Source organism: Zootoca vivipara, chromosome 3 (genome assembly GCF_963506605.1).
Source record: "Zootoca vivipara chromosome 3, rZooViv1.1, whole genome shotgun sequence".
NCBI lineage: Eukaryota > Metazoa > Chordata > Lepidosauria > Squamata > Lacertidae > Zootoca > Zootoca vivipara.
This window is the reverse complement of record NC_083278.1, coordinates 51,467,722-51,752,509: the sequence shown is the minus strand read 5'-3', so window position 1 is coordinate 51,752,509 and position 284,788 is coordinate 51,467,722. Positions and strand designations below refer to the sequence as shown.

The 284,788-nt window shown below is 43.0% G+C and overlaps 15 protein-coding genes and 1 pseudogene across 26 annotated transcripts; 11 read left to right on the top strand and 5 right to left on the bottom strand.

Moving 5' to 3' along the window:
* Positions 1 to 4,886: 4,886 nt before the first annotated feature.
* Positions 4,887 to 36,714, bottom strand: RFX6 (regulatory factor X6). The gene is made up of 19 exons (XM_035110587.2): positions 36,483 to 36,714; positions 35,057 to 35,213; positions 33,929 to 34,052; positions 32,357 to 32,418; positions 29,342 to 29,419; positions 28,102 to 28,129; positions 25,252 to 25,359; positions 23,394 to 23,471; positions 23,187 to 23,300; positions 22,066 to 22,115; positions 20,751 to 20,910; positions 20,341 to 20,485; positions 18,521 to 18,630; positions 16,241 to 16,358; positions 13,581 to 13,703; positions 11,257 to 11,466; positions 10,629 to 11,129; positions 8,963 to 9,175; positions 4,887 to 7,669 (listed from the first exon to the last, which is right to left on the bottom strand). Exons 1-19 carry the CDS (start codon positions 36,712 to 36,714, stop codon positions 7,494 to 7,496), a joined length of 2,787 nt encoding a protein of 928 aa, XP_034966478.1. The 3' UTR covers positions 4,887 to 7,493.
* Positions 36,715 to 53,206: 16,492 nt separating this feature from the next.
* On the top strand, positions 53,207 to 72,093 carry GPRC6A (G protein-coupled receptor class C group 6 member A). Its single transcript, XM_035110780.2, has 6 exons — positions 53,207 to 53,400; positions 58,896 to 59,199; positions 62,858 to 63,688; positions 67,799 to 68,011; positions 69,911 to 70,034; positions 70,949 to 72,093. The coding sequence occupies exons 1-6, from the start codon at positions 53,207 to 53,209 to the stop codon at positions 72,091 to 72,093; spliced, it is 2,811 nt and encodes a 936-aa protein (XP_034966671.1).
* A 4,050-nt stretch (positions 72,094 to 76,143) lies between these two features.
* Positions 76,144 to 86,500, top strand: FAM162B (family with sequence similarity 162 member B). Of its 3 annotated transcripts, none has more exons than XM_060272647.1 (4): positions 76,144 to 76,413; positions 78,085 to 78,196; positions 83,732 to 83,840; positions 85,987 to 86,500. In XM_060272647.1, exons 1-4 carry the CDS (start codon positions 76,248 to 76,250, stop codon positions 86,044 to 86,046), a joined length of 447 nt encoding a protein of 148 aa, XP_060128630.1. In that variant the 5' UTR covers positions 76,144 to 76,247; the 3' UTR covers positions 86,047 to 86,500. The 3 variants fall into 3 exon arrangements, with proteins under 3 accessions (XP_060128630.1, XP_034965047.1, XP_034965049.1); XM_035109156.2 differs by having other exon boundaries at positions 76,145 to 76,413; positions 85,959 to 86,498; XM_035109158.2 differs by having other exon boundaries at positions 76,146 to 76,413; positions 86,007 to 86,490.
* On the bottom strand, positions 86,501 to 106,337 carry KPNA5 (karyopherin subunit alpha 5). Of its 2 annotated transcripts, none has more exons than XM_035109152.2 (14): positions 106,130 to 106,337; positions 103,531 to 103,664; positions 102,051 to 102,152; positions 101,870 to 101,969; positions 100,256 to 100,350; positions 97,903 to 98,034; positions 96,979 to 97,067; positions 96,623 to 96,722; positions 96,176 to 96,339; positions 94,873 to 94,951; positions 93,715 to 93,840; positions 92,731 to 92,858; positions 92,091 to 92,269; positions 86,501 to 90,686 (listed from the first exon to the last, which is right to left on the bottom strand). In XM_035109152.2, exons 1-14 carry the CDS (start codon positions 106,131 to 106,133, stop codon positions 90,499 to 90,501), a joined length of 1,620 nt encoding a protein of 539 aa, XP_034965043.1. In that variant the 5' UTR covers positions 106,134 to 106,337; the 3' UTR covers positions 86,501 to 90,498. The 2 variants fall into 2 exon arrangements, with proteins under 2 accessions (XP_034965043.1, XP_060128627.1); XM_060272644.1 differs by lacking the exon at positions 106,130 to 106,337 and adding an exon at positions 104,312 to 104,328.
* Positions 105,529 to 120,515, top strand: ZUP1 (zinc finger containing ubiquitin peptidase 1). 2 transcript variants are annotated; one of them, XM_060272646.1, is made up of 9 exons: positions 105,529 to 105,765; positions 108,402 to 108,512; positions 110,236 to 110,346; positions 114,753 to 114,923; positions 116,417 to 116,605; positions 117,011 to 117,179; positions 118,045 to 118,196; positions 119,419 to 119,636; positions 119,739 to 120,515. In XM_060272646.1, the coding sequence occupies exons 2-9, from the start codon at positions 108,431 to 108,433 to the stop codon at positions 119,784 to 119,786; spliced, it is 1,140 nt and encodes a 379-aa protein (XP_060128629.1). In that variant the 5' UTR covers positions 105,529 to 105,765; positions 108,402 to 108,430; the 3' UTR covers positions 119,787 to 120,515. The 2 variants fall into 2 exon arrangements, with proteins under 2 accessions (XP_060128629.1, XP_060128628.1); XM_060272645.1 differs by lacking the exon at positions 105,529 to 105,765 and adding an exon at positions 107,597 to 107,798.
* Positions 120,516 to 123,082: 2,567 nt separating this feature from the next.
* Positions 123,083 to 124,590, bottom strand: DHRS1 (dehydrogenase/reductase 1). The gene has a single exon (XM_035109155.2). The coding sequence runs from the start codon at positions 124,438 to 124,440 to the stop codon at positions 123,451 to 123,453; it is 990 nt and encodes a 329-aa protein (XP_034965046.1). The 5' UTR covers positions 124,441 to 124,590; the 3' UTR covers positions 123,083 to 123,450.
* A 9,440-nt stretch (positions 124,591 to 134,030) lies between these two features.
* On the top strand, positions 134,031 to 142,784 carry LOC118082150 (amine sulfotransferase-like). Its single transcript, XM_035109151.2, has 6 exons — positions 134,031 to 134,172; positions 134,613 to 134,821; positions 136,827 to 136,953; positions 137,531 to 137,625; positions 139,280 to 139,460; positions 142,491 to 142,784. Exons 1-6 carry the CDS (start codon positions 134,031 to 134,033, stop codon positions 142,613 to 142,615), a joined length of 879 nt encoding a protein of 292 aa, XP_034965042.1. The 3' UTR covers positions 142,616 to 142,784.
* Positions 142,785 to 147,041: 4,257 nt separating this feature from the next.
* LOC118082756 (uncharacterized) lies at positions 147,042 to 171,842 on the top strand. Its single transcript, XM_060272280.1, has 15 exons — positions 147,042 to 147,154; positions 148,303 to 148,447; positions 149,609 to 149,817; positions 150,344 to 150,470; positions 152,460 to 152,554; positions 156,552 to 156,732; positions 157,086 to 157,209; positions 164,638 to 164,728; positions 165,308 to 165,418; positions 166,389 to 166,524; positions 167,348 to 167,556; positions 168,572 to 168,701; positions 169,456 to 169,550; positions 170,415 to 170,595; positions 171,365 to 171,842. The coding sequence occupies exons 2-15, from the start codon at positions 148,306 to 148,308 to the stop codon at positions 171,487 to 171,489; spliced, it is 1,956 nt and encodes a 651-aa protein (XP_060128263.1). The 5' UTR covers positions 147,042 to 147,154; positions 148,303 to 148,305; the 3' UTR covers positions 171,490 to 171,842.
* Positions 171,843 to 179,573: 7,731 nt separating this feature from the next.
* Positions 179,574 to 181,486, bottom strand: LOC118082755 (uncharacterized; annotated as a pseudogene).
* A 3,705-nt stretch (positions 181,487 to 185,191) lies between these two features.
* LOC118082144 (amine sulfotransferase-like) lies at positions 185,192 to 200,237 on the top strand. Of its 3 annotated transcripts, none has more exons than XM_035109132.2 (7): positions 185,192 to 187,974; positions 189,903 to 190,079; positions 192,155 to 192,363; positions 192,866 to 192,998; positions 197,509 to 197,603; positions 199,233 to 199,413; positions 199,770 to 200,237. In XM_035109132.2, the coding sequence occupies exons 2-7, from the start codon at positions 189,929 to 189,931 to the stop codon at positions 199,892 to 199,894; spliced, it is 894 nt and encodes a 297-aa protein (XP_034965023.1). In that variant the 5' UTR covers positions 185,192 to 187,974; positions 189,903 to 189,928; the 3' UTR covers positions 199,895 to 200,237. The 3 variants fall into 3 exon arrangements, with proteins under 3 accessions (XP_034965023.1, XP_034965029.1, XP_034965027.1); XM_035109138.2 differs by having other exon boundaries at positions 185,192 to 187,978; positions 189,935 to 190,079; positions 199,770 to 200,236; XM_035109136.2 differs by having other exon boundaries at positions 185,193 to 187,974; positions 189,935 to 190,079; positions 199,770 to 200,234.
* A 1,078-nt stretch (positions 200,238 to 201,315) lies between these two features.
* LOC118082145 (amine sulfotransferase-like) lies at positions 201,316 to 227,435 on the top strand. 4 transcript variants are annotated; one of them, XM_035109142.2, is made up of 7 exons: positions 201,316 to 201,537; positions 217,413 to 217,557; positions 218,542 to 218,750; positions 219,263 to 219,389; positions 222,310 to 222,404; positions 222,904 to 223,084; positions 223,457 to 227,435. In XM_035109142.2, the coding sequence occupies exons 2-7, from the start codon at positions 217,416 to 217,418 to the stop codon at positions 223,579 to 223,581; spliced, it is 879 nt and encodes a 292-aa protein (XP_034965033.2). In that variant the 5' UTR covers positions 201,316 to 201,537; positions 217,413 to 217,415; the 3' UTR covers positions 223,582 to 227,435. The 4 variants fall into 4 exon arrangements, with proteins under 4 accessions (XP_034965033.2, XP_034965032.2, XP_034965034.2 ...); XM_035109141.2 differs by lacking the exon at positions 201,316 to 201,537 and adding an exon at positions 211,505 to 213,666; XM_035109143.2 differs by lacking the exon at positions 201,316 to 201,537 and adding an exon at positions 211,505 to 213,670.
* Positions 227,436 to 227,571: 136 nt separating this feature from the next.
* On the top strand, positions 227,572 to 233,150 carry LOC118082146 (amine sulfotransferase-like). Of its 3 annotated transcripts, none has more exons than XM_060272643.1 (7): positions 227,572 to 227,707; positions 228,170 to 228,314; positions 229,357 to 229,565; positions 230,333 to 230,459; positions 231,189 to 231,283; positions 231,883 to 232,063; positions 232,668 to 233,150. In XM_060272643.1, the coding sequence occupies exons 2-7, from the start codon at positions 228,173 to 228,175 to the stop codon at positions 232,790 to 232,792; spliced, it is 879 nt and encodes a 292-aa protein (XP_060128626.1). In that variant the 5' UTR covers positions 227,572 to 227,707; positions 228,170 to 228,172; the 3' UTR covers positions 232,793 to 233,150. The 3 variants fall into 3 exon arrangements, with proteins under 3 accessions (XP_060128626.1, XP_034965036.1, XP_034965035.1); XM_035109145.2 differs by having other exon boundaries at positions 227,572 to 227,711; XM_035109144.2 differs by having other exon boundaries at positions 227,572 to 227,812; positions 232,668 to 233,149.
* Positions 233,151 to 243,759: 10,609 nt separating this feature from the next.
* On the top strand, positions 243,760 to 250,771 carry LOC118082149 (amine sulfotransferase-like). Its single transcript, XM_035109147.2, has 6 exons — positions 243,760 to 244,188; positions 245,010 to 245,218; positions 246,132 to 246,258; positions 247,049 to 247,143; positions 247,641 to 247,821; positions 248,442 to 250,771. Exons 1-6 carry the CDS (start codon positions 244,047 to 244,049, stop codon positions 248,564 to 248,566), a joined length of 879 nt encoding a protein of 292 aa, XP_034965038.1. The 5' UTR covers positions 243,760 to 244,046; the 3' UTR covers positions 248,567 to 250,771.
* Positions 250,772 to 255,310: 4,539 nt separating this feature from the next.
* Positions 255,311 to 262,890, top strand: LOC118082148 (amine sulfotransferase). Its single transcript, XM_035109146.2, has 7 exons — positions 255,311 to 255,653; positions 257,063 to 257,207; positions 258,355 to 258,563; positions 259,092 to 259,218; positions 260,020 to 260,114; positions 261,748 to 261,928; positions 262,084 to 262,890. The coding sequence occupies exons 2-7, from the start codon at positions 257,066 to 257,068 to the stop codon at positions 262,206 to 262,208; spliced, it is 879 nt and encodes a 292-aa protein (XP_034965037.1). The 5' UTR covers positions 255,311 to 255,653; positions 257,063 to 257,065; the 3' UTR covers positions 262,209 to 262,890.
* A 1,435-nt stretch (positions 262,891 to 264,325) lies between these two features.
* Positions 264,326 to 274,977, top strand: LOC118082142 (amine sulfotransferase). Its single transcript, XM_035109130.2, has 7 exons — positions 264,326 to 264,518; positions 264,790 to 264,934; positions 265,817 to 266,025; positions 270,101 to 270,227; positions 271,068 to 271,162; positions 272,508 to 272,688; positions 274,700 to 274,977. Exons 2-7 carry the CDS (start codon positions 264,793 to 264,795, stop codon positions 274,822 to 274,824), a joined length of 879 nt encoding a protein of 292 aa, XP_034965021.1. The 5' UTR covers positions 264,326 to 264,518; positions 264,790 to 264,792; the 3' UTR covers positions 274,825 to 274,977.
* A 1,378-nt stretch (positions 274,978 to 276,355) lies between these two features.
* RWDD1 (RWD domain containing 1) lies at positions 276,356 to 284,310 on the bottom strand. Its single transcript, XM_035109131.2, has 7 exons — positions 284,114 to 284,310; positions 282,476 to 282,541; positions 281,191 to 281,321; positions 279,977 to 280,120; positions 278,730 to 278,862; positions 278,455 to 278,517; positions 276,356 to 276,640 (listed from the first exon to the last, which is right to left on the bottom strand). The coding sequence occupies exons 1-7, from the start codon at positions 284,184 to 284,186 to the stop codon at positions 276,528 to 276,530; spliced, it is 723 nt and encodes a 240-aa protein (XP_034965022.1). The 5' UTR covers positions 284,187 to 284,310; the 3' UTR covers positions 276,356 to 276,527.
* Between the last annotated feature and the right edge of the window lie 478 nt (positions 284,311 to 284,788).

Here is a 284,788-nt window from a genome sequence, read left to right as displayed (position 1 = left end):
AATTGTGCAATGGTGTTCAATGCTGCCCCCATGACTGCCCAGCCTTCCTGGCCCATGCACAGTGTTTTTGGATGGAAGAAACCCTTCCTTGTCACCGAAACAGGAAGTCATTCTCATTTCCCCTGCAACTGGCCGAGGATTATGTGCCGAAGAACAGGGATTGTGAAGTCCCCAGAGCTGCAGGTTAAAAAAACATAACACAGGGGGTTTCTTTAGGCTTTAAAAGGAGAAAGTCAACCCCCAGCTATGGACCAGATGGTTTAAATATGATGATTACCAAATCCTGAAGTTAAAATAGTTTAATTACAAAGTCAATACTGCCGCCAACCTCAACTAAGCCTTTAACATAAAAACAACAGACGGCCCAGAGCAAACGGTAAGGCAATGTTTAACCAGAACTTTGCATTAGCTACTGCAGTTGCCTTTTCCTGAAGATCAACTCATTTCCCAGTTTATGTTTGTTAATCATCCCTGTTGTGGTCCCAAGACGTCATGGACAGCATGAATGAAGTGCATCTAATGAAAACAGTCTCCTGCAAGTACAATGTTATGTTCTATCTTCCCTAGTAGTGGAAAGGTGGCTGTACTGCATCTAACAATAGGGAAATTACAGGTTATAGCCAGCTATGTTCTGCCCAGAATAGACCCACTGAAATTAATGGATGTGGCTAAGATGTTGTTGTTGTTTAGTCGTTAAGTCGTGTCTGACTCTTCATGACCCCATGGACCAGAGCATGCCATGCACTCCTGTCTTCCACTGCCTCCCGCAGTTTGGTCAGACTCATGTTGGTAGCTTCGAGAATACTGTCCAACCATCTCGTCCTCTGTCGTCCCCTTCTCCTTGTGCCCTCCATCTTTCCCAACTTCAGGGTCTTTTCCAGGGAGTCTTCTCTTCTCATGAGGTGGCCAAAGTATTGGAGCCTCAGCTTCTGGTATGAAAGATTCTCTCCTACTGCTCACCTAGTCATTTGCTCACTGAGAGCACCTCTGCTGGTCCATTGTTCCATGAAGGAATTGGTGGTGAGGGATATGGATGGAAAGAGAGGACTATTTAATGGCCCCAGCCATTAAACCAGGGAGGGCAGGGTTTAAATAAAATTCATTGTTGTTGTTGTTGTCATAATGACCCCCTGGCTGGATCCAGTTCCTCAACCCTGGTTTACGGTAAACCTTTCCTTTCTGTCTTCTTCTTTTTGCTCAAAGTTTTCCTTTCTCATGGCTGCTTTTTTTGTTTTGTTTTTGCAGGGAGGAAAAATAAGAGCACACAGCAGCCAGCCAGACACCTACGATTCCTAGGCTGCAGCTGGCAGCTTCGAAGGCGGCTCCCTGTTTTAGAACAGGCAAGGACAGAGAAAAGCTGCAAGCAGCTGCAACATTTTGCCCTAAGAAAAGATGTGCATTTTGAAAAAGGTTCTGAAATATGCTGAGGGGTGGATAAGTCAAGCATCCTTTGTGGTTGTACTTTAACAAATTGCCTCTCCTGTGTTTTATCATTTTGCATTGTCTGGTACTGAAGCCGTTCCTATCGGGGCAGATAAAATTGGGGGGAATCAGATTTGGCCAGTGGTGTGTGGCCATGGGTATCAGGTATCCAATTGTTCTTCCCACTGATGTCATAGCCACATGTAACACAGAGAGAACTCTGCTTTGATCTCTTCCGCCACTGCTTGTTTGGCTTTTGAGTCTCAGGAGCTTTTCTTGAGAAGAGCAGATAAAGTGGTGCTTAAGGGAGACAGGCTTTATGTGGGCAGACAATGCAGGTGTTAAAGTAGAAATCCTAGACATTCATGGTAGCCCATGGAGGGACACACACACATCACTGTTAAATCTTACCCAGACTGCTTCATGTTCAGATCCACTTTGCAGAATGCCGACAAAGACGAAAACAAAGATTTTTTGGGACCTGAGGAAAAGGAGAGCAGTGTAATCCAAGAACAGAGTGTTTTAAATCCTGCCCAGATGAATGGCAAAGTTCAATCCCTCATCAACCACAGAGGTACCACTCTGGGGTTCTGGGAGGGCAGAGGAAGATTAAGAGCAAGATTCAAATAGCTGTTCTGAATTAAACGCCCAAAAACAGAAGCAAAAAGCAGCATGTGTGGAGATTTTTGTACCTACATTTTTGTACTGATTCTTAACAGAGATGAATGCAAGTGGTGTTCCCCTCCCTGCCATCGCAGATGTACTGGTAATGCCAGTTAACAACACTCGCCTGCTTTACAGGACTATTGTAAGAGTGGCTGAGTTCAAAGAAGTGCTTTGAACCCTCAAAATGTGCCATATCCAGCCTGGATCACTGCAATGTTCTCTACATGTGACTGTCCTTAAAAATGGCCCAGAAGCTTCAACAGGAGCAGAGCGCAGCATCAGGAACACTCATAGGACTTATTAGCACACCTATTCTCTGCCAGTTGCTCTGGCTGACTCTTGGCTGCTGAGCCCAATTTAAGGTGCTAGTTTTGGCCTTTAAAGCCCTAAGCAGTTTGAGATGAGGCTATCTGAATGATCACCTACACTCATATGTACCTTCCTTGGGTTTAAGAATGCCATCAATGTCCTGAGCCAGGCTTGCTAAGCACCAGGGACAGTGCCTTGTTTATGGTGGCCCCATCTATCTGGCCTGTCCTCCCCAGGGGAATTTGTAAACTCCCTGCCCCTGTTGTCCTTTGGAAAACCTTAAAATTCCAGTCTGCATTTAGGTAATTCTGTAGCTATTATATTTAAGAATGAAGGATTTTAATTATTTTTAAATTGATTTTATTGCATATTGCAACATTTGACTCTGGGGATTTTAACTGAATTTGTTGTAACCCACATTGGGAGGGCATGCACCCTAAAAGGCAGACTAGGAATCCATTAAATGGTGGTGGGGTAGCAGTAATTTATTTAATGAATTAATTTATTGTTACATTTATATTCTCTCTTTCTTTCACTGAGCTCAAGAAGGAGTTCACAATTCTCCCCCTCCTCAATTTTTCCTCATAATAACCCTGTGAGGTTAGGCTAACAGACAGTGACTGGCCCAAGGTCACCTTGTGACCTTCAGGGCTGAGTGGAGATATGAATCCTGGACTCAACACTCTTTCCACTGTACCATTCCGGTCACTACTACAACATCACTGAGATTTTCTTATGATGAAAGATAAGCAGAAGCCTATTAGCATCAGATAGAAATGATTCTATGGCATTTTATTATAAACACCATCATCATTTCCAAAGATGGCTTGCAATAATAAAAATTCAATAAAATTACATGGAGTACAATGGCAAATGTACATTATTCGTTTTAGTTTCAAGCGTGAAAATTGACTCTATATTAGTTTCCTGTCACAGCCTGATGTTTGTTTGACGCTCGGCATATAAGTATATTTGTATGTATATTTGACAGAGTTTTTTTCCTCCTTTGCCTTATGAGCTGACAAAGATGTGAGCCTTTTGTCGAGCAAATCTCCTGAGTAAAGCTTCTCATACAATGGGAGAAATACTCCTATTAACTTGCCACCACTGTGGGGGTATACAGCACATGAAGGAGACAAAAAGACTCTCAATATCAATCTCTTTTTAAATGCAGAATTTAACTGTGTATCTACCTTTACTATAGCAACCAGGGCATGGGGCAACCCGAACATGTGGCCTTTTATTTGATCAGGGATAATAATCAACTAAGCCAAGAGGAAGGGAAGTAGTTTTTCCTATTTCAACTGCTTACTAGAATCTTTCTGCTATTTCCAGGTGCCTATCTCAAGACCATTCTAAAAAGCATTTGGATGCTAAATAACTTGAATTCTAGAAGTAAGGTACCCAGAAGCTTGTAAAAATCTCATGTTCTCCTAAGCAGTTCCCTAGCTTCCTTGTTTTGCATTGGGAAAGTGTGACCTGCCCTGATCTCACCATTCTCCTCCAGTATCTAATGAATGGAGGTGCTAATGCTTTAATCTCCTGGCCTCTGCAATACTTCCTCACATCCCAGCAAACTTATTCCACTGGTGTGGGAAATATTTAATACTGTTGGAAGATTGTTATTATTGGAGCAAACCTACTGGGATGGGGTAGGATTATAGAGGCCAGAAAGGAAGAATAAGTCGCCTGCCTCATACTGGAAGTTGGAGGGGCATGGTGAGATGATGGCTGGGGCAGCTTGTGGCCATCATAGGACTTGTGTGACACTGGCAAACTCAGTCTCCATCTACAGAGAACCATCTCATGGTTCACCTCCCATTAATGTGAACAACACAGTCATTCCTTACACAAATGCACACACATACACAGGTGTTTCCAGGCCCTCTCTCCTTAGATCTCTCCAACACACACACACACACCTTATCATGGTGATAACACTCCATTAGCTTGTACATAAGACCTCAGAAGATTCTGTTGACATTGATGGGTTAAGAACAGAACGGAGCATGGTGTTCAATATGTACTAGATGCAGGACTTAGTTTAAAGCCTTTTATAGGGGATTCTAAATTTAATGTTTGCGGAGCTAGGGTGATCTGTCTTTGCAGCCTTACACTATGGATAAAACAGATGTGGTGCTGTGTGTCAGAACATCTGAGGATGTGGCAGTCAACAATTCAGCCTCTGATCACATGCGCTGCAGGCCATCAAGCAGGTAGAGAGCTTGCCTTTCTATTCTAATGCCAGAGATAGGCAGATGCATATGCCAGCAGGATGCTGCTGTTGCTTTTCAGGGTAATAAATAAATAAATTATTATTTGTACCCTGCCCATGTGGCTGGGTTTCTCCAGCCACTCTAGGTGGCTTCCAACAAAAGATTAAAAATACATTAAAACAGCAAACATTAAAAACTTCCCTAAACAGGGCTGCCTTCAGATGTCTTCTAAAAGTCAGATAGTTGCTTATTTCCTTGACATCTGGTGGGAGGGTGTTCCACGGGGTGGGCACCACTACTGAGAAGGCCCTCTACCTGGTTCCTTGGAACCTCACTTCTCGCAGTAAGGGAACTGCCGGAAGGCCCTCGGAGCTGAACCTCAGTGTATGATGGCTGAATGATGGGGGTGGATACGCTCCTTCAGGTATACTGGACCAAGGCCATTTAGGGCTTTAAAGGTCAGCACCAACACTTTGAATTGTACTCAGTAGAGAGGTATGTACACAACACAACCATAAACTATGGTCATACCATGTAAGGCTACGAGGAATATTGGCAAGGTGACTTACCGTAGTCATGGTTCAATGTGTTCCCAAAAATGCAGCCAGGATTTAAGATTCTAAAAGTTTTTCTCAAACTTGGGTCCCCCAAAAAACTTGGGTCCCATCATTCCTACTAGCTAAGGATGATAGGGTGTCTAAGGTGACTAAGGTCATGATCTCAGTTTTTTAAAGGAGCCCAAAGGAAGACATGTAGAATGCCTGGTTTGGAAAAACCCTAGATACCCTTCCTTTCGTGCTGCATGTGGTAGTCCAGCTGAAAGATTCATAATTGAGGAATGTTTTCAGTTAAGAAGGAGCTCTGAGATTTATCAGTCACTGGAACTGAGAGACAATTTAACTCATGGTGAATCCAATTGTACCATAAGGAATTCACAAGAAATGCTGACCATGAAAAATGATGGCTAAAGATATTTTTTGTCCATGTGAAATATACGCTCAAACAGCCTTCCCTATTCTGGTGCCCTCTAGAAGTACAACTTATGATCCAAAACACCCAGTGAGCATCAGGTGGGGGAAGAGTGTAGGTCTGAACCAACCAGAGAACAACAAAATAACAAAATGAGACTGCCACGGGATAGCATTTGAAATAAACCCTTTAATCCACAAGATTAGTAAATGCAAGTTTGGTCCAGATAGGTTTGAAGCAATAAAATGAAACGATGAACTTGTGGCTCTGCAGATGTTATTGGACTACAACTCCCATAATACCCAGCCACTGCTCTGTGTTGTCTGGGGCTGATGGAAAGTGGAGTTCCACAACATCTGGATGACTACAGGTTCTCCACCCCATCATAAAAAATGACCCTGTAAACATTTCCATAGGAGGTAGAACACATACATTTGACAATCTGCCAAACAGAATTGCAACTTGCAAAGAACTCTGCAACTCCAATAAATAAAGGTAAATAACATGTGTTAAATAATGTTTCTTTGCTTTTACAAAATAAACAAAATGTATGTATGAAGATACAGGACAACTGCTTTTTAAATATAAATTAGAGGAATAATGAGGCAGAGGAATGTTTCCCCCCCCCCCACAATTCGTTGGAACTTATCACTAGTTTTTCTTGCTCCGAAGATCATAGCACAACAAAGCAGAGCAGAAAGACAAAAATTCTGGGACTTTAGCAACAAAAAAACAAGCAAAAATTTCAGTGCTTTATGGAGGAATACTGTGAAAATTTCATCAGCTCACATGGATCACGGACTAGCATTCTGATTTTATATATTGAAAGGCTGGCTCACATGGTTCATGCACACATGGGATGTTACATAGCCAAGCACTACAGTTCATGGCTGCTGTCACATTACTCAGACACCAGATGTTTCATGTAAGTACAGCATTGTCACAGTCATACTGCTTCATGGACTTTGTGGTGTGGGTACATAGGAAGTTGCCTTCTGCTGCATCAGACCATTGATCCATCTATGGTAGCTCAAAATCATCTGCTCTGTGCTGACTGGCAATTGTTCTTCAAGGCAGGGGTCGTATCCAGGCCTACTGGAGCCAGTAGTGGGCAGAGTGGTGGAGTTGTGCTGCTCGCCTGACCTCCTTCCAGTTCAGTTGCTGGATGCCAGCTGTGAGCAGTATGTACATACTAAAGATATCTAGGGCCGGTGCACAAAAGCTAGCAGGTCTCCAGTTGTGAAATAAAGCTACACTTCACTATGCATGCAGCAAATATAGATTAGAAAGCACTTGGTGTAAATACAGTAGTGAACAATGTGCATATTGGCACATATCCAGTGCCTGTACAAAATTAATTAGAGAAAGGGTGGTAACTAGGACATTTAAGCAGAACAAGAGAGTTCGCTCTGATTATGAGCTGTTTATAGTTGGAGAGCAGCAACTGCTGCCTCAGAGCAACGGCAGAACTCTGTGATATAGGGGTGTTGTTGTGAGATGATCCAGAACATCATGATGGTACAGCAAAGCTGTTAAATCCAGAATAGCCAACCCATTGTCAGGTGTGAACCTGCACACTGTTGTAACCACGAGGTGGTGCATATGGTACGCCATGCATCAAGGGGCAGCAAAGTGATCACCAAGAAAGAACAGCATCCTGATTACATGGAAAAAAGCAAGAATATTGGTTATAATTGTGACAAGGAGAGAAAATGCAATGGGCAATCTCTTTTCCTGTGTGTAAGTCCAGAGACACTTGACACAGGATGGACTCTGCAACCAGCTGTGGTTGCTTTTTCAGTGCATCGTAAAATCTTCTTGGTAGTCTTAAAAAATTATGTGTAATACTATTTCATTCGTATTCGCCATCAAGTCCTGGCACTGAAGATTGGGTGCAGCCACTTCTGGACGTCAGGTGCCTCCAGCAGCAGTTCCCATGAAAACAGTATTGATGGGTGGCAAGGTGGAAACCATCTCACTATTACCTTGCCCAGAAGAGTCCATTGCTTCCTGCGAAGGGCATTGTCTAGAATGTCCATACATACATTGGGAGGAGGATGTAGGTATAGCAGGCTGCAGATCTGAAGCTACAAAGAAAATGGCAACAGTTACTACTTCCAGTGCATAGTTTCTAGGGAAAAAAAGGAGATGTAAATAGCACCCTCCGATCTGCAAGTTCCACCCTGCTATGGGAGGACTTGGTCTACTCAGCAGAGCAAGAAATACAATGCGCATTCAGGAGCACTTTAATCTATAACTTTCATGGTGCATTCCTGGCACTATGAACAATTCTGGCATAAATTCATTCTTCCTGCTGCAAATATACATTAAGTAGCTATATAAGGAACAGGGAGTTAACACTCTTGGGTGTGTGTGATGGTCATGAGGCCCTGCTGGGTTCCTCTGAACCCCAGCTTTTATTAAAAATACATTTCCAACCAAAACAACATTTCTGAAGAATGTTCGTGAGAAAATGCCCAGCATTTCCAAAGGGGAGTCCCAGAGGACGTCTTTGAACAGAAAAGTGGGAGTGGGTGTGATGCAGAGGAACCACCCACCCACCATAGCTTTCCAAATCACATATGTAATGGGACCTACTTAGAGCTCTGGGGAAGGGGAAATCAACCATTCATTAGTTGTGATTAATTTCTAAAGAGACGAATGACAGCATTTCATCCTTCCTAGACATTACGCCCTCTGAGCTGAAAGTCTTATGTCTGAGATACATGGGGATGGGGGAGGAAATGTACAGTGCCTCCATTCTAAAGCTAGGGTCTGGCACTGGCTGCGGGTTTTGCAGCTGAGATTCCCATGTAAGTTAAAACATAAACCCATTTTTCATGCTTGGATCTAAGGCTCGTATCCAATGTAGCACCAAGAAGGCATCCAATCAGTGCAAAGGTTCTTCTACAATGGGACTCTCCCCAATCTCTTCTGGGGAGGGAGTAGGAAGTGTATGTGGGGGAGATGGGAAGTCCCATTGCCCAAATGAGAATCCTTGCACTGATGATATGCTTACTTAGAGCTGCACTGGATACAAGCCCATGCGTGGAGCAAATCCATGGAGACAAAGTAAGTTTGTGCTGACTGACTCCATTCTTGACCTCTACCTGTCTGCTGGCATTACACCTCAACTTTGGCATTTGGCCAAAAGTGAGAACAGACCCAACTCATATACATTTGTATGTGTGCAGGCTTTGCAGGCAGCTGTGCAAGTGGGCTCCACCATTCCAAGTACTACAAGTCCTATGCATGCACAGAACCTCTTGTCACTTTTGGGCACTGTGCATGGCCAGTCAGCACTCTTCTTCTCTATGTGTTGGCCCAGTCCAAAACATGAGAAGATGTAGATTTCTTGTTCTTCCATCAGACCTACTTACTTAGCGGGTTCTGACAGGCTATCGAGGCATCTGCATAATATGATGCTCCCTGTTTCCTTCCAGCATCCTCTAAGATGCTAAGTGGATCGTGAATGTCACTGTATGGCGGCAATGGTCGAATGCTGCTGATGCTGCTGATGACTGAAACATGCTGATCCACCATTGACCCGAGTCGATGGGATTCCGGGTAATTTATATTATTCCCATAGAACCCTGTTGACAGACAATAAGTTATATGAGCATTAGATCATGTAGAATTTTGCCTTGCAGCACCCCAATAAAATTAAAGTTCCATGTCTACAGCGAATGTGCACAGATATGGATATGGAGATACTGTATGGTTATGGAAACAAGAAAGACAAACAGATGGACAAGCTGCAGAAGCCAAACAGCATCACCCCTCCATCTGGTAGCTGTTTATGTGAAGTAGCATCCCTGTGATTAGCAGCAGTTTTAACTAGGGAAACTTGTGTGCCAGTAACTTCTAAATACTGGAGCAGCAATGGCTAGTGAGATGATTTGCTGGAGGATACCAGTGTATGAATGGGGGTGGGGGGTGGGAGACCTGCTACCCTTACCAGAGGGTGACCAGTGGTGGCAGAGAAGAAATTGGGCATAGAAGGCTAAATTAACATCGTGTAGATGTGTGGCTGCTGAGAAGCTACCATAGGATCACAATTGGGCAGAAGATCAGAGAGCTGTACTCAATTATGCTAGTCTCCAAGCAGCTGAATGCTTGCTTTCTCCATCATCTCATGATGCTGTCCAGTATGACCACCTGGTCCCCCTACACCATACTGGGGACTCAAAGGCAGAGGCAGCATGCCTCACAGTCCCAATTGCTTGGGAACAGCAATGGAAGAAGGTGATTGATTTTATGTCCTGCTTGTTGGCTTCCTGGAGGAGGCTTTTGGTTGGCTGCTTTGAGAAACAGGACGTTTGACTATATATGGACTTTTGCTCTGATCCAGTTGAACTCTTCTTAAGTTCTTACTCAGCAGCAGACAGTAGTATTATCTAGAAAACTATCCAATGAGCTGCTGCTGCATAGAAGTCAGGGGCCTTTTATTCATTTCTGTTTACCATGAAAGAGAATTCTTGTCCTCAAAAACTTACTTTACAATACAAGCCTGGAAGACTCACTGTTGTTTATGCTGCAAGAGACTAACAAAGCAATCCAAACCACCTTTTATGCCAGCTGGTTTGGACTGAGCAGAGGTGTCCCTCCACTGAGCTCTGTGGGCTAAGATTGCCTCCTGTCAACACTGCTCTCCCTCTTCCACCCAGCAAATGGGCAAGTGGAAGGTCTACTGGAAGACTCATTGCCACCAGGACCCAGAAGACAATCCAAAAATGGGTTCCAGGGGCAGGAAGAAGATGGGGCTCAGCTGACCCAGCATCCACTGGACCCCGAACTCACTGCTGATGCACAACTAATTAGGTCCAATCATCTTGCCTCCATGAGCAGCAGGGGTGCAGATGCTGTGGTGGCCCCACCACTCCACAAAGTCCCACAAACAGGAAGGGCAGGTTCAGAATGTGTCCCAACACACCTACCCCTTCCAGAAGATGTATTAGAGAGAATATACATAAATTCTGGAGCACTAGGGAAGAAGTACAGATCAATGGAAGTCAATAATTTAAAAAAATCTGAACATTTTAGTACCATTGGAAGCATTTGAGGAATATGACGATCCTTGACCAGAGCTAGCTGCTGGACTGTTCATGAAGTTGTAGCTCCCACTGTTCAGAAATTGCATGCCGTGTGCCTCCTGTATGGTCGAAGAGGACCCATAGTTAGGGGGTGACCTCGTGCTGTATGGAGATACAGCGCAGCTGCTGCCGAAGTAGTCTCTGGAGAAGTGCTGCTGCTCATTGCTGGCTGCAAAATGGCTGGCCTCTGCCCTGTGCTGATAGGAAGATGAGTGAGTCTGGGTCCTGAACATGACCGGGTAACCAGCATAAAAGTTTGGGTTGGTTTGTGGCACAGTCTGGTACAGGGGCTCCGGATAAGAAGCACAGTGGGAATGAGAAGACAGCGGTGGACCTACACTAGGAGGCCTGCCTGCCATCGGTCCCTGGTTGATGACGCTTCCTCGGCCAACCATGGCTGGAGATATGGGTGGAGTCATGAGATGACCTGTGCTTTGAGAGAGCTCCGTTTGACCTGGGAAAACAAACAGTAGAGGAATGGTTTGCATGATATACAGCTCCTTTCCATAGCACTGCCCACTACTACACAGGGAAAATATGAGAAAAGGATAAAGGGTGGGTGGTGGGGATTTGTTTCCTACCTGTTAGCTGCATATTTTCAGTGTTCCCCATGGAGAAAGGATTCAGACCAGAGGGCACGCCACTGTGCTGATTGGTTGACAGAGGGAAATAGGCTTGCTCCACTAGGCATTCATTTTTCACTGAAGCATCACTGGAAAGTGTGCCAGCCTTGTTGCGGTTTGCTAGGAAGCAAGAACTCGGGGATGCAGTAAAAGCAGCTTTACTGGCATCTGGAAAAATAAGACAGGATCCACAACGTGTGAAATAAGAGTATGCACTGCTGTGTGCGTATACTGCTATATATTTATATGAATTGTGAAAATGTAAGAATGGGTTGATCATTCAGGGACGCTTCTTAAATATCTGCTGTGAAAGAGCACACACTTGAAGTGCACGGTGGGAAGTGTTAAGCGAGATTTTTCCCTTGAGAGGAGATGAATGAGCAACCCTGTGTCTTTGGGACTCAGGCATATCCATAGCTGTCAAGTTCTCCCTTTTTTAAAGGGAAATTCCCTTATGCTGAATAGGCTTCCTCGTGAGAAAAGGGAAAACTTGACAGCTATGGGCATATCACCATAGAATCATAGAATTGTAGAGCTGGAAGGGATCACTAGGATCATCTAGCCCAATCCCCTGCAATGCAGGAATCTTTTCCCCAATGTGGGACTTGAACCCACAACCCTGAGATTATGAGTCACATGCTCTACCGACGCAGCTATACAGCTATTGGTGAACCAGAGAGGATTGTGCACAGTAATCAAACATAATAGGAACAGAGTAGTTGGAGAATATAAACCGGTTAGGTATGTTTAAAAAGAATCCTATCACTTGGTACCTGAATATTTTTTAAAGTACTCTTTTACATACCATACAGTACTTTTTCAGGGTTTACAATGGGTACCTATTCTCCTCAGAGTATTATTTAAAGGCTCAATATATCCAAGAGATAGCCTTCTTCTCTAAGACCAGCTAGGGTTTTCTCGAAGGTTACCTTTCTTGATTCATCATCCCCTTGCCATTTCCAATGGGGAAGTCCAGGAAACATGGAAAGAGGCCTATAAAACTTTGATTGGTAAAAAAACCTATAGGCTGATTTCATTATTAAACAATGACTACAAATTGTTTGCAGATTGAAAAAAATTCTAAAAGATTTTATTCATCATGATCAATCTGGTTTCCTTCCAGGCAGACAAATTAAAGACAATATTAGAAATGTATCGAATATTATACAATACCTGGAATTGAGAAATGAGAAAAAGCAGCATTAATGTTTATAGATGGAGAAAAAGCATTTGATAATGTTTCTTGGAGCTTCATGAGGAAGGTGATGGAGGAGATGGGGTTTGGAGTAAATTTTAATAGGGGAATGCAAGCTGTTTATTCAGAACAAAATGCAAAATAATTGTAAATCGGGTGATAACAGATAAATGCAATATCCAAAAAGGAACAAGACAAGGATGTCCATTGTCACCGCTGTTGTTCGTTCTGGTACTGGAAGTTCTGACAAGAAGGATAAGAGGAGATAGAGAAGTAGTAGGAATAAAAGTAAAGAAAAATGAGCATAAACTGAAAGCATTCGCGGATGATTTGGTAATAACTGTGGAAGATCCAAAAAATTCTCTTCCAAAAGTAATGAATATAATACAAGAGTCTGGTCAAGTGGCAGGATTCAAGTTAAATAAAAGCAAAATAAAATTGTTATTTAAAAAACCCTTAAAGAATCGGAAAGGAAAGAAATAATAGAGATGGTAGGGATAGAAGCATACAAAAAAGTAGAGTATCTAGGAGTATGGATAACAGCAAAAAAATACAGGTAAACATTTTTAAAGATAATTATGAAAAAAACTTGGCATGAAGTTAAAAGAAATTTGGAAATATGGAATAGGATGAATCTCTCTCTAATGGGAAGAATTGCAATTATAAAAATGAATGTACTTCCAAGGATGTTATTTCTCTTCCAAACTATTCCAGTAATAACAGGGAATGCATGCTTCAAAGAATGCCCCCCCCAAAAGGAACAAGGGGGGGAGCAATACGTTTTAATTTTAGTTTAGTTTTATAACTGCACAGTCCTATGCCTGCCTGCTCAAAACATTGTGGACATTGAGTTCAGTGAGACTTATGTCCCAATAAGTGTGTTTAAGATTGTAGCCTTAATATATCATCCATCTCAAGAGAAATTTAAATAAACAAATCACCCTGCCAATGTTAGGTATGGAAGAATAATTATTTAAATATGTCAAAACAACCAATTGGCTTGGCTACCAATGCCTAACCGCAAATAAGTGTGAACATCACCAAAGCTTCAGAACTCCCAGGGTTATAAACTACCAATCCTAGTTACCCAGATTCTTCATATACTTGTCCAACAGATTCTGGAGTTCTTGTTCTTTGTCGTTGTTAAACTGGGTCTCCATGGCAAGCAAGATGTATTCGTCTAAAAGCATGCGGACCAAATGAAATGAACCTTTGCAGGGGGAGAAAAGAGGAGAGAGAGTGTATGTCATAAAGTTATCTTGGTGACCATCTCTCAACACTCTACGAGAAGCAAATGAAACAAACAAATAATTGTTGGACTTTCAATGACCTGCTAAGACCAACAAGAAGCAGTGCTTAACTGCTCACTCTAATCTTGCTCTGCACTGGCCCGCCTAGCTCAATATGTTGACTGTCCTGTAGGTTATTTGGCCACTAATGACATCAAAGTACAACACTGATGAAAGTGAGATATGCTTTATAGTTGAAGAGGGCATACATTAGAGTAAGATAAAACTGACTTCTGTAGACAGAGCCCAGGTTTGCTATATTTCCGTTTCCCTTATACTAAATAACATGAAAGTAGTTGGCAGAGTCTTGCTAGCAGGCTTCTGTGGAATGAGAGTAAGAAAATGAGCACATTGTCATGAAATCTTGACTTAACATCACTTTTAAGATCTAATTCCCAGCAGTGGCTAGGGGCTCTATGAGATGATAGAGCTGTCATTAAAAAAACCAAAAACAATCATTTATTCCTGGTAGGGATTGAAGGATCTATCAAGATTGGTTCTCTCCGTTTCCCATTTCTCCAATCTTAAATTCAGTTCTCCAGTTTTGGAGCAATTTTCAGTTTAAAAGTATGAAAAATTCATCAGCAATTTCTTCTTATAAACATGTTTATTCACAGTTTTTACTAACGTACAAGCAATTTTCCTTAACATGATTTATTTTTGTATTTTATGTATTATTTGTATTCTTTTCACTAATATATTCATTTTTGTGTATACATTACATGTATTTTATGCACCCAAATATATGCATTTTTTTTTAAACGCTAGTGTGTTGCAGAACTGAATCACAACATTCAGGTAAGTTTGAATTTTGAAGGGTAAATGAATTGAGTTTCTCCATCCCTAACTCCAGGGTTTATATAAGAATTATAAAGGAAAAATTGCCTGTGAACATGAAGAGAATAAAATGCTCTCTGAGGTGAAATCAACTCTTCTCTATACACTTAGGTATATAGAGAATGACTGAGGCCCATCTTGGCTGTGAGTCCTGGGAGACCTGCTGCCTGCCTTGCAGGCCTTTTCCCACCTGGACTGGGAGGGTGGGGCTCTGACTGACTCCAGCTACAAAAGGGTGTTGCTTATGGCTATTCACAGGGGCTTGTTGCTGTTGATAATTCTTTGTATCTTTATTTTGTATCTTATTATTTATATGGAAATTGTTCAATTGGGTTGTGTAACATTTGATGTTTTGTTTATTATTTATGACTACTTTTGCTATTTTGTAGTTATTTTTGGATATGTTGCAAGCCACCTTGAGCATGGTTTTAACAAATAAAATGGTTGATTGAGTGACTGGACATAGAAAAAACACAGTATATGGTTTGTGTACAAAAGGTGACAGGTTTCTCCAGATAGGGTTGGAAAATCCTCTTGCCTAAACCCCCGGAAAGCCCCGGGCAGTCATTGTAGACAATACTCAGCTATATGAACCAATAGTCTGACTCAGTCTAAGACAACTTCCTATATACACATATGTAGATAGGGAGGGACAGGGGCATAGGAAGGGGGCGGGGGGCAGCCCCAGGTTCCACTCTGGGGGTGGGGGTGACAAGATGGCCCCTGCCCCCCCCAGCTATAGAGCGGCCAAGGGTGCGTGCAGTCCATATGGGCAGTCTGGGCTGCCGCTCTCACGTGGCATCCTTATGGGCTGCTTCTCGCACGGCGACCATACGGCTGACGCACGCTTACACGACAGCCCGTACAGCCGCCGTCGCGAGTGCCATTCCGTACAGACTGCGCATGTGCAGCATTCTGTGCTGAGTGCGCACACGTGGGATGCAGCACATGCGCAGTCTGTACGGGGTGCGCTGCCCCGGGTGCTGGAGACGTTTCCTCCGCCACTGGGGAGGGACTTCTGTATGAGAGGTTGTGAGCACAAATTCCAGACAAAGCTTAGTCCCATCAGCTCTCATGTAGAAATTTAACATGGCATGAATCCTGGCATCTGTGCCTTTTAATGGAATAAATACAAACCCATTGCCAAAAAGCAATAACATAAGTACGCCAACAAAAACATCAAGAAAAACTTGCTTCTAGTTACATGGAGGTAAGAGAAAATCACTCAGCATCTCAACAACAAAATCACCTTTTCCTCTAAAATTAAAAGAACCAATTATATAAACCACACAGATAAAGACAAAAGTTTGGTTGGAGCCAGGGCCTACCAGAGCCTAACATTAGAATTTATTTTTAATGCCATGGCTCAGTCCTAGAAAAGTAATGTAAGAACCACTGGCCATGTGCAGAAAATACTTCTCATCACTGAGTAATCCCAACTAGTCTCTATATGCCTGGATTAGAGAGGACTTCTGTTTGGCTTCTGGGAAAATAGGCTTGTCTGTGTGACTTTGAGACTGCCTAAATGGACGTCCCACCTCATTTCATTTGGCGGGGGCCCCTGGTTACACCTTGCCATAACTTAAATAGGAAAACAAAGAATTTGAATAAAATCAGATACCAAAACTTGATGCGTTGTTCAAAGTGAGAGTGTGCATTACTCGAGCTCCAAAAAAGCTCCATTTGAGAAGAAAGTCTTGTGCCCTCTTCTTTAGGGATCGACCATTCTGCTTACTTGCCTAAACAAAATGGCAGGGAGGTGGGGGTGGGGTGGGGAGAGAGAGACAGAGAAAAGAAATGAAAACCAAATCCACATATAGTGGAAACTAGAACATACCCGTCCTGCTGTGCAGTGCAGTATTTCTGGAGGCCAAAGCCCATGCATCTTGCTTGTAGTGAGCTTGCTTGAAGACTGTGTGTTATCTATCACAGTTAACTACTGGCTTTATCAAAAACCAGTTATTGTTAGTATAGACCAGGGGGCGACAACATTGTTGCCCTCTGGATGTTGTTGGACTCCCATCAGTCCCAACCAGTAAGGAGCCTATGGTCAAGGATTATGGGAGGTGTCATTCAAAACATCTGGAGGGTACCATGGTGCCTGTGCCTCATACAGGCCATAGTTTTGTAACCTACTGTTGCAAGGTGAACATCAGTCAAGAGAGTTTTCACTTGATGTTGGGAGAAAACAATGTTTTCTAAGAAGTGGAGAGCACAATCCAGGCCCCAGACTAAGGACCTTCAAGGCTGTGATCTTACACACGTTTATCCCACTGAGCACAGAGGGATTTGCTTCTGAGTAAACCCCACTGCATCATTAAGGCTGCAAGAGCCTAAGCCAGGCTTCCTCAACCTCGGCCCTCCAGATGTTTCTGGCCTAGAACTCCCATGAACCCTAGCTAGCAGGACCAGTGGTCAGGGATGATGGGAACTGTGCTCTCAAAACATCTGGAGGGCTGAGGTTGAGGAAGCCTGGCCTAAGCACTTTTACACTCCATTCTAAATAATGGTTGCAGCATCACTGATGCACCTGCAGAGACACTTAATAGATATCAGGGCCTGCTTCTGTCTCTTGTCATGCATGCACGCATACACACATACATAATTTTATTTGTATGCTACCTTTCCACAGTTCAAATCAAGCTCAAGGAGGCTTACAACATGAAAAAATACGCAACTACAACATAACAAAAGCAGTCATAAACAATAAACAAAACATTTAAAAATACAAAACCAACCCGAATAAATCACAACAAAATCAAGATACAAAAGACCAACAGCAACAACCCCTGCCCAGCAAAACCCCACAATACCCATGCAAGAAAATGTGCTATCAATCTGTCAGTCCTTTCTGTGTCCAGGTGTTGAAAGACCCTCTGACACAGCCTCCCTTGCCAGGACCCAGCAGCAGCAGCTTGTGGTAACATTACGAGCTGCCCCTTTTTCAATCAGCAAACAAAAGGAAGCCATTTGGTGTGACGGAGAGAGGCCCTGCACTTTTAACTGAACAGAAGGTAGAGGGCAATGGAAGGATTACGTGTTCTGTAAATCATTACCTCTTACTCAGCTAATCTTGATTCATACAGTAAATTGTTCAGCATTTTTTTCCAGACGTGGGAGGAAAACACTGGAAACTATACCTGTTTGCCCTAGAACAATGTTCTGCAACAGATGCTGAATGGTGGATAGTTCCACCCCTCCCTTGCTTCCTCTGTTTAACAGTGATTATCTAAAGATTAGCTAAACAGAGCTGAGAATACCATTTTACTCTGCAATATTTCAATTCGTTCTTGAATCAGAGGGCTTAATGATCATTTGAATTGTATAGTGGTAGTGTATGGATTTCGAGGCCTAAAGGTCTTCTCACAAAGTACAGGTGTACCTCATTCACCCTTATGAGGATAGTGGTGCAACTGCACTCGGCCCACCCCCCTGCTGCTGTTGCCCTCCTCTGGCCATAGGGCTGAAGTTGGGTTTCCCCCCCTCCTGCCCCTGCAGCCAGGGAGGCCTGATTTAATAGACTACAGTATAGTGCAAACATACATTTTATATGCACTGGGAGACACACAAAGAATTGGGTGACTTGCTTCATTGAAATATTTGGTCTGGAACCAAACCTGCAATATCTCTGAGGTATGCCTTACTTATTTCTATCAAGCTGAAGCCTAACAATACATTGGATTTAGTTCAGATGTAATAGTCCCAGTCCAACAAACTGCTACCTTGTGTGCCCTCATTCTCTGTGTTGTAATTCATTTTTGGTTTGTTAAACCACAGTATCCCATTGTATCTCCACCCCCAGGAAATGGAAGGTGCCAGTTGGGTACCACCAGAGGGAAAGATGCTGATCATAGGATGAATGGACTTTATCAGGAACAATTTGATTTCATTTGGGGCTTACCTTGATAACCCTTTGCTCAACCACAGTATCCAGCCATTCAATAAAGGACTCCACAGTGCCATTCTTCTTTAAAAGGTCCTTCAGTTCTTGAAACACTGTAATAGAGTCATCTACCATGTAAAAAGGAAAACATGTAGTTGCATTCTACTCTGAACAGGAGAGAAAGCCACTCACCAGTCATTGATAGTTTTGGAGCATGTAAAGGAAAGGAAAATGAAGAATTAGAGCAGCAGAGGTGAAATGAGAAGATAGCACCTGGAGTTCATCAAAATAAAGTCCATTGAATTGAATGGGCCTATTTTGAGTATGCCTTAGCTGGAAACAACCCAGTAGCTTTAGCTGTTGCTTAGTGTACGCCCTTATAGCAATTTTGAGAAACGCAGGAATAAAATACCATAAACTCTTGATGGTTTAGTTACAGGTAGGTAGCCGTGTTGGTCTGAGTCGAAGCAAAATAAAAAAATTCCTTCAGTAGCACCTTAAAGACCAACTAAGTTTATATTTTGGTATGAGCTTTCGTGTGCATGGTATCTGAAGAAGTGTGCATGCACACGAAAGCTCATACCAAAATATAAACTTAGTTGGTCTTTAAGGTGCTACTGAAGGATTTTTTTTATCTTGATGGTTTAGTTGTACCCAGTCTTATACCAGCTACCCTGACTAAGTAGACTTTAATGCCTCATCCACTTTGGCATGTAGTCTCCAGAGGGTTTTTAACATGTCAATGTGACCTTCAGGCCAAAAATGGCTAGGGCACTCCTCTTGATTTAGAGCAATCTACCTCAGCAGTAAATGGTGGGGCTACATGCACCCTGTAGAATTTTTCTCCTGTGGATTAGCCAGTCTTTTCCTGTCTCACAGCAATGATAAAGCTATGCAAGCAGAACAGAAGAATGGAGTAAAAAAGAAGAAGAGGAAAAGAAATGGCACTGAAAATGTAAACGTGTCTTAAAAAGGAAAAAAAACATAACTTTAAAAAAGGAAACAAAAACCTGTTCATAAACTCTGAAACTTATTATTCCTTAGTGAAATGCTTTTAACGACAAATATCACAGAGTGTAGCCAGACAAAAGGAAAAATTAGCCAAGTCATCATAACAAGCAATCACCAGAGATAAAATCAGCATGCCAATGATCCTGTAATGATTTCAGCAAAAGTCTGAAATATCAAAAGTGGAGATTTTTTTCAAAAATCAAAAGCTGATTTTTTCAAATAATACAATCAGTTGCCTCTGTCACATTCCCAAACCCAAACAGGTTCTTCAGTATCAGTGGCCACCATGTGCATGGAATGAGAAAGAGCTCCTCCCAACATTAAAGTGAACTAAGAAGCTCTTGCCTTCCATGCAGCTTCAGGCCTCTGTAGTAAACATCTGCAGGTTAAGGCCTATTTTCACACATGAGACATAAATCACCTTAGATTTAAGCTGCTGGATAAAGCAAAATTAAACCAATATTGCCTGGGAATCATATGGTTTTTCTTCTGACTTCTCTTGGACATTATTAACATCATTATTAGTGTTTCTTTCTCGCAAGCATGGCCAAACCTGGCCCTCCATTTGTTTGGGGACTACAATTCCCATCATCCCTGACCACTGGTCCTGTTAGCTAGGGATGATGGGAGTTGTAGTCCCAAAACATCTGGAGAGCCAAGTTTAAAGCATTTCTATACCACTTAAGATTTCAAAAATCTCTTTAAGTGGTGAAACGATTCTTACAGGACAGAAAAGGTTTAAATGTGATTTTTAATGTAACATATTTTAAAAGAAATTTCCTGGGTGTGGGGAAGAGCAATGATTCCTCCCTTGACCAGCAACTTACATTCGATGTAGCCCTCTCCCTCAGAAACCATGCTTCCTGAGACTGTGAGCAATGCCTGGGATCCAATGCTGTACAGATCTACTTTCTCAATATCAGCAACCATAGCGTTCACTATATGTTGATCAAAAAGAGCTGGTCGAGCAATCTGTGAATAGGCAACAGGGAGGGGGGGAACTATGCTGAAAATGCTAATAGAGATGGCACTACTGTTTCTCTTTATGTTTATGTTCAGAAGACCATACAGAATCATTATTATTATTATTATTATTATTATTATTATTATTATTACCCTCCTTAATGTTTTCTGACATAGAAAAAAATGGAATGAATACTGAAATAGCAAGCACAGTTCTTATAACTGGTGTCTTCTCAGTTTCAGATGCAGTTTTAGATTTCAGTTTTAGATTTACCTGAGCTAAGTGCAGAAAGGAGGTTTGACGCTTCAGTGAAGATACAAATCTTCGTGCTATGGGTAATTTCTTTCTTGCAAGGTCTTCAGGTAGATTTTCTAGTGATGAAACAATCCAGTGTTCCCAGTTTTTAGCAAAATTTCTTATATCAGCCAACAAACTAATGAAAAGGAAAATAGCAGATTGGAATCAACTTCTGTATTGATTTTTGTCATAATCAGGAACGGCTGAACCAAAATGCTGGACAATCTAAGTTGCATACTTGATAAACCAACACAAGCCAGATTTGTTGCTCGAGGTCTCAAAAGCCACGTGGCCCAAACTCAAGACAATTGCATTTGCAAAAAATTCCACAAGACTAGCAACACCGTGGGAAGCAATGACAAGTGTCACATGGTGTTATTATGCGCCAGCACAACAAGATGGGTCAAATCTACTGTCCCAGCAGCCCAGCTGCTATTGCCTGACATGGCAAAGTGGCAATGTGAAATGAGTTTTGGCTTTAGCTAAAGTAACATTTGCCACTGCAATCCTATCCAATCAAAATATATTAAGCCTTCAACCATACTTGATACTGCATTAAACAACAGGGAATGAAACAACACAAAACAATTCAGCCTAAACAAATATATCCAACAGACACCTTTTAGAAACCCCAAATTAATACTGTATGCCACTGTATAGATCAGGGGGTGTCAACCTGGTTCCTACCACCCACTAATGGGCATTTCAGGATTCTAGGTGGGTGGTAGGGGGCTCTACGGCACAAGCTGAATCCTCCTTCCATTGAGCACTGGTGGGCGGTAAGGAAATTTTACCATCAAGAAAGATGCATTAGTGGGTTGTAGGTATAAAAATGTTGACTATCCCTTGTATAGATAATGAACACTGAGACATCTGTTTAGGAAGGGAAGGCTGAATGCGATTTTTCCTTAGCTAGCAAAGCTGAAAGTGCTAACTCTTTGTTTTATGCTATGTGTACAGTCCAAATCTAGCGAGGGGGAACTTGTGTACAGTCCTGTCTGCTGATGGCGGAGTTTCAGCATAAGGAACCACTCACATCCTGCCCTTTTGTACATAGAGAATTTGATTGCCTTTGCTGGACGAGAACAAATAAATGCAACTGAAATTAGCAAGTGAAACATAGCTGTCCGTCAAGCTGCTCCCTGTTCAACTACAATAATTCACATCGTTAGGTGTCGAAAGATCAACTTTTTTTTAAAAAAAGGTAATTCCTCCCCCCTTTCCATATCAGTTATCAAAATGTCCACCTTTATTATTCAATCAACATCATCTTATGCAACTAATTGCTCACCTTTCTGGCATTTCTTGCATAGTTGCAGGGATGAGTACATCTGTAAGGACCTTGAACAAAATGGCAGGAAAATGAAAAGTTCTCGAACATCAAGACATTTCCATGTACCGGTAGGAGGAATAAACTGGTGCTTACTAAAGCTTCCTTAAAATTGCCTTGTCTACACTTAAGAGACCCTTTCAACAACCATTAAAAGTTAACGGACTAAAGAGTTTGTAGAAACTTTAACACTCCACTTCACTCTCCATCAACCATTCCACTATAGGTGGTACAAAGGTACCTCGAAAGATTCCATCAACGGTGTCTCTGAAAATTTTTACACATCACCTGGGAAAACAGGCGAACTAATATCAGTGTACTGGAAGAAGCAAAGTGTTGAAGCAATGATTCTTCAACATCAACTTCGTTGGACTGGTCATGTTGTACGGATGCCTGATGATCATCTGCCAAAGCAACTACTCTATTCCAAACTTAAAAGTGGAAAGCGTAATGCTGGTGGTCAACAAAAGAGGTTTAAAGACTGTCTCAAGGCAAATCTTTAAAAATGTAGTATAAACACTGACGACTGGGAAACACTGGCCTGCGAGCGCTCCAGTTGGAGAAGAGCCTTTACCAAATGTGTCATGGGCTTTAAAGAATCTCGATCTCAGGACGCAAGGAAGAAACGTGCTAAGAGGAAGGCACACTTGGCAAATCCACACCATGATCAACTCCCGCTCGGGAACCAATGTGAAAGGACGTGCGGATCCAGAATTGGGCTCTACAGTCACTTATGGACTCATTGTTAAAACCGTGTTTATGGAAGACAATCTTACTTGGCTACGAGTGATCGCCAAAGAAGAAGAAGAGAAAGAAGAAGAAGAAGAGAAAGAAGAAGAAGAAGAAGAAGGAGGAGGAGGAGGAGGAGGAGGAGGAGGAGGAGGAGGAGGTACTCCTGATAAAAAATTAGGAAGGAACCCTGGCACTCCTGTTTTCTATCTGCAGGGATTTTAATTATTTTTGTATGGAGGAGTATTCAGTCATATGAACCCTGTATAGAGACTGAAGCAGCTCCTCACTTCAGTGAAGACTTAGCTTGGGACAAGATTTCCATACTCCACTTTAGTTAACACGTAACACACCTTGTATAGTATTGAGTCGCAAACACAGAAGATGTCAATGATCACAGGGTTTTCAAGCAGGGGGAGGAGGTGGTCGGGCATTCCTTGCCAAAAATGTAATAGGAAATGTTGGATCTATGGAAGAGCAAGGAGAGCACAGATATGAATGATATGATGGCCATGATCTTGTACAGGTAAGTGCTAGGTGCGTACTCAAGTGAGCCTTACCTCTTCAAAGTTTCCATTAATGGCGTTGTCGAGAACACACTGACAATGGGTTTTGTACATCATGATAAGGGTATCTACCTATTTTAGGAATAAAAATAAAAAATGAAATGAAATGAAATTCAGAGACATAGGAAGCCAACTTATACTGTCAATCCATTGGTCCTTCAATCTCAGTATTGTTGACACCGAGTGCCACAAATTCTCCCTGGTTTCAGGCAGGAATGCTTCCCAGTCTTACCCGGAGATGCCAGGGACTGAACCTGGAACCTTCTGCATGCAGAGCATGTGTTCTACCACTGAGCTATGACCCTTCACACAAACTTTCACCTCTTCTACAGGAATTTAGTAAGTATCATTGTGCATTTTTGCACTAACTGTGAAAGCTGATATAATACAACACAATACTGTAATAATGTATGGAATTGAGCATTGCACTTAATATATATATCGGGCGAGGCGATCACTTAGTTGCTAATTTATTTGATTTACCATTTATGTAAGATTTTCAAAGTGCCTTTGGAAGCCTCAATTGCCCTCACAGCAAACCTATCCAACTATCATAAGCACATATGACATTGCCTTCTACTGAATCAGACCATTGGTCCATCTATTGCTAGCACTGAGTGGCAGGATCTCTCATGGGCTTCAAACACAAATCTTTCGCATGGAGATAAACGACTTAAGAAGGCCAAAGAGTGATTTGTCATGGCTAAGCCATGATTTCAATCCAGCACTCTCCACTGCAACACTCAGGCTGGAGCTAAAGCTTTGCCATGCTCTGTCCTTCTGCTTCTTGATGTAACACAGAATAGAGTTATAAGTATACAGCAATAGCGTTTAACATGCCAAGATAAACTGTCCAATCAAAAGACCAGAAAGTGACTATCATTTGAAGCTGAACATTCCAAGTTGGGTTCTCCTGTTAAAATTCAAGTGCTGATTTCTGACTTTGATCTCCAAAATGGGCATTTTGGTAATTGAATGTTATACATCATCTTGCTGCAATGGTTGATCTGGACCACCCAATCAAATAGAATCATGAAGATTTTGTCAAAGCTATAAAATTATTTTAAATGCTAATTTGCCTGGCATATGCAGATTGTATCTTCTACAACAAGGACATGTTGTATGCTTTAGGTAGAGCACCTTTCCAAGCTAAAGTGTCTCCATAGAATCCAGTGTCTACATTTTCATGGACTCCTGTGGGATCCAAAGCATATATCAGGCTTTTAATGAAGATTGGGAAAGTCTGGGAGATCCCAATGATCAAACGGACAATAAGCCAAAATTGTGAAATTTTCGGTGAGACTGTTCATAAAGGTCTGCATTTTACCTGTGATTGTTCACAACGGTCTACAAAGAAATGAACCCAATCTGCTAGCTGAAATGCCCAGTGCTCTTTTCTGTCATGTAAACTCCACATGTACATAATTTAAAAATAATCAGTAAGTACAAGTTTGCTATCTTCTGTTCATTGACAAAACTAGGCAGGAGGAAAAATCCACTTCATAATTTGCCCCAATCGTTTGCCCCTATCTTATCAGTGCTAAATTAATCCATTGGCATTTGGAATGGATAGTTCTCCTAACTATTTCTTTGTTTTGCCCTTCTTAAGGCAAATACCACCTGTTTGTAAAATATTAGGCAAGTTAATATGTAAATAATTTAACCACTTTCCACTGGAGAGCCAGTTAAAAGGAGATAATAGAGGTTTGCTCCCACTATAAATCAGTCAAGTTTGTTTGTTTATAGACATTTCTACTTGTTTCATGTCACTACTACTGTGAAGCCTTCAAGGGAAGAGACAGAATAAAAAGGAGCTGATTTAGTTCAATATATTATCACTTTACATTTTTACCTTGTCTTTGGAGATGCACCCATCCAGTACAAGGTGTTGGGCGCTGGGGAATTCTGGAAGGAGAGTCCCAGTTTTGGAGCTCAGTGAGTATTTCCGAGTGAATCCGCCCTATAAGATGGAAAACAATATTACATCTTCACGCCAACAACCAGCTGCAATTTTAGCAGGATAAAAGTTGGCCATACTAATCGGCATAAATTTACTGATCAGAATTATGAAGCTAGCATTATGTTTTTGTTCTGATCAGTATTTTGGTTTTATATTTAGATTCCATATTTTTTATTGAAAGTATGTCTGTCTCTCTTATTGATTTGTACTTCAGATTTGGTTTCTTTTAATAGTTTCTACTTTGCAAACCACTTAAAGATTGCTTATATTAAGTGGTGAATAAATCAATTAAATTAATAATAAATCTATGCATACGAAGACTAAATCAGAAAAATATATATGGTGGTGCTTTAGCACATAGCAACACACACACACACAGAGAGAGAGAGAGAGAGAGAGGGAGGGAGGGAGGGAGGGAGAGAGGGAGGGAGAGAGGGAGAGAGGGAGAGAGAAAGTTCCCCACCTGCCTACTGTATGTTTGTACACTAACCCTAAGCATTAAAAGGACAGAAGGAAAAGGAAAAGGGGAAAAGATTTTCTAAAAAAGCTGGATGCTTCTTCCTGAAATGATTCCAAAAACTGTGTTTTCTCCTTGTTGCCGCCTTTTTCATACCTGCCCTTTAAATTTTTTGCATTATATTTTAATTTGTTTTTCTTCCTCTCTGTGTTTTTTTTAATAAAAGACTTTGAAACTGAAACAAAGTACTTTCCACAGCTAGGAAACTCATATTCTCAGGGTAAATGACCATAATCTGTATATTATGTGTAAATTATTCATTTTGTAGCTTTTGCAGACGTTTTAATTTGTAAGAGAGATTTGGGTGGGATCAGAGGTGGAAGGATTGAGAGTCATAGAGGGAGGCTCCCTTTGATTTCTGGGCCCTTAGCAGATGCTGGGATACAACATTTGTATGGAGTGTCGGGAACTACGGTATGTGTTGGTAACTACTGAAAGCTAAATTTATTTGGATCCCATATTTTTGATCCTACAGTTTACAACATGGATCCAGGTGCACAGAATGTGAATAACGGCAAAACACTGAAGAAGTGCAAATATTAGTCTGTCTTGAACATTGCATCCCTTTATTTTTATTCCAGTGACCACAGCTTTTGAATTTGTTATATATTGGCTTCTCAGAATTAGCATGCTGGGTGAGACAAGCCAGGCCATCTAACTAAGCAGCGTGTCCATGACCAGTCTCAGGATTCAAGGATGATATTCAATGGATGTTTGAAATCAGAAATTCCCAAACTGTTGTCTGTGAACCATCAGTGGTCCACAAGCTTCATTCAGGTGGTCCATGGCATGTCTGTGGATTTGTGGTCTAAGACAGGAGATGGCACATCCATCACATTAAATATTTTCTATTTTATTTTTAATGGTTTATTATTGCTTCATTTACTTCTTATATTGTGTTTTATTGTGTTGCATGGAATTCAAATTGTAATGCCATAAAATGCAATATAAAAGAAATAAATGAAGATCTAAAAATACCACATTACAATTGCTACGAGAGGTGGAAAAATCAGGATGTGGTCTACCAAGACCCTCAGCAATTTTCAAGTGGTCCATAGGGGTAAAGATTGGGGAACCATTGTTTTAGATTTTCAACAATTTAAGGTAAAATAAAGTGAGCAAGGATAGAAATATAGTCAGGCTGCACCTCACCTAAGAATCAGGCTACACAAACACAGATAAAGAGCTAAATGAATGAAGTGATGTGTGCTCACATTCTGTATTGACACAAACATTAGGTGGTTTAAAAGATTGTCATGAGTCAATATGACTGCAGTTGAACAATTACCTATCAGCATTTGGTGACTGTTTTTTAAAATAAATAAATAAATAACAAGAGTAAGTTGGGAAACATCATGATGCAAGTACCCATCAAACATACAAAAAAGGGGGGGCAAGGGGACCTGAGGGAGGAGGTGTGGTGTGTGGGTTTGTGTTGAATGCAGAGAAAACATTGGCATGTTGAGTTCCAATAATGAATCTGGAGACTTGGGTCTCAGCCGCACATTTGCCATGGGTGTCTTTCACTTCGAAGGAACTTGTAAGCCCGCTTAACGTGAGAGTCCATGACAGCAATTATTTGTGGTGGCTCAATTAATCACAGAGTCTTGAATGGCACAGTAAATGCTTTAGATAAAGGAGTTTGCTGATACTGCTGCCTTCTCGGTGGGTGAGGGGAGCCAACCATTTGCAAATCTGTGTACCGCAGTGTAGCAAAAAACATTGTAGACAGAGGCTTGGGAAAGTTCTGGCTATAATCAATTAAAATAATGTAATGAACATCATTAACTGTAGTTCTGTAAAATATTCCTACTTTATGTTACCAGGGGGACATGTTGCTAAACAATCTAAAATTTTGTTCCTCCCAAAACTGGGGGGGGGGGGGAAGCTGACATTGGGAAGAGCCTCGTTGATGACCCACATATATGGATCGTGCTATTGTACAGTTTAGTTGTTAGGTCACCTTGAACTTGGTTGTATCTGAGTGGAGTCAAAAGTTTCCTGTAGCTGTTCTGTTCTTAAATTTCTGATCTGAGTTCACTTCCCCCTCTGGATCAAGAGCCTGCATTTTCTAGTCTTCTTAGGAAGTATAAACAACAGGCCACAACTACATGAGGTTTTGAAGCAGACATCAAAAGACCGTGGAACTTCCACTATGGGATCAGCAGGGCTCTGGGTATCTGATGTTCCTACTACATCACAAAAGCATATGAAATATTACTCACCTCATTCTTCAGCTTGCTTCCAGAAAACCTTTGAAAACCAAGATATTTCACATTTGCATTAGGATGTAAAATTTAGGAAATGTTGAGAAAAGTACTACCACCCTCTAGCTATCATGTTTCACAAAAGGGAGGGTGGTGCTTTTTTGAGGAGAGTGAAGCAACATCTATTTCCACTTGGTTATTAATAATAATAATAATAATAATAATAATAATAATAATAATTATGCAGATATATATTCAGCTATACTGAAATTCCAGTGGTGATGGAGACTGAAACATTATGTGACAAATTGCCCACTCAAACCAATGCACTAGCTTGCTTTCATACCAGTGGTGACTGCAGACATATAGAGGTCTGTTCTTCCTTAAGAGATTTTCTGCAGTCAGAGGAAATTTGGATTAAATGCAACAAAAATTATGGCCTGACACTTTGATGTGGTTGTTGCAAAAAGCTTCTGTGCATAAGTAGCAGTGGTTCCACAAGCAGCCTAACTCAGTCCCAAAATAGCTAAACGTTTGCCACTTTTTTGATGACTGTGCTTAAGGAGAGCCTTTTCTGTGGTGGCTCCTTGCCTTTGGAATGCCCTCCCCAAGGGCACCTACTAGAGACCTCATTTCACTCATCTAGGTGCTAGACAACACAATTTCTGCTTTCCCAGGCATTTAAGAGCATGTTCCCCAAAGTGTCCCCAATAAGGGGTGTGTTGTAGAGTTATGCAATTGTCCCTGTTGGCTTCAACCCCACCCACTGTCAGGATGTTTCTCACGCACACAGACTGCCCACAAGGCAATGAGACCATAAACCAGTTGTTCTCAAAGGGTGTGACACGCCACACTGGTGTGGCAGGAGAGGGTAGCTATTAGTTATGTTACTTATAACATATAACACAAATAGTTGCCATATATGTTATAAATCAAGCATAGTGGGGCAAGGCCTGAATGCACACCCCCTCCCCTATCCACACTTTGAGCATTTGCATGTTCAAGCAAACACCTGATCATGCAGCGGCGGAGCTTCATGCTCCGCCACCGGGGGCGGAGGGCAGCGGTGATGGTGCCCCTGGGATCGCCTCACTTGGGGCGCACCGCCCCCACTGCCCTATCTTCCTACGCCCCTGTGATCATGTAATATAATAATCAAGTGGTGAAAAATCAATTGTTCATGTGTGAACTAGTCCAAGGTGAAACTGATGTTTGAACATCATTCAACAGTTATACTTCAAATGTTATTTTACCATACCTTGTCAATCCTTTTCCAGAATACACTGAGTGATAGTATGCACTGCTTTCTTTAATGCCAATTCCATAATAGTGATATCTGTAGCAGGGAAGAAGCCAACAAACAGATAGATAGATAGATAGATAGATAGATAGATAGATAGATAGATAGATGATAGATAGATAGATATAGATGATATAGATATAGATAGCTATGCTGTTAAAAGGGGCACAAAATGTTGAGAACAAAACAGAACTCAGACTCTCAAGTTTTATTTTTTAATGTTCATTAGGTAACCTTCATTCAGTAATCCTGTCCCCCAAGACAGGACATTATTAAAAGCTAGGATTTGAACTTAGGACCATGACTAGTCAAGGTGATGAAAGACCCAAAAGTGTTATCGCTATAAGAAGTTCCACCAGTGTCCCTGAAAACAGGGTCCATGCCTTTCCTTAAGACTCATAAGAAAATAAGAGAAAAACAAGACAGTAGTTTATATGATCCATTTTGTCATTAGGTACAGCATTGACATTTAAACCAGGAATCCAGCTTATTTTGATTTTTAGAAACTGATTATTTCCAGCAGTCTGAGGTATGCTTCGCCATAGTAAAGTTTAGCTATTGAATAGGTTACTATCTGTAACATACAAAGTAATTTAAAATAAAATAATATATAGTGTGATAGAAGAGGGAGGATCAAGAAGAGGGAGAACTGATTTATAGGATGGGTAGGATTAGATGGGATAGGTTTATTTAGTGTCTAATTGGTTTTATTGTACTGAAAATAAATAAAAGCTGTGATGACAATCTTCATATATGTATTTTTCATCAAAATACTTCTGCTTCTGTAAGAAGCAGAACAATCTCTCTCCCTCTCTCCCTCTATTTCTTCACCCTCCCATTTCCATGTGCATGGACATATGTTCCTGTGTGGCAAGTAGCCCTGGCCTGAGCATATGCTGACACAAATGATGGCTGATAAGGGCAATGATAGGATTAAGCTGCTCAGGCACTTGCAATAACTCATTATCGCAAGGCCAGCTGCCATATCAGTTTTATTAACCCACTAAATCACTTTTAATAAATAAGATAATGCCTTTCAGAAATGGTGCAGGGAAGCTAAGATTTAGCATTGATCAAAGTCTACAAAGAAATTAAACTGTAACTCGAGCTCAAACAGCCCACGGCATCTGCACTCCATGACACCTACACAGGTCATCCCTCAACAGCAACCGCAGCTGCACAGCAGACTTTGGCCTTGGTCCAGAGGAAGTTACTTGTGTGGCTAAAACCCTATGACTTAATTTAAGCACAACTAATTTATCTGTCACGTTGATTTCAATTGGGCTTATATCCAACCGGCTTCCTCCGCACTGGACCATTTGTTCAATGGTTCCTACTAAGTTAATTGGCTGTGGAAATTCATGGACAGCGGTTGTGTGGAAGGGCCTCTTCCTCCCGGGCTTTCGATCACTTTTGCCATTTCGCTATGCTTACTCTAACCTCTTCCATCTTTCACCCCCTCCTCCTCTTGTTCACTCAGCCCATTCAGTCTGCCTTTTGTAAACCACTTTGTGGTTTCATTACAGTCAAGAGGCATATAAATGTTGGGAGATTTAAAAAAAAATGCATTTTTTTCAGCCTTTTCATCAAACGTCAAATTAAATAAGGCTCGGTTATAGGAAATCAGTAGGAAATGAATCTCATCTGAGCTCACACAAGGGTATTTATAAAAGATCAGATCTAGAGTACATGGACCTGGCTGCCAATTAGTTTCTGGGCCCAATTCAAACTGCTCGTTTTGAGCTATAAAGCCTTAAATGGCTCAGGACTGCAATACCTCAAGGATTGAGTCTCCCTATATGAACCAACCCAGACTTTGCAATGATCATCGGAGGCCCTTCTTCTTGTGTCCCCTCCATGAGTTGTCCAGAGGGTGGCAATATGAGAACGGGGCTTTTCTGTGTCGGCTCCCCATTTGCGGAATGCTCTCCCTAGGGAAGATCATCTGACACCATCTTTGTCTAGTTTTAGGCAACAGGCAAAACCTTTCCTTTTCACCCAGACCTTTGTCACTTTATTTTTTTTTAAAGTATTTAAATCTAGTTTTAAAGTACAGTCATACCTCTGGTTACATTCACTGCGGGTTGCATACATCACGGGTTACGAATGTGCCGAACCTGGTTACTTCTGGGTTCGGCGATTCGCGCATGTGCAGACACGCCGAATGATGTCACGCGCATGCACATAAGCACCAAATCGCGCAGCGAGCATGCGCAGATTCAGTGCTTCAGGTTGAGTACTGCTCTGGATGCCTATGGGGCTCCAGAACAGATCCTGTTCACATCCAGAGGTACCACTGTACTTGTGGCCTTTTTTGGTGGGACAGGGTCTGCCAATGATATGCTTGTGAATCACCCTACAGGCATTTTGATTTACTAATCTGTTGCACTCCAGCATTTTCCATGTTGATGTCCTGGTTGGTTTTTTTGTTTTCTTCAGACCTCATCTGTGCATATTTTAAGAATTGTAAAATATAATTGCCATAAGTGTGGACAGGCCAAGTGCTACTAAGGCTTTGTGGGGCCTTTTAGTTAATAGCTTTCTTCTTGGGGGTTGGACCCAGAGCTATCATTCTATCATTCATCTTCCCCATTAATTATGCCCACTTCCACAATTAGGTTTGGGGAAAAAGCTTGCTATCAGCTCCAATAGGAGACTTTTTTTCAAACCTAACTGCTCTCTGTGTGTGTGCACACGCGCACACGCGTGTGCGCTTATTTTGGCAAGTGTGTCTAGGGCCTTTGGCGCTGCCTGCTGTTTTTTGGCCCCATCTTTGCAGCCCCTGGAAGATCAGCCACAAGAATATATGGCCCCATGTCTGAAATAGATTCTGCACCCTGTTTTAGAGACCATTTATTACTTCATCTCATATAAGACTTCCTGTTGTCTGATGAATGATTTTACGGCTCAACACACACATTTATTGATTAAGAAATCACAGTTCTGAAGCGCTGGAGGTGGAATATCTCTTACTTTGAGTGGCCTCTGGTGCCCAGCCTCCTTGTGGTGAGAAGAGGAAATTTCTGACGAATAGTCTAGAGTGAAAGATCAGAAATTAAATATCTATAATGGGAGGGCAAAGGCTGTGGCACTGTGTTTATCTTCCCTGCCACTCTCATTTCCCACATTATGAAACTTGAATGTAAAACCTCCATAGCTTAAGATTTACATCTAGGAACACAGGAAGCTGCCTTATGCCAAGTCAAGCCAATGGTCCATTTTGCTCAGCAGATTTCCAGGGTTCCAGGCAGATGAATCTCCCATCCCTAGCTGATGTTTCTGGGAATTGAACCTGGGACACTCTGCACACAAGGCAGATGTTCTTCTGTGTCACAAGAACAAGAATCAAACCATTTTGGGCAAGTGGCACAAGAAAAGTCCAGTGTCACTTTTAGCATCCTACATGAATTGCCCTGGAAGCACCAACAAGACAACTGGACAATATGAGTAGCTGGACAGTTACCGAAAAGCCAGGTGGGTTTTAAAACAAGGTTGTTTAGCTTGGAGAACCAATTTATTCAATGTGGTTTGAGATAAGGAACTCTGAACTTGAGATGTGCTGATACTGGGTTGTTGGTTTTGAGTTCAGCAGCATGGCTAATCTTGCTTTGAAAGGCCCTCCTTGGAACTGACTTCTGCAACGGAACAACTGAGGGTGAGCCGAGCTGCCGAAAGTCGCTGCCTGACTCCACAGACACCACAGCTCAGCAGCCAACAACAGAGCAAATACCCTGGAGCCGGAAAGCCCAGCGTCTAATAGAAAGAGATAATCCCACTGTTGCCAAAGTTCGGAAAAGGAAGTAATGCAGTTGGGGGGTGGGTGGGAATTAAGGTTAATTCACTCTTGTTGGTACTGAAGTCATTTAATATCATTGGAAGACATGGACCGCCGCCACCCCCACCCCCCATTTCATTAAACTAATGTGTTTCAGCTCCACAAAGCAATTGGGAGATATCATGGGTGTTTTTTGAACTCTGAAGCTTTCTTGGTGTTTAGTTTCACCAGTTCCTAGTAGTTTGGATTTAATTTGGAAAGCCCACCTCTCACTTTGATTAAATGATTTCAACATTAAAGCGTGGGTGGATATTTGTCAATTGGGGGTAGGAGGGAAGAGGGCAGATCTGCCGCCTGCAACCCTATCCTTTTCAATCTCTTTCATTAACTGTGCTTTATTCTCACAGTAATTATTACAAAAGTTACATGCCTTTCAACTTTGCCGCCTCCAGCAATCCTTTTCCTATACGCTGCACCTCTTCAGGTGAAGGACTGATTCTATCCTCCTGCAAATCCCCGGCTTCTACTCCTGCCCCTTCTCAGTCCCATGTTGCAAAACAAAGAAGGACATTGAGCACATCCTACCAGGAGTAAGATTTAAAATAACATTTCACTGAAAGCACAGAGGACTTTGCTCAGTCCTGTTATCATGGGAGAAATCAGAGGCTCAAATTAAATGCCTCTTGAAGAAAATGAAGGAAATGGCTTTGTTTCTTTCAAAACAACAACAACAATGAAATGAAAACAGGTGAATCAAATGCCATATTTACCTTCCCAAATGTGGCAGCACAGGCAGGTTCAAGTTTCTCCTTCCTGCAGAAGTCCAGGTAATGTGCATAGAGGATGCACCTTGGCAAACAAACCCCTTCGCATACAATATAATTCTCTTCCAACCTAAAGGTGGAAAACAAGCCAATAACATGAAACTGTCCCATCCTTAATCCTAGTTTATCCACCTTTCTTCTTCTTCTTCTTCTTCTTCTTCTTCTTCTTCTTCTTCTTCTTCTTCTTCTTCTTCTTCTTCTTCTTCTTCTTCTTCTTCCAATTTCTGGGCTGGTCAGTAGGTCAGTCCTGGGCCTTTTGTACTATGTGAATATCTCCACCACTTTCTTCCTCAATGTTAATAGTCCTGCCTCTTACCTAAGCCTAAACCAAATCATAGCCTAGCATGAATGCAGAGACGTATTGGCTTTCAGGGAGGATATAGCAGCTGCCTGGCTGTCCTTTTAGCTCAGCAGGGCACAGCAGTTTGCCTAAACCTTGGCTTAGTGTGTGCCATCTGCATGCAGGATCGTGGTTAAGATCACTCTTCCTCAACCATGATTTGTAACCAAGGTTTGTTTAACCACAATCCTGTGTGTGAATGACATGTGAAGCCAAAACTTGGGTAAGCTGTCACAATGAGCTAAAAGCCACCCAAAGAGCCAGCCAGAAAGACTGGGGCGACCCAGCCAGATGGGCAGGGTGCAATTGTTATTGTTGTTGTTGTTAAAGCAGGGAGAAGCAAAGCAGGTGGGAGCTCCTTTCCAGGTGCCAGCATGTGTATGTGGTCCTGGTAATCCATACTTAGGCTTACAATGACATGGAAATCACGCTAGCCTAAAACAATTTAAAATGGACACATTAAATGGGGAAAAGTAACACTGTGTACACAGCATGGAGCACTCTAGGTGCTTGGACGACAGCTCCTATAACCCCCATCCAGCATGGCTGATGGGCAAATATTCTTGGAATTATAGTCCTTAATATCTGGAGGGCACCTTGTTTTATACCCCTGGAGTAGCAGGAAAGGGGCATTGCATGTCTACTCCAAAGCATGTGCCGTTGAGTTTAATGGGAGTCACTCTTCAGTAAGTGTGCAGAGTTAACCAGCACTCTGGAGTGGCCAGTGGTCTTACCATTGCAAGGTGAGCTGCGCCTGCTTCTTCTTATCCTTCATCATCTGAGTGATCGTTTTCTTCGGAGGCGAGAGTTTGTTCAGAGATTTTATCTTACTTTCGTGGTTCTTTCCATCTTCCTCTTCCAAGGAAAGGGGTTCATGGCTAAAATGAATTTCTGAGCACAAGGGAGTTTAAGAAGAAAACACAATGAATCAAGATGAACTGTGGACTGTTGGTTCATTTTATTTTGCTAGGCCTGTACCTGGGAAGTCCACACAATTTTGAACTTGGATTTCTGGGATGGGAGCATTCCCCTCTCAGAGCCACATGGCCAATCCAGATCAGGTGTGTTGCAAAGGCAAAGAGCCACATCACACATACACACAAACACATCCCATAGTCCCAATGCAACAAGAGAAACATCCCCAGGGCTGCAGCTGATGACATCTAGTTTTGTCTTCTTATCATAGAGCTATACAGAGTTTTAAAATATGTGAAAAGAAGAATGTCTGGTAGACATGCGGGAAGAGGTGAATATTTGGTCCAATCAATGCTGCTGTTTTAGCTATTATATTCATATCTCACATGCAGACTGTTGAATTTTGGGTACTTCAGTAACAAAACCCCAGGCAACAACAGAAATTACTCCAGTAAATGTTCCCTTGTCAATTTGGAATCTGTAGATACCCAGCTGAGGGAATGTCCACCTCAGACTTGCAGACTTTAGCACCAGCAAACACTACACCACCACCAGTTTACTATACAGCTATAGTATACTATACATCTGTATAGTAAACTGAAGCCAAGCTCTGTGACTGTAATGCTAAGAAGCCCAGCTAAAATCAGGGAGACTCGCATTCCAAGCCTATGTATTTATTTAGAAGGAAGTCCCGCTGAGTTCAAGGGGACCTCTTGCAGCCTTTCGCTTTCTGTAAATATGTTTAGGATATGGGTTTCAGAGAGAGAACGGCAGGGAAAGGGAGGGAATTCGGTGGGAATGAAAGCCTTTGTACTTTTCTCATCAAACTGAGGGGGTGAAGCGGGGTGGGGGGGATGACCTGTGCGTCCTTTTCACCGCGTCCTTGGAATGCAATGAATGGAAACAAAACAAACTCGGCATTGGCTCCGTGGCATCTCTTTCCACTGCAATTATTTGGAAAGACGTTCCTTTCGCATCCGTAGGTGGGAGGGGAAGACAATGAGTTTAAACCCGAGCATCCTCCATCCTGGTCTCTGCTCCCAGTGCCAAAGGCAGTACAAACGGGAGCAGGGGGTGGTGACAAAACCCCGGGGCTGGTGCAGAGTGCACAACGGCATTGGTCCCAACCCAGCAGGAACACACGAGGAAGGGCTCCCCGATCCGAGGCTGCCCCTACCAGCCCTGGGGGATTGTGACCCTCTGGGTTGCCCCTTCCCGCTGGCCGGCGTGCAGCTGCCCCCTCACCTGCCTTGATCCCTGCACTGAGCCCCGGCTCGTGGGTCCCGCGGCGCCGTCCTCCGGGCAGCGAGCCCGCCTGGGGCGCCTCGTCCAGCAAGCCTTGGGCCAGCAGCTCGGCGTAGCAGTCCTCGTCCTCCTCTTCGTCCTCTTCGTCGTCGTCGTCGTCCGCCTGCTGCGGAGGCTGCGGCTGGCCCGGCGCAAAGGCGCTCCGGGACGGGAACTTGGCCAGTTTCTCCATCCTCAGGGCGCGGCGCCCGCCCCGTCCATGAGAGGTCGGGGACGCAGAGCGGCAGAGGGGCTGGAGAGCACGCGGGGAGGCGGCCACCCAACCTCACTGCGGCCCCAAGGCGGGGGTGGGGGATGGGGAAGGACAGGTGCGCGATCTGGAACGGAGCAGGTGCTGGTCAGGTTGGCACAGGCGGAGCCGAAGGGACATGAGACGTCGAAGGCTCTCTCCAGCCAAGCTCCTTTATGGGGACAGGAGGAGGAGGAGGAGGAGGGCCGTCGAGAACAAACCGCTCGCCCCCTTCAGCACCGCCAGGCCGGGGAGAAGGGAAAGCCCTGCCCACCCATTGTCACGCACTCTGCCCCGCGTCAGATTCGCGACCTCTTTCCCTTTTCCTTTTAAGCCATGGCCAGGTGCCTGCAGCAACTCTTCTTTGCTCAGCTACAGCTTTCGTTTGCTCTCCAAGTCTCGTCCCCAGAGGAAGGGACGTTCTGATAACGGTTCTTTTGAGCGCGTGCAAAGTGGAGTCACCTTAGTCGCCTCCTACAGATCTGGCACTAAGATCAGGCTTCCAAGCCAGAGGGCGCGATTTCATAGAGTTGCAGGGGACCCTGAGGGTTATATAGTTCAATACCAGGCATCCCCAAACTGCGGCCCTCCAGATGTTTTGGCCTGCAACTCCCACGATCCCTAGCTAACAGGACCAGTGGTCGGGGAAGATAGGAATTGTAGGAATTGTAGATAGGAATTGATAGGAATTGTAGTAACATCTGGAGGGCCGAAGTTTCGGGATGCCTGTTCAATACCATGCAATGCAGGAATCTTTTGCCCAACGTGAGGCCCATGGCCCCATGATTAAGAGGCTCTTGCTCTATCGATTGAGCTATCTATGGGCCAAGGCCTCCCGGCAATTCTAACTAAAGTAAGGCTGACCTCTGATGAATTAGAGTGAATTAGAGTGAATTCTGATGAATTAGAGTGAATTAGAGTGGGACGGTTGATACTGGATCTTTGATAAATACCGGGAGCAGACAGGTGATCCCCAGGCACTTTGTAGACAGGTGCCCTGCTGTGATGTTCACTGCCAATTTACATTGGGAGGTGGGACTGTATCATACACTCTGGAATGTCCACTGCTGGGGGACATTTTTTAAAAATATAATGTTCCCCAATATTAAAAGCAACAAGCAAAACCCACAACTATTTACCTATTTTTGGAAATCCAACCAGTACTAGATTTTCATCTCTTTGGACATTATAACATTCAAATATGCACCTCTTTACCCTCAGTCTGGGAAGCTGCACAATTAACAAATGATTAATACCCCCCCTTTCACCATGAGGTGCTGCACAGAGAGTGCAGCTGCACCTTGCTAGATCACCTGCAGAGAACTGGTGGGCTCAGGTGTCCACACAGACTTTAGGCTTCCCACCCTCACTCTGCATATTGTGATCTCTTAGATAGGTACTTAGTATGAGGCACAGCTCATTTACAAAATCTCTCCCAAATCAGTGGGGAAGACAAACCCACTTCATGAATGAGTGAGGGTTCGAACCGTGGTGTCCTAGGTTCTGAGCCAACACTCTAATACATTCTAATATTTGGCAATCACTTGTAGCCGAGTAAGATTGTCTTCCATAAACACGGTTTTAGCAATGAGTCCGTAAGTGACTGTGGAGGCCAATTCTGGACTCACACGTCCTTCCACAGTGGGGACATTGGTTCCCGGGTGGGAGTGAGTGGGCTTGCACATTCCTATGACCCTTATGAGTGAAACCGTAGGGAATCTCATACTCCCAGCAGGGTCACCCAAGGCAGTAAGGTCAAAGGGAAGGAGCTAGACAAAGAACATTCTAATACACCACTGTGACCACTTAAGGAACTTAGGTGCCCTGCTAACTGGTCTTCCAGGAGATGCCAGGATGCAGGGAGAGGTGAGGTCAGAACTCTCTCATCACACCTTCTAAGTAACATAAAAAATACCGTACATTAATAATATCACTCACAAAATTCCAAATATAGCAAGTTGCTGGGATCTGCCCCCACAGGGCAGCTAAATATAGCTCTCTCTTGTGTGAACAAAAGCAGGGACCATATGCTTTTTCTGCCTTCCTTCTATGCACTTCTTTCTGACATATGTTAATAAGCCCTGGATCTGATCATATATGGGGCTTTGATAAAGATGATGCTAGTTGTTGTTGTTGTTTAGTCGTGTCCGACTCTTCGTGACCCCATGGACCATAGCACGCCAGGCACTCCTGGCTTGCACTGCCTCCCGCAGTTTGGTCAAACTCATGTTTGTAGCTTCGAGAACACTGTCCAACCATCTCGTCCTCTGTCGTCCCCTCCTAGTGCCCTCAATCTTTCCCAACATCAGGGTCTTTTCCAAGGATTCTTCTCTTCTCATGAGGTGGCCAAAGTATTGGAGCCTCAGCTTCATGATCTGTCCTTCCAGGGAGCACTCAGGGCTGATTTCCTTAAGAATGGATAGGTTTGATCTTCTTGCAGTCCATGGGACTCTCAAGAGTCTCCTCCAGCACCACAATTCAAAAGCATCAATTCTTTGGCGATCAGCCTTCTTTATGGTCCAGGTCTCACTTCCATACATCACTACTGGGAAAACCATAGCTTTAACTATACAGACCTTTGTCGGCAAGGTGATGTCTCTGCTTTTTAAGATGCTGTCTAGGTTTGTCATTGCTTTTCTCCCAAGAAGTAGGCGTCTTTTAATTTCGTGACTGCTGTCACCATCTGCAGTGATCAAGGAGCCCAAGAAAGTAAAATCTCTCACTGCCTCCATTTCTTCCCCTTCTATTTGCCAGGAGGTGATGGGACCAGTGGCCATGATCTTGGTTTTTTTGATGTTGAGCTTCAGACCATATTTTGCGCTCTCCTCTTTCACCCTCATTAAAAGGTTCTTTAATTCCTCCTCACTTTCTGCCATCAAGGTTGTGTCATCTGCATATCTGAGATTGTTGATATTTCTTCCAGCAATCTTAATTCCTGTTTGGGATTCATCTAGTCCAGCCTTTCACATGATGAATTCTGCATATAAGTTAAATAAGCAGGGAGACAATATACAACCTTGCCGTACTCCTTTCCCAATTTTGAACCAATCAGTTGTTCCATATCCAGTTCTAACTGTAGCTTCTTGTCCCACATAGAGATTTCTCAGGAGACAGATGAGGTGATCAGGCACTCCCATTTCTTTAAGAACTTACCATAGTTTGCTGTGGTCGACACAGTCAAAGGCTTTTGCATAGTCAATGAAGCAGAAGTAGACATTTTTATGGAACTCTCTAGCTTTCTCCATAATCCAGCGCATGTTTGCTATTTGGTCTCTGGTTCCTCTGCCCCTTCAAAATCCAGCTTGCACTTCTGGGAGTTCTCGGTCCACATACTGCCTAAGCCTGCCTTGTAGAATTTTAAGCATAACCTTGCTAGCGTGTGAAATGAGAGCAATTGTGCAGTAGTTGGAGCATTCTTTGGCACTGCCCTTCTTTGGAATTGGGATGTAGACTGATCTTCTCCAATCCTCTGGCCATTGCTGAGTTTTCCAAACTTGCTGGCATATTGGGTGTAGCACCTTAACAGCATCATCTTTTAAAATTTTAAATAGTTCAGCTGGAATATCATCACTTCCACTGGCCTTGTTATTAGCAGTGCTTTCTAAGGCCCATTTGACTTCACTCTCCAAGATGTCTGGCTCAAGGTCAGCAACCACACCACCTGGGGTGTACGAGACCTCCATATCTTTCTGGTATAATTCCTCTGTGTATTCTTGCCACCTCTTCTTGATATCTTCTGCTTCTGTTAGGTCCTTGTACAAAGATTACCATAATAAAGTACAAAGATGATGCTAGTAGCCACCTGCAAGGAAGTGGGGAGTCAAAGAGAAGGGCAAGAAATCTTTTTTTATTCCTTTCCATGTTCTCCTTGTTAACTCTGAACCCAGTCTCTCCCCTCTCCCCCAGTATTTTTGATTCTGAGCAATGGTATTATGGGGGTGGGGTGGGGCTTTTTAGATGCATTACTCCACTAACTTCAAAATGTGGCAATCCAGCCTTGCTGCATTTGGTGGCCTTTCTGCTCAACCTGGCGAGTGTGGACCTGGATGGCCCCAAAGTCTTTCCCAACACCAGAACACAAGAAGAACCCTACTGGATTCAGCCATCTGTCAGGAATGCTTTGATGGTGTTTCCTGCTTGGCTAGGGGTTGGACTGGATGGCCCTTGTGGTCTCTTCCAACTCTATGATTCTATGGATCAGGCTAGTGGCCCATCTAGCCCATCATCCTGTCTTCACAGTGGCCAACCACCTGAGTACTAGAGAACTCTCTTCACTTTTGACTCCAAGCAACTGACATTCAAAGGCATACTGCCTATGGCAGTGAAATGAGAACATAGCCATTATGGCTAGTAGCCAATGAGAGCCTTATTCCCCCTTAATTTGCCTAGTCTTCTTTTAAAGCCATTCTGATGTGAGTACTGGTTCAGTATCCCAATGAGTGATAATTGAGAAGAAGGAACTGGGCTCAACAAGAAGATGCCCAGTAACATGATGCATAGCTGCCAAGTTTTCCCTTTTCTCTCAAGGAAGCCTATTCAGCATAAGGGAAAATCCCTTAAAATAAGGGATAACTTGGCGGCTATGACATGATGGTGGTGGTGATGATGATGTCGTTCAACTTTAGGCATTTCTCTGCTCCTCCTTAATGTCCACAAGGGTAGGCAGTCTCCTTTGCCTATAGGAACTCTCTCCAACTCTGCCCCTTCCTCCCCTGCTTTTTTACTCTCTGCAAAAGTTAGCAGGCTACCATGTTACTTTGAAAATACATTTTATTAATGACAGTGGGTTATTTAGGCTGCATGCAGGGATTCTCATTGAGATTAATAGGATTTATGTCTGAGTACACCTGCACCGGGTTCATTGTGCTATTGATTTTGAAGGAAAATATCACCAGTAGATGGCAGTGTTTAATGCTGTTTCTGTTTACTTCCCTCTCAAAGGGAACAATTTTTATGGTTCCTGGAGGAAATGAGACCTGTTAATAAAGGCCTGATCCAGAATCTGCACTTATGGGCAGATTCCCGTTGTGCTGTGAGTCATAAAAAACACAACAAATTTAGTTTTGATTTTTAGGAAATAGAAGCTGGTTACATATGCCTTTGTGGTATTTACTTATTTTGACAGTACGTTTATATATATCTATATGCATATATATATAACCCCTATAAAAGACAGGTTCAAAACTCTTACTAGTTTTGAACCTGTCTTTTATAAGAACCAGTTCAGCTTTTCAGTGAATATTTAGCTCAGCTTTCTTAAAGGCCAGTTAGAGAACTATCGTAAGTTTCATGACATTGGGGGAAAGTTCTGAATCAGAATCAAAAGAAAGCAACCAAAATGCTTTTCATTATTTGTTTTTAAGTATTTTAGATTCAAACACAATGCATCAAACATTAGATACAGGTTTCTGATTATGTTAAAGTCAAGGAAAATTGGTTTAGCTGGTGCCTTATTTTTCCTGGGTTAGCAATGGTTGGTACTACAAAGTGCATTTTCTAAATGGATCTTACTGATATTTGGATTCCCAAATCTAGTATCATATAAAAAAATAAGGTATTAGTTACCCTAGATGGCGCTATTTTTTCATAAAACACACTGGAGAGTATTATGGTATGTTGATACAAGTTTGCAACAATTAAACCAAAGTATATCATTTGGAGTGTGTGTGTGTGTGTGTGTGATAAAAATGTAAGTTCAAGTTAAATGTGACAAAGAAGCTGGTGCGCACATGGGGGAATGGGGAGAGATATTTGCATACATTCCTGCCCCCCCTTTCCCCTTTCCTCTACACACTTAAATTTGTTGTGCTAGTTTTTTTTAGCAAAAACCAGCTTCAGCTTGTCTGTTCATTTCATCTGAACTCTGCAAAACTTTCTAAAACACCACTTGTCCTGTCTAGGAAGTGTTTTGCAAACACTACAGAACCTTTTGCTATGTTTTTCTGTTCAACAGACTATGTGAGGTGGTGCATTTGCAATGGACAACTGGTTTTCCTAACAGCTCAGTGAAATCAGATCCTGAATACGTTATGAAGATCCTTCAGTGTGTCTGTTCCCTTGGCTCCTGTTTGAAAATGTTCTCAGGAGGACCTCTAAAGGGAATTTTGTTTCACAGTTTCATGGGTCTACAGAGCAGAGAGATGCCATTTTTTAAAGCCAGGGTGACTGAGTGGGGGAAAAACAATGGATTATTATTTTTCACAAGGAGACGTCTTGGGATGGTGGGGGATCTTACTGGGTGTGACTTGCTAATAGTTGCATGTTGGGATGGGTAGGGCAGAAGACAGGAAGGCCAAAAGCAGGTGAAGGAGATCTAATGGCAGGCAGAGCCACTCCTTGACCGGTTGCAATAAAGCAGGCAGGTAGGGGCTGGCTGGCAGAGGTTGGTGGAGCAGTGCCCTATTGACCACAGTGGGCCAGTCGCTGCTGCTTGATGAGCGAGATTTAGAAAATCCCACTCATTTAAATTCACACTTCTGAACACATTTTAAAGTTCAGTTCTTTTACATTTGGGTCACCCTAATTAAAGGACTTCCGGTATGACAATTCTCAACAGGCACTTGTTTTTTTTAGTGTGATTCCATCTCATACCTGCAAATGAAAGAAGAGCTTGAAAGAAGAATGGGAGAAGAAATGATAGATGAGTAAAAAATACTTTGTGATAAATGGGGTGGGAAGGGGGGGGAATAGAAAAGAGCCTCACTTAGAGCCTCCGAATTAGCAAATTCTTCCTGAAATGGGGAAACTGAGTCACAGTGTTTCCAGGAAAGCTGAACTATAGAATTTATTTCCAGTAGGAAACTGCTGTGGCAAAGAATCTAGCAATTTCCCAAGATGGATTAGATACCAATAGAAAATGGTGTCCACAATTGCCAGCTGATTGTGCTAAAGTGCCTGCATGTGCTTATTTATGTATATCCTGCTCACCCTCTCATTGGATTGATAAAAAAAAATTAAAACACCTTAACAATAATTCTAGTGATTAACAACAATTCTAGTGACAACAATAGTGATGCCGACTAAGAAAAATCTCAGAAGGCTTGTTGAAAGAGGAAAGTCTCCAGCAGAGGCTGAAAAGACAAGCAAATTGGTATATGTGTAATAGTCAAGAGCAGGCATCCCCGAACTACGGCCCTCCAGATGTCATGGGAGTTGTAGACCAAAACATCTGGAGGGCCGCAGTTTGGGGATGCCTGGTCAAGAGGGTTATATGACTGGTTCTGTCCCCGCACCTCCATTTTGGCAGCCCAGTTTAGGGAAGTTTTTAATGTTTGATGTTTTATTGTGCTTTTAATATTCTGTTGGGAGCCGCCCAGAGTGGCTGGGGAATAATAATAATAATAATAATAATAATAATAATAATAATAATAATTGCAAAATTAAAGGTGATTTGGTGCTCTTGTATCACACCTCTGAATACCTGTTGCTGAGAATTACAGGTGAGCTCAGGCTTCCCAGAGGCATCTGGTTGGCCACTGTAAGACCAGGATGCTTGACTAAATGGGCCATTAGCCTGACTCAGCTCTTATTGTCTAGCCTCTCCACAAACTTTATGCACATAAATTGGGATTAATGCTCAAGAAGTAGGTAATCTGGAAGCAACCATAGCTAGCAGGGTTGCTCATTCTTAGTGTCGCAAAACTGGCTCAGAATCCACCGAGCCCTTATTTCCAAGGATGGATTTATGACATGTAAAAGGAGTATAGTTTATAAGTTGCATTTCTCCTCATAAGAAGTACTCCATGTGACATTCAAGAACCCAATGGACTGATGAAATCTGAGCCATTGTTTCTCCTATCAACTAGAATTTAAGAAAGATATACATAAGCTCCAGTCATTAAAATAAAATAAAAAACCCCACCCATAGCACTCTAAAGAATGAGCTGTGGGAAACACTTGATTGCCTAATTGTTCGTAGGGTCTGGAGAAATGTCTCTCCGAGATATTGCATTAGGTAAAACATGTCCTAATCCAGAGAAGGGGATTTAAAAATACAGCAAAGACATGGTCTTATGAAATGCCACGTGTAAGATATATAGCAGGCATAGGCAAACTTGGCCCGCCAGATGTTTTGGGACTACAACTCCCATCATACCTTGCTAACAGGACCAGTGGTCAAGGATGATGGGAATTGTAGTCCCAAAACATCTGGAGGGCCAAGTTTGCCTATGCCTGATATATAGTATAACCCAGAAAGGAGTTTGGTGACCTGCCTTTGGCAGATCAGCAAAGTTCCTTCCAGTATAAACTGATTCTGACCCAATAGTCAATGATTTAAAAAATGCACCCATACAACAGCATGGGGGCTCCTGTGGGGCTGTCTACCTTGCCTTGGTCTGAGAATGGACTACGGGGAGAGGGGGGCTTGGAATGGGGCATTTTGGTCATGGTGGCCAGGAAAATGCTCGCACCTGTGTCATGGTGGCTAGAAGTTCTGTTTAAACGTAGATTTTAAAATTAAGGTAATTTTAAAGTGAGGTTTAACCAGAAGTTCTAGCTACTGCTGTGTCCTGCAGAGTCCTGACCAGCTCCCTCAGAATGCCTTGCTTTGTGGAATGAACCCCTAGCCTAGGCCTTTTCTCAGAGTGAGGCAGGGAGGAGGAGAGAGGGTGCCACTAGCATGGGTGTGGAGAAATAGGAAAAGAAAAGATGGGAGTGGCGGCAGGCAAGGAGAGGAGGAGCAGGGAGGCGGCACCAAGAAAGAGAGAGGAGGAGCACAGTCTTCTGCATCCCTCCCTGCATACTGCTAAAATTTCAGAGGACTGTCTTTCACCTCCTTACCCTTTTCAAAGCCTGACCATGACACCAAGAGGGTGCTCTGACAACGTTTGCTCTCTGCTTTGTGTTTCTTTCCTTCACTGACTGATGCACTGAATAGATAGTAATCCAACATCTATGGTTTATATATCTCAATATTATGTATGCAAAACACAATATGGTTTTCCATGGCCAGTATTACATTATTTCATTCAACTCAAGAAGTTTGGAGCTGTTCTGAAGGTGACCAAAAAAAGGGTAAGATGCACAACTGACTCACATTTCCTGCTCTCTGCCACTTATCGCCGCATCTTAAGTTAGAACATGTTTGGACTCTTCATTACAGGTCTGCTGCATTGCTGTTTTCTCCTATGGCTGGGAACCAAAAGAAAATTGGATTCCCAGAAACAGCAGTAAGAATCGATGTAAACAGCCATGAGTGTGAAAAGACGGAAGCCATAATGTGATCAGAAGAGCAGATGGCAAAGCTTCAAGTTGCAGAATGAACCCAGTGAAACGACACGTTCCTTGAATTGGAAATCAGTCTGTGAGGTCTGCTACAGTACATCCACCATCTTCAGACAAAACAGAAAACCTGCTTCTGTATCTTTGGCCCATCAAATATTTGTACTTTTCCCTTCCAATGTAGAAGATCCACATGGGACAAAAGAGCACAGATCTTAAGGCACCTCATCCTTGACTGGATGGCTTCTGATTTCCCAGGGAGATGGGAAATAACCCTGGAAATAACCCTAAGGGCCAAATAGTGACACCTGGATGGCCCCTGGGTCTGATATTCCTGGATGGCCCCTGGGTTTGAAATTTAGTCCCTGCTAGAAAATTGTTGTGGGAAGCAGGACTGGCAAAGATATCTATTAAGACCTAGGAGAGCACTTGCCAATTGGAACAGACACTAGTATATCTGAAGGAGCATCAACCCCCCCCCCAATTGAGGCCAGATACTGAGGTCCAGCTCCCAGGGCAGTTCTCTCACTATGAGAAGCAAAGTTACAGGGAACCAGGCAGAGGGCCTTCTCAGTAGTGGCGCCTGCCCTGTGGAACGCCCTCCCATCAGATGTCAAGGAAATAAAACTATCTGACTTTTAAAAGACATCTGAATACAGCCCTGTTTAGGAAAGTTTTTAATGTTTGATGTTTTATTGCTTTATGATTATGATTATGTTGGGAGCTGCCCAGAGTGGCTGGGGAAACCCAGCCAGATGGGCAGGGTAAAAATAATGTTGTTGTTGTTGTTGAATGGATGGACTCAGTGTAAGGCAGGTTCACATGTCCACACGGCCAAATTATTTTGAGAACTGCCCTGAGTTCTGTAGATGAAGGGCGATATACAAATTAAATACGGTAAGTAAGTAAGTACCCTGGAACAGAGTGGCAATGGTCATGCCAGTGCCAGTGTACCTGATACAGTACTGGCACTGCTGCGGCTTACCTGGATTGTGTTGTTTTCTCTAGAATAAAATTGGTTAAATTTGTTAATTGTAAGTTAAGGGTTTGAATGCACACCCTGAAGGAAGGTGTTCATGGTGGGAATACGACAATACACTTAAAAAGCAGTTTGAAAAGAAAAAGAAAAAGAAAGATTACAAAGCAATCTAAACCCCCAAGGTGAAAAACTTTTCTCACTCCAGCTGTATTCAATCATGGTTCACTGGCGAGTGTTCATTTTGCCAGCTCATTCCTGTTCTTTTCACACATAACATTACTTACTCATGAATCAAAGGGTGCAGGACAAGAACCTACAGGTCAAACCAGGACTTCTCCACATGAGGAATGACCTTCACAATCAGGGAACCTGGACAGGAATGTGCTATCCTCATCACCTCCAGCTTCTCCTATATTCCTAAAGCATGGCACCCAGCGATCATAACCCTACCAAATCCTTTGCTTCCGATCCTCAGCACTGCTTGTAAACATAGCAGGATGGTAAAGATTTAGCTCACAAAAACACTGTAAAAGCCAGACTGCGAACAGCATTGCACAAGTTGCCACAGTCCAAGAATTCAAAACATAATAAACCAAGGGGAAATGTGCACATATGGGGTGTCAACTCACATGCCCTTTATCATGTGCTTTGGCTGCCTGCGCCAGCTCTTTTGAAAGTTATCGTCACAGCAAATCAGGGCACTAAATGTAGATAGCTGGTCTGTCGCTGTGGCTGCTTCATGTGATCAAGCACACGAAACAGATATTGTCGATACAGAGGAAGAGGGAAGTGAGTAACATAGGAGGTTTTGTGACACTGATGAGGCACTGCGCTGTTTCAGTGTTGCAACAGTATTTTCTGCTGATCTATATTCAGGTGCCATTAAAAAAAAGTTTTTTTAAAAAAAAAGAGGAGGAAGAAGTGGAGGAGGGAATCTAATATAGGACTTCAACGGCAGAAACTTTGGCTCATATACCTTCTCAGCCATGAAATAAATCTGATAATTTGAAATACTTGAAATAAGCCATGAAACACACTGTCACTTCAGGAGAAAGCTAACCTCCGGCTTAAATTATTTCAAAGGGTTACTATGCAGATGCACTGCTGGAACCTCTTTGAAGTAACAGTAGGATGCAAATCTGATAAATCACCATTCTTTCTAATAGCAAAACTGGTGGCCCCCATGGCAATCTGTTTGGTAGTTAAAACAAAGCAGAGGATCCTGATATGTACAAAGTTTAATTCAGGGGTCAGCAAACTTTTTCAGCAGGGGGCCAGTCCACTGTCCCTCAGACCTTGTGGGGGGGCCGGACTATATTTTGAAAAAAATAATAATGAACAAATTCCTATGTCCCACAAATAACCCAGAGATGCATTTTAAATTAAAGGACACATTTTACTCATGTAAAAGCATGCTGATTCCCAGACTGTCTGCGGGCTGGATTTAGAAGGCAATTGGGCCGGATCTGGCCCCTGGGCCTTAGTTTGCCTACCCATGGTTTAATGTATTTCTGCATTGAGTCCCCACAAAGCAAGACTCCTCATGCATGTGTGTCACAGCCTCCCTTTTCTTCAAGGATGTTCACATTCCTTGTGTTCTGAGTTATCACACAATATCATTCCCCGCCTGCACCCCACTCAAGGGCTGGGCCAGTCCAGCACACCTCATGACAAACAAAAAGTCATTTCTCTCTCAATTCATTTCTCCTACACACAGCCTCTCAGCTGGTGTTCATCCAGGGTCTGAGAAGATAGGAAGCAGGAGTCACAAAGAAACAGGCCTGGCCTGGCCTAGGACTTCTTTCTACCTGAGGTGAAGGACAAGGTAGCATTTCTGCCTTTCCCACATTTCATGTAGAGAAGCCAACTGAACAGAGAGCTGAATCTTACTACAGTACAATACAGGGAATAAGATAATGTCTTCCATCAAATCTGAGGGCAGCAGGTTTGTTTTGGACAAGTTACATGACTTGGAGCAGTGGGCAATATCCAGAGATGGAGGACAAGGCAATTCCAGCCACCTAGTTCTTCTGCAAGACAGCTGGCTTGGTGATGATGATGTTTGTGATGGCTCTAAACAGAAGGCAGGGGTGGATTATGTTTGCATGTGTGGAACTGCCATGCCCTTCCTGGTAAACGGTGGGGGCAGAAGCACACTAGCCTGCATCCTGATATGGCAAATGGGGATGCAGACTGGGACTTGGGCTGTCCCATGGGGTGGAGCCGATGGAGCAGGTAGGATTCCCTCAGATCCGCCCTGTGTCCATTTAAGCAGCCTGTACCCGGTGCACTGACTGTTTGTTCCCTCGCTGGTTTTCCCTGTCCACCCACCCTTGGTTTAAGCTGATCGTCAATGACTTTGCTGTGGCTATGGTGGTCGCCATTCTTTATTGGGCCCGGGTAGGAATTTGCCCACTGGGCTAATTGGCACCAACCCGGTGGTTTAGCCTACCTCATAGCAATCATAACAGCTGGTTGGGCATTGGGGCAATCTTTTGATTTGGATGGAGGGGAAGTTGTAGTCTCCGCCTTCCCCTCCAAACGCTGGGGTATCTGTTTAAAGGGATCCGGGGGCAGTGGCCATGTCCGCATGCCCAGGTGGGGCCAGGGCCGAAGGCAGTCTCCCAGATGGCGGTCCCTGCAGAGGTCACCCTATTGGATGTAAGCCTGGATTGACCATGCATCACTTCTTGCAGGCGGGCGGGCCGGAAGTAGTTAGATTGCCCCATGCCCAGGCCAACCCTCTTTCTTTTTTTTTACCATTAAATTTTTATTCATTTATACATCAATACAAAACAATACAAACAAACAACTGTACAGCCTTGATTCATTGCCATATGACTTCCCTCCTCTCACCAGATGGTAAAGTGATTCAATCCACTCTCGTGTTTTATAAACTTAATACAATCTCTGCGATCAAGGAGTTATGTCATTACCGCTAGCGTTTTCATTCCCTTGTAGCAGGCCAACCCTCTTTCATCTGTTTTCAAGAAAGTTGTGGCCTGTTTTGACCCCAAACCAGTCTTGTTGGTCTCTTGTTTATATGGGTTTGGGTATGGTGAGCCCGACGCCTGGTCCTGCAAGTGTGCTGCTAAACGACCACTACATCTGTACTCTTCGAACTTTTCACAACTCAAGCAGATCCTGCAGAATAAAAAGGATTTTAGGGGAATCAAGAACTGCCTATAACTACAGATAAGCAGTGCTTCCCAACAAGAGCTTAATGATAATATAAAAAATGGATTTTCCATGGATAGGGTAAATCCAGATTAAATGGGGAAACTTGGGGAGTGGCATTTAGATGCCAACCAAAAGCTTGCATGTAGTAAGCATGCACCTGGAAGCTCCCAGACTTCGGTGCACCTTTTCCAGTCTGTGAACTAAGTTCTACATGATGCCTGTAATATAAGTCACAGTTTTCGGAATTTGCCAGACAATTGTGCTTGGGCAGGGTTCTTTTTACTTAGCAACTGGTAAGAGCTGGAAAACCTGTTTTGGCTTGTGGCAGCAAGCTTGCTTGCTTTAAATAGAATTATAAGATTTAGATAAGGAAATCCTTGGGCCTTCACATTGGAAATGGAAGTTGACAGAATAAACAGTAGCTATAATTGGTACATAATTGGCTGTTATTTATGGAAACAACAATAATTTGATGTGATGAATAATCTTATGTCTTTGGAATTCCTTTGCAGTAAGAGAAAGCATTTAAAAAGACAATTGATTAAACTGTGTGTGTGTATGTGTGTGTGTGTATGTGTGTTTGTGTGTGTGTCTAAACTTTGCGTGTGATTGTGTCCATCTACTAGGGATTCATTTTTGCTTGGCATTGGGACTGTACCTGTATAAGTGCAAAGCTGAGGTATGGTTAACTGTAGATGGGGATCAGTGGGTTCTAAGCAGTGTAATCACAGAAGATGCCATCTGCTCACTGGTAGGAATGATCCTGGCTGAATGGTTTATCTCACTGCTTCTGCCTTTCCCCCTTTGCTCCAGCTTCCTCCTCCTCTAGCAAAAAAAGCTGGAACAAAAAAATATTACTAGCGCCCTTGCAAGCAAACTCTATATTGGCTGAACCAATGAGTATACAAGTTGGGTCCAACAACCAAATGTTACAATGGATCTCCAGTCCCCAGTAGCAATGTTCAGCACTTCAACCAATCCATGGAAAATCCATTGTTTTATATTTATCATTGAGCCCTTGTTGGGAAGTTCTGCTTATCTGCAGTTCCCTAAGGCAAAGGAGCATGATAATGGAAACTCATGTGAAAAACATAAACCTGTTGAAGAATGAATGCATTCAGCAATCACTTTGTCCAAGTGGTGTTGTTGTAAGAGTTAAGACAGAAAATGATTTCCCTAAAATCCTTTTTATTCTGCAGGATCTGCTTGAGTTGTGAAAAGTTCGAAGAGTACAGAGTACAGTAGTGGTCATTTAGCAGCACACTTGCAGGACCAGGCATCGGGCTCACCATACCCCAACCCATATAAATAAGAGACCAACAATAAGAGCTGCAGGCTGCTTAAATGGACACAGGGCGGATCCGAGGGAATCCTACCTGCTCCATCAGCTCCACCCCATGGCACAGCCCAAGTCCCAGCCTGCATCCCCATTTGCCAAATCAGGATTCAGGCTAGGATCCGGTTCCTGATAGGCGATGGGGGCTTCTGCCCCCACCGCCTACCAGGAAAGGCAGCAGTTCCACACATGCAAACATATTCCACCCCTGCCTTCTATTTAGAGCCATCACAAACATCATCATCACCAAGCCAGCTGTCTTGCAGAAGAACTAGGTGGCTGGAATTGCCTTGTCCTCCAGCTCTGGATATTGCCTACTGCTCTTATAACTTTAAGAACTGGTGCCTGAGCTTGTTGTCCTCTCATCCCTCAAATCCCTTTCCCCTCATGATGTTCTATCTTTTTCAGACTGTCAGTCTGAGACAGTGGCGGAGCATAGATTGCTGGTACTTGGCGTGGGCACACCAGTACCAGGGGGACAGGGCACAGAGGGCGGGTGGAGCCCACCATGCCAGCCCAGCCCTTGTTGCCAATGGCACCAGGGGGACGAGCCCCGAGACACACAAAATCCAGCGCATGTCATAGTCTCCAGTTGTCATGAAAATGCCAGAACCTTTGAAAAAACCCTTAAGCCATCATGGCTTCTCGGTGTCATGCAGAATCCCAAATTTTTAAATGCAAGCCTTTCCTTCCTCCTGAGTCCCCTCAACCAAACTCAAATCTATCTCAGCCTTGGGCGCGATTCAGTGAAAAGAAATGGATATAAAGATGAAGACAAGAGTAAAATAAGAGATTAAAGGAAGAAAAGCTTTTAATGTTTAATAGATTATTGTATTTTAATATCCTTTTGGAAGCCACCCAGAGTGGCTGGGGAAACCCAGACAGATGGGCGGGGTATAAATAAATTATTATTATTATTATTATTATTATTATTATTATTATTATTATTATTATTATAAAAGCGGGTGGAACCAAGGCTGCAAACAAAGCATACATTTAATCCTGGGAACTGTAGTTTGTTAAGCATGCTGGGACCTGTGACTCTGTCAGAGGCAAACTATCATTCCCAGTGTTCTTTTGGGGTGCGTGTTTCAAATGCACAGTGTGTGTGTGCAACCTGAGAGATAAGGCACAGAGAAAGAAAAGTGGGTATCATGGGGTGCACAGGGGCCAGTGGGGTGAAGCAAGAGTGCGGGGGAGAGCATGACAGAGAATGAGATGGAACAGAAGAGTGTGCAGGGGGGTGCAGAGAAACAAGAGATGGAGATGCAGAGACAAAAACAAAAAAAAGACAAGAGGTACTCAGAATGTGGGTACTGCAAACCTAAATAAAAAAGTGGGAGCGAGTGTGTATTATTAAGAGGACAAAAAATATAGAGCTTCACCAAAATCCTTCTCCAATTAATTTAGTGATACATCTCTCCTGAGTTTGTAAAAAAACAGTGGCCCTCTGGGGTGATTTGAGTTGTGCACGCTTATTTTACATGCCCCCCCCCCAGTTTCCTGCAGATTTCCCCCTCCCTCATAAGTCCTCTAGTGGTATCAGTTAAACAGCATGACCCGTCTGAGCTGGTAACCAGCATTTGGTTAAGGCGTGCTTGGCTCCCAGAACAGCCCTGTGCCTTGCTGATGTTTACAGGTGAAATAGGAACTGTGTTGTTGGCAGGGCTGCTCGCCTAATTGACTGAAGGCAACTAAAGATCAAATGAAACAGAAACATGGCAATATTTGGTGTGTTGATGCCTGTCTTCCTGATATGCTTTAATATCGGGCAGTCTTGCCGGAATTCTGATGACTTTGTGGGTGCCAGCTCTCCGGGAGATGTTGTCATTGGAGGCTTGTTTGCAATTCATGGCAAGATGTTGCATTCAGAAGAAAACCCCCTCAAGCCAGTGATTGCCAATTGTGCCGGGTGAGTAATAAGATCAACTGTGTCAGGAGAATGAAAAGAGCAGGAGGACATGGACATGAATGGAGCAAATTAGAGGGGGGGGGACCTTTAAATTTATGGAATCTTTAAATCACTGTTTCTTAAAAGAGTATCAGCAACGAAAAGTGTGTGTCTGATATGCATGGGTAAAATCTAACGTGAATGACTGTGAGAGGCTGCAATTTCTTTCTATCTCTTACATTGTTTAATGTACTTACCCCACTAAATGTAATGGGGCTTTTGAACAGGCATGCATAGGATTCCACTGTTAGTGTATTATTGACTTGCACCTCTTTTACGGTATATAACTAACCCCTGCATTTTTATGTCCTCCATACATTACATATTAATATGGCATAAACCCAGTCTGTATATAGGATTTCTTCTGTGTTATACCATAGTATCCAACATTTTCACTTTGGCCATGCTAAACCTGACAATGTACACCTATAGATGTCTTCTCATGAGAAAGCCCTGCTAAGTTCAATGGGACTTACTCCGAGAAAAGTGGGTACTTACCTTTGAATAAATCCCATTGAACTTAGTGGGACTTACTTATGAGTGGAAATGTACAGTATAAGCTTGAAATGTAGTGACATAAAATAATAGAGAGCATTTTTGACACAGAACATGTGTGTTTTCAGAAAGTACAGCTGAATCTCTTTTTCTATCATTCCATGTCAGTCCTCTCATTACTTGGTGACTTTACATTGCATTGATGTATCAACATTTTGACAGTGCCAGCCAAAAGGCAATTAACCTGCTATCCATAGACTGTTTGCATTGATGTTACCCAAATGAAACTGATGTGACTACTCAGTAAGAGAGTGTTTTCAGGGTTGCAGAATAACTGCTTTTAGGGATGGCTGTATAAATAATCCAGAAATGTATTCAACTCATAATCACAGTTTACATTTAATGTACCGGTAAGTTGTCCTCTTTTAGTTTTAACAAACAAATCAATTACGGTATATATCAATATATGTGTGTATCACCAAAATCATCACAAAGATACCTTATTGAATTACTGACTGATGCTTGGGATAACAGCTTAGTATAATCAAATACTCCAACTCCTATTGTGAAAAGGAAAGGCAATTTTTCATAACTGCTGTATACAGTGATACCTCTGGTTTAGAACTTAATTCTTAACCTGAAACTGTTCTTAACCTGAAGCACCACCTTAGCTAATGGGGCCTCCTGCTGCCGCCATGCCGCCGGAGCACAATTTCTGTTCTCATCCTGAAGCAAAGTTCTTAACCCGAGGTACTATTTCTGGGTTAGCGGAGTCTGTAACCTGAAGCGTTTGTAACCCGAGGTACCACTGTATATTGAAACATCAGAACAAGAAAGACTCAAAAGTAAATAGGTATAACCTGCATACTCAACCCCACGAATAAAAATGTATCCCAGTATGTAATTAAAATCACCTCTTCCCAGTTAAATAATCAAAAGCTCTAAACAGAACCAGTTGAACTAAAGCTTGCAGTCTAATATACTTCCAATCATGTACTGTATGGAGGGGCGAGAGTCATGCATGCCACAACGGGGGTGCCAACTTGAATTATTGAGGGGGGGCAGGCAAGCCCTGTCCTACATAATCACAAGATGCAGCACACAAACATTTGAATGGTAATATTTAAACTTTGGGTGCCCCCAGCCCCCTCAAATATTTTATGGGGGGGCAAAGGGACCTCGGCCCCTAGGAGTTGGCTCCTATGTATGTCCCCCAGTACTCCTTGAAGGTAGGGCAGAAGATAGCTAGAGACTGTTAATTGCGTAAGAAACAGGCAAAGCTTTCAGAATTACTGTAGAGCAGTAGTAGTGTACTGTAGAGAAGACTCCTGAGGCTACAGCTCAGCGGTAAAGCCCAGTGGTTCAGTCCCTGACATCTACATCTCAGGTAAAGAGAGTGCTGCTGTTGACATCGAGAGAGATGAATGGTCTGACTCAGTTTGAGGCAGATTCCTTTGTACCTTCTGTTTCCTGTCCCTTCCCTTATTTAAAATGTAGCGCTCTGTGGGGCCAAACAGTTAGCAAGGCAAATGAAAATTGTCCCCTCTCAACAACATGCAGTTTGAAGAGCCCTTCCCTGGATTCCATACTGTCACAGTGGCCGGAGCGGACTACTTCAGAGTAACGACGCTACGCAGCTCTGCATTTTATTCTTTTATTGGTGCTGCGTATTTACAGTGCTAAAGTCATTGCTATTTACACGGAGTGATGTGATCAGTCGGTTTCAGAACCTCCTAATGGCTTTTGGCGCGTCTTTTTCCAACACAAAAGCTTTGGCAGACCCATCCTCTTTCCCCTCCTCTTTCTGCGTAGTTCTGGCGTTGGGGGGATGGGTCTCCCTCCCTTATTCGCCCCTTCCTGTCCCGCCTGGGACCCTGGCTCCTCTACCTTGCCTGAGCCTCGGACCCGACTTCCTGCTTCCCTACTGGAATCGGAACTCTCTCTGCTTTCCCCTGTGCTCGGTGATTGGCTTGAACTCAGGAGGGGAGGGACTTCGCGATATCCCCTGTCCCTCACACATACAGCACAGGTTCATATGCTGTATTGTGATATTTGGGGTTTGGGTAGGAGAGTGTTGTGTAATTGGCCCGGAATGACTACAAATGCTACTTGATAGCTTGAAACAAAGTTTCAAGGCGTATCTTCTATTAGGGAAATTGGTGGTAAATTGCCCAAGAGGGTTAAGAGATGATTGGAGAAGATAAACTCATTCTCATTCTCCTTCAGCCAGAGGGAAGGGGCATGCTAGATATGAGTGGGGGGGAAACAGAAGCATATTGGGCAACAGACAACAGACTCTGAGTGGGGCACACACAGAGAGCCAGGGAGACAGCAATGTCTGAAAAGTGTGCCCCTCTCTGGAGATCTGATGTGGGGTAGTAGATTTGGCTGCCTATTGGAATGTTAAGCCATCCCTCTACCTATGTTCGACCCGTGAATTTGAAAATAAACTCAAAGAAAAACCAAACCTGGGTTAGCACTGCAACCCAGGAACACTGTATCACCTGGAAAAATCAAAACTGGCATTGGCAGTGGGACTGCATTTCTTTGGAGAGAAATTCTGGGTTGGTGTGGTTCAGCCATAATGAAGCATGTAGCAGCAGTTCAAGTTGTTTTGGTAGTAGTAGCAGTAAGTAGTAGTTGTAGTAACCTCACATTGACTTTAAGGTAAGCATGAGCAGACAGACTGGGTCTGGAGGTCTCCCAAGTACAACCTCTAGTCTAAGCATCATTTAGAGAGACAACATGAGAAGTTTAGTGTCGGCTGTTGCAAGGGTAGTCAGGACATATTCAGAAGCCCAGCAACAGAGTAGGCAGTTAGATAAGAGGAGGGTGCAGGAAGCAGATGAGCTGGTGATGGGCTTAACTGAGAAGATTTGCAGTCTGTAGCAAAGAACCAAGAAGCTTTGTCTGTCTAGGATCCTGAAAATGGTGGCAAAAATGGTCATTTGCAGATTACTGCTGACAGATTCTTTTTTGATCCCATTTGTGCCCATGGAAGAGAAAGAGCAGGAGGAAAAGCTTGGAAGTGTTTGTGCTGGAAGAGCAGCCATTGCGCAGAGACCTGGGCAAGGAAATATATTTTATTGACTTCTTTGCCCCATAGGTGCTTCACAAATGTGTTACTGGATGGCGTAAGGCCCCTCCACTTGGTGCACCCTAGAGGCATGTTCCAGCAGTGAGATTAAGACAGGATCTTACAAATTACAGCGACAGAAGAGACTGGAGTCACTTCAAGATGACAGCCGTATTGAGCATTCATCCCAATTTTTTTCTAAGGAGATTAGACAATGGCAGCTATTTATTAAAAATTCATTCCATTTTGTTTGTGGAGAGTTCATACATAGGGATGGGCAAACCTGTCAGTTTTGGTTTCTCACACTTCCTCCTGTTTCCAGTCTTGTGTGTGGTTCTCCACATTTCCATGTCAGTTTGCATTGAAAAAAGTCAACATATAATTTAATAAGCATTCCTCTTGATACACACTTTTTGTGTGCAGTTTTGCCTAATATATGTATTTTTAAAAAACATACTTTAACAAATATTGTTATTTTCACAAATACTGATATTTCCCCAATATAATGCATTTTGTATGTTACCTTCATGATCATCAATAGAAGTATAGCATCTAGATCAAGGGAAGTAAAAGTACCACTGTATTCTGCTCTGGTCAGACCTCACCTGGAATACTGTGTCCAGTTCTGGGCACCACAGTTCAAGAAGGATACTGACAAGCTGGAACGTGTCCAGAAGAGGGCAACCAAAATGGTCAAAGGCCTGGAAACAATGCCTTATGAGGAATGGCTTAGGGAGCTGGGTATGTTTAGCTTGGAGAAGAGAAGGTTAAGGGGTGATATGATAGCCATGTTCAAGTATATGAAAGGATGTCATATAGAGGAGGGAGAAAGGTTGTTTTCTGCTGCTCCAGAGAAGTGGACACGGAGCAATGGATTCAAACTACAAGAAAGAAGATTCCACCTAAACATTAGGAAGAACTTCCTGACAGTAAGAGCTGTTCGACAGTGGAATTTGCTGCCAAGGAGTGTGGTGGAGTCTTCTTCTCTGGAGGTCTTTAAGCAGAGGCTTGACAGGCATATGTCAGGAATGCTTTGGTGGTGTTTCCTGCTTGGCAGGGGGTTGGACTGGATGGCCCTCTTCCAACTCTATGATTCTATGATATTCATTTTTATGCTTATTTTATGATAGTGCATGCATTACACATTACTTGGCAGGGAGCTGCATTGAAAAATTCAGAGAACTGCAAATTTCGCAGGATGTCCTGTTTTTCAGTTCTCATATTGTTTTGTGTGAATTAGGTAGGTTCACCTTTAAAGGCAAACTGCAAAATTGAAAATGGTTTTTAAATTTATATACGGCTACCTGTTTTCTATTTATCTCATCATTTTTGTGTTTAATTTCTATGAACCTGCTCGTTTATCTTTTATAGAAAAAGCTGCTATTATTTTAAGAAAAGTATGAGCTAGACCAATTCCTTGATTGTGTGTGTGTGTGTGTGTGTGTGTGTGTGTGTGTGTGTGTGTGTTGTGAGATGGAGGAGGTGAGAGAAAGTTAATGAGGTAAGAATGACTGCAGATGCTCCTTGTCACCAGTGGGAAAGATGCCAGACACATCTTATGTTAGGTCAATGGCTCAAGAGGGTAGGAGACAGTTGGGGGTGTGACTCATCCTTATTAAGCTGTGAGTGAAAAACAACAGAAGCAGCATGGAGGAGAAAGACACACAAAGTGAGAGCTGAGTTTTTGGGCAGTGTAAACTAATAGCATTGGGAGGGGCACTATCTTTCTCCAGAGATCTGACGTGAAATTCAAAGACTACAAAATGTCATAACCTTCCATGGTGGATACGCTCTCAACATATGCACACTGCACATATTAATTTTATATCATGTGAAGTGAATTTGGGTGACATAGCTATAATTGACTTTATGTGTTTCTTGACAGCTTTGAAGTTCAAGTGTTTCTTCAGAGCCTTGCAATGGTCCATGCAATCGAAACAATCAACAACTCTACACTCTTACCTGGAATTAAATTGGGATATGAAATCTATGACACTTGTGCAGAGGTCACCAGGGCAATGGCTGCAGCTCTGAGGTTCCTGTCCAAATTCAATGCCTCAAAAGACCTTGTGGAATTCAGGTGTAACTATTCAGACTATACGCCCAGAGTCAAAGCTGTCATAGGTGCCACCTATTCAGAAGTATCTATGTCGGTTGCAAGAGTATTGAATTTGCAGCTTATACCACAGGTAAGTCGCTTTGAAAAGAGCTTCTTGCTTTCAACAGTAGGAGTATTTTAATGAAAGTATAGGAATCTGAATATTATAAGATGGCTTGGCTGATGGGTGTATATCAACATGGAAGGGACAACATTCTAGAGTACTGAATAAACAATATGCTTATATCTTGGTTATTGTATTTTAACATGGGGTGAAGAAAGAAGAAAGCATAGAGGCCACAACTTTATTTCCATGAATTTGGTGTGATGTGGATCGTGAGACTTTGATGGGATTGACAGACCTTTGGTGCTCAGTGGAATCATCCAACCGGTTGTTGGATGAGCAGGAGTTTCAATGACTTAAGACAGCACACAGAGTGAGACACCCTGGCAGTGTAGCTTGCTCCTATGTAATTGTGCACCAAGGGCTGCAGCACAGTGCTTTGCAATCCCCCTTTCGGCCAGTTCTTTATGTGTCCCACACCTAACATCATATGTATGGTGTCATATTTGACAGGTAGATATGGCTTGGCCAAAATGGCCGGGGCAGGGGCAGCTAATTAGGCTTGCCGGCTGAAGAGGATATAATGCTTTAGGATATATGCTTTAGGATATAATGAATTTTGTTGTTAAATATTTTTTCTTTTTCTTTCCTTCTTACTTGCCTTTTATAAACTATTTTCTTTTTCTTCTCTTTATACTTTATGTTTTCTTTATTTTCTAATGTTTACTTTCTTCTTTTTCTACCAATTTACCCAAAATAAATTAGCTCAATAGTTTAATCCAGTGTTTCTCAACCAGTGTGCCTCCAGATCATTCCTGACCACTGGTCTTGCTAGCTTGGGATGATGGGAGTTGTAGTCCCAAAACATCTGGAGGCGCACTGGTTGAGAAACACTGGTTTAATCTACTACTGTATTGTACATTAAGACCAAGAATGAGGGATATATAAGAAATAATGGAATGTACAATGAATGTATTTTTATTTCTTCTTTTATTCAATGTATTTGCTGTAAATCTTGTGATTAAAAAACTTTAATAAAAAAATAATAGAATACCAGGGGGACTGTCATGGTTCAGAACTGGAGGAGGAGCCAGCTCAAACTGAGGCTGATGTGCCACCCACCAGCTGGGAGTCAAACCAGGCTCTTGACGCTGGTCTTCCCTTGCACATGGTCAGGATCCTAGGCTCCTCCCCTGTTGCACTGGCCTTCTGAATGTCTGAAGGCATGCTTATTGAGGTGAGCGACAATTCAACGATGTGATCTCCACAAGCAATCTGACAGAAAACAACATTTTTGCATCTTCCGACAAAGACAAGTCATTTGGCACTGCAGGTTTTTTGTTCATCTTACTTGATTGTTTTATCTTGATTCACCCTGGTGCCACAGCTATGGAGCTGCCAAGAAGGATAGGAAATGTGGGTGTAGGCAAACAAAACAAACATCAAACCCACCCCCCACCACGCACACACAAGTAGGGATTAGCAATAAGTCAGGCTTGTGCGACTTAATTTCCCATTTGAAGTAATCAGACTGCCAACTGATTCTCCCCCCCCCCCAAATATGTGGTCGCCAGCTGTTTATATTTCAGTGGAGTGGAATTCTAAAAGAAACACAAAACCCTGGATCGAAAGACTTAACAAAACCATCTAAAGATTTATGAACATAAACATGTTTTAAGAGTCTCCAATGGGTGCACACATCACAACCGGCAGACACATACTGGTTCTGTCATGTGCTGAGCTGCTTATATGCAGCCCAATATCAGATCAGGAGACTTTACCACACAACAAGGTACCTTCCCTCCTCGCTGCCTCAATAAAAGCTTTGAGAAAGTTGCACAGTCTGTAGGGTGAGTCAGGTGAGCCGCTGAATAGAGATTTCTTGCCACCACGGACCACATGTTGCAATTAACAGCAGCCACCGCATGGCAGCTGCCTCGTTTGTTCCTGCTCGAATTGGGGGACGGGGGGGGGCATGGGCTGAGCGCACAATATATCTTCAAAGTGCATTTGAAGCACATTTTCCCCCACAAAGAATTTTGGGCACTAGGTTTTAAGGGTTGGAGGGAATTGCAACTCTGTGTGGGGTAAAGCACCGTGCGCAGGATTCTTCCAGTGGGAAAATGTGCTTTGGGTGTGCTTTAAAGATATAGTGTGCACACAGTTAACCTTCAAACTGAACAGAAACTGTAGCGGCGGTATGAATGGTGTGTAGAAACAAAACACTGCATTAGCCCAGACGTTTTCATTCAATAGAATGAGTGTGGTGTTTTTTTTTCCAGATGACCTGTCCTTGGGTAACCCTTTCCATATTTCTTTGAATGCCAGCCACAGAATCTCTATGTGCTGCAGAGGACTTGGTGGTGGTGGTGGTGGTGGTGGGGGGCATCATGCAGGGTACTGGCTGCCAGCCATGATCTCAAACCTCACTCTGACCTGCATGAAATGAGTTTAAAAAGCAAATGTAGAGTTTCAAGAAGCAGGTTTTGAAAATCCTTAATCTGAGAAAGCATTTCTATCTGAACGCAAACTCTACTGTTTGCCTGGCGAGGTGAAGTACTGTAATATGTATTTTAGTTCATTTGTGTCTCCAGGCAAGTACAAAGTCTTGCTACCAGCCTAAAATACAGCTGAAGTTCAGTTAGAAGAAACTTCCCTTGGATTCAGCCCACCATGCAGATATGGAGAGTGGTGCATGCTCTGTTGGAGATCCTTACTCTGAGTGAATGAAACAGCCTATTTCCATCCTGTCAATTTTTCCTATGTACAGAAAGAATCTATGCTACCCCATTTACATGTGGATTAAAAAAACCCACACCCTTCAAATCTGCAGAATTCTACTAAAAATAAAAACCAGGTACTTATGAGGGGGTTAGAAGATTGTCGTTGCTCTTACTTTCTTTTTTTTAAATAATCAACTGCTTAGAACAGCTAATAACTTTACCATGTTTATCCAGTTAAAAAAGTATTTTTAAATGCCCCCAGGATGCAACCATATGTCATAATGTTTATAATGTCCATAATGTAATGTCATTGTATTGTTGTTAGGTTGTTGGACCCACATGTGTATCGGCTCATAGATTATACAGTCTAATTCACACATCTGTGTCCAATCCATGCATGGGTTGTTGTTTTGCAGGGATGTTTGTGTGTGTCGGGTAAGTTTCAAAGGTAGAGCAAACCAGAATCCTTCAACACCCTTGTTGGAGGAGTGCATTGCTTAAAACCAATGAGGTGGCTCTGTGAGGTTGGCTAGTGTGAAATCAGGAAACTGGATTAGCTAGGCCTTTGGTCTGATCCACCATGACTCTTTTCAGTCATGATATTCCCAATGTTGAAATGGAGGTAATGCTTTGGGGGCCCTGCCCATGAAATGTGTTGCAATGGCCCATATGCAGAGAAGGCTATTTCAAGCAGCTTTTGGTGGTGTCTGTGGCAGGAGGCCACCATGCTGCGTTTCACTCAAACGTACATATATCTGTTGGAGTGTAAGAGCACTTAGATAAAAAATGCACCAGGAGTTGATAGAGTGGATTATAGACATCTCGGCTTCCCCCTTTGCAAGAGCTTATTTGATGCTTTTAAGAACTTGAACCTTGAAGGGCCAAACTGTCATGGCTCCCCTGGGTCTTTGCTCAGAGCTGGTCCCTGTGTCTATAACAAAGCTGTTTTGTCATCTCCGCAGGTGAGTCACGCTTCAACTGCAGAAATCCTTAGTGATAAAGTCCGCTTCCCAACTTTTCTGCGCACTGTGCCTAGTGATTCTTATCAGACGAAAGCGATGGCACGACTGATCCACAGGTCAGGGTGGAACTGGATTGGAATCATAGCCACCGACGATGACTTTGGGCGCCTCGCTGTGGAGAGCTTCGGGTTGCAGGCAATGGCAAACAATGTCTGCATTGCATTTAAAGAAATGCTGCCGGCTTATCTCTCGGACAGCACCATTCATGGCAAAATTAATCAAGCTCTTGAGAAGATTGTCAAGGAAACCAGGGTAAACGTCATTGTCGTCTTTCTCAGGCAATTCCACGTAATGAGATTGTTCAGAAAAGCAATTGAGAGGAACATAAATAAGACCTGGATTGCAAGTGATAACTGGTCAGCAGCTGTCAAGATTAGCACCATTCCAAATATCAGTCGCCTGGGGAAAGTGGTTGGATTTACGTTCAAAAGTGGCAACATGTCATCTTTCCACGACTTCTTGAGCAATCTACATACAGCCCCTCATGGAAACAACATGTTCTCAAGGGAATACAACACGCTTATGGCAGCATGCTCACATATAAATGATCAAGATTTGAGCAAGTGCATTGGTAATTATTCTGTTGAGAGAGTGCTACAGAACCGCACTAAACCAAGTAACCAGTTTCGGAGAGAGGAATTTCTCATTGCAAACATCGAACCAGGATTTATCCATAGCACCATGCTAGCCGTATATGCAATTGCAAATGCCATTCGGAATCAGTGCAAGGCCAGAAACTGCAAAGACCCATATGCTTTTGCCCCTTGGGAGGTATGGTTTAAACATATTTTATTACACATATTTCCCCCCGCTCTTTTCATCTCTTCCTTTCCAACATTTCCACGCACAAACCATTGGGCATTACTTCAAGTGGGTATTACTTGAACAATTTGATATTTTCATCCTCCTTACTCTACAGGGGTTGCAACAGCTTAAAGATTTGATACATTTGACTTAAACTTTAACATTTGTATAAATCACTGCCAAAAAGTCTCAACAAGATTTTAAAAATCTCAGCTGAAACCTATCCGAGTTTAACCCCTGGAAATGAAAGCCAGTTCATACAGGTGGGTCATTATGCTTCATGAACAAACTTTTTGCTCAAGAGTAGAAAAAAAAACTATCAACTTTTCAGAAAGTATTGCATACCTTCCTTATTTTATATTCCCTCCCAACAATCCTGTTATCTTCTTTACAATTATTTCTGCTTAATCTTGGGGAGAACTGGATGTTGAGATAAAATTGCAATCCCAGGGCAACACAACAAATGCATAACTACAAAAGATCAAGAATTTTCAGCACTTGCTGAAACCTTACTGATGCCTGTGCTGGTTACTGATGCCAGCCTTTTTTCATAACTTCTTTAAAAGTTTAATTTTCATAGAATCATAAACTTGTATACCTGTGAGGGACCCCGAGGGTTCTAGTTCTACCCCATTCCATGCAGGAATCTCAACTAAAGCATCCAAGAGAGGTGGTAATCCAACCTCTGCTTTAAACTCCCAGATGAAGGAGAGTCTTCCAAAGTAGTCCATTCCACTGCTGTGCAGCTCATACCACCAGAAAGGTCTTCCTAATGTTTAGTTGGAATGTCCTTTCTTGTAATTTGAATCCCTTGGTTCGCGTCCTACCCTCCAGAGCAGCAGTTTGCTCCATCATTCATGTGACAGCCTTTCAGATATTTGAAGGTGGCTATCATATCACCTCTGAATTGTTTTGTGCTGACTGTTAATGCTGCTGGGTTTATTTTATTGCCACTGTTTTTTTTTCAAACTACCCTGATGTTTTCACAATAGGCAGCATATAAATATTTGTAATAAAGAAGACCACATCTGTCCAGAACAAACCCAACCAGCTGGTTTTGTTCCTTCTGCAAATCCCCTCACCTACATTTTGACACTGTTTGAGTTATGTTGATCCGGTGAGCGCATTAATATGCACAATTCTGTGGGTATTTGAGTCTTCATGCTGAAGGGTCATGTGGGGCCTGGGATCAGATATTGCTGCAGTGCTGAGAGGTTGAGACTACGTATATTGTGCTCTAGTGTTAACACACAACTAACGCTGTTCTTCTTTACCAGAGAACATCCTTAGAATCAGGGCCGGTGCTAGGGTTTTTTGCGCCCTAGGCGAGATCACCTTCTGGCGCCCCCTGCCCCATTAATAAATAAATAAATAAATAGAAAAAATAAAAAATAAAAATAGGGGGGGGAATAGAAAATAGAAAAAAATTAAAAAGTAGAAAAATGAAAAATGAAATTAAAATTAAAAACAGCTGAGAGGCACGGCGAGGTGGCCCCAGGCTCGCGCTCCCCACCACGTCTCCGGAGCTTCGCGCGGGGAGCGCGAGCCTGGGGCCGCCTCCACTGCGGCTGTCAGCTGTTGAGCGGCTTCAGGCCGCTCTCTGGAGGCACGTGCACGCCTCAGGATAACGGCCTGAAGCCGCTCAACAGCTGACAACTGCAGTGGAGGCGGCCCCAGGCAGCACCAGGGGGCGGCGGGCGGCGGCCAGGCTGGCCAGCGCCCCCTCCATTTTGGCTCCTTAGGCAGCTGCCTAGTTCGCCTAAATGGACGCGCTGGCCCTGCTTAGAATCACATCGTTACAACACATATATTGATATCAATTTTATGAAAAGGTTACTGTTATGGCTTTGCCAAAACATTCTGGATTTTCAAGTCTCTCTCTCCCCCCCCCCAGCTTCCCAGATCCTTTCATGTGAAGAAGATCTGTCCGGTATTTCCGTTAATGTTGTACAGTATTGCCGATCTCCTCCCACAGCATATTCAGTCTGAGTTAGGGATGGAGGAATAATTTGTTTTACATGGATCTGAGTGAGCATTGCCCTGCATCAGACCTCGTCCTGTACTGGGTGCCCACTTATGACCAAGCGACTTGTGCAATTCAGTGTGAAATCATTTGCAAAAAAAAATATGCACAACGTATTTATTTATATAATACCTAAAAGTGGTTTACATAGATGAGTCAACCTTCTTGTGGAACTATGTTTTTGAAGCATAAATTTGTAAGAATGAATACATCAGGATTTTTATACATACATACATGCATACATACATACATGTGTTTGTGTGTTGCTTTCTTCAGGAAACCCGGAATGTATATGCATATAATATTATCAATATCAGAATGCATATAGCGAAGTGCAAAACAAGGTTGGTCAGGGACAGGGATTACTTGTTAAACCACTGTGTGAATTGTACCTCTGACAGCAGTTGTTGAGGAAAGGGACATAGTGGGATTCCCAGCCATTCTCCTCTGTTGGAAATGTACAGCTATGAGTGCCATGGGCCTGTCCTGTGAGCCCTAAACTAGCTTGCTGTCCTCAGGTCCACTGGAGGAGACATTTCTGTTGCTATTGTTAAAGTAAGATTTAACTGTTAGCCCAGTCAGGTTCTATATGTGGAATGAATAGGTACCATCTTGTTGCCTTAGGCAGAAAAATGTATTGGGTCTGGCCTGGGAAGTGGGTAATTTTATTTGGGACCGTGGGCTGTGAGGAATGCTAAGAGGAACATTAGAGAGGAAAATTAGGCAAATAAATGGGAATTGGCCTCCTTTATCTAGGGACCTGGGCAGCAGTACTCTCTTCTGCATTTTTTGCATAGTCAACCAACGTTTGTTTTAAGATAAACAAAGTTGATGCACCCTGACGGCATGCGACCCTTTAGCTTTCTTTGACCTTCTGTGACTGAAGAAAGATTTTTGTTGTTGACTAAACTTCTTTTTTTCAGGGAAAGATATAATGTACTAAGGTGTGGAAGGATCTATCAATTTCAGTTCTCTCTGTTTCTCATTTTTAAAAAACTTTAATTCAGTTCTACATTTTTCTGGTGCAATTTGTGATTTATTTATTTTTTAAATCAGCACCAGATTTCTCCTAAGAATTTTTTTTTGTATGGACTTTTCACTAATGTACACATTTTTGCAAGCAATTTTCTCTGATATGATGCACTTTTGTTATCTTTACTAATGTCTTCATTTTTAAATGCACACTTTCCCCTCATATATACATTTTTTGTAAACATTATTTGGTTGGACAACTGCATCACAAAACTCAGAAAAGTGCAAATTCCCAAGGATAGCTGTGTTTCAGTTCTCATATTGCTTCAGAAAGTGAGAATTTGGTAGATTCACCTTTAAATGAGAACTGAATCTAATTTCTCCTCCACTCCCAGACCATTAGGGTTAGATTTTTTTAAGAGTAGAAATGAAATGTCATACACAAATAGGAAATTTATGAAACATTTGAATTTTTTTTCATTTTGAATGTCTTCAATTTTAAACTTTTGCTTATGAAATTAGACTTCAGAATACTTAAAAAAAATACCTTACCTCTTGTGCCTTGAAAGCAATAGCCATAGGGCAATAACATTAGACTATTAAATGTGAATATTCAACAGTTTGAGAACTTCCCCCCAAAATGATCCCTTTCCAGCTCTACTTTGTTAATGGGAAAGCAGCTTCACAAGTGATTCTTAGAGCTGCTCTTCGTGCCCATAATAAACACGATTCCAAATTGGAAAATGGAATCTGGACATTCCAAAATACTCCGGAAGGGTGAATCTGGGAAGAAAACATATCAGCAAAGAGATGAGATCAGTCACACCATGATCAGTCTGATTGAGATTAGTCACATAACAAGTAATTATAGAATCATTTCTTATTGGCAATACTTTTTGCAAACTGATAAAACTCAAGTTGCCCAAATATATTATAATGAGTGAAGTGATCTGGCTTCTGGAAGCATTTCTTTTTCTTCTGATATGTTTTTGATTTGTACTGCCCCTCTCTAAAATGCTACTCCATGCCATCTCTCTTCCCTAAGCACTGATTTGCACCACTATTCACTTTCATCCCTGCAGCTGCTTGAAGAACTGAAAGAAATCAGGTTCACTGACAATGAACGGGAAGTCTATTTCGACTCTCACGGAGACATCAACACAGGCTATGATGTGCTAGTTTGGAAGGAGATTGATGGGCGGATGGTGATTTCCAACATAGCAGAGTACGACCTTGAGAAAGATGACTTCATCTTTGCAGATGAGGAAGATGAAATGGAGTTCCTGAATCTAAAGGTATTTAGATGCACACAGCTAACACCAAAGGGGTTTTATGAACTTCTGGATTTATCCCCTTGGGTTAAAATTTTATGGTTGAAAGAATGAAAAGCAGCAACTGGGGAAACAAAACTCATTACTCATTACAACTCATTACAACTTACATATTGAATAGAATGGTATTAATGTGATGGTTACACCAACAGCATTTTATCCAATAAGTTGGTTGTGATGAGCTTATAGTTCTAAATAGGCAGGAATTGCTACAAACTGCATGTGGATGCTGTGTGATTTGCAAAATACAGTGTACATGCTGAATGTACACCCAAGACCCACAATTTGCATATGCCATACATGCTTAAACTTGGATCAAGATTTAGTCATGATTTGAGTAGACCCACTGAAATCAATGGGACTTAAGCTCAGCATGACTAATGAAAGTTCCACAGATTCCAATGAATCTACTCTAAAGCGCAGCTAAATCTGGATTCAACCTTATGATACCCTGTCTGTTTACTAAAAACAAACAAACTTTAAGATAATCAAAAGTGACTTGTATTTGTGAAGCATCCTAGGAACCAACCGAAGGAGGGTATATAATGCCGTTATTTAAAATATTCCCTCCCACAACTCCCATTTTGGGTCAAATAATCTGGTGCATTTTATCTAATGTTCCTACAAGATGCTTATATAAGTGACATAGACTCCACACAACGTATTATTCAACCAAAATATTACTCGCATTATATAAAATAACTGCATTTCAATACTGGTGTCAATATACCTGAAAACTCAGTGCCAGAGCTTCATATGTAGAAGGTCCCAGGTTCAGTTCCTGACATCTTCTAAAATTAGCAGGTGAAAGACTTCTTCTTGCAACCCTGGAGAGCTACTGTAAGTCAAAATAGACTGGCTGGAATCTAGTCACCAGACAGCCAAATAGTCTGACCTAACAACACTAGGGTTGCCTTACACCTGGATTTTCCCAGACATATCCAGAATACTGCAGTCGGCAGCAGTGTCCAGGCGGAAATTGGGCAAATGTCCGGGAAAATCCAGGTATATGGCAGCCCTAGTGTCATTAGCTCAGACTATTTGGCTGTCTGTTGGCAGTGCCGTTTTTGCTGTTTTGCCATAAAAAGAGCTCAAAAACAGCATTTTTCTTTGCGAGGTTGCCCCAAAAGCTCAACAACTTTGGGCAAAACTTTTAAAAGCTCAGATTTTCACTGTTTGAAATATGGCAACCCTAAATGACACGCGCTTTTAATATATAAGGTTGTGGGATAACATTGCATGCCCAGGTGGAGACCCCCTACCCCAAGAGCCACCTGGAAGAAATGAATGACTCATGACAACGTGTTATGGGATTCCATTGGCCACAACTTTATTTAAACTTTCAGATGTAGAAAGACCTTGGCTTAGGCATTGGGCGTGTATCCCTCCCAGTCCCCAGCCGGGGATCTGCGGCGCATCAGGGTAATCAGGTCTGTCTGGGAAGTGGGCTGGCTCTGGAAGATGTTTGTTTATGCAGAGTGCCCACCCCCATTTCATCACTGCAACATGGGAGAGTGCACTGACAACCTTTCAGTGTACGGCCAGGGACTCCCCTCCGACTCAGCCCCTTTAACAGTGGAGCCGACTGTGTGCTCTCAGGTAGGCTCCGCCCCTTTTAACTACGTGAAGAGCTCTACCTCCCCCCGCCAAAGATAGGTTCATTAGAACTGAGGTTTGGCTGGAACCTCAAAGGGCTGTGACATTGGGGGCAGGGCAGACCAAGAACTTCTGCCGTTGTCTCAGGGATCGGGGTGTTGCGCACAGCCACGCAAAGGGCACCTTCCAGCTGATGGGAGAGCGGTTATTGTTGGCTATTTTAAAATGCAAGAACTCCAGGTTTCGTTTGCCTCTTTGGTTTTGCAGAACATTCAGTCTAAATGCTCCAGCAAATGCAGCCCAGGACAGGTGAAGAAAGTTTCCGCAAGCCCACATACCTGCTGCTACGAGTGTATAAGCTGCCCCGAAAACTACTACACTAATAAATCAGGTGTGGAATCGGAATGAATTAAGGCTTTATCGGAACAGAATGTTTGCCTAAGAATAATAATTTTAATGTATTTTTCTGTGAATCAAATATATTGTTGATTGTTTCAAGAGCCATAGAAATTGTGGGGTGGCGGGTGGCGGGCAGACAAAAGCAACTTGCATCCACATGCACAATCCAACTAAAGTACATTTTCTGAAAAAAGCACTGAAGTGAAGTGCCCTGTATTTCTAGCCATTGTGACTCAGTTAAGTGGCATGAGCATCAGTCCTCTGCTGGAACATCTGCTTCCCAGTTCCAGTTGAAATGGCCTGGCTTCTGTGTGACTACATTAACTTAAATCAGGGGTACCTGATTTACCTGAGGGCACATTTGGAAATGTAATAAACTGTTGTGGGCACCACAGAGCACCCATTTCACAGGGTAACAAATGGTGATCCTCAGACCCCACCTCAAAATCATATACACCCCTCAAAAACCAAATTAAAAAACCAGGCAACACCCCCTCCAAAAAAATAGGTACCCCCCCAACACCACAAAGACCAAAAACCGCTCAGTTGAAACAACATTGGGAAAGTAATGGGATTTAGAATTTGCCAAGAGAGGCATCTGAGGGTGCTGTGGTACCCATGGGGAGCCCCATGTTAAAATATTGAATGTAGTGGATCTAACCTGGTTGTATTATTTTTCTATATGCATGTCTATATTTTTACATTGCTCACAAAGATATGCTATTGATCAGGCTATAAATGCAGTTGTGGTTGTTGTTGGCTAGTAATATGTATTGGCTCTCAAAGCAAAACGAGTTCATTATAATGGTCCACAATTGTGCAATAAATTGCCCTAATCTCTTCAATAAGATGCACAGCACTGCTAGGGGCTGGTTGTCAAGAAGTCTCTTGTTTCTCTCTGCACAGATATGGATTACTGCATTTTATGCAACAACAGGACACATTGGGCCCCTGTGAACAGTTCGAGGTGCTATAGGAAGATGGTTCAGTACCTCAACTGGAATGACTGGTTTGCTATTTTGTTACTGGTACTCTCTGTCCTTGGAATCGTGTTGATTTGTGGCATTATCATAATATTTACTAGAAACGTGGACACTCCTGTTGTAAAGGCATCGGGAGGCTTGACTGTCTGCTATGTCATCCTCCTCTGTCATTTCCTTGCTTTCGTGAGCACAGGCTTCTTCATCGGCAGGCCCATGGCGTACAAATGTAAAACCCGGCAAGCTCTCTTTGGCATCAGCTTTGCGCTCTGCATTTCGTGCATTTTAATTAAGTCTCTGAAAATTCTGCTGGCCTTCAGCTTTGACCCCAAGTTACAAAAATGGCTGAAGAGCCTCTACAAGCCCATTCCCATCGTGTCCTTTTGCACGGGGATCCAGGTCATGATTTGTGCTGTCTGGATCAGCGTTCGAAGCCCTTTTGTGGATGAGAACTTCTCCATCCGGAGAGTTATTATCCTGGAATGCAATGAGGGTTCGGCTGTAGCCCTGGGGATCATGCTGGGTTATATAGCTCTTTTGGCATTCATCTGCTTCATATGCGCCTTTAAAGGTAGGAAGCTACCTGAGAACTACAACGAAGCCAAATTCATAACGTTTGGCATGCTAATCTACTTCATTGCGTGGATCACGTTTATCCCCGTCTACACAACTACTTTTGGCAAGTACCTGCCAGCCGTGGAAATCATTGTCATTTTAATATCCAACTATGGGATCCTGTGCTGTACATTCCTCCCCAAGTGCTACATCATTCAGTATAAGCAAGAGACAAATACCAAGTCGGCCTTCCTGAAAATGCTTTACAATTATTCGTCCAAAAGTGCAGGGAGTCTAAGCGTAAACCAAAGTTCTCTGGACTCGAAAAGTGAGACGCCTCCGATTCCCAGCGCAAATGCTTGTTGCAAAACTAAGGGTCAGAAAAATTGGGTGAATGGCAGCTGCCATTTCCAGGCATCTGGGTACAGGGAGATCAGGAGGGAATTGCAACCCACAAATGCAGCAGGGCCTACAACAGGGCCCACCACCCCAAGAAGAAGACTCTCTAGCATATGAAGCAGTTGTGGTAGGAAATGTAGTTTTAGGACAAGCAAACCTTCTTTGATCTCCCCATGTCAGTCTTTCACAACCTGTGGTCTTTCAAATGTTATTGGACTACAGATCACATCATCCCCAACCATTGGCTATGCTAGCTGGGGCTGATGGGAGTTGGAGTCCACTGCTTAGAGTGTAATTTTTTTAAAAAAAAATGGTTATGCATGTAGGTTTATTTTGGATGGCAACCACACACAAAAATGTCCAAAGAAAGAGTTCAAATGATGAAGGTTAATGGCATGTCCTTCGACAATAATTGCATTCCATACATGCTACCGTCCCAATGGGGAGGCTGAATGACAAAAGTTAAGGGGAAAATGTGTGTTATTATACAAATAAAAGCCAAATGACAATTATGCTTTGAAGACACCTAGTGCCCCAAGGTAAAAGACCTCATTATAAAAGTTTATGGTGCAAACAACCATGGATCAAGTCCTTCATTGTCATTTGAATTGGTTGCACCATTAGACCTTAGTGTTGCTGGCTGACTAGCTTCCAATACAAGATTTCCCACAACTGCACAGATACCTTTTGTACGTTAATCCTGATTTTACTTTTATGTGTGTAAATCGGAAGGGCATGTCGATCAGGAATAGTTGAACTCTTTGACAAAATAATCAGGTCTATAATTAATCTCACAGTAAAACACATTTAAAATGCTTAGCAGATTATCTCTGTTACATTTGCTTTTTCCTAGTGGATTTGGGTTCACGTGGCTGGAATCACATATCATTAGACTGATATTTTCTTCATCAGTAACCCTATATATGCAACCATAGGCTGAAACAGTGACCTTCTTGGAGCAAATGAGAACTTCCACTGAACTTTTTAAGGGGCAGTTCCGCACCCATTATTCTTGCTGCAAAGCCACACATTATGTACACATATATGCACCTATTTAGGAGTAATGTGATTCACAGAAATCAAATTGGCATTTAGAAGACAATCCTGTACCTACTTACCTGGGAGTAGGCCACGTCAACCTCAGTGGGGCTTACTTCTGTTGTAGGCTTGCATAGGATTGTAAGGTACCTGTGTGTGAGATCTCTGAGCCTTTTATTTGGGAAAAATGTGTGAAGATACACACAACCACTTGTAAATATTTGTTTGTAAATGCTGTTACCAATACCTCAGAAGTCCTCAGTGTTAAGCATTTTGCCTTTGAAAGCTGGCTGTGTTTGTGGCTTTACATCCATCTGAAAATGACGAAACCATCACATTTTAATAAAATATCTACTTTTTTCAGCAGCTGGCTACCTACAGCGTTGTTGAATGGATGGATGTGTACTGGGATCTTCTCATTATAAAGGAATACAAATATACTGCTATTAAAAATAAACTTTTAAATTTATGTTCTTCCTGGACATTTCTTGTGAGCATTGATTGATTGATTGATTGATTGATTGATTGTACTTATGGAAAGCTTTCCATCCTTAAAAGGTAAAGGGTAAATGGACCCCTGACCATTAGGTCCAGTCGTGACCGACTCTGGGGTTGCGCAGCTCATCTCATTCTATTGGCCGAGGGAGCCGGTGTACAGCTTCCAGGTCATGTGGCCAGCATGACAAAGCCACTTCTGGCGAACCAGAGCAGCACACGGAAACGCTGTTTACCTTCCTGCCGGAGTGGTACCTATTTATCTACTTGCACTTTGACATACTTTCGAACTGCTAGGTTGGCAGGAGCTGGGACCAAGCAACGGGAGCTTACCCCATTACAGGGATTCAAACCGTTGACCTTCTGATCAGCAAACCCTAGGCTCTGTGGTTTAACCTACAGCGCCACCCATCCTTGGATCTCTTCATAATCTTCTGACATGTACATGAATGATGATTAAGAAAAGAAGGAAGAAGTAAAGATCCGTGGACGGTCTAGGCTGCTTTGTGTGAACTTTGAACGAACAGTAGCAAGACTCATCTGTGGGTTGTGCATTGCAGGGGAAGATTTGTAGTGGTCGGCAAGCTTTCTTTCAGGGAAGTTTGCTTCCAATTATTGATCTCGCTGATCTGCCCTGATAAGGCTTTTGAAGAGGTCACAGTTCCCACAGAACACAGTTTGAGAATCAGCATGTTAGGTTAACAACTGAATTATTATTATGATTCTCTGTGGCAGCCTCTAGGTTGTGGAACTCCCTTCCCACAGAGGTGTGCCTAGCACCTCCAATATACAGGCTTCAGCAAATGCTGAAGACACATTTCTTTGTCCTTTGACACCCGAGGTATGTATTTTCAGGACCCACCCTATTTTTGTGATTGTGTTTTTTAATTGCAAGCTTTTAACCTGTTTTAAACTGTATTTGAATTTGTTGTAACCTGCCTGGGGACCTTAGTACTCTAAGGATAAGGAATAAAACAACAATATTTAAGAACAGCTACACAAAATTACAAGATGTGTTAAATACTGCCCCCTCGTGGCCAGAGATTGTAGATGTAGCTATTTGGGTGTGAACTGCAACTTGAAGTAATGTTGCTGCACTCGGCGACAGTCCTTTCCCCCTATTCCACTGCTGGCACACTTGGTCCAGACACCAGATGTCTGATTAAATCCATACCTGGTACAATATAATGTCAGTCTTCTACCACAACACTCCCCCGTCTGCACTCCTAAAGATATTATTCACTTTTAGCTCGGAAGTAGGATATCCTTATATCACCTCTGTAAACGAATAGCTCTGAAGTCCTTCTGGTATGCACTATGGAAACTGAGTAAGTCAATCACACTCTCAAGATCGTTGCTTCTCCTGAAGGGGAGCCTCGTTTTCTTTTCTAAAGAGACCGAGCCTATGTGGTCTCTTTCTGTGCTGCTGATTATCAAAGGCGTGTGTGAAAGAGCATCACTGCGGCTGGGCATTCCCCAAAACTGTGCCTATTCCCCCCATTCCACACCCCCAGTGTTGCAGTAAAAGTCAGTTGCCAGTCTGGCAGGCTTCTGTACATGGAGTGTGGAAACATCACCTCGTATTTCACCCTAGGAAACAAAAACCCATTTGAGCCATACCTGCATGCAGACACATATTGTTATCGTGTTTGTGGGGGACCTCCTTGAACCCAAGAAATTAATAAATGGTAGGGTTTTGATTATTTGGGATGTGAATGAAAATATAATATCACCTTAAACTAGGGACAGGCAAATTTATCAACAGCAGAATCTCTCAGTTTCACATTTTTTCCAATCTAAAGTTCACTTCCCCACATTTCCACACCAGCTTGGAATTTTTTAAAAAAGGTCCTCATGTATTCTTCAGCATATTAGTGCTATTTTCTTCTAATATGCACATGTTTACATTTTTTTTGCATAATAGTCATATTTTGCAAAGCAATTTCCTCTCTTTTGAACACATTTCTGCATATATATATATATATATATATATATATATATATATATATATATCGGCATTTACTCTAATATATGTATTTTGTACATATTACTCACCTGGAGAACTGGACTGCAAAATTCAGAGAAGTGCACATTTCGAAGGATGGCTGCTGTTTTGGTTCATGTAGTGTTTTGGAAGATGCAAATTCAGTAAGTTTGCCTTTAAATGCAAGATACATCAAATCTCTCTCCCATCCCCAGCAGAATATGTCAGGCTTAATCTCCAGCTAGGGCTTAGAGAATTCACTTTCTGAATCCCTGGAGAGAAACTGACAGTCAGAGCAGACAGTAATGAGCTAGAACAATTAATAGTCTCTGTAGCAAAAACAGTTTCCTATGTTCCCCAAAACACTGTATTAAAATACAAAAAACAACAACACCCCACTAATTTAAATGCGACAAAGACAATAAAATGCAGCATCAACCTTGCTTTCTAGCAAAGGTTTGGGGAAACCTAGAAAGGGATCCCTTTTTAATTTTCATTTGTAACATGGAGAAACACAGGAAAAGAGGAGGAGGAGGAGGATGGGAGGAAAGATTGGCAAATGATCAAGGAGACTGGAAAACGCTTCTGCTGTTCCCAGGCATGGAGAGGCGGTCCCAGAGATGATAAAGGCAGATGCTGAAAAGCTGGATGTCATTTCTGGGTTTTCTCTCTCTCTTTTGCATCTTGGACACCACTCGTGGGAAGCAAAGGGTGTGCTTGATTTCCTTCTTCATTCAAAAAGGCTGCCCTCACCATGCTGGCTGCAAGTGGGACCCGCATCCGCGTTCAGTTTGGGCGGCTCCTGGCGGAAGCGGGGCAGCTCAGTGCTCCTGTGCGCAGGCCTCTAGGACCGGGGCTCCTGGGCTCCACAGCATTGTCCTGCACGGATCAGAACAGAAGCTCGGGGGCAACGGGCTCAAGTGAGTAGCTGGCAAGGACTATTAACACACCACCCTATGGTTTGATTTTGAGATCCCATCAGTGGTGCAGTTAGACGATTTTAGGCTCTGACCTTAATGGCGGCCCTAAGGAGAGGGAGGTCTGACAGCAACACTCTCCAGTATCTGCTGCTCAAGGTGGCTCCTTCATCTTGTCTAATGGCAGGGCTGGCCCTGATGTGTTGCCTAAAAGTGCACTGGAAGAAAGAGGGAGACAGGATTCTATTGATCCCTGTGGGAATTCTCAGTGTGTGGGTGCAGATTATCACACACACACACACACACACACACACACACACACAGAGAGAGAGAGAGAGAGAGAGAGAGAGAGAGAGAGAGATTTTTTATTTTAATACTTATTACATCCACATTAGAGTTCTTTGTATTTATTGACTTGAAAAGCTTTGCTCCTGTTACTGTGCCCAGCTCATCAGTTTCAATGATGGTTTAAAACTTTTTGGGGTTGAACGTTTTGAGCTGGCATAAGCAGCAACCCACTATAAGCATAGAGAGTATATCTGGTTAAAATTTCATCCTGCCTTTTCCCAAAAATGATTGAAGGTGACTTACAATGCACACACACACACGCACCACAAATCAACATTTCTAAAACCAACCTGCAAAGACCAATAACGATACAGCAAAATAGGATCTAGCGTAGTTTGAATTTTACATTCATGCCTTATTCATATATATGCATGGGAATATTTGGATCTTGTTTTTGATCCAAAGCATCTACAAAGCATCTAAAAGTGTGTGTGTGTGTGTGTGTGTGTGTGTGTGTGTGTGTGTGTGTGTTTTACACCAAATGCATAATGAAATAACTAAACTGGGCTACTCCATAATGATCGAACAGGAAGCAGTAGCAACAACAAAGAAACCAGCAGCACAGGGAGGGAAATGATCTGGCAGAGCAAGCTGGGAAGGGCATTTGTTCAACATGGCCGACCCTACCATTAGGCAGAGTGAAGCAGGTGCCTCTGGCACAAAAGGGGTAGCAAGCAGTGGGGGAGCCGTTGTAGGCCAGAGCAGCTTGCCCTATGCTAACCTGCTTGTTTCAGATACAGTGGAGGGCACTGCCCCATTTACAGTGCTGAAGTACGATTCAGCTGCCAGTCCAGTTGGCTTTTGTCATTGAATGAAGGAAAGGTGTCATTTTATCCTTGGTCCCAGGCAGCAAAATGTATTGTGCTGGTTTCAAGCTCAGAGGGCCCAATACCATTTTTTTACGTGATTACCCTTACTTGGAGTGAAGACAAACAGCAAGGGGGAAATGATGATATTCCTCTAGCAATAGATTTCAAAGCCTTGCGGACATATAGAGCAGGCCTCTGGAGAGGGAAGGAGGGAGACCATAACACAGAAACAGAGCTCAAGCTATGCATACAGGAGCTCTCAGGTTCCTTCCTGACTTTTCTAATTAAAAGCATCAAGTTGAAAGTGAGGCTTGATTTGGCCCAAAATAAATCAGACTTTTTGCAATAAGGAAAGTGATGGGGAAAGGACCCTGCAAACAAGTCAGGATGAATGCTCCACACAGAGATTGTTTGCAAGCGGGAGAAATCTGTCTGTCTGTCTGAGCCTAGACATTCATTTCTTTACCCTTTCCATGACTGTGATTTGACATGATGTTCTGTCTACTGGATCTTAAAGCTGAGAAGCTGTACAAAGTGCCTGGCGGACACAAACCCTCAACATTTGACAAGAAAATCCTCCTGTGGACTGGGCGCTTCAGAAAGGAAGATGAAATTCCTTCAAGGATCCCGTATGTACTTCATTTTATTCAACCACTAGAAACACTACTCTGAGGAAAAACTACTGTCGTATTTTAGAAGTAGTCACAATCCTTTAGTGGATTGGTGGAAGGGGAGAATGGAAGACTTTTGAAAAAAATAAAGCTATCAATCTAGCTCAGGAATAGTCAACATGGTTTTATCCAGATGTTTTTGGACTACAACTTCCATCATCCCTGACCATTGGCCACGCTGCTGGGACTGATGGCAGTGGGAGTCCAACAACATCTGGAAGGTCACAGGTTCCCTACCTCTGTTCTGTAAGATGAACCTTGCAATCAAAACACACACCATGTAGATGAAAAATAATTGCTGGCTTCCATCATTGAGTTGCACTAAACTTTCACAGATATGCACTCATGTATTTCTATTTTGCTTCATTTATGTGCGATAAGAAACTATGGCCAATCCAGCTTTCCAGCCTATGTTCTTATTGCAGAAGTCAGGCAATGGGAGTGTGACACTTGACTATCTCATGGTTTGCTAAACTAGTGCTCTACAGAGCAACTCCCATCAGGAGTTAGTAAACTCCTTAGTAAAATGCCTCCCTGTGCAAGGCCAACATTTGATGCCTTCTCTCCAGCCCTCATTGTGCTGGGGTTTGGGGAAGGAGGTGTGAGGGCTCTGAAAGGGGTCCTACAGCCCTCCCACCTCATTCCCAATGCTTCTCTTGCTTTGGGAAGGAGACAGGAGGACTCTAGGACCCTGTCAGAACCCTCATGCCTCCTTCCTGAGGCTGGACCAGTGTTTACCTGGCTTTGAGAAGGTGCTCTTCTCGGTGGTTGAATGCCTAGTTCCACCGCACCACTATATCCGCCTCTGACTCCAATAATAATAATAATAATAATAATAATAATAATAATAATAATAATAATTTATTATTTATACCCCACCCATCTGGCTGGGTTTCCCCTGGTAATCCCTGACTATTGGCCATGCCGGTTGGAGCGATGGGATATGAGCTGCTAGTGATCTACAGATAGGCTTAATCCTATCGATATTTTCCATTAGGAAAATTTAAATTTTAGTTGAATAAAACCAGGATATGGACTTAAGGATTTTGAAGCTTAGCTTACTGGACGTACAAGATGACATTTTTATTTTGCTTAGGGGCATGGGAGAAATCTGAAATGCAAACTGTGATCAAAGACGGATGGTATCCGTATTTGTTTATAAACTGCATGAACAATGTGTTCTTGTCAACTCCGCATTGCACAGTGAGGTTCATATTCCACTTAAAGGTCGGAAAGGAAATGAGGAGGAATGTGTGTCAGAACATGTTTTATTGCCCTTTGTAAAAATGACAACTTTGATCACAAACACACACTTATGTGAATGTTTAGGCTTACTAACTCATGGTTTGTACTCTGTCAAGCACCCTGCACATTGACTGTGACACACACACACACACACACACACACACACACACACACCTAATAAAAAATAATCTTCGAGTCGGGACTCCTAGGGAAATGTTTTCCGGGGAAGGGAGGGGGGGTCTAGATGGGATTTGGTTTATTTTAACTTTTTTTTCTAGAGTATTAGAACCGGAAATTGTGGGGTACTTATGGGGGGAATTTAGAGGCTAAAAGGGGTTTAATTAGAGATAGATATGTGTATGTATGATTTTTATTTCTCTAGTAATAAGTATTATGGAACTTAAGATATGGATATGTAAGATTTTGTTTTGTTTTTTTGCATATTATGAAAGCTGTCTGAATGGGGTGTAGAGTAGATTCGGGAAGGGGAGGGCGGGGAAGTCGGGAAGTTTTGTTTTTTTCTTTTCTTTTTCCCTTGCTTTTTTGTGTATTTTTGTGTATTTTTTTTTTGTGTGTGTGTCTTGTATTCCTGTATGTTTCTGGTTGTTTGAAAAAATCTCTAATAAATATATTTAAAAAAATAAAATAAAAAATAATCTTCATGCTGAAATGGCTTTGCATATCAGCAGGCTTATGCAATGTATGTAAGTGAGATATGGGTACGGGGCAGTTTAGCATCAGACATGCACCAATGCACAACTGAACTACACAGTCAACTTGATTATTTTCCGCCTGATTCCTACATTGTTTACATGCCTGGCGTGGAACTAAGGGCCAGACTAGATGTTGCAATGGAATACTGCTGTTGACCCAAATGGCTTTTGCATGTCTCACTTTCCTCTCTAGTCTCTGTACTTCTTGCATGATGTTACAACTTTCTGTGTTTCCCTGTGCCATTAGGACACAAAGTAAGTTCTACTGGACGCCGTGGAGTGGGTGTTGGATGCATGGTGGCCATTTTTAGTTCCAGCCATATGCTCATCATAGTGTCTAGGACGGTTGACCTTGAGCACAGGGATGGGGGTGAAATTTGATTCTTGTTGCATTTAAAAGAGAACCTACTTAATTATCACTTCCCAAACAACTTGTGGACCAAAACAAGCCATCTTTCATATCCAAATTTCTCCCAATTCTGCAATGCAGGTCTCCAGCTAAGCAATGTGTACCAAAATGCACATATGTGAGGAAAGGGTGCATAAAAATGCATATTATATATTAGCCAAAATAACATACAAAAAATGTCTTCTATTGTTTGCAAAACTGTGCACAAAATTAGAAGTGTGCTTATTAGGAGAAATTTGCAGTAAAATACAGATGGATTTTCAAGATAACTTTTTAAAAAAATTTTTAAAAGTAAACCAGTGTAGAAATGTGGAGAACTGAAGGTTTGAGAAGTTAAAAATGGAGAGAAACTGGTTCATCCATCCCTCATTGAGCCACAGAACGATGAGATATTTCATGCAATAACTGTCCTGGTGTCTGTACAATTTCATGAGCAGTGGCAGGACTTTCCCATATTCCTGCAACTCCTAGGTTATACAAAGCAAGGTACTACCTAATAAGTGCTGACTCAGCCCTTCTTAAATTTACAGTCCCCTTTCAGACTTCACTCAGCGCATCAGGGATGGGCCTGGTGGGTGGCAGGATGGGAAGGGGCCCTTCAGCCCCTTCTCAGATAGAATTTAAGGCTACAAGCCTTCTCTGTTGCCATCGCTTCAGAGCAGCCGTTGCAAAAGATGTGGCCTGCTTGCAGAATCATAACAGCAATAGCCAATGCCAGGCAAACAACTCACAGCCAGCTTCAAAGGCTTGCATTCTCCTGTGCTACATGTGGCTGAAAAGACTGAGGATGAAATAACATTTCTAGGGCATTTTTTTCTTGTGCACTCATCAACTCCCACATTCATTTCCTTGAAAAATCATTGTTTCTATCCTGTTGAAATACAAACATTTGATAAGCTAAATGTAACATTTTCTGCTGGCTCTTCATCGCTGTCATCACAGAAAAGTGCTGTGCTTTTTATCTGTTTGTGTTCCTGTTTGCATGAAGAGATCATCAGCTGTAACTTTCTGACCTTTAATACCAAAGGATTGTTGCAGCATGCAGCTTCCCATGGCTGTTTTTTAAAATGAAAGCAGGCAAATACTTTTGCAATGACAAATGGGCCTTGTTTACTAACAGTATTACTCAACATTACACCATTTATTTTAGGGTTGCCATTTTTAGGAAGACCCCAAAATTGTTTAAATTTTTAGACAAAACTAAAAGTTTTTTGTTTGTTTGTTTTTTACAAAAAAAAATGCAAACAAACAAACAAACAAAAACAACCCAGGATTTTTCAATTGACTTGCCTAACATTCAGGACAAGGCACCAAGTGTCAATTCCTCCTTTGAAATCCCAGTAATATCTGGGGAAATCAGGACGTATGGCAGTCCTAATTTATTTACAGACTCTACAAGTGTCCCTATTTTCCAGGCGCATCAGGGCAGCGAGATGCAAATTAGGGGTTTACTCTGAGTAGGGCAAACATTGGCTACAGCCTTCCACTTCCAGTGCGCCTCCTATCATTCTTCATAAGCTGTGACATTTCACTAATTGGGATCCCGTTTGAATTTAATTTTTAATTTAATATTGGACCTCTTTGAGCCCTTTCTCCCAAACAAAATTTGGGAGCCCTGAAACTGGTAGATCTTGCACTTAGGGAGAGATTACAGGGAATCGTAGTAACCTCTATCTCTCTTGCTTGTTTTATGCCTCCGGTTTAAGGCACTGATCTGCCGCTTCAAAAACAGTTCCAATTAGTGGGCCATGAAATAACAATTAGTTGATTTAACCCAACAAGTTCGTGCTTTGCTCCTCTCACGGCAAGTGACTTAGAGATTAATGAGTTTAATGGGCTGGCCTGTTTTTGATTTGTTCAATTCTAAATGCATTTAGTCCTTAATACTATGAAATCCATCTGCCTGCAAGTTTATCTACAGTCTTGTCTCCCCACACTGGGAAGAGAGGAGCTCTGAAGCTTCTGTCCCAATATTCAAGACTGCTTTTGCAAGTTTCTTTTTGTGAGGTATTATAATAACAAACATATTTTGTTTGTGATGCATTCACACAGGAATTGGGAAAAATCGGATTTGGTTTGTATTTAAAGCCAAACCTACCTAATTAGCGTTTTTCAAAGCAATTCACGTACCAAAATACATACAATCATGCTTCAAAAATTTGCATTTCTCTTAATTTTGCAATCCAGTTCTCCAGCCAAGTACTGTACAGTAATGTGTACCAAAAGGCATAACCTAGGATTACATATGCATATAAATGCATACATTACTGAGAACCACCTACAAAAATGCAATATATTTGGAAGAACTGATCTGTAAAAATGTCTGTTAGGTAAAATTGCATTTTAAAAAATCTGTATGCCAAGAGAAATTCTCTCCAAGATGCTGATAAATTTTCACAAGGACTTAAAAAAAAAAGCAGCACACTAATATGGAAATGTGGGCAACTGAATTTAAGATTGGAATAATGAGAATCTGAAAGAATCTGAAATGGACAGATCTGTTCATCCCTAAGGGACACTGCAGTTCCAAAAACTTTATTGGGAATTCAGCATACATAAAACCACATCCACATTGATTTCAATCAATTAAGTCACTTTGAGACTTCTTTGTATAATACGTCAAAAATACATAAATATGACTACTCATAAGGAGAAATTCAGTGAAAGCACCGAAGTCAGTGGTGTTCACTCCCAAGGAGGCAGCAATCCTAACCAAACTTACTTGAGAGTAAGCCCTGTTGAATTCAATAGGATTTACTTTCAGGTAGAAATGGTTAGGGTTCACAGCTCAGCAGATTATATCCAACAGGTGGAATGAGGAAGGCAATTTTCAGCACTCTCCCTACCCCACCCCCATATTTGCTCTCACCCCATAACCAAATATGGCTTTAATTACAAATTACTAAAAAATACCCCCCAAATTTAGTCCTTCTGTATCTTTAGTGAGTAGAAACAAAGCAGTTAAAAACATTTCAGTATGTCACACATTAATTCAGTATTCCTTAGCCTTGGGTGCTCGTCCCCAGAAGTTGGAAGACAATTCCCATAATTGCTTGCCAAATTTGGGTGGCCCAAGGTTGTTGAAGAACGCTGCTCTAATTGGTTCCAACCCAATTTCTGTTGCAGGCCCGAGATGCTGGATGCTGCAAGGAACAAAGCCCGAGTAAAGGCCTGTTACATTATGATTGCCCTGACAATCGTGGCTTGCTTTGCTGTGATTGCCTCTGCTAAAAGGGTATGTATTGTTCCATGGGAAACGTCTGGATTTTGATACAATTTTCTTTTTAAAATAGCAATTGTTAAATTGATTCCTTCCTAATGTTACAATGGCTTCACACTAAACAAAAACACCTTTAAATAAACTAAAAATAAAGATCAAGAGAAGTAATAGCACCCCTCTCTTCTGCCTTGGTCAGACCACATCTGGAATACCGTGTCCAGTTCTGGGCACCCAAATTTAATATTGGCAAGCTGGAATGTGTGTGGAGGAGAATGACCAAGATGATCAAGGGTCTGGAAAACAAGCCGTATGAGGAACGAGTGAGGGAGCTGGGCATGTTTAGCCTGGAGATGACTGTGATATGATAGCCATCTTCAAAGGGCTGATACGTGGAAGATGGAGCAAGCTCCAGAGAGTAGGTCCCGTATCAGTGGATTCAAATTACAAGAAGAGAGATTTCAACTAAACGTTTATGCTGATCTGTGACCGAATAAAGTAAATTCATTCATTCATTCATCCATTCAACTAAACGTTAGGTGGTGGTCTCTCCCTTCATTGGATGGTTTAAAACAGAGGCTGGATGGCCATCTGTCAGGAATTATTTAGCTGTGATTCCTCCATTGCAGGGGGTTAGACAAGATGACCCTTGGTGGTCTCTTCCAACTCCACAATGCTTTGATTCTATGAAATATCTAGTCTGATTCTGTTTACTAAATGGGCCACAGCGTGACCATAAGACTTATTACTCCTGCACGTTTGTTTGGAACAAAGGCCAACTACTGCAGCAGTTTGTTTCCAAGCCATTGCATTTTGTTTTGCTATGAGGTATGTCAACGCTACTTAGGCTGGGCAGGCAACAGTAGTTCTCAAACGAGATATATTGCTGGGCAAAGGATTCATCTGTCGTCACGTCAGGAGTGAGGACAGTGGGGACTGATCTATTTGGGCAAAAGGGGCACTGGCCCATCAGTCTCTGTCTGCTCTCTTCCAGTCCCCACCTGCCTGCCTCCTTACTTGTGTCTCAGTGTTGCCCCCTGTAGAATTCAGCAGGTGGGATGGAGGCAAAACTAGAATTTGTTACCTCTGCCTCTCTCTTGCTCTGGCGCCACCTACTGTTGGGCTCCCAGCCTTCCACCCTACTAGTCCCAATAGGCACAAGGCACCCCTAGGTTGACAACCTGCTACTTTCAGATGTTGCTGTACTCCAGCTCTCATACCCCTTCACTGTCAGCCGTATTGTGTGACTGATGGGTATTGGAACATCATCTTGAAGGCACAGGGTTGCTCTAGGTTATTGGGGCCACCGCTTGGTTTTCATGTACAGAGGTACCTTGGGTTATAGACACTTCAGTTTACAAACTCTGCTAACCCAGAAATAGTACCTCGGGTTAAGAACTTTGCTTCCCGATGAGAACAGAAATTGTGTGGTGAGGGCACGGCGGCAGCAGGAGGCCCCATTAGCAAAAGTGGTACCTCAGGTTAAGAACAGTTTCAGGTTAAGAACGGACCTCCAGAACGAATTAAGTTTTTAACCCGAGGTACCACTGTATTCGGGACGCAGGTGGCGCTGTGGGTTAAACCACAGAGCCTAGGGCTTGCTGATCAGAAGGTCGGCGGTTTAAATCCCTGTGATGGGGGGAGCTCCTGTTGCTTGGTCCAGCTCCTGCCAACCTAGCAGTTTGAAAGCATGTCAAAGTGCAAGTAGATAAATAGGTACTGCTACAGGGGGAAGGTAAACGGCGTTTCCGTGTGCTGCTCTGGTTCGCCAGAAGCGGCTTAGTCATGCTGGCCACACGACCTGGAAGCTGTACGCCGGCTCCCTCGGCAAATAATGCGAGATGAGCGTCGCAACCCCAGAGTTGGTCACGACTGGACCTAATGGTCAGGGGTCCCTTTACCTTACCACTGTATTACGTTTATACCCATTTCTTCCTCCAAGGAGCTTAGAGTAGCATGCAAACTCCACTCCTACAAGAGTTTGAGTAGAGAGTGATTGCTCAAAGGGAGCTTCCCACTGGTTTGAACCCAGATCTCCCTTGTCCAACACTCTGCACTCTTACAGGTCAAATTTCTGAGGGTGCTTGCAATGCCAGCACATGGCCACCCTATGTGGAATAATGTGTTATCTTTCAGCTGTTCCTTTCACTGTACCACCATGAAGTGGATGCTCTACTTTTGCAGGCTGTTGAACGCCATGAATCCCTCACAAGCTGGAACTTAGCAAAAAAAGCCAAGTGGCGTGAAGAGGCTGCAACAAGAGCAGAGGAAAAGGCAAAATAAAAGTCATCTGCTCTTGAAACCGGAGCTGTGCTGGGAACGAAGAAAACACACCAAATTGGCAAGTGTTAGCAAAAGTTATATCCTCCAGGGAAAACGCTGAAGTTGAACACAACTTACTGTAATACTAACAACTTTCATTTCCACTTGTGTAACAAATACTGGGCGAGAGATAATTATTATTTTTCTGCCACAAGTGTATAAATAAATCAAGTTCAGTTGAAAGTTTGCTCTGAAAGGCTTCATCTGCTATTTTGCTTCTATTTGAACTTTTAAAGTCTGTGTAGCTAAAACTGAAAACACAGAATTCCATCAACCATAACAGTGGCTTTCTGACTAAAATTCATTACTCAACAAAATTTGTCCTGATGGAAAGTGCTGTCGTCTTTCTTTGTCTGTTTGTTCCCTATACATCTTGATGCCTCTTGAGATATCGTTGCCAAACCTAGCATGAGGCTCCCAGGGTGGGGGTGGCACTCTTCATTCATGTTTGACACCACCTGCCATTTTGAATCAAGATGGCACTTGGAGAATTAGGACTTTATAGGATTTGGTCCTAAGGAATTGTACAAGATTTTCTCCTATCCCATCTGATTCTTCCAATCCCAAGAGGTATAGCTAAAAACTGAGTAAATTAAAACTATAATGGCTCTACATACCTACATATGACCGAGGGCAGGAAATATAGATAAACTTACTTCTGAATAACCAATGCATTGGGTTTGGCTGCAAGCCTTCCAGTAGAGATTTCTAACAGTGCAGTCTACGTTTGTACACGCTTCTGGTCTGAAAAGTTATCATAACTTATGAAGAAACACTGCAAGTTCTAAATTCAGAACACACACACTGCCTTTGCAAAATACCTTTATTAGTTTTGCATTGTAGCATTTATAGTACTGTAGTAACATTCCCTAATATTGCATACTGTCCGTATTTGTAAGTTTGTTCAGTTAGAACAGGCATCCCCAAACTGTGCCCCCCCCAGATGTTTTGGCCTACAACTCCCATGATCCCTAGCTAACAGGACCAGTGGTCGGGGAAGATGGGAATTGTAGTCCAAAACATCTGGAGGGCCGAAGTTTGGGGATGCCTGAGTTAGAGCCTCTAGTGTGTCTTTAAATTTGCAGTATCAATCAAATTACAAACGAATGTTCAAAAACACAGTAACAATAATGACTAAGAACAACTCTTATTGGAGATGTGAATCTTTGTAGCAGTTTCATAATTTGTATTTTTTCAAATAAATTTGAAGGTTAATAAGTTAGTAAGGTTCAAGCAAATAAATCAACCTGGAATCAAATGTAAAAGTAATAATTATTTTCTGTTAAACAATCCAACTAATAATCATTTTCTAAATGTAAACCAATCATTGAATGAATACCCATTATTTCTTTACCACCCTCTTAAAAAGGCAATACTATAAATGTAAGAGCAAAATGAATAAATTATTCAATGATAAAAGTGCAGGGACCCAAACACAAAACAAAACTCAGATATGGTTTTGTATCTGAAATAAATACTTGGCATGGTTGCATAGACTGAGGTCATGTCAAAATGAGGCATTTATGTGAGAATCACACAACATGCACCAGGGAAACACCATAATGGTTTAATTATACAAATTCAAAACCCCCAAACCATTTTGGATTGACTACTAAATCCAGAAGACTGAAGTTGCCACTCACACCTGTTCTGATAAAAGGCTTCACCTCCAACATCCCTCTATTAAGCATCAAGACTTCTCAGTTTCGTGCATAAGAGTGAATTTGAAGTTAAATCAAATACTGGTATTTAAAAGATCCAAATTAACCATGTAAAATCGTACAGCTTCAGCAATGATTCTCTGAAGTTTCCAAATTCATGTTATAGACTAGACTCAAGAGACATACTTCCAAATGACTAAATTAAATTCATTTGTCTCTAATATTTCTATTTCTTCTACGGTTTGCATAAAGTCTTGAGTTTGGCTCAGATGTAAATGTTTTGATGATAGTATCTACTGAATTCTCCAATTAAGAGCAGGCACAACTGGCAATTTCTGTAATATAGCAAAACAATGGGATACCCTGTCAAGCCTGAACATTTTTGTTTTTTAACATACTAGAACAATTCTGATAAATTTATCTTTTTTACTGACCACTTTAATTAACCTGTATTTGGAATGAATCATATGACACTCAGGACCAACATTTCCAATTAAAACTATTAAAAAGGGGGAGAAATTCACCCTTATATCAAGTGTTACCTGTTCAAAGCTACGAACAGAATTCATAGCTAGCTGCACAATTCTTCTCCCCACAATACATTTGATTTCCAGTAAGCATTCCTGCATTTTCCCCCCTAGTTGTACCTCACTATCTTTACATAAGCTACAACTATTAATATTACAACACCTCTACTGGCAAACTTCGACTCCATAACCCTTTAGAAGTAGATATTGCTGCTACAATGCCATTGTGAACCTGTGACAGAAGGCCAGGCATGTATCCGTTACTGCGCTTCGTTCTCACAACTATGGAGAGCAAATTTCTCCCAGGGGATGGAGCAATATGTATGCGAGATACTGAAGTGCCTAACGGCCGACAGGTACTCTGAACTGCTTCACGCAGAAATTCCTCACAATACGCATCTGCCACTGAAGGGTAATTTTTCAATAGCTATGCAAGATGCATAAGCAACACAGCTGCTTTGTCTCCACCCAACACCCTCTTTGCAGCCTGGCTCAATGGCAGGTCCTTGCATTGATCATGCTCATAGGACTGGAACAGAAGACGGAAAGATCAAGACTGAAACTTTTAACATATGAATTTGTTTGCAGGGACAATATAAAGAGCCCCCTTAGATTTTGGAGTGCATCTATTTTTGCTTTTGTTTAACATTACACAATACTATGAAAACGGCAATCAACTGCAATTATATACAAGTTGGTTAGAGGAGTCGCACGGATCAATACATTTCTGGTAAGCAAAATTAATCGGAGTCCTTTAATTGTGCTACCAAATAAATAAATAAATAACTACCCATGTAGATTCAAACCTAGTGACAAAATGGTCTCTGGGTCTGAATTTAGGTTATTTTTTAAATTGCCTGGCATCATATCATTTAAAGACTTTGCATAAATTGTCAGAGAAATTTGCATACTCAAAACACCTACCACAATATTTACAGTGAAACCGATCTTTATTTCAATTAACTGAAAAATATGTTCTCCCAGTATACCACTGCTGCAAACCGGAAATACTCTGACCGGTCTGTTTTTTTGTTTTGTTTTGGTGTGTGTGTGTGTGTGTGTGTTTAAAAAAACCTTTCCCCAAAGTCGTATGAGATGCATTAGTGTTTTGGGGTCAAATGTAATACATGGAGTGTTTGTAAATATAGCATAAAGAGAATATTGCAGTTTCATACACTTTGGTAGCATTTAAGTTACAATGTGGAGTCTTCTATACAGAGAAATCTTCCCTCATCCTCATAAGAACACAGAGGTCATTACAAGGCAAACTAATCTTTAACCATTTTGTAACCAGGTTGCCAACTGACCAAAAACAGCCTAGCCTGCTCTTGTGCCTTCTAACAGCAACTTGATACACAAAAATCAGCAGGTAATACATTTCACAGCATGGAGGCAAACATTATCCCACTGCCCATCTAGCTGCTGTTGAAGGAGCCAGCTGAACACTTGGCAAACCTATTTGCAATACCACTGAACAAATAAGAAAAAGAGGGAATTTTGCTGACATGGCTAGGTAAGGGCTATATAAATTACAAAGCTACCATCCCTTTTCACATAGCAGAAAAACCATTTTCCTACATTGTAAGGTTATGTCATGTAACCAGCAGTGCACCCCAGTAAGTGTTATGCTTTTAAATATAAATATATTTCATCAGTTTATCACAAAGTATCACGCATAAAACTATATTTTCCACTATTTAAATAAATAATGTTCACATTCTAAGCTTAGCTTTTACTAGGAGCTCATATATACGTCAGTTCTGAAACATCTTTTTTGCTCCAATGCAAAGAGGTAGATTTAGTGTAGAATGGGCACGTGAACCCTACAGCCAAAATTCAAAATATCAACAGCTGTTTATGCACAATTTTGCCTTTTTAACAACTGCTTGAAAACTCAGCATCAGTTTCCAATGTCTTACTGAGCTCACTATTCAAGCCTTATTTTAAACTTTCAGTTGTGATTAGTCGGTTTTTCTACACGTTAGACAATGGAAACATACACATATAAAAACGAATGAACCAATACTTGTGTCTGACACAAAAACACATAAATGCACGAGTTTGCTTCTTCATCTGTCTCCAATAAAACATTTCCACCTTTCCTCACTTTGGCCCACAAATGGAGGCTATCATGATGAGCTACTATTTTTCCTTTAAACTGAATGGTTACAACTGGAATCCCTCCATTGGAGCTTCCTGCTGCTGGAACAAAAACTGCTGTTCATTTTCATCCACTGGTGGTACAATATTGGCATCCTCTTCTTCCACACCAAAGTAATGTTCAATTAGATCAAAAGCTTTTTGGTAGATCTCCTGGTTTTCATGACTTTGAAGAATTTCAATTTTATCTAGTCCTAAATTTGAGAGAGAGAGAGAGAGAGAGAGAGCACATGTGGTTTAAGATGTACATACTTTCTTAAACAGCTAAATAAGCTGGTCTAAATATGTAAGGAAGAATCATGTGAGTAGGCTGCAAAAAGGAAACACTAAATTTTATACGCATTTGTAATATTTACTGAACCTAAGGCTTCACTCTACAATAGAGTTACTCCAAAATAATCTCACTAATTTAGACGGACTACTCGGAATGTGCTTGTTACGGACTGCAGGCAGCATGCATGCCCTCTGCATACAAAACAGTATTTTTCTCAAATATCTACCTAGTAGACAAGAAGTGAGAAATACACAGATCAGTGGTTGCTTACATAGAGAAAACAATGTACAGTTACACTCAGTGGGTGATATCCAATGAAATCATACTCAGAGCGGAGCCCTCAAAGCCATCAATCTCAAAGGGTCTACTCTAGAGTATGACTAACACTGAGCATAATTAAATCCACAGTTTGAAATGTTGCTGCACTCAGTGCATTATAATTGGGCTTCCATATTTTTGTACACCACTGCTGTTCTTTGGCAAGTGTGAGAAGCAACTAGCCTGCCTACCAACCACAGAGCTGCATGGGTATTCGCCACCTCTCTCCAGCTTGAATACTGGAGAGGAAAGCCTGGGGTTCTTTGCCTGCCCATCTGCTTAGTGCTTTGGTTATACAGCTGCCAGGCCAGCAGACTCCATGCCAATCTTCCTGCAGGGAAGGCTGATGGACTGCTTCCCAGGCTGCTCCAAGTTGATGTACTAGCCCACCTTGCCCTGAAGCAGCCAAACCAGCAAGCAGAAAAGCCGATGGAGCACTAGCATGCGCTGGGCTAAAATAGGCCTTAGCAACCACAACTGGCTTGGGCAGAAAAGCCAGCCAAGAATTATAACCTTCAGTTGTTACATCTTTTTAACAGCGAGCTCAAATATACAAGAACTCCCTTCAGGGTCTTGTTAAGAAATTTGCAATCCTCTCCCAAAGATTTACAAAGAAGGGTAGATTACGTTGGGACATATAATATTAGGAATGCTTCCAAATTTGGAAAATTTGGTTCTGCCTATGCAATTCTCAATTCTACTGCTTACCTGCTTAAATAACTGCAACCACTTCAGAAATTTTCTTAGTTTATATAAAATACACTTGTGGCCAACGTGTGGGACCTGCCCTCGCTACAGAAATTAGAGTCCTCTTGCCCACTCCTATGCATGTTTACTCAGGACTATGTCTTTGTGTTCAATGGGGAACTGTCTCAGATAAAACTGCATAAGGCTGCTGCCCTAATTTCTAAACACAGATTTCAGCAGAACAACAGCAACCCAACTATTCAGTGGAATTATTTTATACTAGTAATAGGCTTGCAGCATTCACACCACAATTTCTTACCATACGCTTCCTCTATACGGGCACAGTAAGGATTAACCCCAATCCCATTTTGTTTAGATTCTTGCTCTCCATGTCGCAGAATGTTTTCAAGTCCGTTCAATGCCACCTGAACTATTTTAGAATCCATCACAGTCAGAAGATCACAGAGAGGCTTGGTACAGCCTAAAGCCACCAAATAACTTTGGTACAGGAGGTAAAAAGAAAAAAGAAAAAGACAGGAAGAGGATTGGATCAGTACATATTTGATGCAACCCTGTCCCAGTACAGATGCATTAAGAAGCTTTCACAAACAACACAGAGGACACACTTAACTTTTGAGAGCATATTCCTATATATGTACACACACATTTTAATACATGAAATATATATACACACACACACACATACACACACACACACAAACACACACACATGTGCACAAGCGCGCACACACACACACACGTTATATAAATTATCTATACTTCCACGATGAAAGCCATGCTGGTTTTAGCTCTCCTTTCTGCATAAATCTAAATAAATTATAATTTCAAGTACTAGAAACACAGAAAAGTATCCATGGCATCGTACAATAGCTTAGAAAATGAACGGGGGGGGGGAAGTAAAAATATTCACTCCCATCACCTTCGAATCAATCCATTACCTAATCTGTTGAGGAGTCCCTCCTGATGTTGCGTTAGTAATGGCCCATGCTGCTTCTTTTATAGTGCGAAATTCAGCTTTCTGAAGAATTTCAATCAATACTGGAAAGATATTTGCATCTATAACAGCCTAGGAGAAAAAGGGAAAGTGGAACACTGAAGTCTAACTTAAAGTCAATAAACTCACCAGTGAACTTAACTGAAAAGTACATTTTAAATGCATTACTTGAAAAGACACAGTGATCATTTTTCTGGAAAACGAAAACGACCCTAGGTACCCTATGAAAAATTGGCAATTTATGCTTAGCAAATCGTTCGTAACACTTTGCTTACTTTCCCCAGAACACTGGCAAGTTCAGAATGGCCTTTACACAAATCTCATTCAGATAATAAGCCATGGGAATTTTAGTTTCTTTGGAGAAATTGGCAAATTGTATCTTACCCAAGAATGCTCCTGCTTATTTGACAAGCAGTGAACTGGATGTCATCCGCTGTCATTTTTATCTAACAGACAACTGACTTTGAAAACTGGCCCCAAGTTGGAGTAAAAGTATCAACCCTTCCCACAAAGATGAGGGCGTGAACTGGAGCTATGCAACATGACCGTTTGAAGCAAGGGTTAATCTTTTTTTCAGACTGAGGGCCTTACTGAAGGCTGCCAACCCCTACAAGGGCTACACACACAGAGAGAGGGGGGGGGTAGAGACCCACGTAGGAGCCTCTCCTCCTACCAGAAGGTTTGCCACCCCTGATTTAAAGGCAATCATGAGTACATTCCTTTGATATGATGCAGTATTTGTTAAGATGTTCAGTCTAAGGCCCTCCCCATACATTCTGGGGTATATATCCCAGCTATTCAGCATAATTCAGCATGTGGAAGAGAGAAAGATTTGCATCAGGAAGAGATGGAGAAGTAATTAAGTAAAGGCAAATATGACATGGTCCACTGCTATGTCACCACTGTCAGAAGGACCCCAATATATTACCTGAATTTGGCCTCTGTTTCCTGCAGTTATATTAGAAACTGTCCAGCAAGCTTCTTTCCGTATAGATTCCTTGGGACTACTCAGCAAATGTAAGAGACAGGGTAATGCAGAGCAATTTAGAATTACCTAAAATAATTTGAAAGATGAAAAGTTCTGCCTAAGCAGTGTATAATCAAATGTACTCCATATAACCAAACACAGTCCATATGGCTGAAATAAATGTTCACATGCATGGTTACAATTACAGAGTTATTTTTAAATATTATAATGCCATATGCAGTATATTTACAGAATAAGTTACAGTCATATGTTTTTGAAAAAATGTTTTTGAAAAAATGCCAACACCTTCTTAATTTGTACTTTGCCATAAAACCACCAAGGCCTGCTTTTAATGATGGCCTGCTTTAAAACATTCAGAATGACAAAAGTCTGACCTTTAGCATATAACTGCATTACTATTAATTTTTGCTATTCTTTAGTTTCTAACTTAGTGAAGCAAGAAAATACTCATTTCAGTGAAATAATGTTGGTTGCTGCAAAGAATACGGCTTTTTGATAGTTTAAGGACAGTTCTTCACATATAGCAAGGCAGGCAGATTTTCCCTCGACTATACATAAGTGTGGGTAACATTCCATCAGCACCATCTATACCAGGGGTCCCCAGACTACGGCCCCCGGGCCGGATGCGGCCCAATTAGCCTCCCAATCCGGCCCGCGACGACCCCCGCCGCCCGCTGCCTGCTCTTACGGCGCGCGGCGCGGCAGCGATCTTCAAAATCGGCAAAAAATCACCGAAAATCCTTTGTGTGCATGCGTATGGGCCTCTCCCGACCCAGAAGAGGTCATTTCCAATGCACTTCCGGGTCGGGGGAGGCCCATACGCATGCGCACAAGCGATTTTCGGCGATTTTTTCCCGACCGTGTGCGTGTGCGCATGCGCACAGGCGCGCACAGGCGCGCACTCCCCCGCCCTCCGGCCTGCTGCATGTGCACTCCCCTGCCCTCTGGCCCGCCGCGTGGTCGGTAAGTCTGGGGACCCCTGATCTATACCTACCGGTATTGCAAAACAATAACAAAGTATACTGTTGCAATCTCTTTAAAAAACAAAGTTAAGCCATTACATGTTGTCACTGAAGTTTTTCAAAAAGCTCCACTGACCTGTGTTTGAATATCATCGCCAGTAACAATATTTCCAACCGCTCTTAATGCAGGAGATACCACTTTGTAGTCATTGTGCCTGGAGAAAGCAAAAGTGCATAGAGCAGGTTAAATTATTCTCAGACCCTAAAATGGATTACCGTATTTTTCCGTGTATAAGACTAGGGTTTGTTTGTTTTTTACAGAAAAAGTAGGTTTAAAATAGGTGCTCGTCTTATACATGAGTTGTGCTGAGAGGGTGTTTTCTTGATTTGGAGTTCCCAAAAATAGGGGGCGTCTTGTACATGGAAAAATACGGTAATTTGTTTGGACATGTCACCATGCAAATCTTAGACACAGGCAAGAATGGAAGTTTGAACACAAACAGCTGTTTGAATTCTGGCTTATCATCAACTTATATACTGTACATATTAAATTCAGGTGTTGAGTTATGACAGCTCTTTAGCTCAGAGGTGGCTACTGAGATATAAGGTAAAGGTTCTGATATGTTTGGGGGAATCCCAGGATTTACTGAAAAAGGAAAAAATGGAAAACATGTTGAAAATCTGTTAGGAGAGAAAGAGAAAACCAGTAGGAAGGGGGAATGGAATGGAGTATTCAGTCTGCATGGCTGACACAGAAGGAATTCCCACTGCAACAGTTCCTTTCAGGTCCCACCTGTGCATACAAATAACAAACTCATTCAGTGCTTATTCTTCCGTAGCTAAGACAGTACCATCTACACCCAAGAGTGAAGGATTAACAGGCTTGCAGGGAACTCCAAAGTATGTAGAACTACAGAAAAATGTTTTTCGCAGGGGGAGTAAAGCAGGAAAATCCACAAAAATAGCTGAATGAGGATTAAGCATACTTAGGGGACACAGAATGCTGACTGTGGAGGGGGGAGAAATGGTGTACCTTAGAAAGGGGGGGAGGCAATAGCCCTCCACAGTGCAACATTTTGCTTCAGATCCTACTTCTTGCTTATATTGTACAATGTAAATCCAGTTTTTGCTGATAGATAAAAATAAACTGGACTGGTTATATGCCTCTCAAATATCTACACTCTACAGGCTCCTTTCTTAGCATCTGGCAGAGTTTCAAATGTGCCACAGAATATTTAAGATAATGCAGAGGAGGAAAGGTTGTGTAGTGACAATCATTGCAGGTGTGATAAAGGTCCTAAGAACAGAGGGGAAACTGTTGTGTTGCAGCAGGGTACACAAAGACTACATTAATTTGACACATTGGTTTGATAACACAACTGTTGATATCTTTGGCTGCATCGCTAGTATCGTAATTCTTATATTAAAAAGGGACTTACATCAGAAGTTCTACTAATCTTCGGCAGACTCCAGAGTCAATAACTGCTTGGATTTTATCGTTTGGTCCATCTGATAGGTAAGAGAGGGCCCAGCAAGCATCTGCTAATACATCTGGGTCACTGCTAAACAACAGTCTTGACAAAACACCTAAGCAAAGACGAACCTTCAGGAGGGTAAAAAGAAGAAGAAAAGGCACGTTATCAGAAATGTCCTCTTTTTAGAAATTTCATATCTGTTGCAAGCAGTTTTCTAAAGAGTTGAAACCATCCCTTTGGTATTAGTTCAGTTCATTCTGCAACAAAACAGTCGGACTAAAAATTGACCCAACAATTAAAGACTGCAGAAAGGTTGGTTTGTATTGACTTTGCATGAGGAAATACGTTGTTTTAAAGCAATTTATGCTTTTGACCATTATAGCACCTCACAGAGTAGAAATTGGACTCTACCTTGCTGAAATCAGGAGGTGGATTCTTGCCTCTACAGAGATTTGAAAGTGCCCAAACTGCATTTCTAGTCGTTGTAAGTCTGTTTGAATGTGTTAGCAGTCTGTCAAGAAAAAGAAACAAATCTGAAATAGAATACAGCATATAAATTACATAAATTACAGCACAATCATGTGTGCTCAGCAGTGAGTGTCATTGAGTTCAATGGGTTTTACAGGAAGATATGTGTGGGATTACAGCCTTAATTATTCATAACAGTTTGCAGGCTAACCTTTTAAAATGTGAAATTAAGCCTAGCTATTTCCAGTGTTTCGACATGTATGAAATTATATCTATTGCCAGAGATGACCAGTACTTACTGTAAGAGCGGGGGAAGTATTCCACAGTTTAGCACGTAATCTCTACATTCTGCATTGTCTCCAGCAATATTACCAAGAGCCCACACTGCCTTAGAAACAAAGGGTTAAATTGATATTAAGTTAAAGACATTTTTAAGTCTTTAACTGCAACTCTTGTACATTCTTCACATTACAGAATTAGCATTTTTTTAAAACATATGAAAAGAAGCTATGACCTAAATTAAGTTTACTTCGATAAAAGAATGGAAAGCGCCGCCCTAAGAGTTTACCTCTGCAGCTCCATCTGTTGTAATGTTGCAACAGAATATAATAAATCAGGCTGCTCAGTCCCAGCACAACAACGGCACCTCTATGCCGGCACCAAACACAATCCCAATAGCATAGGAGCAGTCACTGAAATAATGAACACATCAGAAGCTTATAATTGCTATGGATAACTAGCTGGAAATCTCATAATAGGCAGCATAGTTCAGGTACCTACATTGCATCCCAGGGGCCATTCAAGTGGTTCAGCATGTGCCTATTTTACTGGATACAACTATCAATGGAGAGTGGCTAAAGCTCCATAAAAGTAAATAAAATTAGCGTGCTCTATCAGGCAGGAACAAGATTGTTTTGCCTGAAACAATTCATTTCTGCATGAGAGGCTGTGGTTAAGTAACTTAAGTTAACCACAGAACCAACCTTGGCTGCAGATCACGGTTAAGGGTGAGAAACCTTAACCACAATCCTAGGTTCAATCAACCCTTAAGCAGGAAATTAACTCTAAGCCAAAGTTTAACATTACTTCGAAAGCAGATCAATGTGTTGGCGCTGGGCCTCATTTCCAAGTCTGCGTGGTCCTGTCTCCTGAGGTTGTTTGAAGCTCAACACTTTACGACTATTCCCCCCCCAATTTGAGTGATAAAAAACCCCAGAGGTTACCTGTTCCTGGACATCTTCATGTTCAGAGTTCAGCAACTTGATAAAAATTGGGACAGCTCCGGTCTCGATTACCACTTTGGTGTGCAGAAATGTCCCAGATGCTATATTTGTAAGAGCCCATGCTGCTTCAAACTAAAAGGCAAAAATAAAGTTAAATTAAAAAACTTTAAAATATGGATTAAGAACATAAGAATAGCCTGCTGGTTCAGGCCAGTGGCTCATCAAAGTGGCCAACTAGATGCCCATGGAAATTCAGCAAGCAGAACCAGAGTACAACAGCTCTCTCTCCATCTTATTTCCTAGGTACAAAATACACTCTGTAGCCACATTTTCCATTTCTTGTGATGAAATAAGCCAACATTTCATTTTGAAAGTATATTATTGAAAATAAGTAATGTTGGACTATGATCAGAGCAATATGGGTTGAAATTCCTGCTCAGCCATGGTTCTCCCATTGCTAGTCTTGGGCAAATCACTTTCTCTCAGCCCAACCTACCTCATAGGATTGTTAAAATGATACTGATGTCTGCAGACACCCTTTCACGAATGGTGGGAGGCAGATGTAATAGATAAACAGAATAAAATTATTTTACAAGTAGGCGCTGTGGAAGAAGCAAAGAAAGACCATGGCAGCTGCATGAGCAGCCAGAGGTCCAGTCCAATGTTACATACCACTTTACAGTGTTTGTGTATGTATGTTTTGACATGTTTGCAATGAAACAATGGGATATCTCCCAATGGAGGTATTCTGAAAAGCTGCCTCGTAGATGTACTGGGGCACAATCTTTCTCCCACAACCATTATCCCTCCCTAATACAGGACTAGAAGCATGTGCAAAAAACAGAATTCAAATCCTTATTTCCTGATCTCTATAGTTCAAGGGTCCCCAGACTAAGGCCCGGGAGCCGGATGCGGCCCAATCACCTTCTAAATCCGGCCCGCGGATGGTCCGGAAATCAGCATGTTTTTACATTAGTAGAATGTGTCCTTTTATTTAAAATGCATCTCTGGGTTATTTGTGGGGCCTGCCTGGTGTTTTTACATGAGTAAAATGTGTCCTGTTATTTAAAATGCATCACTGGGTTATTTGTGGGGCGTAGGAATCCGTTCATATTTTTTTTCAAAATATAGTCCGGCCCCCCCACAAGGTCTGAGAGACTGTGGACCGGCCCCCTGCTGAAAAAGTTTGCTGACCCCTGCTATAGTTAAAGCTATGGTTTTCCCAGTAGTGATGTATGGAAGTGAGAGCTGGACCATAAAGAAGGCTGATTGCCGAAGAATTGATGCTTTTGAAGTATGGTGCTGGAGGAGACTCTTGAGAGTCCCATGGACTGCAAGAAGATCAAACCTACCCATTCTTAAGGAAATCAGCCCTGAGTGCTCACTGGAAGGACAGATCCTAAGGCTCCAATACTTTGGGCTGAGGCTCCAATACTTTGGCCACCTCATGAGAAGAGAAGACTCCCTGAAGTTGGGAAAGATGGAGGGCACTAGGAGAAGGGGACGACAGAGGACGAGATGGTTGGACAATGTTCTCGAAGCTACCAACTTGAGTCTGACCAAACTGCGGGAGGCAGTGGAAGACAGGAGTGCCTGGCGTGCTCTGGTCCATGGGGTCACAAAGAGTCGGACACGACTAAACAACAACAAGGCAACACTATTGCTCGTTGCATGACTGTATCAGGCCAGGTGCTGCCTCCTTTATTATTTGTTTTATATACCATACAGCTCTTCATTTTTTAAAAATAATAATAATAATAATCACAAGGCAGTTGACACAATGTAACATTAAATTTGAGAAATCAAGTTAACATATACAGTACATGTAAGACCCACAAACATATTCAACAGAGAAAAGCCAATACGGTGGGAGAAAACCTTATCATACAGCCACATGACTACAGGGGAAAAAAATAAACCATGCAGCTTATGGAGACCCAAAAGCCAAACAAAACAGGCACATTTTCAACTGGCGCCAAAACTGAGCCATTGCAGGTACCTGTTGCACCTCCAGAGGCAGGAAATTTCAAATGTAGGATGCTAAAATGGAAGAAAAGCCCTTCAGGCACCACCCAAAGACAAAATTACAAGAAAATGCAACATGGCTACCTTTAATTTGTATTTTCTGTGTGTGTGTGTGTGTGTGTGTGTGTGTGTGTGTGTGTGTGAGAGAGAGAGAGAGAGAGAGAGAGAGAGAGAGAGAGAGAGAGAGAGAGAGATTTGTCTCTGCATGTCTGGTACATCTGAGAAAAACAACAACAAAACACCACCATCTTCCAGCAGAAGGATCTGAATACTTCAAATGTTGACATTTTCCTAATGCCTTAGCACATATATTATTAAGCGAACTCACCTGAAGAGTGCAATTGTCATTCTTTTCTAGAAATTTCACAAATCTCTGCACAACTCCTGGTTTTTGTATGACTTCATCTATTGGGGGATTAGGTTCTGAAAATAAAGGTTAATTAGACTGATTAAAACAAATGTTAGGCCAAAGTTCAGTTTGGAGAGGGTTAAAGAAGATGGGAAGGTGCAATTATGGAAAAAGGTAAGCAGCAGACATGGCTGCTAGGTTGCTGGGTTTGGATGAAGAATTCCAGGTAACTCTCTCTCTGTCACCATAGGGATATAATAAAGTTAAAATGTTGCTAAGATCTCCCTGGAGATAGGGTTAAGTAAAAATATAACAGATTATCTATGTTTTGCCCAGTCAGCAAAGGAAATAACCTAATGTGATCAACGAAGAAAATCTAGTTGATTAAACAATAAATCAGCTGGAAGATGACCAATCATGTACTGTATATAATTGTATAACCTCGGTGAGTGAGCACAGATGCAAACAGTTAAAACATGAAGAGGCCAGCTGGATTTGACCAAAGATGCTTCTTGTCCTGTTTTCTAGTTATGAGGCATATGTGTCCGAGAAGCCCATAAATTCTCCTCCTTTCTTTGGTCCTCCATACCAACTCTAACATTAATAGTGCCACTGAACACAGGAGGTTCGTGGCTAATAGCAATTGGTAAAACTTAGCCACAATTCATTCGTCCTATCCTCCGTTGGATCAATGGCTAGTCTTGCAAGGAAGGGGGAAAGTCTCAAAATCACACTCGCTCACACAGCTTCCACAAATTCCAAAAACTGGCACAGGCTTATAGAAGCATGTTTATATTTTTGGCAGCAAGCACTGGAAATTCAGTTGGCTCAAGAGACAAAAGCTGCCCACCACATGCTTCCTTTAAGCCAAGCATAAACCTCCATAATAGCTACAAGGAAGGAAGGAGACTCAAGCTTAACCCACCCTTTTGGCCCGAGCGCATTGTGGCAACTGAACACAAGAGTCCCTTTACCCCTTGAGCCCAAAACAAGCTCCAGTGATAAATGTTGAAAGTGAAAAGGGAGGGAGAAGTAATAGCAATCTTTCTTTGTCCCTCAAGCCATTTCAGGGGCTTGATTACTTTGTGGCCATGGGTGCTCGGCTCCTAAGCCCAAAATGAACCTCTCATGCGGCCCAGCAGCATAATCCTGTGGTTGGGATGTGTGTGCTTGTGCGCAAGCAGAGTTCCAAATTATTTTTGTCACTAGTTCAATTTATGAAAATAATTTCAACACAGTTGATACAAATAACATTACCGCAGTAATAGAACACTCAACTTTGAGGACATCCAATAAAAACATTTAGTTTTTAAATCCCATACAACAAATTAGATGAATTATTGGAGCTGCAAAGAACAGTGGGATATTAAGTGAAGCGTGCAGTTGCTGTCCTGCTACCGTTTTGTTTTGTTTTCACAGAGTGGCTTTTGGCATTCAGCCATTATTACTGAATGAATACAGCCACTCATGTGATGAAAAACACAATCCAACAAACTGTGTTTTAAAAATAAATCTGTTTTCCCCCAATACAATTTGAACCTGTGGGAATAACATTTGCAACTTCCATTTTCTATGAAAAGAAATACAATTTACCTTTAGAAAGCAGTTTTCTAAATCTCTGAGTAGCTGCAAGTTGTTGGTCGGGATCTTCTGAGAAAACCATCTGCACCATATCACAGGTAATGACATCTTCCTAAAAAGTAAAAGCCATTATCACTCTGACATCTTTCAGCTACAACTCTCAAAATGCTTTGCCCGTTTGGGGGTAATTTACCTCAGGAATAGGCACCGTAGAGCTCACATCAGGATCCTGGATTGGACTTTCTTGCATTGACTCTTCATTTCCGAGTAGAGCAACATTTCTGCGTTTAAATAACTAAGAAAAAAAGCAAGTTCGTTTTCAGATTGAGGAGGGAGAGAACTGCATTTAAAATTTGTTTACATAAATAACCCTCAATTTTAAAACCCATTTGATCAACCAACTCCATTTCCAAGTTGTTCAAACACGAAAATCATTCGCTTCCTCTGACAGTCTCTTTAAAATCAGGGATTTCAATGTAAGTTTAAGTACACACCCAGTTACATTTTAACTCGATTTGGCAATGATCATAGGCAATGCTGAAAATCGCTAAGGAACAGCTGGATCAAATTTTGCAGAAGAGGGGAGACAATACATATAATTCCACAACCTGAACCCTGTGGTTCTCAGTCTGAACTGGCCCTAGAAGGTTTCCAGTTTAGAGGTATTACACAAACTCCAAAATTCAACATTGTAAACCAAAAGCTATTTAATCAAGTAGCTAATAATTCTCTGTCTCGAGAGTTAGATTTCAGTGAGGGAAGGGAGAAGAGGGCAAATCTACTGTGGACCAATAACTTATTGTCCTGATGTGCCCTATTGCATTTTTCAAAGAAATGCAGTTCTGACACCAGATGCCGAGAACAAACAGAAGACGGCAAACACCATCATGTTCTATTTGTGTCCAAACGCACCTGGCAGGCCACTGAAAAACAGCTGTCCTTGGCTTGATCCGCAAGGCAATATCCTCTACTGTTAAAATGAAATACCTTTAAAAACTAACACTACTTTTCTAAAAGCGAAACCCAAATACATATGCACAATAATCACTTACTATAAACATGATCTATAAGCAAGTAGAGCAATACCACAAATAAAAACACAGTGGTGTAAGCGTTTTCTTTGGGTAGTAAAAACAACTGACTGTACATCACGAAAGGTGGGGTTTCGTCGGCTCCCTAATGCCTCTTGGTTTAGCAGACCATGGTAATATACTTCCATATGTATAGATGCACAGTTCTCCTAAATTGAACAACGTCACTTATTATATTCTATTCTGTAAGGCAGCCAAATAAAGGTGGCTAACAAACAAGACAATCACTAAACAACAACCACTAAACAAGAAACACATTTAATAACAAAATCCTATGCACATCTATGCAGAAATAAGTCCCGCTGAATTAAATGAGATTTACTTCCGGGTAACTTGGATTGCAGGCATAGGGCCAGATTCAACGAAGTTGTTGTGCTAGAAAAAGTTAGTGCAATGACTACTCCTAGCAAAACACGGCTTTCCCCCGCTGCCACCCCCCAAATCTGCTTGGGAGGGGCAGGAGGACCCCCCCCCCAAAAAAAGCACAAGGGAGGAAAGGAAGTGTGTTCTGTCTGGCAAGCAAAAATGGAATGATCACCTTAGCTTGATACTGAATCCCTCCCATAATCTTTAAAGACTTACTTGTTCTTCCCTTTTCTGTTTACGAAGCTGAATACCTTCCTCTTCTCTTCGTCGCCGCATCTCTTGGGGATTGAGGGCATTGTTTTTATAACTTTTCATTCTGTAGTGATCCTTTTCTGGGCTTGCCATGGTATCTACAATAAAGAGCAAGAGAATTGATTGCATTTTCTTCTCTGGACTGCCAGTTAAGCCCAAGGTAACAAGAGGCAATAACCTAGGGCCAATCCACACCTCACATTTAAAGAACATTCAATGCACTTTGAAAACACACTGCTTCCACTAAAGATCCTGGGAACTGTAGTTTTCCCCTCACAGAGCTACTGTTCTAAGTGCTCTTAACAAACTACAGTTCTCAGGATTCCTTGGGGCAAGTCATGTGCTTTAAATGTGTGCTGGATGTGCTTTAAATATATGGTGTGAATCTGGCCCTGGAAATAATGTATGAATATTTACTGTTCTGCATATTATTATGTCTGTGTAGGCAACACCAGCATGTAACACAGGAATTTCTGCTACTACCAGATACAGCTTTACAATACCTGAAAAAGCAGCTGGACCAAGTCTCCTATGAGGAAAGACTGCAGCATTTGTGTTTTTTTAGTTTCAAAAAAGGGCACCACTCCTGAGGGGGCACTACCACTTGTTGCCACCAAGCATACTTCAAACAGAAAGGGAGCATGGAGCAGAAGATTTTAAACAAGATAATTACAATGTGTTCCAATTTACAGCAAATTGATGGAAATCTATGTGAATGTTTCTTACATGAACTGACATCACAGACCTAATTCAAAGACAAAATGTTCAGGATCTTCAACTGAATCACTTCAAAAAAATCAGGTGCTGGACATCAAATGTATAGTTAGGGTTGCCTGTAGATTAGAAGAAACTAGCCTTTAACAGTGGCTTGATATACAGTAAGCCAGTGTTTCTCAACCTTTTTTGGGCCAAGGCACACTTGTTCCATGAAAAAAATCACGAGGCACACCACCATTAAAAAAGTTAAAAAATTTAACTCTGTGCCGCCCTATATTGACTATATAATTATGACTGTAAGAAACACTTGCCAATTGCTGTGTTGGTTGCAATCCCCTGTAATAAGGCTTCACAAGCCGCTGATTTCTCTGCCAGCACAATCCTTTGCTCAGCAAGTTTCAGGTTGAGCTCATCCAGCCAGCTTCTTTAAGTTTGTCTAAAACCACCCTCCCGTGGTGGTGGCTGTTGAGAGCTGCGCTCGCCCCGCGTCGTGACCCGGCCGGCTTCCTTTCCGGCTGGCCAGCGTTGGTTATTGGCGGCCGCCAGGCACGTGACAATGCAAATCGCCCTTCTCGTCGCCGCACGTCGCGGCACACCAGCCAGCGTCTCGCGGCACACTAGTGTGCCACGGAACAGCGGTTGAGAAACGCTGCAGTAAACAAGAGGAAGCTTGTCACAGCGCGTGCATCACATGCGCAAGTCCTCACCTCAAGCTGCTGTTCACAAGACACAATTACAGAAAGTGGATGAAAAGTTGGCATCCCCATACTGTCTAAAAATTATGGGCAGCTTTTGAATAAATCTGCTGGCCATGGCTCAAGTGCGGTGCCACCCTCTGGCAAGTGTGACCAACAGCACTGTCTTCCCATTTTGAAGCTGCAGAGGTGGGTGGAGATTGCTGGACTGTTGCACCATGACACCGCCAGCTCCAAATATGGGAGGAAGGCTGGGAATTGTTTGGCAGCTGAGTGGACAAATCACCCAACACAGCCTTGGTCATTCACGGCCAGATCTACAAGTCCCATGCCCCACTCCCAAGACACGGAAGAGAGGCAGGAAGGTGCAGGGTTAGATTTCCTCCCTGAATGAGTGCAAAGTGGCAGGTGATCCCCTTGGCAAACGTGGAAAGGGGGTCACATTGGGCGCTGCTGCCTGAAGGCTTTTGCGGCCTCTTAGTCACCAGAGACCCTCCCGGCCGTTCCCCCAGGGAAATGGTTGGGGAGGGGGGCAGCGGCGCTTGACAGGCGAAGAGGATTCTTAGAATTCTAAAGCGTGTGAAGAGTGTTTTTGTTGTTTCCCGCAAAAACCTACGTCTGCCTCAAAGGAAACCAGCAAGTACAAATCACCCAAATCAAACCGGCAGATTCCTGGGGGGGGGGACCCGTGTCAGGGGAATCCCCGTCAAAATAAGACGGCCGAGTCCCCGCCTCCTGGAGCACCAGGACCAGCATGTGTAGGGGAAGATCGCGTGAAGGAACGACGGTAAGACCAGCACTTGCAAACCAGTTATTAATATAGACGGATAGATATGTGCGCGCGCGTGCATATGTCCTATATATATATATACACATATTTGCTCGGAAATGACGCCCACCGATGTCAGTGTGGATTACGCGCACAGGATCGCAGCCATGAGTTGCCCGTGGGTTTTCCACCCGAACGCAACAGCCCAAAAAGGGGGTGGAAGCACTGCCCCGCACGCCAGCGTCCTTTAAAAGAAATAGGGATGCGGAGGCTGCAAAGCGTCCCTTGCATTTTAAGCCACCCTCCTTTCCTCCCGCCGCCCGGAATCCTGTGGCAGGAAGGAGCTCGCCCCGGGCCCCGCCGCCCCTTCACACTCACGCACCCATTGCGGGTAGCCCCCCGCCGCTTTCCCCTCCGCAGAGCACTAGAGCGGGCAGATTGGCCGTCCAAGATGGCGGCTCCAGGCGCGCCGAAGAAGCCGGTCCCTCCTCTTCTATCTCCCCTCCGCCCAGCACCACCCGCGCGCCGGCGCTAGTGCGCGGAGGGGGAACGGAGCCGCCAATGGCGAGAAACGGGGCTCTCGGTTCTCCCGCGACCCACGGAAGGCACGCCCATAGAGCTAGGCAGCGGCTGCAGAGCGACACGCGGCTCTCAGCACGCGGGTTGACTAGGTGACGTTTTGCTCTGGACCGGGCTGTTTGGTGATCGAAACCACCATAATAACCCCTTCCCAGCTACCCATGATAAGAGGAAGATACTGTAAAGGGGTTCTCTTGAGAGGAGTGGAGGAAGGGGTCGGTCGGTTTCTATCACTGCAGGGAAGCGATTAATTGGCTCGCAGTGCCGGATTTACCTATAAACTAAACAAGCTATAGCTTAGGGCCCCACTCTCTTGCCCCCCCCCCCGTAAAAAAAGATAAAGGGAAAAAACTGGATGTACGTTTCCAAAATATAAGATAAAAAACATATAAAATAAAACCTACATACAGCAACGGTGTTTTGTTTTGTTGTGCTGTGTAGGCTCCTATGATGGGTCACGCCTGCTAGTCTGCTCCCTAAAATATCACTGGTTTGCTCATTTCTATATATAGGGTGCCTACATTCTGCATGGACTGATTGCATATACTGTATTCATATAGCATATATTCAACACAAAAACAGCGACAATTTGTTGTTGACAAAGGACACCTGAACATACAAAGGGCCCCATTACTTTCAGTAGCTTAGGGCCTCATCAAACCTAAATCCAGCCGTGTAAATATACACTAGTATAGAAGGGCCAACAGTGCAGTCCTAACCATGTCTACTTAGAAGCCCTTTTGTGTTCCATGACACTCCCACCTAATTATACGTTTGAGAGCTTCAAAGAGGAAACTAGATATAAGCAAGAAAGATAATTTCTCTGTATGTCAGTTTTCCGCAACCTGGTACCCTGGATATTTTGGGGCTGCAACTGTAGCACAACTTCAAGTCCAAAACATATCCAGTAGGGCACCAGGTTGCGGAAAACTAACCTACACAGAAGTTCGCTCTCTTGCTTATATCTAGTTTCCTCTTCGTGGAATCCTGCAGGAACCAGCATCCTGCCTCCGCAACCGGATGATGCCTACGGGAAGTCCGCAAGTAGAGAAGCCGCACTGGCTCGGTAGAATAGCCCAAAGCATCTCTAGGGCACCTCCTTGGGGAAGGCCAACATAGACCTGGATGAAGACCTGCCACTCCTCTTCTGGGGAGCGTGCGTAAACTGCGCGTGCGCAAGGGTCGGGTTACACGGCGGCTGCCCGTGAAACGAAAGTGTGGGCTTGTTTCTCTTTTTAGTAAGTCTAGGAGTCACGTGAGAGGAGAGTGGAGGGAGAGCGCGCGTGCGTCTGCGTCTGGGCGACGTACGCGCTGGGCTCCTGTCGAGGTGTTCATATCCGTCTCATGCCAAGGGGGCGTGGCTCCCGCCGGGAAGGGCGCAGAGATGGAGTTCTCCGGCAAAGCCCAGCAGGGGCTTCTGCAGGGGGCCCTGTCCGCTGGCGCCCGCGCACCGCCGCCTTCTCCCGCCCGCGGTGAGTGAGACCTGGAGGGATGTCACTTCGCATTTCAGGGCTGTCTGGCTTGAGAATGAATCATTTGCGTGCGGAGTGTCGAGAGACACCTGCGACCGCACATTCACACGTGCGAGTCGCCCGCTAGTGGGAACCGTCTCTGGTCGGAATATGGGTCTGTCTGTTTAAACGTCAGGCGGTTATATAGTATATAGGGCAGCAGGACCCGCCGTTTCTCTCCGGCTCCCCTGAAGCGCAGGCATAGGCAGCACCAGAGCATGGTGGGCGAATGTGGGGTGAGGGGCAAAAGGAGCTTGGCCCTCCATTTCCGAACTCTTCATTAATATATACTGTGCTCTTGTTTTTCCTTTGCCCATGCGCAATATCTTCAAAGCACACTAAAAACAGTCTTCCCTCAGGTCTGAGTATTGAAGTTTATTCCTCACAGAGTTACAATTTTAAGACACCGGCAGCTCCAAGCCATCTAGCACTCATGAGCAGGCACTACCAAGGGACTCCCCCAAACTTGGAGCTGCCTTCTAGGTTAGCAAGCAAGCGTTTCTTTTCAACAGAAGAATATGCACTGACCTCATAATTTACTCTGAATACTTTGCTTTAATGCAGAAAATGGCCAGGAGCTGTATGAATGCCCAATGTGTCACCTTGTTTGTACTGATTACCAAATTCTGCAGGAACATGTTGATTTGCACTTGGAAGAATGCACCTTTTTAGAAGGTAAGGGGAAGATTCCAAAATAGGAAAGACATATTTTGTGTATTGACTAAAGATGTTGTAATGTTTGATTCAGGAGAAGCTGGTATCCTCACTAATATATGCTTTTCTTGCAAGGTAACATGAAATCATATGACTTGGAACTTCATATATCATGTTAGCATATCGTAAAAAAAGTAGAAAACAATGCAGTGTAGCAATAACAACACTTTCAGAACTGGCAGCAAGTTTGTTTTGTATCTCTCTTTCCTCTAATGCTAGAGATAGCATCAGTAAAGGTAAAGGGACCCCTGACCATTAGGTCCAGTCGTGACCGACTCTGGGGTTGCGCGCTCATCTCGCATTATTGGCCGAGGGAGCCGGCGTATAGCTTCCAGGTCATGTGGCCAGCATGACAAAGCCGCTTCTGGCAAACCAGAGCAGCACATGGAAACGCCGTTTCCCTTCCCGCTGTAGCGGTTCCTATTTATCTACTTGCATTTTGACGTGCTTTTGAACTGCTAGGTTGGCAGGAGCTGGGACCAAGCAACAGGAGCTCACCCTGTCACAGGGATTCGAACCGCTGACCTTCTGATCAGCAAGCCCTAGGCTCAGTGGTTTAACCACAGCGCCACCTGGGTTCCCATAGCATCAGTAGAGGCACCTAAATAGCATATATCTGTGCCCTGGGTGGATAAAAAATGAATTAAAGAAGACATTTGAGGAGTCGATTAAAAAACAAATCACATATTTTTGTTTTTTTAACATAGCACAGTTAAATCTGAATACAAGCATAAGCAACTTCTTAAAAGCCGAATCAGTGGCCTTCAATCAAATGTAATGAGTTAATGCTGCCTTAAAAGAAATATCTATTTTGGGCACAAGTGAGGTATTTCTCATGGTTTTGGTACTGGGAACCAAGGACTGGTTAGTCACCATAGGCACAGATCCAGGCCCCGACTCTACAATAGTGTTTTTATTTCATTGAGAGGATTACCCACTAAGCCCATTTTGGTGGACTCTGAAACTTGACCAGTTCCCAAATTATCAATATTTCCTCTCCCTGAGCAAACAATACAATTTACCTTTCATCTTATGAAAATAAATTGCTCTACCAAGGAACTAACTTATTGGTCCTTGCTTCTCAAAAATGCTGGGTCCTTAGCTAAGCAGACTGACGGGCTGCAATGAGCAAAATCTCCAGAGCATTAGCTACTATGCATTTGTGGGCTCAGGGTGTGTGTGGAGCAAGGCATTACAGATATGCTGTGTAGAGGAAATGAAACAAAAAGCAATGTTAGACAGACATATATTTTGTTCATTTACAGCTAAATAGAGCATTCATATTAATTTGTTTAACCAATTTGTATGTATCATTGTATCTGAACTGCAAGTGAGAAGCTGGGTTTAAATCTGTGACCTAGGTGACTATGAATGGTATTAAATAATACATTCTGCCTAGTAATGTAGGTAATTGAAGTTGGAATTCTGTACACACTTTGCTAGAGGTCAGCCCAATATAAGCACAATGGGACTTAGCTTCTCAGTAAATGAACATAGGATTGTGTTGCAAATTTAAAACATACAGGTTATTGATAAAAACCTGGAATTTTCAGAAGTATTCAACAGCATCAAATATAGCAGGTCTTCTGTGGCAAACGTAATGTATAACATAACCACAATTGTTATGTAGCTGTAGCTTCGAAATATTCATTAGACTTTTATTTTATATAATATTGCATAACAGTAGAAAGAAACTTGACTGACCTAGAATTGGCACAGCATCTCCAGAATGAGGAAGACAGGCAAAGAAGAGCAGCAGCAGCAAAACAAGAAAGAGAAGATTTCCAAAAGCTACCGTGTTTCTCATATTTTAAGGCATCCCCAAAAAATAAGCCATGACAGGATTTCTAAGGGTTGGTGAAAAATAAGACATACCCCGAAAATAAGCCATGTCGTGTAGCCCCGACCGAGCGAGAGGCGAAGGCGCGGGACCCAGCAGGAGCTCCCTGCCTGCTTCCCCGAGCCGTCGCGCATCGGGGGACAGAGCCGAAGATCGGAGGGCGCTCCTTGCTGGGCTTGACAAGCCCGGCAAACAGCGCCCGCCGATCTTCGGACCTGTGCTGTGTGACAGGCAGGGGTGGGGGGAAGCGGAGATCGTTCTCCGCTCTCCCCCCACCCCCGCCTGTCACCAAAGATCGGCGGGCGCTCCTTGCTGGGCTTGACAAGCCCGGCAAACAGCGCCCGCCGATCTTCGGACCTGTCCTGTGTGACAGGCGGGGGTGGGGGGGGGAAGCGGAGATCGTTCTCCGCTCTCCCCCCACCCCCGCCTGTCACCAAAGATCGGCGGGCGCTGTTTGCTGGGCTTGACAAGCCCGGCAAACAGCGCCCGCCGATCTTCGGACCTGTCCTGTGTGACAGGCGGGGGTGGGGGGGAAGCGGAGATCGTTCTCCGCTCTCCCCCCACCCCCGCCTGTCACCAAAGATCGGCGGGCACTGTTTGCTGGGCTTGACAAGCCCGGCAAACAGCGCCCGCCGATCTTCGGACCTGTCCTGTGTGACAGGTGGGGGTGGGGGGGGAAGCGGAGATCGTTCTCTGCTCTCCGCCCACCCCCGCCTGTCACCGAAGATCGGCGGGCGCTCCTAGCTGGGCTTGACAAGCCCGGCAAACAGCGCCCGCCGATCTTCGGCCCTGTGCTGTGTGACAGGCGGGGGTGGGCGAGAAGCGGAGATCGTTCTCCGCTCTCCCCCCACCCCCGCCTGTCACCAAAGATCGGCGGGCGCTCCTTGCTGGGCTTGACAAGCCCGGCAAACAGCGCCCGCCGACCTGTGCTGTGTGACAGGCGGGGGTGGGGGAGAAGCGGAGATCGTTCTCCGCTCTCCGCCCACCCCCGCCTGTCACCAAAGATCGGCGGGCGCTCCTTGCTGGGCTTGACAAGCCCGGCAAACAGCACCCGCCGACCTGTGCTGTGTGACAGGCGGGGGTGGGGGAGAAGCGGAGATCGTTCTCCGCTCTCCCCCCACCCCCGCCTGTCACCAAAGATCGGCGGGCACTGTTTGCTGGGCTTGACAAGCCCGGCAAACAGCGCCCGCCGATCTTCGGACCTGTCCTGTGTGACAGGTGGGGGTGGGGGGGGAAGCGGAGATCGTTCTCTGCTCTCCGCCCACCCCCGCCTGTCACCGAAGATCGGCGGGCGCTCCTAGCTGGGCTTGACAAGCCCGGCAAACAGCGCCCGCCGATCTTCGGCCCTGTGCTGTGTGACAGGCGGGGGTGGGCGAGAAGCGGAGATCGTTCTCCGCTCTCCCCCCACCCCCGCCTGTCACCAAAGATCGGCGGGCGCTCCTTGCTGGGCTTGACAAGCCCGGCAAACAGCGCCCGCCGACCTGTGCTGTGTGACAGGCGGGGGTGGGGGAGAAGCGGAGATCGTTCTCCGCTCTCCGCCCACCCCCGCCTGTCACCAAAGATCGGCGGGCGCTCCTTGCTGGGCTTGACAAGCCCGGCAAACAGCACCCGCCGACCTGTGCTGTGTGACAGGCGGGGGTGGGGGGGGAAGCGGAGATCGTTCTCTGCTCTCCGCCCACCCCCGCCTGTCACCGAAGATCGGCGGGCGCTCCTAGCTGGGCTTGACAAGCCCGGCAAACAGCGCCCGCCGATCTTCGGCCCTGTGCTGTGTGACAGGCGGGGGTGGGCGAGAAGCGGAGATCGTTCTCCGCTCTCCCCCCACCCCCGCCTGTCACCAAAGATCGGCGGGCGCTCCTTGCTGGGCTTGACAAGCCCGGCAAACAGCGCCCGCCGATCTTCGGACCTGTCCTGTGTGACAGGCGGGGGTGGGGGGGAAGCGGAGATCGTTCTCCGCTCTCCCCCCACCCCCGCCTGTCACCAAAGATCGGCGGGCGCTCCTTGCTGGGCTTGACAAGCCCGGCAAACAGCGCCCGCCGATCTTCGGACCTGTCCTGTGTGACAGGCGGGGGTGGGGGGGGAAGCGGAGATCGTTCTCCGCTCTCCCCCCACCCCCGCCTGTCACCAAAGATCGGCGGGCGCTCCTTGCTGGGCTTGACAAGCCCGGCAAACAGCGCCCGCCGATCTTCGGACCTGTCCTGTGTGACAGGCGGGGGTGGGGGGGAAGCGGAGATCGTTCTCCGCTCTCCCCCCACCCCCGCCTGTCACCAAAGATCGGCGGGCGCTCCTAGCTGGGCTTGACAAGCCCGGCAAACAGCGCCCGCCGACCTGTGCTGTGTGACAGGCGGGGGTGGGGGGGAAGCGGAGATCGTTCTCCGCTCTCCGCCCACCCCCGCCTGTCACCGAAGATCGGCGGGCGCTGTTTGCTGGGCTTGACAAGCCCGGCAAACAGCGCCTGCCGATCTTCGGACCTGTCCTGTGTGACAGGCGGGGGTGGGGGGGAAGCGGAGATCGTTCTCCGCTCTCCCCCCACCCCCGCCTGTCACCAAAGATCGGCGGGCGCTCCTTGCTGGGCTTGACAAGCCCGGCAAACAGCGCCCGCCGACCTTCGGACCTGTCCTGTGTGACAGGCGGGGGTGGGGGGGGAAGCGGAGATCGTTCTCCGCTCTCCCCCCACCCCCACCTGTCACCAAAGATCGGCGGGCGCTCCTTGCTGGGCTTGACAAGCCCGGCAAACAGCGCCCGCCGATCTTCGGCCCTGTGCTGTGTGACAGGCGGGGGTGGGGGAGAAGCGGAGATCGTTCTCCGCTCTCCGCCCACCCCCGCCTGTCACCGAAGATCGGCGGGCGCTGTTTGCTGGGCTTGACAAGCCCGGCAAACAGCGCCCGCCGATCTTCGGACCTGTCCTGTGTGACAGGCGGGGGTGGGGGGGAAGCGGAGATCGTTCTCCGCTCTCCCCCCACCCCCGCCTGTCACCAAAGATCGGCGGGCGCTCCTTGCTGGGCTTGACAAGCCCGGCAAACAGCGCCCGCCGATCTTCGGACCTGTCCTGTGTGACAGGGGGGGTGGGGGGGAAGCGGAGATCGTGCTCCGCTCTCCCCCCACCCCCGCCTGTCACCAAAGATCGGCGGGCGCTGTTTGCTGGGCTTGACAAGCCCGGCAAACAGCGCCCGCCGATCTTCGGCCCTGTGCTGTGTGACAGGCGGGGGTGGGGGAGAAGCGGAGATCGTTCTCCGCTCTCCCCCCATCCCCGCCTGTCACCGAAGATCGGCGGGCGCTCCTTGCTGGGCTTGACAAGCCCGGCAAACAGCGCCCGCGTGCACTTTATTAAAAAATAAGACATCCCTCAAAAATAAGCCATGTCGTGTTTTTTTGAAGAAAAAATTAATATAAGACATGACTTATAATATGAGAAACACGGTACAGGTGTGGTATCTGTGATCTAGTTGCAATGTACTTCGGTATAGCTTGTAAATATATGGAGTGTTTTGTAAATGTGTGATACATTTATGTGTTTATTTTGTGCACAAAGAATTAATGTTCATGTTAAGTGTCTCTTGGTAGCAGTTGGTTGAGCAGAGAGCCTAATGCAGGCACCCCCAAACTCTGCCCTCCAGATGTTTTGGGACTACAATTCCCATCCCCCCTGACCAGTGTTAGCTAGGGATGGGAGTTGTAGTCCCAAAACATCTGGAGGGCCAGGTTTGGGGATGCCTGGCCTAATGCCTTTGGTCAGGATGCATTTTATAAACTCTGTCAGAGGTTCCCAAACTTTAAAAGGAAAACCATAGAGACAAGTGTGTAGAGACTTCCAGAGTTCAGAGGTTACAAGCAGAAATGTGAGTACAGTAATTTCTCTTCTCAGAATTCATCACAAAGAATGACTCTGTAGATAATTGGCTGTTTCTTATTAATTATCATGGAATCTCATGCCTAGGTTTTTCAAGCTGTACTACCCTAGTTCAGAAGCAGTACAAATTGTAATATCTATTCTTATTTCTACACACACACAGACACACACACACACACCATAAAGAGAGAGAGTATATATATATAATTTATTTATTAAGTTTATTAGTCACTTGTTCTCTAAAAGGTCCCCAATGACATTGAAAAATACATACATAAATAAATACATCATACCATTGAAAAAGGGTATCCTGGTTATAGTTACTTACTACAAAGGTTACGCTTAACTCTTAAATGGGCAGCTTAGTGTTCTGAATCAACTTCCATGGTTCTCTTGCATTCTCTCCTCTCTGCAAGGTTGAAGCAGGATTGCATGCACTAACAATTCTTCTTTCTCCAGGAACTGCTAAGACTTTTTATTGATTAAAGGCTTAAAAGTATGATATATCCTTAACAGAGGCAATATGGCTTGGATGGCTCTGGAGGATATAAGCAGCAGTCACTTAAAAATATGGAAAAGGAAGTGGCTTTGGGGAGAATGACCCCATCTGACTATCACAGGAGAAAAGCTGACATGATGGAATCTCTGGCTTTTGGTATTGATGATGGAAAGACAAAGACTTCGGGTGAGTAATTAAAAATGTGTGAGTTTCTTCAAAGGTCTGACTGAGGTGTCTAAAAATCATTTTGCCAAAAGCCATTGTTCATTAAGTGTGCTGCAGATTGCAAAATAATTTTTTTCTGCCTGCAGAGAAATAAGAGTATGGGCCTTTAGACAGGAGATGGCAATTCCTACAATCCATATTAAAGGTAATGGTGCGCAGGTAGATTTAAAGTCACAATTCAAAAATAGGTTATAAATTGTCTAAATGTTTTTCTAAATACCATGACAAATTTCTAAGTAGAGAACTGGCAGTTGTCATGGTTTTTGCCAACCTTCGTAAATAGTAACAGGAAACATACTGCAGTTCTCTGGTGCAAATGGTAGGCTTGCTATCTAGCTAAGGGTGAATGATTTCATAAAGCTTTCTCAGTAATTATTACCAAATGCTGTCTTGTTTCTGTTTGGTTCGCAGTATCTTAATATATTACACTGAGTCTCCTGTAATGATTTGACACCTTCATTAAGGAAACATTCTGCTTAAATAAAGCTGTACAGTGGTGGTGACTGGCTGTTTGCCTTGACAGCTCTTCAAACTTGCAACTTCCTTGTCTGAGGGCACAGTGGTGATCACAGGTGTCCAATATTATATGTTTACTCTTGGATTCAGGCGGTTGTTCTTGCCACTCTTGTGGTTTTTGCCAGATTTTCCCCCCTTTTAACCATTGGTTTAGCTTCAAAATTGAGATAATCATTAAATTCACTCGTGCTGTGTGTCACTTACTTTACACTCTTAGTTGCATGTGCCGTAGTCTCTCTCCATTCACCATAAGGCCTCAGACAACTTGCCTAATAAAGGTAAAGGTAAAGGGACCCCTGACCGTTAGGTCCAGTCGTGACCGACTCTGGGGTTGCGTGCTCATCTCGCATTATTGACCGAGGGAGCCAGCGTATAGCTTCCAGGTCATGTGGCCAGCATGACAAAGCCGCTTCTGGCAAATCAGAGCAGCACATGGAAACGCCGTTTACCTTCCCGCTGTAGCGGTTCCTATTTATCTACTTGCATTTTGACGTGCTTTCGAACTGCTAGGTGGGCAGGAGCTGAGACAGAGCAACGGGAGCTCACCCCGTCACAGGGATTCGAACCGCCGACCTTCTGATCAGCAAGCCCTAGGCTCAGTGGTTTAACCACAGCGCCACCTGGGTCCCTATAAAGGTAAAGGTAAAGGGACCCCTGACCATTGGGTCCAGTCGTGACCGACTCTGGGGTAGTATAGTAAATCTATAGCTGAGGAACAGGCTTTGAGCCATGTCTTCTGTCAGCATGTTAAACTATTCACTACAGTACTTATTCCCTGCTCTTTGTATAGTTATGTAGAATATGGCAGTGATTATTACTACTTTTTTCATACTGGTTGCATCTTGCAAATTGTGTGACTGTTGTTGAGGTATCATCAGTAAATAGTCTTGCATAAACTTAAGTCTCTTTCTCTCCCTGTCTCCCCTTTTTAAAATCAGGAATTACTGAGGTACTGTGCCAGTACTACCAGAATGAATGTAAAGACATAAAGCGTGTATGGCTTTCTACAGGAGTAGATCACTTCCATTGTTCTTTAGGAGACAGAGGTTGGGGCTGCGGTTATAGAAACTTCCAAATGCTGCTTTCTTCCCTCTTGAGAAACAGTACCTATGAAGAGTGCTTGAAAGGTGGGTATTTTTGCATGGAGTTGTGCTGCCAGTGGCACATTTGCCAGCCTGAGCGCTTGCTAAAAATGTGTTCCTATGCTGACGTATATTACAATATCTGCATCATATGGGTTAAAAAATTGTATCGGTAGATACAAGACAGTTTTTTCAATTTTATAGATTGAGAATGAGCCTGCAGAATATGAACCTTTTCCTGTCCAGATCATAACTTTCTTAGGTCTTACTTGGGCTCAAGTCCTTTCCACTGATGTCATTTTTTGCTGGAAATCTTTTTTGTCACACAAGAGGAAGTAATTCCCCAACAGTAAAGGCTGTCCCACTTTGGGACACTTAGAAATCTATCGTAACTTTGGTTTTGCCTTTTCATAGTTGCAACTTGAATGTTGTCCCATTGTTGTTGTTTAGATAATTCATCAATTCCATGCATTCCAAAAATTCAGTCATTGATTGAAGATGCTTGGAAAGAAGGCTTTGACCCACAAGGAGCTTCTCACTTCAACAGCAGATTACATGGAACTAAGGCATGGATAGGAGCATGTGAAATTTATTCACTCTTAACTTCTCTCAGGATTAAGTAAGTGCTGCCTATTAAAGGAAGTAAAAAGGTTTTAGTTCTGAGCACATGACACCAATTATGAGAGTGATTTTATGTGAATATCACAGAAATTCAAGTTCGAACTGGTCCTATATAGAGATGGCATTTCCAGGAGAATAAGAACATGAAATACTTAAGGGAAAAATTGTGCTGGCAATTGGTAAATCAGTTGCCTAGGACCTTCCTCCTTACATCTTTCTTTGCAACTCTCTTTTTAAAAGAAGATTGCTACTTCCAAAGTTCTTCCAAGTATAAATGGTGCAAAGTTATTGCTTGCTGTAGCATGCATTCATTTCAATGGCTTGAGTTTCATACCAAGAAAAGGTGTAAGCTCTATATTTATTTATTTATTTATTTATTTATTTATTTATTTATAAAACATATATCCCATTCATTAGTGTTTCAAATCAGGGCAGGTAACAATTAGGTAGTAAAAAGAAGAAGAAAGCAACCCAGATTAACATTGCAGGAAGGGTTTTTTTAAAGTATCAAGTAAAAGATCATTCTCACACTAGGGGGAGCTGTGTACTTGAAGTTAAGATGTGCTACTACAAACTCACAAATGTGACCATTGTTCTTCCAGCTGGGGCTAAATATTTATAACAATGGTAGAACTTGGTGACTAATGCACTAAACAAAAGATGCTATCTGACATTGTAAACCAGGAATCCCCAAACTGCAGCCCTCCAGATGTTTTGGCCTACAACTCCCATGATCCCTAGCTAACAGGACCAGTGGTCAGGAAAGATAGGAATTGTAGTCCAAAACATCTGGAGGGCTGAAGTTTGGGGATGCCTGTTGTAAACTAACAGTTTATAAAGGCTTCATTGAAACTTTCTTATAGGTGTCAGGTCATTGATTTTCACCAGCCAACAGGCCCTGCAGGAACACATCCTCGTTTGTTGGAGTGGGTTTTCAACTATTACTCGGCAGACAAGGAGAACAGTGCAAAGGTTGTGTGTACTCCCAAGCCACCAATATACCTTCAGCACCAAGGTCAGCGAAACTTTCCACTTCTCTCTTTTCTAAACGTGAAGCTGTGTTACTCATGTATTACTGATGTCCCCATGTCCAGTTTTTTGTTGCATGAATTATGCTTCCTGGAAGAGCAGTGGAATGTCTTCTTAACTTTAATTCTCACATATAATTGTATTATTTATTTCATAAAATTTATGCACTGCTCAGTTGTAAAAACAAAAACCACACCTCAGAGTAGTTTACAAAAAAGATTGTAATTGTAGACCACAAGCTTAACATGAGTCAACAGTGTGATGTAGTGGGGGGTGGGGAAAGCAAATTCTATTCTATGCTGTATCAACAAAATTATAGTGTCCCAATCAAGGGAAGTCATAGTAGTGCTCTATTCTGCCTTGGTCAGACCACATCAGGAGTACAGTGACCAGTTCTGGATACCACAATTTAAGGAGGATATTTACAAGCTGGAATGTGTGCAGGGGGTACCCAAGATGATCAGGAGTCTGGAAACCAAGCCTTATGAGGAACGGTTGAGGGAGTTAATGTTTAGCCCGGATAAGGGTAGACTGAAAGGAGATATGATAGCCAGCTTCAAATATTTAAAGGGCTGCCACATGGAGGATGGAGCAAGTTTGTTTTCTCCTGCTCTGGAGGCTGTAGCCCATGGGTAGGCCCGGAGCCAGATCCGGCCCAATCGCCTTCTAAATCCAGTCCTCGGATGGGCCGGGAATCAGCATGTTTTTACATGAGTAGAATGTGTCATTTATTTAAAATGCATCTCTGGTTTATTTGTGGGGCAAAGGAATTCGTTCATCCCCCCCCCAAAAAAAACAGTCTGGCCCCCCACAAGGTCTGAGGGACTGTTGACTGGCCCCCTGCTGAAAAAGTTTGCTGATCCCTGCTAGCCTGAACGAATGGATTCAAATTACAAGAAAGGAGATTCCAACTAAACACCAGAAAGAACTTTCTGGTGTTTAGTTGGAATCTCCTTTCTTGTAACCTTCTTTGAAAGTCAGAGAGAAAATGGTAGATTTTTAAAATAAAACTTACCTGAAAAAGACATTTATACGAGTAGTTTGTTTTTATAACAATTACAATTATCTATGTAAGCATTAAGTTATATATTGCAATTCTGTACAGCAGAATTTGGGATTTTGCTTTAAGGGTTTGTAGACTGTGTGTTCAGCAGAAATGTATACTTGATGGGTGTGTTTTGGTGTGTGTGTTTTTTTTTTAAAAAAAGGTCATAGTCGTACTATTATTGGAATAGAAGAAAGGAAGAACAAAACTCTGTGCCTACTGATGTTCGATCCAGGTTGCCCCTCACAAGAGATGCAAAAACTCTTAAAAGGCATAGATGGGAACAGTCTCAGATTGCTTCGAAGATATGTGGGCAGCTTAAAACATAAACAGTATCAGCTCGTGGCCATAGACGGTGTACTGTCAGCAGAGGAAAAAGTTGTGAGTATTACAGATAAGAGCCCATCTGATTAAATATCTTAGTGATCTACTGTGGTGTAAGTAAAAGTGGCAACGCTAACTCTTGTTTGTCTTCCTCTTAAGACTCGTAGGCAGGCTTCTCAGCGCTTCGTGGCTCAGCGGATTTCTTGAAATTATGAATCCCGAAGAATATCAAGAAAGTTGCAGGAGAGATTCTGGTGCATTCACAGCTTCTTGAACAATGTACATATACTTTTTAAGGACTTAAAAATAAATGTTGGGGGAAATGACTTATTGACCTGTGATTTGTTATACCAGATTGAAGAAAGGTGCACTCCTAAATTACCAAGTCAATATAGCAAACTATTTTTAAATATTTATAAAAGGCAACAATACTGTGCTGCTCTTTTCAGTGTTTCAGAGAGAAAAAATATTTATGTGCTAATACAGAATCAGCCAAAGTGTGGCACATACTACAGTATCTTATACCTGACATATTCTAAATTGGCTAACTCAGCCCTTATACTAGAGGGGTACAGCAGGAAATCCTCAAAAGGAATAAAGGAAAAGAATGGATTTTTTGGCTTAGTGGGATCCCTCACAACAGAACGTTTACTTTGGCTTGAATTACAGCTGCCTCACTTCCCTTAAATGCACATTTTACCTCTGGTATTATAGGATCCTGTAAGTACCTAGGCAAGCAGAGTAAGACTGTCAAGGGCTGTAAGATCACAGGGCAGCTGAAAAGTTGGTGTCAACATGTTGATGCAGCCAGTATTCCTACAACTCCTCAACTCACTTGGGTGCACAGTGTGTTTAGTTTTCCAAGGCACTTCAGACAAGAACAAAAAGTGCAGGGATTTAACAAGCCAAGCTACAAGACCTGAAGTACTTTTCTTTGGAATAAAATAAAAAAATTCCTTCAGTAGCACCTTAAAGACCAACTAAGTTTTTATTTTGGTATGAGCTTTCGTGTGCATGCACACTTCTTCAGATACAGTGAAATGGAAGTTTCCAGGCACTTATGTAGAGAAGGGGTGGGGAGGGGTGGGGATGGGGAGGGGGGATCACTCAGAAGGGTGGTGGAAATGGGTGATTGATTTTCTTTGGAATGTTTAACCAAGTTGCATATGTCTGACATAGACATTCTATTAAAATCATTGCAACATAATCTGGCATCCCACTCAAGACTGGGTAGAACTTGTATTACTGGTCTGGGTGGAATTGTTCAGGATTGCATCTCTAATTCTAATTCAAGTAAACACTTGAGAACATCTTGTCAACTGCAGGTTTAAGCTGTAATAAAGCCATAATTAAATGGGGATAATCTACAGGAGATTAAGTAATGCCTCTTTAGTCACCTTTGGAGCAGGAAGAAGAAACCTGTGATTATCAAGATGTTAATGAACGACAACTTCCCTAAATCACTGGTCATGCTGGCTGAAGTTGATGGGATGACAGCTGGAGGGCCATGACTTCCCATCTGTGTCTTAAAATGTTTTATTGTTTGCACATGCTGGTTAACACATGTGCCTATAAGCATTTAGGCTGTACCGCTTGAGCCTTTTGTATCCCAGCTGTCTGTACTTAAATTTACCAGATTTGTTCTTTGATGGACACTGATCAACATGCAAGCCCTCTCTCCCTTCTCTTGGAGGGAGACAGCAACAGCATGGCAGTGCTAGAAGGCCCAAGGCTGGCTTAAATTTGCTTGTCACCATCCCTCTGCATTTTCCAAGTCAGCTGCTGTTGTAAGTGCTAATACAAAGGAGTTTCTAAGCAGGTGATGATGTCAGGCATGAATTACACAACTTCCAACAGTGTTTGGTATAGAGCAGGCACCCCCAAACTTCGGCCCTCCAGATGTTTTGGACTACAATTCCCATCTTCCCTGACCATTGGCCCTGCTAGCTAGGGATCATGGGAGTTGTAGGCCAAAACATCTGGAGGGCCGCAGTTTGGGGATGTCTGGTATAGAGTGTTGCACAGCAAAACGCTGGAAGCAAATGTTCAAAAACTGGCCAAAGCCACCTCTGTAGGGTACATATAGCATCATTGTGAAGCATTAACCAGCTTGGCAGTTGGTAAGGGATAGTTTTAGTCACTTGCTTTCTTCCCCAAACTTGACAGTTTGTCAGTGCCTTGGCAGGCCAAGCAAGGGGGATTATGAAAGGAGATTTATATTAACTCGTTTTATCAGTATTGGTTCTCCAGATAGGATACGAATGTCATAACATTTTTTGCTATTGCAGTTATTACAAAACCAAACCTGGATGTATACAGGCTTTCATTGGAAGCAGTTTCTCAGCATCAATCAGAGATAGAGGGAGAGTAAAATCCACAGCATCTGTGTCATGTCTACTAGTTAGTGAAGCTTTTATCATTTTCAAAAGTAGTTTGGAGAGATTAGATGTAACTTACTTTTATTGTTGCAACCTATCGCCACCCGAAAAACAAGGGGTGGGGGAGAGAAGAGGGCACACACAATCTAGATAAAGAAAGGTGAGTGGGGAAGGTTTTGTTTCTCACCACTATTAAAATGACTTCTACCTGAAGTTGCTTTTATTTTTATTTTCCTAATGGGCCCTTTAGGGTGCATGTAATGGAAGTGTGTAGTAACGGAGCTTAAAATGAAAGTCATACTGGTTTCAATGGCACTTAATAGGGGGACCTTTGCAGGGGCAAAAAGTGTTCTTGGGGACCAGTTTCCCCAACAAACGCACCTCTCTGTTCCTTCATCTCTCCAAGTAACACAGCAGACCCTCAAAAGTTTGAGGCATAAAAATGCTGATACACCTTAGCCCCTTTCCTATGAAAAGCAAAGAGTAGAACTGAGGTGGAGTAAGTGTATGACAAAAGTGTGTGGAAACTTTGTATTTGCATGGCTGGAATATGCCCTTGAACTCTGATGATGTGCTCATGCTTGTCTGGATTGAGGACACGGGTAAAAGGCAAAAATTAATGTCCAAGTTAAATTTATATTGACTGCTCTGCCCACCTTTACCTGTAGCCCTCAGAAAGTTGTCCAAAAGGGAATGTGGCCCACCAGTTGAAAAAAGATTCCTCACCTCTAGTTAAGAATGCTTCACCTTTGTCTGTTCCAGGGAACATCTTTTTTCTCAAGAAGCCTAGATATGCCTTTTTAGAATTTCACACATCTTTTGAAATGGAGCTTAAGACGTTGCAAAGGTTTTTTTTTAACCCGTACCAATACATATATTAGAGCAAAACAAAGGGTGTGTACTATCTGAATTACCTGAGCCGTTTGTTCATTTTCCCAAAGTGCCAAACTATCCTCCCTTCGTGCAGTGGGATGATCTTCCAGATCTAAAACAGTGTTTGCTCTTTGATAAAGATGCAGTGATATCACCAGGCCCCATGTAGAGAATTTAGGGGTGGGTGGGAATGGTGCGTTTCACAGGGGCAAAAAAGTGGGGGCAAAGTATTGCCAGCTATGACAAAGTCTCTCAGAGCAAATGCATTTAATTGCCGAGTAGCTTGTTTCAGCTACTTCTGTCACATCTGAAATACAGGAATGATTAAAGATGCACCCCCAAAGTGCCAGACTTGGGCTTATAACTGAATACTGCACAGAACTGTAAAGAAATCGTTAACAGCTTTCTAGCAAGCACAGAAGATATTGCAGAAATCAGCCCTTTTAAGAGGCAAATGGAAAACTGTCTTAAAATGATTTCTCATTCAAGCTTGAAAGTGTTTTCCATTGCAAACACCTGTAATAACAGAATAATTAATGCACCAGCCAAGGAAGTGTCAAAATGAAGTTTTGAGCAATCGGAGGTTAAAGGCATAGCTGTAACGCTGCACAATATACCTCTTAGGCTTGCTTTTTTGTTTTAAGGTAAGGCGGCTGGATGGGTGGGTAAACAGAAAACTTGCTAGAATAGAGAGCTAGAGCCCATTTGGGGATGGTGATGAACCGAGGTATGAGGCGGAATAAACCGGACAGTTTGGGCATCAGCTCCGTGAGGATGTCCCGCACCGAGAGGTAGTTGAAGACTTCCCTGCCGTCCACATCCTTGAAGCCGTAAAGGCGGGCGAGATCCGGGTTGAGGAGCACCTTCCCGCTGTGGCGCATGACGCGCGGGTCCGACGCCAGGCTCACCACGCACTTCCCGCTCACTTCGGGGGTCTCTCCCATGGAGGCCATCTTCTCCTTCAGCCTGGCTATCATGGGTCCCGTCCTGTTCTCCACTTCCTTCGCCAGGCTCTCGGTGCGCACGAAGCCCGGCCACAGCGCCACCGAGGCCACGCCGAAGGGGCGCAGCTCGACGGCGCAGTCGGCGGCCAGGCGGTCGCAGGCGGCCTTGCCGATCCCGTAGGGCACGTCGAACATGTAGCGCAGCCCTCCGGGCGACGAGATGGTAACGACGAGCCCCCTCCCGGCGGGCACCATCAGCCGGGCGGCGTAGACGGTGCAGATGTAGTGGCCCCGCAGGCCCGCGTTGTTGATCTGGTCCCACAGGGCCGTCGAGCTCTCCCAGAAGGGCAGCCCGATCTCCTCCACGATGGCGCCCACCCCGGAGAAGGCGTTGTTGACCAGCACGTCCAGGCGGCCCGCCTGCTCCTGCCGGACGCGCTCGAACAGCGCCACCACGTCTTCCTCCCGGGACGAGTCGCACACCACCGGCACGCACTTCCCTCCGCGGGCCCGCACCTCCGCCGCCGCCGCCTCCAGCGCCTCGCGGTGCCGAGCCGTGATGTACACGGTGGCGCCCGCCCCGGACAGCTGCAGCGCAATGCCCTTTCCGATGCCCCGAGAGGCGCCCGTCACCACGCACACCTGCCCCGACAAAGGCTTGGCCATGGCGGCGAGGCGAAGCGTTGCCAGGCGGATGAGGAGCGTGCAGGCCGCAGCGGAGCTGGAACTGCGACGGCGGTTGTCAGAGCTGCAGTGCCGGCCTGGGCGGTTGGGGCGCCCGGCTTAAAGGCCCTCCTCCTCCACGAGGCCCCTCCCGCGAATAGGCAGGGCAGGATCGGGCGGCGGCGGCGGCGGGGAAGGCGCGCGCCATCCGCGCAGCTGCACTTCGCGTCCCCAACGCGGCGCTCCCTCCACCTTAGCTGCTTCGCCAGGAGGGGCGGGCGAGCTCTACCCATCCCTAGTCTACCCGCTTACCTAAGCCTGCTGCCCAGTATCTGCCGAGGGGTGACAAGCCTCCCTTCCAAAGCGTGGGGAGCAACCAGCCTTGAAACAACCCTCAGTGCTTACTCCTGACAGGTCTGTCGGATTTATGTACGTGCAGTATAAGCATAGCTGCCAAGTTTTCCCTTTTCTCGCGAGGAAGCCTATTCAGCATAAGGGAAAATCCCTGTAAAAAAGGGATAACTTGGCAGCTATGAGTATAAGCTAAGCAAGCTAAAGCTTAGGGGGCGCCAAAAAATATAAAGAGAAAAACCTGGATGTACATTTCCAAAATATAAGATAAAAAACAAACAAAATAAAACCTACATACAGCAACAGTGTTTTGTGTTGTGTAGGCTCCTACGACGTAAGTATTGGGCCCCGCCTGCTAGCCTGCTCCCTCAAATATCACTGGTTTGCTCATTTCTATATATAGGATGCCTACATTCTGCATGGACTGGTTGCATGGCAACATGTGCAAATGGCTTTAGATAACTATTAGGTCCATAAATTATCAACGTAGCATATATTCATCACAAAAAACCGACAATTTGTTGTTGACAAAGGACCAGCTGGATATATAAAGGGCCCCATTACCTTCAGTAGCTTAGGGCTTCATTAAACCTAAATCCGGCCCTGTTCCCACCACAAGCAAATAGTAAAGAGAAGCCACACTATTGCCGCTGAGACAAAACCCACACATACACTAAGTAGAAGCATTGCCGTCGGACCACCCCACCCCACCCCACCCACCATTCCCCCCTCCACCTCTTTCCCCCTTTTCTTCCTAATGTAACACTAATGTTTCAACAAATGAAACTGATCTGTAGAAAATGTAACTTGAAAAAAGAGGAGACGTTGCACATACGTACTTTTGTAAACCAAGAAATCTTTAATAAAAATGTATTTAAAAAACAAGCAAAAAAAGCAACAACCGGCATTGTGAAAAAGGGGGAGAGTTTCAGTGTAAATAGGCTACTTACGAATTACTACTTGGAGCCAATACTTTGCTTGAAAACCTTGTTCAAATCAAGGTGGATAGAGGACACAGAGGTATGTGTTAAAGGCAAAAAATAGCATCCAAGTTAAATTTAGATTGGCTGCTCTGCCCACCTTTGCCTATGGCCTGTAGCCCCCAGAAAGTTGTCCAAAAGAGAATGTAGCCCACTGGATGAAAAAGGTTCCTCACCTCTAGTTAAGAATGTAAAATTGAAAACTTAATATAAAAATTATAAAAACAAACATTCCCCCAGTTGTCTGTAAATGACAGGACACTTGCTTTTATAGTCAATCCCTGGAAGGGAAGCAACCAGTCTCAGTAAGGTAGTGGTTCCCCTGCATTTTGGTTTGGTGACCCTCTGTAAGGTGTGTGCCCGTGGCAGACCTGCCCCTGTTTCATTGGGAGCTGGAGATTTGGCAACCCAAAAAAGGCACCCAGCACACCATCACCTTGTACCCCAAAGTCCACATTTCACATGAATTTGGTGAGTGGAAAAGGTATTTAAGAGCTTGGTTTTAGTTAGAAAGAATCCTATCTGAGCTCCGTCTAGGTACCTACGCTCCCAATGATGCAATATTGGATTCAGAAATCCCTGAAGGGGATTTCTGTTGCGCCAGAGCAAACATGGAGGTGTACAAATCCCATCCCTGTATTTTGGTCAGAGCTGCTTCACAGATGGAGCTGTATTCCATTCCTTACACCCTTGAGCCTAAGATAAGCAACTTCTGACACAAGCTCTTTCTTGTAGCAGTAGGAACTTTTTCTCTCTTTAGAGTTATGAATGGGTACGGTAAGTTTTAATAATTAATGCTACCATGCAGCCTGACAATCTCCTTCTCGCTTTTCTTACAATAAAATAAAGCTTTGCTTTAGTTTGGGTTTGGATCTACATTCTGGGTTATATGTACACCATTCAGGCAGATTCAATGACCTGGTTTCTCACTTGCAAAACATCCCTCTCCTCTTGAGGTGGTGTGTTTAAAGGGATATGCATTTTGCCAACAAGTAGGTCAATACGAACTTTGATGGTAGTCAGTCCCAGATAATTATTGACACATAGCCTGCTACTGAGTTTCGTCCCCATAACAGTCATTGCTGGAATTCCTGTCTCACAAGGATATATGTACTACTAAACAGTATCATCACAGATATTGCTTCACCAACTCAGTTGGTAATGCAGCAATTTTCATAGCATGAAGTCAAAATTTGGGTAATCTCATTTCCCAAGAATTGGCTTTGAGGATCCTAGCAGATGACAATGAGTTGATCTTTTTGCATAAAGACAACTTTGTGACAACAGAGTGACTTCTCTGTTTCCAAGTAAAATGCACTTGTGATGTGATGGCACTGTAAAGGGAACTGGAAGTATATATATGTATTTAAATAAAAATAAGATGATGACAAATGCTACTGTATCCGATAATAGCAGCAGCAACAAAGCACTGGGCGTGTAACTGCAGCTTAGAACTAAGATGTGCATTATGATAGTGACAACCCAGGATATTAGCAGGGATGAAAGACATAATCACTGTCAAGTGCTTTCCACATATTAAGTGTTACATATGAACATAATAACAATAATTGTTGTTGTTGGCATCTGTCTGTCTCTGGAGGCAATGGAGGAATGTGCCTCCGCGGTTGAAGTCAAACTGTTGGAGGGTTACATGCCATGGCAGGAAAGAGTCTCAAACAATAACATTGAACACACCTTGGCCTGCAATTACAGCATATGATGAAGCTTCTTGAAAAAATGCCACTGAACTGTATTTTATTTTAAAGAGAATTTAAAGAGGGATGAATTGTCTACAAGAAATCATGGAAGTGATTTCAGCTTTCACAAATAACCCTTGTGCTTGGGTCTACTCTTGCCCTTCACTGGAAACATCATGAATCTAGACAAAACAGTAAAAAGATAGAAAACTTAGGAGCATAGCTGCCAAGTTTTCCCTTTTCTCGCGAGGAAGCCTATTCAGCATAATGGAAAATCCCTTTAAAAAAGGGATAACTTGGCAGCTATGCTTAGGATTTGGGAAAGGGTTTAACCCAGCAGAAAATAAGCGAGAAGGTCCTAACAAGGCCCCATCAAGTGTGTGGGTTTACCAGGAGGGAAATGCACCATACAAAATGGCAGCCAAGCATTAAGACCCTGGAAAATCACCGCCAAGCAAGACCTAGGAAATTTCTGACCTGATAGCCACAGGGGAAGCAGAGGCCCCAGCAGACCAAGCACCCATAATTCTCTTGAAGGGGAGGAGGGGAAAAAAGTACAGTATCTGTTGCTTTTTCGTAGATCAGCAGGGGCAGGCAGTGTGTCCAAAGTTGTTTACTGGTTTAATCAGGTGCAAAGGTTGCTCTCCTTTTGCTCTAGGTAATGTGAGCAAATAATTTCTCAAGAAAGGCCATTTTGAGCTGCAGTTACACACCCAGTGCTTTGTTCTGAGGGAAACCATTTTTGCGCAGGTGCCCCTGTGGGGTAGGAGGGGTTCCAGTTTTCTCCAGTCTTTATCTTTTATACTACGCTTTAATTGCTGGTGCCAAGTTTCTGTCTGAAGATTTTTTTGGTTTCTGTATTCTTTGTTAAGATTTAAACAGGTGTTTGTGGCCTTCAAATCAGTGTCAGGGTCTGAGATTGTTATCCAGAGCAACATTGACAAGGAGGTTGTTAGGATGATGATGATGATGATGATGATGATGATGATGATGATGATGATACTGATGATGAATTACATTTATATACTACCTTTATCTTCCAAGGATCTCAAAGTGGTGTACATGGTTCTCCTCCCCATTTCTTCCTCGCAACAACCCTGTGAGGTAGGTTAAGCTAAGAGATGGTGACTGACTGGCCCAAAGTCACGCAGTGAGCTTCATGACACTGTGTGGGGATTCAAACCCTGCCCTACCAGGTCCTAGTCCAACACTCTAACCATTTCGCCACACTAGTTGAGGAAAGTGAGTCTTGAGCCCATTTATCTCTTTTCTTTTTGATTTTTGGGTTTCCCTCTTTTGATTAAGTAGTTAAAAAAGAGAGAGGTAAAGGACCCCTGGATGGTTAAGTCCAGTCAAAGGCGACTATGGGGTGTGGCACTCATCTCACTTTCAGGCCAAGCGAGCCGGTGTTTGTCCACCAACAGCTTTCCAGATCATGTGGCCAGCATGACTAAACTGCTTCTGGCACAGAGGAACACCGTGACGGAAACCAGAGCACATGGAAACACAGTTTACCTTCCTGCCACAGCGGTACCTATTTATCTACTTGCACTGGTGTGCTTTCTAACTGCGAGGATGGCAGGAGCTGGGACAGAGCAACAGGAGCTCACCTCGTCGTGGGGATTCGAACTGCTGCCCTTCTGATCAGCAAGCCCAAGAGGCTCAGTGTTTTAGACCACAGCACCACCCGTGTCCCTTATTGCAGTACACATGGTGCGCAGCACTCAGGGATAAGTGAGGGTTCACCTCCTCCCTCTCCACCGAGATGGTAGCTAAGTTGGTCTCTGTGTGGCAAATTTTATGTGGACCGTGCTCTCGCGACGGCATAGCTGTCAAGTTTTCCCTTTTCTCACGAGGAAGCCTATTCAGCGTAAGGGAATTTCCCTTTTAAAAAGGGAGAATTTGACAGCTATGCACCACGGTCTGCTTGATCTCATCTTCAGTTTGGAAATGCTTTAGTTGGAGCTGGTTGGGCTTAGACTCAGCTGCCCATTATTTAATCAATAAATACTTTGCACGGAAGCTGATGGTGCAAAACTGTGCCCTACCTATTGCCAAAGGGAGTGGTGGGAAAGATAACACAAGCACAATTGAGATACATATTTATGTCTGTTGCAATCAAAAGTTTTGCAATAGCAGTTGCAAAAGAGCTGTGGGGCTCTTCCCCTGTAGCCAAACTTGGGGTGCTGTTTGTTTATGGCTGCAGAAAACTTGGTAGATAAAGCAGCTCTCAAGACTACAGCTTGGTATTCATTTCCATCACTGTCTCTGCATATTAAGAGATAAGCGCTTTAAAATATTTTTTCCTACTTAAATAAAGCAAATATTTTCTGAGGCGAGTCCCTTGATCAGATGCTAATTGTTCATTAGATACTAAAATAAGGGGAACTATTTACTAACAGGGGAACTATGCTTGCCTCTAGTGGTTTCTCCATGGGCAAGTTATGGTTTCCCTGGCAAGTACTGTCCTATGTTGAGCCTCCAGTCACCAAGGCTTGGATTCAACAGAAGATTGCAACCCTACCTGGGGTCAAAGTTTCAAATTGCTTTCAGTGCAGGCTGTTAAAGATCTAACTGGAGAGTTCAAAAGAGTAACAGACTTACTCATGCCGAAACCTTAGTCTTGGGATCCATGGACCCCTTGGTAGACTTCAGGGGGTTTGTGAACCAGGCTCAAAAATGACACACACACACCCTGCAATAAATTGTATGCCAAATGTTATTCTTCTGGGGAGGAGGTCCATAGCTTCATCATATTCTCAAAGGGGTCTGTGACCCCCCCCCCAAAAAAAAGATTAGGAACTATTGCCTTATTGTACCCAGGCAGGGATGCCAACAGGATTTTGGGGGCCTGGTGCACTGTATGTGGCTTGCACACCCACCCACCCACAATCTATTGACAAAAACTGCTGCTTACAGTACGTGCATATATTAACTTAACCTTGCCTACCTTACAAAGCTGTTACAAATATAAAAGTGAGAAGGGAATAAACCTTGAGGAATGGTATCCATACAGTTAAGCTATGGAAAATGCTCTCACTAGAGGCAGTGATGGCCACCAACTTGCTTTGATTTAAAAGTGGATTGGACAAATTCATGGAAGATAATACTATCAATGGCTACTAGGTACAATGGTTATGCTCTGCTTCCATATATGTAAAGGCAATATGCTTGGGGAATGAATGAAGCAGTGTGGACACAAAGTTAAAAGCCCAAAGCCCCTGCTGGCGTTGCCTGCCTCCGACTCCTGGCCCCAGCCCTAATCCTACCTCTTCTATCTGTCTGTTGGCAGTCCCGAGTCCTTGTCAGGGACTGGACAGAGGAGAAATGCTGGAGACTGCCTCACTAGCCTGGGCCTTCCAGAGAAGAAGAAGACAGTTCATAATTACAACAGGCGTTTGAGGGAGATCACAGCTCAGAGGCAGATGAGGGGGAAAGCTGGGAAATAATGGGAGAGGAGGAAGAAGAAGCATCAGAAGGGGAACAGCTGGTGGACACAGTGTTTTTAGAAAGCATTCCAGACCCTCCCTCTCCCAGAACCCGACGGGCATTGAAAGTAGGAGAGCAGAGAGCTCAGAGGCAGAAGGCACATTTCAGCACCCATAGTGATGATGCATAATAGGAGAGAGGGAGGGGTGGAGACTCAATCAGAGCAACACCATTTACTCCAAGAGGCTGCATTTCTAAGGCTCTCTCTCTCTGTGAATATTGACTAAAAAGCATTGGTAAGAACTTTCCTTGTCTTATCCATTCCTGGCAACCTACTTTGAGGGGTTGAATCCTCTGACTCCTGACAGTCCTGGACTTTGAACCTCAATTTTTCCTGCAACCCTCCCACCCCCAAAGTCAAGATTGCTGGGAAAGGAGAACAGTCCCAGCAAGGCAGACTGATGGAAAATGGAGTCCACAACTCATAGTTCTGTTATATTGTGGCAGGGTGGAGACCAGTTAATCTTAAAAACACTCAGAATAGAGGCAGTCAGGTTGTGCATCCATAGCAGTGACCAGAGGAGGAACGAGCTCTGGGTGGAGTGCAGAGAGACATCTTGTCCTTCAAATTATCTACTTCTAGGCTTTTTCAAAGCCCATTCTGCCTTTCCAATCAACAAGTCAATAATGATTTGCTAAGGAAGAGTCATCAGTTTAAACATTGGGAGAGTTTAAACAATTTCTCATCAGCTGACAGAATTCTATAAGATAGCTGCCTGGAGAGCCCTGAATATATCAGCCGTGAAAAGCTGAAATACTCCAAGCTGCAGAAAAAAATCTCCCTCTTCCCCTTTCTCTTTGATTCTTAAAAGAAAAGGTAGGTTTGTTGTAAATAAATCTTTCCAGGTTAAAACAGGGCTTCTAAATGACAAACAAGAAGTCTATTCCTTCTTGCATGCGGAACAATGTATTTCACCAGTTGCATGAAAACTCTTGTCACAATTCATTACCTTTTCTGGTGTCACTAGAGATTAGTAGCTATTTTGAGGGGACTGAATGCCCAAGTTTCAAAGAAAGAAACTCCTTTAAACTCCTTTAAGATGAACATTGGGTTGTATCCATAGCTGCTGTTGTTTTCAGGCAACCGACTTCTGCTTGGGTACTGGCTGGGGGGTTTTCTCGAGCACAACGTGGAAACGGAGGGAAAGGGAAGGGGAACTCCCATTGTGGAAGTGGAATCCTGCTCATTCAGCATTGGATACAACACTTGATTTATTCATGGGAAAAGCAAAAGGCCGTATTTTTCTTGTTACTATTTTGTACATACGATGTTTTCTGCCAAAAACTTGTTGCATTTCTTAGCATTGCAACCCAAGAAGAATTTGGAGAATTAATTAGAAGTGATTTTCAGGCTTAATGACACTTTATTTGTTTATCAATATTAAGTGCTCTCTTTTATTTTATTGTTATTTCTTTTTTATATACTGAAATATTTATAAACCACCCCTTCACAAGGTAGTATATCCTGATTTAGTGTGTTAAATGGAATATATCCTCCCAATTTCTTGAAGCCTCCCCCCCCCCACAGAGGATTTCCCTGTTTCTGCCTCATTCCTCTGGTATCTTGGGATTTCTTTATGATTTACAGTGGGGGAGTTTAGGGAGCCCAGTCTCAGATAAAAGGGCTGTGCTGCCAATTTTTGTGCCTGGAAAAGACGTGAGTGGAGGCACTGACAAGAAGCCTTGTGGGATTGATCAAGAGGTGAGAAGGAATTTGCAAGAGTTCCCAACAGACAACAGTCTTTCATTTCCCATGGATCCATTTCCAGTGGGAAGTTTTTTGCTTCCTTCCCACCTCCCCTGAGTACAAGAATGTGTGTCAGGATGGCAGCACTGACTAAACTATGATGCCAGACAGCATAAAGTGAGGCCAAGGCCTGCTATTTTGCATGCTGCATACATGCACTCGAGATGCTAGGCATAAATAAGTAAAATAAAAAGTAGGAAATATGAAAGCTGTAACCCACCCCAGAGTCTATTTGGATGAAGGGCAACATAAAAATATGTGGAGACAGTCAGGGGCCAGGGGGTCGGCTCCACACTGCGGCTGGGTGAACCAGATGTAAACCTGACTGGGCATCTGACTAGCAGCTTGGTGACTCCACACTCTCCCAATTGCTATGTGAACAAGAGAGATGACAGGACTAGAGGGAAAGGCAGTCAAAGGGGAGGCTGGGGGATGCATCCATTAGCCTGGGGTCTGCATGCTCCCACAGCTGCTATATAATCCAGGCAAACAATGAAGTCAACAAGGGAAGACTGAAGAGAGGAAACCAATGGAGTCATGGTGAGAGAGTTGCCTAGTGCCGCCTTATTGTGTGGGTGGCGCTGTGGTCTAAACTACTGAGTCTCTTGGGCTTGCCGATCGGAAGGTGAATCCCCATGATGGAGTGAGCTCTGTCCCAGCTCCTGCCAACCTAGCAGGTCAAAAGCATGCCAGTGCAAGTAGATAAATAGGTACCACTGTGGCAGGAAGGTAAATGGTGTTTCCGTGTGTTCTGGTTTCCGTTACGGTGTTCTGTTGTGAAGTGGTTTAGTCATGCTAGCCACATGACCTGGAAAGTTGTCTGTGGACAAATGCCAGCTGCCTTGGCCTGAAAGCGAGATGAGCGCCACAACCCCTTTGTCACCTTTGACTGGACTTAACTGTCCAGGGGTCCTTTACCTTTCCCTTTATCTTGGGGGCAGAGTAAGCATAGTAGCAAGGTGGATCTGGATAGGGTCCTCGTGTCTGGAAAAAGGTTCTCTCAGAAATGAGGAAAGATCAGATGAAGAAGAATTAAAGGACAGTGGGAGGGTAAAATAGTAAAGGACTGGGGTGAGTTGAAAGCAGAACCATTTAAAAAATGGAATTACTGTATAGTATGGGGGGAATGTTTTGTTGCATCAATGCTGAGCCAAGTTTCTGTTCCTTAAATGATGGACCTTTATGTTGCTCACCTCTAAAGGAAGGGAGGCATAGGATTGTGCAGAAGAACTTCCCAAAACGACTTCTCTATTTCCTTGTGATTTCCCATTTTAGCGTAACAGTGGGAACTGTGCTCTCTTCTTTATTCTTATACAGGCAGCCATTGCAATGCAACCAGCTGAGAAATACGTTTTCAAACACAAAGAATATTATTTCCAGGCAGATTATACATCACCAGAGTACATAGATTCCCTGGAAGATTTTGAAATCAGAGACAGTGACGTATTTGTAGTGACTTATCCAAAGTCAGGTAAGAGCGGAAACATTTTCATAGGAAGAACCAGATTATACCAGACTCCATTAATGGTTTGGTATTAAATTTGGTGACTAAACTTGGTGACGCTTCACTTTCTCCCTTCAACCATCGCTGCTGCAGGGGTGCACATTGGGGTCCTAAATTTCAGTGGTGCCCTGTGTGACACCAATATTTGCTTCCCCACTGCCTCTCGCCTTCAATTCTATATCATAGCTGAGGTGTCCCCTGCAGCGTCCCCAAGGCTCCTCACCCAGATTCCCAAATCTGCACCTGTTTTCCCCATGACTTCCTTTCTCTCCATCATTTCTTCTTTTGCAATTCAGATAGTAAAAACTTGATTCAGAGACATGTTGTTTTTTGATTATTTTATTCTGTAAAGTATTATGTACATTTATGGTAGTGAACTAATTAAAGAAGCTTATTCTTGTTCATAGGAACAACATGGACTCAAAATATTTTGAGCTTGATTTTTCATGAAGGTCATCGAAATGGAACTGAAAATGTGAATATACTAAACAGAGTCCCGTGGCTGGAGTTCAAGAACCCCAATGTAGATTATGTCAATCGCCCATCGCCTCGTCTCTTTGCTTCCCATCTACCGTATTACTTAGTACCAAAGGGATTAAGGAATGGAAGAGCAAAAGTAGGCACTTAATTATCAAATGAAATGGTTGTCTTGTCTTACTTTACACTACAACCTCATTTTCCATTGACATTTCTCCATTCCATTGATATTTCTTAGTTTCAAGAAGCCTCAATTCCTTTGTCAATATGAATGAAAACTGGGCTTGGAACTGATTCCCATGATTCCTAAACAGCATGGACATCTATCTTCTATCTACATCCAGTTATATGGGTTAAAACACCCCTGCAGTGAGTTGAAGAGGTCTGCCCTGAACCAGCATAGGATACGTTGCTGCAATGAGATTTCCAGGAGTTATATACCGTATAATGATAATATAATAACTATAGAAGCACAACAAAATAGACAATAGTAAGCAATAAATCTGGCAATTACCATATTTTTCGCTCCATAAGACACACTTTTTTTCCCTCCTAAAAAGTAAGGGGAAATGTCTGTGTGTCTTATGGAGCGAATGTGTGGTCCCTGGAGCCAAATTGCCCAGGGTCGAAAAGCAGATCATGTTTTTGTTTTGTTTTTTAGAAAGAGGGAAGGGGGTGTTGAAAGGAAGCCGCTGAGCAGCTGATCGGCAAGCAATCGGGAGGGAGATAAGGGACGCTAGCGATAAAGGAGGCTGCCTGGGAGGGGAGGTGGTGAAAGTACATGGATCCTCGGGATTTTTGCATTGGGTCACCCCAAATTCACCATCAGATCACATAGCATGCCCATGGCTATAGCCTGCACAAAAAAAATCATACATCCACTGTTTTACTCAGAATATTTTCCCCCCTTGTTTTCCTCCTCTAAAAACTAAGTGCGTCTTATGGTCAGGTGCGTCTTATGGAGCGAAAAATGCGGTATAAGCAGCAAATTAAAATGGTTCAAGCTCCAAACTGACAAGATAGGAAAGTAAGGATCATGCCAGCCTCTTTTAGGAAGCAGTGTCCCTGAAAAGGCCCTTTTGTTGGGTAGCTCACGGTCCTCTAGACATGGCTGGGCTTCAACTCCCATCAAAGTTAGCCAGAAATCATGGGAGTTGTAGTCCAGCGACAGTTAGTGTGCCAAAGTTTCCTAAAAGGATGATGTGCATAACATAAAAATAAACCAGAGAATATTGCAAGAATAGTCAGGTTTGAGAGAACAATCTCATTGCTAGACTTATTTATCTCATCATTGGGAGAGTTAAGCCAAAGCATGTTCTCCTTCATGGAGAGCACGTGTTGCGGTGGGGTCTAGTAAGACATCCCTCTGTTTTTGGGTGGATTTGATTGGATGGCCACGAAGATGACTGGGCTCAACTGGGTTGTTGGGGAGATTTTGATGTTGCCAATTTTGATGGACAGCCCAGAGGTTATACATTCCCTGCGCGCAGCGTTGAGCTTTCTCTTTTCGCTGCATGCATCGGATCACCCACCCACCCTCCCTATTTGTAGGGTGTTTCGTATTTGACCTTGCTATGCCTGTCATGGGGTCATCAGCTTTGGGGGCAGGGGCCTGGTAGGAATTTTCTCCATTTGGCTGATTGGCTGGTGCCACTTGGTTTTTGCCTACTGCATAGCAAATTGTCACAACTTGTACGGTTGTGGTTAAGCATTGGTTAAAAAATTGGTTGGAGGAGGGGTATGGATTGGCTGTGCCTGTCCCTCCAATACTGCTGCTGCAAGAGTATTCCATTAAAGGAATCCAGGGGCTCGCCATGCTCTTGTCTGAACCCCTGTCAAGGGGCTAGGGCTGCGCAAGAGCCCCTGGGAGCATTTGGGGAGGTGAGGGCACCCAGCTCTATTCTCTCCCTAAAATGTTTTCCTTTGCTGACTTTCGCAGGCTTGTGGATGTCTGTTCTGTCCCTGGGTGGGGACAGATAGTCGCAACCAATGCCTAAGCAACTACTCACATTTTGTATTTTAATAAAGTTGTGGCCAAAATTATGCCAAAAACCTTAAACAAAAATTTCTGTGTGAAGTGTAATTTATTTGAGGGAGGCTTGGGGACCTCAACACACAAACAGAATTTGTTATTATTCCTGCAGGTTGTTTATGTGGCCAGAAACCCAAAGGATGTTTTGGTTTCCTATTATCATTTTGTCAAAGCTGCATGCACACTAGAAAAAGTAGAAGACTTTGGGATTTTCATGGAGAGGTTTTTGGCTGGAAAGGGTAAGGATTATTTGCCACTCTAAAACAATTCATTTTTGTCCCTTCAACCCAGTCCTCCTTTGCAAACAGATAAAATAAATTGTATGTATGGTAAGGAATGTCTGGTGCTGTTAGTTGCTCTGAGGAAGTCATAACTGATTTCCCACATACCTCAGTAATACAGAATGTCTCCAACTAAATAATCTACAGCAGACAGGTTTACACCACTGAGAGCATAGAGCTGTGCACTGGACTGGGCCCACTCCTAAAGCAAACCCGACTGATTTGTAACCTGTCTGTGTCAGGTTGAAGCGGCTACAAATCACTAAAGGGTGAATTTTTATTATGATATAATGGTTTATACCACTGCTGGTTCTTAAACTGGTTCCTTTAAATTGTTTTAATTGAGTTTATATGACTGTTATGATGCTGTCTGGATGTTTTTCAGAAAATAATCTGCTCTACATTTATGCCAGATTAATTTCTCTCCTATCAATTGTTTAATTGAGTTTATATGTTTCTACTGCACCTCTCGGAATGTTTTTCAAAAAAATCATCTGATCTACATTCTATGCCAAATCAACTTTTCTCCCATCAGTATTTGCAAGTTCATGGCTGGACCACCTGGAAGGCTGGTACTCTCACAGAGATGACTTCAATATTCTATTTCTTACCTATGAGGAAATGAATAAGGTAAGGTGTCAAAATGTTATTCAAACTGTTACTAAATAACCCACAAAATCCACCTTTACAAAACAGAGGAAGAAAGCAATGTGATGATTCAAGTGCCCTGACTGAAGAAGATTCTGTGTCTCCCTCATCTCTGGCCAATTGGCACACACTCTGAGTGAGCCTTGAAACCTTCATGAATTCATACAATCCATTTTAAACAGCTCCAGAAATCAAAATGCCTCGCATTATTATTAACTGATTTCAAAACAAGAGCCAGTCCTGATTGAATCAGATTCACAAATCAAGCACTGCCACAGCGCTATCAGTCAGGAATGTCCAGAGTGAGGAATTTACTCTTCATTGGCAAAAATACGCTTACAAGTTAGACAAAGCACATCTATCAGTCTTCCATCTCTCAGCTTCTTGTAGGTGTGCATCGGATGAGGCAGTTGCCAGAATGCAGAGGCCCTGTCCCCAACCTCGTTTTATGTATCTCCCCTATCCAAGTTCTTCACAAGCAGGCAATGACTCTGCTTGTGTGTAACCTTCTGCTCCTCCCTCTTCAATCCTCTTCTGGACCTGGAGATCGGAAGAACAGGATAGGTGGGAGCAGAAGGAGGAGGCATGAAAGCCCTTAACACTCCAGCAGCCTGACCTGCCTCTCCCTCCTCCTCCTGCACCTGGTCTTCCCTCTCCAAATCCTGCAGCTTCTCCTGCCTCACCGCTCCTCAGTGTCCAGTCAGCCTCTGACAAGCATCAAATAAAATACACAACAGCATGGGGCTCTTCCAGCCAGGCACCCTTTTAAAAGGCACACAATCTTTGTATGTACAAAAATGGCAAGGATTTTTTCCCCAAACAAAGTTAATTAAAGAAATTTCTGACACAATCTTTCTTCAGGGAAAAAACAGTGTCTTCTGACTTCAGTAGAGACTTAGGACTCAGCAGCATTAGTAAAGGAACAACAAATTGAATGAGTTTTAAACATGCAACACCAGATGGCGCCAGAGAGCAGGAATTATTTAAAACGACATTTCCCATAGGATTCCCCCCCTTCAGTTAAAACCATCTAATTTCTGACTTATTCATAGCGTCGTCCCCCCCCCCGGTGTTTAGATCCACCCATAAGCAACAGCCTGTTTAGAAACCACTAAAAGTTTACTTGAGTGTTCAATGCAAGCAGTTCAAAACCCCAGTTTAGCTGGGTCCCCTCCTAGTATCTCCTCCTTTCTAAAAGATAAAAAAGCCCAGGAGGCCATGGACTCAGGAGCAGCTTTTCAGGCCCTGAAAATAGTGCACTGAAAGCATTTCCCCTGAGGGATTATGGGGATGATAATATGATGTTAGGATCCCAAGCAAGATATGTAATTTCACAGGCCCTCTGATGCCAAGGAGAGATGTCACAGAACCTCCCTTGTGTCTGGGATGGGAGTGTTTGTTTGTTTGTCTGTTTGTGGGCTCAATTGAAATAGCTGCCACTGGGTGGCTCACAGAGCAAAATCAGCAATAAAAGTACAATATAAAACAGTGGCAATTACTGAAAACTAGGCAAATAGAAATGGAGGCTGCTTGTTTTCCCTGCTTGTTATCCTGCCTGTTCCATGAGTTTTAGTCACTAGGCTGTTGTGCCTCTCAATTGTGAATGGCCTCACATCAAAACTATTTCCTATTTCAGGATCTAAGAAGCTGTGTCTTGAAAATATGCAACTTCCTGGGAAAGAGACTGACTGAAAAGGAGGTGGATGCTGTTGTGGATCAGGCTACATTTAATAAAATGAAAGCAGATCCCAGGGCAAACTATGACTTCTTGCCACCGAAGTTAATGGACTACAGCAAAGGACATTTTCTTCGCAAAGGTAAGTTAATGGTAGATCACACTGACTTGGTGTTGCTTGCAGAATCCCCAACAGATTCACTTGGTAACTACTTTGAAATGTCACCAAGAGAAGATGGTTTCATTTTCCTATTCTTTAACGCAGGGGTTCCCAACAAAATTTTCTCGAGGACCCCTCATCGAGCCGCTATTGTGACAAGGACCCCCATTAATTCCTAATCCTAAAATTAAAAAGTGAGAGCCAAATTAAGAGTCTTTTTATATTTCATATTTATACGTTTTTTACAGTTCTTCCTCTTCATCTGTAGGCCTTTGTCGTTTTAACGAACCACTTTTTAACCAACGGTCCATTTTTAACTACGCAAACTGTAGCTTCCGCAAAAAACAACGCTTTGTTTACAAACACTACTGCACGCCAGGGAGGAGGGAGAGGAATGGAGAAGACAGGGTACCTGCGCAGTAGCGCACAAATTAAGCCGACGCGCGCAAAGCATCTTGAGGAGGTGAGCGTTAGTAGAATGCACGTGCTGCCTCTTTGCAAAACAGTAGTGTCTGTAAAGCGCCACCTAACGGCATACAGCAGAACTACTGCCTCTATCTAATTCTAGTTTTGCGCTAGACTCTGCTCATGCAGGAAGCGGCCGAAACAAAAAATCTGTTATCATACGAAATATATTTAATATATTTTTTATTCTAATAGCATCTTGCGGACCCCTCTGGCATAGCTCGCGGACCCCTGGGGGTCCCTGGACCACCTGTTGGGAACCACTGCTTTAACGAAACTCTCAGGTTCTGCTGTTTCCTAGTTGTTCTGTTGTTCTGTTATGTTCTCTCTTTTTGTCAAATATTTATAATGAAATGAGTCACATTTAATAATAATAATAATAATAATAATAATAATAATAATAATAATAAATTAATTTTATTTATACCCTGTCCTCCCCAGCCAAGATGGGGCTCAGGGTGGCTAACACCGAATATAATACAATTAATTAAAATACAGCTTAAAAACAAGATAAAATACAACATTAAAATTTGCCTTTCAAATCAAGAATGTGAAGAATGTGGAACCTTTTCCCACCTGAGGGCAATATTCCCTTTTGAGGAAGCAACCAGGGGCCAGATGGCAGTGGCAGATGGGTCCAGCCCTGGGTGTCATTCTTACATTTATAGAGTGGGCTGCATTCAAGCCACACACAAAACCTGCACACATACACATGTGCACCTCCATCTGCCATCCAGATGGCATTCAATGACCTGTTCCAGGTAAGCTGTGGAAGAAGGCGGAGCTCATGGACTACAGCAAAGGACATTATCTTTGCAAAGGTAAGTCAGTGGCAGATCGAACTGGCTTGGTGTTGCTTGCAGAATCTCAAACAGATTCACTTGGCATTTAATTTGGGACTCCCTAGTCCTGAATGGGGTAACTGTGCCCCTGAAGGACCAGGTGCGCAGCCTGGGAGTCATTTTGGACTCACAGCTGTCCATGGAGGCACATGTCAATTCTGTGTCCAGGGCAGCTGTTTATCAGCTCCATCTGGTACGTAGGCTGAGTCCCTACCTGCCCGCGGACTGTCTCGCCAGAGTGATGCATGCTCTAGTTATCTCGTGCTTGGACTACTGCAATGCGCTCTACGTGGGGCTACCTTTGAAGGTGATCCGGAAACTACAATTAATCCAGAATGCGGCAGCTAGACTGGTGACTGAGAGCGGCTGCTGAGACCACATAACACTGGTCCTGAAAGACCTACATTGGCTCCCAGTACATTTCCGAGCACAATTCAAAGTGTTGGTGTTGACCTTTAAAGCCCTAAATGGCCTCGGTCCAGTATACCTGAAGGAGCGTCTCCACCCCCATCGTTCTGCCCGGACACTGAAGTCCAGCGCCGAGGGTCTTCTGGCGGTTCCCTCACTGCAAGAAGCCAAGTTGCAGGGAACCAGGCAGAGGGCCTTCTCGGTAGTGGCACCCACCCTGTGGAATGCCCTCCCACCAGAGGTCAAAGAGAACAACAATTACCAGACCTTTAGAAGGCATCTCAAGGCAGCCCTGTTTAGGGAAGCTTTTAATGTTTGATTTCTGTATTTAATGTTTTGTTGGAAGCTGCCCAGAGTGGCTGGGGGAACCCGGCCAGATGGGCGGGGTATAAATAATAAATTATTATTATTATTTATTATTATAATTTGACATTTGATAGGCATCAAGCGATGGTGATTTAAATTTCCCCAGTCTTCATGAATCTCTCCGTTTCTGTTGTTTCCTAATTTTAGAGTTGTTCCATTCTGTACTCTCCCTGTTGTTTTTTGCCTTCTTCTAAATACCGTATGTATATTTAAGGGTGGCATAGTTGTCTTTCCAATCTGGAGTGTGGAAACTTTTTTTTACACTGAGGGGTAAATTCCCAACTAGGCATGGAATATATCTGGAGTTATGCATATTTATTTGACCACCACATTGCACGTGGGGAGACGCCTCAGGAAGGTACATGTGGAGGGTGAACAGAGCTTGCCTGCATCCACCTACCTCAGTGCCTGTTGTGGGTGCCCTGATTGTGGCCCCTCAAAAATGTACCTCCAGGGCCCCAGAGCCTCTGGTCTCTCCATGCTACACCTCTGGATTCTGCTGTTTCCTAATGTTGCTGTTGTTCTATTACATACTTTCATTGCATTATTTTAAGATTTTTGTAATTATTTTTATTGAAGGGTGTCATATTTGCCTTTCAGCTCAGTAGTTTGGAAACCTTTTTCACTTCAGGGCCACATTATCTCGTGAGGCAGCACCCAAGGGCCAGATGGCAATGGCGCGAGGGGCCAGAAGCCCAACAGAGAGAGCACTGAATAGAGCTATCCTTGCATTTGTAGAGTAGCTGGCATTCAAGCCACACACAAAACCAGAGGCTTCTACATATGCACTCCACCTGCACACCTCAATTCGCCTTCCAGGAAGGAAGAGACACTCACAAGTTTCTCACAGACATTTTCTAAATAATCTGGAGTTATAGATATCTATCTGACCACCACAATGCACTTTCTTTCTGTCTGCTTCCTGAGCCAGGCACTGTTGGAGACTGGAAGAACACGATGACAGTCGCACAAAGAGAAAGGTTTGACAGTGTTTTTAAGGAGAGAATGGAAAAGCTTCCCATCAAGTTCTGCTGGGACATAAATGAGGAATCATGAGTCTCCTTCCGGCTTGAAAGAAGAAAATTGTATACAGAGTGGTACTCATCTGAACCATACTTTTTGTCAATGGAGAGGATAAAAAAAAACCTACCGTACTTAAAACATTCTTTGTTCATCACAATATGCTCTTAATTCTAAAATATGTTGAATATGCTTATTAAATGTCTTTCCCATTTACATTGGCACCTTCTTTCTTCCACAATGAGATGTTGATAATATACAGTTCCTGGGAAAACCTGTTTTTTTTAGCCCTGAATCAGAGCCAGTGTTAATCCATGGAAAATCCAATGGATGTCTGCTCCAATTCAGCAGTAAAGGTCAGGTTTTCCCAGGAGAAAGCAGTGGGATAAGGTTGGATGAGCAGCCCTATCTCTTTACTGAGTAAATGGCTTAGGTGGGCTTCTTGGAGCATGGCTAAATTGGACACTATACTTGAGAATATTTCTAGGAACTTTTTCTCTGTCTCGCATGTGTATACCAATTGTCCAGATCTTGAGAATTTTTCAGGAGTCCATCTAGAGCTGTGTTGGAACCAAGCAAGAAATATTATGCATAGAGTTGTTTGCTAAGGTCCTTCTCTAGAACAGGGTGTCACGTGTTATAGCATCTGCCAATCCATGTGTTGCAAATAAATGGTGGAGAGCTGTGATTGTTGGAACACATGTTGGTGAGTGTTTCAAGTCATTTTGACTAGAAGTTTTCCACAATTTCACTTGAGATGGATCTACACACAGGGTGGGGTGGGGGTGGGGACGACGCTATAAATAAATCAGAAATTAAATCATTATAGCAAAAGGGGGGAAAGTGATGTGAAATAGCAAAGAATTGTTTTTGTTCTCCAGAGCCATCTGGTGTTGCATATTTATAATGCACCCAAAGTGCTGTTTTTTTACTAACGTAGCTGAGTCCTTGGTCTGAAAGAATGATGTGTGGTCCATACTTTGAGATGAGCAGTGCTTTTTTTCTATTAAAAATATATATCTATTTAGGGGTATACGTACCCCTGTGTCCCCCGAGGAAAAAACAACAACACTGGAGATGAGGAACTTGTGACGCACATAGTCCACAATATGCACTAACCCTGTTTTGTGTTTTATTGCACTGAAAAATCACTTTAAAAGCTTCATTCATAAACGAATTTATTAAGAGCATAAGTCTGCATGAATACAGTTTGATTTACTTCAGGTAAACATTCAGAGGACCTTTGGCACCTGAAGAATGGTTAGGTAATTGGAGTGACAAAGTCTGATTCCAGAGGAACTCGTCTGACCCCAAGCCCCAAGGATGATAAATGTTGCAGGGGCCCCAAAACGTTGACCTGAGTGGATTTGAACAAGTGGTTCTGTGGGAAAACTTACTTGAACTCCAATAAAAATTGCCTCACAAATATTTTAGATGAAGAAAGCATTTGATTCCTACTGAATGGCAATGATTAATTAACATTCAAGGCCCTGCCAGCCTATAGAAAAACAGCTGTACCTTCATACTGTATGCCAGTTCAAGGCAGCAAAGTTTGATAAGAGACAAGTACACCCAGAGTGTATTCCTTGCATTGTCTGACATACATTCTCCCCCCTGTAGTTCACTCAACAAAGGTGATCACATGAAAAAGCACAGATTCCATCATTTACAGCTTATAAAAATACATGAATAAAAATGGTTCTTTGTACTCTTCCAAGAGTTTAGCAGCACACACATTCATTGGATCTCACACTTTAGCCCAGGCATCCCCAAACTGCGGCCCTCCAGATGTTTTGGCCTACAACTCCCAGGATCCCTAGCTAACAGGACCAGTGGTCAGGGATGATGGGGATTGTAGTCCAAAACATCTGGAGGGCCGAAGTTTGGGGATGCCTGCTTTAGCCAGACTCTGGTATTTATAAACTGCCATAATATGATTTAGTACAGGTTGAGCCATCGTCGTCTTCTTCTTCAAAGTCTTTAGAATAGGGATGAGTGAATCTTCTCTCTTTTGTTTCCTCTCACTTTCTCACTGTTCTTTTTGGTTCACCATATTTCTGCACCAGTCTGTGATTTTTGGAAGAAAAAAGTTCATGGAAATTTTTAGTGACAACATTTTAGTGTGGATTTCTCTTGACATACAAATTTATAGACAAACATGTTTAATACACACACAATGGTTTTTTTTTTTAATATAACACTTTCTGTAGGATATTTGGCTAAAATAAGCATTATATCATATTATTTGTATAATATGATAAACATGGTCCCTTTCTGTTGGAAAGCTGCATTGCATAATTTGGATATGTGTGATTGAAAAAAGATTCCAGGAAGCCAACATTTAACAGCAAAGAATGGATTCACATGCCCTCCCTACAACTAGTAGTTAGTTTTTTGTACTTAGGGTACTTTATGGTACTTGGGTACTTAGGGAAATTATTTATATTAAATTCAGTGAACGTTATAGGCTTCTAAATGGGATGGTTAAACGCGCAGCTGCTTTTCAGTTTATTAACTTCAGTTTCTTAAACTTATTTGCATAGGTGTCACAGCTTAATACTTCGGTTCTTAAACAAGGTACTACTTTAAGTTTCCCAAACTTCTATAAATCACTCTCTTGAAGCTCCTCTCGCAGTATAACAGACCCAGGGGATCACCACACCTTCGGTTTGGGATTCTTCTCTTTCCAGAAGATCTCTCCCCTTCTGAGTCTGAAACGGGACCCAAGTAGAGTATTTCTTCACACCTCTACTTCTCCTGTTTGCTAAATCCGTGTTTATGGAAGACAATCCTACTCAGCTATGAGTGATTGCCAAAGAAGAAGAAAGAAGAAGAAGAAGACTTCTCCTGTCCCCAATTCAGCTTCCCGGTTATCTCTTCTGTAAATACTCTTTAAAGACACTTAAAGGCCTTTCAATCTGAGCTCTGGCTGTAGATATTTTTCCTCAGAGTGGATTTTACACACACAAAGCTCAGTCAGGGGCTACACTCCTAGCCAGCTGAACCCCAGAACCAAGCTCTCCCCTCTCTCCGCTCTAACTCTCTCTATTGCTTTTTCTCTTGATGTCCAAGTTGCTGACTCCACCCACCTCTGCCTAGCTGTGCCCACAGCCAGGGACACCGAGTAAATGGGGTGAAGGGGGCTTCAACCCCATCAATATTTGGGGGCAAAGGGCTTACCTTCCAAGTCCCGGACTGCAGAATCCGGGACCGGCAGCCGTGTGACACCGGAAGTTGCGTCGACGTAACTTCCGGTGTCCCTTTGCCCTCCTATGGGCACCAAAAATGGCCACCGTCGGCTTCAAAAGTAGCTTCTACGCATGACTGGAAGTGCGTCGACGCAACTTCCAGTGTCGCCCCGCCCATCTATGGGCACAAAAATGGCCACCGCGGACACCGGAAGTCGCACCTACGCACTTCCGGTCATGCGTAGATGCGACTTTTGAAGCCGGCCATTTTTTGTGCCCATAGAAGGGCAAATCAGGAAAAAAAATGGCCGCCGGCAGGAGAAAATAATGGAGAAAAACGGGAGACGAAGTGATACGGGGGACCACCGGGAAAAGGTAAGTAAAAACGGGGGTTTCCCGGGGAAAACGGGAGACTTGGCAGCTATGAAAGGGCTCAGGCCCACCTGAGGAGGAGATGCGCATGGTGCAGCCCAGTTGAAGAGAGTGGCAGTCTTGGCAGCTCCTTCACATGCTGGAGCCAGGCTCCAATAGGAGCCTGTTGGGGGGGCCTGGTTACCCCCTCCAGAAAATGTGTCCGGTGGATAGTGGACTGAGTGGGTCTGGATGGATTGGGGTTGTGTCATGCATGTGACATCATGAACACGTGATGCAATCCCCCAATGTTGGGCGCAACTTGACACACCTGCCCACAGCCTATGAGAAGGAGGTTACAGCTCATATTGAGTTTGATTCTTTGATAAAACTCTGGAAAGTAAAAATGTTTTGGGAATTGATCTATAATGAATTAAAAAAAGATATTCAGATATACATTTCCCCCAAAAAACGGGAGCATTCTTGGGGGAGTAAGACATAAAGGCTGCTACTTTTCTTGGATAAATTTCTCAAACAACCAATGCTAATTATTTAGTAAGTTTTATTACAACAAATAGGGATTATTTTGGAGTTAAAGTTGGTGTTATTGGGTTGTAAGTCAGTGCAGGCATGTGTATACAAATAGACATCCACTGGTGAATCTCAGGTCTCTCTTACCATCGAGCCCATTTTTTACTAGTGGACCTGAGCAGACGTAATACTGCATTTATTTTTTAAACAGATGAAGACCACTGTTGATATGTTCCTTGTGCAAAGAAGCAAGTTCTCCCCCTGTTGTTCTTTACATTTTCAGCCTCTATGCACCTGTGTTACCTTTCTTTTCTTGCATAACATGCCAGGAATGATTTACTAAGGAGGAGCCATCGGGTTAATCAAACTCTTATTACCTAACAGAATACTATAAAGCAGTTTCCTGGAGAGCTCTGAACTTGAGCCTTGAAAAGCTTATATACTCCAAGCTGCAGAAGTGACCTCTCTCTCTCTCCCCCAGACTTTTTGTCTCTAAACACAAAAGGTAGGTAAGTTTTGTTGTAAATTGAACTTTCCAGGTTAAAACAGGACAAACAACTCTTTCCTGCATGAGTTCCGAGGGGCAACAAGGTACTTCATCAGATGCATGGAAACTCTTGTCACAATTCATATTATTTTCTGGTATCACACGGAGTGCAACATTTGTGCTATCAGAGATTAATAGTTATTTTGAGGGGACCAAATGTGAACTCCCATTGTGCAAGTGGAACCCTGCTCATTCGGCATGGGATACAACCCTTAATTTATACAGTATATTGGAAAATCAAATGGAGTATTTTTCTTGTTACTATTTTGTACATACAATGTCATCCACTAAACAATTGTTGCATTTCTTAGCGATGAAACACAAGACATATATAGAGAATTAAAGTGATTTCCAGCCTTAATGGCACTGTATGTTGTAGGGGGGGGGGGGTAGAACAGAAATAAATCTCTCCAAAAATGCGAGGAACAGTCAGAGGCTAACACTGAAAGGAAAACTGGTTTGGCCCCAGTTATTATTATTATTATTATTATTATTATTATTATTATTATTATTATTACCCCACCCATGAAGTTGGTAAAGTACCCAGGAGGAATTTGCAAGCTTTCAATTTGCAGGGGGCAGTTTTTTGCTTCCTCCCCACCTCCCCTGAGTACAGGAATGAGTGTCAGGATGGCAGCACTGACCAAACTATGATGCCAGGCAGCATAAAGTGAGGACAAGGGCTGCTATTTTGCATGCTGCACACATGCACTTGAGAAACAACCAAGTCAGGGTGAAAGAGAAAAACCTTTTTGTGCCAGGGCAAAGCCAGCACAGTAGCAAGGTGGATTGTCTCTGGAGAGGGGCTCTCTCAGGAATGTGGAAGGGTCAGATGAAGAAAAATTAAAGAGCAGCGGGAGGGCACCTCGGTCTAACAAAAAAAGAAAAAAGGTGAAAAAGGCTAGGTGAGTTGTCTCAATGATGAGCCAAGTCTCTGTTCTTTAAATGGTGTACCTTTGCTCACCTGTGATGGAAGAGAAGCATGGGATTCTGCTATGAGATCTGCAAAAGGAGTAGGATTTCACAAAATGACACCTCTATTTCTTTGTGATTTCCCGTTGTCGCATAATAGAAGGAAATGTTCTCTTCTCTTTATTCTTATACAGGCAATGCAACCAGCCGAGAAATACCTTTTCACATACAAAGGATTTTATTTCCAGCCAGACATGGCGTCAATGGAGTACTTAGAAACCCTGGAGGATTTTGAAATAAGAGACAGTGATGTGTTTTTAGTCACTTATCCAAAGTCAGGTAAGAGTGCATTTTCATAGGAAGAACCATGGTTGCTATTCAACCAGTGTCAATATCCAGAAATATCTAAATCAGGCTTCCTCAAACTTGACCCCCCAGATGTTTTTGGCCTACAACTCCCATGATCCCCAGCTAGCAGGACCAGTAGTCAGGGATGATGGGAATTGTAGTCTCAAAACATCTGGAGGGCCAAGTTTGAGGAAGCCAGATCTAAATAGTATCTATATTATCCTAATGCAAGTATAAAGCCACATGCAAATTTTAGGTCAATATGAGTAGAATGGAACTTGCCTGGTTACATAAAGGTGAACCTCGACATTTTTTTTTAATAAACAGGATGGAATAATGTGTTTTCCACTAGTGTCAACATGTTTGAGGTTCTGAAAACAACATAAATGCACAAATTTTAAATTTGGTTTGTAGGAGTTTATTATTTTATGCTTTGTAGGAGTTTATTATTTTAATTGACTTCCAGGATTTTGTATTTGTTTGTAAAATTCCATTCTTAAAAAACTTTCATACTGTGTCTCTTTATTTCAGCATTTATCAGCCACAGCTTTGCCAATATTAACAGGGGTCCGTATCCAATGCAGTTCTGCCGCACATGCAATAACTTCCACTTGCACACTCTTGCCTCCTTCACTCTTCTCTCCCCTTGTGTTCCCAATGTTCCCCAAATCTGCTTTGGAGGGTTAGCAGGGTGGGGAGGACACAATAACAGGGAGTGGGAGAGGAGAGAGAAGGGAAGTTCTGCACTGCATAGGCATTTAAGGCTTGGGTGACATGAAGAAAGTCTTCTGCAACGGTCTTTTGCGTATTACGCTTGTCCCACTGGCCATTTGTCAACATTTCTGTTCCTAGAATGCATTAGTAAAAATCATACTGGTAGTTTGAATGTGCTGAATCAAAGTACTTTGGAGAACAGACAACCTTTTTTTTTATTCCCTGGACTTTGACTATCATTTGTTTAATGTGCTGGGAAGAATCTGGAATAGAGGTTATGGTAGCTTTCTGAGCAATAAAGGAACTTATTAGCAAATACTGTTCTGTCTTCCCAAATCCTCAATGCAGAGACAGGTTGCTTTCAATTATTTTGCTCTGTAAAGTCATATGTGCATTCATGACAATGAATGAATTAAGTAAGCTTATTCTCATTTATAGGCACAATATGGACTCAAAATATTCTGAGCTTGATTTATCATGAAGGTCATCGAGATGGAACCGAAAAAGTCGACTTACTAGACAGGGTTCCGTGGCTGGAGTACAATATCCGCAATATGGATTACATCAGTCGCCCATCACCTCGCCTCTTTGCTTCCCATCTACCCTACTATTTAGCACCCAAGGGATTAAGGAACAGAAGAGTGAAGGTAGGAAACAACACATTTATTATTTGATCAAATGAAATGTTTGTCTTGCCTTATTTAAATTAACATCTCAGTTTCTGTTTACATTTCTCAGTTTCTGAGGGCAGTTTTTCAAGTTGAAATTCCATTGTCCATATGAATGAATAGTGCTTTGTACACCCTGAATAATTCCCATGACTCCTACACAGCAAAGATTTTATGCTCCATCATAGTAAAAATCTTGTTGGAGGGTGCCCTCCAACACTCTTAACAAGAATAAGCTCATTTGACACCATAGGATTGTACTGTGCATGTGACATGCATGTGGCAAAAGAGTGTGAGGCTGCCAGGCCTATAATGCAACTTGGAAGCACCAAGAATCTACAAGAAGAGATATCTGAGATCCATCCATTTATTATTTTGTGCATACATATCCCATATCCCACTTCAACAACTTCACAGCCACAGAAATAACTACAGAAGCAAAACAAGAGAGACAGTAGGAACAATAAGATCAGCAATAGAATATAATTTGTTGTCATTCCTGCAGGTTGTTTATGTAGCCAGAAACCCAAAGGATGTCTTGGTTTCCTATTACCATTTTTCCAAAACTTCACTCAAATTAGAAGAAGTAGAAGATTTTGGAATTTTCATGGAGAGGTTTTTGGCTGGAAAGGGTAAGGATGATTTGCTACTCTAAAACGAATCACTTTTTAATAACAATTTTGTTTGGTTTCCATCACAACCCAATGACAGCCTCATTACAACAATGCCAAATTATAATACAATTACTAGTACCAATCATTATGTTTATCTTTCCTGGTTGTTGCTGTTTTCCATCATGCCCTGCGAGACAGATTTTGAAACATCTTTTTGCCATTGTTTGAAGATACTGCACCTCTGACTACAGGTATTGTTGGAATAAAAAAACATTCTTGGCAATACTGTAAAATCCTTCATTTAACCTCCATCTTTTTGTTGGATTTTGTTCACCTCTTAATTCCAAATAAACCGGGTTATTGTCTGAAAAAGTCATTGGTTTTATTTCTGTCAATTTTGATCTTGGCACTAAGTCACCTGAGATCCAAATGAAGTCAATTCTTCTGGCAGATTGATGATGGTCTGCAAAGTGAGTGTATTCTCTATCATATAGGTACATGTTTGAATAGTAATGAACCTTATCAGTTCCTTGGCAAGTTCACAGATTCCTTTCATCCTTCTGTTTGGCTTTTTGTACTTACAATTAAATTAAATTAAATTAAATTGCAAGTCCTTTTTAGCATTTTCCAGTTCAGCCCATGAATAAAAAAGGATAGGGAAAAGACAGCTCTAAGTTTCCATTGTAAATCTTTTGCAAAATAGAGCTTCCCTCCCTTTCCCCTTTCTTCTTCTTCTTCTTCTTCTTCTTCTTCTTCTTCTTCTTCTTCTTCTTCTTCTTCTTCTTCTTCTTCTTCACACAGTTCCATTTAATGTTGTATTCCATATCTACAATCCAGTGTCCCCCTTCCTCACTTGCACATACATAAATAGAACTAGCTTTCAAGGGAGGGTTGCCGAATCATAAATGTAAAGAAAGAAAAAACTTTGTATAAAGAAGCCATAGGCTCCCCTCCACCCCACTGTCTTTTGTACCAAATGAAGTCTTTTCTCAAGTGCAAACCTTGATGACCTTGCAGTTGATTCCGTTCCTGAGTTTGGAATCTCATCTCTTCTAGCATGTGCCTGTACATTAATCCAAATTAAGCTCTCATTAACAGGAGACCCTCTGCTTTTTAATGGAAGTGTAGGAGGATTATCAGCATGAGAAGTGCTTTTTGCACGCAGTGACTCCCTGCCGCTAGCATTCCATGCCGGAGCGGGAGTCAGTTACCGAGACGAACTGCAAGTGAAGCCCGGGATAAGCAAGCAAGGATCCGGAAGCTTAAAATGAATCCCTTTTGTCCCTTCATCCTTATCTCCTTTGACATAAATTAAAGAAATTCTGTGTGTGGTAAGGACCGTTTTCAGGATGCCATGTCTGATGCTATAGGTTACTCTGAGGAAATTCCACATCCATCCATCACAAAGAGTCTCCAACTGAGACTCCAACTACACAATTTTATGCCACTGATGACTGGGGTCAATTGAGGCAGAAGGTAGGGTATAGATCTGGCCAACTCCCAAAGGAAATCAGGTGGATTTATATCCTGTCTGCATCAGGATGCAACAACTATCAAATCATTACAAGGTGGAGCACCTAATCCTTAATCAAGTGTAGAGATTTGTGTCAAGTTAAGTCAGAAACCCAGACAGGGTCTCCTAAATGTTGCAGGTATTAACTGCCACACCATATAAGGAAATTGCTAGAGTGGGAAGGAAGGGAGCTGGAGGAAGGCTAGACTGATCTCAGCCCACCCACCACTCCCCTATCACATTGCTTGGAAGTACTGGTAGGCAGCCTTAAAATGCAGAACTCTTCTGCAAATTCTTTCTCAGAGAAAGTGTTTGGTGAGGTTGGGTGGTATTAGTTCAGCTTGTGTTTAATAGTTTGAACCACTGCTTGTTCTTAAATTGATTCCTTTAAATTGTTTTAATTGAGTTTATATGTTTCTACTGCTCCACTCTGAATGTTTTTCAAAAAATCATCTGATCTACATTTTATGTCAAATCTATTTCTCTCCCATCAGTACTTGCAAATTCATGGCTGGACCATGTGGAAGGCTGGTACTCTCACAGGGATGACTTCGATATCCTGTTTCTTACCTATGAAGAAATGAAGAAGGTAAGTTGTCAAATTGCTCTCCAGTCTGATATTAACAACCATCAAAACTCACCTTTACAAAATGGAGGAAGGAAGCAATATGATCATTCAAGTGCCCTCAGCTGCTGCTTCCCTTGCTAGTTTCATCTCCTTTCTAAAGGTTTTTTTTTTAAAGACTAGTGGGTCATGGACTCAGGAGCAGCTTTTCCAGACCCCAGGCTGTGAATAATGCACTGTAGCCATTTCCCCTGAGGGATTATGGGGCTATAAATAAAATGTCATGGTTCCAAGCAAGATATGTCATTTCACAGGCCCTCTGATGCTGAGGAGAGATGTCACAGAATCTCCCTTGTTTCTGTAACTGGGGCATTTATTTATTTACTTGTGGACTCAGTTTAAAGAGATGCCCCAGAATATAATGCTTTCTGTATGGCTCATGGATTAAAAGCAACATGAAAATATAATATAATGCAATGGCAATTGTTACGAACTAGGCAAATAAGATGCAAGCTGCTTGTTTTCCCTGCTTGTTATCCTGAGGGCCAGGCCTGACAGACCTCTGTACAGCAGAGAGGGTTCTTTAGAAAAGGGTTTTAAATTATTCTTTTATCGATTTAAATTCTTTTTTAGCTTTGGGGGTGGAAAAAATGTTTAGTTGTGTTTAGGGATTTGTTTAATTTTAGTATGAGTGTAATTTGTTGTTGTTGTTGTTGTTGTTGTTGTTGTTGTTGTTAGTTTCTATTGTTTTATCGGTTTTTTGTTTATTTTGTATTTTGTTTTTAAGGGGTGGGGCTGCGGCAAGTTCCACCGTGTGTGTGTGGGGGGGCACTGGGACAACCGATCTCAGTGATCACAGGTAGGAGGAGGAGTTACGCTAAGACCAGATCATGTCATTACAGAAGAAGCAGATTTAGTTGTTGTTTGAGGACTATCCCTGCCTCCGGGTCTGGTCTTGACTGGACGGATAATGGAATAAGCAAGGGAGACCTACATGTCCTGAAGGTGCTGCTGTGCAATGCCAGGTCAATGATTCATAAGACCACTGCCATCCATGACTTGATCGTGGATGGAGAACTTGACCTGCCATGTGTGACAAAGACTTGGTTGGATGAAGCAGATGGGTCTGTTCATGCTGCTGCTTGTCCACCAGGTTTTTCTTATGCACAGCAACCCAGATCATGTGGGAGGGGAGGAGGGTTGCAGTGATTTTTAGGAAGTCATTAGCTTGCACCAGGCATCCTATTGGGAATACCCAGTTTTCTGAGTGCATGTTCTGGAAGTGGGGCAGAAAAGGGGCAGGTTAGAGCTTAATGTCTAATGCCTACCAAGTGGCGATAGCGAAGGCGAAGAGGACCTTCTTCACCGCCTCTATTGCACCTGCAGAAAACAGCAGCAGGAGACTCTTTCGGGTGGTTCACAATTTAACAGAACCACCTGTGCCATCAGGGCCCAGTAAAGCCCCAAGATCTCCTGCAATGATTTTGCAAAGTTTTTTGCAGATAGAGTCGCTCAGATTCAGAATGAGGTAGACACCACCGTGGGAGCAGGGCCGAGGCAGGAGAGTGCTAGTGTCCTGTCTAGTCACATTGCATGGGATCAGTTCCAATCTGTTACCTCCGAGGATGTGGACAGGCTGCTTGGAAGAGTGAAACCAACCACCAGTCTCCTTGATCCTTGCCCAAGCTGGCTAATAAAAGGGAGCCGGGAAGGGCTGGGCAGTGGGCTCTGCGGGGTGGTGAATGCTTCCCTCTGTGAGGGAGCCATCCCAGACCCACTGAAAGAGGCGGTCATTAAACTGCTTCTTAAAAAAAAAAAACATCTTTAGACCCAGCCAATATGGCCAACTATCGCCCAGTCTCAAATCTTCCATTCTTGGGCAAGGTGATTGAGTGGGTGGTTGCTGAACAACTCCAGGCACGCCTGGAAGAAGTGAACCATTTGGATCCCTTCCAGTCGGGATTCAGGCCTCATCATGGGACTGAAACTGCCTTGGTTGTGTTATACTGTGTTTTAGGACTCCAGACATAGACCAGATGAAAAACTTCAGGCAGCAAAGTTTCAAAGTTCTAAGAACAATTTTATTGTTTCTGTCAGACAAAAAGCAATAAGGTGCAGCGAGAATAAAGCTTCTCTACTTGCACAAAAACCATGTGCATGTACAGAGTATTAAATACAATTTCATATAGTAAAGGTCTGCCCCTTACCCACCCCTCTGCAGTATCCCTTTAACCAATCAGCTGCCTTCTTAGTTTCAAGCTGCGTTGCTGTTTTGCTCCCCCAGGGGGTGCTGAATAACTATTATTGTATCTAGCAGTTATCTACTCAAGCGCAGCTGTACATCGCTTTGCATATACACCTGAATTTAGATATTTTGTGGTTAGCCAGTTTCGGTTTATTCTTAGGGAATTTCCAGCATCCAGCAGAACAACAGGTGTTTGGCTGATGCATGACGAGTTTCGGTTTCAAGCTTGAACAATCATAGCTATTTCTGAACCTTGCAAAGCTACACAGCCAAAATGGAGTTTTACGGATTTTACAGAATGCTAAAATGGAGTTTTACACTTCTACAGCCTTTGGTCAAGAGTCCAGTTACTGACCAGGGGTGGTCAGATTTGGCCAGATGCCTCAGGTGGACTAGTCAATGATCTCCGGCAGGCTAGGGACAAAGGTGAGAGCTGTTTCCTAGTTCTGCTGGATCTCTCAGGGCTTTTGACACCATCGACCATAACATCCTTCTGGACCATCTAGAGGGGCTGGGAGCTGGGGGCACTGTTATACAGTGGTTCCGCTCCTTCCTCCTGGGCCAGGTTCAGAAAGTGGTGGTGGTGGGGATGAGTGTTCAGACCCCTGGGCTCTCATTTGTGGGGCGCCTCAGGGTTCCGTCCTCTCCCCCATGCTTCTCAACATCTATTTGAAGCTGCTGGGAGAGATCATCAGGGGGTTTGGGTTGGGTGTTCTTCAGTATGCGGATGATACCCAGATCTACCTCTCTTTTAAATCAGAACCAGTGAAGGCGATGAAGGTCCTGTGTGAGTGTCTGGAGGCAGTTGGAGGATGGATGGCGGCTAACACATTGAGGTTAAATTGTGACAAGACAGAAGTACTGTTTTGGGGGGGACAGGAGGTGGGCAGATGTGGAGGACTCCCTGGTCCTGAGTGGGGTAACTGTGCCTCTGAAGGACCAGGTGTGCAGCCTGGGAGTCATTTTGGACTCACAGTTGTCCATGGAGGTGCAGGTCAATTCTGTGTCCAGGGCAGCTGTCTACCAGCTCCATCTGGTATGCAGGCTGAGACCTACCTGCCCGTGGACTGTCTTGCCAGAGTGGTGCATGCTCTGGTTATCTCCCGCTTGGACTACTGCAATGTGCTCTACATGGGGCTACCTTTGAAGATTACCCGAAACTACAACTAATCCAGAATGCGGCAGCTAGACTGGTGACTGGGAGTGGCTGCTGAGACCATATAACACCGGTCCTGAAAGACCTACATTGGCTCCCAGTATGTTTCTGGGCACTATTCAAAGTGTTGGTGCTGATCTTTAAAGCCTTTAACGGATTCAGCCCAGTATGCCTGAAGGAGCATCTCCACCCCCATCGTTCTGCCCAGCGCCAAGGGCCTTCCGGCGGTTCCTTCACTGTGAGAAGGGAAGTTACAGGGAACCAGGCATAGGGCCTTCTTGGTGGTGGCGCCTGCCCTGTGGAACACCCTCCCATTAGATGTCAAAGAAATAGACAACTATCTGATTTTTAGAAAATATCTGAAGACAGTTTTTAAAGTGTTTAAACTTTGATTAATTATTGTATTTTAATATTTTGTTGGAAGCAGCCCAGAGCCGGGTATTAATAATAATAATAATAATAATAATAACAATAATAATAATAATAATAATAATAATAATAATAATAATTACTACTACACTACAGTATTATTATCCTACCTGTTCCATGAGTTTTAGTCACTAGGCTGTCAGGTTTCTCAATTGTGGATGGCCTAGCATTAAAACTACGTTCCATTTCAGAATCTAAGAAGCTGTGTATTGAAATTATGCAACTTCCTGGGAAAGAGACTGACAGAAAAGGAGGTGGATGCTGTTGTGGATCAGGCTACATTTAATAAAATGAAAGCAGATCCCAGGGCAAACTATGAGTTCTTGCCACCTGGTCTCATAGACCTCAGCAGAGGACATTTTCTTCGCAAAGGTAAGTCAGTGGCAGTTGAACTGGCTTGGTGGTGCTTGCAGAATCTCAAACAGATTCACTTGGCATCTAATTTGACATTTGATAGACACCAAGCGATGGTGATTTCACTTTTACAGTCTTCATGAAACTGTCAGTTTCTGCTGTTTCCTAAATTTAGAGTTGTTCCCCTGTTGTTTTTTCATTCTTCTAAATATGTATATTTCAGAGTGGCATAATTGTCTTTCTGATCTAGAGTGTGGAAACTTTTTTACACCGAGGGGTAAATTCCCAACTAGGGATGGAATATATCTGGAGTTATGGATATTTATTTGACCACCACTATGCACTTTCTTTCTGTCTGCTTCCTGGGCCAGGCACTGTTGGAGACTGGAAGAACACGATGACAGTCACACAGAATGAAAGGTTTGACAGCGTTTTTAAGGAGAGAATGGAAAAGTTGCCCATCAAGTTCTGCTGGGACATCAATGATGAATTATGAGTCTGCCTTCAGCTTGGAAGGATGCAATAAAGTGCATTGTATGCATCTAATTCAGGCCTATTTGCAAGAGTTAGTAAAAAAAAACCTCATGTAGCTTAATAGCTTCCTAATGTTTGAATATGTGCATTTTTTTTTAAAAAAAAAACACCACCACAATAAAATTACATTTGTACTGTAAACGTCTTCTGTTTCTACATTCCAGCATGTCCTAATTTCTGACTCCATGTGTGACAGTCAAGGAATCCCAAACTAACTATTGGGATTAGTAATTGTATTAAAGTTCAGTACTGTTATAATGAGGCTACCATCGTATTATTGTAATTGAAAATTAATAAAGATTATTGTTTTAAAAAACTAACTATTCATGTTGCAGATGGGAATGTAAATCAACTGCCTCATTCAAGTCATCTATTTATTTATTTATTGCTGGTGGAATTCCACTTCACACTTTTGCAGTTTTTACAGTTTGCAAGACAAACATTTCAGTATTCCAGGTGGCACAACTCCCCCCCCCCAACCTTCATTCCCTCTGCACTGTTCTTGGGGTTCTCCTGACCCCTGCAGAGTCATTTTTGAGGTTGCGTTGGAATATGTGGGGAGGAGAAGTGGGGGAAATGGACAGGGTATGTTTGCTGCCCATAGCAATCTCCTTCATGGGTCAGATTGTAAAGGGGGAATTTCCATTGGGATCATGGAGCAGATAGAAAGGGTTAAAACAAATTTTGGATGCCATAGTCAGAACCTGGATCAGGAGTTCCCACTGCTACTCTTTAAACCTTATCAAATGATGTCATGAGTCCCATGGAGACGTCACGGGGGGAATGGTTAGATCCTGAAGATCAATGGAAGGAGTTTTAGATGGGACTGAATGTTCATAAACTTTGATTAGTTTATGTTAACATAATAATGAATGAGGCATCAATGAAGGCTGTCAAGGCACGCTTCCAGCCCAATAAGCCTCTTTGCAGAGTTGTTTTTGCACAGCGGCTGAGGAGCACAGAAGAGTAGAACAGAGTCTTAAATTAGGACGGCTTCGAATGCTCTTTTAACTAATAAACACTGAAATAATGGGCTAATGCTGCCAATTTCTACAAAAGTCCAATACAATACGTATATGTAAATGTATCAAAGTCGCATGAGAGAACCTTGTGTAAAAGAACTTGAGCATTGTGGCCTAAGCCAAGTTAAGTGGTTTCATACGAATTTGAATGCTTTAAACATAACTGAAAGCAGAAGGAGAAACTACTGAAGAAGCCCGTCATATGGGCGAAACAGGCGAAAAACGCCGGCAGCCTGTCTACCATTGACACCTCGTTCGACCTGCTGCCACTTTGCTGACCGCTATATAACATGGTTCTCTTATTGTTTTCTTTTTGTACTAATAATACTTGATTGAAACTTGATTGAATCTTGTGCCCTTGCGTGTTGCTTGTATTGAATTGGACTTTTAACTAATAAGGCTTTATTAGCAGTCACCCTGGAGATTCAGCAGGCATGCTTTCATCTCCGGGGAAGCCATAAATCAGTGACTCGGCACACAGGCCTCAACTCTCAAAACAAAGATAAGATACAAACTCCATACTTGGAGAGCCAAAAAACAGCTGCAGGGAGGGGCACATAAAGAAAAACTCTCCCTTTTATACAGAGGCTTGTGCATTCCCATATGTTCCCAGAATGCTCAGTGACAGAGCGTTCGTACAACTTAACCCTTTCATACCAACACTGAATAACCCTGGGGAGGGTCTTGGTGGGATGCAGGAGGTGATGCGGTTATCTATTGTGTAAATATGGTACTCTTTAATGACACTAACCACGTCCCTTCAATCTGTCTTCCTTCTCTGGCTGTAGATTCCCCCCCCCTTAGAATGGATATCACACACACAGAGCTCAGGAGCTGAACCCTAGAACCAAACTCTCAAGTCTCCCTTCTCTAACTCTCTCTATTGATTTTTTTTCTTTTCCTCTCCAAATTGCTGACTCCACTTGCCTCTGCCTAGCTGTGCCAGGGACACAGAGTATATGGAGTGGACAGGGGTTAAGCCCCTTCAATATTTTGGAGCATGGGGCTCAATCCCACCACAATATTGAGGGGGCTGCCACCCACCCCACCGCAAGACCCCACCCTCACCACCCCGCCAGGTGAGCGCTCAGCAGGGCGGGACCTGAAAAGGTGAACACCCCCCCGTGCTTCCAATTCCTTGCAGGCCGCAGCCTCTCTGCATCCCTCAGGTCATCCCTCAGGTCATGCTTGAGCAGGGATGGAGCTGCCACATCTGGCAGCCTCTTTCTACTGCATGGAGTGTTGCCTAGTTGCGAAGAGGGGCAGCAGTTCTCTGCCTCCAACTCTCCACTCCGCTGGAGCCAGACTGTGATGGGAGCTGGGGGGGAGCCGGTCACCCCCTCCAGAAAATGTGCCTGGTGGATGGCAAGCTGAGTGGATCTGGCTGGGTTGGGGGGCATCGTGCATGTGACATCATGAACACTTGATGGGCCTTCTCCAGTGTTGGGCACACTGCATTCCATACTCTGGCCTTTCTGAGTTTTCCGTCAGAGATGGCTTGTAAGGGCACTTAAACATCTCTCAGTCCAATATATTTGGGATGGAGTGTAAGGCATAAAGTATTTGCGGGGTAAGACATAAACATGTGATTTTGTCAGGAAAGAGCTGAGGTATGGGGAGATAGACATAGTTCCGGAGCCACTTGTGCCCAAGAAGTTGAAAGTTGATTGCAGGATATATTTGGACAGTTTAGCAAGGAGAACATGGGAAGATATCAAGGGCTTTTTCTATGCAAAGGTATTCCTGAAAAAAATATTAGCTTCACATGGTAAGCAAAACCAAAACGAGCTATTTCTGAATATGGCACCATTCACTGGGAAATAGATTTCGTGTAATTCTGGCTATAATTAATGAAAGCTGTCCAGCAAGTCGCAGAAGTAATAGTCTAGAAGAGGGCACCACAACTTTTCATAACAAGTGGGCCGCAAGCGGATTTTGACATGGAACCCACGAGTGGCACTTCTTGCATGGGAGAGGAGAGAGTGAAGACAAAATGTGACCCCCCTCCACAGCCACCACACTGCCTTTCCAAAGACAGCTAAGCGAGGTGCTGGGCTTTATGAAGAAGGTTTCAGACTCTGGCACAGTCCTAGAACCCTCCCCACTTCCTTCCTGAAGCTGAGAAATTACTAACTATGCTTTGGAAAGGAGCCATGAGAATTTTAGACCTGCTTTTCCCAACTTTTTTCTGGTACATCAGCTATGACTTTTCCTGATAAATTAGAAGCTTGCCACAGTCATTCAAGCACAGAAATGTTTTTGAAGCGGACTTTGAAAATCCTTCACAATCTCTGAGGGGTGGAAAATATTGTTGCCAAACTATTCAATGTGGTGGGCTTATTAGTAAATATTTGATGTACTCTTTCTTTCCTTGCATAACATGCCAGAAATTATTTACTAAGACCACTGTTGATATTGGCTGTTCCTTGTGCAAAGAAAACTTTTCCCCCTGTTGTTCTTTACATTATCAGCCTTTATGCACCCGTGTTACCTTTCTTTTCTTGCATAACATGCCATGAATGATTTACTAAGGAGGAGCCATTGGCTTATTCCAACTCTTATCAGCTGACAGAATTCTATAAAGCAGTTTCCTGGAGAGCTCTGAACTTGAGCCTTGAAAAGCTGCAGTACTCCTAGCTGTAGAAGTGACCTCTCTCTCTCTCTCTCTCTCTCTCTCTCTCTCTCTCTCTCTCTCACACACACACACACACACACCTTTTGTCTCTAAAAACGAAAGGTAGGTAAGTTTTGTTGTAAATAAAACTTTCCAGGTTAAAGCAGGACTACTAAATGACAGACAAGGAATTTATTCTTTCTTGCATGAGTACTGTGGGGCAACAAAATATTTGCATGAAAACTCTTGTCACAATTCATATTCTTTTCTGGTGTCACACAGTACAACATTTGTGCTACCAGAGATTAATAATTATTTTGGGGGACTGAATGTGAACTCCTTTTGTGCAAGTGGAACCTTGCTCATTTATATATTGGAAAATCATACAGAGTATTTTTCTTGTTACTCCCAAGAATTAAAGTGATTTTTAGGCTTAATGGCACTTTATTTCTTTATCCATTATAAGCAATGGATTTCAGTGTTATTTTTACTTATTTATTTAAATGTTTATAAAGCACCCATTCATCTAAAAGGTCACAAGGTGGTACATCTTGATTTGATGCATTATATTATATATTATATGCCTGTTGTCTTTGTCCATGGAGTTTTCTTGGCAGGGATACTGGAGTGGCTTGCCAGTTCCTGTTCCAGGTGGATCACATTTGGTCAAAACTCTTCACTATGACTTGTCCGTCTTGGGTGGCCCTGCACGGGATAGCTTATAGCTCAGGCATCCCCAAACTGCGGCCCTCCAGATGTTTTGGCCTACAACTCCCATGATCCCTAGCTAACTCCCTAGGACCAGTGGCCGGGGAAGATGGGAATTGTAGTCCAAAACATCTGGAGGGCCGAAGTTTGGGAATGTCTGTCATAGCTTCTCTGAGTTATTCAAACCCCCTCACCACGACAAGGCAGTGATCCATGAAGGAGATCTGTCTCCTGAGAAATCTCTATGTGGGACAAGAAGTTACAGTTAGAACTGGATATGGAACAACTGATTGGTTCAAAATTGGGACAGGAGTACGGCAAGGCTGTATATTGTCTCCCTGCTTATTTAACTTATACGCAGATTACATCATGTGAAAGGCTGGACTGGATGAATCCCAAACTGGAATTAAGATTGCCGGAAGAAATATCAACAACCTCAGATATGCAGATGACACAACCTTGATGGCAGAAAGTGAGGAGGAATTAAAGAACCTTTTAATGAGGGTGAAAGAGGAGAGTGCAAAATATGGTCTGAAGCTCAACATCAAAAAAACCAAAAAAACCAAAAAAACCAAGATCATGGCCACTGGTCCCATCACCTCCTGGCAAGTAGAAGGGGAAGAAATAGAGGCAGTGAGAGATTTTACTTTCTTGGGCTCCTTGATCACTGCAGATGCTGACAGCAGTCACAAAATCAAAAGACGCCTGCTTCTTGAGAGAAAAGCAATGACAAACCTAGACAGCATCTTAAAATTCAGAGACATCACGTTGCCGACAAAGGTTCATATAGTTAAAGCTATGGTTTTCCCAGTATGGAAGTGAGAGCTGAACTGTAAAGAAGGCTGATCGCCAAAGAATTTATGCTTTTGAATTATGGTGCTGGAGGAAACTCTTGATAGTCCCATGGACTGCAAGAAGATCAAACCTATCTATCCTGAAGGAAATCAGCCCTGAGTTCTCACTGGAAGGACAGATCCTGAAACTGAGGCTCCAATACTTTGGCCACCTCATGAGAAGAGAAGACACCATGGAAAAGACCCTGAAGTTGGGAAAGATGGAGGGCACAAGGAGAAGGGGACGACAGAGGACAAGATGGTTGGACAGTGTTCTCAAAGCTACGAACATGAGTCTGACCAAACTGCGGGAGGCAGTGGAAGACAGGAGTGCCTGGCATGCTCTGGTCCATGGGGTCACAAAGAGTTGGACACGACTAAACGACTAAACAACAACAACATTATATATTATGGCCTGAAATGTCCCAACAGGTATAAAAGACAAGCAACACACTGGAGACAACTTTGGTTTCCTCAGCACCCAATGGAACCTTGAACTTTCTCCCATAACAATTGGCCACCTCCTCATATCATTCACTGAGCCCACCCTTGCAAGAGCCTTCCTTGTCAGATGCTACTTCGGAAGAGAGAATTTGGAGCAGGGGGGAGACAGAAAAAGAAAGGGCTATTTTGACAGTGCTGTCTCGGTACTGGAATGCCTGCCCCAATATGGCCCATTGTCTTCTTTGGCAATCACTCGTAGCCGAGTAAGATTGTCTTTCATAAACATGGTTTTAACAATGAGTCCGTAGGTGACTGTGGAGGCCAATTCTGGATCGACACATCCTTCCACAGTGGGGACATTGGTTTCCGGGCGGGAGTTGATCACGGTGTGGATTTGCCAAGCGTGCCTTCCTCTTTGCATTTTTCTCTCTTGCATCCTGTGTTCGAGTGTCTTCAAAGCCCATGACACCTTTGGTAAAGGCTGTTCTCCAACTGGAGAGCTCGCAGGCCAGTGTTTCCCAGTTGTCAGTGTTCATACTACTTTTTAAAGATTTGCCTTGAGGCAGTCTTTAAACCTCTTTTGTTGACCACCAGCATTACACTTTCCATTTTTAAGTTTGTAATAGAGTAGTTGCTTTGGAAGACGATCATCAGGCATCCGCAGAACAGGTCCAGTCCAACGAAGTTGAAGTTGAAGTATCATTGCTTCAACACTGGTGATCTTTGCTTCTTCCAGTACACTGATATTAGTTTGCCTGTCTTCCCAAGTGATGCGTAAAAATTTTCGGAGACACCGTTAATGGAATCTTTCAAGGAGTTGAAGATGGCGTTTATAAGTGGTCTATGTTTCACAATCATATAGTAAGGTTGGTAGTACAATAGCTTTGTAAACAAGCATTTTGGTTTCCCTGCGAATGTCCCAGTCCTCAAACACTCTGCACTTCAATGGGAGAAAGCTACACTCGCAGAGCTCAGGCAATGCTGGATTTCAGCATCAATGTTGGCCCTTGTGCCTAGGAAGGAGAAGTAATCAACATTTTCCAATGTTACACCATTGAGTTGGATTTGTGACGCTGCAGAGGGGTTATTTTGTACTTGTTGGTGCAGCACTCTGGTTTTTTGGATGTTGAGTGATAGGCCAAGCTTTTCATAAGCTTCTGCAAAGATATTTAGGATGGTTTGGAGGTCATCCTCTGAGAGTGCGCACACTACGTTGTCATCAGCATACTAAAGCTCTATGACGGAAGTTACGGTAACCTTACTCTTTGCTTTCAGCCTGCTCAGATTGAAGAGCTTTCCATCTGTTCGATATATGATTTCTACTCCGGTGGGGAGTTTCCCTTTGACAAAGTGTAGGATCATGGTAATGAAAATAATGAATAGAGTTGGGGCAATAACACAACCCTATTTAATACCTGATCCCACTGTGAATGGTTCACTTTGACAGCCACTGTTATCTGCGATTGTTGCTGTCATATTATCAAGGAGGAGCCGAATGATGTTTACAAATTAATATGGGGAGCCAATTTTCAGAAGGACAGTCCACAGGGCATTATGATTTACAGTGTCGAAAGACTTAGTCAGGTCAATATACACCATATACAGGGGTTAGTTTTGCTCTCTGCATTTTTCTTGAAGCTTCGTTTTTGATAGCGAAGCCTACCCCATGTATTCAGTGTTCTTGTTCAGATAGACCTTTCCAGAAGAAAGTATAGCCTCCTTTTTCTTCCTTCAGATGTCCCTCGCCTGCTCTGAGAGTCTCTTGAAGCGCTGCAATATCGATGTTAAAACGTCACAGCACTCTTGCAATGATGGAAGTTCTGCGTTCAGGACACTCGCTCTCTGTGTTATCTGACAAAGTATATATATTCCATGTTCCAATGTTCAATGGTCTTTTACAACCGGTGGAGGTGACCCCACTGGGCGCTGTAATCCAGTCAGGGAAAAAGGGAGGCAGACTATGTTTAGGGCACCTTTTCTAGCCCCTTCCCTTTTTTGGGGTGAGCAGAGTGGATCCTAAAAAGGAATGCTCAGTCATGGATACAGCTGCCGAGCTGCTCAACTGCCTTGTTCTTTGAGTCAGAACGACTGAATCTGTATCCACTGCCCATATGCCGGTTCATGACTAGGGGCTTCCAGATTTCATGATCCTGCCCCCGTTACCATTTGCCAATCGCCATGGAACTTTGGGGGTTTGGGTTCAGTTTTTGAAAGATGCCTGTGCGTGAATTTGTTTTATGTGTGTAGATCAGTGGCTCGCTGACCAACGCACAGTCTTCGCAGTAGGGCTCTGTTCAGATGGCATGAAGTAGTCGCAACAAACCGGTAGATTCCTATCTGCTGCAGCCTTCATCTGCCTTCACAGCCATTGTATCATACTGCTTGTTATCATCTGCCTGTTCTGCCATTGAGGACTTCTTGGATCATTCTTTGTCTAGCTCCTTCTCTTTGACCTTACTGCCTTGGGTGACTCTGCTGGGAGTACGAGGTTCCCGACGGCTTCGCTCACAAGGGTCATAGGAACATGCAAGCCCACTCACCACGACAAGGTGATAATCCAGCGAGTAGGAAGGCCCATTGTATGTGTAGTTAACTCCCTGTATTATCATAGATGAAGCTGAGCCATTCCCTCCATGGAACGTGCTTGGGCACCACATTTCAGTAGCAGTTTCAGTCAGAGTTCGCAATGGAAGCTAAATGGGCATTGAGCAACACCTTTCTCTTTACCACCCTGTCTCTTTCCCCCTCTTCCACATCCATTCCTCCTCAAACATACACAGAGCCATGTGTCCCATTCATCCAGCATCCACTCATTTTGCAAATGCACATGCATGCACTGTCTGTCGTAGGGGGAGAAGAACAGAAATAAATCTCTACAACAACCCCAGAAACAGTCAGAGACTAACACGGAAGGGAAAACTGGTTTGGCCCAGGCAGGCAAGAAAATACATAATCCCAATTTCTTGAAGTGGATCGAGCACCCAGGAGGAATTGGCAAGAGTTCCCAACAGACTTCAGTCTTTCATTTCCCCTGGATCCATTTGCAGGGGACAGTGTTTTGCTTCCTTCCCACCTCCCCCGAGTACAAGAATGAATGTCAGGATAGCATCACTGACCAAACTATGATGCCAGGCAGCATAAAGTGAGGACAAGGGCTGCTATTTTGCATGCTGCACACATGCACTGACCAAACAACTGTGCCAGGGTGAAAGAGCTGGCTAGAAAAGCCTAATTGTGCAGGGCAAAGCCAGCTTTGAGTTGAAAGCAGCACCAACTTAAAAAACACCACAGTCTTAAAGTGGGGGAGGGGTGAATGCTTTGTGCCTCAATGATGAACCAAGTCTGTTCTTGAAATGATGTACCTTTAAGTTGCTCATCTGTGATGGAAGAGAAGCATGGGATTCTGCTATGAGATCTGCAAGAGGAGTAGGATTTCACAAAATGACACCTCTATTTCTTTGTGATTTGCCATTGTTGCATAATAGAGGGAAGCATTCTCATCTCTTTATCCTCATGCAGGCAATGCAACCACATGAGAAACACCTTTTCACATACAAAGGATTTTATTTCCCGGCAGAATTGGTTTCCTTAGATTCCCTGGAGGATTTTGAAATAAGAGACAGTGATATATTTATAGTCACTTATCCAAAGTCAGGTAAGAGTGTATTTTCATAGGAAGAACCATTATTGCTATTCAACCATGATGGATACCCTGTATAATGTTCTGAGAAGAATTTGGAATGGCATTTTTGGTAGCTTTCTGAACAAGAAAGGAACGTATTAGCAAATATTGTTCTGTCTTCCCAAATCATCAAATTCTATGAAGCCTTTAGCTCAGGCATGGCCAAACCTGGCCCTCCAGCTGTTTTGGGACTACAACTCCCACCACCCATAGCTAACAGGACCAATGGTCAGGGGTGATAGGAATTGTAGTCCCAAAACAGCTGGAGGGCCGAGTATCGCCATGCCTGCTTGAGCTGGAACTTCTCATTTCTCATCCACAATGAAAAGTAAAACCTAATACACCCATTGCTGCCAGTATTTCAGTGGTGTTCTGTGTGACACCAAAATTTGGTGCCCCCTACCTCTCACCTTCTATTTTATATCATAGTGGTGGCAACCCCTGCAGCCAGGTCCATAATTCTAACTCTGCTTGCTGTGTTTCCCATGACTCCCTTCCTCTCCCTCATTTCTTGTCAGTGTTGCAATTCAGATAGTGAAGGCTTCCTATTTCTCATCCACAATAGAAAGGAAGCCTCAGTGAATCTTCACATTCTCTTATTCAACCATCCCTGCCCTTGCTGTGTTTCCTCTGACTCTCTTCTTCCTCATCGTTCCTTGTCTCTAACCGTTTGCAATTAAAATAGTAAGCTCCATGATTGAGAGGCGTGTTGTTTTTTAAAAAATAATTTTACCCTGTAAACTAGTATGTACATTGATGGCACTGAATTACTTAAATAACTTATCCTCATTCGTAGGAACAGTATGGACTCAAAATATTTTGAGCTTGATTCTGCATGAAGGTCATCGAGATGGAACTGAACACATAGACTTACTAGATAGAGCTCCATGGCTGGAGGCCAATGTCCGCAATATGGATTACGTCAATCGACTGTCACCACGACTCTTTGCTTCCCATCTGCCCTACTATTTAGTACCCAAGGGATTAAGGAACAGAAGAGGAAAAGTAGGCCATGCCACATTTATTATTTGATCATCTATATATATATAAAAATGTAAAAATCGTGAAAGTGCGGGATCCACTTATCTCCGTAACCACTTGACCGATCGTCCTGAAATTTTGACACAACGATCCAGGCCACCCCCCGAGCGTTGTTAGAAAAAAATCCCTCAAATCTCACACCTCCGCAGGTACAAACCTCTTTTTCAACAAAGTAAAAGAGCGCCCTCAAGTGGATCTCCTCCACCACGAGATCCACCACTCACATCCATCCATCCGGCAGAGGTGTTGAAAACCAAGCCAACTGAAAACAGGCCTTTTCCAGCAACAAGGCCCAACATTGCCAAGTGGAGGCCTGGGGGGGATGGTGGGCCGAATAGGGGGCAGGGATACGTAATGGGTCAGAACAGGGTGGGGGGAGACACAGGGATGAAACCTGCCCTCTCCACAGTATCTCGCCTCGACTCAGGGGGACTCTGAGGCTCAGGGGGATCTGAAGGGGGGCTGTTACCCTCCATTTCACAGACTAACGCACAGCAACACGTGCAGGGTCAGCTAGTATTAAATGTTTGTCTTGCCTTATTTAAATTAACATCTCATTATCCCTTAACATCTCAGTTTTTGAGGGCAGTTCATCCAGTTGAAGTTCCTTTGCCCATATGAATGAACACCCTGAGCTTAGAATAATTTCCATGACTCCTAAACAGCACAGATTTTATGCTCTACCATAGAAACACTCTTAATAAGAATAAGCTCGTTTGACACCATAGGATTCCACTGTGCTTGTGACATGCATGTTGCAAAAGAGTGTGAGGCTGCCAGGGATATAAAGCAACTTGGAAGCACGAAGAATCTACAAGTAGAGATATCTGAGATCCATCCATTTGTTATTTTATGCATATATATCCCATATCCCACTTCAACAACTTCACAGCCACAGAAATAACTACAGAAGCAATACAAAAGAGACAGTAGAAACAATAAGACCAGGAATGGAAAGAATGTGTTGTCATTCCTGCAGGTTGTTTATGTGACCAGAAACCCAAAGGACGTCTTGGTTTCCTGTTACCATTTTTACAAAATTGCAGTCACATTTGATGACGAAGAAGAAGATTTTGGAATTTTCATGGAGAGGTTTTTGGCTGGAAAGGGTACGGAAGATTTACTATTCTAAAATGAATCACTTTTGTCCCTTCATCTTTATCCCCCATTGACAACAGATTAAAGAAGTAAGGAATGTTTTCACAATGCCATGTCTGATGCTATAGGTTACTCTGAGGAAATTCCACATCCATCGATCACAAAGAGTCTCCAACTGAGACTCCAACTAAACCATTTTATGCCACTGATGACTAGTGTCCATAGAGGCAGAAGGTGGGGAATAGATCTGGCCAACTCCCAAAGGAAATCAGGTGGATTTATATCCTGTCTGCATCAGGATGCAACAACTATCAAATCATTACAAGGTGGAGCACCTAATCCTTAATCAAGTGTAGAGATCTGTGTCAAGTTAAGTCAGAAACCCAGACAGGGTCTCCTAAATGTTGCAAGTATTAACTGCCACACCATATAAGGAAATTGCCAGAGTGGGAAGATAGGGAGCTGGAGGAAGGCTAGACTGATCTCAGCCCACTCATCACTATCCAATCACATTGCTTGGAAGCACTGCAGGCAGCCTTAAAATGCAGAACCCTTCTGCAAATTCTTTCTGTGAGAAAGTGTTTGGTAAGGATGGGTGGTATTCATTTAGCTTCTGTTTAATGGTTTGTACCACTGGTGGTTCTTAAATTGATTCCTCTAAATTGTTTTAATGGAGTTTATATGTTTCTACTGCTCCTCTTGGAATGTTTTTCAAAAAAATCATCTGATCTACATTTTATGCCAAATCAACTTCTCTCCCATCAGTAGTTGCAAGTTTATGGCTGGACCATGTGGAAGGCTGGTACTCTCACAGGGATGACTTCAATATTCTGTTTCTTACCTATGAAGAAATGAAGAAGGTAAGTTATCAAAATGCTATCCAGTCTGATATTAACAACCATCAAAACTCACTTCAAAAAGTCTAGTAGGTCATGGACTCAGGAGCAGCTTTTCAGACCCCAGACTGTGAATAATGCACTGTAACCATTTCCCCTGAGGGATTACAGGGCTATAAATAAAGTGTCATGATCTGAAGCAATATGTGTCATTTCACAGGCCCTCTTATGCTGAGGAGAGATGTCACAGAATCTCTCTCGTGTCTTCAACAGGGGTATTTAGTGATTTACTTGTGGACTCAGTTGAAAGAGCTGCCCCATAATATAATGTGTTTCTGCATGGCTCATGGAATAAAAGCAACAATGAAAGTATTACATAATGCAATGATAATTATCACAAACTAGGGAAATAAAGGGACACGGGTGGTGCTGTGGGTTAAACCACAGACCCTAGGGTTTGCCAATCAGAAGGTCGGTGGTTCGAATCCCTGCGACGGGGTGAGCTCCCGTTGCTCGGTCCCAGCTCCTGCCAACCTAGCAGTTCGAAAGCACGCCAAAGTGCAAGTAGATAAATAGGTACTTCTTCAAGCGGGAAGGTAAACTGCGTTTCCGTGTGCTGCTTTGGTTCGCCAGAAGCGGCTTTGTCATGCTAGCCACATGACCTGGAAGCTGTACGCCGGCTCCCTCGGCCAATAACGCAAGATGAGCGTGCAACCCCAGAGTTGGACCTAATGGTCAGGGGTCACTTTACCTTTACCTAGGCAAATAAAGATGCAGCCTGCTTGTTTTGCCTGCTTGCTATCCTGCCTTTTCCATGAGTTTTAGTCACGAGACTGTCAGGTTTCTCAATTGTGGATGGCCTACCATTAAAACCATGTTTCATTTCAGGATCTAAGAAGCTGTGTATTGAAACTATGCAACTTCCTGGGAAAGAGACTGACTGAAAAGGAGGTGGATGCTGTTGTGGATCAGGCTACATTTAATAAAATGAAAGCAGATCCCAGGGCAAACTATGACTTCTTGCCAGCAAATTTCATGGACCACAGCAAAGGACATTTTCTTCGCAAAGGTAAGTTAATGGTAGATCACACTGACTTGGTGTTGCTTGCAGAATCGCCAACAGATTCACTTGGTAACTACTTTGAAATGGTTTCATTTTCCTATTCTTTAACGAAACTCTCAGGTTCTGCTGTTTCCTAGTTGTTCTGTTGTTCTGTTATGTTCTCTCTTTTTGTCAAATATTTATAATGAAATGAGGCACATTTAATAATAATAATAATAATAATAATAATAATAATAATAATAATAAAATTTATTTATAACCCACCCTCCCCAGCCAAGATGGGGCTCAGGGTGGCTAACACCGAATATAATACAATTAATTAAAATACAGCTTAAAAACAAGATAAAATACAACATTAAAATTTGCCATTCAAATCAAGAATGTGAAGAATGTGGAACCTTTTCCCACCTGAGGGCAATATTCCCTTTTGAGGAAGCAACCAGGGGCCAGATGGCAGTGGCGGATGGGTCCAGCCCTGGGTGTCGTTCTTACATTTATAGAGTGGGCTGCATTCAAGCCACACACAAAACCTGCACACATACACATGTGCACCTCCATCTGCCATCCAGATGGCATTCAATGACCTGTTCCAGGTAAGCTGTGGAGGAAGGCGAGGAAGGCCGGTGAAGGTATGGCTTCAGGTAGGCATGGCCTCGGGACAGTCCAGGGAGCCAGGTAGAAAGGCTGGTGATGGATTTAAAACAGCACCTGTTCCCCTGAACAGTTTTTCAATTTCACTATAATGCGCTTCCTTTCTCTCTGCTTCCCATTCCAGGAACTGTTGGAGACTGGAAGAACACGATGACAGTTGCACAAAGTGAAAGGTTTGACAGTGTTTTTAAGGAGAGGATGGAAAAGCTGCCCATGAAGTTCTGCTGGGACATGAGTGATCTATTATGAGTTTGCTGAGAGCGTGAAAGTAAAAAATAATGAGCATGGTATGCATCTAATCCAGGCCTATTTGTAAGATTTAGCAAAAAAACAAACAAACCACTCTCATGTGGCTTAATGGCTTCCTAATGTTCGAATATGTACATTTTTAAAAAAACAACAACAACACCACAATATGTTTTGTCTACTTCTTCTGTTTCTACATTCCAGCATGTCCTAATTTCTGACTTTATGTGCAAAGGTCAAGGAATCCCAAACTAACTATTGGGCTTAGTAACTGTATTATAATTTGGCACTGTTATAATGAGGCTAGCATTGGATTATTGTAATTGAAAATTAATAAAAATTATTGTGAGTAAAAACTAACTGACTATAGGTGTTCCAGATTGCCATGTAAAGCATCTGACTTATTCACCTCATCTATTTCTTTATTTATTGTGGGTGGGATTCAGCTTCACACTTTTCTAATTGTTCCATCAGGGCAATGATTTCAGTCTGCCAGGTGGCACAATCCCCCATCACCTTCCTTCCCCTCTGCACTGTTCTTGGGGTTCTCCTGATCCCCGCAGAGTCAATTTTGAGGGTGCGAGGGAAATATGCAGGGAGGAAAAGTGGGCAAACTGGACAGTGTATGCTTGATGCCCATAGCAATCTCCTTCAGTGGTTGGATTGTAAAGGGGGGATTTCCACCAGGATCATGGAGGAGAGAGAAAGGGTTAAAACAAATTTGGGGGGATGGAGGAGGTTAAATGTGGACCCCAAGAAGCATCTGAGCCCAGGGAGAAGACCAGTAGTCTAGAGAATAGAGGGGCACCAAGCAGGGTGGGAGGGAAATATTCTGCCCTGTAACATTGGACACCTCAAGCCAGACACCGCCAGTCAGCAAGAAGCCTTCTCCTTCAGGGGAGGGGACTAGAGTTAATTGAATGCTAAGCCATTGCCAACATTGCCGCCATCTCCTCCAGGGACACACCGATGCCAGTGCCAGTGCAAACAATCCTTGCAGACCCAACCCACTAGAAGGGGTGCCTGTTTGTTTGTTTGCTTGCTTGTCTCCTTAGAAAGCTTAGCCCATCTCTGGAGTTGACAGCAAAGCAGTGAATAAGCCCTCTGCATCCTACCCTCACAATCTATTGTCAAGAAAGACTTCTTATGTCCATCTTGTTGCATGCCACCCCAATCTTCGAGCAGTGCGGGATTCCAGGGGTTCCAGGAGCTCTTGCTCTCAAAAAGGGCATATGACAATCCCATGTTTGTGGGAGATTACACTAAAAGAACGTGCATGTTGATCTTGAAACCTTCCAATATAGGTGCCGGATTCTGCTGCAGCAAATAGGGATGGCATTTTGTGACAATCTGGGGTTTCAACTATCTATTTCACCAGCACTGTGCCAGGCACTGTTGGAGACTGGGGAAACATGGTGGCCATTGCAAAAAATGAAAGCTTCGACAGTGTTTTTCAGGAGCAGATGGAAAGGCTCCTCTTCAGGTTCTGCTGGATCATCAATGGTGAACTGAGTCTGTTTCCAGCTTGAGAATATTTATAGAAGCTTTTTCTCTGTCTTGCATGTGTGTACCAATTGTCCAGATCTTGAGAGATTTGCTGCAATCCATCTAAAGCAGTGTTGGAACCAAGCAAACAATATTCTGAATAGAGTTTTTTTTACTTCTCTAGAACAGGGTGTGCATGTGTGATAGTATCTGTCAATCTACGTGTTGCGCATATAATTGGTCAAAAGCTGTGATTGTTGGAACAGATGTTTGTGAATATTTAAAGTCATTTTGAGTAGAAGTACTACAGGGAAGAAGTAATTTCCTTGTAATGGTCAATCAATCAAAATCAATATGGATTCATGATCATTTCCCAGGTGAAGTTAAGTCATTTTGGTGGGTTACACCAAATTGCTGGGTATTCATAACTGTGTGATATAGTATGATTTCACAAACTGTAGAATAAGTAACATAAGAATTGCAATAGAAATTTTAGTTTATGCAGCTTGTCATTTACTCACCTTTGGCCCCTGAAGAATGCTTGTGCAATTAGCAATCAATGTGTTGCAAATAATTGGTGGAGAACTTTGATTGCCAGAACAGATATTTATTTTTATGGTACTGAACGATCTCTTTGAAAGCTTCATTCCTAAACAAATTTATTATGAGAGATAGTCTTATTGAGGACATTTGGCTTTACTTCAGAGGACAGGGCTGCTTGTCACTTACTCCCCTTACTCTCCTGAATAATGGTTGTGCAAGAAGAGCAACAAAGTCTGATTCCAGAGGAACTCATCTGACTCCAAGGAGGATAAGCTTTGCAAGAGGTCCCAAACTTTGACCTGAGTGGATTGGAAAAAGTAGTCCGATGAGAGAACTTATTAGAACTCCAGTAAAAATTGCCTCACCAATATTTTAGATAGAGAAAGCATTTGATTCCTTCTGAATGGCAATGATTAATTAACATTCAGGCCCATGCCAACCTATAGAAAAACAACTGTACCTTCATATTGCATGCCAGTTCAAGGTAGTGAAGTTTGATAAGAGACAAGGGCACCCAGAGCGTATTACTTGCATTGTTTGACACACATTCAAACTGTAGTTCACACAGCAAACATGATCACATGATAAAACACAGATTCCATCTTTTGCAGCTTATAAGAATACGTGAATAAAAATGGTTCTTTGTGCTCTTCCAAGAGTTGAAGCAGCACCCATTCTTCGGATCTGAAACTGCAACCAGACTCTGATATTTATAAATCATCACAATATAATTTAGTACAGGTTGAGTCACCCAGTCCTATTCTCAGCAAGCAGTAGGCGTGCCAGGATCCATCTTTGCTTTCAAAATAAATACTGCCTCTGCCTCTTCTAAGTTTTTATGGTATGGATGAGTGAAAAGGTGTATCGTGAAATTTGAAGATGTGTGAATGTTGATGGATGAACTGAAGCTGTCTTTCTGTTCACATACTGTTTGAGGAAGTTGAAATTAGGTGGACTTGCATTAAAACATTAACCAGATTTCTCCCCATTCCTGCTCTGGAGTATTATTACTGTCTGCCTGGCAACTAAAGCTGATGGATAAAAGATGCCAGGGAACCAAAATCTATCAGCCACTAAAACATCTATCACTCCAACATATGAAGTCAGTATCATTTATTAGGAAACATAACTGAGATTTGGCATCATTTGAAATAAAAAACCCTGCAACTATGAAATAAATTGCGCTTTCACAATCTCAGGGGTGTTGTATAAAAAAACCCTTGTGATTTTGTGGGGGGAGATCTGAGGTACAGGGAGGAGACAAAGTTGTGGAGCTGCCCAAGCCCAAGACATTGAAAGAGGTTTGCAGGATAAATTTGGACAGTTTACCAAGGAGAACACAGGAAACCATTTCTATGCAAAGATATTCCTGAAAACATTAGCTTTAGATGATAAACAAAAACAAAACGAGCCATTCCTCCATGTGGTATTGATTACTGGGAAATAGCTTTAATGGAATTCTGACTATAATGACTGGGAGCTGTCCATTTTGATGTGGACACTATAAGTCCTTCAAAATCCTGAAGGGTGGTAAAGATTGCTGCCAGGCTATTGGATCTGAAAGTTTATTTTTGGGCTTGAGTAATGTTTGATCTCAGATAAGCTGTGTGCAAATGAAAAAGGTTTCTACTTTTCATGGATAGATTTCTAAAACAACCAATGCTAATTATTTAGTAAAGGTAAAGGGTAAAGGGACCCCTGACCATTAGGTCCAGTCGTGACCGACTCTGGGGTTGCGCGCTCATCTCGCATTATTGGCCGAGGGAGCCGGCGTATAGCTTCCAGGTCATGTGGCCAGCATGACAAAGCCACTTCTGGCAAACCAGAGCAGCACATGGAAACGCCATTTACCTTCCCGCTGTAGCGGTTCCTATTTATCTACTTGCATTTTGACGTGCTTTCGAACTGCTCGGTTGGCAGAAGCTGGGACCAAGCAACGGGAGCTGACCCCGTCACAGGGATTCGAACCGCCGACCTTCTGATCAGCAAGCCCTAGGCTCAGTGGTTTAACCACAGCGCCACCTGGTTAAAACAAATAGGGATTATTTTGGAGTTAAAGTTGGTGTTATTGGGGTGTAAGTCAGTGGCATATGTGTACAAATAGACATCCACTGGTGAATCTCAGGTCTCTCTTACCATTTGAGCCCATTTTCTACTACCGGTAGTGGACCTGAGCAGACGTAATACTGCATTTATTTCTTAAACAGACAAAGACCACTGTTGATATTGGCTGTTGCTTGTGCAAAGAAGCAAGTTCTCCTCCTGTTTTACATTATCAGCCTCTATTCGCCCTTGTTTACCTTTCTTTTCTTGCATAACATGCCATTAATGATTTACTAAGGAGGAGCCATTGGCTTAATCCAACTCTTATCAGCTGACAGAATTCTATAAAGCAGTTTCCTGGAGAGCTCCGAGCTTGAGCCTTGAAAAGCTGCAATACTCCAAGCGGTAGAAGTGACCTCTCTCTCTCTCCCACACACTTTTTGTCTCTAAAAGTGAAAGGTAGGTAAGTTTTGTTGTAAATAAAACTTTCCAGGTTAAAGCAGGACTACTATATGACAAACAAGGAATTTACTCTTACTCGCATGAGTTCTGAGGGGCAACAAAGTATTTGTATGAAAACTCTTTTCACAATTCATATTCTTTTCTCTGGTGTCACACAGTGCAACATTTGTGCTACCAGAGATTAATACTGTACAGTGGTACTTCGGTTTATGAACACAATTGGTTCTGGAAGTCTGTTCATAAACTGAAGCGTTCATAAACTGAAGCGAACTTTCCCATTGAAAGTAATGGAAAGTGGATTAATCTGTTCCAGACGGTCCACGGAGTACTTAAACTGAAGCGTTCATAAACTGAAGCGAACTTTCCCATTGAAAGTAATGGAAAGTGGATTAATCCGTTCCAGATGGGTCCGCGGTGTTTGTAAACCGAAAATTCATAAACCGAGGTGTTCATAAACCAAGGTTCCACTGTAGTTATTTTAAGGGGACTGAATGTGAACTCTTAATTTATATACAGTATTGGAAAATCAAATGGAGTATTTTTCTTGTTACTATTTTATACATATGTTTTCCACTAAACGATTATTGCATTTCTTAGCGATAAAATACAAGATGTATAAAGAAAATTAAAGTGATTTTCAGGTGGAGGTTGTGCGCATGCTCTAGCTCGAGCCGGTCGTCTGCCTCGGAACTCCCCTGCCACGCTAAACAATTTATGGCCTAAAGGAATGTAAGATACCGAAAAAAGAAAACAAAGATAAAAGAAAGAGTGTGAAGCCTTAGAGAATCCGGGGGTGCCAAATTCAAAGCTGCAAACTTGGTAAGCAAGTTACTAAATTAGCTTTAAGCTTAACGGACGCCCAGCAGCTTCCTACCTACGGCCTTACTCAACAGTTTAAAGATGGCTAAATCAAGATTTGTCTGCTCAGCTAGCAACTTTTCAGGACTTAATGCTTACCTCCCAAAACAACATTAGAGACGACATTAAGTCGGGGAAGGAGGATGTCCTACAGATAGCAGTCAAAATCAAGGGGGTGAAGCAATTAGCAATTCAAGCTAAAGAGCTAGCCCAGGAAAATGAAAAAAAAAAGTAACTACTCTAACCAGACAGGTGGCAGAATTGTCGGATCGCCAGAGAAGAGCTAATATGATTCTTTGTGGAATCCCGGAGGAAATACTGGCTAAAGAATTGGAAGAAACATTGAGAACCTGGAAGGCACCCAAAGAGTTAGTTTGAAGCCAGAAGATGTGGAAAGAGCTCATCGTTTGCGAGGACCCAAGGGGAGAAAATCCCCCAGGGATGTAATAATCAAATTTTCAAGAGAGAAGTTGCAACAACAGGCCTTCCAGACCTTGAAGAAAATTAAAGAGTTGACTTTCCAAGGAAAAAGAGTATGGGTGAAGCGAGACTTCTGCCAGGCTTCTTTAAGGCAAAAAAGCCAAATGAAACCTTATGCACAGAAACTGTGGAAGGGTAGAGGGTTATAAGATCGGGAAAGAGGAGATGAAAATTAACTTGTTTGCAGATGATATTATGGTAATCATAACAAATCCCAAGGAAGGGATAAAAGAAATAAAGATAATATTAGAAGATTTCGAGGAATACTCCGGATTAGGGGCAAATATAACTAAATCAGAAATAATGTACTTTAATGTGAATCTACCTAAAAAAAAGAAATAAATAGCGTAACAGGTATGGGCCTGGGTTCTAAAAGAATAAAATACCTGGGTATTGAACTCCATAGGAATATTAACAAGACCGCAGAATTCAACTATAAGAAGATATGGAATAAAATACTAAAGGATATGAAAAGATGGAGAAACAAAACTTTAAGCATTACAGCTAGAGTCAAGGCTACTAAAATGTTCTGGGTCCCCAAGCTAAGTTATCTTTTCCAAGCCATCCCACTAGAGATGAAAAAACAGCAATTGGAACAATGGAATGGTGAGATAAGACAATGGATATTCAGGAGTAAAAAATCAAGGACACAAAAGAGGTTTGTGTATAACCACAAACCAGAATTAGGGTGGGGCCTCCCCAACATTTATAATTACTATGAAGCCGTCCAATTAAAAACTTTACTAGAAATTGGAGCAAAAAATAAACAAAAGTGGATCAGATTTGAGGATGAGGCCAACAACGGTGCAGGAAGATTTGGAATCTTCACAAATAATGTAAAGGAAGATCTGAAATCTGCAATAGGACCCAGGAAATTGGCATTAGGCATATGGAGGAGATGGCAACCTATATGGTTAAAAAGGATCTCTCTGTGCGCACCCTTAGAAAGCATATACGAGGCAATAGACGACCCCAAATGGTGGAAAATTCTTAGTGCTAAGGGATATCACATAGTCCAAGATATGTATAGAGGAGAGTCCTTAAAGTCATTGCAGGAAGTAACAGAGAACATAGGTAACCAATACTGGTTAAAAATTGGAGGGTTCCTACTTTTTCCAAGGTTTGCCCCTGAGATTTGTTAATTGTCATGGCAAAAGCTAATGTTACTGGAAATTGTCTTCTTCTTCAGTTGTTGTTGGAGCCAAATCCATACGGGGAATAAAGACTATGTTTCCTTCCGCTGAACCTGTTATTACTTGAGCAATGATGGTGTTTTTCTTAAGTTGTTTGACGATGAGACGGGTGCCGTTGCACAATCCTTTTTTAGTGTTTAGGTTTCTAAGGAGCATAATTATAGCGGCCTTTTTAAGGTTGAGTTTATGCTTAGGCATACCTGTTGGGGTTATTTCATTGAGGAACTCAATTGGATAGTTTTGAATATCTTCCTCACTTGAGTCATCAATTGAGTATGAGGTATGTCACGGTCTCTCCTTCTAAAATGTTAAGCACCTCTTCATTTATGGAGTTTACATCACAGTTCTTGGGGCACAGAATAGATTTTTTTGCTAAGTTAGGGACATCTGTAACAGGAATTTTGTCTCCAAAAAAGTCTTTTATAATATCTCCTGTGCATAAAATTTTGGAAGGTATTTCAATTACATCTTCTGGCAAACCGTCAATGTGTGGTGTATTGCCACTGCCAACTTTGAGCAGCCAATTGCTGAAATCAGTGTCTACTGAGCGTATATTCTTTTTAAGTTTAAGTATTTGGAAATTACTCCACAGACTATTATTCTTAACACAGGCCTCAACAATTTTTGTCCGGTCACCGTGAGGTACCACAGGAAGTGTTTGCCTGAAATCTCCTCCAAGTAAGATTACTTTTCTTCCAAACGGTTTGCTGTGGTCCATTATTTCTTGGAGCAGTCTGCTAACCACTGCAAGAGCTACAGAGGGGGCCATAGTACATTCATCCCAAATTATTATTTTTGAATTTCTTAAACGTTCAGCATCAACAGAATTGAGTCGTATATTTGATGTTGTATTCTCAACTATAGGCACAGGTAACTTGAATTGGGAGTGGTATGTTCTTCCACCCTCAAGAAGATTGGCTGCTATACCTGTGGAGGCTACAGGTAGTGCAATATTTCCTTGTCCTCGAACTGTGCTGAGCAGGGTCTTGTAGAGATATGTTTTACCACTACCTCCTGGGCCATCTATGAAAAAACAGTGGTTGCTGTTTTTTGTTCTTTGTTTAATGTAATTGTCATTTCTTCTGCTTTTTGTTTTTCAAAGACTTGGTTGTAGTTATCTGCAAGTAAGTTTGAATTTGGTAGTATAGGTGGTAATCCAAAATCTTCACATTTTTCCCCATGGAGTAGTAGAATGTTACATATTTCTTGTAATGCAATATAACGGCAAATTGTGCATTCATCGTTGTGATGGATATGTTTTTGAACGATATCTTCGGTGGGGTAATGTTCATATTTTACAAAAAGATCATTCATGTTCTGTAGGGAGGCAAATACACAAATGTACGCAAATAAGTCTCTTAGTTGTTTTGGCATGCTGTATTGGATAGCATCTTCTAAAGTGTTCTCCCACACTTGATCATCATTGATGAGGCCTCTTTCTTTCGCAGCATCTTGGAAACTGCGATAGATATTTCCATTGACAGTTCTCAGATCTTCAAATGATATTGCACCGGGAACATGTAGCAATAGGAGACGCATGCAGTAGCGTTCTGGATCTGATGATAAATTGACAGAACACATTCGTACAATGATTTTTTCAGCACCCCGCTGTCGTAATTTCCATGTACTGGTTACAGAGTCGAATACATAGTGTATTGGAATGTCTGAATATAAAATTTTCCTTGCTTGCTCTTGCTCTTGATTTAATTTAAACCAAGCCGTCAATTGAGTATTTCTTGCTGAAGCTCTCTGGGCCGCTGTATTGATGTCATTTGGATTGAAAAATACAAATTGTTCATCAGGCAGATGCACTGCCAACCTATTGATGGTATGTGATTGGTAATGCATTTCAAACCCATTTAAACGCCATGCTGCTTCTGGAGCGCTGACATATCTGGAATCCATGAAGGTCTTAATTTCACCATGATTTAAAGTGCCTTGTTCTTGAATCACAACATTTGCACAATCATGACCTTTATACACATATTTAAAAAGGTATTTACACTTTTTATGGAAGCGCAGACTTCAACATTAATGTGGCAATTGTACTTTAGGGCAAGATGTGGATTATATGGTACAACCCAATGGTTATCTATTGTCCTGCCATTCACAATTGAAGTTTGGTTTGTGTTTCGTCTTCTATATTTTGGATAACCATTTGTATTTGCTGATGTTTTTTCCTGGAATGGTTTTGGAAATTCATTAGTGCATTTGTCATTTGACATACATGGTGAATTAGGGTTGAGTGGTCCACTTGGTCCATGAATCATATGTTTTGTAACAATTGCATGTAAGCGAGGAGTGTTGGTTATATTTGGAATTTCAGCAGATACTGTTTTGTCTATCAGTTCTTCAGTTTTGGGTTTGCAGTCATCTTTAAGAATAAGTAGTATGTGAGCATGAGGTAAACCCCTCTTCTGAAATTCTATTACGTAGACAATTGCTTTTGGTACTCCAAAAATATGTTTTTTACAGAGATCATCAATTAAAGCTTTCAGTTTTAGATGAAATACTCTTGCAACTAAATCAGGTCGAGCATCAGTAGTTAGGTCATGTTGTAGGTTTTCAACAATCTCTTGCCATTTGGGGTTGCATGTCATTGTGATAAAAAGATCAGGTTTGCCATATTTCCTAACAATTGCCATTGCATCTTGATAATTTTAGAGCATGTTTCTTGGGCTACCTGCAAATGAGGATGGTAAAATATATGTTTTTCCAGGAATCAGGCCTTTCTGATTGGATTCATTAATTAAGTGGTCCATCAATCCTGAGTATTTCTCAACTCGCAATTTTTGCTGATTTTGTCGTACATAGTTGAGTCTGTTGGATTCAGTTTTTACATATGCATCAACTATATACTGTTGTGTAAGGCGGCCAGCATTTAAGAAGGGGTTGAAGTTGTCTCTGATGGAAAGACGATACCCGTAATATTGCATTTGTGTAACTCGAATTCTAGGATTTCGTGTTTGATTTGTTAAATTTTGTAACGCTTGAGGTCTGTGTTGAAAGGTATATCAATTCCCCAGCTTTGATCACCATAAGGGAAGAGTAATGGATAAACCCTGGGTTCCAGATTGGGGTCAAGGACACTAATCCTTTGTGTATTTCTTTTATTTGTATCATCTGTACTTGCTTTGCAGCGTATTAGAAGATCTCTTTCTAGTGGTGGTTCGCCATCATCATTTTGAAAAATGAAAGCAACCTCATTATGTTTTGGTGCATTATAGCGTCTTTGATCATTTCTTCGATCTTGCACTATTGTCATGGTCACTTCCTTAATAATGTTTCCAGTTGTTGCAGCATCCTCCTCATATTCTTTTTCAACTTGGTACAACATTTTGCAGGCCTCTGCAAATGGATTTGTTTGAGCAATGAGTGTGCTTAGTTTTTTTAAAATTTCTGGATTTATTCCAGTATTTGCGGAATTTTTCATTCTTTGCTCTGCTGCTTCAGAAGGATCTAAAATATATAATTGAGCAAACTGTCTGTTTTGTCCCTGTTCTGGGTGCAGTGTGCCTACTCTGTGACAAATTGATCCGTGGATCCGGAAACAATATGGGCCATTGCCAGGTGGTGGAGTAATGTTTGCTCCCATAGAGGCAAATGCTAAAGCACTATTTATAGATCTAATATTGTTGAAGAAATTTTTGCTGTAGTAATGTTGTCCAGTCATGAGCTGTTGGATTAATGGATTTGTTCTAATTGAGGAAATATTTACTTTTCCTTTTGGACAACATTGTGAAAATTTTCGATCAGAAGGTCTTTCAGCTTCAAAATGTTTTGCACTACAAAAGTGGCATATCTGATCTAAATATCCACACGTGTGGGTTTTAATGATGTCCTCATTGAAGTTTTCCAATTCATTCATAAGTGTCTTTGTTAGTTTTGAGGGCCTTGAGTCTTGGTTTTGTATTATTTCCCTCTCTATGTTTTTCCTTGGTCGTAATTCTCTTTTCCTCTGTGTTAATTGTTGTTTCCGTAATTGGCGTTCATCTGCAGGCAGATGTGTTAACCTTTCTCTTTCTAGTGTGGCATGTCATTGACATTGTATTTTTTTGTCCCTTCGGAGTTCTATTTGCTCTCCTTGCTTTTTTACTTTCAGCATCTTGCTGTCGTTTTTGAATTTCTTTTTTTAGCATTCTGTTTTTCTCTATAGAAATTGTTTTGTTTTTTTCTGCGAGTTAGTGTCTTTGCATCTTCATGTAAATGTATTTTATCTGTTATACTGTCAATCTTGTTTGTGTTTTGTTTATGATTTAGAGGTTGTTGGTCATCATGAGTTAAATTTGTTTTTTTTTTATCTTTTTCTTTCAGTGATCTATTTACTCGTCTTTCTCTTTCTCTTTTGGTGTTTTGCTGACGTATTCTTAGTTGTTCATCTGGGGTTTGACTTGCTCTCTTAGCAAACCCCGTAGGTTAGTTTCCACGCACAATCACGCACATGTGAGTTCAGTGTAAAAGGTGTATCTGAGCATGGACAGAGTGTCTCCTTTCCTTCCCCCTTATAATAAAATGCAAGTGTCTCTAATGCTTTTTGCCCCTGGGTCCCTTCCTGCTCTTTTCTGGTGCCGAATCAAGACGGTGCCCCGCCAGCTTCCCTTTCTTTCTTTCTTTCTTTCTTTCTTTCTTTCTTTCTTTCCTTCCTTCCTTCCTTCCTTCCTTCCTTCCTTCCTTCCTTCCTTCCTTCCTTCCTTCTTTCTCCCTTTCTGTCTTCTCTCCCTCTTTCTTTTTCTTTCTTTCTTTATTCCGTTCCTTCTTTCCTACTCTACTTTCTCTCCCCTCTTTCTATCTTGTCTGGCCAGGAGCGGTGGTTGGCGGCCGCAAGGAAACGTTAGGCAGAGGGGTGTGGGTGGGGGAGAGCATGCGTGTGTGTGCGTGTGTGCCACTTGCGCTTGCATAGGAGGCTAAAAAGGGGGGAGAAAGCAGCCTCCTTCTCCTCATGCTTGTGAGGCGCTTGTCCAGCCAGGAGCGGTTGGCATGTTAGGCAGAGGGGTGGGGGTGGGGAGAGAGAGAGAGAGAGAGAGAGAGAGAGAGTGTGTTAGAGCAGTCGGGAGGTGAGGCGCGGAACAGCGATTTGGAGGGGAAACCTCCTGCTAAAAACTACTAAAAACTATAACTCCCAGCATGCCGAGAGGTAGCTTCCGCGTTCTGAGCCCTTGCAAGCCCCTTCTTGCTTTGTGGGCATTGTAGTTTCCCTTTCCCTTCCCCTCCTCCCAGCGTGGTATTAGAGACTGTCGTTTGCAGCAGTTTGCCGTGGTTTTTTCCCTTTCCCTTACCCTCCTCCCAGCGTGGTATTAGAGACGGCCGTTGCCAAGGGCCGGGCCGTGGAGGGCCAGGAGTGCGTCCTGCTCAACTGTGGGTGGCGGCGGAGGCGGAGGCGACGCGCATCTTGCGCTCCCAGAGAAGCGGTGAGACGGCGGTAGCCTGGGGGGGGAGAGGCCGAGAGACGCTGACAGAGGCAGGAGGGTTATAATAAAGTCCCTGTGTCTCTGCATCCAATCCCTGTGTCTGTGGGGCACATGCGCAGTAGCGCGGACACAGGGAATCTGGACGCAGAGACACAGGGACTTTATTATATAGGATTATGGCTTGAAATGTTCCAGCAGGTATTAAAAAAACAAGTAACACACTGGAGACAACTTTGGTTTCCTCAGCACCCAATGGAGCCTTGAACTTTCTCCCATAACAATTGCCCACCTCCTCATGTCATCCACAGAGCCCATCCTTGCAAGTGCTTTCTGTGTCAGATGCTACGTAGGAGGAGAGAATTTGGTGCCGGGGAGAGACAAAAAAAGAAAGGGCTATTTTGGCAGTGGTTTCTCAGTACTGGAATGTCTTCCCCAATACAGCCCATTGTATGTGTAGTCTAAGGTTACGTGATTCTTTTCAATGAATCCGGGGATACTTTTCAACTTCAGTAGGAATAATAGGATTTATAAATCCAGGGATTGTCCCCGGGAAACGAATAGAAAAGACCTCAGAACATCAGATCAATACTTTCTGCACTAAGAAATGCAAAGCGCCACATCCATCACAAAGTGTCTCCCAACTGAGACTCCAACTACTGTACACCATTTTATGCTACTGCTGACTGGTGTCCATTGAGGCAGAAGGTAGGGAATAGATCTGGCCAACTCCCAACGCAAATGACGCTTATCTGCATATTGCCTTCAATGGGCTGAATCAGCTACTGGGGCATTTATTTATTTACTTGTGGACTCAGTTGAAAGAGCTGCCCCAGAATATAATGCTGGCCTCATGGAATAAAAGCAACATGAAAATATAATATAATGCAATGACAATTGTTACGAACTAGGCAAATAAAGATGCAGGCTGCTTGTTTTCCCTGCTTGTTATCCTGCCTATTCCATGAGGTTTAGTCACTAGACGGTTGTGCCTCTCAATTGTGGATGGCCTGACACCAAAACTATTTCCTATTTCAGGATCTAAGAAGCTGTGTATTGAAATTATGCAACTTCCTGGGAAAGAGACTGACAGAAAAGGAGGTGGATGCTGTTGTGGATCAGGCTACATTTAATAAAATGAAAGCAGATCCCAGGGCAAACTGTGAGTTCTTGCCACCGGATATTATGGACCACAGCAAAGGACATTTTCTTCGCAAAGGTAAGTGAATGGTAGAAAAAACTGACTTGGTGCTCCTTGCAGAATCCCCAACAGATTCACCTGATAATTACACGGAAATGTGACAGCTACCAAGTAATGGTGATTTCATTTTTCCAGTCTTCATGAATCTCTCAGTTTCTGTTATTTCCTAACTTTAGAGTTCTTCTACTATGACTTTCCCTGTTGTTGTTTTTCCTTGTTCTAATTATGTACTGTATATTTAAGAGTGACATAGTTGTATTTCCAATCTGGAGTGTAGAAACTTTTTCACATGGAGGCCCCTATTCCTATCAAGGGATGGAATATATCTGGAATTATGGATATTTATTTGACCACCACAATGCACTTTCTTTCTGTCTGCCTCCTGGCCCAGGCACTATTGGAGACTGGAAGAACACAATGACAGTCACACAAAATGAAAGGTTTGACAGCGTTTTTAAGGAGAGAATGGAAAAGTTGCCCATCAAGTTCTGCTGGGACATCAATGATGAATTATGAGTCTGCCTTCAGCTTGGAAGGAGGAAATAAAGTGGACTGCATGCATTTAATCCAGGCCTATTTATAAGATTCAGCAAAGAACTCTCATGTGGCTTAATGGCATCCTAATGTTCGAATATGTGCAATAATATTTTTTTAAAACACCACAATACAATTACATTTGTACTGTCCACTTCTTCTGTTTCTACATTCCAGCATGCCCTAATTTCTGACTCCATGTGCAAAAGTTAAAGAATCCCAAACAAACTATTGGGATTAGTAATTGTATTTTAATTTGGCATTGTTATAATGAGGCTACCATTGAATTATTGTGATTGAAAATTAATAAAAATTATTGTCAAAAAAACCCAAACTAACTAACTACTGGTGACCCAGATGGCAATATAAATCATCTGACTCATTCACTTCATCTCTCTTTTTATTGTGGGTGGAATTCAACTTCACACTCTTCCAATTGTTCCATCAAGGCAACAATTTCAGTCTGCCAGATGGCACAATCCCCTGTAGGTATGACGTGGAATTGGGCTAGTGTGAAAGCCCTTCTTAGCTTGGGGTTTGTCAAATCCCACAAATAGTGGGCCAGGTATCTAACTACCTTCACTTGGGGGAGCCACGTGGAGAGTTTAGCCACCTTAGATTGTGCTAGATTGAAAGCTTCATCCCTAGCTAGAATCCAGCTATGAATTTTGTCATTCTCCCATGAGATCAGGGCAGCAAAGTCTGGGAGGGAGTAACGGTCACAAATGGATTCCATGGCCTTAGGCCAGGTGCTGCTGCTGGTAAGGGTTGTGAAGGCTTGTTTAGCTAGCAGCGAGTTTTGAGTTTCTGCAAGGGATTTATAGTAGATAATTATCCTGGCATGGGCTTTTGCTACTATAGATGGTAGTCCCAATTCTAGTCTCAATTGGGCGGCCATGGTCCCATTAGGGAGGCCCAAGATCTTTCTTGCCAGGAGATTTTGCAGAGTCTCTAGTCGTTGGAGTACATTCATGTTCCATCCCCATATTTCCACCCCGTATAACAGCATTGGGGGCATTTTACTAATGTAGATCTTCCTGATCGGCGCCACCAGTTGTCCACCATTTCCGTAGAAAATTTTTACTAAAGCACCAACGGTCTGGCGAGCAGCCAGAATAATTGTGTTTAAGTGGGCTGTCCATGATAATCTATGGTGGAAAGTGATGCCCAGGTATTTAAAAACTGAGCATTGGTCGATGGTGTGGCCCTCGAGGATCCACGATGGGTTTGGTTTTGTCTTGCCAAAAGGGACTATTTTAGTTTTGGAAAAATTGATTGTTAGGAAGTTTTCTTCACATTTGAAATAAAAAACCCTGCAACTATAAAATAAATTGCACTTTCACAATCTCAGGGGTGCTGTATAAAAAAAAACCCTGTGATTTTGTGAGGGAAGAGCTGAGGTACAGGGAAGAGACAAAGTTGTGGAGCTGCCCAAGTCCAAGACATTGAAAGAGGTTTGCAGGATAGATTTGGACAGTTTAATAAGGAGAACACAGGAAGCCTTTTCTATGCAAAGATATTCCTGAAAACATTAGGTTTAGATGATAAACAAAAACAAAACGAGTCATTCCTGCATGTGGTATTGTTTACTGGGAAATAGCTTTCATGGAATTCTGACTATAATGACTGGGAACTATCCATCTTGATGTGGACTCTGTAAGTCCTTCAAAATCCTGAAGGGTGGTAAAGATTGCTGCCAGGCTATTGGATCTGAAAGTTTATTTTTGGGCTTGGGTAATGTTTGATCTCAGATAAGCTGTGTGCAAATGAAAAAGGTTTATACTTTTCTTGGATAGATTTCTAAAACAACCAATGCTAATTATTTAGTAAGTTTTATTAAAACAAATAGGGATTATTTTGGAGTTCAAGTTGGTGTTATTGGGGTGTAACTCAGTGGCATGTGTGTACAAATAGACACCCACTGGTGAATCTCAGGTCTCTCTCACCATTTGAGCCCATTTTCTACTATTGGACCTAAGCAGACGTAATGCTGCAATTATTTCTTAAATGGACAAAGACCACTGTTGATATTGGCTGTTGCTTGTGCAAAGAAGCACGTTCTCCCCCTGTTTTACATTATCAGCCTCTGTGCACCCTTGTTTATCTTTCCTTTCTTGCATAACATGCCAGGAATGATTTCCTAAAGAGGAACCATTGGCTTAATCCAACTCTTCTCAGCTGACAGAATTCTATAAAGCAGTTTCCTGGAGAGCTCTGAACTCCAAGCTGCAGAAGAGATCTCTCTCTCCATCTCCCCCACACTTTTTGACTCTAAAAACGAAAGGTAGGTAAGTTTTGTTATCAATTAAACTTTGCAGGGAAAAGCAGAACTACTAAATAACAACAACATATTTCATCAGATGCATAAAAACTCTTGTCACAATTCATATTCTTTTTCTGGTATTACACGGAGTGCAACATTTGTGCAACCAGTGATTAAAACATTTTTTAAGGGAGTTGAATGTAAACTCCAATTGTGCAAGTGGAACCCTGCTCTTTCGGCGTGGGATAAAACCCTTAATTTATATACAGTATTGGAAAATCAAATGGAGAATTTTTCTTGTTACTATTTTGTACATACATTTTCCAATAAACGATTATTGCAATTCTTAGCGATACAATACAAGTATAAAGAGAATTAAAGTGATTTTCAGGTTTAATGACACTTTATTTCTTTATCACTTTTAAGCAATGGATTTTATTTTTATTTAAATGTTTATAAAACACCCATTCGTCTATAATATCACAAGGTGGTATATCTCACTTTGGTGCATTATATTATATATTACGGCCTGAAATGTTCCAACAGGTATAAAAAAAAACAAGCAACACACTGGAAACAACTTTGGTTTCCTCCGCACCCAATGGAGCCTTGAATTTTCTCCCATAACAATTGCCCACCTCCTCATGTCTTCCACTGAGCCCATCGTTGCCTTCCGTGTCAGACGCTACATAGGAGGAGAGAATTTGGAGCAGGAGGGAGAGGGGGAAAAAGAAAGGGCTATTTTGGCAGTGGTTTCTCAGTACTGGAATGTCTGCCCCAATACGGCTCATTTCATGTGCAGTCTAAGATTACCAGATTTTTTTTCAATGAATCTGGGGACACTTTTCAACTTCTGTAGGAATGATAGGATTTTGTCAGGGGACTGATTTATATATCCAGGGATTGTCCCCGGGAAACGTGGACGTCTGTTAACCTTAGTGTAGTCAACTCTCTGTATTATCATAGATGAAGCTGAGGGCAGCATTCCCTCCATGGAACGTGCTTGGGCACCCCAATTCAGCAGCAGTTGCAGCCAGAGCTGGCAATGGAAGCTAAATGGGCATTGAGCAACAGCTTTCTCTTTACCACCCTGTCTCTTTCCCCCTCTTCCACATCCATTCCTCCTCAAACATACACAAGAGCCATGTGTCCCATTCATCCAGCATCCACTCATTTTGCAAATGCACATGCATGGACTGTCTGTCGTAAGGGGAGAAGAACAGAAATAAATCTCTACAACATCCCCAGAAACAGTCAGAGACTAACACGGAAGGAAAACTGGTTTGGCCCAGGCAGGCAAGTAAATACATCATCCCAATTTCTTGAAGTGGGTCAAGCACCCAGGAGGAATTGGCAAGAGTTCCCAATAGACTTCAGTCTTTCATTTCCCCTGGATCCATTTCCAGGGGGCAGTTTTTTGCTTCCTCCCCACCTCCCCTGAGTACAAGAATGAGTGTCAGGATGGCAGCACTGACCAAACTATGACGCCAGGCAGCATAAAATGACGCCATGGGCTGCTATTTTGCATGCTGCACACATGCACTTGAGAAACAACCGTGTCAGGGTGAAAGAGAAAAGCCTTATTGTGCAGGGCAAAGCCAGCGCAGTAGCAAGGTGAGTTGTCTCTGGAGGGGAGCTCTCTTAGGAATGAGGAAGGGTCAGATGAAGAAGAACTATAGGGTAGTGGGAAGACATGTCAGTCTAACAAAAAAATAGTGTAAGGACTGGGGGAGTTGAAAGCAGCACTATTTTTAAAAACAGAAATAAACCGAGAGAAAGATTGCTTTTTAGCCTCAATGATGAGCCAAGTCTCTGTTCTGTAAATGATGGACCTTTATGTTATTCACCTGTGATGGAAGAGAAGTATAGGATTCTGCTATGAGATCTGCAAGAGGAGTAGGATTTCACAAAATGACACCTCTATTTCTTTGTGATTTCCCACAATACAGGGAACTGTTCTCTTCTCTTGATTCTTATGCAGGCAATGCAACCAGACGAGAACTACCTTTTCACATACAAAGGATTTTATTTCCAGCCTGATTTGACTTCAGTGGAGCACTTAGATACCCTGGATGATTTTGAAATAAGAGACAGTGATGTATTTTTATTCACTTATCCAAAGTCAGGTAAGAGTGTATTTTCATAGGAAGAACCATGATTGTTATTCAACCATGATGGATACTGTAAGGGGGAGACAGTATAGAGAACCTCCCCCTTGCATCAGAAGCAGCTCCTCCCCAAGCAGTGATGGGAGCGAAGGCACTGAGGAAATCTGTCAGGAATTGGAGGGAGAGTGCCAGGGCTCTGGCAGCATGGCAGAGCTCTAGCTACACAGAGGGGGAAAGGGGGGGAGAAGGAAAGCATGGGGCGTAGACCCTTTCCTCCGGTTCCGGAATTACGCAGGAAGAAAAGGGGGAGGAGATTTGCTGTCCCAAGACTCTTATGTTGGAAGAAGTCACGGGGAGGGGAGTGCCGGATTCTGCATCGGAATGAGGAGACACGCTTTTGACACCTAGCTCACTGTAAATAGAGTGCACCCATAAAACACTGTTGAAAGACAAGCATGTGGAGCGTCGTTACTCTGGAGTAGTCGCAAGAACCCCTGACAGATACCCGCATAAATCTACATTGCATCAGTATTATCCTAGCGCAAGTCTAAAACCACATGCAAAATTGAGGTCAATATGGGTAGTATGGAACTTGCCTGGATACATAAAGGTGAACTGGTGCCATTATTTTTTAAAAAAGATGGAATAATATTTTTTCCACCAGTTTCAACCTGTTTGAGGTTTTGAAAACAACATAAATACATATCCACAACATTCAATTTTGGTTGCTAGGGGTTTATTGTATTCATCGACTTTCAGGATTTTGTATGTGGTTGTAAGATGGTGTTTGTAAAGTTCTATTCTTAAAAACCTTTCATCCTGTGACTCTTTATTTCAGCATTTTTCTGCCACAGCTTTGCCAATAACAGGGAGCCATATCCAATGCAGTTCTGCCCTACATGGAATAACCTCCACACCAGAACTTCCGTCACTCTTCTCTCCCCTTGTGTCCCCAGTGTTCCCCAAATCTGCTTTGAGGGGTTGGCAGGGTGGAGTAGACCCAATAACAGGGAGGGAGCGAGGGGATGTTCTGCATTGTATAGGCATTTAGGGCTTGAGTGACATGAAGAAAGGCTTCTGCAACTTTATTTTGCCTATTATGTTTGTCTCACTGGTCATTTGCCAACATTCCTGTCTGCCAATCATTTGTGTATCAGTTATTCAATATATTTAACAATACACTGCAGAAATATCAATGTTTTCCCCATTCTGCTAGATGGTAGTCTCAGAATTTCTTCCCAGATGTCCAAATTTCAGCCAGTGTGGTGTAGTGGTTAAGAGCGGTAGACTCGTAATCTGGTGAACTGGGTTTGTGTCTCCGCTCCTCCACATGCAGCTGTTGGGTGACCTTGGGCTAGTCACTCAGCCCCACTCACCTCACAGACTGTTTGTTGTGGGGAGGAAGGGAAAGGAGAATGTTAGCCGCTTTGAGACTCCTTCGGGTAGTGATAAAGTGGGATATCAAATCCTCTTCTTACTTCTTCTCAAATCTTCTTCGGGGATCAGGGCTTCTTCTCAAATCCTCTTCAATCCTCCTTCTCACTGGCCATTTGTCAACATTCCTGTTCCTAGAATACATTGATAAAAATTAATACTTTGAATCTGCTAAATCAAAGTACTTTGGAGAACAGACAACTTTTTTCATTCCCTGGATTTTGACTATCATTTGTATAATGTGCTAGGAAGAATCTGGAATAGAGCTTTTGGTAGCTTTCTGAGCAATAAAGGAATTCATTTGCAAATATTGTTTGTCTTCCCAAATCCTCAAATTCTATGAGGATGTGAACTCTAGGTAAACTCATTTCTCATCCACAATGGACGGGAAGCCTTGGTCAATCTTCTTCATTCACTCATTGCTGCCCCTATTTCAGTGGTGGTCTGTGTGATACCAAAATTTGGTACTCCCTACCTCTCACCTTCTATTTTACATCATAGTGGTGGCAACCCGTGCAGCCAGCTCCCTAAATCTGCCTCTGCTTGCTCTGTTTCCCATGATTCCCTTCCTCTCCCTCATTTCTTATCTCTAACAGTGTTGCAATTCAGACAGTAAGCTCTGAATAGCTCTTAAATAGGCTTATTCTTTTTTTTTATAGGCACAGTATGGACTGAAAATATTTTGAGCTTGATTTATCATGAAGGTCATCGAAATGGAATGGAAAACTTGAACATATTAGACAGGTTTCTGTCTCTGGAGTACAAGATCCGCAATGTGGATTACGTCAGTCATCCATCACCTCGTCTCTTTCTTTCCCATCTACCCTACTATTTAGTACCCAAGGGATTAAAGAACAGAAGAGCAAAAGTAGGTTATGCCACATTTATTATTTGATCAAATTAAACGTTTGTATTGTCTTATTTAAATTAACATCTCAGTTTCTGTTAATATTTCTCAGTTTCTGAGGGCAGTTCATCCAGCTGCAATTCCATTGTCCATATGAATGATTAATGCTCTGCGCACCCTGAGCTTAGAATAATTCCCATGACTCCTACACAGCAAAGATTTTATGCTCCATCATAGTAAAAGTCTTGTTGGAGGGTGTCATCCAACACTCATAATAAGAATAAGCTCATTCAACACCATAGGATTGCACTGTGCGTGTGACATGCATGTTGCAAAAGAGTGTGAGTTTACCAGGGCTATAAAGCAACTAGGAAGCACCAAGAATGTACAATAAGAGAGATGTGAGATCCATCCATTTATTTTTTTATGCATACATACCCCACATTTCACAGCCACAGAAATAACTACAGGAACCAAATAAAATAGACCAGCCATATAATAGAATTTGTTGTTGTTCCTGCAGGTTGTTTATGTGGTCCGAAACCCAAAGGACGTCTTGGTTTCCTATTACCATTTCTCCAAAATTTTTGTCACATTGGGAAAGGTAGAAGTAGAAGATTTTGGAATTTTCATGGAGAAGTTTTTGGCTGGAAAGGGTAAGGATGATTTGCAATGCTAAAATGAATCACTTTTGTCCTTTCATCTTTATCCTCCTTTGACAACAGATTAAAGAAATTCTCTGTGTGGTAAGGAAAGGTTTCAGAATGCCACATCTGATGCCATGTCCTAACATATTTTCCACATCCCTCCTGACAGACCCTGTCTCCCCAGCTTCTCCTGGGGAGGAAAAAAAATTCAACATGTAGCGGAATTCAGAAGAGTATAGACCAGAGGCAATATTTCATCCTGCAGAGCTTTTACTTGTGATGAAGGCAAATGAGCATAAACGTAATCAAATACAATACATTCAGGATCAGCACAGTCCATTAAAAATCCAGTGGCCTCACTTACAAAACTTAAAACTTATAACATGGCTAAAACTTAACATTAAGCTTCCTATGTACAGACACTCCACACCTGAAGGAAGTGAGACAGAAAGAGAAAGTAAAACCCAGGCTCCATCTGGCCTATATTTATAGCCAGCATGACCTTGCAGAATAGAGATAAGGGAACCAGTTCAAACCAGACTGTACTCTGAAAACAATCATAAGGCTTCTGACTGCTTTAGGAAGTTTCCAGAAGTTTCCAGAATCCTCTTATATTAATCAGAACATGAAAGAATAGAAAAGACCTCAGAACATCAGATCAATACTTTCTGCACTAAGAAATGCAAAGCGGCACATCCATCACAAAGTTTCTCCCAACTGAGACTCCAACTACACCAGTTTATGCCATTGATGACTGGTGTCCATTGAGGCAGAAGGTAGGGAATAGATCTGGCCAATTCCCAAAGCAAATGAGGTTGATTTGCATATTGCCTTCAATTGGCTGAATCAGCTACAAATCATTACAGCAGGGGTGTCGAACTCAAATTCATCAGGGGCCGCATCAGCAGTTTGGTCACCCTCAAAGGGCCGGTGGAATCTGTAGGACTATGTGTCCACTCTTTATTATCATAAATTATTGTCACTGCATTCAATTATTACTGTTTTTTGTAATAATGTAAGTAATAACTAGCTCTGAAAGCAGAAACATAGTCAGAATAATGGCAAGTAGATATTCAAATGTACAATTATTGTACAATTTATTGAAAAATGATTTTTGGTAACAGACATCAAAGCAGGGGGGAGGAGACGGTAAAACAGAAGGGGGAAAGATCACCTACAAACAGAAGGGGGAAAGATCGGAGCGTAGCTGTCAGCCAGCATACTAAACCTCCAGAGAGGGAGAGGCGCAGGGAGAGAGAGGAGGAGAGGGAGTCTGAAACACGCACACTTTGACCAAACTCTTAAAACCACGGCCCAAGCCTGAGATTTGCACACATACCCCTCCCTCCCCCCATGCTAACGCTTTTTAAAGGGCTCTTGCAGTCCTTCCTGTCCTCCTTCTGAGAAGCCCCCCCCCCTGCTCCTTTTGGAGTACAGCAATCTACATTTGTTCAATTGTGGTTGTGTGTTCGCTTATTCCCTGGTTGGTGGTGGTCCTGGACACACCTTGCTTACTTCAACTAAGACTCACTAAGCTCAGAGTAAACATGCATTAGGATCCATCTCAATTCTTGCCATCAGAAGCATTTTCCCCTTCCCTTGGCCTTTTGATTGCAAGGAAGGTGGACGTGAAAGGTTTCGGAAGTGAGACGGGAGGGGGGGGGAGGCTAGCTAATTTTGTCTTTCTGGAAAAAGAGGAACATTAGAACTGAGAGAAATTGGGAAAAGCCGCTCGACTACTGGGAGCAGAGACTCTGTCAGACAGCGAGAAGCCATTGTGATGTAACAATTGCAAGAGTGAAAGTGCTACTTTTGTTTCCGCTTGGATTACTTTGTTCTTTCTGGACTGTTATTTTCAACTGGAAAGAAAGGGCAACATTCTTTCTTCTAAATCACTCAAAGAGGGAAAGACAGACAAGGGACTGTGTTGTGTTTTATTTTCATCCCCTTCTCCCGGGGGTGGTGGGGAGGTCCTGCTTCGGCGGAGATGGGGGCTCTCTCCCTCTCTCTCCAAGCGCGGCAGGCGCACGGAAACTAGAGTGACAGCAGGGGGGTGGGGAGAGAGCGCGCTCGGCGCCGGGGTGCACGGAGAGGGACACCGCAGCAACACAAATGGTGCGGTGTGGTGGTGGGGACACGACTGGAGCCAGCGGGATGGGAGAGCCGCTTCCCTCCTCAGCCAAACCCGCCTTACGGAGCGGAGCGGGCTTCTGGTCGAGCGGGATGCCGGCGCCCACCGAGCGGCCAGCTGTGTCCCTTTCTGCACACGCGCTCTCTCTGGAGGGCGGGCAGCAGCTGCGCCGCAGCCGCTTCTCCTTGCGCTGTCCGCGCTTCAGCGTGCGGGACCCGGGAGGCGCTGCAGCGGAGAGGGGAGGTGGTGGCGGCGGGGGGAAGGAGGAGGCGGTTTCGCCTCCTTTCCTCCCCCGTGGGGCTCCTCGGCAGCCCCGGCACAAGGCAGAACCTCGGGCTCAGGAGCCGCCGGCCGGCACTCACCAAAGGGAAAGGACCCAGTGCGCTGGCGACGCGGCTCGCGTGTCTGTCAGCTACACGGCTTGGATTTGCTTTTATTAAAAGGACATGGTCCCCGTCCACTCCCTCTCTCACTCCCTCCGTCACCCCCCTTCTCCGCTGCAGTCTCCTCCCTTCACCACCACCCCCGTCGCGCTCGCAGGCAGGCAGGCACGGGCTGGGGCTCAGTGGGTCGGACGCAGCCATGGCGGAGGGAGGCGAGGGAGAATAACTGCTCCGGCCACCGCTGCCCGCCGCGGGCTCGCCGGGCCCCAAGCGCCTCGGGTAGTGAGGCTGGCCTCCCTCAGAAGCTCTATTCAAGGCTGTTTTAAGGGAGGCGCCTTGCCTCTTCCTTGGCGCCCTCCAAATCCCCACGAGCTCGGCAGGGCGTGAGGCTGGGAGCGCGGCGCCTGACCGCCTTCCCAGCTCACGACTTCCCCTCCGCCTGGACCCTGGGCGGCTCTGACCCTTTTGCACTCTGTTGAGCTCCTCTTCTGATTTCCGGAGGAGCGGCCGCGGGCGCCTCCGCTTGCCATTGGCTGCCCAGCGCCTGACGTCAGGGCTGTGGGGAGGCGGCGGGGGCGCAGGCCGCTGGAGGATCGATCCCAAACATGCTGAACTGAAAGCCCCGGAGCAAGTGGCGGGCGCCGCTCTCGCCCTTTTGCCCACGGCTGCGCGCTCCGCCGGGTCAATCTCTTCCCTCCTCGGGGGGAGGAGATGTTGTGGGCCCACGAGGCCTTCACGTGGGGGGGGAATGGCTAGCATTCCCCCCAGCCCATTGGCTCCTTCCTCGCCGCGGCGCACCCAATCAGGCTGCGCCAAGGGGGCGCGGCTCACGCATTTAAGGGAGCACGCGGCAAGCGATCGGCCTCTCTTTCGTCGGACCTGGAACCTGCTTTTCCCACCCACCCACCCTCTTCATAGGCAGGTTCTTCTCTCGACGTTGCTGCGCACTTGTTGGTCGCCATCTGGGACCTGGTAGGATTTTTCCCACTTGGCGAATTGGCTCTGGCCTTGTGGTTTTTGCCTGCCGCGTATGCAAATCGTCACAACTTGGGGTTTTGGCGGTAGGCATTGGATTATCTCAGGAAGGTACAGGTGCGGGGGGGGAGGTTGCTGCCATCACCTCCCCCAGAATGCGGAAGGGTACTCCCCTAAGGAGTCCGGGGCGTTGCCAAGTCCGAAGCCGTGGTAGGTGAGGGCCAGAGGGCACGCCCCTAATGGTGGCCCCAGGATGAGTTCCTAGTTGATGTGCATCGCAGGACTCATCCAATGGTGGTTAACCCTTCACAGACTGCCAGCAGAACGGGCTGGAGTCAGATATAGTCTGTTAGATCCAATGCCTATGCCAATACCCCTCTACAGTCGTAATCAATAAAGTTGTGGCCTCTTATGCCCATTAACCGTATACAATGTTTCTCGTGTCTTTATTTATCGCGGGGAGGACTCGGGGTATCGCCACACAACTGGCCGTAGTGGATACACCGGCCCTACTTCTAGAGGGCGGGCCGCATGACAAGGTCTGGCGGGCCGGATTTGGCCCGCGGGCCTTGGGTTTGACACCCGTGCATTACAGGGTGGCACACCTAATCCTTAATCAAGTGTAGAGATTTGTGTTAAATTGTAACTCAGAAACCCAGAAAGGGTCTCCTAAATGTTGCAAGTATTAACTGCCACACCTTATAAGGAAAATGCCAGAGTGGGAAGTTAGGGAGCTGGAGGAAGGCTATCACTGATCTTCAGTCCACCCACCACTCTCCCATCACATTGCTGGAAGGCAGCCTTAAAATGGAGAAGTCGTCTGCAAATTCTTTTTGTTAAAAAGTGTTTGGTAAGGTTGGGTGTTATTGGTTCAGTTTGTGTTTAATTGTTTGTAACCACTGCTGGTTCTTAAATGGATTCCTTTAATTTTTTTAAAATGGAATTTATATGTTTCTATTGCTCCTCTCAGAATGTTTTCAAAAAGTAATCAGATCTACATTTTATGCCAAATTAACTTTTCTCCCATCAGTAGTTGCAAGTTTATGGCTGGACCATGTGGAAGGCTGGTTCTCTCACAGGGATGACTTCAATATTCTGTTTCTTACCTATGAAGAAATGAAGAAGGTAAGTTATCAAAATGCTATCCAGTCCAATATTAACAACCACCAAAACTCACCTTTAGAAAATGGAGGAAGGAATCATTCAAGTGCACTCAGCTGCCTCTTCCCCTGCTAGTCTCGACTCCTTTCTAAAGATTTTTCAAAGCCTAGCAGGCCATGGAATCAGGAGCAGCTTTTCAGAAGCCAGACTGCGAATAGTGAACTGTCACCATTTCCCCTGAGGGATTATTGGGTAATAAATAAAGTGTCATGATCCCAAGAAAGATATGTCATTTCACAGGCCCTCTGATGCTGAGGAGAGATGTCAAATAACCTCCCTTGTTTTTGCAACTGGGGCATTTATTGATTTACTTGTGGACTCAGTTGAAAGAGATGCCCCAGACTACACAGAATGGCAGAAATTATGGAATGTGAGAATGAAATTCACAGCCTGTACATCATTGAAAGAAAATCTATATAAAATGATGTACAGGTGGTATCTCACACCGATGAAACTATTTAAATTGTTTAAGACCGGGGATAAAAAATGCTGGAAATGTGGAACCCAAGAGGGCGATTTCATCCATATGTGGTGGAAATGCCAAAAGGTAAAGAACTATTGGGAGAACATATACAATGAAATAAAAAAGATCTTAAGATATACAATAAAGAAAAATCCAGAGGCCTTCCTCTTAGCAATGGTGGGAGAAGATGTAGAGAAAAACGATATAAAACTATTCCTCTATGCAACAACTGGAGCAAGAATGATTTTAGCTCAGGTATGGAAACAGGATAAAATCCCAACAATAGAGGATTGGTGTAAAAAGATGGTGGAATACATGGAAGTAGCTAGACTAACTTCAAAAATAAGACAACAAGATACCGAAACATATGAAAGAGAATGGGGAATTTTTTTTTGAAATATATGGATAGGATATTAACATCATAAGGAGCTCAGCAAAATGAACACAATCTCATAACCATGGCTTAAACTTCTTTATTGGTACTCAGGCAGAATAGCAAATACAATGTATTAGATAACAAGACAATTTGACAAATGCATGGAGTGGATAAATTGGAAAGACATAAACATGGAAAGAAAATCGTGTATATTTTTGAAGAAATTAATAATAATGAATCTAGAACCTTAAACATAAAGAAAGACAAACCGCGAAAATGTAAAGCAATTTATAAAAAGGCAAACAAAGGTAGAGTGGAAGTCATATTTTAATATATGTATTAATATTTGTTTTACAGTTAATATTATTTTATTTTTATTTTTATTTTTTATTTTTCTTCTTCTCTTTTTCCCTTTTCTTTTTTCTTTACTGCTGGAAAATAATGCTGAAGAAAACTTGATGTAAGTGAAATGTATTCGGCTGTAAATATGTAAAATAAATAAAGATTATCCTCAAAAAAAGAAAAAAAGAAAGAGATGCCCCAGAATATAATGGGTTTCTGCATGGCACATGGAATAAAAGCAACAATGAAAGTATAATATAATGCAATGTCATTGCAATTATCAGAAACTAGGCAAATAAATATGCAGCTCGCCTGCTTGTTTTCCCTGCTTGTTTTCCTGCCTGTTCCATGAGTTTTAGTCAGGTTTCCTCTATTGTGGATGGCCTGACATTAAAACCAGGTCCCATTTCAGGATCTAAGAAGCTCTGTATTGAAATTATGCAACTTCCTGGGAAAGAGACTGACGGAAAAGGAGGTGGATGCTGTTGTGGATCAGGCTACATTTGATAAAATGAAAGCAGATCCCAGGGCAAACTTTGAGTTCTTGCCACCGGATATGATAGACCACAGCAAAGGACATTTTCTTCGCAAAGGTAAGTTAATGGTAGAAAAAACTGACTTGGTGCTCCTTGCAGAATCCCCAACAGATTCACCTGATAATTACACTGAAATGTGATAGCTACCAAGTAATGGTGATTTCATTTTTCCAGTCCTCTTGAAACTCTCAGTTTCTGTTATTTCCTAATATGTTGTTGTATTATGACTTTCCCTGTTGTTGTTTTTCCTTGTTCTAATTATGTACTGTATATTTAAGAGTGACATAGTTGTCTTTCCAATCTTGAGTGTGGAAACTTTTTCACACGGAGGCCCACTAGGGATTGAATATATCTGGAATTATGGATATTTATTTGACCACCACAATGCACTTTTTGTCTGCCTCCTGATCCAGGCACTATTGGAGACTGGAAGAACATGATGACAGTCGGACAAAATGAAAGGTTTGAGAGCGTTTTTAAGGAGAGAATGGAAAAGTTGCCCATCAAGTTCTGCTGGGACATCAATGATGAATTATGAGTCTGCCTTCAGCTTGGAAGCAGGAAATAAAGTGGACTGTATGCATTTAATCCAGGCCTATTTGTAATATTCAGCAAAAAACTCTCACGTGATTTAATGGCATCCTAATGTTCAAATATGTGCAATAATATTTTTTAAAACACCACAATACAGTTACATTTGTACTGTCCACTTCTTCTATTTCTACATTCCAGCATGCCCTAATTTCTGACTCCATGTGCAAAAGTCAAGGAATCCCAAACAAACTATTGGGATTTGTAATTGTATTTTAATTTGGCACTGTTATACTGAAGCTACCATTGGATTATTGTGATCGAAAATTAATAAAAATTATTGTCAAAAAACCCCAAAATAACTAACTATTGGTGACCCAGATGGCAATGTAAATCATCTGACTCATTCACTTCATCTCTTTATTTATTGTGGGTGGCATTCAACTTTGTACTCTTCCAATTGTTCCATCAGGGCAACGATTTCAGTCTGCCAGATGGCACAATCCCCCCTCACCTTCCTTACCCTCTGCACCATTTTGGGGTTCTCTTGACCCCAATAGAGTCAATTTTGGCAGTGGGGAATATGCAGAGAGGAAAAGTGGGAAAACTGGGCAATGTATTCTTGATGCCTATAGCGATCTCCTTCAAGGGTCAGATTGTAAAGGGGGAATTTCCATTGGCATCATGGAGGAGAGAGAAAGGGTTAAAACAAATTTGGGGGGATGGAGGAGATAAAATGAGGACCCCAAGAAGCGTTTGAACCCAGGGAGAAGATCAGTAGTCTAGAGAATAGAGAGGCACCAAGCAGGTTGGCAGAGAAATGTTCTGCCCTTGTAACCTTGGACACCTCAAGCCAGACACTGCCAGTCAGCAAGAAGCCTTCTCCTTCAGGGGAGGGGACTAGAGTAAATGGAATGCTAAGCCATTGCCAACACTGCCGCCATCTCCAAGGACACACAGATGCCAGCGCCAGTGCAAACAATCCTTGCAGACCCAACCCGCTTGAAGGGGTGCCTGTTTGCTTGCTTGTCTCCTTAGAGAACTTAGGGCCCAGGTATTCTTGGAACAGTACCCAAGCATATGAAGGGAGAAAGCTGCACTTTGCCACGTCCTGAAGGTCTAGGAAAATTTAGCCCAGGGTCCAACCTGACAGCAGCGATCAAACTCATCAGGCCCTGGGCAAGGTCTCAGGAGCTCAGGAGCATCATCACTAGTTCCAGCCTGACCCCACTGCCCATCTCTGGGTAACTGGGCTGGATATGACAGTTGAACTAGGGATGGCATTTTGTGACAACCTGGCATTACAACTGTCTATTTCACCACTACAGTGCCAGGCACTATTGGAGACTGGGAAAACATGATGGCCATTGCAAAAATTGAAAGCTTTGACAGTGTTTTTCAGGAGCTGATGGAAAGGCTCCTCTTCAGGTTCTGCTGAACTGAGTCCGCCCCCAGCTTGAGAATATTTATACAGTCATACCTCGACAACCAAACACTTCAACTTCCAAAGGTTTCAACTTCCGAAGTCGACAACCCCGGAAGTCTTTTCACCACGCGCGGTCTGTGTGCGTGTTCTGCGCCCGCGCATAAGTGCGAAATCGCCGACAGCGCGCTTCAGAAACCGAAGACGGCTAGTCTTCATAAGTTGAGGTACCACTGTAGAAGCTTTTCCTCTGTCTTGCATGTGTGTACCAATTGTCCAGATCTTGAGAGATTTGCTGCAATCCAGCTAAAGCTGTGTTCGAACCAAGCAAACAGTATTTTGAATAGAGTTCTTTACTTAGGTCCTTCTCTAGAACAGGGTGTGCATGTGTTATAGTATCTGTCAATCCCTGTATTGCAAATAATTGGTCAAGAGCTGTGATTGTTAAAACAGATGTTTGTGATTATTTGAAGCCATTTTGAGTAGAAGTACTACAGGCAAGAAGTAATTTCCTTGTAATGGTCCAGGGGCGTAGCCAGGATCAAAACTAGGGGGGGGGGGCAAGCCATGGTCGTTCAGGGGCGGGGCCAAGGCACGGAAGGGGAGGGGCCATGAAGTGGGCGGGGCTAAAGGGCCAGCGGGCCTGATGACATCGTGGCGGTGGCAGCAGCGGCCACCTTGTGCTTCTGGGGCTGGTAGCGTTGGCGGCTACCCTGCTTGGCTGGAGAGGACGGGAGGGTCGGGCAGGCGAGAGGGGGGTGGCAGGGCGGGCAAGGGCGAGGCAAGACACGGCCGCAGCCACGACGGCTCTGAGGCGTTGCTGCATATCAGCATAATATTTCAACCATGGTTCAAGTCCCACCTTAGGAAAAAAATCCTGCATTGCAGCGGGTTGGACTAGATGACCCTTGTGGTCCCTTCCGACTACAATTCTACGATTCTATTGATATATTACCATACCATATGCATCGTTCTGCTTTCTTGAATTGTCCTACTCCTAGGCATAGCAGCCAACTCCTAGAGGCCTAGGTGCCTCTCCCCCCCCCCCAATTACTGGTAAATACCGTATTTGAAAGAGTCATCCCCCCATGTTGATGGGCTTTCTATGTGGGGCTTATCTGCCCCCCCGTATTTTATTAAGGATGGAAGAGGGAGGGAAGGAAGGAAGAAATAGAGAGAGGGATAACTCATATTTGTGGGTGCCTCTGGGTGACGCTGTGATGCTGGAACTCTGCATGTACAGGAGCCTTGTAAGCAGCTTTCTCTCTGCTTGATTTACAGCAGGCACGTCCAACGGGTAGATTGTGATCTACCAGTATATCACTGGATGTCTGTGGTAGATCACTGGTAGGTCACTGGCACCCCTAAAAAAAGCTCACCCAAAATTTTCCTCCTCCCTCAAAAAAGTTGAACTATGACCTGAAGCCCTAAACAAAAATGAGCTTCTTTTAGGAGGGAGAGAGGCCCAACAAGTTTGACCTAAACCCAAAAAAACAGGGCTTCCCTTCCTTTTAAAAAAACTCAACAGCTTTGACCTGAACCCCCCAAAAGGGGGTAGATCACCCCCAGTTTTAAACTCTGAGTAAATCAGAGTCTCTTGGGAGGTGGCCACCCCTGATTTACAGTATACAGATGCAGGAGGAGGGGCAGACTGGAACACCAATGCTTTTTATAAACATCACTGTGTCTGTCAAAGCTACAGCCTCCCCCCTTTCTTATTCACTTCTTTTTAGCCTTGCAGAGCCACCTTAGTCAAATTGAATCCTCTGAGTCTGCACCCTCATTAAATTGCCAATAGAACTCTTAATGCTCCTGAATGCTCATTAACAACTCCCACTTAAGAACAATAGGGTGAAATGGTCAGCTATCGAATCTTGCCTGGGGATATATGCTCCATTGTCTTAACTGCTTAACTACTGGTAGCCACTTTGCTTTATTTATTTCATGTGTTTTTGTTACTGCTGTGCCCCCCCCCCAGCAAGCGGAGACTTAGCTGCTCTTGCTAAAGCAAAGCCCTTTCCACTTCAGTTTTTGGAGGGGAAAAGTGCTGGTTATGGTCTGTAAAATACATTAATTTTTTTGCTTCTAGGGGGGGCAGCTGCCCCCTCCTGCCCCCCTGCCTACGCCCATGTAATGGTCCTACAAAATCAATATGGATACTTGATCATTTCCCAGGTGAAGATAAGTCACTTTGGTGATGTTAGGGGACCTCCGTACAGGGAGCCTCCGCATCTCCTGTTGACCAGCACATCGCCCAGTGAGAGCAGCAGCAGTGGGTCAGGTGAGGGGAATCAGGAAGTTAGCGGGATGGAGGTGTCAGGGCTCAACGATGTTGTATAGCCCTTGCACCGCCTTGACCAAGAGGTGGAGGGGAACAGGCAGCCCCTTCCGGCACCCAAATTATGGCGCGCCACTAAACCTAAGGTTGGGAGGAGGCGTTTTGGGGTGCCCAAACTCTTATGCTGGTCCCATAGCCGGAAACGTCCACTCCCAGATTCTGTGAGTGACTGAGAGATCATGTTTTCTGCTATCTCTGCACTGTAAATACTATGCACAATAAAACTCTTAAAGACAGAGTGGATTTGGGCGTCTTTACTCAAGAGTAGCTGCAACAACACCCTACAAGTGGGTTACACCAACTTGCTGAGTATGCATAGCTGTGTGATATAGTATAATTTCACAAATTGCAGAAAAAGTAACATAAGAATTACAATAGAAATTTTATTTTATGCTGCTTGTCATTTACTCACCTTTGGCCCCTGAAGAATGCAAATAGCAATCCATATGTTGCCAGAACAGATATTTATTTTTATGGTACTGAACAATCTCTTTGAAAGCTTCATTCCTAAACAAATTTATTATGAGGGAAAGTCTTATTGAACACATTTGGCTTTACTGCAGAGGACAGGGCTGCATGTCGCTTCCTTACCTTACTCCCCTGAATAATGGTTGTGCAAGAAGAGTGACAAAGTCTGATTCCAGAGGAACTCATCTGACCCCAAGGATAAGTGCCCCTACAGTTGTTAAGGAAGCATCTTTGTGGGAAGATTCCATGCTGATTAAGGCGATTTTGAAGTTTGCATAGATGTGTAGGAAGCCTAGGAGAGTTGAACTTGAGCAGCAAACACTTGAATTTGGGAGTCTCTTGCAGCCATTCTAACGAAAGAAGATCTCTCTGGGCCAAGTAAGAGCTGGTCAGCAATCTCAATGACCGTTCCCCACATAAAGAGGAGGCGCATTTTGCGCAGTGGCGCGCAGCCCCCTGGGATCCCTAAAGGCAGCCCTGGAAGTTTGGAAGCCGGCACTGCCTACCTGGGCTGGATACTGGTGTTCTCCGCCCACTCAGTTAGCCGTCCAATCCAGCTCAGGGAGGCGGGCCGGGGGGGTTGGCCAGGTAGGAACAGGTAACCTTACCTTGCACACGGTGGAAGGTGTAAATGGGGCAAAAGGGGGGGCATTGACCAAACACATAGGCCGTCATTGCCCTCCCCCTCCAGCGGCTGCGATCGAGGGGGGCGGGCTATCTGCTTGAACATATGTTTTCCAGAGTTAGCCCAACCCCCACACATGCTGGACAACCCTGAAAATTACCCCACGGCCGGCTGGGGGCTGGGAGGGATATACGCCCAATGCCTGCGCCAAGGGCATACCCAGCGCGGGGCAGGGGGGCAGAAGCAAAAAATAAGCGTGGCAAAAGCAGCTCCCCATCCTCCTCCCCGCTCCCTCCCTGGCTGTCTCTCCGGCAAAGCCTATCAGAGGGGAGGAGTTGTGAGCAGGAGCCGGTTCCCTGTGTTGGCAAGGGGGCTATTGGCTCCTTGCCTTAGCCGTCCCAGCTGCCACGCCCTGCCTACAGCACTCAACCAATAGTGCTGGCTTGGGGGCGGGGGCTAGTTGCATTCAAACAGCCGCGGCAGCCCTGAGTCATCCTTCCTTATTGCCTCCAGTCCTCCTTCGCTCCGCTGACAACCTTGGGCTTTGAGCCGGCAGCACCTCGTCGCTCGCCCCTTTCGGCTTTTCCTGGCTTGTCCACAGAAGCGGAATAGGTTCCTTCTCCCTGGGAGTGGTAACGTTCGGGGATCAGGGCTTGTACCTGCGGGGGGAGGGGGTTCTTGTTTTGGAGGCTTTTTTCTTTGCTGATTACTTCCTAATTGGGCATGTTCTGCCTTTTAACTGCTTTATAGTTCAGCAAAGGCTTTTGGTGGGGAGGTGTGCATCTGGGAGCGTGGCTGGGCGTTTTCCCCTTCCTGCATCTGGGAGTGTTTTTTCCCTTCCTGCTGCTGCTTGGCCTCTCCCCCCTTACTCCTCACTCCCCGTCTTTGCCTCTGTTAGGATTAATAACATATCTTTGTGGGGTGTGTGTGTGTGGCTGAGGGAAGCGTGTCCCGGCTGCACGGCTGTTTTATTTTATTTTATTTTAGTTGTCTTTGTGGGAGTGGAGCTCCCCCCCCCCCATCTTCGGCCAGTGAAGGTCAGCCTAGCTCGTTGAGGCAAGTTGTTGTTGTTGTTTAGTCGTTTAGTCGTGTCTGACTCTTCGTGACCCCATGGATCAGAGCACACCAGTCACTCCTGTCTTGGACTGCCTCCCGCAGTTTGGTCAAACTCATGTTCGTAGCTTCGAGAACACTGTCCAACCATCTTGTCCTCTGTCGTCCCCTTCTCCTAGTGCCCTCAATCTTTCCCAACATCAGGGTCTTTTCCAAGGATTCTTCTCTTCTCATAAGGTGGAGAAGAGGTGGAGGCCAAAGTATTGGAACCTCAGCTTCACGATCTGTCCTTCCAGTGAGCACTCAGGGCTGATTTCCTTAAGAATGGATAGGTTTGATCTTCTTGCAGTCCATGGGACTCTCAAGAGTCTCCTCCAGCACCATAATTCAAAAGCATCAATTCTTTGGCGATCAGCCTTCTTCATGGTCCAGCTCTCACTTCCATACATCACTACTGGGAAAACCATAGCTTTAACTATACGGACCTTTGTAGGCAAGGTGATGTCCCTGCTTTTTAAGATGCTGTCTAGGTTTGTCATTGCTTTTTCTCCCAAGAAGCAGGCATCTTTTAATTTCGTGACTGCTGTCACCATCTGCAGTGATCAAGGAGCCCAAGAAAGTAAAATCTCTCACTGCCTCCATTTCTCCCCCTACTATTTGCCAGGAGGTGATGGGACAACCACAACCACTTCAAATTTGGTGATGACCTGTTCCTCCAGATCAGCGGCACAGCCATGGGCACCCATGGCATGGCCCCACAGTATGCCAACATCTTCATGGCAGATTTAGAACGTTTCCTAGACTCCTACCCACTCAAACCTCTCTTGTACCTATGATACATTGACAATATTTTTATTATCTGGACACATGGACAACAGACCCTGGAAACCTTCCACCAGACATTCAATGACTTTCACCCCACCATCAACCTAACAATGAACCAATCTATGCAAGAAATGCATTTTTTGGACACTACTATAAAAATACAGGATGGACATATAGACACCACCTTATACAGAAAACCAACTGACCGACAAACATATCTACATGCTTCTAGCTACCATCCCAAACATACCAAACAATCCATCATATACAGCCAGGCCCTACGTTACTCTTAGAATTTTGAAGTGTCAGGCATAGCTCTAGTGGCTTTAGCCCAAACGTAGCAGAGTTTTCCTGCACAGCGCAGAAGCTAGTTGAGGTGGAAATGACTAGTCGGCTAGACGCAGAATAACTATTTACAGGATTTATTAAAAGAAAATAAAAGCAGCAGAGTTTCTGCATACAAAGCAAAGCAAAATAAATCCTTACTCTTTCTCTCTCCAACCATATACACAGCACTTCTACTCCTAACACCTAACAAAAACCAACTGTGCTAGCATTCCTTGATAACAGAGTTCAGTGCTGGTCGTTAACCAATCAGAAGAGAGTAGTTTCTAGGTCAGGCAGACCTTGGCTTTCTGCCAAGAGTAAATTGACACTGCCTTGAGTTAATTGTGTGAAGCCAGAATCTGTAAGTTTCCCATGAGAACCAATTAACCAATTAACAGAAACTGAACACCCCCTCACAGATTCTGCTGGACAATTAACATCTATTAACACCTGTGTAGGAACTTTTACTGTTCACTCATTTTTCCAGCAAACCTAAACCCTTGCACATTTGCTTGTTCTTTATCTTTGCCAATGGTTTAGTTAACACATCTGCCACATTTTCTTCACTTGATACATAAGTACATGTGATTACATTGTCTTGTACACTACAACGAACATTTTGGTATTTTACAGCGATATGTTTGGAACGTGACTTGAAACCCTCTGTTTTACTTAAGGTTATACAAGCCTGATTATCAATGTAAACTTGTACTGGTTCGCCACAATTTACATTTAAATCTGCTAACAAACGCTTGAAATAAACCACTTCGTTGCACAATTCACTCAATGCGGCGTACTCGGATTCCATTGATGACACACTTACGACGTTCTGCTTGCGCGATCGCCAGCTGATTAAAGCTCCACCGAACATTATGACTAATCCTGTGACAGATTTTCTATCTGGTAAATTTCCCCAGTCACTATCACAGTAGCAACTCAACATTTCATCCTCTGAAGAATTTAGTTGTAACATATAGCCAATTGTCTGTTTAAGGTATCTCAGAACTTGCTTTACCCCTTTCCAGGCATTTAGTGTGGGTTTTGAGACCAATCTACTTAGTATGCCTACGGCATAGCTAATATCAGGTCTGGACCATTGTGCTAGATACAATAGACTTCCAATTACAGAATGATATACCTCTGGATGTTCAAATACAGGACTCTCATCTGTATGAAGTGTTTTTATGAAACCTGGATCCATAGGTACCGCTGCCCCTTTGCAATCCTGCATCCTGTACGTAGTCAGTAGCTGTTTTATTTTGTTCTGCTGACTAATTAGGCAGCTGCCATCTTGGGCCCAGCACACTTCCAACCCTAGATATGCCCGAACAGGGCCTAAGTCCTTCACTTTGAACTTACTTGACAATTGCTTAGCAAACCTTTTAGTTTGTTTGTCTGTCTTGCAAGCATACAATACGTCATCTACATAGAGCAGACAAAACTCTTGATTACTGCCTGTACCACGTACATAAACACAATTGTCAGCTGTACTCTGCTTGAAGCCAAATGACACTAAGGCCTCATGAAAACATTTGTTCCAAGATCTTGCAGCCTGTTTGAGCCCATATAGAGCTTTGTTTAATTTCAGCACTCTATTGGAACCTGTCTCATACCCAGGCGGTTCAGCTAGATACAGGTCTTCTGATAATGATGCATGTAAATATGCAGCCTGTATGTCAAAATGATTTAACTGGAGTTTTCTCTTTGCTCCAAGCGTTAGAATCAGCCTTACACTGTCCCCCTTAGCGGTAGGGGAAAAAGTCTCGTCATAATCTTTTCCAGGCCTCTGAGAATATCCCTGGGCCACTAAACGAGCTTTGTATTTGTACCCTCCTGTCACCAGTGGTTTAAGTTTGTACACCCACCTGCAGCCTACAATCTTTGCCCCCTCAGGCGCTGCTACTGGTGTAAAAACCTTGTGCTCATTCAGAGAGGACATCTCTTCCTCCATTGCCTGTTTCCAAAGCTCTGCCCCCTCTTTTGGTAACTTTAACACCTCCTGAAAACTCTTGGGCTCTGCAATTACACTAAACACATTTGCAGTATCTGGAGAAAACCGCTCTGGAGGCACTCCTTTGTTTTGTCTTTTAGATCTTCTGGGAGAAAATTTTTCTTCTGACCCACTTTCCTCCTCAGAACTATGACCTCTCTTCTGTTGCTTAGCAACTGGTCTCTGGCTAATTGCACTTTCTTGAGAGCTCTTATCTGAACTTTCCTCCCCCTCAGACTCTGATTCTCTATGTTTACCTTCAGAGTCACGAAGCCCCTGGGAAGGTTCAAACCAAACCTCAGTATTGGCATGTAGTCTCTCCCAACCATAGCTTTAACTATACGGACCTTTGTCGGCAAGGTGATGTCTCTAAAAAGCAGAGACATCACCTTGCCGACAAAGGTCCGTATAGTTAAAGCTATGGTTTTCCCAGTAGTGATGTATGGAAGTGAGAGCTGGACCATAAAGAAGGCTGATCGCCGAAGAATTGATGCTTTTGAATTATGGTGCTGGAGGAGACTCTTGAGAGTCCCATGGACTGCAAGAAGATCAAACCTATCCATTCTGAAGGAAATCAGCCCTGAGTGCTCCCTGGAAGGACAGATCGTGAAGCTGAGGCTCCAATACTTTGGCCACCTCATGAGAAGAGAAGAATCCTTGGAAAAGACCCTGATGTTGGGAAAGATTGAGGGCACTAGGAGAAGGGGACGACAGAGGACAAGATGGCTGGACAGTGTTCTCGAAGCTACGAACATGAGTTTGACCAAACTGCGGGAGGCAGTGCAAGACAGGAGTGCCTGGCGTGCTATGGTCCATGGGGTCACGAAGAGTCGGACACGACTAAACAACTCTCCCAGCCACTATGTTCACAAAAACTGGCATTCCTGGAGATCACAATGCCATTTGTCCCTTCAGCAAATTGGAACCCTTTTCCTAGCTCCTGGTAGCCCACAAACACTAACTGTTTGGTCTTAGGATCTCCCTTCTTTCTCATTTGTTTTGGAATTAATACCCAGGCTTTTGACCCAAACACATGCAAATGGTCAATTTTGGGTTTTTTGCCAAACAATTTAAAGTACGGAGTTGTCCCTGTTGTTTGATGAAAGAGCCTATTTTGGAGATAACACGCGGTGAGCATGCTCTCCCCCCAATAAGACATGGGCAAACCAGCATCTTCAAGCATGGCAAACATCATTTCTTGAAGAGATCTGTGTTTTCGCTCCGCAATGCCGTTCTCTTCCGGGGAAAAAGCGTTCGTTTTTCTATGCCCAATGCCACGCTTCTGTAACCAATCTCTAAAAGCATTAGACATAAATTCCCCACCTCTGTCCGTCTGAATCCTTCTGAGTTTAAGGGACAGAAACCTTTCCACAGATGCCACCCAGCCTTTAAATTTAGTGAACACGTCACCCTTATTCTTCATTGGATAACACCAAGTGTAACGTGTCGCGTCATCAACAATTGTTAGCGAAAAACGCGATCCACCCCTGCTTACAGCAAATGGACCAACAACGTCCATGTGGACTAGCTGTAGCGGTGACTCACTAACTCTATCACTCCTGGGGTAAGAGACTCTGTGGGTTTTAACCTTTTTACAAATATTGCAGTCAAGGAACTGGTTACAACTCTTTAAATTGCACCCATCAGCCAATTCAGACATTTTCAGTACACTTTTCCAGCCAGCATGCCCCATTTTCCTGTGCAATAAGTGCACACAGTTGTCATGCATAGCTTTGTTGCTCACTGCAGGCTGAGATTTACTGACCACTGCTGCAACTTGAGATCCTGCTTTAAGCCAAAACAAGCCTCCCTCTGACTTAGCAGTGCCTAAAATCTCACCAGCCTTCTTAATCATGCAACTGTCTCCTTCAAAATGCACTTTAAACCCAGCTTTTAGCAAACAATCTACAGACATCAGATTGCTCCTTAATGAAGGTACACACAGTACATTTTGCAGGCATTCACGCAGACAAGGAACAAAAACTGCACCCCCCGAAATCACTTCAGAAGTACTTCCGTCTGCTAGAGCCACCTGGCTGCGCTGTGCCGAGTTCTTGGAAACAAACAATTCATCTGAATTTACAATGTGCCGAGACGCTCCCGAATCGACCACCCAGACAGCTTGTTTCTCCTCAGCAATCTTGACCTCGGCGGTCACCAGCTGAGCTGATTGTTTTCGTTTGAAGAATTTCTTTTGACGCTGCTGCTGCTGCTGATCTCGTCTCTGCTCCTGCACCGGCCGCTGAGACTTGACCATCTCCGGACATTGACGTTTTAGATGCGCTGAAGACCCACATCGGAAACAACGCCTAACAGCAAACGCTGACTCCTCACCGGCACGCTGCTGCTGCTTCACCTCTGGTACGGCATGAAAACTCCTTCCAAACCGCCCGCTTGTAGAAGCCTCTGCAGCCAACGACCTTTCTTGCTTCTTCTGCCATTCTTCAATCAAACGCCCAGTAACATAACTGACTGTTAAATCACCCTCTTTCATTGCTTCTAGAGACATAACAAGATTATCCCAGCTTTCCGGGAGAGAGCTCAGAATGATAGCCACCTTCTCCTGCTGGTCTAATGCACAGTCTCTTTCCTGAAGCGCAACAAACTTTAACTGCAGACTGCGTAGGTGTTCCTGCATTGTAACCCCAGGCTGTAACATTGCCTTGTACAATGCCTTGCGAATAAACAGCTTGGAAACCGCTGTCTCACGCACATGGAGTTCTTTAAGTGCTTGCCACACACCTCTAGCTGTCTTGATTCCCCTCACATACGGCAACTGGGAATCTTCCAGCCCCAAGACAATTGTGGCCCTTGCTCTTTGGTCTTTATCGAGGTCTTCATCATCAGGCTTCGCTGGAAACTTACTCACCACTTGCCAGAGATGATCCCTCTGCAGCACTGCCTGCATGCGTTCCGACCACAGCAAGTAATTGGAGTCATTCAGACGCTCAAAAGCCATCTGAACTGGTTGTGAGGCCATCTTGAGAGCGATGTCCCTGGAACCTGGAACCAGCTACTCACGGCCACCGAGAGAGAACAGGAACCACAGCACCCAGCACTCACACGCTGCAGCTGTCGTCCTTGACAGTCAGGAACCAGCCAGTCTCCTTCCGCTGCACCAACGCCACAGGAACAACGACTTCTGGAACTACTGGAACCTCTCCGCTTACGCTGACACCACCACAACTCAGGCTGGCAGCATGATACCCATAACCTCTTAGAATTTTGAAGTGTCAGGCATAGCTCTAGTGGCTTTAGCCCAAACGTAGCAGAGTTTTCCTGCACAGCGCAGAAGCTAGTTGAGGTGGAAATGACTAGTCGGCTAGACGCAGAATAACTATTTACAGGATTTATTAAAAGAAAATAAAAGCAGCAGAGTTTCTGCATACAAAGCAAAGCAAAATAAATCCTTACTCTTTCTCTCTCCAACCATATACACAGCACTTCTACTCCTAACACCTAACAAAAACCAACTGTGCTAGCATTCCTTGATAACAGAGTTCAGTGCTGGTCGTTAACCAATCAGAAGAGAGTAGTTTCTAGGTCAGGCAGACCTTGGCTTTCTGCCAAGAGTAAATTGACACTGCCTTGAGTTAATTGTGTGAAGCCAGAATCTGTAAGTTTCCCATGAGAACCAATTAACCAATTAACAGAAACTGAACAGTTACAACCGTATCTGTTCCAACTCTACAGACAGAGAATCTCACCTAAGAGATCTACAGCAAACCTTTTTAGAACTGAAATATCCACCTGATGAAGTTAAACAACAGATCAACAGAGCCAGACTGATACCTAGAGAGAACCTGCTGCAAGACAGACCCCAAAAAGAAAATAACAGAACAAACACTAGTTATCACATACAGCTCCCAAGTTAAAACAGTACAACGCATCATCAGAGATCTACAGCCTCTCCTGGACAATGACAGCTCCCTTTCTCAAGCTCTGGGAGGAAGACCTTTCATTGCCTACAGACAGCCACCCAATCTTAAACAACTCCTCACCCACAATAATACAACCACCAGGCTTAACATGGACACTGGTACCAGAGCCTGCAATAAACCCAGATGCCAACTTTGCTGCCACATACACCCGGACAACACCATGACTGGCCCCAACAACATCCAACATACCATCTCAGGACTATTTAATTGCTCATCTTCTAACATTGTGTATGCCATCAAATGCCAACAGTGCCCTTCAGCTCTCTATATTGGACAAACAGGCCAAACCCTACGCCAAAGGATAAATGAACATAAATCTGACATCAGATTTATTTTGGAGTTAAAGTTGGTGTTATTGGGGTGTAAGTCAGTGGCATATGTGTACAAATAGACATCCACTGGTGAATCTCAGGTCTCTCTTACCATTTGAGCCCATTTTCTACTACCGGTAGTGGACCTGAGCAGATGTAATACTGCATTTATTTCTTAAACAGACAAAGACCACTGTTGATATTGGCTGTTGCTTGTGCAAAGAAGCAAGTTCTCCTCCTGTTTTACATTATCAGCCTCTATTCGCCCTTGTTTACCTTTCTTTTCTTGCATAACATGCCATTAATGATTTACTAAGGAGGAGCCATTGGCTTAATCCAACTCTTATCAGCTGACAGAATTCTATAAAGCAGTTTCCTGGAGAGCTCTGAGCTTGAGCCTTGAAAAGCTGCAATACTCCAAGTGGTAGAAGTGACCTCTCTCTCTCCCCCACACACTTTTTGTCTCTAAAAACGAAAGGTAGGTAAGTTTTGTTGTAAATAAAACTTTCCAAGTTAAAGCAGGACTACTATATGACAAACAAGGAATTTACTCTTACTCGCATGAGTTCTGAGGGGCAACAAAGTATTTGCAAGAAAATTCTTGTCACAATTCATATTCTTTTCTCTTGTGACACACAGTGCAACATTTGTGCTACCAGAGATTAATACTGTAGTTATTTTAAGGGGACTGAATGTGAACTCCCATCGTGCAAGTGGAACCCTGCTCATTCGGCATGGGATAAAACCCTTAATTTATATACAGTATTGGAAAATCAAATGGAGTATTTTTCTTGTTACTATTTTATACATATGTTTTCCACTAAACAATTATTGCATTTCTTAGCGATAAAATACAAGATGTATAAAGAAAATTACAGTGATATTCTGGGTTAATGGCACTTTATTTTTTATCTTTGGCCAGTGAAGATCAGCCTAGCTTTGTTGTTGTTTAGTCGTTTAGTTGTGTCCGACTCTTCGTGACCCCATTGACCATAGCACGCCAGGCACTCCTGTCTTCCACTGCCTCCCGCAGTTTGGGCAAACTCATGTTCGTAGCTTCAAGAACACTGTCCAACCATCTTGTCCTCTGTCGTCCCCTTCTCCTAGTGCCCTCAATCTTTCCCAACATAGGGTCTTTTCCAGGGAGTCTTCTCTTCTCATGAGGTGGCCAAAGTATTGGAGCCTCAGCTTCACGATCTGTCCTTCCAGTGAGCACTCAGGGCTGATTTCCTTCAGAATTGATAGGTTTGATCTTCTTGCAGTCCATGGGACTCTCAAGAGTCTCCTCCAGCACCATAATTCAAAAGCATCAATTCTTCGACGATCAGCCTTCTTTATGATCCAGCTCTCACTTCCATACATCACTACTGGGAAAACCATAGCTTTAACTATACGGACCTTTGTCGGCAAAGTGATGTCTCTGCTTTTTAAGATGCTGTCTAGGTTTGTCATTTCTTTTCTCCCAAGAAGCAGGCGTCTTTTAATTTCGTGACTGCTGTCACCATCTGCAGTGATCAAGGAGCCCAAGAAAGTAAGATCTCTCACTGCCTCCATTTCTTCCCCTTCTATTTGCCAGGAGGTGATGGGACCAGTGGCCATGATCTTGGTTTTTTTTTTATATTGAGCTTCAGACCATATTTTGCGCTCTCCTCTTTCACCCTCATTAAAAGGTTCTTTAATTCCTTCTCACTTTCTGCCATCAAGGTTGTGTCATCTGCATATCTGAGGTTGTTGATATTTCTTCCGGCAATCTTAATTCCGGCTTGGGATTCATCTAGTCCAGCCTTTCGCATGATGAATTCTGCATATAAGTTAAATAAGCAGGGAGACAATATACAACCTTGTCGTACTCCTTTCCCAATTTTGAACCAATCAGTTGTTCCATATCCAGTTCTAACTGTAGCTTCTTGTCCCACATAGAAATTTCTCAGGAGACAGATGAGGTGATCAGGCACTCCCATTTCTTTAAGAACTTGCCATTGTTTGCTGTGGTCGACACAGTCAAATGCTTTTGCGTAGTCAATGAAGCAGAAGTAGATGTTTTTCTGGAACTCTCTAGCTTTCTCCATAATCCAGCGCATGTTTGCTATTTGGTCTCTGGTTCCTCTGCCCCTTCGAAATCCAGCTTGCACTTCTGGGAGTTCTCTGTCCACATACTGCCTAAGCCTGCCTTGTAGAATTTTAAGCATAACCTTGCTAGCTATAGAATTTTTGCTCCCTTGTAGGATTTTAAGCATAACCCAGCCTAGCTTTATTGTGACTTTATCTTGCCTGCTCAGTTGTCCTTTTGCCCAGCCACCTAAATTGCTCTTAATAGTTATCATTGTATGAGCCTGCAGCGTCAATTGCCTATCGTTCTCGTCGCCTAGCAACCAGTGTTTCAGAGGGATTTCTCATGTGAGTGTGGTTAGTAGGGAGAGCCCTTAGGAGCCTTTTAAAGAACAGAAACTTCTGCACTGTAGCTAAAGCCAATTAATCTGCTTTTTAACGTATCTTAAGTTCTATCTTAAATGGTGTGACTCACCCTGGGGACTGTTCCAGGAGTTTAAAAACTGCACAGGCTACTGGCTAGTCAAAGCTACTCCTTTAACAAAGCATGAAGTAGAGAACACTTTCTCTCCCACATTCCTTATGCACTAAGCAAAAAAAAAAAAAAGGACAATAAAATTGGGTCCCTTTTCACTAGATCACGATAAATTCAAACCTTGAGGGAGAAGAAAAGAAAAAAGACACAAGGTGCAAAATTGGTTATGAGGGAGAGAAAGGGACTCTGCTGCACCAAGTGTCAGGCCTTTGTGATCTCGGTGTGCGTGTGATGATTTCAGACCTAATTTGTGCATTCTGCCAACACAAAAGTTCTTGCAGCTCCTAAGTGATCTTTCAATGCAGAAGGAACACGCTCATTAGGTTTTTTTCACCTTCTCACCTGCCTTCATTAAGGAAGACCCTTTACAATCCCAATTGAACAGCAGGGGACAACTGAGAAGTGTCCCCCCTTTGTTAACATGTGTTTCTCCCCTCCATCACTGAGCACCAGAGAAAAGTGCTGCATGTAGATCATTTTTTCATCAAATTTGTACAGCAAAAAAACAGTTGCTGTTTTTGAATGTTTTAAGAATAAATAAACAAAGCCCTGGGAAACTAAAGTAAGAAGATAGAGAAATTGGATAACAAATCCCCCTCCCCCAGAATGTATCTAAACTGCGCCTCGGGATTACATGAACATCAATATCAAGAAATTTCCCAAATGGGTTTGGGGAGCTGTGAATTCTTAATTTTCTGAAGCAAACTTAAGACATGTTTATCAATTCAAAGGTATGGATATAGATCACTCAAAACCACAAAAGGGGGGGGTGTATCCTGCAACTAAAACAACAACTCTAATGTAGATTTATTTTGTTATAAAAATGCACACACCATGGTTTTGTTTCTGTTCGTTATTCTTCACATTTGCCTTTCCTTGTTCTTTGTATGCATAAAGACAACCTTCAATACCAACTTTTCAGATGGAAATAATATGTATCTGTCTCTCTTCTGCACACCTTTGCTGAGTATTTTAATCATAGTATTGCACACCTTTGCTGAGTATTTTAATCATAGTATCACAGAACTGGATGGTTGGAAGGGACCCCCAAGGGTCCTGTAGACCAACCCCCTCCAGTGCAGGAATCACACCACAAGCATCTCTCACAAATCAAGTTTGCTCCATCTTCCCTGTGAACAGGCCTTCAGATACAACAGAATAACAGAACCATTCACAGAGTTGGAAGGGAACCACCAGGGTCATCTAGTCCAACCCCCTCCAATGCAGGAATCTTTTGCCCAACATGGGGCTTGGAACCACACCCTGAGATTAAGAGTGTAAGCGTGGTGTCAGCTCCCTTAAAAAAGGTCAACAACTCTCGGAAAGGGCGGGCGCCGGAGGGATCGCCGGATATGCTTAAGACGGCCCTGGGTGCCAATGCAGGGAGGGCACTGCAAGAAGGGGGCTCTGCCGCCACCTAGGTGGAAAGTTCACCACTGCATCAGGCCAACGGGGAACTGACTTGGAGCAGCCAGCCTCCTAAACCATGGCTTGCCCCCCCCCAGTTTTGATATTGGGTACGCCCCTCCTTGAGATATGCAAGAGGAGTAGGATTTCACAAAATGACACCTCTATTTCTTTGCGATTTCCCATTTTTGCATAATAGAGGGAACTGTTCTCTTCTATTTATTCTTATGCAGGCAATGGAACCAGACGAGAAATACCTTTACAAATACAAAGGATTTTATTTCCAGCCTGATTTGACTCCAGTAGAGTGCTTGGATACCTTGGAGGATTTTGAAATAAGGGACAGTGATGTATTTTTATTCACTTATCCAAAGTCAGGTAAGAGTGTATTTTCATAGGAAGAACCATGATTGTTTTTCAACCATGATGGATACCCACATAAATCTACATAGCATCTGTATTATCCTAACTCAGGTCTAAAATCACATGCAAAATAAAGGTCAATATGGGTAGTTTGGAACTCACCTGGATACATAAAGGTGAACTGGCACAATTATTATATAATGTTTTCCACCAGTGTCAACCTGTTTCAGATTTTGAAAGCAATATAAAACATTCAAATTTGCTTGCTAGGGGTTTTTTGTATTAATGACTTTCAGGATTTTGTATGTGGTTGTAAAATGGTGTTTGTAAAATTCTATTCTTAAAAACCTTTCATCTTGTGACTCTTTGCCAATAATAACAGGGGTCTGTATCCAATGCAGTTCTGCCCCACATGTAATAACTTCCACTCACACACCAGAACTTCCTTCACTCTTCTTTGGAGTACTTTGTAGAACCAGACAACCTTTTTTTTTATTCCCTGGACTTTGACTATCATTTGTATAATGTGCTGGGAAGAATCTGGAATAGAGCGTTTGGTAGCTTTTTGAAAAATAAAGGAACTTATTTGCAAATATTGTTCTGTCTTCCCAAATCCTCAAATTATATGAAACCTTTAGATGAACTTCGCATTTCTCATCCACAATGGAAAGGAAGCCTTGGTCAATCTTCCTCATTCCCCCATTGCTGCCCCTATTTCAGTGGTGATCTGTGTGACACCAAAATTTGGTTCCCCCTACCTCCCACCTTCTATTTTATATCATAGTGGTGGCAACCCGTGCAGCCAGATCCCTAAATCTGCCTCTGCTTGCTGTGTTTCCCATAATTCCCTTCCTCTCCCTCATTTCTTGTCTCTAACAGTGTTGCAATTCACACAGTAAGCTCCTCGATGCAGAGACATGTTGTTCTCAGTCATTTCACTCTAAGTACTAAGTACTGTACATTCATGGCAATGAATGAATTAAATATTCTCGTTTATAGGCACAGTATGGACTGAAAATATTTTGAGCTTGATTTATCATGAAGGTCATCGAGATGGAACGGAAAACTTGAATTTATTAGACAGGTTTCTGTCGCTGGAGTTCAATATCCGCAAAATGGATTACGCCAGTTGCCCATCACCTCGCCTCTTTGCTTCCCATCTACCCTACTATTTAGTACCCAAGGGATTAAGAAACAAAAGTGCAAAAGTAGGTCACACCACTATTATTATTTGATCAAATTAAACATTTGTCTTGCCTTATTTAAATTAACATCTCAGTTTCCGTTAATATTTCTCAGTTTTAGAGGGCAGTTCATCCAGTTGCAATTGCATTGTCCATATGAATGAATAGTGCTTTGTACACCCTGAATAATTCCCATGACTCCTACACAGCAAAGATTTTATGCTCCATAACAGTCAAAGTCTTGTTGGAGGGTGGCCTCCAACACTCTTAATAAGAATAAGTTCATTTGACACCATAGGATTGCACTGTGTGTGTGACATGCATGTTGCAAAAGAGTGTGAGGCTGCCAGGGCTATAAAGCAACTTGGAAGCATCAAGAATGTACAAGAAGAGATATGTGAGATCCATCCATTTATTCTTTTATGCATATATACCCCACATTTCACAGCCACAGAAATAACTAACAAAACCAAACAAAAGAGACAGTAGAAACAATAAGATCAGCAATAGAATAGAATTGGTTGTTGTTCCTGCAGGTTGTTTATGTGGTCAGAAACCCAAAGGATGTATTGGTTTCCAATTACCATTTCTCCAAAACTGCAGTCACATTAGAAGAAGTAGAAGATTTTGGAATTTTCATGGAGAGGTTTTTGGCTGGAAAGGGTAAGGATGATTTGCAACTCTAAAATGAATCACTTTTGTCCCTTCATCTTTATCCTACTTTGACAACAGATTAAAGAAATTCTCTGTGTGGTAAGGAAAGTTTTCAGAGTGCCACATCTGACGCCATGTCCTAACATATTTTCCACATCCCTCCTGACAGACCCTGTCTCCCCAGCTTCTCCTGGGGAGGAAAAAAAACTTCAACATGTAGCGGAATTCAGCAGAGTATAGACCAGAGGCAATATTTCATCCAGGAGAGCTTTTACTTGTGATGAAGGCAAATGAGCATAATGGTCATCAATTCCAATACATTCAGGATCGGCACAGACCATTAAAAATCCAGTTGCAGCACTTACAAAATTTAGAAACTTATAACATGGCTAAAACTTAACATTAAGCTTGCTATGTATGGACACTCCACACCTGAAGGAAGAGAGACAGAAAGAGAAAGTAAAACCCAGGCTCCATCTGGCCGATATTTATAGTCAGCATGACCTTGCAGAATAGAGATAAGGGAACCAGTTGAAACCAGCCTGTACTCTAAAAACAATCATAAGGCTTCTGCCTGCTTCTAGAAGTTTCCAGAAGCTTCCAGAATCCTCTTATATTAATCAGAACAGGAAAGAATAGAAAGACCTCAGAACATCACATCAATACTTTCTGCACTAAGAAATGCAAAGCGGCACATCCATCTCAAAGTGTCTCCCAACTGAGACTCCAACTACTCTGTACACCTAATGGTCTTTGCTGCTCGACCAAAACCTAATTTGTGGTCAATTAATGGTATTCCCATAGAGCAGGTTAGTTGCTTCAATTACCTGGGTCAGATAGTTCGATCAAACAGGTCCTTCTTGGCACACAGAGAATATATAGCCACAAATGCTTCTAAAGCAGCTCTGTTGATTAGATCCCTGTATTCCAAGAAACAGGCACAAACAGTAGATGTTGCCCTGCGACTCTTTAAAATGAAAGTTCTCCCACTACTTCTGGTGGGCATTGCCTTGGGTTCGTGTAGGGACTTTGTAAGATTGGAATCTATCCAATCACAATTCCTCAGGGCCATTCTCAGGATCCCCCCTTCTGTTGCGGGTGCGATCATGAGATTGGAGACTGGTTGCCAAGCCTTTACGTATGTGGCCCTGAAAGCGAAATTATGGCTATGGCTCAAACTATGTTTCAGACCGATGGGTTTGGCCCCCCTGATTCTGAGGGATAATTTTAAATCTCCATGGGAAAGGGAAGTGGTAGAGGAAGTGCAAAAGTGCGGTGTGTCCTCCCTTTATATTGAGTCCATGACATACAGCCGCGCTAAAGCGATGATCACTCAGAGATTGGGGGATATCGCCAGACAGGAGGACATAGCCCGCGTGAAATCTGGGATGTTTTTAGGGGAGCAGGTGTAACGGTCTGCACCAGCCCGTTACCTGGCGGATATCCACTACGTGGAATACCACAGACTAATTACTGCGGCTAGATTGAATGTCCTTGATTCGGCGGTTTTGAGGGGTAGATTTGGAGGAGTCCCATACGGTCAGAGAATGTGCCATTGTGCCTTGGGTGAGGTAGAATCCACAGAACACATTCTACTGAGTTGTCCCTTTTATAATGATTTAAGGCAATATCTTATAGACCTGTATTTATCTCAGTTTAGTTCCCGACCAAGAGAACGGCAGGCAGCATATTTGCTAAACAAGCCCACTGGGAAAATAACCTTCTCAGTGGCTAAATTCCTCTTCCTGGCGCTCAAGTGTCGGAAACGTATAATCGAATGTCTTGATGTGGGTTATCTGTAGGAGGTTTAGTAGCGCGGTCATATCCCATTTATATATCCCTCTGATGCCTTCAGTTTTATATTTTTATATTTTATGTATCCCTCTGATGCCTTCAGTTTTATATGTTTATCTTTGTATTGAGAAATGTTTTTGTTTCTGACTATTGGTCGAATAAAGTATATTGATTGATTGACTACTCTGTACACCATTTTATGCTACTGCTGACTAGTGTCCATTGAGGCAGAAGGTAGGGAAAAGGTCTGGCCAACTCCCAAAGCAAATCAGGCTGATTTGCATATTGCCTTCAATGGGCTGAATCACCTTCAAATCATTACAGGGTGGCACACCTAATCCTTAATCAAGTGTAGAGATTTGTGTTAAATTGTAACTCAGAAACCCAGACAGGGTCTCCCAAATGTTGCAAGTATTAACTGCCACACCATATATGGAAAATGCCAGAGTGGGAAGGTAGGGAGCTGGAGGAAGGCTATCACTGATCTCAGCCCATGCACCACTCTCCCACCACATTGCTTGGAAGCACTGCAGGCAGCCTTAAAAGGCAGAACTCTTCTGCAACTTCTTTCTCTGAGAAAGTGTTTGGTAAGGATGGGTGGTATTAGTTCAGCTTCTGCTTAATGGTTTGTAACCACTGTGGTTCTTAAATTGATTACTTTAATTTTTTAAAATGGAGTTTATACGTTTCTACTGCTCCCTTCAGGGACCCAGGTGGCGCTGTGGGCTAAACCACTGAGCCTAGGGCTTGCTAATCAGAAGGTCGGCAGTTCGAATCCCTGTGACGGGGTGAGCTCCTGTTGCTTGGTCCTCAGCTTCTGCCAACCTAGCAGTTCGAAAGCACGTCAAAATGCAAGTAGATAAATAGGAACCGCTACAGCGGGAAGGGAAACGGCGTTTCCATGTGCTGCTCTGGTTTGCCAGAAGTGGCTTTGTCATGCTGGCCACATGACCTGGAAGCTATACGCCAGCTCCCTCGGCCAATAATGCGAGATGAGCGCGCAACCCCAGAGTCGGTCACGACTGGACATAATGGTCAGGGGTCCCTTTACCTTTACCTTTACTGCTCCTTTCAGAATGTTTTCAAAAAATAATAAGATCTACATTTAATGCCAAATCAACTTCTCTCCAATCAGTACTTGCAAGTTTATGGCTGGACCATGTGGAAGGCTGGTTCTCTCACAGGGATGACTTCAATATTCTGTTTCTTACCTATGAAGAAATGAAGAAGGTAAGTTATCAAAATGCTATCCAGTCTGATATTAACAACCATCAAAACTCACTTCAAAAAGTCTAGTAGGTCATGGACTCAGGAGCAGCTTTTCAGACCCCAGGCTGTGAATAATGCACTGTAGCCATTTCCCCTGAGGGATTATGGGGCTATAAATAAAATGTCATGGTTCCAAGCAAGATATGTCATTTCACAGGCCCTCTGATGCTGAGGAAAGATGTCACAGAACCTCCCTTGTTTCTGCAACTGGGGCATTTATTGATTTACTTGTGGACTCAGTTGAAAGAGATGCCCCAGAATATAATGCTGGCCTCATGGAATAAAAGCAACATGAAAATATAATATAATGCAATGGCAATTGTTACGAACTAGGCAAATAAAGATGCAGGCTGCTTGTTTTCCCTGCTTGTTATCCTGCCTATTCCATGAGTTTTAGGCACTAGGCTGTTGTGCCTCTCAATTGTGGATGGCCTGACATTAAAACCACGTCCCATTTCAGGATCTAAGAAGCTCTGTATTGAAATTATGCAACTTCCTGGGAAAGAGACTGACAGAAAAGGAGGTGGATGCTGTTGTGGAACAGGCTACATTTAATAAAATGAAAGCAGATCCCAGGGCAAACTTTGAGTTCTTGCCACCGGATATCATAGACCACAGCAAAGGACATTTTCTTCGCAAAGGTAAGTTAATGGTAGAAAAAACTGACTTGGTGTTGCTTGCAGAATCTCCAACAGATTCACCTGATAATTACACTGAAATGTGATAGCTACCAAGTAATGGTGATTTCATTTTTCCAGTCTTCATGAAACTCTTAGTTTCTGTTATTTGTTAACTTTAGAGTCTTATATTATGACTTTCCCTGTTGTTGTTTTTCTTTGTTCTAATTATGTACTGCATATTTGAGAGTGGCATAGTTGTCTTTCCAATCTGGAATGTAGCAACTTATTCACACGGAGGCCCATATTGCCAACTAGGGATGGAATATATCTGGAATTATGGATATTTTTTTGACAACCACAATGCACTTTCTTTCTGTCTGCCTCCTGGCCCAGGCACTATTGGAGACTGGAAGAACACGATGACAGTCGCACAAAATGAAAGGTTTGACAGCGTTTTTAAGGAGAGAATGGAAAAGTTGCCCATCAAGTTCTGCTGGGACATCAATGATGAATTATGAGTCTGCCTTCAGCTTGGAAGGAGGAAATAAAGTGGACTGCATGCATTTAATCCAGGCCTATTTGTAAGATTCAGCAAAAAACTCTCACGTGATTTAATGGCATCCTAATGTTTGAATATGTGCAATAAAAATTTTTTAAACACCACAATACAATTACATTTGTACTGTCCACTTCTTCTGTTTCTACATTCCAGCATGCCCTAATTTCTGACTCACTGTGCAAAAGTTAAGGAATCCCAAACAAACTATTGGGATATGTAATTGTATTTTAATTTGGCACTGTTATACTGAAGCTACCATTGGATTATTGTGATTGAAAATTAATAAAAATTATCGTCAAAAACACCCAAACTAACTAACTACTGGTGACCCAGATGGCAATGTAAATCATCTGACTCAATCACTTCATCTATTTATTTATTGTGGGTGGAATTCAACTTCACACTCTTCCAATTGTTCCATCAGGGCAACAATTTCAGTCTGCCAGATGGCACAATCCCCCCTCACCTTCCTTACCCTCTGCACCATTTTGGGGTTCGCCTGACCCCAACAGAGACACTTTTGGGGGTGGGGAATATGCAGGGAGGAAAAGTGGGAAAACTGGACAGTGTATTCTTGATGCCCGTAGCAATCTCCTTCAAGGGTCGGATTGTAAAGGGGGAATTTCCAGTGGGATCATGGAGCAGAGAGAAAGGGTTAAAACAATTTTGGGGGGATGGAGGAGGTGAAATGAGGACCCCAAGAAGCATCTGAGCCCAGAGAGAAGACCAGTAGTCCAGACAATAGAGAGGCACCAAGCAGGTTGGTAGAGAAATATTCTGCCCTGTAACATTGGGCACCTCAAGCCAGACACTGCCAGTCAGCAAGAAGCCTTCTCCATCAGGGGAGGGGACTAGAGTAAATTGAATGCTAAGCCATTGCCAACACTGCAGCCATCTCCAAGGACACACAGATGCCAGCGCCAGTGCAAACAATCCTTGCAGACCCAACCCACTTGAAGGGGTGCCTGTTTGCTTGCCTGTCTCCTTAGAGAACTTAGGGCCAAGGCATTCTTGGAACAGTACCCAAGCATATGAAGGGCGAAAGCTGCACTTTGCCGCGTCCTGAAGGTCTAGGAAAATTTAGCCCAGGGTCCAACCTGACAGCAGTGATCAAACTCATCAGGCCCTGGGCAAGGTCTCCAGAGCTCAGAGGGGCAAATCATCACTAGTCCCAGCCTGACCCCATTGCCCATCTCTGGGTAACTGGGCTGGAATTGACAGCAAAGCAGTGAATAAGCCCTCTGCATCCTACCCCCACAATCTATTGTCAGGAAAAACTTCTTATGTCCATCTTGTTGCATGCCACCCCAATCTTCGAGCACTATGAGATTCCAGGGATTCCAGGAGCTCTTGCTCTCAAAAATGGTATGTGACGATCCCATGTTTGGGAGACATTACACTGAAAGAATGTGCATGTTGATCTTGGAACCTTCCAATAAAGGTGCTGGATTCTGCTGCAGCAAATAGGGATGGCATTTTGTGACAACCTGGCGTTCCAACTATCTATTTCACCACACTGCGCCAGGCACTGTTTTTGCAATCCATCTAAAGCTGTGTTGGAACCAAGCAAACAGTATTCTGAATAGAGTTGTTTACTTAGGTCCTTCTCTAGAACAGGGTGTGCATGTGTGATAGTATCTGTCAATGCACGTGTTGCACATAATTGGTCAAGAGCTGTGATTGTTGAAGCACATTTTTGTGATTATTTGAAGCCATTTTGAGGAGAAGTACTACAGGGAAGAAGTAATTTCCTTTTAATGGTCCTACAAAATCAATATGGATACTTGATCATTTCCAGGTGAGGTTCAGTCACTTTGGTGGGATACACCAAATTGCTGGATATGCATAACTGTGTGATATAGTATAATTTTGCAAACTGTAGAAAAAGTAAGGTAAGAATGACAATAATTTTATTTTTTTATGCTGCTTGTCATTTACTCACCTTTGGCCCCTGAAGAATGCTTGTGCAATTAGCAGTCCATGTGTTGCAAATAATTGGTGGAAAACTTTGATTGCCGGAACAGATATTTATTTTTATGGTACTGAACAATCTCATTGAAAGCTTCATTCTTAAACAATTTTATTATGAGGGATAGTCTTATTGAGGACATTTGGCTTTACTTCAGAGGACAGGGCTGCTTGTCACTTACTCACCTTGCTTCCCTGGAGTATGGTTGTGCAAGAAGAGTGACAAAGTCTGATTCCAGAGGAACTCATTTGACCCCAATGGTGATAAACCGAGGGCCATAACTTTGACCTGAGTGGATTTGAAAAAGTAGTTCAATGGGAAAACCCATTAGAACTCCAATATAAAATTTCCTCAAAAATATTTTAGATGGAGAAAGCATTTGATTCCTACTGAATGGCAATGATTAATCAACATTCAGTCCCATGCCAATCTATAGAAACACAGTTGTATCTTCATACTGCATGCCAATTCAAGGCAGCGAAGTTTGATAAGAGACAAGTGCACCCAGAGTGTATTCCTTGCATTGTTTGACACACATTCTCCCCCCTGTAGTTCACTCAGCAAACATGATCACATGAAAAAACACAGATTCCATCTTCTACAGCTTATAAGAATACGTGAATAAAAATGGTTATTGTGCTCTTCCAAGAGGTTAGCAGCACCCATTCTTTGGATGTCAAACTGCAACCAGACTCTGATATTTATAAATTATCACAATATAATTTAGTGCAGGTTGAGTCACCCAGTCCTATTCTCAGCAAGCAATAGGAGTGCCAGGATCCATCTTTGCTTTCAAAATAAAAACTGCCTCCGCCTCTCTAAGTTTTTATGGTATGGATGAGTGAAAAGGTGTATCGTGAAATTCAAAGATGTGTGAATGTTGATGGATGAACTGAAGCTGTCTTTCTGTTCACATACTGTTTCAGGAAGTTAGGTGGACTTGCATTAAAATATTGACCAGATTTCTCCCCATCTCTGCTCTGGAGTATTATTACTGTCTGCCTGGCAAGTAAATCTGATGGAGAAAAGATGCCAGGGAACCAAAATCTATCAGCCACTAAAACATCTATCACTCCAACATATGAAGTCAGTATCATTTATTAGGAAACATAACTGAGATTTGGCATCATTTGAAATAAAAAACCCTGCAACTATAAAATAAATTGTGCTTTCACAATCTCAGGGGTGCATTATTAAAAAATACCCTGTGGTTTTGTGGGGGAAGAGCTGAGGTACAGAGAGGAGACAAAGTTGTGGAGCTGCCCAAGCCCAAGACATTGAAAGTGGTTTGCAGGGTAAATTTGGACAGTTTGGCATGGAGAAAACAGGAAGCCATCAAGTGCATTTTCTAAGCAAAGGTATTCCTAAAATATTAGTTTTAGATGATAAACAAAAACAAAATGAGCCATTCCTGCATGTGGTATTGTTTAGTGGGAAATAGCTTTCATGGAATTCTGACTAGGATGACTGGGAGCTGTCCATCTTGATGTGGACTCTGAAAATCCTTCAAAATCTGTTGGATCTGAAAGTTTATTCCTGGGCATGAATCACGTTTGATCTCAGATAAGCTGTGTGCAAATGAAAAAGGTTGCTACTTTTCTTGGATAGATTTCTAAAACAACCAATGCTAATTATTTAGTAAGTTTTAGTAAAACAGATAGGAATTATTTCGGAGTTAAAGTTGGTGTTAGCAGTCAGTGCAGGCATGTGTGTACAAATAGACACCCACTGGTGAATCTCAGGTCTCTCTTACCATTTGAGCCCCTTTTTCTACTAGTGGACCTGAGCAGATGTAATACTGCATTTATTTCTTAAATGGACAAAGACCACTGTTGATATTGACTGTTACTTATGCAAAGAAGTAAGTTCTCCCACTGTTGTCTTTACATTATCAGCCTTTATGCACCTGTGTTACCTTTCTTTTCTTGCATAACATGCCAGGAATGATTTACTAAGGAAGGAGCCATTGGCTTAATCCAACTCTTCTCAGCTGACAGAATTCTATAAAGCAGTTTCCGGGAGAGCTCTGAACTTGAGCCTTGAAAAGCTGAAATACTCCCAGAAGAGATCGCTCTCTCCCTCTCTCTCCTGCACTTACTGACTCTAAAAACAAAGGGTGGGTAAGTTTTGCTGTGAATTAAATTTTCCAGGGAGAGGCAGGACTACTGAATGACAAACAACAAATCTACTCTTTCTTGCAAGAGTTCCGAGGAGCAACAAGGTATTTCATCTGAGGCATGAAAACTCTTGTCACAGTTCATATTCTTTTCTCGTATCACACAGAGTGCACCATTTGTGCTACCAGAGATTAAAACATTTTTTAAGGGGATTGAATGTAAACTTCAATTGTGCAAGTGGAACTGTGTCAGGGTGAAAGAGCTGACTAGAAAGCTTTATTGTGCAGGGCAAAGCCAGCTTTTAGTTTTTTGTTTTTTAGTATTTTTATTAAAGATTTATTGATTTACAAAGGTATGTGCAGTGTCTCTCTCTCTCATGCTTAATGACACCTCTATTTCTTTGTGATTTCCTGTTGTTGCATAATAGAGGGAACTGTTCTCTTCTCTTTTTTCTTATGCAGGCAATGCAACCAGATGAGAAATATGTTTTCCCATACAAAGGATTTTATTTCCAGGCAGACATGTCTTCAGTGGAGTACTTAGATACCCTGGAGGATTTTGAAATAAGAGACAGTGATGTGTTTTTAGTCACTTATCCAAAGTCAGGTAAGAGTGTATTTTCATAGGAAGAACCATGATTGTTATTCAATCATGATGGATATCCACATATATGTAAATAGTATCTATATTATACTAATGCAAATTTAAAACCACATGCAAAATTAAGGTCAATATGGGTAGTATGGAATTCACCTAGTTACATAAAGGTGAACCAGGCCATGTTTGTTTGTTTGTTTGTTTGTTTTTTTAAACAAACACCGGTGTCAACCTGTTTTGAAAACAACATAAATACACATCAAAAACATTCAAATTTGCTTCCTAAGGGTTTATTGTATTCACTGACGTTCAGGATTTTGTATGTGGTTGTAAAATGGTGTTTGTAAAATTCTATTCTTAACAAGCTTTTATCCCATGACTCTTTATTTCAGCATTTATCTGCCACAACCTGGACAGTAACATGGGGGCCGTATCCAGTGCAGTACTGCCCCACATGCAATAACTTCCACTTCCACACCAGAGCTTCCTTCACTCTTCTTTGGAGTATTTTGCAGAAGCAGACAATCTTTTTTTCCATTCCCTGGACTTTGACTATCATTTGTATAATGTGTTGAAAAGAATCTGGAATAGAGCGTTTGGTAGCTTGGTGAAAATTAAAGGAACTTATTTGCAAATTTTGTTCTGTCTTCCCAAGACCTCAAATTCTATGAAGCCTTTAGCTGAATGTCTCATTTCTCGTCTGCAATGGAAAGGAAGCCTTGGTCAATCTTCCTAATTCCCCCATTGCTGCCCCTATTTCAGTGGTGGTCTGTGTGACACCAAAATTTGGTCCCCCCCCACCTCTCACCTTCTATTTTACATCATAGTGGTGGCATCCCCTGCAGCCAGATCCCTAAATCTGCCTCTGCTTGCTGTGTTTCCCATGATTTCCTTCTTCTCCCTCATTTCTAGTCTCTAACAGTGTTCCAATTCAGACAGTAAGCTCCTCAATGCAGAGACATGTTGTTTTCAGTTATTTCACTCTGTAAAGTACTACCGTAAGTACATTCATGATAATGAATGAATTAAATAGGCCTATTCTTGTTTATAGGCACAATATGGACTCAAAATATTTTGAGCTTGATTTATCATGAAGGTCATCGAGATGGAACTGAAAAAGTCGACTTACTAGACAGGGTTCCGTGGCTGGAGTACAATATCCGCAATGTGGATTATGTCAGTCGCCCATCACCTCGCCTCTTTGCTTCCCATCTACCCTACTATTTAGCACCCAAGGGATTAAGGAACAGAAGAGCAAAAGTAGGAAATGGCACATTTATTATTTGACCAAATTAAATGTTTGTCTTGCCTTATTTAAATTAACATCCGTTAATCCGTTTCCGTTAACATTTCTCAATTTCTGAGGGCAGTTCATACAGCTGCAATTCCTTTGTCCATATGAATGAATAACGCTCTGTGCACCTAGAGCTTAGAATAATTCCCATGACTCCTAAACATTCCGCCCTGTGGAACGCCCTCCCAGCAGATGTCAAGGCAATAAGCAACTATTTTACTTTTAAAACACAACTGAAGGCGGGCTTGTTTAGGGAAGTTTTTAATGTTTGATGCTGTATTGTTTTTTATATTCGGTTGGAAGCTGCCCAGAGTGTCTGGGGAAACCCAGCCAGATGGGAGGGGTAGAAATAAAAAATATTATTATTATCATTATTATTATTATTAAACAGCAAAGATTTTATGCTCCACCACAGTAAAAGTCTTGGAGGGTGCCATCGGACACACAAAAATAACCTCATTCGACACCATAGGATTCACTGTGAGTGTGACATGCATGTTGCAAAAGTGTGTGAGGCTGCCAGGGCTATAAAAACAACTTGGAAGCACCAAGAATCTACAAGAATAGATATCTGAGATCCATTTATTTATTATTTCATGCATATATATCCCACTTCAACAACTTGGTTCCTGACACATTTCACACCCACAGAAATAACTACAGAAGCAAAACAAAAGAGACAGTAGAAACAATAAGATCAGCAATAGAATGGAATTGGTTATCATTCCTGCAGGTTGTTTATGTGGCCAGAAACCCAAAGGATGTCTTGGTTTCCTTTTATCATTTTTCCAAAGTTGCACTCCATTTTGAAGAAGTAGAAGATTTTGGAATTTTCATGGAGAGGTTTTTGGCTGGAAAGGGTAAGGAAGATTTGCTATTCTAGAATGAATCACATTGGACCCTTAATCTTTATCCCCCTTTGACAACAAATTAAAGAAATTCTCTGTGTGGTAAGGAATGTTTTCACAGTGCCATGCCTGAGGAAATTCCACATCCATCCATCACAAAGAGTCTCCAACTGAGACTCCAACTACACCATTTTATGCCACTGATGACTGGTATGCATTGAGGAAGAAGTTAGGGAATAGATCTGGCCAACTCCCAAAGGAAACAGGTGGATTTATAGTCCGTCTGCATCAGAATGCAACAGCTACAAATCATTACAAGGTGGAGCACCTAATCCTTAACCAAGTGTAGAGATTTGTGTCAAGTTAATTCAGAAACCCAGACAGGGTCTCCTAAATGTTGCAGGTATTAACTGCCACACCATATAAGGAAAATGCCAGAGTGGGAAGTTAGGGAGCTGGAGGAAGGCTATCACTGATCTCAGCCCACCCACTACTCTCCCATCACATGGCTTAGAAGTACTGGCAGGCAGCCTTAAAATGGAGAACTCTTCTGCAAATTCTTTCTGTGAGAAAGTGTTTGGTGAGGTGGAGTGGTATTAGTTTCTGTTTAATGGTTTGTACTACTGATGGTTCCTTTAAATTGTTTAATTGAGTTTATATGTTTCTACTGCACCCCTCGGAATGCTTTTCAAAAAATCATCTGATCTACATTTTATGCCAAATCAACTTCTCTCCCATCAGTACTTGCAAGTTTATGGCTGGACCATGTGGAAGGCTGGTACTCTCACAGGGATGACTTCAATATTCTGTTTCTTACCTATGAAGAAATGAAGAAGGTAAGTTATCAAAATGCTATCCAGTCTGATATTAACAACCATCAAAACTCACCTTTACACAATGGAGGAAGGAAGCAATATTATCATTCAAGTGCCGTCAGCTGCTGCTTCCCTTGCTAGTCTCGACTCCTTTCTAAAGGATTTTTAAAAAAGACAAGTGGGCCATGGACTCAGAAGCCGCTTTCCAGGCCCTAGACTGTGAATAGTTCACTGCAACCATTTCCCCTGAGCAATTATTGGGTATATAGATAAAGTGTCATCATCCCAAGCAATATGTGTCATTTCACAGGCCCTCTGATGCTGAGGAGAGATGTCACAGAACCTCCCTTGTGTATTCAACAGGAGCATTTATTGATTTACTTGTGGACTCAGTTGAAAGAGCTGCCCCTTAATAAAATGCATTCTGCATGGCTCATGGAATAAAAGAAACATGAAAGTATAATATAATGCAATGGCAATTATTACAAACTAGGCAAATAAAGATGCAAGCTGCTTGTTTTCCCTGCTTGTTATCCCGCCTATTCCATGAGTTCTAGTCACGAGGCTGTCAAGTTTCTCTATTGTGGATGGCCTGACATTAAAACCACGTCCCATTTCAGGATCTAAGAAGCTGTGTATTGAAATTATGCAACTTCCTGGGAAAGACACTGACGGAGAAGGAGGTGGATGCTGTTGTGGATCAGGCTACATTTAATAAAATGAAAGAAGATCCCAGGGCAAACTATAAGTTCATGCCACTGGATATCATAGACCACACCAAAGGAGATTTTCTTCGCAAAGGTAAGTTAATGGTAGATCACACTGACTTGGTGTTGCTTGCAAAATCCCCAACAGATTCACTTGGCACTACTTTGAAATGTCACCAAGAGAAGATGGTTTCATTTTCCCATTCTTTCACGAAACTCTCAGATTCTGCTATTACCTGGTTGTACTGTTGTTCTATTATGTTCTCTCTTTTTGTCAAATATTTATATTGAAATGAGGCACATTTGCCTTTCAAATCAAGAATGTGGAACCTTTTCCCACCTGAGGGCAACATTTCCTTTTGAGGAAGCAACCAGGGGCCAGATGGCAGTGGCGGATGGGTCCAGCCCTGGGTGTCGTTCTTACTTTTATAGAGTGGGCTGCATTCAAGCCACACACAAAACCTGCACACATACACATGTGCACCTCCATCTGCCATCCAGATGGCATTCAATGACCTGTTCAAGGTAAGCTGTGGAGGAAGGCCGGTGAAGGTATGGCTTCAGGTAGGCATGGCCTCGGGACAGTCCAGGGAGCCAGGTAGAAAGGCTGGTGATGGATTTAAAACAGCACCTGTTCCCCTGAACAGTTTTTCAATTTCACCATAATGCGCTTTCTTTCTCTCTGCTTCCTGTTCCAGGAACTGTTGGAGACTGGAAGAACACGATGACAGTTGCACAAAGTGAAAGGTTTGACAGTGTTTTTAAGGAGAGGATGGAAAAGCTGCCCATGAAGTTCTGCTGGGACATGAGTGATCTATTATGAGTTTGCTGAGGGTGTGAAAGTAAAAAATAATGTGCATGGTAAGCATCTAATCCAGGCCTATTTGTAAGATTTCGTAAAAAAACTCAAAGGTGGTTTAATGGCTTCCTAATGTTCAAATATGTACAATTTAAAAAAAAACCCGCCATAATACAATTACATTTGTTTTGTCTACTTCTTCTGTTTCTGCATTCCAGCAGGTCCTAATTTCTGACTCCACGTGCAAAAGTCAAGGAATCCCAAACTAACTATTGGGATTAGTTATTGTATTATAATTTGGCACTGTTATAATGAGGCTACCATTGGATTATTGTAATTGAAAATTAATAAAAATTATTGTTTTTAGTGGTGTTCCAGATGGCAACGTAAATCATCTGACTTTATTTATTTATTTATTGTGGGTGGGATTCAACTTTACACTCTTCCAATTGTTCCATCAGGGCAAAGATTTCAGCCTGTCAGATGGCACTATCCCCCCCCCCCATCTTCCTTACCCTCTGCACTGTTCTTGGGGTTGTCCTGACCCCCGCGGCGTCAATTTTGAGGGTGCGTGGGGAATATGCAGAGAGGAAAAGTGGGAAAACGGGACAGTGTATTTATTCTTGATGCCCATAGCAATCTCCTTCAAGGGTTGAATTGTAAAGAAGGAATTTCCATTGGCATCATGGAGGAGAGAGAGAAAGGGTTAAAACAAATTTGGGAGGATGGAGGAGGTGAAATGAGGACCCCAAGAAGTGTCTGAGCCCAGGGAGAAGGCCAGTAGTCTAGAAAAAAGAGAGGCACCAAGCAGGTTGGTAGAGAAATGTTCTGCCCTGTAACATTGGACACCTCAAGCCAGACACCGCCAGTCAGCAAGAAGCATTCTCCTTCAGGGGAGGGGACTAGAGTAAATTGAATGCTAAGCCATTGCCAACACTGCCGCCATCTCCAAGGGCACACAAGTGCCAATGCCAGTGCAAACACTCCTTGCAGACCCAACCCACTTGAAGGGGTGCCTGTTTGCTTGCCTGTCTCCTTAGAGAGCTTAGGGCCCAGGCATTCTTTGGAACAGGGCCCAAGCATATGAAGGGCGAAAGCTGCACTTTGCCACGTCCTGAAGGTCTAGGAAAATTTAGCCCACATCATCACTAGTCCCAGCCTGACCCCACTGCCCATCTCTGGGTGACTGGGCTGGAGTTGACAGCAAAGCAGTGAATAAGCCCTCTGCATCCTACCCCCACAATCTGTTGTCAAGAAAGACTTCTTATGTCCATCTTGTTGCATGCCACCCCAATCTTCGAGCAGTGTGGGATTCCAGGGGTTCCAGGAGCTCTTGCTCTCAAAAAGGGCATATGACAATCCCATGTTTGGGAGAGATTACACTAAAAGAATGTGCATGTTGATCTTGAAACCTTCCAATAAAGGTGCCGGATTCTGCTGCAGCAACCAGGGATGGCATTTTGTGACAATCTGGGGTTACAACTATGTATTTCACCAGCACTGTGCCAGGCACTGTTGGAGAAAACATGATGGCCATTGCAAAAAATGAAAGCTTTGACAGTGTTTTTCAGGAGCAGATGGAAAGGCTCCTCTTCAGGTTCTGCTGGATCATCAATGGTGAACTGAGTCTGTTTCCAGCTTAAGAATATCTATAGAAGCTTTTCCTCTGTCTTGCATGTGTGTACCAATTGTCCAGATCTTGAGAGATTTGCTGCAATCCATCTAAAGCAGTGTTGGAACCAAGCAAACAATATTCTGAATAGAGTTATTTAGTTAGGTCCTTCTCTAGAACAGGGTGTGCATGTTTTATATTATCTGTCAATCCACGTGTTGCATATAATTGGTCAAGAGCTGTGATTGTTGGAACAGATGTTTGTGAATATTTGAAGCATTTTGAGTAGAAGTACTACAGGCAAGAAGTAATTTCCTTGTAATGGTCCTACAAAATCAATATGGATACTTGATCGTTTCCAGGTGAAGTTCAGTCACTTTGATGGGATACACCAAATTGCTGGATATGCATAGCTGTGTGATATAGTATAATTTCACAAAATGTAGAAAAAGTAACATAAGAATTACAATAGAAATTTTGTTTTATGCAGCTAGTCATTTACTCCCCTTTGACCCCTGAAGAATGCTTGTGCAATTAGCAATCCCTGTGTTGCAAATCATTGGTGGAGAACTTTGATTCCCTGAACAGATATTTATTTTTATGGTACTGAACTATAAAGCAGAAAGTTGAATAATCTCTTTGAAAGCTTCATTCCTAAACAAGTTTATTATGAGGGAAAGTCTTATTGAACACATTTGGCTTTATTTCAGAGGACAGGGCTGCTTGTCGCTCCCTCACCTTACTCCCCTGGAGTATGGTTGTGCAAGAAGAGTGACAAAGTCTGATTTCACAGGAACTCATCTGACCCCAATGGTGATAAACCGAGGGCCATAACTTTGACCTGAGTGGATTTGAAAAAGTAGTTTGATAGGAGAACGTATTCGAACTCCAATAAAAATTGCCTCACAACCATTTTAGATGAAGAAAGCATTTGATTCCTACTGAATGGCAATGATTAATTAACAATTAAGCCCCTGCCAACCCAAAGGGGAAAAAAGCTGCATCTTCATACTGATTGCCAGTTCAAGGCAGCAAAGTTTGATAAGAGACAAGTGCACCCAGAGTATACAGGTATTCCTTCCATTGCTTGACACACATTCTCCCCCCTGTAGTTCACTCAGCAAACAAATAAGGGTTATTTTGGAGTTAAAGTTGGTGTTATTGGTTTGTAAGTCAGTGCAGGCATGTGTGTACAAGTAGACATACATTGGTGAATCTCAGGTCTCTCTCAACATTTGAGCCCATTTTCTACTAGTGGACCTGAGCAGACGTAATACTCATCATCATCAAACCTTTTATTGGCATCACATACAAACATCCATAACAAATCGATATAGAATTACCACCTCCCCAGTGGCACAAAGCATTAGCCAAAAGAAAAGAGGCAAAGCAGTTGCTCATCACATCTCTAGGTCTCCAGGGAGATCAGACGTCTGCAATGTGTTTCGATGACAGAAAACCAGATATTTAGCAACTAACTTGGGAGCTCCTCATCATTCCCCAGTAATAGAAAATGTATGACCTCCAAGTCTGGCTTCCATTTGGGGATGCAGAGTTGGTCTAGAAATTGCTGGCAGAGATCAGCATATAGTTTACATTCAAGAACCTTATGTGTAAGGGTTTCCACCAGGTAGTCTTCACATGGGCAAATTCTTTCTCCTTCCACCATGCCCAAGAACCTTCCCCAAAGGAGGTTTGATGGATTTAAGTTGAACCTGGCCAGTGAAAATGCCCTTCCTTCTTGGGGGTTAAGCAAGAACTTAAGATAAATGTGGTTAATTTCATGTGCCCAAGAAAGTTGAAAGTGAAGAGGGGAACATGTTTTCTCTGCTGCTACTGTTAGTTCCTGGCGTCCCACAACCAATATTTTTATTATAGCCTTGGCAGATGGTAGGGACATTGATTGCAAAAGTTCCACTGGCAGCCCAAGTTCCTGTACCTTTATGTTACTGTTGTAGCCCTGGGGAAGGAAAGGGGTCTAACAAAACTTCGGTGAGGAGAGGATCTTTATCTGTTGTAAGGCAGATGTTTAGCCAGCATAGAAGAAATCTCACCCAGGCAACAGTCACTACCTTGTGTTGACCTCCCTCTAAACAAAGGGCTGCGTAGGGTACACATTGTGGGACAGCAAAAATCTTAAAAAGGAAAGCTGCCTGCACTCGTTCAACCAGCTGGGTAAACCCTAGCAGCCAGACTGGAAAACCATAAAGCAATTGAGCTAGAATTTTGGCATTGAAGACCTTAAGGGCAGAGGGAATATGTGAATTACCTCTTGTTATGAAGAAACGCATTATAGCCTGTATAAACATCTTATTAGCATTCACCACCATTGCACAGTGTGAGGACCATAGAACCCTATGATGGATTGAATGTAATTCCCAGGTAGTTGAATTTGAATACCTGCTGAATGGGTTTTCCACCAAATACCCAGCTGTAGCTCTTACGTGAATTCCCAAAAACCATTATTTTGCTTTTATCAAAGTTCATACACAATTTCATTCTGGACAGATAGTCAATGCAAGAATTTAACAATCATTTTAAGACAGTTCTTGTCCAAAAGCAAAAACATGTCATCTGCGTATAGGTGAATGGGGATGCTTTATGTGTTTGAAGGACTGTGACAGAGAGTGGTTATTATTCACGAATTCTGTACAATATAATGATTTCCTGTCCAATATTTTAAGTATAAGTCTTTCCATCTTTGTGCATATGAAAAGCCTTGCATTCATTTCACTCATACATAAGAGAGTGGATGTTGTTGTTGTTTAGTTGTTTAGTCATGTCTGACTCTTCGTGACCCCATGGACCATAGCACGCCAGGCACTCCTGTCTTCCACTGCCTCCCGCAGTTTGGTCAAACTCATGTTCGTAGCTTCGAGAACACTGTCCAACCATCTCATCCTCTGTCATCCCCTTCTCCTAGTGCCCTCAATCTTTCCCAACATCAGGGTCTTTTCCAGGGAGTCTTCTCTTCTCATGAGGTGGCCAAAGTATTGGAGCCTCAGCTTCACATTCTGTCCTTCCAGTGAGCTCTCAGGGCTGATCTCCAAGTCCTTCACAATGGATAGGTTTGATCTTCTTGCAGTCCATGGGACTCTCAAGAGTCTCCTCCAGCACCATAATTCAAAAGCATCAATTCTTCGGCGATCAGCCTTCTTTATGGTCCAGCTCTCACTTCCATACATCACTACTGGGAAAACCATAGCTTTAACTATACGGACCTTTGTCGGCAAGGTGATGTCTCTGCTTTTTAAGATGCTGTCTAGGTTTGTCATTGCTTTTCTCCCAAGAAGCAGGCGTCTTTTAATTTCGTGACTGCTGTCACCATCTGCAGTGATTAAGGAGCCCAAGAAAGTAAAATCTCTCACTGTGGATGGTTTTCCGCTAATGACCAGAAGGAAAGCACACTAATAATAATAATAATAATAATAATAATAATAATAATCCACATTGTGTAATAATTTTAAAATAGAAATCTGTACCCCAAAGCCTCTAGATAAAGGAGGCAAAATAACTCCCAATTTCCTTTGCCTGGGGTATATGTCTGTTTGGTGCAAGAAACATGATTCATTAGCTCTTAGATTTCATTAGAAATTTAATTTGACCAAAATTTTTATTGCATTTTTCTGGTGGAAAGATTGGGTTCCTTGGATGTTGAAGTTCTATATATTTAAAGTTTAAGATTTATAAGCCTGCTTCTTAAGCAGCAAGAAACAATAAATAATGTATCAAATTGTATTAGGGCTCCAAACTAGGAAAACAGATTTAAACTGGCTTTGGAAAAACTTTGCTAGGTTTTTTTGTTTTAAATCTAACCCTATTTTTAAATCTACTCCTCACCCTTCCCATCCTTTATTCGAATGGTAATTTAGCCAGCAGATGCAGCACTTTTAAATGGTACAATAGATTTCTGAACCACGAACTCTGTACATGCACAGAGGCTAGTGTCAATTTAAAAATAAGAGAGAGAGAGAGAGATTGAGAAACACAAGAGGTTTTAACTAAGGTGACAAAGTTATGCTCTGCACATGAAACTTAAATTAAAACTTCTTCATGTAAAACTTGGAACCATTAAGGGAGAACACCCCTTTGTGGCTTTTGCTCCAGGGGCTACTTAAGAGGTTGCCAAGTTCCAACTTAACATGCAAAAATTCTTCTCACAGCTTTCCCAGGAAGAACATTCCTGACACAGATTTCATACAGATTTCAACCCCATTACCAAACAAAAACAAAACAGACTGACCAAAGGAGGGTTATTGTTGCAAAGCTTGAATTGCAAGGACATGTTATCCCTTTTGATCTCAAGATTGATCTAGGAGTGAAAGGATATGTAATAGCAGCAAGATCCCGATTGCCACAAGATATGCAACTGTTATATAATTATTATGTTTTATGTTACGTGATATTATTCAGAAACATTGACCTATGTCTGACAAGTATATGTTATTTCCACAAATGGGGGGGGGGGCAATTTTTGTGTGTAATTGTTTTCATGTTAAAGGTATAGTAAGTTATTGTATAGTGTATTATTCCTTACACCCCAGTAGAGGATTCTCAAGTATTGTATGGTCTCTAATAGATCAGGCTATTGCGTAGTCCAATATTTAGATTAGATCAATTTATGACCACATTTCTTTCTCCCACCTGGAACTCTGCAGTGTGCCAGCCTTCTCTACACATTCAAGGAGAAGCTTCAAGATTCGTGAAAGCCCAGATAACAGGAAAATTGATTGTGCTTTGATTTAGCAGGAATGATCCCTTATAGAGTTAAATTGATTAATTTGGACAAGTGCCCTTTTAAGAATTTCTTTTTTAACAGATTGGTTTGAAAGGTTGAGAACCATGGGGCTATATAAATTCTAATTGAATTCGGCAAGTGTATCCAAGGTGCAATTGGCTTTTGTCCCTTTAAATAGCAAATGAACAGGCTCACCCCTCTGAGCGCAGGACCAAAGCCAAAGAAACCTCAAAATGGGCAGGATGGGGCATTTTCTCTCCAGGAAGTGTCACCACCTAGCTACATGGGGTACTGCTTTAGGTCAATCAATGCAAGCCCTTATACCAGGGATGCATATTGAGGGGTGTTGCTGTGGTATGCTGAAGGTCAAGGGACCAGGAGGCTGAAACCTGAGATCACAAAAAGGTACCGTAAAAACAAACTGCACATTCCAGTCAATATTGGTAGACCTTCCTGGTAAATGTAAAGCATAGACCACTTTTTTCTCCCAAAGTACTAGGATTCCACAAGTAATCTCTGTGCCAAAAACAATCCAAGGGCAGGGGTGCTGCCCCCACCGGGAATCCAGAGTGGAGGGTTCATCCCTATGGAAGAAGTGGTGGTAGACTTCACTGAACTACCACTGGCTAGAGGCTTCAGCCATTTTTAAGAGGCTGGCTCCCCTGGTTTGGAACCGCCCTTAATTATCATGATCTACACACATTATCTAATTGGACGGAGGGTCTGTTCAACAGAACTATACTCTCCTTGAAATTGGTAAAGGATTAATTTGAACAGATAAAGAATGTCGCCCTACAAACCGGTTTGTTTTATGTCTCAGATTATGGGGTCAACTTAATTCAGACCATTGCCGAAATGGAAGAACTGGTTCATGTTAATCCTCTATATTCACAGGGGCCCTCCTGGATTGATTCCCTTTTCAGATGGCTCCCAGGCTCATCTTGGTTAAAGGGTTTGTTAACCGCATTATTGGGTCCCATAGCCATTTTTTATGTGTTCTTTGCTTAGCCCCGTGTATTTGCCAGTGTGTACAACAGCAAGTTAATAAGCTGATTGATCGAACAACCACGCCCCACATAATGGCCCTTTATAGAAGCTTGCCACAGGATGACGCGTTTTCCTCTCCGAGTGAAATCTGTCAAATAGAGAAAGTGAGGAATGAAGGACAGTGACAGAGAGTGGTTATGATTCAAGAATTTTGCACAATATAATGATTTCCTGTCCAATATTTTAAGTATAAGTCTTTCCATCTTTGTGTATATGAAAAGCCTTGCTATTATATAGTCATGTATTTGAGGCTCAATAATCTCATTGTTTATTGTTTGTTAAAACAGACACCTCCAAGATGCCACACTGAAGCTTTGTTCATATCATATATATCTGTCTTATAAAGTACAGTTCAATTACAGTATTCCTTTATAATGTATCAAACAGTCTGTGCCATTTGACATTCAGTCCCCCAGAATAAGGAGGGAGAAAGGAGTACCAGTTAGGCATTCAGGTACAGATAAAGGAATAGGGAGGGTGGCAGTTTCAGGAATGAGGTGTTTTTGTTAATAGTTTCGAATTCCTGTAAGTTTTCTATAAGTTTCGTTTTCCTAGAAATCACGTGCTTTTGAGGAAATCAGATGATGCTTGTTTGTGACTGTATAAAAGGATCATGCACCCACCAGTGGGTGTGCAGATTGCCAGCTTATTGCGCTGCACCTTTGCTTGGCATATGCTAAACAAATAAACCTTGTTGTATCCTGCCTGGCGTTTTGCCTCTTTGTGTTGGCTCCATTGCTCCTGACATCCGGACTTGGGCTTAGGTCCATCATTTCAAGTTTTGGACTATGGGCATCCACCTGTTTTAGTGAAGAAGCAAGGTAGTTAAGAAAAAGGTTAAAAAGAGAGGGAGTGAGAACACAGCCCTGCTCTACTCCTCGGTTTATAATGACAGCCTTCCAGAATTTCTTATGATCTCTCGTTAGGATCGACGCAATTAGCATATCCCAACATGCCTAATTATATCTTATCCGGCTAAGCTGGATAGTTTCCCTGAGTTGTCAGAATCTGGAGAAGTAAATGTCAGGCAATCGTGAGCTGTCTCTGAACTCTCTGTAAATTCGCCTAACCTCGGTATTGATTGCTATGGTTTCTTTATCAGTCCAATTGCCAATTCCTCTCTTCTTAGGTGGCCTGTGCGAGTGTAAATGAGACAGTTCGGTTGTTAAAATGTTGATAAATTCCTCAAAGCGAGTGACTCAAACAACAGGGGAGAGTTCACCTTTCTCTACCGAGAACAAATGGATCACACAGTCAGAATTCACCAAACTTTGGAATAAGCTGTGTGCAGATGAAAAAGGTTGCTACTTTTCTTGGATAGATTTAGATAGATTTCTAAAACAACCAATGATAATCATTTAGTACGTTTTATTAAAACAAATAAGGACTATTTTGGAGTTAAAGTTGGTTTCATTGGGGTGCAAATCAGTGCAGGCATGTGTGTACAAATAGATATCCACTGGTGAATCTCAGGTCTCTCTTACCATTTGAGCCCATTTTCTACTAGTGGACCTGAGCAGACGTAATACTGCATTTATTTCTTAAATGGCCAAAGACCACTGTTGATATTGGCTGTTCCTTGTGCAAAGAAGCAAGTTCTCCCCCTGTTGTCTTTACATTGTCAGCCTCTGTGCATCCGTGTTACCTTTCTTTTCTTGCATAATATGCCAGGAATTATTTACTAAGGAGGAGCCAACTCTTCTCAGCTGACAGAATTCTATAAAGCAGTTTCCTGGTGAGCTCTGAACTTGAGCCTTGAAAAGCTGAAATACTCCAAGCAGCAGAAGAGATCCCACTTTCCCCCTCTCTCCCTCTCTCCCCCACACTTTTTGACTCTAAAAACAAAAGGTAAGTAAGTTTTGTTGTAAATTATATTTTCCAGGGGAAAGCAAGACTACTGAATGACAAACAACAAATCTACTCTTTCTTGCAAGAGTTCCGAGGGGCAACAAGTTATTTCATCTGATGCATGAAAACTCTTGTCACAGTTAATATTCTTTTCTCGTGTCACACAGAGTGCACCATTTGTGCTACCAGAGATTAAAACTTTTTTTAAGGGGACTGAATGTGAACTCCAATTGTGCAAGTGGAACCCTGCTCATTTATTTATTGGAAAAGCAAACGGAGTTTTTTTCTTGTTAGTACATACAGTGTTTTCCACTAAAAGATTGTTGCATTTCTTAGCGATGAAACACAAGATTTATATAGAGTATTAAAGTGATTTTCTGTCTTCATGGCACTTTATTTCTTTAACAATTATAAGCACTGACTATTGTTATAACTTCTTTTATTTACTTTATAACCCATCTAAGTCTTATGACTTACATTATAAGTCTAAAATGTCACAAGGTGGTATATCTCAATTTGATACATTATATTATATATTATGGCCTGAAATGTCCCAACAGGTATAAAAGACAAGCAACCCACTGGAGACATCTTTGGTTTCCTCAGCACCCAATGGAGCCTTGAACCTTCTCCCATAACAATTGCCCACCTCCTCATATCCACTGAGCCCACCCTTGCAAGTGCCTACCTTGTCAGACGCTACGTGGGAGGAGAGAATTTGGTGCGGGGGGAGGTAGGGGGAGACTAAAAAGAGAGAGGAAAGGGTTATTTTGGCAGTGGTGTCTCAGTACTGCAGCGCCTGCCCCAACATGGCTTATTGTATGTGCAGTTAACTCTCTGTATTATCATAGATGAAGCTGAGGGCAGCATTCCCTCCATGGAATGTGCTTGGGCACCACAATTCAGCAGCAGTTGCAGCCAGAACTGGCAATGGAAGCCAAATGGGCAGTGAGAAACAGCTTTCTCTTTACCACCCCATCTATCTGTCCCCTCTTCCACATCCATTCCGTCTCAAACATACACAGAGCCATGTGTCCCATTTATCCAAAATCCACTCATTTTGCAAACGGACTTGCATGCGCTGTCTGTCGCAGGGGGAGTAGAACAGAAATAAATCTCTCCAACAACCCCAGGAACAGTCACAGGGTAACACTAAAAGGAAAAGTGGTTTGGCCCCAGGCAGGCAAGAAAATTCGTCATCCCAATTTCTTGAAGCGGATCAAGTGCCCAGGAGGAATTGGCAAGAGTTCCCAATAGACTTCAGTCTTGCATTTTCCCTGGATCCATTGACAGGGGGGAGGATTTTGCTTCCTTCCCACCTCCCCTGAGTACAAGAACGAATGTCAGAATAGCAGCACTTACCAAACTATGACGTCAGGCAGCATAAAGTGAGGCCAAGGGCTGCTATTATGAATGCTGCACACATGCACTTGAGAAACAACCACATCAGGGTGAAAGAGCTGGCTAGAAAAGCTTTATTGTGCAGGGCAAAGCCAGCTTTGAGCTGAAAGCAGCACCGTTCAAAAAAACAGACATAAAGTAGGAGGAAAATAATGCTTTGTTGTCTCAATGATGAGCCAAGTCGCTGTCCTTTAAATGGTAGATCTTTATGTGGCTCACTATGAGATCTGCAAAAGGAGTAGGATTTCACAAAATGACACCTCTATTTCTTTTTTCCCTTTTTTCTCATGCTCAAAATGTTTTATTACTGAAGGCTGTAGAACTGCTCGTGAAAGGGCAGAGTAGCCGTTCCCTGCTACAAGAATACTGGGAGTAGCCTGAAGTCTGAAAAGTTGTACCTGACGGGTGCTAAGAAATGCCCACTGTTTTTCGCTCAGAAGAAAGTTCAAAGCACAAAGTGCAGTAAAACACCTACATTGCAACGACATAGAAAATTTAAAAGGAGATGAACAAAAACAAAATAGTGATAAATGAAAGAGTTAGTAGCCCTGGTGTGACCTTCTGTCAAATCTTATTTCCCGTTGTCACATAATAGAGGGAACTGTTCTCTTCTCTTTATTCTTGTGCAGGCAATGCAACCAGATGAGAAATACCTTTACAAATACAAAGGCTTTTATTTCCGGCCTGATTTTACTTCAGTGGAGCACTTAGATACCCTGGAGGATTTTGAAATAAGAGACAGTGATGTATTTTTACTCACTTATCCAAAGTCAGGTAAGAGTGTATTTTCATAGGAAGAACCATGATTGCTATTCAACCATGATGGATAACCACATATATGTAAATAGTATCTTTATTATACTAATGCAAGTTTTAGACCACATGCAAAATTGAGGTCAATATTGGTAGTATGGAACTCACCTAGTTACATAAAGGTGAACCAGGCCATGTTTTGTTTTTTGTTTTTGTTTTTTACAAAAAGAAGAAATAATGTGTTTTCCACTGGTGTCAACCTGTTTGAGGTTTTGAAAACAATATAAATACACATCAAAAATATTCAAATTTGTTTGCTAAGGGTTCACTGACTTTCAGGATTTTGCATGTGGTTGTAAAATGGTGTTTGTAAAATTCTGTTCTAAAAAAACACTTTCATTCCATGACTCCTTGTTTCAGCATTTATCTGCCACAACTGGGCCAGTATCCAATGAGGTTGTGCCCCACATGCAATAACTTCCACTCCCACACGGAAACTTCCTTCAATCTTCTTTGTAGAACCAGACAACCTTTTTTTTTATTCTCTGGACTTTTACTATCATTTGTATAATGTGCTGCGAAGAAACTGGAATGGAGCTTTTAGTAGCTTTTTGTTCTGTCTTCCCAAGTCCTCAAATTCTATGAAACCTTTAGCTGAAGTTCTCATTCTCATCCACAATGGATAGGAAGCCCTGGTCAATCTTCCTCATTCCCCCATTGCTGCCCCTATTTCAGTGGTGATGTCTGTAACACCAAATTTGGTGCCCCCCCAACCTCTCACCTAAAGTACTAAGTACATTTATGACAATGAATGAATTAAATAGGCCTATTCTCGTTCATAGGCACAATATGGACTCAAAATATTTTGAGCTTGATTTATCATGAAGGTCATCGAGATGGAACCGAAAAAGTCGAATTACCAGACAGGGTTCCGTGGCTGGAGTACAATATCCGCAATATGGATTACATCAGTCGTCCATCACCTCGCCTCTTTGCTTCCCATCTACCCTACTATTTAGCACCCAAGGGATTAAGGAACAGAAGAGCAAAAGTAGGAAACGACACATTTATTATTTGATCAAATGAAATGTCTGTCTTGCCTTATTTAAATTAACATCTCAGTTTCCGTTAATATTTATCAGTTTCTGAATGCAGTTCATCTAGTTGCAATTCCTTTGACCATATGAATGAATAATGCTCTGTGCACTCTGAGCTTGGAATAATTCCCATGACTCCTAAACAGCAAAGATCTTATGCTCCACCATATTAAAAGTCTTGGAGGGTGCCCTCCAACAGACTTAGTAAGAATAAGCTCATTTGACACCATAGGATTGCACTGTGTGTGTGACATGCATGTTGCAAAAGAGTGTGAGTCTACCAGGGCTATAAAGCAACGGGAAGCACGAAAAATCTACAAGAAGAGATATCCAACACCATCTTAAGGGTACCCAGCGTTGTGGTGCAGAAATTCCTCCAGCTCCGGACACTGCGCAGCCGGCGGGGGTGGAGGAGGCGGGCAGCAACTGGAGGGCGCTCCGCCAGCGGGGAGGAGGCTCCGGGCGCTGCGCGGCATGCCGGAGGCAGGCAAGGGCTGCGTGGAGGGCCCTGCCGGTGGGGGCGGAGGAGGCGGGCAGCAGCTGGAGGGCACCCAGCGGGCGGGGAGGAGGCTCCAGGCGCTGCGTGACATGGCGGAGGGCAGTGAGCTGTTGCCGGGAGGTGCCGCATCTAGCCTTGCCTCTTCCTTGGTGCCCTCCAGAACTTGGCGCCTTGGTTCCCTGCGCCACTGCCCCCTATGGGCAAGACGCCCCTGGAGATATCTGAGATAAAACCATTCATATTTTTTTTGCATATATATTCCACTTGACACATTTCACAACCAGAGAAATAACTACAGAAGCAAAACAAAAGAGATAGTAGAAACAATAAGATCAGCAATAGAATGGAATTGGTTGTTATTCCTACAGGTTGTTTATGTGGCCAGAAACCCAAAGGATGTCTTGGTTTCCTTTTACCATTTTTCCAAAACTGTAGCCAACTTAGAAGAAGTAGAAGATTTTGGAATTTTCATGGAGAGGTTTTTGGCTGGAAAGGGTAAGGTAGTGTTGCTATTCTAAAATGAATCACTTTTGATTAGATTTGCTATTCTAAAATGAATCACTTTTGTCCCTTCATCTTTATCCCTAGTTAACAACAGATTAAAGAAGTAAGGAATGTTTTCACAATGCCATGTCTGTTGCTATAGGTTACTCTGAGGAAATTCCACATCCACCCATCACAAAGAGTCTCCAAGTGAGACTCCAACTACACCATTTTATGCCACTGATGACTAGTGTCCATAGAGGCAGAAGGTAGGGCATAGATCTGGCCAACTCCCAAAGGAAACCAGGTGGATTTATATCCTGTCTGCATCAGGATGCAACAACTATCAAATCATTACAAGGTGGAGCACCTAATCCTTAAGCAAGTGTAGAGAATTGTGTCAAGTTAATTCAGAAACCCAGACAGGGTCTCCTAAATGTTGCAGGTATTAACTGCCACACCATATAAGGAAGCTGCTAGAGTGGGAAGGAAGGGAGCTGGAGGAAGGCTAAACTGATCTCAGCCCACCCACCACTCTCCCATCACATTGCTTGGAAGCACTGCAGGCAGCCTTAAAATGGAGAAGTCTTCTGCAATTTTTTTCCGTGAGAAAGTGTTTAGTGAGGTTGGGTGGTATTAGTTCAGCTTCTGCTTAATGGTTTGTACCACTGGTGGTTCTTAAATTGATTCCTCTAAATTGCTTTAATGGAGTTTATATGTTTCTACTGCTCCCCTCGGAATGTTTTTCAAAAAAAAATCATCTGTTCTACATTTAATGCCAAATCAACTTCTCTCCCATCAGTATTTGCAAGTTTATGGCTGGACCATGTGGAAGGCTGGTTCTCTCACAGGGATGACTTCAATATTCTGTTTCTTACCTATGAAGAAATGAAGAAGGTAAGTTATCAAAATGCTATTCAGTCTGATATTAACAACCATCAAAACTCACCTCAAATAGACTAGTGGGTCATTGACTCAGGAGCAGCTTTTACAGACTCCAGACTGTGAATAATGCACTGTAGCCATTTCCCCTGAGGGATTATGGGGCTATAAATAAAATGTCATGGTCCCAAGCAAGATATGTCATTTCACAGGCCCTCTGATGCTGAGGAGAGATGTCACAGAATCTCCCTCGTGTCTTCAACAGGGGCATTTATTTCTTTACTTGTGGACTCAGTTGAAAGAGCTGCCCCTTAATAAAATGCATTCTGCATGGCTCATGGAATAAAAGCAACAATAAAAGTATAATATAATGCAATGGCAATTATTACAAACTAGGCAAATAAAGATGCAGGCTGCTTGTTTTCTCTACTTGTTATCTTCCATGACTATTAGTCACGAGGCTGGTTTCTCTATTGTGGATGGCCTGACACTAAAACCACTTTCCATTTCAGGATCTAAGAAGCTGTGTATTGAAAATTTGCAACTTCCTGGGAAAGAGTCTGACAGAAAAGGAGGTGGATGCTGTTGTGGATCAGGCTACATTTAATAAAATGAAAGCAGATCCCAGGGCAAACTATAAGTTCGCGCGACCAGATCTCATGGACCACAGCAAAGGAAGTTTTCTTCGCAAAGGTAAGTTAATGGTAGATCACACTGACTTGGTGTTGCTTGCAGAATCCCCAACAGATTCACTTGGCACCTACTTTGAAATGCAATAGTCACCTCGAGAACATGGTTTCATTTTCCCATTATTTCACAAAACTCTCAGATTCTGCTATTACCTAGTTGTACTGTTGTTCTATTATGTTCTCTCTTTTTGGGAAATATTTATATTGAAATGAGGCACATTTGCCTTTCAAATCAAGAATGTGGAACCTTTTCCCACCTGAGGGCAACATTCCCTTTTGAGGAAGCAACCAGGGGACAGGTGGCAGTGGCGGATGGGTCCAGCCCTGGGTGTCGTTCTTACATTTATAGAGTGGGCTGCATTCAAGGCACACACAAAACCTGCACACATACACATGTGCACCTCCATCTGCCATCCAGATGGCATTCAATGACCTATTCCAGGTAAGCTGTGGAGGAATGTGAGGAAGGCCGGTGAAGGTATGGCTTCAGGTAGGCATGGCCTCGGGACAGTCCAGGGAGCCAGGTAGAAAGGCTGGTGATGGATTTAAAACAGCACCTGTTCCCCTGAACAGTTTTTCAGTTTCACCATAATGCGCTTTCTTTCTCTCTGCTTCCCATTCCAGGAACTGTTGGAGACTGGAAGAACACGATGACAGTTGCACAAAGTGAAAGGTTTGACAGTGTTTTTAAGGAGAGGATGGAAAAGCTTCCCATGAAGTTCTGCTGGGACATGAGTGATGCATTATGAGTTTGCTGAGGGTGTGAAAGTAAAAAATAATGTGCATGGTATGCATCTAATCCAGGCCTACTTGTAAGGTAAAGGTAAAGTTAGATCTGGAAGGGGTGGGCCTTGCTTTGGGGTGGCACAAGTACCTGATAGAAGAAATATTAAAGGAATACAGTAATTTTAATAATAACATTATAAGGAAGTGACTCCTAAAAATTTGGAAAAAATATAAAGGTATATTGGAACCAAAGACACCGTGGTGGATCTCTCAATTGGAAACAGTAGCAGTAAAAAGAAAAAAATTGGAGGAAAATTGGCCGACTTATAAATTATTATTAGAAAAGGTAGAAGGGGAAATAAAATTAAAAGAATATAAAGAAGTACAAAAATACTTACATGTTTGGCTCCAATATTTCCAAATTAATCAACGTTTCCAAATAGATAAGAAATCAGGCTTTGAAAATAGTTTTTCAAAATTTGATAAAATTATAATAGAAGGGGATAATAAATATATTAAAAATTTATATGATTCATTATTAGAATGGGAGATGAAATATGAATTAACAAAAGAAATTATGATAAAATGGGGACAGGATTAGGGGACAGCAATATCGGTAGAAAAATGGGAACAATTGTGGATAAAAGATATAAAATTTACACCAAATTATGATTTAAAGGAAAATATCTTGAAAATGCAATATAGATGGTATCTGACCCCGGTGAAATTGGTGAAAATATATAAAGGGAGTGACAATACTTGTTGGAGGTGTCATGAAGAGGCAGGCTCATTTATTCACATTTGGTGGCAATGTAAAAAGATTCCTTCCTAAAAGAATATTTTAAGATTTTTTTCATTTCATTATATATGTCATCCCAGAATCCTTTAATTTTTTTGCAATGCCACCAAATATGCAAGTAGGTTCCCACTTATAATGGAACCCACTTTCCATTACTTTCAATGGGAAAGTTCGCTTCAGGTTAAGTACACTTCAGGTTAAGTACAGACTTCCGGAACCAATTGTGTTTGTAAACCGAGGTACCACTGTACTTAGGTCCTTCTCTAGAACAGGGTGTGCATGTGTTATAGTATCTGTCAGTCCATGTATTGCAAATAATTGGTCAAGAGCGGTGATTGTTGGAACAGATGTTTGTGATTATTTGAAGCCATTTTGAGTAGAAGTACTACAGACAAGAAGTAATTTCTTTGTAATGGTCATACAAAATAAAGATGGATACTTGATCATTTCCCAGGTGAAGATAGGTCACTTTGGTGGGTTACACCAAATTGTTGGGTATGCATAGCTGTGTGATATACTAGGATAATTTCACAAACTGTAGAAAAAGTAAGGTAAGAATTACAATAGAAATTATATTTTATGCTGCTTGTCATTTACTCACCTTTGGCCCCTGAAAAATTCTTGGGCAATTAGCAATCCATGTGTTGCAAATAATTGGTGGAGAACTTTGACTGCCGGAACAGATATTCATTTTTCTGGTACTGAACAAACATGCAGTAATCTGAATAATCTCTTTGAAAGCTTCATTCCTAAACAAGTTTATTATGCGGGAAAGTCTTATTGAACACATTTGCTCTTGCAGCCTCTCCCCACATCAGCTACTCACGATGAGCCTCACCGAACCGAAAACTCTAATCGGACAGCGACTGAAGGACATAGAGCAACAGAACAATCTGGCTATTATAAAGAAATTTTGTCCATGGTATGCCCATTCCCCCCCCAAAAAAATATTGATTCTTTGGCCTCATATTTGCACAAACTCACTTTTCCAAAATATAGACATGCCTTCAAACTTGCCAGAATGGATGTTTTGCCCTCTGCTGTACTTGAGGGCCAATTCCAAAAGATCTTAATTGAGAAATGACTTTGCCCTTGTGGAGATGGCAATATAGAAACAGTGGCACATGTCCTCCTGTCCTGCTCCCTTTACAAAGATTCGAGGAACGAGATTATTACTCCACTCCTATCAACCATCCCAGGTCGCCCACCTGCGGCTACATTGCTCTTTCTCCTATCAGACCAAAATGACCAGATAACAGCAAAGGTTGCTAGATTTATTGAGGGTGCAATGAGATTAAGGGCCACCAATTGACCGACAACTCAGGACACTTAATTGCCCCTCTTACCTAATGTTTTTACCTGTATATATTGTTGGTTTTATTGTTGCTATGGCCATTGGCTAATGCGAATAAAGTTTATTTGATTTGAACACATTTGACTTTATTTCAGAGGACAGGGCTGCTGGTGGCTCCCTCACCTCACTCCCCTGGTTGTGCAAGTAGAGTGACAAAGTCCAATTCCACAGGAACTCATCTGACCCCCAAGGATGATAAACATTGCAAGCGGGCCAAAACTTGATTTGAAAAAGTAGTTCGATGGGAGAACTTATTTGAACTCTAATAAAAAATTGCCTCACAAACATTTTAGATGGAGAAAGCATTTGATTCCTACTGAATGGCAATGATTAATTAACATTCAAATCCCTGCCAGCCTATAGAAAAACAACTGTACCTTCATACTGCATGCCAGTTCAAGGCAGAGAAGTTTGATAAGAGACAAGGGCACCCAGAGTGTATTCTTTGTGTATTCTTTGCATTGTTTGACACACATTCTCCTCCCTGTAGTTCACTCAGCAAACACGATCACATGAAAAAACACAGATTCCAACATTTACAGCTTATAAGAATACGTGAATAAAAATGGTTCTTTGTGCTCTTCCAAGAGTTGAAGCAGCACCCATTCTTCGGATCTGAAACTGCAACCAGACTCTGATATTTATAAATCATCACAATATAATTTAGTACAGGTTGAGTCACCCAGTCCTATTCTCAGCAAGCAGTAGGCGTGCCAGGATCCATCTTTGCTTTCAAAATTAAAACTGCCTCCGCCTCTTTAAGTTTTTATGGGATGGATGAGTGAAAAGGTGTATCGTGAAATTTGAAGATGTGTGATTGTGTGAATGTTGATGGATGAACTGAAGCTGTCTTTCTGTTCACATTCTTTGAGGAAGTTGAAATTAGGTGGACTTGCATTAAAACATTAACCAGATTTCTCCCCATTCCTGCTCTGGAGTATTATTACTGTCTGCCTGGCAACTAAAGCTGATGGATAAAAGATGCCAGGGAACCAAAATCTATCAGCCACTAAAACATCACTCCAATATATGAAGTCATTATCATGTATGAGGAAACACAACTGAGATTTGCCATAATTTGAAATAAAAACCCTGCAACTATAAAATAAATTGCGCTTTCACAATCTAAGAGGTGCTGTATAAAAATTCCCCTGTGATTTTGTGGGGGAAGAGCTGAGGTACAGGGAGGAGACAAAGTTGTGGAGCTGCCCAAGCCCAAGACATTGAAAGTGGTTTACAGGATAAATTTGGACAGTTTGGCAAGGAGAAAACAGGAAGCCATCAAGTGCATTTTCTAAGCAAAGGTATTCCTAAAATATTAGTTTTAGATGATAAACAAAAACAAAATGAGCCATTCCTGCATGTGGTATTGTTTACTGGGAAATAGCTTTCATGGAATTCTGACTATAATGACTGGGAGCTGTCCATCTTGATGTGGACTCTGAAAATCCTTCAAAATCTTTGAAGGGTGGGAAAGATTGCTGCCAATCTGTTGGATCTGAAAGTTTATTCCTGGGCATGAGTCACATTTGATCTCAGATAAGCTGTGTACAAATGAAAAAGGTTTCTACTTTTCTTGGATCGATTTCTAAAACAACCAATGCTAATTATTTAGTAAGTTTTATTCAAACAAATAGGGACTATTTTGGAGTTAAAGTTGATGTTATTGGGTTGTAAGTCAGTGCAGGCATGTGTGTACAAATAGACATCCACTGGTGAATCTCAGGTCTCTCTTAACATTTGAGCCCATTTTCTACTAGTGGACCTGAGCAGACGTAATACTCATCAGCATCAAACCTTTTATTGGCATCACATACAAACATTGTTGTAGAATTACCACCTCCCCAGTGGCACAAAACATTAGCCAAAGAGGCAAAGCAGTCGATCATCACATCTCTAGGTCTCCAGGGAGATCAGACGTCTGCAATGTGTTTCAATGACAGACAACCAAATAGAGATATTTAGCAACTAACTTGGGGAGCTCCTGATCATTCCCCAGTAATAGAAAATGTATGACCTTCAACTCTGGTTTCCATTTGGGGATGCAGAGTTGGTCTAGGAATTGCTGGCAGAGATCAGCATATACCGGTAGTTTACATTCAAGAACCTTATGTGTAAGGGTTTCCACCAGGTAGTCTTCACATGGGCAAATTCTTTCTCCTTCCACCATGCCCAGGAACCTTCCCCAAAGGAGGTTTAATGGATTTAAGTTGAACCTGGCCAGTGAAAATGCCCTTCTTTCTTGGGGATTAAGCAAGAACTTAAGATAAATGTGGTTAATTTCATGTGCCCAAGAAAGTTGAAAGTGAAGAGGGAAACATGTTTTCTCTGCTGCTACTGTTAGTTCCTGGCGTCCCACAACCAATTTTTAATTATAGCCTTGGCAGATGGTAGGGACATCGGTTGCAAAAGTTCCACTGGCAGCCCAAGTTATGTTTATGTTAATGCCCTTTATGTTAAACTGTTGTAGCCCTGGGGAAGGAAAGGGTTCTAACAAAACTTCGGTGAGGAGAGGAGATGTTGTAAGGCAGATGTTTAGCCAGCATAGAAGAAATCTCACCCAGGCAACAGTCTCTACCTTGTGTTGACCTCCCTCTAAACAAAGGTCTGTGTAGGGTACACATAGTGGGACAGCAAAAATATTAAAAAGGAAAGCTGCCTGCACTCGTTCAACCAGTTGGGTAAACCCTAGCAGCCAGGCTGGAATAGCATAAAGCAATTGAGCTAGAATTTTGGCATTGAAGACCTTAAGGGCAGAGGGGATATGTGAATTACCTCTTGTTATGAAGAAACGCTTTATAGCCTGTATAAACATCTTATTGGCATTCACCACCATTGCACGGTGTGAGGACCATAGAAGCCTATGATGGAATGAATGCAATTTCCAGGAAGTTGAATTCGAATACCTGCTGAATGGGTTTTCCACCAAATACCCAGCTGTAGCTCTTACGTGAATTCCCAAAAACCATTATTTTGCTTTTATCAAAGTTCATACACAATTTCATTCTGGACAGGTAGTCAATGCAAGAATTTAACAATCATTCTAAGACAGTTCTTGTCCGTGAAAGCAAAAACATGTCATCTGCCGATAGGAGAATGGGAATGCTTGATGTGTGGAGTTTTGGACTATGGGCATCCACCTGTTTTAGTGAGGAAGCAAGGTCATTAAGAAAAAGGTTAAAAAGAGAGGGAGCGAGAACACAGCCCTGCTTTACTCCTCGGTTTATAATGACAGGATCTGTCATTACATTCCCTGGTGTTGTTATTATATGACAGGTGTTCTTTGTATACAGCTTTTTAATCAAGTAGAGTAATCTAGGTTCTAGGCCCATCGTCTCCAATTTGGTCCATAACCGCCCCCTTTCAACAGTGTCAAAAGGAGCCTTGCTATCTAAGAAGGCCACATAAAGACATTCTTTGTGAAGCCGCATGTACTTAGCAACTAAGTGGGATAACACCATGCAATTGCGCAAAGTGGATTTCCCTGGCCTGAACCCTGCCTGCTCTGGAGCTATGATGTTATTCTCATCAAGCCAAGTAGTTAGTTTCTTTAACAGATGTTTAGCATACAGTTTCCCAATGTTTGACAATAGACTAATTGGCCGATAGTTGGACGGCAGCTTTTTGTCACCCTTTTTAAAGATTGGGATAATTATAGATTGCTGCCATGAGTTAGGCATAATTCTGGATCTATCAATCACAGTAAATAGTTCCACTAGTATCGGAACCCACCACTCTGACTTAGCTTTGATCAATTCAGATGGAATAGCATCAGGGCCGGCAGCCTTTCCTGCTTTCATCTGGTTAATTAAACTTATAACTTTGGTAATGGGGACATGGGGCCACCCATCCGCGAAATTAAAGATGGCGTGTTCCTGAATTTCTGGTGAAATACAATCATCGAAGAAATCCACTTTGAAAAGCTCTACCAATGTCAAAGATGGAATCAATATCAGCCAATCATCCTGTGTCTGTGAGGAGTCTGCTACAGCCTTCCAGAATTTATTATGATCTCTCGTTAGGATCGCTGCAAGTAGCTAACATGCCTAATTATATCTTATCCGGGTAAGCTGGATAGTTTCCCTGAGTTGTCAGAATCTGGAGAAGTAAATGTCAGGCAATTGTGAGCTGTCCGTCTCTCTGAACTCTCTGTAAATTCTCCTAACCTCGGTTTTGATTGCTATGGTTTCTTTATTAGTCCATTGGCCAATCCCCCTCTTCTTAGGTGGCCTGTGCGAGTGTAAATGAGACAGTTCGGTTGTTAAGATGTCGATAAATTCCTCAAAGCAAGTGACTCCTCCACAGGGGAAAGTTCACCTTTCTCTACTGAGAACAAATGGAACACACAGTCAGAATTCACCAACTTTGGAATAAGCTGTGTGCAAATGAAAAAGGCTGGCTACTTTTTTTGGATAGATTTAAATAGATGCCTAAAACAACCAATGCTAATTATTTAGTAAGTTTTATTAAAACAAATAGGGCCTATTTTGGAGTTAAAGTTGGTATTATTGGTTTGTAAGTCAGTGCAGGCATGTGTGTACAAATAGACATCCACTGGTGAATCTCAGGTCTCTCTCACCATTTGAGCCCATTTTCTATTAGTGGACATGAGCAGACGTAATACTGCATTTATTTCTTAAATGGACGAAGACCACTGTTGATATTGGCTGTTCCTTGTGCAAAGAAACAAGTTCTTCCCCTGTTGTTCTTTACATTTTCAGCCTCTATGCACCTGTGTTACCTTTCTTTTCTTGCATAACATGCCAGGAATGATTTACCAAGGAGGAGCCATTGGTTTAATCAAACTTTTATTACCTAACAGAATACTATAAAGCAGTTCCCTGGAAAGCTCTGAACTTGAGCCTTGAAAAGCTGAAATACTCCAAGCAGCAGAAGAGATCCCACTTTCCCCCTCTCTCCCTCTCTCTCCCACACTTTTTGACTCTAAAAACAAAAGGTAGGTGAGTTTTGTCGTAAATTAAATTTTCCAGGGAAAAGCAGGACTACTGAATGACAAACAACAAATCTACTCTTTCTTGCAAGAGTTCCGAGGGGCAACAAGGTATTTCATCTGATGCATGGAAACTCTTGCCACAGTTCATATTCTTTTGTCGTGTCACACAGAGTGCACCATTTGTGCTACCAGAGATTAAAACTTTTTTTAAGGGGGCTGAATGTGAACTCCAATTGTGCAAGTGGAACCCTACTCATTTAGGTATATATTGGAAAATCAAACGGAGTATTTTTCTTGTTAGTATTTTGAACATATGTTTTCCACTAAAAGATTGTTGCATTTCTTAGCAATGAAACACAAGATTTATATAGAGTATTAAAGTGATTTTTTGTCTTCATGGCACTTTATTTATATATCAATTATAAGCACTGACTATTATTATTTCTACTTTTATTTACTTTATAAGCCATCCTTTCGTCTAAAATGTCACAAGATGCATTATATTATATATTATGGCCTGAAATGTCCCAACAGGAATAAAAGACAAGAAACACACTGGAGACAACTTTGGTTTCCTCAGCACCCAATGGAACCTTGAACTTTCTCCCATAACAATTGCCCATCTCCTCATATCATCCACTGAGCCCACCCTTGCAAGTGCCTACCTTGTCAGACGCTACGTCCTCAAACATACACAGAGCCACGTGTCCCATTTATCCAGAATCCACTCATTTTGCAAATGGACATGCATGCACTGTCTTTCGTAGGGAGAGTAGAACAGAAATAATCTCTCCAACGACCCCAGGAAAAGTCAGAGGCTAACACTGAAAGGAAAACTAGTTTGGCCCCAGGCAGGCAAGAAAATACATCACCCCAATTTCTTGAAGCGGATCAAGCACCCAGGAGGATTTGGCAAGAGTTCCCAACAGACTTCAGTCTTTGATTTTCCCTGGATCCATTGACAGGGGGAGGCTTTTTGCTTCTTCCCACCTACCCTGAGTACAAGAATAAATGTCAGGATAGCATCACTGACCAAACTATGATGTCAGGCAGCAAAAAGTGAGGACAAGGGCTGCTGTTTAGCATGCTGCACCCATGCACTTGAGAAACAACTTGACAAGCTTTATTTTGCAGAGCAAAGCTAGCTTTGAGTTGAAAGCAGCACCATTAAAAAAAACCAGACATAAAGTAGGAGGAAAAGTATGCTTTGTTGCCTCTTATGATGAGCCATGTCTCTGTTGTTTAAATGATAGACCTTTATGTTGCTCACCTGTGGTGGAAGAGAAGCATGGGATTCTGCTATGAGATCTGCAAAAGGAGTAGGATTTCACAAAATGACACCTCTATTTCTTTGTGGTTTCCCGTTGTCGCATAATAGAGGGAACTGTTCTCTTCTCTTTTTTCTTATGCAGGCAATGCAACCAGATGAGAAATATGTTTTCTCATACAAAGGATTTTATTTCCAGCCAGGAGTGGCTTCAGTGGAGTACTTAGATACCCTGGAGGATTTTGAAATAAGAGACAGTGATGTGTTTTTAGTCACTTATCCAAAGTCAGGTAAGAGTGCATTTTCATAGGAAGAACCATGATTGCTATTCAGCCATGATGGATACCCACATACATGTAAATAGTATCTGCAGTCATACCTCGGTATAAGTATACTTCGGTCTGAGTACTTTCAGTTTACGTACTCCGCGGACCCATCTGGTGCGGATTAATCCACTTTCCATTACTTTCAAAGGGAAAGTTCGCTTTAGGTTAAGGAATACAAGTTTAAAACCGCATGCAAAATTGAGGTCAATATGGGTAGTATGGAACTCACCTGCTTACATAAAGGTGAACTGGGCCATGTTTGTTTAAAAAAAGATGAAATAATGTGTTTTCCACCAGTGTCAACCTGTTTGAGGTTTTGAGAACAACATAAATACAGATGAAAAACATTCAAATTTGCTTTCTGAGGGTTTATTATATTCACTGACTTTCAGGGTTTTGTATGTGGTTGTAAAATGGTGTTTGTAAAATTCTATTCTTAAAAAGCTTTCATCCCATGACTCTTTATTTCAGCATTTATCTGCCACAACGTGGACAGTAACATGGGGGCCGTATCCAATGCAGTTCTGCCCCACATGTAATAACTCCCACACCAGAACTTCCTTCACTCTTCTTTGGAGTACTTTGTAGAACCCAACAACCTTCTTTTTTATTCCCTGGACTTCGACTATCATTTGTATAATGTGCTGTGAAGAATCTGGAATAGAGCTTTTGGTAACTTTTTGAAAATTAAAGGAACTTATTTGTAAATTTTGCCTTCCCAAATCCCCAAATTCTATGAAGCCTTGAGCTGAACTTCGCATTTCTCATCCACAATGGAAAGGAAGCCTTGGTCAATCTTCCTCATTCCCCCATTGCTGCCCCTATTTCAGTGGTGATCTGTGTAACACCAAATTTGGTGCCCCCTACCTCCCACCTTCTATTTTATCTCACAGTAGTGGCAACCCCTGCAGCCAGGACCCTAAATCTGCCGCTGCTTGCTGTGTTCCCATAATTCCCTTCTTCTCCCTCATTTCTTATCTTTAACAATGTTGAAATTCACACAGTAAGCTCCTCAATGCAGAAACATGTTGTTCTCAGTTATTTTACTCTGTAAAGTACTGAGTACATTCATGATAATGAATGAATTAATTAGCCTCATTCTTGTTTATAGGCACAATATGGACTCAAAATATTTTGAGCTTGATTTATCATGAAGGTCATCGAGATGGAACCGAAAAAGTCGACTTACTAGACAGGGTTCCGTGGCTGGAGTACAATATCCGCAATATGGATTACATCAGTCGTCCATCACCTCGCCTCTTTGCTTCCCATCTACCCTACTATTTAGCACCCAAGGGATTAAGGAACAGAAGAGCAAAAGTAGGAAATGGCAAAAAAAAAAATTGATGAAATTAAACGTTTGTCTTGCCTTATTTAAATTAACATTTCAGTTTCTGTTAACATTTTTTAGTTTCTGAGGGCAGTTCATCCAGCTGCAATTCCTTTGTATGGTACATATGATTGAATAATGCTCTGTGCACTCTGAGCTTGGAATAATTCCCATGACTCCTAAACAGCAAAGATTTTATGCTCCACCATATTAAAAGTCTTGGAGGGTGCCCTCCGATACACTTAATAAGAATAAGCTCATTCGACACCATAGGATTGCACGGTGCTTTTGACATGCATGTTGCAAAAGTGTGTGAGCCTGCCAGGGCTATAAAGCAACATGGAAGCACCAAGAATCTACAAGAAAAGATATCTGAGATAAAACCAGTCATTCTTTTATGCATATCTATTCCACTTGACACATTTCACAACCAGAGAAATAACTACAGAAGCTAAACAAAAGAGACAGTAGAAACAATAAGATCAGCAATAGAATGGAATTGGTTGTCATTCCTGCAGGTTGTTTATGTGGCCAGAAACCCAAAGGACGTCTTGGTTTCCTATTACCATTTTTCCAAAGTCGCAGTCAAATTTGAAGAAGTAGAAGATTTTGGAATTTTCATGGAGAAGTTTTTGGCTGGAAAGGGTAAGGTAGATTTGCTATTCTAAAATGAATCACTTTTGATTAGATTTGTTGTTCTAAAATGAATCATTTTGGTCCCTTCATCTTTATTCCCCCTTTGACAACAGATTAAAGAAATTCTCTGTGTGGTAAGGAATGTTTTCACAATGCCATGTCTGATGGTATAGGTTACTCTGAGGAAATTCCACATCCATCCATCACAAAGAGTCTCCAACTGAGACTCCAACTACAGTACACCATTTTATGCCACTGATGACTAGTGTCCATAGAGGCAGAAGGTAGGGAATAGATCTGGTCAACTCCCAAAGGAAACCAGGTGGATTTATATCCTGTCTGCATCAGGATGCAACAACTATCAAATCATTACAAGCTGGAGCACCTAATCCTTAATCAAGTGTAGAGAATTGTGTCAAGTTAAGTCAGAAACCCAGACAGGGTCTCCTAAATGTTGCAAGTATTAACTGTCACACCATATAAGGAAAATGCCAGAGTGGGAAGATAGGGAGCTGGAGGAAGGCTAGACTTATCTCAGCCCACCCACCACTATTCCATCACATTGCTTGGAAGCACTGCAGGCAGCCTTAAAATGCAGAACCCTTCTGCAAATTCTTTTGGTGAGAAAGTGTTTGGTGAGGTTGGGTGGTATTAGTTCAGCTTCTGTTTAATGGTTTGTACCACTGGTGATTCTTAAATTGATTCCTTTAAATTGTTTTAATTGAGTTTATATGTTTCTACTGCACCTCTCGGTATGCTTTTCAAAAAAATCATCTGCATTTTATGCCAAATCAACTTCTCTCCCATCAGTACTTGCAAGTTTATGGCTGGACCATGTGGAAGGCTGGTACTCTCACAGGGATGACTTCAATATTCTGTTTCTTACCTATGAAGAAATGAAGAAGGTATGTTATCAAAATGCTATCCAGAGCTGCCCCATAATATAATGCGTTCTGCATGGCTCATGGAATAAAAGCAACTAGTGTCATTCAGCCCGTTCAGTAAACGGGCACTAGCCGGGCGGGAACGGAGGGGAAGCCTGAGGCCCACCGGCCCCTCCTCCGCCTCCTCCCGCTGTCCCGACTGGTGACGGCCACCTCCACCTCCCTTCTCCTCCTCACCTGAGGAGAAGGAAGAGGCCTCTGCCGCTGCCACCCGCAGCGCGCCTCAGGTAAGCGCGCCGCCCCTCGCTCTCCCGCCTTGCCGCCCCGTCACTCCACCGCAGCTCCCGCTCTCGCCCCACCCGCCGGCGAGCGCCTGAGGCCCACTGGCCCCTCCTCCGCCTCCTCCCGCTGTCCCGAGTGGCGACAGCCTCCTCCACCTCCCTGCTGTGGCGGAGTGACGCGGGGCGGCGGGGCGGGAGAGCGAGGGGCGGCGTGCTTGCCTGAGGTGCGCTGCGGGAGGAGGCGGCAGAGGCCTCTTCCTTCTCCTCCGGAGAAGGGAGGTGGAGGAGGCCGTCACCACCCGGGAGAGCGGGAGGAGGTGGAGGAGGGGCCGGTGGGCCTCAGGCGCTCGCTGGCAGGTGAGGCGAGAGCGGGAGCAGTGAGTTTAATAAGGGTGCTGGGCCCCCGAGGCCAGAAGGAGCGCCCAGGAGCAGCAGCAGGCGGCAGCAGTGAGGAGCGCGGCGATCCCGCCTGGAGAACCCATCGCAGGCGTCACACAGCCTCGGGAGGCTGCCCAAAGTGCCCTGCAGGGGGCTCCGGCCACATTGGAGGGCAGCCGGCGCCGCACTCTTGCCCCCGGCAGGGAACATTCAGCCCCGCCGGCACTTGCCCTGGTGCATCTGCCCTCCTCCTACTCTCCAGCGCTCCGTTCTCCCTGACAAAGGCAGCAGATACACCAGCAGGTGGCTGGCTGGGAAGCGCGCAGCGTGCAGGAGGGAAGTCCGCCAGATTGACAGAGGCGCAGCTGCTGCTGCCACCACCACCACCTTCGCCGCTGCACAGCCCAGCCTTGCCTGACTCCAGGGAGGCGGTGGTGACGACGCCCCCAGTGACCGAGCTCAGAGAGGGAGGAAAGGCCGCGGCCCCGCCACTCCTCTCACAGGCCAGGGAGGGTTGTGAGGAGGAGGTGGAGGAGGTGGCGGCGGACCAAGATGGTGGCATCGGGCTCCAGGGCTGTGGCCGTGGCTGTGGGAGCCAGACCGGGCTCCTCAAAGCGCCCTTCCTCCCCCCCATTCACCTCCGCCGGCCTCCACCCTCGCTTCCCCGACGTGCCCTGCAGTGAGGCAGTGTCTGGCCGGGAGCGGCGGTTGGAGGAGGCAGGGGGGGGGGAGAGCGCACTCGTGCAGTTTCTTCGTCCAGTCCCTGTGTCCGTGGGACACATGCGCATTAGCGTGGAAAACGGGACACAGGGAATCTGGACGCAGAGACACTTGCACTTTATTATATAGGATGGCAATTATTACAAACTAGGCAAAAGATGCAGACTGCTTGTTTTCCCTGCTTGTTATCCTGCCTGTTCCATGAGTTTTAGTCATGAGACTGTCCGGTTTCTCTATAGTGGATGGCCTGACATTAAAACCACGTCCCATTTCAGGATCTAAGAAGCTGTGTATTGAAATTATGCAACTTCCTGGGAAAGAGACTGACGGAAAAGGAGGTGGATGCTGTTGTGGATCAGGCTACATTTAATAAAATGAAAGCAGATCCCAGGGCAAACTATGACTTTTTGCCACCAGAGTTCATGGACTACAGCAAAGGACGTTTTCTTCGCAAAGGTAAGTTAATGGTAGATCAACTTGACTTGGTGTTGCTTGCGGAATCCCTGACTGATTCACCTGACAATTGCATCTAGGGGTGTAATATATCAGGTGTTATGGATATTTTTTTGACCACCACATTGCACTTTCTTTCTTTCTGCTTCCTCGCCCAGGAACTGTTGGAGACTGGAAGAGCATGATGACAGTCGCACAAAGTGAAAGGTTTGACAGCATTTTCAAGGACAGAATGGAAAAACTGCCCATCAAGTTCTGCTGGGACATCCATGAGGAATCATGAGTTTGCCTTCAACTTGGAAGGATGAAATAAAGTGCATTGTATGCATCTAATCCAGGCCTATTAGCAAGAGTTAGTAAAAAACAACCCTCTCATGTGACTTAATAGCATTCTAATGTTCGAATATGTGGAATAATTTTTTTAAAAACACCACAATAAAACTACATTTGTACGGTGCACTTCTTCTGTTTCTACATTCTAAAGGTAAAGGTAAAGGGACCCCTGACCATTAGGTCCAGTCGTGACCGACTCTGGGGTTGCGCGCTCATCTCGCATTATTGGCCGAGGGAGCCGGCATACAGCTTCCAGGTCATGTGGCCAGCATGACAAAGCCGCTTCTGGCAAACCAGAGCAGCACATGGAAACGCCGTTTACCTTCCCGCTATAGCGGTTCCTATTTATCTACTTGCATCGAACTGCTAGGTTGGCAGGAGCTGGGACCAAGCAACGGGAGCTCACCCCATCACAGGGATTCGAACTGCCGACCTTCTGATCAGCAAGCCCTAGGCTCAGTGGTTTAGCCCACAGCGCCACCTGGGTCCCCTTCTACATTCTAGCATGTCCTAATTTATGACTCCATGTGCAAAAGTTAAGGAATCCCAAACTAACTCTTGGGATTAGTAATTGTATTTTAATTTGGCACTGTTATTATGAGGCTACCATATGATTATTCTAATTGAAAATTAATAAAGATTATTGCTTAAAAAAAACCCAAACTACTGGTGTCCCAGATGGCAATGTAAATCATCCGACTCATTCGTGTCATCTATTTATTTATTGTTGGTGGAATTCAACTTCAACTTGGAAATCGTGGGAAATCTTGCTGCCAATCTATTGGATCTGAAAGATCATTCTTGGGCTTGAGTAAATTTTGATCTTAGAAAAGCTGCGTGCAAATGAAAAAAGTCACTACCTTTCTTGGATAGATTTCTAAACCAACCAACGCTAACTTATTTAGTACGTTTTATTAAAACCAATGGGGCTTATTTTAGAGTTAAAAGTTGTTGTGTGTACAAAGAATCACATATGATACCCCAAATTTTCCTGACGCAACACACGTAGAAGGTATGGGTAGGCATACTAAGGCCCGGGGGCTGGATCCGGCCCAAATGCCTTCTAAATCCGGCCCACGGACGGTCCGGAAAGCAGCGTGTTTTTACATGAGTAGATGTGTCCTTTTATTTAAAATGCATCTCTGGGTTACTTGTGGGGCATATGAATTCGTTCACATTTTCCCCCCAAAATATAGTCTGCCCCCCCAAAAGGTCGGAGGAACAGTGGACTGCCCCCCTGCTGAAAAAGTTTGCTGACCCCTCCCCTGTGTTGAGGCATCCCTCCTGCCTCCTGGCATTGCCCACACACCTCACTTGCATAAAGCAGAGTGCTCATTTCGCAAGCCTGGTAGACCTTCATCTTGGTACTGGACCTTAGAACAGTCTCCCATACCTTTTTGGATGGCGGTGTCTCAGTTCTGGAAAACCCACCCCAGGGATCCCCTTGGCATTCACCCAACACCCTCATTAGGAAAACACACATGTATCCGCTGTATGTGGGGAGCAGAACAGAAATAAATACCTCCGACTCCCCCAGGAATCGATAGAAGCGAACACCAAGAGAGAAACTGATTTGGCCCCAGGCAGGCAAGAAAATATGCTCTACCAAATTCTCGAAGCTTTTCTTCCCACGCACAGAAGATTTCCCTGTCTCTTGCCTCATTCCATTGTGATTTATTTATGTGGGAAGCCTTGGGAGCCCAGCCTCAGTCGGATGGAAGGGCTTCGTCGCCCATTGCTGTACCTGGAAAGGACCGGCGTGGAGCCACTGACAAGAAGCCTTGTGGGGTAGAACAAGAGCTGAGAAGGGTTTTGCGAGTGCCCAACTAAATACAGTAGAGGGAAACAATGGATCTGGCAAGAGGTGCCTTACTGGTCTGGGCCGAACAAGCGCAGTTACAAGCTGGGTTAGAGACCAGCCTTGAAGGAAGTTAGAAGGAAGTTCTCTCAGCGGGGGCCATTTAGTGCAGCGCGGTGCCAGAGCCCGGTAAGCGCTTGCCCGGGTTCGGGGAGGAGGCGTGAGGGCTCCGGCAGGGTCCTGGAGTCCTCCTTTCTCCTTCCCAAAACGGGGCAAGCGCTTACTGGGCTTTGGGGAGGAGAGGGAGGTGTCTAGGGCCCTGCTGGAGCCATGCACTTCCTTCCCCAAGCCCGGCTTAAGCCAACCCCGCGAGGAAGGGCGTCAGCTCTCAGGAATGAGGAAGCAGCGAGAGGACCTTGGCCTTGAGGACGCTCAGTCTAGGCGGAAACGTGGAAGGCTGCGGTGAGTTGGAAGCAGCACAGTTTAAGAAAATAAAATAAAAGAAAGGGGGGAAATGCTTCAGTGCTCAGCCACGTTTCTGTTCCTTAAGGAACAGGGGATACCTTGGAGCTTTATGTCTCTCACCTCCGATGGAGGGGAAGCCTGGGATTGTGCTTTGAGCTCACAGTAGGATTTCACAAAGCGACAACTCTCTTTCTTTGTCATTTCCTATTGCAGCGTAATAGCAGGAACTGTTCTCTGCTTTTCTGCTCTTTATTTTTTATACATACAGGCAATGCAACCAGCCAAGAAATACGCTGTCAATTACAAAGGATTTTATTTCCAGCCAGATTTGGTTTCACCGGAGTATCTAGATTCCCTGGAGGATTTTGAAATCAGGGACAGTGATGTGTTTCTAGATACTTATCCAAAATCAGGTAAGATCAGAAACATGTGTGCCTTTTGCATGTGGCTGTAAAATGGTATTGGTAAAGTTCCATTGTTAAAAGACTCTCATACCTGTATCACTTTATTTCATTAGTTTTTTGCCACAGCTGCTCAGTAACAGGGGACTGTGTCTGATGCAGTTGTGCCCTTCATGCAAGAACTTCCACTTGCACACCAGAACTTTCCCTCACTCTTCCTTTCCCATAGATCTGTGTTTCTGCAGATCTGCTTTGAAGGGGATCCAGTAACCGGGAATGGGAGAGGAGAGAGAGGGGAAGCTCCAAGTCTTTCTGCAAATGAGACATATTCAATGGGTACAATGTAGGGGTTTTGACAGTAATTTTACAGGTCTGCATTATTTAGGCATTGAGGAATTGAGTGACAAAAAGCCAAAATATAATGAGCATTTCTCAAAATTCCTGGGAAGAATAATAATGGTTTGAATAAGCTGAATCAAAGTACTTTGGAGGACTGGCAACTGTTTTTATTCCCTGGACTTTGACTAGTCATTTGCATTTCCATCTATAGGGAGAATTCAGAACAGAGTTTGCGGTAGTTTTCTGAAAAAGAAAGGAACATCTTAGCAAATATTTTTTCTGTCCTCCCAAATCCTCAGATTCCATGAAGGCTTCCTATTTCTCATCCACAATGGAAAGGAAGCCTTGGGTGAATCTTCACATTCAACCATCCCTGCCCTTGCTGTGTTTCCTTTGACTCCCCTCTTCCTCATCCTTCCTGTCTCCTAACAGTTTGCAATTTAAATAGTAAGCTCCATGATTGAGAGGCATGCTGTTTTTAATTATTTTACTCTGTAAACTAGTACAATATGTACATGGCACTGAATGAATTAAATAACTAATCCTCATTCGTAGGAACAGTATGGACTCAAAATATTTTGAGCTTGATTTTGCATGAAGGTCATCGAGATGGAACTGAACACATAGACTTACTAGATAGAGCTCCATGGCTGGAGGCCAATGTCCGCAATATGGATTACGTCAATCGACCGTCACCTCGACTCTTTACTACCCATCTACCCTACTATTTAGTACCAAAGGGCTTAAGGAACAGAAGAGGAAAAGTAGGTCGTATTTATTATTTGATCAAATCAAATGTTTGTCTCGCCTTATTTTAAGCCCAGATAGAATGCATCCCATTTATCACATGAAACAGAATAATTGTGAAGTGTGCTTTTTCAGATCATTGATATTCTTTAAAAAGTGGAAAATCCAGTGTTTACACATCTTACTCATATCTTCATGTAAAATAATTAGCATACCAAACCTTTCCTCCCTGGTGGGCCAGCTCTCCAAGGATCAGCATCTTTCCCCTGAATTACCTGCCTCGATCTTGTGGTACAGTTTGGGCAGCACAAAAGGAACCATGTCATTTCTCTAACCTACATCATTCCTAAAACATATGTCACTGGATCAGAATGAAAAAAGACCACAGAAGAATGGCTGTTTTGCTGTTCTGGGAGTGTCAACTTTGTCAGTGGGTGAGATGGTGGGAATTCAGAAGATCCTTTATTTGGGGGGAGGAGTGTATGAGAAGTGTCAAAGTCAGGGATCAGCAAACTTTTTCAGCAGGGGGTCGGTCCACTGTCCCTCAGACCTTGTGGGGGGCTGGACTATATTTTGAAAAAAAATATGAATGAATTCCTATGCCCCACAAATAACCCAGAGTTTTTAAATAAAAGGACACATTCTACTCATGTAAAAACACCAGGCAGGCCCCACAAATAAGCCAGAGATGCATTTTAAATAAAAGGACACATTCTACTCATGTAAAAACATGCTGATTCCCGGACCGTCCGCAAGCCGGATTTAGAAGGCGATTGGGCCGCATCCGGACCCCCTTTCTCTTTTCTTTCCCTTTGTTTTTGGTTAATTTTTGATTGCACTCTATAATGTTATTTCCATAAAAAGTTGCATACAGAGTTAGAAGAGAGGGGCCTGTGTGGGAGAAAGGCAAGAGTGGGTTTTTCCCAGGGTGTGAGGTTGAGGAAAGGGGAAAGCTTCCCAGGTGGGAGCCGAGAAGATTCACTTCTTTGTATGTGGATTGTGGATTGAAGATTAGGGTATACTTAGAACAGAAGGTTTATATAATTCTGTGTTTTATTATTTCTGTTGTCTCTCCCCTCTTTTCTTCCTTCCTTTGCCTTCTGCTGTTTTCTTTCTTTCTTTCTTTCTTTCTTTCTTTCTTTCTTTCTTTCTTTCTTTCTTTCTTTCTTAGATTTCAGTTGTTCTAGTTATAATTTTATTGTATTCTAAAAAACTTTAATAAAACTTCCTACTGAAACACTTAAAATAAAATAAAATAAACAATGCATCTCCAGAAGATACAGATGCTTAAGAGGGAGAATGGAAGAAAACACACATATATGTGTGATGCAACTGGACTTCTCCGCGACCCTTCCCCTCTGCAGGGAGGTGGGACCAATTCGGATGGTCCGCCCCCGCCACTTAATGGATCCAAATGGTTTCCAGAGAGTGGTAGGGGATGCTTTATCCCATGTTGATGGCCTCTCAGCCGACTCCCTGGTGGTCCGCTGGAATGTGGAGTTAACCAGGGCTATTGACTCTTTGGCTCCGAAGCGCCCTCTCCGATTACATGGAGCCCGGACACCCCATGGTTTTCCCCGGAGCTGAGGGCGATGAAACAGTCGTTGAGACGGCTAGAGCGCTGGTGGCGGAAAACTCATTCTGAATCCGATCGAACACGGGCTAGAGCTCAACTTCGAGCCTACCAAGTGGCAATGGTGACGGCGAAGAAGACTTTCTTCACCGTTTCTATCGTGTCTGCGGAAAACAGCAGCAGGAGACTGTTCCAGGTGGTTCGCAATCTATCCGAACCACCTTCGTCATCGGGGCCTGGTAGGGACCCCAATATCTCCTGTAATGCTTTTGCAAAGTTTTTTGCAGATAAAATCACTCAGATTCGGGAAGAGGTAGACTCCACCGTGGGAGCAGAGCCGGGGGAGTGCTAGAGTCCTGTCTAGTCAAATTGTGTGGGATCAATTTCAATCTGTTACCTCCGAGGATGTGGACAGGCTGCTTGGACGAGTGAAACCAACCACCTGTCTCCTTGATCCCTGCCCATCCTGGCTTATAAAAGCTAGCCGGGAAGGGCTGGGCGATGGGCTCCGCGGGTTGGTGAATGCTTCTCTCCATGAGGGAGCCTTCCCAGACCCGCTGAAAGAGGCGGTTATTAAACCGCTTCTTAAAAAACCATCTTTAGATGCAGCCAATATGGCCAGCTATCGCCCAGTCTCAAATCTTCCATTCTTGGGCAAGGTGATTGAGCGAGTGGTTGCTGAACAACTCCAAGCATGCCTGGAGGAAGCGGACCATTTGGATCCCTTCCAGTCGGGGTTCAGGCCTCATCATGGGACTGAAACTGCCTTGGTCGCACTGGTCGATGATCTCCGGCGGGCTAGGGACAAAGGTGAGAGCTGTTTCCTGGTCCTGCTGGATCTCTCAGCGGCTTTTGACACCATCGACCATAACATCCTTCCGGACCGTCTAGAGCAGGCATGTCAAACTTGCGGCCCTCCAGATGTTTTGGCCTACAACTCCCATGATCCCTAGCTAGCAGGACCAGTGGTTAGGGAAGATGGGAATTGTAGTCCAAAACATCTGGAGGGCCGCAGGTTTGACATGCCTGGTCTAGAGGGTTTGGGAGCTGGGGGCACTGTTATACAGTGGTTCCGCTCCTTCCTCCTGGGCCATGTTCAGAAAGTGGTGGTGGGGGAGGAGTGTTCAGACCCCTGGCCTCTCACTTGTGGGGTGCCTCAGGGTTCTGTCCTCTCCCCCATGCTTTTCAACATCTACATGCAGCCGCTGGGAGAGATCATCAGGGGGTTTGGGCTGGGTGTTCACCAGTATGCGGATGATACCCAGCTCTACCTCTCTTTCAAATCAGAACCAGTGAAGGCGGTGAAGGTCCTGTGTGAGTGCTTGGAGGCGGTTGGAGGTTGGATGGCGGCTAACAGATTGAGGTTGAATCCTGACAAGACAGAAGTACTGTTCTTGGGGCAGAGGGCCTTCTCGGTAGTGGAATGCCCTCCTACCAGAGGTCAAAGAGAATAACAATTACCAGACCTTTAGAAGGCATCTTAAGGCAGCCCTGTTTAGGGAAGCTTTTAATGTTTGATGGATTTCTGTATTTTAATATTTTGTTGGAAGCCGCCCAGAGTGGCTGGGGGAACCCGGCCAGATGGGCGGGGTATAAATAATAAATTATTATTATTATTATATATTCTGCAGCAAGGAACGAAGATTGTACTCAACTGAAGAACAGACACGGGCGGTTTTACACAAGAGAAAACAGATTTATTCTGCACCATAGTAATAATCTCAGAGGGTGCCATTTGACACACTTATGAAGAATAAACTTCATTCAACACCATAGGATTACACTGTTGAGTGTGCCATGCATGTTGCAAAAGAGTGTGAGGCTGCCAGGGATATAAAGCAACTTGGAAGCATGAAGAATCTACAAGAAGAAATATCAGAGTTCTATCTATTATTATTTTACACATACAGTACATATCCTACTTCAACCACTTGGTTCCTGGAACATTTCACAGCCACAGAAATTACTACAGAAGCACAACAAAAGAGACAATAGTAAACAATAAGGCCAGCATTTATAAGCAGCAAATTAAAATGGTTCAAGATCCAACTGACACGACAGCAAAGAAAGGACCATGTCAGCCTCTTTTAGGAAGCAGTGTCCCTTCAAAGGCTCTTTCCTTGGTTTAGCTGAGGCATCCCCAAACTGCGGCCCTCCAGATGTTTTGGCCTACAACTCCCATGATCCCTAGCTAACAGGACCAGTGGTCAGGGATGATGGGAATTGTAGTCCAAAACATCTGGAGGGCCGAAGTTTGGGAATGCCTGGTTTAGCTTATGGTCCTCTAGACACAGATGGACTCCATTTCCCATTAATGTCAGCCAGGAATCATGGGAGTTGTAGTCCAGCAACATTTAAGAGTGTCCCAAGTTTCCCAAAGGGATGCTGACCATGATATAAAAATAAACCAGAGAATATTATGGGAAAAGCCAGGTTTGGGAGAACAATCTCATTGCTAGCAGTATGTATCTCATCATTGGAAGAGTCAAGCCTAAAAGAATTTGTTGTTATTCCTGCAGGTTGTTTATGTGGCCAGAAACCCAAAGGATGTTTTGGTTTCCTATTACCATTTTACCAAAGCTGCACTTACACTGGAAAAAGTAGATGACTTTGGGGTTTACATGGAGAGGTTTTTGGCTGGAAAAGGTAAGGATGATTTGCCACTCTAAAAGAAGTCACTTTTGTCCCTTCATTCCCTATCCTCCTTTGAAAACAAATAAAAGAAATTCAGTGTGTGGTAAGGAATTATTCCAGAGTGCCACGTCTGATGCTGTTGGTTGCTCTGAGGAAGTCCAAACTTCTTTTCCATGTGCATCCATAACTTTTTTTCCAACTAAATAAATTACAGCACACAGATTTATGCCATGGATGGCTGCTGACCATTGAGGCAGAAGGTAGGGTTTAGATTTGACCAAATCCCAAAGCAAATCAGGCAGATCTGTATATTGCCTTCAATGGGCTGAAGCAGCTACAAATCATTACAGGGTGGATCACCTAACCCTGAATCAAGTGTAGAGATTTGTGTCAAGTTATAAGTCAGCAACCCTGACAGGGTCTCCTAAATGTTGTAGTTACCAACTGTCACACCATATAAGGAAAATGCCAGAGTGGGAAGGAAGGGGGCTGGAGGAAGGCTAGACTCATCTCAGTCTTCCCATCACATTGCTTGGAAGAACTGTGGGGAGCCTTAAAATGCAGAACTCTTCTGGAAGTTCTTTCTCTGAGGAAGTGTTTGGTGACGTTGGGTGCTATTCATTCAACCTGTGTTTGTTTTCTTTCCCTTCCCAAGCCATCTCATTCCAAGCTGCTTTGTTTCATTGAAAGTTTGTACTGAATTGTTATTGTCTAATTTTTTACACACCATTGCTGGTTCGTAATTGGTTCCTTTATAATGTTTTAATTCATTTTATCTGAGTGTTATGCTGCTCTCAAAAGAAAAAGAAAAAATCCTCTACATTTACACCAAATCAATTTCTCTCCTATCAGTAATTGCAAGTTTATGGTTGGACCATGTGGAAGGCTGGTACTCTCACAGAGATGACTTCAATATTCTATTTCTTACCTATGAGGAAATGAAGAAGGTAAGGTGTCAAAATGTTACCAAGTCTGATATTAAATAAGCATCAAAACTCATCTTTATAGAATGGAGGAAGCAATCAATATGATGATTCAAGTGCCCTGACTGAAGGAGATTCTGCATCTCCCTCATCATCAACTTAAAAGATTAAAAAGCCCAGGAGGCCATGGGCTCAGGATCAGCTTTTAAGGCCCTAAACTCCAAAGTGTGCGCTGTAACTATTTACCCTGAGAGATTATGGAGCTGAAAATTAAGTGTCCCAAGCAAGATATGTCATTTTACAGGCTGAGGAGAGATGTCACAGAACCCCCCTCCTGTCCGGAGTGGTGCCATTTTTTTATTTACAGTATTTACTTGTGGATTCAATTTAATTAGCTGACCCATGGGTGGCTCACAGAACAAAAGCAATATAATGCAATGGCAGTTGTTATGAACTAGGCAAATAAAGATGCAGGCTGCTTGTTCTCCCTGCTTGTTACCCTTTTTTAAAATAATAATAATAATAATTTTTATTGATTTTTTGACATATAACAACAAAACATACATCACCAACACACCAACCCCCAGCATTACCTAAAATAGAGAAAAAGAAACACAAATAAAAACATTAACATATCTAAACATAATAATAAAAAAACAAAAACATACCTATATAGTTCAAAAACCATTCACCTTTTCTGACATTGTAGGTTGACCTCCTCAACCCCCCTTACTGTGGTTCATCTTATATAGTACTCTCTTTGGCAATTTCATAATCAGCATCTTAACATTGTTTCTTTCTATCTTAAACATGTGTATACCTTTTAAATTTTACGCCAAAATTCTATAATTATCATTTTCATTATAGATTACATATTTATCATCTATGACAACATCATACTCCTCTTTCCTTACATATTCTATTTCTGCCCTAAACATACTTCTTCATTTAATTCATATTATAAAATTCTTAATCTGCTTTTACACTATACTAAACTAAAAATTCTCTTCCTTATACCCACACCTCTCTTCTAAGAACTCCCCATCTCAGTCAAAACCATATTTTTTATTATTAACCCTTCTAATCACAAGTCCCCTTTTACGGTCGGCAAATCTATATAAACAGTCCTATTTCGATCCGGGTTAACCTATTACATAGCCAATTATAAACTATTTATCCCACCCCCTTCCTCACCTTTCTTTCTACCCTCATTCTTTTAACCTTCCCCTGCTGCCCTGCGTCTTTCTTCCATTTTTCTCAACTAGTTTTTCCCTGCTTGTTATCCTGCCTGTTCCATGATTTTTAGTCACTAGGCTGTTGTGCCTCTCAATTGTGGATAGCCTGACATCAGAACTATTTCCTATTTCAGGATCTAAGAAGCTGTGTCTTGAAAATATGCAACTTCCTGGGAAAGAGACTGACGGAAAAGGAGGTGGATGCTGTTGTGGATCAGGCTACATTTAATAAAATGAAAGCAGATCCCAGGGCAAACTATGACTTTTTGCCACCAGAGTTCATGGACTACAGCAAAGGCCATTATCTTCGCAAAGGTAAGTCAGTGGCAGATTGAACTGGCTTGGTGCTGCTTGCAGAATCCCCGACTGATTCACCTGATAATTACACTGACATGTGAAAGCTACAAGTAATGGTAATTTCATTTTCCCAGTCTTCATGAAACTCTCAATTTCTGTTGTTTCTGTCAGCCTCCCCCAGGGTGTAACTCTGCTGAGCCATTGCCTCCCACTTCATGTGGGGGTCAGAGAGAGCAAAGTCCATCCCTCCACACTTCTCCAGCATCTTGGTAGGCCGTCGCCATCTTGGAATGTCCAAGTGTGTCACAAATGAAATTCCTGCTGGACACACACTGTGGCTATTGGCCTCTGGCACAGCATCAAACTGCTTTTGCAGCTTCAGGAACAAAAGCACTGCTCCCACACATTTCCAAACTCACATGGAATGAATCAGAAGAATCCTATCTTCTCAAAGTCCATGCCTGCCACTTCAATGCAGCATGGGGGGAAACTGCTCCCTCCCCAGTAGCTCATCAATCAACAGCTACAGTTCTGCCTACAGCATCTCCCCCATTTTCCATAACTCAGGGGACTGGCATTTATACCTCTCCCAAAAGGTCTGATTGTTCCGGAACCACTTTCTGTCCTTCTCAGATGGCTATAAATCAAGCCGCCTTCTGCCGGCCTCAATTGCCTGGCAAGAATTTCAAACAGTTCGGCCTGCCTTATTTACATTCGCTTTTAGGCAGTGTTACTCATGGTGTCTCCATGCAGCTTTTCTTTCTTTCCGTCTCTGAAGAGGCTTCCAGGAAACCCCAAACCAGGACAAAATAGCCCCCAGTGCTTCCTTTGCTGGCACTGGGTCTGCGGCCCCGATCCCTGGGCCCATAACCTTTTGGTAGGATCTTTTACACACAAGTAGGACCCTGGCAGAGACACATGCCTGACTGGTATGTTCCCTCCCTCTCGGTCGATTGTTCGAGAGCTTCAAAAGCTTTCTACAGCCCGAACATCACAGTGACTGATGCTAACTGACATCAGCACACTTACAGATCCGCAGAGTTTGCGCAGTTCGTAACAGACCTCAGCAACTCAGCATCTTGGCTAATCTACTTTTATTTACATATAAACACACACAGGGCACTGCAACATGGCTCCCTCTCTCTAGCATCAGACAGCAAAGAGAAAGAACAAAGGACAATAGTCCCACTTCAGGAAACACAGTAACACAAACATCCTGTCTCCGTCACGTCCCACTCTGTGGAATGAAACCATTTACCATCATGTGATAGATAACAATCCCATGATAGCAGACACGGGGAATGAATCTTCAACAGTTTCCTAATACAGTGCTACCTCGGTTTAAGGACACAATTGGTTCCAGAAGTCTGTACTTATCCTGAAGCGTACTTAACCTGAAGCGAACTTTCTCATGGAAAGTAATGGAAAGTGGATTAATCCATTCCAGATGGGTCCGTGGAGTACTTAAACCAGGGGTCACCAAACTTTTTCAGCAGGGGGCCGGTCCATTGTCCCTCAGACCTTGTGGGGGGCCGGACTATATTTTGGGGGGGAAAATAAACAAATTTCTATGCCCCACAAATAACCCAGAGATGCATTTTAAATAAAAGGACACGTTCTACTCATGTAAAAACACCAGGCAGGCCACACAAACAACCCAGAGATGCATTTTAAATAAAAGGACACATTCCACTCATGTAAAAACATGTGGATTCCTGGACCATCCGTGGGCCGGATTGAAAAGGTGATCAGGCCGCATCCGGCCCCCGGGCCTTAGTTTGTGGACCCCTGACTTAAACTGAAAGCACTCAAACCGAAGCATACTTAAACCAAGGTATGACTGTATTAGAGTTGTTCTATTATGTACTTCCCCTGTTGTTTTTTCCTTCTTCGAAATATGTATATTTAAGTGTGGAAACTTTTTTACACTGAGGGGTAAATTCCGAACTAGGGATGGAATATATCTGGAGCTGTGGATATTTATTTGACCACCACAATGCACTTACTTTCTTTCTGCTTCCTGGCCCAGGCACTATTGGAGACTGGAAGAACACGATGACAGTCGCACAAAATGAAAGGTTTGACAGCGTTTTTAAAGAGAGAATGGAAAAGTTGCCCATCAAGTTCTGCTGGGACATCAATGATGAATTATGAGTCAGCTTGGAAGGATGAAATAAAGTGCATTGTATGCTTTTAATCCAGGCCTATTTTTAAGAGTTAATTTAAAAAAACCTCTCATGTGGCTTAATAACTTCCTAATACTGTAATATGTGCAAGATTTTTTTAAAGCACCACAATAGAATTACATTCATACTGTCTGCTTATTCTGTTTCTACACTCCCGAGCACGTCCTAATTTCTGACTCTTTGTTGCTTTGTTCTAGTAAATTTCTTCTTTGCAAGAAAGAGAAATAGTTTCTCGTAGGGGGGAAATGTTTTCCTTTTTGTATTACTTTTGTATAAATGAATACCGTTGAGTTAAAAAAGACCAGCAATAGGAATTAAACTCCCTATAAAAAGAAATAAATTTAGCAGATTACTAAAACAAAGGGGGGTACTATTAATGTTACAAGTGATTCCTAGAAGGAAAAAAGTATATCTTACTAGAAATTCAAAACTGGTAGGAGTCATTTTTGCCTGATCAGAGGAAGTGAACAGATTACAGACCTAGATAAGAGATTTATTTTTGGAATATGGGAATGTGCCATGAAAGAATATTTACTAGGATGCATTTATGCACCCAACAATAATAAAATAATTATTTTCAGAAAATAAATGAAATTATTAATGTCAGCACAGATAAGGAGATACTTCTCAATGGAGAATTTAATGCGGTATCAAACCCCAAAACAGATAGTACAATTTCTACAGATAACAAAGGTGTTTGCCTAAAATGTTGAAATGGTAATGTTATGGAAACACTTTCACACAACCAAAAGGAATTATACCTTTTACTCTATTCCACATAATTTTTATTTGGAATTGCATTTTTCTTCTAGCATCTCCTCCTCTGATTAGATCTTAACATGGAAATTTGAAGTCCAGGTATATATGTGGACCATTTGTTAACAGGTTACAAGGAAGTAAATGCCGTTGAATGGCTAATCTTATACCGATATCACATGGGAGGGGACCTTTACAGCAAGGGTGACTAACCTGTAGCTCCCCAACTGTTGAATTACAGCCCCCATCATTCCCGCCAGTGCTTCTGCCCACATTGCCCTGATCTTGTGGCTGCCTTGCCCCCAAATTGTTCTGATAAGCTGTGATGCCACACACACACTGCCAGCCACTCCGGGGAATTTGTGTATAACAACATTTGGAGGGCCACAGGTTCCCGACCCCTGCTTTAGAGCCAAACACCGAATACACTTCCTAAAGCAAATCTGTCCATCTCACCCTTTCACTCCTTATCATTATTAAAATGAATACCTCCACTGTCCTTCCATAATCTTTGGATGCTGTGAAAGTGAGAGTTCTAAGAAGCAACTTCTTTTCAAAACAACTGGTCCTAAGGAGGTTTGGGACTGAACATAATACGAGAATGCTTCTCGTTCCGTGTTTTGCTTTGCACACAACGCATTCGTTTCAAACCCAAGGCCTTCACAATACAGCAAGATTAGCGTTTCAAGTGCATTTTAAACTTCAGCACACGGTACAAATCAAGAGATTTGAAAACGCGAATGTCAAACACCTGAAGTCAATTTATTATCTGTGATGAAAGATGTCAGAGAAGGTGGCCTCTTGAAATTAAAATAATTTTGTCATAAGTAAAAGGGGAACCAAAACATATGCAGGTGTCTCTCTGTATAAATGTTCACACAGGTTGATCAGTAAAGCCAGTACAACAATTTCCGTCTAGTCGCTCTCTAGATGGGCAGGGTTATAGTCAGGGTCATCTTCTTCATCCTCCAACTCCAAATCATCCATTTCCTGGAACAAGGATTCATCTACTTCCACACTGTTTCCACCTTTGGGGAGAGAAGAGAGATAAAACTGTCATTCTAGAGTTCAAAAGCCCAATACCAGATGGACTGCCTGCTATGCTTGCTAGGAATCTTTAGCAAAATGCTATGAAGAGTCAATGCCCAATGACAGACAAAAGCCATCTACTACTCTACATAGTTATATTAAACAGATTATCTAAAGCAGGCATCCCCAAACTCGGCCCTCCAGATGTTTTGAGACTACAATTCCCATCATTCCTGACCACTGGTCCTGTTAGCTAGGAATGATGGGAGTTGTAGTCCTAGAACATCTGGAGGGCCGAGTTTGGGGATGCCTGATCTAAAGCAAGCCAGATGGAGACATTTTAAAACCCAACACAGTCTGAGCAGTGTTTGAGTGTATGGGGAAGAGGCCCTCAAAACAATAATCTTGACGTTTTCCCAGTTGCCTACATTATAGGGACTCTATATCTCCTCTGGTCAAAAATCAGCTTTGGGAAAGGGTTTTAAGCTGAGGAGGGAAGGATTAAGCCTGTGCTCTCCTCACTCTCGCTTGTTCCGTTCTGAGCTTCCAGAGGCTGCTTTGGATTTAAAACAAAAGAAGTATAGGGAAGAATAATTGGATTCTATGTAACCTGCAGTTTGAGTCTATGATTAATTAAACCGGAGCATTCAAGTGCTTTCCATTCCAAAAGGCAAAATAGAACAACAGTGACATCTTCTGGACAGTAAAGTGGCTTTTATTTTCGACATGGTCTTTGTCCCTTTGTATTGAAGCTATAATCCCATGCAGTAAACCCCATGACCGCCTCCTCACTCGGATCACCTTCTCGAGAGGTGGCAACACAAGAATGGGCCTTCTCTGCAGTGGCTCCCCATCTGGGGAATGGTCTCCCCAGGGAGGTTTGCCTGATGCCTTCATTATACACCTTCAGGCACCAGGCAAAAAACGTTCCTTTTGAATGTTCCCTCACATTTAACATTCATTTTTTTAACCAGGCCTTTGGTTGATTTGATTGACATCCTATGTCCTTTGAAAACGTGGCTTTTGAGAACGGAGAATTATTGGGTTGTTGTTTTTATTTTTATAATATATTTTGATTTTGTTTTGTGAACCGCCCTGAGACCTCTGGGTATATGGTAAAGGTAAAGGGACCCCTGACCATTAGGTCCAGTCGTGACCGACTCTGGGGTTGCGCGCTAATCTCGCATTATTGGCCAAGGGAGCCGGTGAATAGCTTCCAGGTCATGTGGCCAGCATGACAAAGCCGCTTCTGGCAAACCAGAGCAGCACATGCAAATGCCGTTTAAGGCGGTATATAAACTCAATAAATAATAATAATAATAATCATCATCATCATCATCATCATCATCATAATCTGCCTATATTATTAAGACTGCATTATATGTCTGCTTCTCTAGGGAATAAAGTGCATTCTTTTTACTGTTAATCATGACCTTTCTGTTTTGTCTTTACGTCAAGCAGTCAAGGTGATGAACCTGGGTCTCCCAGACACCTAAACTAGGCGTGATAAGCTTCTCCCTGTCTTTGACATCCCCACTCCCTCCACAGGTGGAGGGCTTTGCCACCCTCCAGCTTCCATCAGCGCATTGGCCACATTTGGGGGGGGGGGTGAATGAGGATGACGGGCCTGGCAGCCTTCTCTTTTTGCAGGGACACATCCTGCGCTTCACACCGGGTGCTTATAGCACTGAACTGGCAAGCAAAATATTAAAACTTTTATCCCCTTCCAAAAGTGCCAGAGGCAGCATTTAGGCAGATTTTGTTCTCGGTATGATTACAATTTGTAGCAATGGAAATAGGAATCGCCAGTTACCTTCTTCCAAGAACTGAATATCAGATGTGTCAAGATTATGATCTGTTTCGAACAGCTGTTTCCCTGTAAGAAATAAGAACATGGTAAAATAAGAAGAGCCCCGCAGGATCAGGCCCATCTAGCCCAGCACCCTCTTTCCCACAGTGTCCACCTAGATGGCTACTTTCGGAAGTCCATTTTGGGGCCCTCCAGCCGCTTTGACCTGCAAATCCCATCAGCCCTAGCCAGCACAGCTGTTAGGGAAGGGCTCACCTAAGGCAACTGATACCTCTTACCTGTTAGTTTATTTTTGCCAGACTGTTCTTCCTCTTTCACCTTCTTTCTTTTAAATTCTAGCATCTCTAAATCAAATTTTGCTTTCCAGCTTAGAAAATTTTCAATGGTGACCGGGGTGCCATGGAAACATTGCTACGCAGAAAGGCCAAAACAAACAAACAATATTAATATACAATTCAGGGGGAAAAAACAATCAAGAACACACAAGTCTGCTCTAGCTGTCTGGTACTCTTGGACTGCAGGGCAAATGAGAAACACACTGTCCCCACTCATCCTCTAAAGCAGTGGTCCTCAACCTTGGGCCTCCAGATGTTTTGAGACTACAATTCCCATCATCCCTGACCACTGGTAGCTAGGGATCATGGGACTTGTAGGCCAAAAAAATCTGGAAGCCCAAGGTTGAGGACCACTGCTCTAAAGGACTAAAGGCTGCAGTATACATTGGGGGGGGGTTGGGGTAGTGGGCTTGTGAGCTAACTTCTTATTATTTTATTAATTTATAAATCACAGTTCACATTGCGTTTCAATGCAATTTTTCAAACCTACCCTAAAACCAACTAAAAATAGTTTAAAACATTGCCAACTCCAGGATTGTTTTAAAAACAATACAAAAAATAACACCTAGGGAAGAAAACTTTTCATCCAGCAGGAAAGCTTATTGGAACAAAAAATGTCTTCAGTTGTTTCCTTAAACTACAAATACTGTAATGGGTGCCCGTCATTTCTCTGCAGAGATTTTGTAACAAAAAACTGGGGCAGCTACAATGAAATCCCTGTTCCAAGTTATTGTGGGGTGGGTTTCTGACATTTTGAGGACTTCCAAGGAGAAACGCTTCTGCAAAAAGCAATGACCTGCTGGCTCAGTCTCTCAAAGCAGGGCTATTTTGCAGTTGGAGCTCACCAGAACTTAGTTCTGGCACCTCCCATTGCCATTCTCATGGTGATTTCTAGAAAAATAGCACTGCTCTCAAGTAACCTGGTCTTGAGCTGTGATAAGCCTTTACATATTGGTACCAAAACCTTGAATTTGGGAATCATTCAGGTGAAAAGATGGGTTACAGATCTTTAATAACAACAAGAAGAACAACACTTAGAAGAGGTTCCTGGACTAGGCAAAGTGAGTTTAACAGCCCTCCTTAGTTACCACAAAGTGTATCAAAGTAAAGCTACACTTAGCCAGGCCGGGGAACCCACTAAGATTTCTTGTAGTCAGCAGGTAAGAAAAACAATTCAACTAAACTTTCACCTTTTCTGCTTCTTCTGCCTCTTTCTCCTTCTGTTTATTTTCCTCGTCCCTTCTTGTTTTTATCTGATCTACTATTTCATTTAATTTCTCTTGCACAGCCGATACTAGTGTGAAGATCATTACTATGCCCAGGTTCTCATCTGCCTGAAATACAGAAAAGTGTTTAGCAGGAAATGAAGTCACATAATGGCACAGCAAATACAAAATCTGTGGGAGGAACATTGCCAAGCAGGCAGAAAATGGGGGAGAAATATAGATATACTGAATGCAAAATCCACATGGAGCAACAGCTTCAAGATAAATCACTCCCATTATTTGTATTTATTTAGCAAGACTCATATTGTCTCAGACCTGCAATTCCCAACTAGTACAAAAACAGCACAAAGGCCATCTTTGCACTTTCCAATGCATTGTGAGATAGAATATCCTATAACAGGTTACTGTTACGTTGCCCAATCTAGTTCCGATGCCACAATTAAAAAAGCAGACAAAAATCACATCAAAACCTGCAGATATGCCTTTGTAAAATTTATAAATCATTTCATAAGAGGGAAAAATAGATGGTCTATTATAATGAGAAAAGACTAATAAAACGCTACACTGAATTGTTTCCAAAGCCACCTGCAGACCCTGGAATTCATGTGATCATACACAATATAACTTAATGCAAGCTAAAGCACAATCCTACATTGATTAAGTCCCACTGAGCTCAATGGGACTTGCTTCCTGCTAAGTTCATATAAAGATTGCAGCCTTAAATTATCCTTAGCACTCTGCCATATTGCCAATGGTGGTGCATAACAGATTCCTCACCACCACTTCAATGCAAACTTGCTTTTTAAGGTGTTGTGGCACAAAAACAGGAATTTAATAATAATAGTAGTAGTAGTAGTAGTAATAATACAATTCAGAACAGTGATTAACTAAAGCGTGTTATTACTGGTACTGTGGAAGATAATTTCAAGTGCTCTGTCAGCTAATGGAGAGGGACCAACATTAGCTGAATTGTTTGTTTTTGAAGTAGATTTATATTTATCCGTTAAGTATTTTATCGACTTTACCTATCTGCAGAACGCATTATCCTTGAGCTTGAAAAAACAACCACACCCTTTATTCCCCTCTTTGTAAAGAATTGGCATTGCTAAGCATGGGGTAATAGCTGAACTTGCTGCATCTTGATGTTATTAAACGTTATTAAAGAGGATGCTGCTTACCTGTTCCCGCAATAACTTCAGTATGTCTGTGATGTCACTGTCCTCAAGATTCTCTTGAGAGAGTAGTTCATAGAGGGGGGCTTCATCAGGATAGCGCTCTGCATATGTGAATTTGAGGGTTGCCTGGACAGCTACAGTGCAACAGAAAACATTAGAAATCATTGCTTCATGCTACCAACAGCACCTACTGACATTCATTCTACTAGAAGCAATTTACACAACCTAGTTATGACAAAGGCCCAACACACAAACACACCAGTGTGTAACCTGCAACCAAAGTGATGGTTGCCGTTTTAAATGCAACAAGGAGGTAGGTGTCTGATTCTCGTGCTAAGCCCCCTAATGGAAGTGTAGCTCAGTTTTCCCTACTGCATCACACTTATCCTTTCCCATGGTGAAAATATAAAAACGCTTCACTGACAACATGCAGCTGCAACAAAAGAGGCTACCACTATGCTTGTTGCTGTGTAGTGGGCCTAACAATCTAAATTTTTGTTTGTTTTACTACATTTAAATCCTTCACCTTATTTTGTCATGGAACCCAATGCAACACAGATGCAGTTTCCAGGCTGTCTCCAGTCTAGACCCTGACCAGACCTAGACTTGGTCTGTTTCAGCTAAGTGGTCGTCCCTTCAGACCATACATGACTTGGGACCAGGTTACTTGGAGTACTGCCTTACCCCAGCGTTTCTCAACTGGTGTGCCGCGACGTGCGGCGACGAGAAGGGCGATTTGCATTGTCACGTGCCTGGCGGCCGCCAATAAACAGCTCTGACCCGCCGGAAAGCAATATTTCTCCTCCTCTTTCCCAAAGCTCAGTGCAAACGAGCCTGGCGGCCGCCAATAATCAGCTCTGACCCGCCGGAAAGCAATATTTCTCCTCCTCTTTCCCAAAGCTCAGTGCAAACGAGCCTGGCGGCCGCCAATACACAACACTAACCCGCCGGAAAGCAATATTTGGCAAGTGTTTCTTACAGTCATAATTATAATATAGGGCGGCACAGAGTTAAATTTTTTAACTTTTTTAATGGTGGTGTGCCTCGTGATTTTTTTCACGGAACAAGTGTGCCGTGGCCCAAAAAAGGTTGAGAAACACTGCCTTACCCCATATGTGCCCCCTTGACTGTGTCAATCTGCAGACCTGGCACTGTTACACTGTTATCAACGCACCACCTCCTATCAATTTAGAAACAATCAAGTCTTTTAAGCATTTAAGCATGCCAAATGTATTTTATTTGTGGGAGACTCTCTTTCCATATGAAAGTTCAACAGCAGTCAACTTACTTTCGTCATTTTCTCCTGCTTCAGATGTCACAGTGATAGTGAAACTTATTGGCTTTTCTGATAACACTGTTGAAGAAAGAAGTCATCAATGAAGACAATAAAGGTTTTCTCCCTCCGCCACCCAGAGGCTGGTTGGTTTTGTCTTCAGACATAACACAACAGCCTCTGCTCTTTTCTTTAGTTTTATATCGGAAATTGGATTGAAATTCAAAGACCAATTAGACATCAGCTCACTAAGATCCCAAAATCAGCGACAGATTCACCGTAGCCTGGATAAGAATAACCTCTAACTCTAGAGCCTTTCCCCTTTGAGGAAGGGACATAGCTTAGGGTCCCTTCCAACTCTACAATTCTATGATTCAGTGAAACCGTATTGCCCTGGTGAGCAACCTGGTCACTGAATTCTGCACCAGCTGAAGTTTCCAAACCATCTTTCAGATGCAGCCCCACATAAAACATGTTGCCTCTTATCTGCAATAACAGGGATAATACTACTCATCTACAGCATAGGCTTGCTGCACAAAACATTCTGGTTTATTTAATGCTACACAGCTAGTTTCAGTGGGTCCACGCCAAGTATATCTAAGCTTTCTCATCCATTGCTTCCAGTAGCACAGCATGGGACAGGCAAGCAGGTGTGCAAGCCTGATTTTATGCCATGGCCCTCATGCTAGTTCAGAAGTACTACAAACGCCTCTTGAAAGTTGCCCATCTGTGATCCAAAGTGATCTGGTATTACAGACATAACAACTATCTGCCACAGAGGCTTCTTACAGCACAAGAGATCAAAAACCAAGCCTAAAACCAAGGGGTGTTTCGATCCAATCCCAGAATCACGTGAAGCAAAGTTTGGAAAATGAGAGCGCACATTTCGATCTCTGGAATAAAAGCAAGATCTGCCTCCACCATTTCATAATATGGCTCCAAATGCACTCCAAGACACTTATGATTTCAGCAGAATGTGGTTCCACACCATATTGTTATGTCTTGGCTTGTTTTAACATGGTCTGTAATTTATTTGCTAAACCATCTTGGGAGCTCTTTTATTAAGATCAAAAGGCAGGATATGATTTTTTAAAATTAATAAGTCTTTTACAGACAGTCGTGGTATTAAGAGGTTTAATGACTGAATGAGGGCCAGTTTTCCACGAGACTACTTCAGTCTGCGTGATTTGTTCTGCCTTGCTCTTCATGGGCCACCAGCATGACAGAGGGGGCTCCTCATGAGAAGCTGTGAAGACCCTAAGAAAAGCCCTGCTTGGATCAGGCCAGGGGCCCATGATCTGGCTTATGGGGAGCCTGAGAGCCGAGGACACAGGCGCGAGAAGAGCACCGTCCCTTCCACTATTCGGAGGGAGCTGTCCCTGCTGCAAAGGGGGGGGGTGCAAATCCCCACCACCCAGGATCCCGAGGCGAAAGTTTGGCAACTTCTCCAGTTAGGATGGGGGGGACGGGACCTTGGAGGGAGGTTTCCCACTTCGAAAGTTCGGAGCAGGCTGGCCATGCAGGCGATCGCCGCGCCGGGAGGCAGAAGCGCGGAAAGATCAGCTGCAGCGCATGCCGGAAACTTGGCGCCGCCGCCCTGCCCGCGCCCACCTGGCTCCGCACGCGGAGGTGCCTGCAGGCGCCGCCGCTTACCTGTAAATGAGTCCGGGTAAATGGACTCGAGCGCCTCGAGCTCGTTGCGCTGCTCCTCCACGTAGTCCGTCATGGCCCCCCGCGGCCGGCCATGGAACCCTCCGGCCCGCAGAGCAGGGGGAGAAAGGAAGTCGGGACTCGGCAGGCGCAGGAGAGCTAAGGGAGGCAGCCCAGGCCGCGGGGACGCACGCGCAACGCAGCGCGCAGAGCAGCGCCGCCCACTCGGCCTCTCGACTCCTCGTCCTGCCAAGGAAATCCATGGCTCTGGCCGACGATTGGTCGCGCCTGCCGCCGCCGCCGCCGCGCGCAGGCCCGGGGCTTTTCCCACGGCTGCCTCTTCGCCTTTCGAGCAGTCGCGTTGTTTCCCGAGACGCTCGCTAACCGGCTTCTTTTCCGCTTCGAAGCGCTTTTTAGTATTTGTTTCTGTTGGTCATGTGGAGAAGGGAATCTGGGGTCTCCACGGGTTGCAACAGCTCCGTAAAGTCCTCCAGGGATAACGGGGAATGGAAGGGAAACACAGAATAACAACGCTCAGAAAATGTGCGCGCGATGGCGCTTGCTCCCGAGGAAGTGCAATGTAGGATTGCAGCCCGCACATTGCAATCCCACGGATCTCTGCTCAGAAATAAGTCCGATGGGTTTAGCGAGACTTGCTTTCAGGTTAATGCGTGTTAG

Bases quoted from the DNA above. Each gene is read 5' to 3' on its own strand.
- LOC118082144 (XM_035109132.2), top strand. From the start codon at position 189,929: ATGCAGGCAATGCAACCAGACGAGAACTACCTTTTCACATACAAAGGA. The intron at 192,364-192,865 runs GTAGGTTATGCC...TTGTTCCTGCAG, and splicing joins TAAAGAACAGAAGAGCAAAA to GTTGTTTATGTGGTCCGAAA. The intron at 199,414-199,769 runs GTAAGTTAATGG...CTCCTGATCCAG, and splicing joins AGGACATTTTCTTCGCAAAG to GCACTATTGGAGACTGGAAG.
- LOC118082150 (XM_035109151.2), top strand. From the start codon at position 134,031: ATGCAACCAGCTGAGAAATACGTTTTCAAACACAAAGAATATTATTTC. The intron at 134,822-136,826 runs GTAGGCACTTAA...TTATTCCTGCAG, and splicing joins TAAGGAATGGAAGAGCAAAA to GTTGTTTATGTGGCCAGAAA. The intron at 137,626-139,279 runs GTAAGGTGTCAA...TTCCTATTTCAG, and splicing joins CCTATGAGGAAATGAATAAG to GATCTAAGAAGCTGTGTCTT.
- DHRS1 (XM_035109155.2), bottom strand. From the start codon at position 124,440: ATGGCCAAGCCTTTGTCGGGGCAGGTGTGCGTGGTGACGGGCGCCTCT.
- LOC118082756 (XM_060272280.1), top strand. From the start codon at position 148,306: ATGCAACCAGCCGAGAAATACCTTTTCACATACAAAGGATTTTATTTC. The intron at 148,448-149,608 runs GTAAGAGTGCAT...TCTCATTTATAG, and splicing joins AGTCACTTATCCAAAGTCAG to GCACAATATGGACTCAAAAT. The intron at 156,733-157,085 runs GTAAGTCAGTGG...TTCCTGGGCCAG, and splicing joins AGGACATTTTCTTCGCAAAG to GCACTGTTGGAGACTGGAAG.
- RWDD1 (XM_035109131.2), bottom strand. From the start codon at position 284,186: ATGACGGACTACGTGGAGGAGCAGCGCAACGAGCTCGAGGCGCTCGAG. The intron at 282,542-284,113 runs GTAAGCGGCGGC...TTTCTTCAACAG, and splicing joins TTACCCGGACTCATTTACAG to TGTTATCAGAAAAGCCAATA. The intron at 278,518-278,729 runs GTAAGAGGTATC...TATTTCTTACAG, and splicing joins TGGCAAAAATAAACTAACAG to GGAAACAGCTGTTCGAAACA.
- LOC118082145 (XM_035109140.2), top strand. From the start codon at position 217,407: ATGCAGGCAATGGAACCAGACGAGAAATACCTTTACAAATACAAAGGA. The intron at 219,390-222,309 runs GTAAGGATGATT...CTCTCCAATCAG, and splicing joins GAGGTTTTTGGCTGGAAAGG to TACTTGCAAGTTTATGGCTG. The intron at 222,405-222,903 runs GTAAGTTATCAA...GTCCCATTTCAG, and splicing joins CCTATGAAGAAATGAAGAAG to GATCTAAGAAGCTCTGTATT.
- KPNA5 (XM_035109152.2), bottom strand. The intron at 100,351-101,869 runs GTAAATTGTATT...CTTTATTTTCAG, and splicing joins TAGAAAACTGCTTTCTAAAG to AACCTAATCCCCCAATAGAT. The intron at 97,068-97,902 runs GTAACCTCTGGG...TTTGTTTCTAAG, and splicing joins ATGAAGATGTCCAGGAACAG to GCAGTGTGGGCTCTTGGTAA.
- GPRC6A (XM_035110780.2), top strand. From the start codon at position 53,207: ATGGCAATATTTGGTGTGTTGATGCCTGTCTTCCTGATATGCTTTAAT. The intron at 53,401-58,895 runs GTGAGTAATAAG...GTTTCTTGACAG, and splicing joins GTGATTGCCAATTGTGCCGG to CTTTGAAGTTCAAGTGTTTC. The intron at 68,012-69,910 runs GTATTTAGATGC...TTGGTTTTGCAG, and splicing joins TGGAGTTCCTGAATCTAAAG to AACATTCAGTCTAAATGCTC.
- FAM162B (XM_035109156.2), top strand. From the start codon at position 76,248: ATGCTGGCTGCAAGTGGGACCCGCATCCGCGTTCAGTTTGGGCGGCTC. The intron at 76,414-78,084 runs GTGAGTAGCTGG...TGGATCTTAAAG, and splicing joins CTCGGGGGCAACGGGCTCAA to CTGAGAAGCTGTACAAAGTG. The intron at 83,841-85,958 runs GTATGTATTGTT...GTTATCTTTCAG, and splicing joins TGATTGCCTCTGCTAAAAGG to CTGTTCCTTTCACTGTACCA.
- RFX6 (XM_035110587.2), bottom strand. From the start codon at position 36,714: ATGGAGAAACTGGCCAAGTTCCCGTCCCGGAGCGCCTTTGCGCCGGGC. The intron at 28,130-29,341 runs GTATGGTAAAAT...TGGTTTTCAAAG, and splicing joins TCTGGAAAAGGATTGACAAG to GTTTTCTGGAAGCAAGCTGA. The intron at 13,704-16,240 runs GTATCTGATTTT...CCCCCTGCAAAG, and splicing joins GAACAACGCATCAAGTTTTG to GTTCATTTCATTTGGTCCGC.
- LOC118082142 (XM_035109130.2), top strand. From the start codon at position 264,793: ATGCAACCAGCCAAGAAATACGCTGTCAATTACAAAGGATTTTATTTC. The intron at 270,228-271,067 runs GTAAGGATGATT...CTCTCCTATCAG, and splicing joins GAGGTTTTTGGCTGGAAAAG to TAATTGCAAGTTTATGGTTG. The intron at 271,163-272,507 runs GTAAGGTGTCAA...TTCCTATTTCAG, and splicing joins CCTATGAGGAAATGAAGAAG to GATCTAAGAAGCTGTGTCTT.
- ZUP1 (XM_060272645.1), top strand. From the start codon at position 107,711: ATGGAGTTCTCCGGCAAAGCCCAGCAGGGGCTTCTGCAGGGGGCCCTG. The intron at 107,799-108,401 runs GTGAGTGAGACC...GCTTTAATGCAG, and splicing joins GCCGCCTTCTCCCGCCCGCG to AAAATGGCCAGGAGCTGTAT. The intron at 116,606-117,010 runs GTGGGTATTTTT...GTTGTTGTTTAG, and splicing joins CTATGAAGAGTGCTTGAAAG to ATAATTCATCAATTCCATGC.
- LOC118082148 (XM_035109146.2), top strand. From the start codon at position 257,066: ATGCAACCAGATGAGAAATATGTTTTCTCATACAAAGGATTTTATTTC. The intron at 257,208-258,354 runs GTAAGAGTGCAT...TCTTGTTTATAG, and splicing joins AGTCACTTATCCAAAGTCAG to GCACAATATGGACTCAAAAT. The intron at 259,219-260,019 runs GTAAGGTAGATT...CTCTCCCATCAG, and splicing joins GAAGTTTTTGGCTGGAAAGG to TACTTGCAAGTTTATGGCTG.
- LOC118082146 (XM_060272643.1), top strand. From the start codon at position 228,173: ATGCAACCAGATGAGAAATATGTTTTCCCATACAAAGGATTTTATTTC. The intron at 228,315-229,356 runs GTAAGAGTGTAT...TCTTGTTTATAG, and splicing joins AGTCACTTATCCAAAGTCAG to GCACAATATGGACTCAAAAT. The intron at 232,064-232,667 runs GTAAGTTAATGG...TTCCTGTTCCAG, and splicing joins AGGAGATTTTCTTCGCAAAG to GAACTGTTGGAGACTGGAAG.
- LOC118082149 (XM_035109147.2), top strand. From the start codon at position 244,047: ATGCAACCAGATGAGAAATACCTTTACAAATACAAAGGCTTTTATTTC. The intron at 245,219-246,131 runs GTAGGAAACGAC...TTATTCCTACAG, and splicing joins TAAGGAACAGAAGAGCAAAA to GTTGTTTATGTGGCCAGAAA. The intron at 247,822-248,441 runs GTAAGTTAATGG...TTCCCATTCCAG, and splicing joins AGGAAGTTTTCTTCGCAAAG to GAACTGTTGGAGACTGGAAG.